Source organism: Cyprinodon tularosa, unplaced genomic scaffold (assembly GCF_016077235.1).
Source record: "Cyprinodon tularosa strain WSP-4 unplaced genomic scaffold, ASM1607723v1 ctg135, whole genome shotgun sequence".
NCBI classification, from domain to species: domain Eukaryota; kingdom Metazoa; phylum Chordata; class Actinopteri; order Cyprinodontiformes; family Cyprinodontidae; genus Cyprinodon; species Cyprinodon tularosa.
The window spans coordinates 101,947-341,530 of record NW_024038168.1 but is presented as its reverse complement, the minus strand read 5'-3'; the positions used below and the strand labels follow the sequence as shown (position 1 = coordinate 341,530).

General features: G+C 38.3%; 6 protein-coding genes across 22 annotated transcripts; 3 read left to right on the top strand and 3 right to left on the bottom strand.

Moving 5' to 3' along the window:
• Positions 1–1,998: 1,998 nt before the first annotated feature.
• mlnl (motilin-like) lies at positions 1,999–5,163 on the top strand. 4 transcript variants are annotated; one of them, XM_038277835.1, is made up of 4 exons: positions 1,999–2,152; positions 2,670–2,800; positions 4,619–4,720; positions 4,811–4,966. In XM_038277835.1, the coding sequence occupies exons 2-4, from the start codon at positions 2,681–2,683 to the stop codon at positions 4,949–4,951; spliced, it is 363 nt and encodes a 120-aa protein (XP_038133763.1). In that variant the 5' UTR covers positions 1,999–2,152; positions 2,670–2,680; the 3' UTR covers positions 4,952–4,966. The 4 variants fall into 4 exon arrangements, with proteins under 4 accessions (XP_038133763.1, XP_038133759.1, XP_038133760.1 ...); XM_038277834.1 differs by lacking the exon at positions 1,999–2,152 and adding an exon at positions 5,038–5,163 and having other exon boundaries at positions 2,449–2,800; positions 4,811–4,916; XM_038277831.1 differs by lacking the exon at positions 1,999–2,152 and having other exon boundaries at positions 2,413–2,800.
• On the bottom strand, positions 4,495–20,306 carry zgc:64106 (uncharacterized protein LOC393348 homolog). Its single transcript, XM_038277830.1, has 6 exons — positions 20,073–20,306; positions 16,121–16,360; positions 13,226–13,315; positions 12,904–13,092; positions 12,089–12,198; positions 4,495–5,668 (listed from the first exon to the last, which is right to left on the bottom strand). Exons 1-6 carry the CDS (start codon positions 20,227–20,229, stop codon positions 5,489–5,491), a joined length of 966 nt encoding a protein of 321 aa, XP_038133758.1. The 5' UTR covers positions 20,230–20,306; the 3' UTR covers positions 4,495–5,488.
• Positions 20,307–38,798: 18,492 nt separating this feature from the next.
• On the top strand, positions 38,799–46,400 carry aqp7 (aquaporin 7). Its single transcript, XM_038277828.1, has 6 exons — positions 38,799–39,120; positions 44,368–44,494; positions 44,584–44,721; positions 44,811–44,929; positions 45,773–45,990; positions 46,100–46,400. The coding sequence occupies exons 1-6, from the start codon at positions 38,983–38,985 to the stop codon at positions 46,311–46,313; spliced, it is 954 nt and encodes a 317-aa protein (XP_038133756.1). The 5' UTR covers positions 38,799–38,982; the 3' UTR covers positions 46,314–46,400.
• A 488-nt stretch (positions 46,401–46,888) lies between these two features.
• On the bottom strand, positions 46,889–57,793 carry tpgs2 (tubulin polyglutamylase complex subunit 2). Its single transcript, XM_038277829.1, has 7 exons — positions 57,303–57,793; positions 57,125–57,204; positions 56,947–57,034; positions 51,678–51,824; positions 51,390–51,503; positions 51,122–51,285; positions 46,889–47,807 (listed from the first exon to the last, which is right to left on the bottom strand). Exons 1-7 carry the CDS (start codon positions 57,376–57,378, stop codon positions 47,601–47,603), a joined length of 876 nt encoding a protein of 291 aa, XP_038133757.1. The 5' UTR covers positions 57,379–57,793; the 3' UTR covers positions 46,889–47,600.
• Positions 57,613–88,604, top strand: kiaa1328 (KIAA1328 ortholog). The gene is made up of 12 exons (XM_038277827.1): positions 57,613–57,698; positions 61,348–61,383; positions 61,480–61,754; positions 61,890–61,981; positions 62,165–62,280; positions 73,074–73,195; positions 76,291–76,679; positions 77,792–78,010; positions 78,229–78,288; positions 78,386–78,477; positions 78,680–78,779; positions 88,220–88,604. Exons 1-12 carry the CDS (start codon positions 57,644–57,646, stop codon positions 88,446–88,448), a joined length of 1,785 nt encoding a protein of 594 aa, XP_038133755.1. The 5' UTR covers positions 57,613–57,643; the 3' UTR covers positions 88,449–88,604.
• Positions 88,605–90,275: 1,671 nt separating this feature from the next.
• Positions 90,276–227,734, bottom strand: celf4 (CUGBP, Elav-like family member 4). Of its 14 annotated transcripts, none has more exons than XM_038277821.1 (14): positions 226,930–227,734; positions 187,086–187,168; positions 122,084–122,132; positions 113,213–113,341; positions 112,414–112,494; positions 111,909–112,060; positions 108,296–108,434; positions 105,661–105,813; positions 105,218–105,328; positions 101,856–101,921; positions 101,399–101,479; positions 100,229–100,312; positions 98,566–98,767; positions 90,276–96,171 (listed from the first exon to the last, which is right to left on the bottom strand). In XM_038277821.1, exons 1-13 carry the CDS (start codon positions 227,402–227,404, stop codon positions 98,640–98,642), a joined length of 1,731 nt encoding a protein of 576 aa, XP_038133749.1. In that variant the 5' UTR covers positions 227,405–227,734; the 3' UTR covers positions 90,276–96,171; positions 98,566–98,639. The 14 variants fall into 14 exon arrangements, with proteins under 14 accessions (XP_038133749.1, XP_038133754.1, XP_038133752.1 ...); XM_038277826.1 differs by having other exon boundaries at positions 111,909–112,049; positions 112,415–112,494; positions 113,213–113,338; XM_038277824.1 differs by having other exon boundaries at positions 111,909–112,049; positions 112,415–112,494; positions 226,930–227,731.
• Positions 227,735–239,584: the final 11,850 nt, after the last annotated feature.

Sequence of the window (239,584 nt, the reverse complement as noted above, 5' to 3'; positions counted from 1 at the left end):
AGACATACAATAAAGTAACACCTTGAAACTATCGCTGAAGTAGTATTATTTAATTTGACATCTACTCTTTGTTACCTGAAGATAAGAATGTGGGCTTTCTGTTCTCTGTTCTCAATGTAACACTCGGGTTCGAATCCAAACCCTAGAGACCTTTGCTGCATGACCCCTTTTTCCCCATCCCATTTCCTTTCACACCACCTTCAAAATTAAGAGCGCTAGAACAAAAAAAAATTATAAAGAGGAATTAAAAAAGAAATATACGTCTGACTAAATAAAAAAGGCAGAGATTTTGTTTTTGGAAATCTCTGTGACATGACACAGGACACAAGGACCAAGTATTCAAGGTGTGACAGACAGTGGGATTATTCAGAGTGTTTATTAAAAACAGAAGCGGGCTGTGGAACCATGGTAGGACACAGATAACTGGAAGCTCTGGTTACACAGTTAAGTCAATAGCCAGAGAACGAGGCAGGATCCAGAGGGTGGGCTGCCAACAAGATGTGGTGGGCATCGACCAGAGTGTCCCAGATCCTACAGCCCCGGAGAACAAGCAGAAGTCCGAGCCAGGTCGGGGAAACAGATCAGAACAGAAACAGGCTGGTTTAGGGTTCCAGGAGTCCACAGACAGTTCAGGCAGAACGTTCAGATGGGAACAGGCACGCTCAGTGGATAAGAGGCAGCTCAGGATCAGGAAATCAGAAACACTATGAAACACTAAAAACCCTCTCTCCACTGGCCCCCGAATATGAGCACTAGAACATGAGCATCAGCATCAAACTGGCCATGACGGCTGGGACTGAGCCGTATAAATATAAGCAGGCGCAGGCGAATTAGATGAGCAATAATTGGAAACCGGGCAGAGTTAGACAGGTGAATGGAGTGAAGAATTAGGCCAGCCATCAGTACCACGATCAAGACACTCTTGTCTTAACTAATGCTTTACTTTGTTGGAAAAGTCAGATCATGTCAGGAAACCGATCCGTTTAATTGAGCTCTATGAGTTTGCTCTATAGTTTGTCAGAACTCTTTCAGAAGCTTGATGGCAGCAAAAGCTGTGTTTCATATGCTACTTCCTAATTATCTGTTAAAAAATACTAGTGGAAAGAGATTTACATTTTTGTCTACATGTGTAGGAAGGGTTTTGGTTGGAAAGCAATGAATATAAAGTCTTTTTCAAGTTTTTGTTTTTAATTGATCAAAGTTGCTGTATATTCATTTCACCATGGACAAATAAACGTAAATAAACCTAACCTAAACCTAAAACCTAAAGTAGTTTTTGCGCTCCTTGGTTGGTGTTATATAAAGTAAGTGCTCCAAAAGACACGTATGAAGCTATAATCATCCACTTGGCTTGCCAAATACAACAACTAAACCATTTTCCACTGCACATACCTCATTATTGCAGTTCTTTTGAAACGTTTTGCCCAATGTAGGACACATTGAAGTGTCATATTTCGGAAAAAACATCAATAAACCTCTTCAGAGTCCTGAAACTCCCCAGCAACGCATATAGAGGGGTCTATATGTGCGCAAGCACAAGTTGCAGGCGGGCTATAAATGCCGTTCTGTGTCTGATAATAACTTGGAGAAGATGATTTATGGCTGACCTCCTTGGACAGATTGTCCCCTGCCTTTCTCTTTCTTTCAACTTTTTGACTTGAAAGAAACCGTAATGCACACACACGTAATTCTTTAAAACAAATTCTGTCTGCTTTTTTTCCCCACTTTTTGGGGAAAAAGAGATTCAGAAACTGCAAAAAAACATGCACAAGTAAAAAAGTAGGCTTTTTGTGTGGGTTTTTGTATCAAACAATTCGCACTGCACAGTGTTAAAGGCATGCAATCTCATATGAACACCTAGTGTCATTATCTGTGTGTTGATTTGCCATTCTGACCAGCAGTGTGGTGAAGTTATTACCCTAATAAAATAAAAAGCCAGATTCCAGGATAATGTCTGTGTTTCCAGGAGCCAGGAGGAGAGTCCTTGAAGGAGCTTGTTGAGGAGCGGATGTGAGGGAGGACAACAACAAGCTTTGGGATCTGGAGAAGACTCGATATAAAGGCTGACCAGGACTGGCTGAGGCTCAGACCGGTGGAGCCCTGCTCATCTTAAAGAACATTTCCCTAAACAACTTACCAAGGCTGACAGCACGTGAGTGACTTATGGCTTCCTCTGCTTCCCTGTCTCTGAGGCTTCCCCTTACACTCCTTTATTCAGGCTCCTGCCTCTCTGCTCTTTGGCCTCTATTCATTTCACACATCTCTGTCGCTGTTCTAAGTTTACCTTATTCTCTTGAGGTCCTTGTCGGTCTTATCTGCTGAGCCATTTGTTGCTCTGCCCCCACAGAAAGCCTTCTCATCTCCGTCCTTTCTCCCTGCCTATCTTTTTTATCTGCTGTCCAACGTTTCCCTTACATAAGCAGGGGATCCTCTTGCGTCCTTCTCTCTGCTTTTATCAGCTTTAGTTTGCCTTGTGCCCCTTTCAAATGTTGACCTGCTTTTGCTGTCACATATTCTCCCAAGCAGTTACTAAGTTCTGCTAGTAACCTGAACCCTGGGACACCCATAGCCCTGGCTCTTTTGTGGGATCCCTGTCAATAGACTGTGCTCCAATGAACCAGTCGATGCACAGCCAAAGCGTAAAGGTGTGCTTATGCACATTTCTGCAGGTGAGAGGAGGATGAGCATGCGTGGAGCTGTGGTGGGATGCGTGGTGCTGGTGTGCCTGCTGGCTCTCCTGGCTGAGAGGACGGAGGGACACATCACCTTTTTCAGCCCCAGTGAGATGATGAAGTTGAAGGTATACAGTTTGTGTGTCGATCTAGTTAATAAGCAGATTACAGGAAGTTAACCAGTAGCTCAAATGATTCTTTTTTTAAGGTGAAATGGCAATTCCTGTCTGATAATAGCTTGAGTGTTAGAGTTAACTGATTTCTCATATCTTTCTGTTTTTGGATGAGAAATGATAATATTATAAACTAAATGTAAATGTTATAAAGAACCCCTCTGATCAGCAGCCACTCATAAACTCTATAGAAAACAGCAACTTTTGGGATACTGAAGGGGATTTTTAAGTATATGTGTTCAACTACTAAGGTAATTGCACTCAAACATATTTTAAACAACTGTGTAATGCCTTTATGTTATGTCATGAGAGACATGTGGTTAGGGACCATGAGTAGAGCATGCTGTTCTATAGATGGTAAAATATACATCAAGGTCTGGCCAGTAGTTTTAAAATGTTAACCTATTCAAAAACAGATTTAGCATGAAAAATAAGAAATTTCTGCTATAAATTCACTGATATATTTCTCTTTTTTTTTTAGTTTTTACGGCACTAGTGGCTTGTTTTTTTTTACAGTAGGTTGACAGGAAAGGGGGTATGAGAGAGGGAGAGAGACATGTGGCAAAGTACCACAGGTCAAATTCGAACCCGGTTGGTTTTGTCGAGGATGAAGGCCTCCGTACATGGGTCGTCCGCACTAACCACTGTCCCACCTGCACGCCCCGCTGATATATTTCTAATGTTCTGACCATCACAGATCCTTTAGTCTGTCGAAAAATCGCAAAAAATTTGAAAGAAAAAAATTAAAAACCATTGCATAGTGATTTTTCTTTGGAGAGAACTTTACCCATTTATAGAGATACACTACAAATGATCTAAAATGAGGAAACATTTCTTAAAATAAGTGTGTTTACATTTAACCCTCTGATGCATGAATTATGAAAGCCTTGATCAAGATTTTTACCTCAAGGTTTTTTCTTATTCTTAGGACATGAAAAAAATGTTAAACTTTTTTTTTTCTAAAAATATTGTTGTTTAATGAAGTTACAGATATGTCCACTGGAGTGGACAATGCGCACATGAGAACTCAATATAAAATATTGTGAATTTATTAAAAAAAAATAATGATCTAGTATTCTGTTGTAAAAAATGCAGACCATTGATTCATTTTATTTTGAAAAATATTTCAACATGTTTTGTTTAATTTTTTACATTATAAAGGCACAATTTTAAGAACCGAATAAGGAAACCAATGACACTCATAGCTTACTGAAGTGACTGAAATTCCTCAGGATCTGCTGCTGCCTTGAATGTCTCCTGAAGTGTACTTAGGAAGGGTCTTACAATGGGGAGCCTATATGTGTTTGCAGGGCGGAAAGGTTTCACTATAGAAACCATAGAATTAAAAAGATATTTACTTTGTAGTAGCTGTCCACTACAGTGACCACTATGCACCAGAGGGTTAATTTGAGTCCGTATATAAGATGATCTGCCAATGGAATGCGTCTTTTATTTATCATTATCTCTAATTAGATATTATGGCCTTAAAAAAAGAGATTGTCGTTGTGTTTCCTTAGTTTAAATGTAAATAGTCATAGTCCACTTGAAGAGTGTCTCAACTGCTAAATTCAGGAAAAAATGCACCCTTTTTAAGAAAAATTGACTTACTTAGATGTCTATGTTTTGCTATGCAGTCAATTAAATCATTATATATGTGAGCAATTTATTTCATTAGCAGCAACCCCCTCCCTGCATGAAAATGCAAATACATTTAAAAAACAAAGCAACAGTTTTTAGTCAGTATTTCTGATTTTCTGTTCTCTTGTGCATCAGCAGCAGAACGGCAAGAAAAACATGGAGACTCGATCAGAGGACGGTCAGTTGGAAGAGGTCACCGTCCAGCAGGCTCCTCTGATAGAACATAACGGGAATCCTGTGAGCAAGCAGCCTGCAAGACCCTCTCTAGCAACAAAATCCAGATGAACAACTTTAGTCATCCTCTCTTATTTTTTCTGTCATTTCCAGGATAACACATTGGAGGTAGCTATCCGTCTTTTACCCAGGCAGGTGGATCATGTGTCACCAGTGCTCGAAGAGATTATCCATGAAATAGTGGAGCAAAGTCAGAAAGGTATTTCATCTGGGTCTTCTCGATTTTCCAAATAAAAACTAGCAGACACATGCAAGCAGTAAACCTTGATTGGAAAAAAATTATGTGACCATCATTCCCTCTTAAATGTTTGTCTCTGCAGCCAAATAGCAAGGCCAAGGGCACGGCAGGAGGGACGAGGTGTAAATTCTTCAGAAAAGCACTGAATGCTCAAATGTTTTGTTGTGTTTAAATAAATCAGACAATAAAGGGAAATGATTGTATCATTCTTTGGAGGGTCTGATCTATTTCTTGAAAGAGAGAGAGAGCATCAGCATCTCATGTAAATGTTGCAACTCTTTGTTGAAAAGATTTTCCATAATGGCTTTAAGATGTCATCTGACAAGATTTTTAAGACACTTGACACTTTGGGAGAAAATGTTCAGCTGATTCAAATTAGACAACATCATTTAAGACTAGGAGATTCATATCAATGAAACAATCACTGCAGTTCATTTGGTAGTAAATCATACAAAACAAAGTGTTCAACAAGTCCCAGCTGCCCACATTCTCTGACATCATTACTTGTTCCCAGTCCTTTGGAAGCAGTTACTTTAGAGCTTTGAAGTCAGCTTCTCACAGAACTCAAAATCCTTCACGGCGAGTGCAGTGTCTCGAGCTAAAGGGGCAGGAAGGACCAGGGAGCAGTCACTGTCAAAATATTTCCCAGTCACCCCCTCCAGTTCCTCGGACACGGCGCAGTAGATGGGGCTGATGGCGCCTTCTTCTGGTGACTGTGAGGGAGACAGCATCAGTGGAGCGTTAGTGTGAATGATGCCGTACAGACAGATATCTAAGCAGAATGGGCACCAAGATGCAGTTAGGCTGATAATCTATGCCATCTTTGTTTCCAGTTAGTTGTTAAGCTTATTAACACGTAGCATGAAGTTGAAGCTTGTCAAAAACACAGATTCACTTAAAAGTAATTTGTTTTCATTTGGTTGTATTTCTTTGAATCAGATAATTGACCGTCTCACATCACAGTGATCTCTCCATTGTTTAAAACTACTGTAACTCCGAGAAGTGATTCTCTTAATACTTATGACAACCCTTTTTAAAGATATTGTTGATGTAAAGATGTTTTGCATAAAAGAGACTATTATTTACAAAAGAAATATATAATATCTTGCCATTAATAACATATTACCACAAATGGGTGGATTATTCCACTAGTAACTTAGTTATATACAATAAGATTCTGCTTCCAGGCTACTTAAGCTTACATTCTCAATAAATCATAGATAATCTGATGAAGCTGAAATAAAATTAAGGTGTTCCTATTGTTTTTGTGTTGAAATTTACTCAGTTGTATCAATTTACTAAAGGTTTAAATGGATCTGATGTATCTCATTGTGTCAGTCAGTGAAGGGTATGGAAGGAATCCACAGCGCATGCCAAAGTAAAGGTACATACGAACAACACTGGAAATATTGAACATTACTCCATTTGGACATTTCTTTCAATGTGATGTAAAAAACTTGACTTAGACTGGACAGTGAACAACAGAAACACTGAAGGAGCTGCAGGAAGTTCCAACAAGGATTGGCGTCATTCAAAATGTGAAAAAATTTTTCTGGTTTTTGACAAAGGAGAGAGGTTGCAAGACAGAAGATGATTATTCCTGAATAATAAAATAAAATGAGCCTGCAATCTAAACAAAAAAACAAAAACAACAAAAAACAACAAAAAAACCCAAAACTATTCTCCCATATCCACTGAAACTTTCGATAAGAGATAAAGTCTTTGATTATGTGCAAATGTAAAACTTAGAACTTTTAGGATGAAAATTGGGAAGAAATAAACAGAAAAATCCCTTAAGTGGAAATTGCAATTGGGAACGTATAAAGTTTCTCTCTAACTCCAAAATGGCTGCTAGTCGGGGAGAGAATTCTAATCTGGACCGGCGTGCCATATGTTCATGTATATGCACACCTAGTTAAATCCCTGTCATATCATTCTACTACAGGTATCACTATAGAAACCCTGCCGTTTTAGAGCAGCTGACTCTCAGGCGACTCAGCTGACTCACCAGGCGAGTAGGAGGCATGGTGATTGCATGGAGTTTAAGGTGGATTTTAATATTTGTGGATGAAACAAACATTTTGTGAAAGTGAAGTGAATAAGTGAAAGCCCTTTGGGAAACTCCTCCAACTCCCATTGTCATTGTGACACAGCACACACAAGTGAACACTGCACACCATGAAATTGCATTTATGCCTCACCCGTGCAAGGGGGCAGCCCTCAATGGCGCCCCAAGGGAGCAGTGTGGCGGGACGGTACCATGCTCAGGGTACCTCAGTCATGGAGGAGGATGGGGGAGAGCGCTGGTTAATTACTCCCCCACCAACCTGGCAGGTCAGGAGGCGAACCGGTAACCTTTGGGATCCAAGTCTGACACCCTAACCGCTCACCCACGACTGCCCATTTTGATGAATAGCAAAGGAAGGAGAGCAAAAAAATTTAAAAGAAATGCAACGATACAAGGCACTAATGCCGGAGGAGTTGAAAGAAATTAAAGACGAGAAAGAAGAAGAAAAACACTCCAAAAAAGTAAGCAAAGGGGCAGTTATAATATTAAGATACTATTTTCAAAAGGAAAATTAAGTAATGCTGAACTAGTTTTATGGGCAGCTGTTGTTTTGGCTTAGAAAACATGCAAATTGAATCAGACGAACAGGTCCCCCCCGTTGGGAATGGGCAGTCGTTGGGTTCTTTGTCAGCCTGCAATACCCAATACCTGTCTTTGCCTCTGAAATGGGTGTCGTTAGATGGAATTGTTGGCTTGGCTCAAAGGAAGGTGCTCTGCTCCCCTGCATGGGGGTGGGGCTCACAATGATAGTGGGAAGGAATATATCGCTGTATTGTAGGTTTTTGCAAGCTGAAATCTAGGTCAAAACCCCTATGTTTAAGGTTCGTTTTTCTTTCTTAACATAGATGGCTGTCCATATGGACAAAAAAAAAATCTTTTGAGGACCAGAATGTTCACATTTTGGACATAGAAGACAGGTGATTTAAAATGGGGGCGTGAGGGAAGCGAATGACTGTGGATAACTGAAATTTCTTCACCAGCGCAAAGTACCATTTTTCTTAAAAATAAAAAGACAACAACCTAAAGAGCAGCACAGGTTTAAATGAGTGAGCAAAAAATTAAAAAGTTCAATATAGTTTTTAATCCAAGCTTCACACAATAATACATCAGGTTATCTCTCTTTTCCGGAGTTACAATGCAGAGAGGCTGCGCTCATAAAGTGTAATAAATAAAGTGTGAACATTATTTAAATTTCTATGTAAGTTAAAGGATAGACCCCAAACCAGAGATCTGTTATGAATCATTACACTCAGATTTGCTCATATATTTGGCAGAAAATATTTCTTCCTCTTCTTTTGTAATAATAATAATGTGAAAATGGGGACAATTCCCAATTGATAAAATGTAAAAGTTGAGGGGGGATGAGGAGGGATGGCATCCCCTTTCTTAAAAAAAAACCCTTCTTAAATGACTATTCCCTCATACTATCCCCTGTGACATTTTATCAAAGAACGTGAGAATTTCTATTATATATCAGCAGTAATGGCAATAATATTGCCCTTCCAACATTTGGCAGGCTGTGCGCTTACAAGTAGTCAACGCGACTGAGGGAATGTGAAAATAAGGAGGGGAGGGAATTTTCCACAGGTTCTAAGTTGCTGAGATCTGCCTCCCATGCTTAGTTTGAGAAATAATGTGTTTACAATTATTCAAGTTTCTCCACATAATCAAACCTGCTCTCTGTAATTGTGGTTTGAATTTCATAAGTCTGGGAAAATAAATGTGAAAATAGGAGGGAGGGAATCTTCGGCAGGTTCTAAGTTTAACAAATAAAGTGTCAGAAATGATCTAGAATGGTGTTGATAGCAAAATCAGGAATTGGCATTCACTGAGCAGAGAATTTATTTATTGCACTGACTGACATTGATTGAAACGTGTCTCCATACAAGTAAAATCCTATTAATTCGAATTAATCTGTCCACCAAAACTATCAATTCTAAGGCTTCAATGTATAAGAAATATGAAAACATTAAGAAGATATTAAAAATGTCCCTTTTCGTTCATATTTCAATCCGTTTTCTCATCAATTCGTGTGAGTTTAGGGCTATGCACGCTCCTGCGACAGGGGAGGTAATTCTCAGCACAACAGATCAAACCCGGAGGAGATCATCGAAGCAGGGGCGGATTTAGGAAATTAGGGGCCCCCGGCAAAGACAGGCATGGGGCCCTCTGAATTGAGAAGACAACTCATAATACAGACCCATAATAGAGATACAGAAATGTGATGTTAATGTCTGGCCAATGGTGATAAATGAATTGAATGTTGATATCTGACTGCAAGGTCCCTCATGTGACTTGTTAGAATAGTTTTAACTCATTCATTGCCAGCATGTAGTCTAGCTTACTTGAAATTAGCCAATAGAAGCAATACTGATTCTCTGACAAACAGTCTATTTTATAAAATAAATACTCTAAATTAATATTTGAAAGGTGAGTAAAATTATTAGATTTTATACAGTCTTATTTTATTTTCAGGCTGTTTCTAATGTATTAAAATTTGTGAGCAGTTTTTTTTTCTTCAGATTTTTGATTTTTTTTTCAGCTGTTTCAATTTAATTAACTGAATTTGAATAAAAAAATGCTTGAGTTGAAAGGATTCAGATATTCATTTGCAATGTTTTGTGAGGTTTTGTTCCAAATCTTAATAGATTCATTGCCAAAAGATTCTCCAAAGTAAAAACAAAGAAGTGGCCTACAATGACTATGAAGCTGATACCAGTGGGAAATGAGTCCCTTCCTATATAGGGGCAGTGATAGTCATGCCAGCCCAGGGACTGACTGCAGTTGCAACTACTGCATATAACCATAAATTAGTTTTTTTATTTAGAATTATACAGTAATTTATATATTTTTTTCATATATTTTATGAGTATAAACTATACCCTTAATACCTTCAGCATTTTGGCTGTTTAAATTTGTTTAGAAACACTGAGAAGCAATTGGAAATATCAAGCTGTACCCTCATGATTTTGGAAAGATTTTGATAAACTTAATAATTACAGGCTCAGCTGTATGTTGTCGTTGCTAGTGAGTAAATTCTCTGCATACCCTCCATTTAGGTTTATATTTCATCATATTTCGAGCTGCTTTGTGTGTGTTGTGACCCACATAGAGAAGCCATTAGAGCCTCAAACTGTACTTTTTTAGTACCAGTATATGAGTAAATTAGAATTTAAATTTAAAATGGATTAAAGTCTTTATAAGACAATCACATGTGCTTTATTAAGAAATAAAAAATATTCCCCTTTTTAATCAGCTAGATAAATCAAACCAATCTAAAGGTGAGGACAACTGTCAGAAGCTTTTCATCCCACAGAAGAAAAATCCCAATCAGATAATCCAAACTAACAAAACAGTTTCTGAAGTATGCTATGAATCTTGGCGAGTTCCTCTGTCACTAAGAAAGAAATTCTGTGGAAGCAGTATTTTTTTTTCTTTTTTGGAAAGAGGATGAGTCAAAAAATCTTCCAGAAAGATGAAAGAGGCTTATAAAGTCCCCCTTCCCTGTTAGAGTATACTGCTATGTACTGTAACATTCATAAAACATTAACCAGAAGCAAAACTTAACTACGAACATATCTCTTTTTGCTAAATGACTGCATCAGGGAAATAAATTCCAAGAAAGACAAACTTAAATGTCTACATTTACAGTCAATGTCTCAGAAGGGCAGGATTATAACTCTTCATCTGCAAAACAAAGGGAATGGAAACTTATTTATTGCTAAGAGAAATTTGATGAGCAGAGCCACTTTAGAGAGTGGAGGATGTTCTAACCTTTGTGTTCTTGCCTCCAAATTTAAAAAAGAAATGTGTCAACTATGAACACCCGCAATGAAGCTAAAATGTCTACTTAGGATCCAGCTTGCTGAACACCCCAGTCATTGCCTGCATTGAAGCTTTGAATCCGGTTTATATCATGACATCTCTTTATAAATATGACCCAACTTTCTCCTGTTCACTGTACATTGTGGTTTCCAGACATCGCTGAGGCAGCCAGGATTCAGCGCCTTTGTACACATTGTCCTCAACTTGGGCAGCCTATGTCCATCTGCAACAAATTACTACCAGCTGCATCTTTTTACTTGCGTCTAAACTAATTAAGCTTGAATAAGGCTTGGTGTGGCAGGCCAGGACAAAATCATGTACAACTGTTGTGATGAAATACAAGGTTCAAAGACCTAAATGAAAAAAGGAGTTTTGTATCTTCTGATGGAAATTAAATTGGATTTGTGATAGTATGTCGTATTAGATTAAAATGCATTGAATAAAAATACAGAAATATATTGTGTTTCTTTTGTTTTTAAACAATTAAAATTATTTAACACGAACCAACAATCTAATTGCTTCTTTTCCATAGATTCATCCAAGTCATTTAAAACAGCAGAAGTTGTGAAGGACGACTCAGTCTATGCAGTTTAATTGAGGATAATTCATTGGATTTCTCTGCTGATTAAAAAGTTGAGCTAATTTTGAAAATAAGTTCTACTTTCAGAATGAAAACCTGCCAGAGTAAATATGCAACATACTTCCCCTCTAACTGTTCTCTCATTTTTTTCCACATCTGCTTCCAATTTTCAACTAAGTTCTGTTTTTAGAAACATTACCCCTTAGTTGTGCAATTTTACAGCCAGTCAAAGTCCCAAGTTCTTCTGACTGATTATTGATTGTTGACCTTGAACTTGGTTTCCCTCAGACATCCCATGTCCCATTTGCTTTGCATTGGAGTTGCCTACCGGTTGTGATCTATAAAGTTTGTAAGTGGCTGGAACAAAGTATGCATCAATACACTGTTGCATGCTTATGCGATGTGATCATGATGTAAACAAAACAGATGTGAATTCAAACTTCCCAAAGAGCCTACATTTTTTCATCAATGTACACATTAATGGAGTGGCTCATTTTCACAAAGCTCGGGGTAAACCCGTTTCCTGACTTATATCAAGGATCTGGGAGAACTCAGTGTAACTGTAGGGGACTGTTATTTAACATCAGGATCTAAAGCATCTTTTCATTAAAAAATCCTGTGGAAGTGACCATGCATGGAAACAGTGAGCAATGCTCTCACCTTAAAAAAGAAGAACCCAACTAAATTAAACAGGAAACGAAGCCAGGCTGGATAGTGTCGCATCACCTCTGTCATGACAACTCCTGGGTGTACCGAGTTGGCAGTAACGCCTGTCAGGAAATAAGGAAACAAATGGACTTGGATTACTGAATGGGATGATGTGAACCTTTGAAGTGTAAAATATTTGCTAGAGGGAAACTGTTCATCAGAAGTTTGTTTGCGCCTGGGTGAGCATCACATTAATTATTGGGTAACAAACATGGATTTGAACAATCTATTTTCCAGGCATGGGTGACTGTAGGGATTAGAACTTTTTTAAGTTTTCAAAATTGAAATAGTTCCCACAAGTCTGAGGTTATATTGAGTTTCTTTTTACAATCATCAAGGGCTTAAATTTTAACACACAAGCTCATATATGCTGCAGAGAAATTACCCAGCTGTTCTTAGGCACTGACAAAGGCAAAACCCTGACTTCAGATTTGTTAGGTTGGCGTGAAAAAGTAGCAAGTAAAACAACACTGCATTTAGCGCTTAGTAGAAAACAATAGAAAAGATGCCAAAACTTTGCAATTCATGTGTCAGGAATTTCTGACATAGGAGGATTTTCTCTAAACAAACCAGTGATTTCCAAACACAACAACACTCTCAGACATAAACTGTTTCAAACCAAAGACAGAACAACCAAAGAAAAGCTGAGTCACGTTATTTATGTCGTCCAGTGTATCAACATTGACCTTAAATTTCCCATATATAATTAAGTAAATTAACTAGAATATTATCAATAAAATCCTTTTGGATAGTAAAAAGGGACCTACCGGTGCCCTGTAACCTTCGAGCCAGCTCATTGGTGCAGATGATGTTGTGCAGCTTGGTGTGATTGTAGACTTGATCCATGGTGTACACAAGGTTTTTCCCATGAAAGTGAGAGAAGTCCACTTCACCTCTCTTGTGGTTGAGGGAGCTGACGGTAACGATACGTGCTGGAGCTGAGCGCTTTATGAGTTCTAGAGCAAAAGGCACACAGAAAAACCCCAATTTACAAGGGGAGAAAGATAAGAAATGTAATTTCAATGGAAATATGCTATATGCTACTAATTCTTAAAATGTTGTTGCAGAAAATAAGACGCATCAGCATACCCAGCAGCAGGTTTGTGAGCAGAAATGGTCCCAGATGATTGGTGGCAAAAGAAGCTTCAAACCCATCTTTGGTTATCTGTCTGGGGAGACCTGTCACCAACAGTTAGATATAAAAATGTGTGCAGAACAACAAGCATCAAGATCTACTCCTATACAAAACCAAGTGTTATTATAAGCATGCATCTAAATCCTTCCCTCCTCCGTATTTTCTTGGGATCATATGACCAATCAAAATAAATTTACGGTTCGCTCTTACAGGTTTTACATTCAGAGACCTAAATGTGTATGTCCCCATACAATAGATCCCTAGTGAGATACTATGCTGTGACTTGCTGTGTTGACTTTCACTGCATTGTTTCAACAGCATTTTTCCTAATTCCCCTACCTTTGCTAATAGCTATATTGTTCATAGATTCTCTCATCATTTAGCAGCTACCGATGTATCTTTGGCCTCTGTTCTTCTTGCACATCCTGTTCAGATTCAGTGGAGGCCATGTTAGTAGATGGACCATCGATGGTCAGTACAGCAGACATCTACTTACTGTGGCTTTTACTGATTATAGACATGAGTAATTTTTATGGATTATTAATCTATATACGTACATTCTACAAACATTTATTCATTATGTTATATTATATATTATATTCATGAATAATCATGAAATGCACTGTTATATGTTTTGTATTGGGGTCTCTCTGGGTACTCTGGCTTTCTCTAACATTCCAACAACATAGATATTAGGTTCATCTCTTTCTAAACTGCTCTTAGGGAGGAATGTATATACTTGTTTGTCCTGCGATGGACTAACAACCTGTCCAGTGTGTTATGCACTTGTCGCCCAATGACCAATGGAAATAGGCTCTTTCTCTCCGTGAGGACAAATGCTCATGGACAATGGATGGAGGGATTCCAATTTATGTACAGTACAGTCTCCACTTAAGTATTATTATCCATTTCATTCAATGTATTTACCACTATATCTATACAGTACTTTTTCCAGAGGTCTTTATGCTCTATAATTGATGGATTTATCTTAGTTAAATAAATTCCTGAATACTTTATTGCAATTAATTATTTGTTTTATCTGCTTGTTTACTTGATTTGATCTTTAGATTGTGCATTTGTATTTGCTTAAATGTTTTTGTGCTTTGTATTTTAAATCTCTGTAAAGCAGTTTGAGTTTCACTTAAGAATGCTTTACATATAAAGTTTGATTGATTGATTGATGGATTAATTGAACACATCCTAACTCCTTTATCTCTGATCTGTGTGCTGTTTTTATAAGTCTTTTTGTTTTCACAATGTTCTCTAACAAGTCTCTGAGGCCTTTACATGACAGCTTAAACAGTTTAAACAACACACAGCTTGTTTTGATTTATATCTAAACTCTGGATGGTCTTTGTTCAGTTGCTCTGGGATTTATGTGGGCATATTAGGATGCATTTATCGGAAAGCTCCACTTACATTTCAGATTTATTATTTTTTAAAGAAAAACCAAAGGGGCATTTTGGAGTTCATCTACCCATAATGCACTGCTTCATGTTGGCCTATGACAAAATAGTCCCTCTCTGTTGTTTAAATATGGCTGATGTTCAAAATGTTAGGCACTGCTGCCTGAGACTCTGGAAGTTATGAGGCGACCTTGACACCTCCTGAACCTCTGTAATAAAAAAGACCAACCTTTGCTCTTTCAATGCCAGAGAGGTTTTAAAGTTCTTTATCTGTTGCTCTGTTTCTGCAGTTCATGTATTCATACTGATCAGGTTTGTTCAAACTCTGCTATTTCAGTTCGCTTTTTGGTTTTATATTAGAACATGACAATTTTTTATTTCTATTAATATGAAATATAAAATAAACACATTTATTATTTTGTCTAAGATGGACCTTACACAGTTGGTGGACAAGAGGAGAAACTTCTTGACTGGCTTTAGACTTTCTATCTGAGGGCAGATACAGGGAAAGATGAGGTCTATCCACCCATCCTAAAGAGGACTGTTATTGGAAGGTTCAGAATATTAAAATCTACTCCCCTCCCCACTCAGTTCCACCTATAGACTGGATATTACACTGTGCTGCACTTTATTACATGGATTTTAATTCTACATTTATTTTAAATATTGATAAATGGCCTGTATTAATGTTTTCAAGCCTTGTGTATTATGTGATTTGAACATTTTCTTAGCACCCAAAGTAAACTTCAATGTGTTAACATGCATTGACTATAATGATTTTACCTGCTCTGAAAAAAACAGGCGAGCTGCATTTTGGAGAACTAAAGGCAACATCTGTATTTGTTCAGTTCAGCTTTCCTCATCAACAGTGTGTAATCCAGGGTCTCGCAAACATAATGGCATGCCAGCAAACAATCCAAAGGTTCAGTCAATGTCAACTAATCTAAACATTTATCTAATTATTAGCTCTTCCTGATTCCATGAATACTTTTTAAGCTGTTGCTCTTATCCAACTCTGATGTTATCACAAAGGTTGGATGCAGAGATGTACTTTCAATCATCCTCATAACGTGTTAACCAGAATGCATATATTTTCTAGTTCTACAAAGAAAAGAAATGTGATAACAGTTGCTGAGTGGATTTAAATAGTGAGCGTTGTTCCTTCGTATTTGTGCTGTCATATGCCTCACAGATGGGGAATAACAGACAGAAAGCTCTTTTGGGGGGTTTCCACATTGTTATATGTTCTCAACCCTTTCCTTTGAAAATTGTTTAACTCATGTGAAGCTTAACAAAGATAATTTGGTTACTGAATGGTTGTGGGTCCACTTTTACAAATGGTCCAGAGTCTCCTGAGATTGCAATTACCCAATTCAGCAGAAGTAAACAGGGCTTTTGTTTGTGCAGTTGAATTTCTTGGTTTAAAATGAAAACTTGCGTCACCTGATACTGCAGCATTGTTTACAAGAATGTGGAGTGATTTCTCCTCCTCCAGAATCCTCTTCGCAAATGCTCTGACAGAATCCATGGAGGAGACATCCACAATGCGCAGATGGACGTCTGAGTTCCCTGTAATCTGCTTGATTTCAGTAGCAGCTGCTTGGCCCCGGGACTCGCTTCGGCAAGCCAAGATGACCCGCGCCCCACGCCGAGCAAAGTCCAGGGCAATGAACTTCCCAATTCCTAGCAGAGTGATAGATAAAAATATATTAATCAAATGAAAACCAAGGAATAAACACGATTTTTACTGTAGAAAAAAATTATTTTTACTGCTATTGAAGAATGAATAATATGAAAAAAATGTTTATCACCCAAGCGATGATATTTTCTTAATAAAATCTTAAAACCAAATGCTACAGGGAGAAAGGGCTACCTCGCTGAAGTATCATCACTGGCTGAACCATTTAAAATACTACAGTGCAACAAGCAGATGGCTCATTGTTTTACTTTGAAGATCTGTGTGACAGACCAACACAAAGTTGTATATAAAATATGAAGTGCAATAAAAAGATATATGGTTTTTGCCGTTCATTCAGCCCTCTAAGCTCTGGTACCCTTACATTCAACTCAAGCCAGCTGATTACTTTCATGTGTCACTTAATTAGCAGAGCAGAAAAGAATCCATCTGGATATGATTTAAACCACACCATACAATCTAAGTTTAGACAAAGCTGCTCAGTGTTTCTCCTAAGTAGCTGGATAGAAAACATTAAGGAAAACAAGGCGTCATGAAGACCAAAGTACACAGCACTGATAAGGGTGGGGTGAAGTTGAAAAAATAAGTTTAATTAAATCAATATCCAAAGCTAACATATAAAATTGTGGGTATAAATTTAATCTAATTGTCTATCTATTTATTTTCCCTTTCATCAAACCAAGACTATTTTAATAGAATAAAATATCTCTTCCGGTAAGGAGTTCTGGAAGAGGTTGAAGGCTAAAATGTCCTTCGTAAAAACCTGATCAGGCAACAAAAAGCTAATTTGTAAACACACTACCTCAATGGTCAAACACAGTGGTGGCTGTGTTGTGCCATGTGCCATGATCATGGGTTTTGGACATCGGGAACCAGTGTCCATGTTCCATCTTGACATGATGACCAGAGAAGAAGCCGCAGCTTTGGTGAATAAACAGCTGTGGAATCTCTGCAACCCTGCTTTTCAGTCAAGGCTCCAAAAGCAGTCACAGGAAGTCCCACAAAGGTGTGACCAACCACCTCCCTCTCTGTGAGGACAGACAAAAACCACAGAACACTCTCTTCTACCTATCTTTTCCCATGAGGCTGCCTTGGTGCTCTTCGAAGAGGCAGCTAAAATGGCGATCCGGGCCTGAAAGACCAAGATCTCCAGAATCCTCAAGGATAAGTCATTATGGTGACCATTCAGAACCAGCCTGCTGCAAAACAGACCTTTTGCAACACATTTCCCTTGAGTTTCAGAACTTACAGAGCCAGACTGGAGAGAAGGCCTCCTAATGACCCCTGCTGGGAGCCACTGAGACAAAGAAACCACTGGTTGCTGTGGCCTGACTGCTGAGCTGCAGCTGAATGAAACTCAAGCCTTCCAAATGGAACTGGACAAAAAGTTTTGCAGGTCTGACATAATTAGGGACAGAACAAACAATATGTCTTTTGATGATGTTGATGATTTCATGTGTTTACTGATGAGTAACGACAAAGCTAACAGGATAGATCGCATGCTACGCTATGCTACAGGAATATTTTGTGAGCTGTTTTTGAAGCTTGGACAAGCTTTATTTCACTAAGGGTTTAAACACTAATATAACATTAGTGTTCATGTGTTCCTCATATGCTCATTACATTTCGATTACCAAGTATGACCAAGGCTCAGAGAGACGGAGTTGAAGGAAGTTTGATGAGGAATCAGCACTGAAGAACTGCACAGAGAGAGTATTTATGGGAGACTGAAACAAAGGGAGAGCTAACGAGCAGATTAGGAGCAGGTGTGAGTAGAGCAGAAACAAGAAAGGAGCAAGGGAAAAAAGGAGAACTCAAGAGGGCAGCAGTGGGCAACAAATAAAAACCTGAGAACTGAAAATAACCAGAAAACACAACAAAATAAGAATTAAACCACTAAGACTATGAAACATGGAATAAAGCAAAACCGAACACTCAAAAGAAAACATAAAAGAACCAAGACTAAGACAGAAACTGAGAAAAAAACAAAGAACACAATAAAATAAGAAATAAACCATAAAAAAGTAGAAAACAAGGAGCAAAGCAAAACTGAACATCCAAAAGAAAAAACATAACAGAACCAGAACTCTAACATGCTTTGGGAATTTCTTCCTTTAGCAATGACAGAGAACTGGTTATATTTGATGGGAGGATTTGGGTAGAGCTGATGGTTCCTTGGATTTGTGGAAAGGTTGGAGAGGAGAACGGTTCAGCTTGCTAAAGTCAGAAAGCAGGGGGAACTGTTGTTAGCTAAAAGCTAGTGGCATTACTAACCATAATTATGCTCCTCAGTTTATACATTCAAACACAGAGATATCCTAAACTAAATAAATATTTAACAGCATCATTTGGCCCTAAACATGCAGCCAGGTCTTTAAAGAAATAGGAAGGAAGACAGCATATTACTGTGTGTCTGTGCAAACACTAGAAAAGTGATATTTTCTGTAATCCCTCTTTCAAGTCTTACAAAGCTTGAGGTATTTTTCAAAAATATTCTCAAAAGGTAATTTTTTTCTGGTAAAGTCATAAAAACTGACAGCAGGATTTGAGTGCCATAATTGTACTCCATGAGGTTTTTTTTAAATGATGCATTTGTTAAGCATTTAAAAATGAGTATCACTTTGTTTTTACTACTTAGTTTTCATCTCTCTGATAAAATCCCATAAAATGCAATAAAACCTTTACGAGAGAAAACGGTTAAAAAGTTCAAAGAGTCAAAAGACTTCTCTGGATGTATCCATGTATGACCTGTTGTCCGTGATGCAGTAGATACAATCTGCCCATAAGAGAGGAAACTTAAAAACTCAACACGTGTTCCTCTTTTAATCTTTCTTTGGTTTTGGTCTCTTTGATCGTAGCACTTTACTCAAGAGACAAACAAACAGCCCAAAATGTTTTGTAAGGATCAATGGCTGGAAAGCATTGCTTTGGCTGCTTTTCACTGATGGCGAACTCTGACTTTTTTAGCCTCAGAGTTGTGGACAATTAAACCCTTGCTTTTCAATCTAATTATGATGTTATCTTCATGTATCCACTAAGACCATAACACAAAACAGATGTCATTTTTACAACTTTAACATTAAAAGCACATATTCATCTATGCAACCTTGTTAACCGTGAGGGGGCAGTTTGAAGCCCTTTTATCTGTGAATCTTAGAGGAAAATGCCTTTTACTTTATGATCAAGTCATTAAGCTGCAGAACTTGGCATCACTTCACAGTTAACTATGAAAGGAAAACCTGAATTAGCAGGACAAGAGTTTAGATTACAAGAAAACCTAACTTGCACTAATCTGTTGATCCATACGACCTTCATAGAATGCATTAAGATTGTGCAATATCTTTATCACCAGAGTGTTGTAAAGACATAATAAACCAGCACATGGTTGTTTTGGCTACTAGACAAAGCAGTCCTTGTAAAATTTGAAATTTTTTTTTTCAAAAAACTTTTATTCTTCTGTCATGGATGCACTTAAAACCATTTTAAACAGTGTGCTAAAACATGAATCATGTTAACATTTACTAAAATAAAAAAGGTCTTGCCTGCAGCCAAGTAAAAGTTTGATTTCCAGCCACTATTTAACTTATCTTTAAAAGTGGTTTGCAAAAGACAAACCATGCAAAACACAGCAAAGTAGGATGAGTAAAGCTAATTATCGTCAGACAGTCCCACTTTATTTAATCTGTGAGCTAAACTAACCTGTATTGGCTCCTGTTACTATAGCAGTCTTCCCAGTGAGACGCATGGCGCAGGTTTTAGGGTCCCAGATGGTTCTGCGCTGCAGGCGCACAACAACAGCCAAGAGAGCAGACAAAGCAGCCCAGAGAGGATGGCTGAATATGTCCAAGAAACCCATATTTCCAGTGAGGTACGATCAGTGAGTGACAGAGGAATGCAACAGCAGCTTACAGCTTCAAAAGTGCAAAGGTCCCAGTTTAAGTAAGGAGGAGGAGGAAGAGGAGGAGTGCCCAAATGTGCTGACAGAAGTGGTGACAATATCCTAAAAAGATCATCGATGAGGCAGTGAGTTATTGGAAAAGAGGGTCTGACCTTAAAAAGAAAGAAAGAAAGAAAGAAAGAAAGAAAGAAAGAAAGAATATGTTTTAAATTATCTACACATACACTAAAAGCATAACTCATTGTTGGGGCCTAACTGTCAGAATTCAACGAAAGGCAGGATAACATTAAACTAATCAACAATTTCATTAAGCCACACTTTAAGGCTTGGAAATGCAGCAAGAGAAAGGTCCAGAGTAGGACTAATTACAACAGACCGCATGGAAACTAGTGAGAGTCAGTTGTGTTGGGTCTGTTTTTGATTTAGCACACCACACAGAGGATTTAAAACACATGCCGAGGCCACACAAAACAGTCCTCCAGTAGTTTGGATGTTTTATTTTCGTATTTTTTCGTTAGAGCAGGCGTTTTGTTTGTGTGAGTTGGAAATTAAAGCTTGGGGATGGATTCAATGTGGTTTCAAGTTTATACATCAAATTTAAGGAAATCTTTGAGGTGAAGTTTGATCTTATCCCAGAATGGGATTTTATGGCAGGTAAAAAAGGCCACACTTCCACCTGATTGATCATAATGATGTTAAAAAACATTAAATAGCAGCGTTAAATATATTACCAGGTTAGGTTTCAATGGACTTATTAGGACAAATTCATATAAGTGATCATTATGTATTGCAGCTTACAAAATTAACTCTGTTAAACTAATAAGCTGTGGCTTTTTAACACATTTGTTTTACCAAGCTTTTATGTCATAATTTTATGATGCTGTTTTGTCCTTTTGCAAATTCAATGTTCAACTTTAATATGCCTGATCTTGTACAAAAAACAACATCATATGAGCACATTTGACGACTAATAGTTCATTAAGGCATCCTCTGATTCAAACAGCATTCTGTCTTCCTTTGGATGAGCATTTCTGCCGAATTGTAATGGCAAACCAACCGGACATTGAGGTAGTGGACAAAAAGCAGAGAAACAGCGCTTTGGTTGATATAGCAATACCAAGGACTGCAACATCAGGAAAAAGGAATATGAGAAACTAGAGAAATACCAGGGGCTCAGAGAAGAGCTGGAGAAAACCTGGAAGGTCAAGGCATCAGTGGTACCTGTGGTCATTGGGGCACTTCGGGGCAGTGACCCCTAAACTTGAGGAGTGGTTATAGCAGATCCCTGGAAAGACATCAGACATCTCGGTCCAGAAAAGTGCAGTTCTAGGATCAGCAAAGATACTGTGAAGAACTCTCAAGCTCCCAGGCCTCTGGTGGAGGACTTAAGCTTGGAAAAAAAGAAGGGGTGAGACCTGCCTTTGGAAATATTTGCGTCAAAATGTTTTGTGGCCATCAAAATGCTTCGGTGTGATTTTTTGGGTAAAACTGTTGTTTAAAAGCAATAAGCACAATTTGGAATAATTTAGCACAGTTGGAGAGGTTCAGAGACACTGGTGACACCAGTAGTTAAAAGTCACATAGCTCTGGCACTGTAATATCTAGAGATCTGGAATTTTTTGCAGTCGTGGTTGACATGATGCAGAATAAATATAATACAATGACACATGCCTTTTGTCAAGCATATCTTTGATACTACTGTTCAAAATTTATCCTGATTTTATTTTTGTTCTATTTAATTGTTAATCCATCTAAAGCCCTTTGAATTGTCCATGTATTGATTTCTGTTACACAAACAAAACTTTGCTTTGCCTTTAAACTACTGATGATGCAGTTAATAATTAAACTTAAAAATTTAAAGGCAGCTATAGACAAATTGATTTTGGGGATTGTTGAGATGGGACTGTAGTTCTGCAGGATTTGTTTGTCTATGCATCTTTTTCAACAGTGGTTTTATAATTGCTGTTTTTAAGGTCTGGGGGAAAACACCCGACATGAGTGATGTGTTTATGATTTCTATCGAATCAGACTGTAATACAGAAAAAAAAATGTTATTTACCTGTGGATAAAACAAGACAGCAGAAAAAGGAGCTTAAATAAAAAAAAATGTTCTTTTGCAGTTTATTTGGCAGAATTGGGACATTTTGACAAAGTTTATTCTGACTAGGGAGAGTATTAGTACTGAAGTTGAAGATGATGTACAGACTTTGCAAAATTATTTCAGGCCTTTTTAGATTGGAGTTCACTGGCTGCAGGGATAGGAGGGTTTGTTAACTTGTCAGCTGTAGCAAATAATGCACAAGCATTGTTGATGTTTTAGATAGTCTCAGAGAACGACAGATCATTGTGAAGATTTTCTTTATATATTTCATAGTTAACCTGGAATCCATACTTTTGTCACCTTTGTTCAGCTTTTTGGCACTCTCTTTTCTGTTCTCCCTCTTTTCTGTAAAGATTTTTCTTCTGAGACACCCATTCCCCAAGCAACTTTTACTCTTTCCATTTCATAAATATATAAGAAGTATCCAGTTTTCAGAACAATGATGTGGACCCAGAATTTCTCTAATGACTTAAAAACTATCATAACCTTGGTATGAAGGACTAGCTTAACCTTCTGTGATGGTCACATGGTCAGTAACCCCACACAACACCACTTTTTCATAAGTTTTTTTTAAATCAGAGTAGCATAAATATATTGGTTTGTTTTTGACAATTTTGAAGACATTAGTTCCAATTGTAGCGCGCACATTTGGTTAACTTTTGTTTAATTTTGTCAAATGCTTAATATATTTTCTGCTTTCTTTTCTGGTGCTGTGGGAATGCAATCAACTGGGGGAATGTGGCTGACATCATGGACTGATTGGGTGGTACCATCTAGAGTTCCACTATGGGGGAAGACCATGGACTCCACATTTTAAAATATGTTGCATAATTTCTTCTTCTTACTTTTGTGATTTTCTCATTTTGTTAATTTGTATATTGATTGTTATGTAAGTTTAATCCTTAAGCTAACTGTTTAGTTATTTTTTGTTAATTTGTTGTAGATGTTCTCCCTACCTCTTCCTCAGTGTGCCAGTCTGGTCTGATCAGCCAGTATTTAAGTCCCCTTTGTTTGCTGTGTGTCAGGTCAGTTTTTTGTTTGTTCAGTTAGTTTGAGGTTTCATATGTTTGAACTTAAAACTTTTTTGCCCTTAGTTAATTTCTTCATTTGACCTCTTTTAAGGGCCCTGAATTTTTTGTTTGGATTATTGCTACTTTGGGGAAATAAAACCCAGTTTTTTGACATTCACCACTGTGTCCTCATGCTTGGCTGGCTCGGTCCTTCACACATGGTGTCAGAAGTGGGATCTGCCAGTGCTCTATGATCTGTTAAAACAATCAAAGGACTGTAATTTGGCTATTACAAGGGCTAAATCTAAAGAAATTAATGAGCACCTTCCAAATTTGAGTACCTTACCTTTCTTTGATGCTGACTTAGAATCTGAACCCGGGAGATCTAAGAAATCAAGGAGTCAAAGAAAGCAGGAGAAGTTCAGAGGTACTGTTATAAAGGTGCCTGCAGATGCTACCCCTGATGTACCATTGGGATTTCAGATGCCCACAAACATCATTCAAATGCAGCAGAATGACCCAACATTGTCAATCACTTTGTTACAAGCTAAGCAGAGGAATTCTGAGGGTGAGCTTTGCAACAGCAAAGAGGGGTATTTTTTACAGAACGGCATACTTTACCATCAGTGCGGTCAGGCTAAACGCCTAGTGGTCCCTCAAGAGGCCCGAGAGGTTGTACTAAATCTGGGCCATTCAATTCCCTGGGCTGGCCACCTAGGGAAATGCAAGACCACTAGTCGTATTAAACGTCACTTTCACTGGCCTGGCCTGCATTCAGATGTTGCAAAATTCTGTAAGAGCTGCCCCCAGTGTCAAAAAACTTCAATTAAAGGCCCCTCTAAAGTTCCACTTCAGCCCCTGCCTGTGATAGGCACGCCATTTGAACGTCTCGGAATGGACATTGTCGGCCCCCTGGAAAAGACCCGTTCAGGCTATCGGTATATGTTGGTGATCACAGATTACGCAACCAGATACCCTGAAGTCTTTCCACTGAAGACAATGAAGGCAAAAGCTGTAGCCTTCTCTCTGATACAGTTCTTTTCAAGAGTGGGGTTTCCTCGTGAAATTCTCACAGATCAAGGGTCTAATTTCATGTCTGTTTTACTGAAACAGGTGTATAAATTATTGGGGATAAGGAGTGTGAGGACCACCCCATACCATCCCCAAACAGATGGGTTGACGGAGCGCTTTAACCAGACCCTGAAGCAGATGCTCCGTAAGTTTGTGGATGAAACGGGCTCTGACTGGGATCAGTGGTTGCCTTACCTCCTTTTGCATATAGGGAAGTTCCCCAGGCCTCCACTGGGTTCTCTCATTTTGAACTCCTATATGGTCATGAGGTCAGGGGCCCTCTTACCCTATTAAAGGAAATGTGGGAAGGGACCCAGATGGGGAAGGAGCCGGTTAATGTTGTTTCCTATGTTCTACAGATGAGGGAGAAACTGGAAAAAATGAGCATATTGGCTAAGAACCATTTGGAAGTTGCACAGAGGTTCCAAAAGGCCTGGTATGATCGTTCAACAAGAGAGAGAATTTTTCAACCAGGTCAAAAGGTTCTGATAATGTTGCCTACAAATGATAGTAAGCTCCTAGCAAAGTGGCAAGGTCCCTTTGAGGTGCAGAAGAAATTAGGCCCTACAACCTACCGAGTTGCCACCCCAGGGCTCCAGCGATCTAGCAGAGTTCTGCATGTAAATCTGCTTAAAGAGTGGGTCCCACGGACTGAAAAAGGAACAGATGTCCTGTTCATCCAGCATGTTGGAGAAGATGAAGAAACGGAGCAATACTTGCCATCTCAGTCTGCCTCCATTGTGGATCTGGGCCATCTGACAGATGATCAACGCCATGAGGTAAAAACTGTTATTACCTCAGATGTTTTCAAAGAATATCCAGGCTGCACAAATTTGGTTGAACATAATATTGTGCTGAAAGAAAATGTGTCAGTTAGACGTATGAGTTACAGGGTACCTGAACGTCTCTTGGGAGCTTTGAAGAAAGAAGTGGACCTCATGTTGTCCCTGGGAATCATTCAGCCCTCAAAAAGTGAATGGTGCAATCCAGTTGTGTTGGTTCCCAAAAAGGATGGCACCATAAGGTTCTGTATTGACTTCAGGTATCTGAACTCTGTTTCAAAGTTTGATTCATACCCAACACCCCGAGTGGATGAACTTATAGAGCGTCTGGGGAAAGCTAAATATTTATCCACTATTGACCTTTCTAAGGGCTATTGGCAGGTTGTTCTCAGTGAAGGTTCAAGGGAGTTAACAGCTTTCCGCACATCCTGGGGGCTGTTTGAGTTCACAGTTCTGCCGTTTGGTCTTCATGGAGCACCCGCCACTTTCCAAAGACTGATGGACCAGGTACTGTATGGTCTAGCTGATTATGCCAGTGCTTATCTTGATGACATTGTCATTTACAGTGGAACCTGGGAAGAACACCTGAAACATCTGAGGACAGTTCTGGACAGACTGAAGATGGCTGGTCTCACAGTCAACCCGGCAAAGTGTTCCCTGGCCAAAATGGAGACGCAGTACCTTGGTTTCACAGTTAGAGGTGGGGTTATAAAGCCACAAGTGGATAAAGTCAGAGTTATTGCATCTGCTCCTCTTCCACAGACCAAAAAGCAGCTCAGGTCCTTCCTTGGGATGGCCGGCTTCTACAATCGCTTTATTGCAAACTTCTCAGCTAGAGCGGCTGCCTTGACGGATTTGACGAGTTCACGGTGCCCAAATCAAGTTCAGTGGAATCCAAAAGCGGTTGCTGCTTTTCAAGACATCCAGCAATCTCTGAGTGAGAATCCAGTTCTTCATAGTCCTGATTTTGAAAAGGATTTTGTACTGCAAACAGATGCTTCTGAAAGGGGTGTTGGGGCATTACTTCTACAGGGATCACCAGGGGACCAGCATCCTATAGCTTACATCAGTCGTAAACTGCTACCCCGGGAAGAGTGCTATGCCACAGTGGAGAAGGAAGCTTAGGCTATCAAATGGGCACTTGATTCCTTCAAGTACTACCTTCTTGGAAGGAAGTTTATTTTGCAGACCGACCACAAGGCACTTCAATGGCTAAACCGCATGAAGGACACAAATGGAAGGATAACCCGGTGGTACTTGGCTTTACAGCCATATCACTTTGAAGTCCAGCACATCCCTGGGAAAGAAAATGTGACGGCTGACTTTCTCTCTCGCTGTCCTAGTGACAGTTTCGAAGAGGGGGGGTGTGTGATGGTCACATGGTCAGTAACCCCACACAACACCACTTTTTCATAAGTTTTTTTTTAATCAGAGTAGCATAAATATATTGGTTTGTTTTTGACAATTTTGAAGACATTAGTTCCAATTGTAGCGCGCACATTTGGTTAACTTTTGTTTAATTTTGTCAAATGCTTAATATATTTTCTGCTTTCTTTTCTGGTGCTGTGGGAGTGCAATCAACTGGGGGAATGTGGCTGACATCATGGACTGATTGGGTGGTACCATCTAGAGTTCCACTATGGGGGAAGACCATGGACTCCACATTTTAAAATATGTTGCATAATTTCTTCTTCTTACTTTTGTGATTTTCTCATTTTGTTAATTTGTATATTGATTGTTATGTAAGTTTAATCCTTAAGCTAACTGTTTAGTTATTTTTTGTTATTTTGTTGTAGATGTTCTCCCTACCTCTTCCTCAGTGTGCCAGTCTGGTCTGATCAGCCAGTATTTAAGTCCCCTTTGTTTGCTGTGTGTCAGGTCAGTTTTTTGTTTGTTCAGTTAGTTTGAGGTTTCATATGTTTGAACTTAAAACTTTTTTGCCCTTAGTTAATTTCTTCATTTGACCTCTTTTAAGGGCCCTGAATTTTTTGTTTGGATTATTGCTACTTTGGGGAAATAAAACCCAGTTTTTTGACATTCACCACTGTGTCCTCATGCTTGGCTGGCTCGGTCCTTCACACATGGTGTCAGAAGTGGGATCTGCCAGTGCTCTATGATCTGTTAAAACAATCAAAGGACTGTAATTTGGCTATTACAAGGGCTAAAGCTAAAGAAATTAATGAGCACCTTCCAAATTTGAGTACCTTACCTTTCTTTGATGCTGACTTAGAATCTGAACCCGGGAGATCTAAGAAATCAAGGAGTCAAAGAAAGCAGGAGAAGTTCAGAGGTACTGTTATAAAGGTGCCTGCAGATGCTACCCCTGATGTACCATTGGGATTTCAGATGCCCACAAACATCATTCAAATGCAGCAGAATGACCCAACATTGTCAATCACTTTGTTACAAGCTAAGCAGAGGAATTCTGAGGGTGAGCTTTGCAACAGCAAAGAGGGGTATTTTTTACAGAACGGCATACTTTACCATCAGTGCGGTCAGGCTAAACGCCTAGTGGTCCCTCAAGAGGCCCGAGAGGTTGTACTAAATCTGGGCCATTCAATTCCCTGGGCTGGCCACCTAGGGAAATGCAAGACCACTAGTCGTATTAAACGTCACTTTCACTGGCCTGGCCTGCATTCAGATGTTGCAAAATTCTGTAAGAGCTGCCCCCAGTGTCAAAAAACTTCAATTAAAGGCCCCTCTAAAGTTCCACTTCAGCCCCTGCCTGTGATAGGCACGCCATTTGAACGTCTCGGAATGGACATTGTCGGCCCCCTGGAAAAGACCCGTTCAGGCTATCGGTATATGTTGGTGATCACAGATTACGCAACCAGATACCCTGAAGTCTTTCCACTGAAGACAATGAAGGCAAAAGCTGTAGCCTTCTCTCTGATACAGTTCTTTTCAAGAGTGGGGTTTCCTCGTGAAATTCTCACAGATCAAGGGTCTAATTTCATGTCTGTTTTACTGAAACAGGTGTATAAATTATTGGGGATAAGGAGTGTGAGGACCACCCCATACCATCCCCAAACAGATGGGTTGACGGAGCGCTTTAACCAGACCCTGAAGCAGATGCTCCGTAAGTTTGTGGATGAAACGGGCTCTGACTGGGATCAGTGGTTGCCTTACCTCCTTTTGCATATAGGGAAGTTCCCCAGGCCTCCACTGGGTTCTCTCCATTTGAACTCCTATATGGTCATGAGGTCAGGGGCCCTCTTACCCTATTAAAGGAAATGCGGGAAGGGACCCAGATGGGGAAGGAGCCGGTTAATGTTGTTTCCTATGTTCTACAGATGAGGGAGAAACTGGAAAAAATGAGCATATTGGCTAAGAACCATTTGGAAGTTGCACAGAGGTTCCAAAAGGCCTGGTATGATCGTTCAACAAGAGAGAGAATTTTTCAACCAGGTCAAAAGGTTCTGATAATGTTGCCTACAAATGATAGTAAGCTCCTAGCAAAGTGGCAAGGTCCCTTTGAGGTGCAGAAGAAATTAGGCCCTACAACCTACCGAGTTGCCACCCCAGGGCTCCAGCGATCTAGCAGAGTTCTGCATGTAAATCTGCTTAAAGAGTGGATCCCACGGACTGAAAAAGGAACAGATGTCCTGTTCATCCAGCATGTTGGAGAAGATGAAGAAACGCAGCAATACTTGCCATCTCAGTCTGCCTCCATTGTGGATCTGGGCCATCTGACAGATGATCAACGCCATGAGGTAAAAACTGTTATTACCTCAGATGTTTTCAAAGAATATCCAGGCCGCACAAATTTGTTTGAACATAATATTGTGCTGAAAGAAAATGTGTCAGTTAGACGTATGAGTTACAGGGTACCTGAACGTCTCTTGGGAGCTTTGAAGAAAGAAGTGGACCTCATGTTGTCCCTGGGAATCATTCAGCCCTCAAAAAGTGAATGGTGCAATCCAGTTGTGTTGGTTCCCAAAAAGGATGGCACCATAAGGTTCTGTATTGACTTCAGGTATCTGAACTCTGTTTCAAAGTCTGATTCATACCCAACACCCCGAGTGGATGAACTTATAGAGCGTCTGGGGAAAGCTAAATATTTATCCACTATTGACCTTTCTAAGGGCTATTGGCAGGTTGTTCTCAGTGAAGGTTCAAGGGAGTTAACAGCTTTCCGCACATCCTGGGGGCTGTTTGAGTTCACAGTTCTGCCGTTTGGTCTTCATGGAGCACCCGCCACTTTCCAAAGACTGATGGACCAGGTACTGTATGGTCTAGCTGATTATGCCAGTGCTTATCTTGATGACATTGTCATTTACAGTGGAACCTGGGAAGAACACCTGAAACATCTGAGGACAGTTCTGGACAGACTGAAGATGGCTGGTCTCACAGTCAACCCAGCAAAGTGTTCCCTGGCCAAAATGGAGACGCAGTACCTTGGTTTCACAGTTAGAGGTGGGGTTATAAAGCCACAAGTGGATAAAGTCAGAGTTATTGCATCTGCTCCTCTTCCACAGACCAAAAAGCAGCTCAGATCCTTCCTTGGGATGGCCGGCTTCTACAATCGCTTTATTGCAAACTTCTCAGCTAGAGCGGCTGCCTTGACGGATTTGACGAGTTCACGGTGCCCAAATCAAGTTCAGTGGAATCCAAAAGCGGTTGCTGCTTTTCAAGACATCCAGCAATCTCTGAGTGAGAATCCAGTTCTTCATAGTCCTGATTTTGAAAAGGATTTTGTACTGCAAACTATGCTTCTGAAAGGGGTGTTGGGGCAGTACTTCTACAGGGATCACCAGGGGACCAGCATCCTATAGCTTACATCAGTCGTAAACTGCTACCCCGGGAAGAGTGCTATGCCACAGTGGAGAAGGAAGCTTAGGCTATCAAATGGGCACTTGATTCCTTCAAGTACTACCTTCTTGGAAGGAAGTTTATTTTGCAGACCGACCACAAGGCACTTCAATGGCTAAACCGCATGAAGGACACAAATGGAAGGATAACCCGGTGGTACTTGGCTTTACAGCCATATCCCTTTGAAGTCCAGCACATCCCTGGGAAAGAAAATGTGACGGCTGACTTTCTCTCTCGCTGTCCTAGTGACAGTTTCGAAGAGGGGGGGTGTGTGATGGTCACATGGTCAGTAACCCCACACAACACCACTTTTTCATAAGTTTTTTTTAAATCAGAGTAGCATAAATATATTGGTTTGTTTTTGACAATTTTGAAGACATTAGTTCCAATTGTAGCGCGCACATTTGGTTAACTTTTGTTTAATTTTGTCAAATGCTTAATATATTTTCTGCTTTCTTTTCTGGTGCTGTGGGAGTGCAATCAACTGGGGGAATGTGGCTGACATCATGGACTGATTGGGTGGTACCATCTAGAGTTCCACTATGGGGGAAGACCATGGACTCCACATTTTAAAATATGTTGCATAATTTCTTCTTCTTACTTTTGTGATTTTCTCATTTTGTTAATTTGTATATTGATTGTTATGTAAGTTTAATCCTTAAGCTAACTGTTTAGTTATTTTTTGTTAATTTGTTGTAGATGTTCTCCCTACCTCTTCCTCAGTGTGCCAGTCTGGTCTGATCAGCCAGTATTTAAGTCCCCTTTGTTTGCTGTGTGTCAGGTCAGTTTTTTGTTTGTTCAGTTAGTTTGAGGTTTCATATGTTTGAACTTAAAACTTTTTTGCCCTTAGTTAATTTCTTCATTTGACCTCTTTTAAGGGCCCTGAATTTTTTGTTTGGATTATTGCTACTTTGGGGAAATAAAACCCAGTTTTTTGACATTCACCACTGTGTCCTCATGCTTGGCTGGCTCGGTCCTTCACACATGGTGTCAGAAGTGGGATCTGCCAGTGCTCTATGATCTGTTAAAACAATCAAAGGACTGTAATTTGGCTATTACAAGGGCTAAATCTAAAGAAATTAATGAGCACCTTCCAAATTTGAGTACCTTACCTTTCTTTGATGCTGACTTAGAATCTGAACCCGGGAGATCTAAGAAATCAAGGAGTCAAAGAAAGCAGGAGAAGTTCAGAGGTACTGTTATAAAGGTGCCTGCAGATGCTACCCCTGATGTACCATTGGGATTTCAGATGCCCACAAACATCATTCAAATGCAGCAGAATGACCCAACATTGTCAATCACTTTGTTACAAGCTAAGCAGAAGAATTCTGAGGGTGAGCTTTGCAACAGCAAAGAGGGGTATTTTTTACAGAACGGCATACTTTACCATCAGTGCGGTCAGGCTAAACGCCTAGTGGTCCCTCAAGAGGCCCGAGAGGTTGTACTAAATCTGGGCCATTCAATTCCCTGGGCTGGCCACCTAGGGAAATGCAAGACCACTAGTCGTATTAAACGTCACTTTCACTGGCCTGGCCTGCATTCAGATGTTGCAAAATTCTGTAAGAGCTGCCCCCAGTGTCAAAAAACTTCAATTAAAGGCCCCTCTAAAGTTCCACTTCAGCCCCTGCCTGTGATAGGCACGCCATTTGAACGTCTCGGAATGGACATTGTCGGCCCCCTGGAAAAGACCCGTTCAGGCTATCGGTATATGTTGGTGATCACAGATTACGCAACCAGATACCCTGAAGTCTTTCCACTGAAGACAATGAAGGCAAAAGCTGTAGCCTTCTCTCTGATACAGTTCTTTTCAAGAGTGGGGTTTCCTCGTGAAATTCTCACAGATCAAGGGTCTAATTTCATGTCTGTTTTACTGAAACAGGTGTATAAATTATTGGGGATAAGGAGTGTGAGGACCACCCCATACCATCCCCAAACAGATGGGTTGACGGAGCGCTTTAACCAGACCCTGAAGCAGATGCTCCGTAAGTTTGTGGATGAAACGGGCTCTGACTGGGATCAGTGGTTGCCTTACCTCCTTTTGCATATAGGGAAGTTCCCCAGGCCTCCACTGGGTTCTCTCCATTTGAACTCCTATATGGTCATGAGGTCAGGGGCCCTCTTACCCTATTAAAGGAAATGCGGGAAGGGACCCAGATGGGGAAGGAGCCGGTTAATGTTGTTTCCTATGTTCTACAGATGAGGGAGAAACTGGAAAAAATGAGCATATTGGCTAAGAACCATTTGGAAGTTGCACAGAGGTTCCAAAAGGCCTGGTATGATCGATCAACAAGAGAGAGAATTTTTCAACCAGGTCAAAAGGTTCTGATAATGTTGCCTACAAATGATAGTAAGCTCCTAGCAAAGTGGCAAGGTCCCTTTGAGGTGCAGAAGAAATTAGGCCCTACAACCTACCGAGTTGCCACCCCAGGGCTCCAGCGATCTAGCAGAGTTCTGCATGTAAATCTGCTTAAAGAGTGGGTCCCACGGACTGAAAAAGGAACAGATGTCCTGTTCATCCAGCATGTTGGAGAAGATGAAGAAACGGAGCAATACTTGCCATCTCAGTCTGCCTCCATTGTGGATCTGGGCCATCTGACAGATGATCAACGCCATGAGGTAAAAACTGTTATTACCTCAGATGTTTTCAAAGAATATCCAGGCCGCACAAATTTGGTTGAACATAATATTGTGCTGAAAGAAAATGCGTCAGTTAGACGTATGAGTTACAGGGTACCTGAACGTCTCTTGGGAGCTTTGAAGAAAGAAGTGGACCTCATGTTGTCCCTGGGAATCATTCAGCCCTCAAAAAGTGAATGGTGCAATCCAGTTGTGTTGGTTCCCAAAAAGGATGGCACCATAAGGTTCTGTATTGACTTCAGGTATCTGAACTCTGTTTCAAAGTTTGATTCATACCCAACACCCCGAGTGGATGAACTTATAGAGCGTCTGGGGAAAGCTAAATATTTATCCACTATTGACCTTTCTAAGGGCTATTGGCAGGTTGTTCTCAGTGAAGGTTCAAGGGAGTTAACAGCTTTCCGCACATCCTGGGGGCTGTTTGAGTTCACAGTTCTGCCGTTTGGTCTTCATGGAGCACCTGCCACTTTCCAAAGACTGATGGACCAGGTACTGTATGGTCTAGCTGATTATGCCAGTGCTTATCTTGATGACATTGTCATTTACAGTGGAACCTGGGAAGAACACCTGAAACATCTGAGGACAGTTCTGGACAGACTGAAGATGGCTGGTCTCACAGTCAACCCAGCAAAGTGTTCCCTGGCCAAAATGGAGACGCAGTACCTTGGTTTCACAGTTGGAGGTGGGGTTATAAAGCCACAAGTGGATAAAGTCAGAGTTATTGTGGTAATGTGGCCTTTTTGTTTAGTTGCATGTATTCTAATTTTTGGATTTTCTTTATTTTTGAACTTGTTTGCTTGTTTTCAATTTTGTGTATTGCATGTTTTTGTTTGGATTTTGTTTGGAGGCCACATTGCCACTCACACCTGGACACGCCCACAGCAACGGCACAGGTGTTCCCAATCAACCAAGCAGCGTGCCGACTGGGACGCTGATTTAAAAAGGGCTGCTGGTTGGTTGGGGAGAGACACACCTGACATGGGAAGGTTTGGTTGGGGAAGGCCGATCATGGAGGGAGCCGGACGGAGCGGGTGAAAGAGTGAAGCAGCGGGAGAGGTTTGGGGACTGACGGCAGGAGGCCCGCTGGAGCGAGGTGCAGAGACGCGCACCGGAGAGACGCGCACTGGAGCGAGGAGAGAGAGACGCGCACCGGAGAGAGAGACGCGCACCGGAGAGGACGCACGCCGGAGAGGAGCGCGCCGGAGAGACGCGCACCGGAGAGAGAGACGCGCACCGGAGAGGAGCGCGCCGGAGAGACGCGCACCGGAGCAAGCGAGGTGCAGGGACGCGCACCGGAGCGAGGTGCAAGGACGCACGCCGGAGAGACGCGCACCGGAGCGGGGTGCAGAGAGGCCGGTCATGGAGCAAGGCGCAGAGGCACGCTGGCGAGAGGCACGTGTTGGAGGAGACCTCGCAGGCCAGCTACGCTGGAGAGGCCCACACGCGCAGCGTACCGGAACTAGGATCCAGCGCTGGGGTGGACGGTGCCCTCCATTATACCCGCCAAGAGTGCGTCTTTTAACAGACTTGCCCATTGACTCTGCTGCTCTTCACCATCTTTTTATCTTTTTTTTTATTGGATTTTAATCCATTAAACTTTTTAAAGCCCTGCTCACAATCGCCGCAGTCTGTTTGGTTTTTATGGTTTGTTTTTAAGATGATCGCACCTCTCGGGTGCCACATTATTGCATCTGCTCCTCTTCCACAGACCAAAAAGCAGCTCAGATCCTTCCTTGGGATGGCCGGCTTCTACAATCGCTTTATTGCAAACTTCTCAGCTAGAGCGGCTGCCTTGACGGATTTGACGAGTTCACGGTGCCCAAGTCAAGTTCAGTGGAATCCAAAAGCGGTTGCTGCTTTTCAAGACATCCAGCAATCTCTGAGTGAGAATCCAGTTCTTCATAGTCCTGATTTTGAAAAGGATTTTGTACTGCAAACAGATGCTTCTGAAAGGGGTGTTGGGGCAGTACTTCTACAGGGATCACCAGGGGACCAGCATCCTATAGCTTACATCAGTCGTAAACTGCTACCCCGGGAAGAGCGCTATGCCACAGTGGAGAAGGAAGCTTTGGCTATCAAATGGGCACTTGATTCCTTCAAGTACTACCTTCTTGGAAGGAAGTTTATTTTGCAGACCGACCACAAGGCACTTCAATGGCTAAACCGCATGAAGGACACAAATGGAAGGATAACCCGGTGGTACTTGGCTTTACAGCCATATCCCTTTGAAGTCCAGCACATCCCTGGGAAAGAAAATGTGACGGCTGACTTTCTCTCTCGCTGTCCTGGTGACAGTTTCGAAGAGGGGGGGTGTGTGATGGTCACATGGTCAGTAACCCCACACAACACCACTTTTTCATAAGTTTTTTTTAAATCAGAGTAGCATAAATATATTGGTTTGTTTTTGACAATTTTGAAGACATTAGTTCCAATTGTAGCGCGCACATTTGGTTAACTTTTGTTTAATTTTGTCAAATGCTTAATATATTTTCTGCTTTCTTTTCTGGTGCTGTGGGAGTGCAATCAACTGGGGGAATGTGGCTGACATCATGGACTGATTGGGTGGTACCATCTAGAGTTCCACTATGGGGGAAGACCATGGACTCCACATTTTAAAATATGTTGCATAATTTCTTCTTCTTACTTTTGTGATTTGCTCATTTTGTTAATTTGTATATTGATTGTTATGTAAGTTTAATCCTTAAGCTAACTGTTTAGTTATTTTTTGTTAATTTGTTGTAGATGTTCTCCCTACCTCTTCCTCAGTGTGCCAGTCTGGTCTGATCAGCCAGTATTTAAGTCCCCTTTGTTTGCTGTGTGTCAGGTCAGTTTTTTGTTTGTTCAGTTAGTTTGAGGTTTCATATGTTTGAACTTAAAACTTTTTTGCCCTTAGTTAATTTCTTCATTTGACCTCTTTTAAGGGCCCTGAATTTTTTGTTTGGATTATTGCTACTTTGGGGAAATAAAACCCAGTTTTTTGACATTCACCACTGTGTCCTCATGCTTGGCTGGCTCGGTCCTTCACACCTTCTTTCAGACTAATCTGGGTTGATAAAATTGCTATTCTGAACCACAGAAGACTTGAACCCCGAGTTTAAGTTGTGAAGCATGTACACATATGCAGATATGTGTAGTTCTTTATATTCCATCCATCCACTCATTATCTGACACGGTTGTCCCAATTGGGGTCGCGAGGGGTGCTGGTGCCTATCTCCAGCTGTCAATGGGCGAGAGGTGGTGTACACCCTGGATAGGTCGCCAGTCCATCGCAGGTTCTTTATATTCATATATATATATATATATATATATATATATATATATATATATATATATATATATATATATATATATATATATATATATATATATATATATATATATATATATATATATATATATATATATATATATACTGGAAAAGGTTTAGAAGTTATTAATTTTTGCCTGCAGCCTCATGTGCTGCCAATTATTCAGGTTTAACTGCTATTTTCTTAACTCATCATGGTTTTGAATACTGTTAGAAATTAGCCGTTTAAATTCAGCAAAATTTACAAGGCAAGAAATGGGTTTTCTGAAACATGCAAAGCAGATGTAAATATTGGGGAATCCTGAAAATCTACATGTCTTTTTAACGTCATTAGAATACGGAATCAATTCCTGACAGTTCAAACTTCAAATCTAACCCTCTATCAGAAGTAAAAAAAAAAAGAAAAAAAGAAAATGGCAGCATCTGTGGGTTTCAGAAATGTTTTTTTTTACTTAACTTAAATGCAGCATTGGAGTCTCGTCATCTAATTGTTTTCACAGCCAGATGTACCTTGTTTGAACTGAAGGGACTGGACAAAATATGTGTCCCTTCAATACCAGGTTCTTCATCTCATCTAGAAGAAAGAAACATATTCCTACATCTCACACCACCATATTTCCTAACCTAAAGGATTGCTAGTTTAGAGAGTTTGTTTTCCATCATTTCCATACTAATATCATCTTTGTCACATCTGGCATGAGCAGCTTCCTCCACATGTTTAATGGTTCCTAAGTGGCTTCGGGCAAATAGCAATTCTTATGGCTTTCCTCCTCACTTTTTTTTTTTTTTTTTTTTATATAGTCCAATATGTGCAGTGCTCTGCCACTAGGTGTCACCTCAACAAATTCTCTCACCCTTGGCTGGATGTTTCTGGCTCCTCCACAAACAATTACAATGAGCCTTTTTGGTCCCTTCCATTCATGCCAGTTTAAGTCACTTTACACATTTTGCTAGGTTTTGGAGTATTATTTACTTTTTTTCTGCTTCACAGTTTGTTCTTTGATCTGTCTTCTTTATCTTCATGGTGCTCTGAGGTTATTTATGTTCTTTTACTAACCTCTAAGACCTTAACAGAACAGCTGAATTTATGCAGGGATAAAATTAGACCATGACCAGAGCTAAGACTCCTACTTTTCCTTAACATGTGCCTGAAAGGACCTGAAGATGTCTGCTGTAGCTGCTCCCATGATCAAGTGCTTGAACAACTGGCAGAAATAATAATTGAACTAATCTGACTGTATGATCTGGTTGAATTGTCTCTGTAGTAGCGTACCTTGAGATGAGATGAGTTGTGAATTGACGCTATATATATATATATATATATATGTATATGTATATGTATATGTATATATATGTATACATATATATACATATCCATCCATCCATTTTTTATCACGCTTTATCGAAACTTGGGTTGCTAGGAGTACTGGTGCCAGCTGTCAAGGGGCGGAAGGTGGGGTACACACTCCAAGGCCTTAACAGAACAGCTGAATTTATGCAGGGATAAAATTAGACCATGAACTACCAAATCTTTACACATCACACAGGTCGCCAGTCTATCGCAGGGAAACACAGAGACAAACAGGACAAACAACCATTCACACACTCACACCTAATGAGAATTTAGAGAAGCCAATTCACCTCAAATTTAGGACTGTGGGAGTACCCGGAGAGAACCCACGCATGCACAGGGAGAACATGCAAACTTCATGCAGAAAGACCCCGGACCTGGAATCCAAATTGGAACCTTCCTACCAACAGTGCTACTAACTGCTCCACTGTGCAGCCTGGCACTATATGAATTAACTGAATTAAATAAGTTGCTGCTAGGGACTGATCAGAACTGGTCGGATCGCCTGGGGGAGGGCATGAAAGTTTCAATAGACCTATAACACTAAATAAACCTCAGGGAACACCACTGTTGGTAGGTTCTGATCTGTTTTCCCAATTCACATGGCTTATTTTCCCCACAACTGTCCACTCTTTATTCCGCTGAAGCATGTCACATTAAATCTTGATAAAGTTAATTAAAATTGGGACAAATTGCGCAAAAAATGTAGGCTCTTTATTTTAAAGTTGGAACCATTTTAATAAAATATTCTCACTAATTACAACAAGGACAAAATATGAATATATTTTTGATAAAGTAAGTCTTGTATTGGCATTGTGTTCAACTTCTAATAACTGATGTGACTTTAGAATTGCATAGTGCATTTTTAAGACATGAACAATGATATGTGGACAGAATATTAAAAATAAAATAAAATTAAGTCTAATTCTAATCTTGACTTACTATGAATGTCTTTGCAAATTTGGGCATTCATTCATACAAAGGGTCTTACTTTGCATTTTACCTCTTCTTGCAAATATGAGCCTCTAGGTGGCAATAGAGAAAAGGAGTTGAAAACCAGTTTGCATGTCTATGAAACTAACCAAACATCCTGAGACCCCATCAGCTGCCGTTACTTTGATCCCCCTATTTGGGTTGTTTTCGTAATGATTTTTTGGATTTTGTGGTTTTGAGCTGTAAAGTGTAGGTAATCTATGAAATAGGGGGCAATACTTTAACCAATCCCACATATACTAGTCTTGTGTTGAATCAGCACAGCTTATGAGTGAAAAATACAGCAGAAATGTAGATGAGGCAGTGTATCTACAATTTTTTTTATCTGTTTTTAAAAGCTTCTGGGCACTGCAAACTGATTTTACTCATTGTTCCAAAATATTTGAGGATCAGTCAGTGATTTTTGAGAGAATCTGTCAGAAGGTGGAGTTGGGTCAGGCCAATAAATGTGGACAAACCTAATAGATAAGTGAGACAGAGGGAGGCAGGCACTCACACATACAGTGAGAGAAAGGGGAAACAGAGGAGGGGAGGAAACTATTCACTTTTGTTTTTTTCCACAACTTGACATGGGATTTCATAAATTCTTTACTGGAGTCTGAACCAGAGAGGTTTGCTCAAACTGTAAGGAAGGAACCAAAGGAAAGATGAAGGACTTGATGCAATCAGTAGAATTAGGGGTATCCCAGCGGAGTCAAGTGGAAATAAAGCAACCCAAAGTTTGGTTGAGGAGTGAACTGTCACGAGTGGGACTTGCTGAATTTCTTTCAACATATGTCATGATGGTAAGAATGGATGTATATTAAAAAATACTGTATATACTATATATTAGACAGCACTCAGTTCTTTTTTTTCAAAATGTAAAATTAGGTGCTTATGTATGACAACCATATTCCATTAATCATTAATACTATGCTCTTTACCCTGATAACCTGCTCAAACTCTCCAATACACACAAACAAGCAAGTTTGTCACGTGTCACATGGAAGTGAGCGGGGATTGGTGCGGGAACAAGGAAATGCTGTGTCACAAGAGCAATGGTCAGGCTGCCGGCCCCAAGGATAGAGTTTCAAAAGGCACGCTAACTGTCCGAGGTTACACTGACTCATTACCTAAAGCACTGGGAAAAATTAGATGGACCTATCAGTACAGAAACAAAACATCCCAATAAGGAGGGATTTGGTACAGATAATGACATTTTGAATAAAGGCAATGACACCTTTGACCAACATAACCATCATTTTTAAAATCAGCATCTAGCTTCCACCGTTTCCTGCTGTTTGTCAGTGTCAGCTGTTTTTTCTTTGAACAGGATGTTTAACAGAGTTCAAAAGAGTTCAGTGATAAATCATTTAATTACGAAGATGATTTTATGCTTTCAAAATGTAAAATGTAAAAGAAAGAAAAAAACATCTTATAAGCTAATGAAATAAAATGACCAGCATATTTTGGCTGTTTTTATTTACTAGTTTCTTTAAACCGTCTTTGTATCGAGACAGTGCCGTTTTATCCCTTCTAATTTCTATTTTAGACCCATTAAGAAAAACAAATTAAGAAATAAATGAAATACATTTTTGTTATGAAACTATTAAATGTCAGTTTTTTTAAGTATTTAAAAAGATGCTGCTGGTAGATCTTATTTATTAGTTATCAGAGTAACTTAATTATGATGGATGAATGAAGCCAAATACAATACAGGAGACCAAACTGCTAAAATAAAAAAACACCAAAGATTTGAAATGAATTGAACTTAGCTGATTTTTTTAAAGATTTAACAGAAGGTTTCCAGTACAAGTATTTTCTTTATTATATTCACTACCTCAGCTGTTTTTCCCTGTATCCCTATTTATTAATTTAATGCTGATTAGTTGTGTTATCCCTGACATTTATAGCAGGAGTGCCTGGGGATGATTTGCAAAATGTTTTTCTTAATTGGGCCACCAAGTTTATATATTTATTTATATAAACTTTCTTATGTCCGCTAATTACCCCTACCATTTAAATATATATATTTGGGATACATTTTATGCAATGTTCATTTGATAAAAACTGTTGCAACCATCCCTATCTGTGGGACGGGTGCAACAACTATCAGGAACAGATGCAACATTCATTCAATTTCACAAATCAGTTATTTTTTTTGTCTCAATGAGCATAATTAATAATGCACTGCAACCTTGGGTTCTCTGAAAAGTACACAACCATGGATACTGTGTCTCTAAGCTAAACAATTGTATTTTTAAACAGCAGACACAATTTATTGTGATATTTTTGAATTGCCAAAAGATGGTTTTGAAATGAAAAAACAAACAAACAAAAAACGTTTTAAAAACTGATTTTTAGACCAGACATCTTATTAAACTGTTCTCAAAAAGAAGTGTCTTTTTTTCTTTCCCACAGATATTCAAATGATAATAATTTAACAACCTCCGACCTCCCCCACCAGACAGATTAATAGTTTTGGTACATATAAAAATCCCCTCCAGCTCTGCAGGCTCTACGGGCCTATGACCTGCACATCCAGCACTGTGGCCACTCTTCCCTTTGTGTGGCTTTCAAGCTTGGGGAAAGTCCTCAAGCTATCAGCCATGAGAGGACACCATGTGCTCGGTAGATTTGAGCACATGCTAACCATGTGACTTTGACGTAAATTAATTAATTGATCAATGATTTTGTCAAAAGCTCAGAACGTAGGACTCAAAATTCAAGCAGACAGATCAGAGTGCTTAAAAAGCAAGTGTTTATTAAATGCTCTGTGTACAGCGACTCGTCAGCTGGAGCAGGGTCACTGGATACTCTGTAGCGGTAGAAACTCAGGTTAGTGACTTCAAAACTCAGACTGGAAACGATAATGAGCATCAAGGTCACTAACTTGGTTAAAGTTCAGTCTCAGCCCAGAAGAAGGAGTGGAGTCTGGAGGGATTGCTTCTCCTCATCAAGCATCAGGACTGGCCCCCAGAGTTTCGGGAGAGAAGCAGATCAGACCGACGAGTCAGCAGACGCAGAAGAGCAGAAGAATCCGGAAGGATTAATTCAAAGCCAGGGTCAAACAAGGAGCAGGTTTTCAGACCAGAAGATCAGAGATTCAAATAGGTACCGAAGGAGTTTCCAAGCCAGGGTAGGGAGACAGATCCAAGGTCGTAAGCAGGCAGAATCCAGGTAACAGTCCAAAGACAGATCAGGCAAACATGCAGAACAAGCAGAACATGAAACTAGTCAGGATCAGGTAATCAGGAACACACAGGTTTGCTAGAAAACTCTCACACATGGCTTTAATAATCTGACACTGATGGCTGGGAACAGACAGCTTAAATAGAAAACAGGAACAGGTGGATCAGATGAGTGACAGTGAGCGCTGTGCTGAGCTAAGCAGGTGGAAGAAATTAGCTAAATCCAGCCATCAGTACCCAAATACCCAAACATTTTACTCAAGTAAGAGTACCATTATATCAACATCATTAACTAAAGTTTAAGTAGAAAGCAGTCTTTCAGGAAATGACTCAAGCAAGGTAAAAAGTAAGATTACTTAAGTACTGAGGAATTATTGGTTCATAATAAATGATTAAATGTATAAAATTATTCAAACAGGCAGATAGTTATTTGCAAATGCTGGTATTTACAGTAATAAAATAAAGAAAACAAACAATCAAACAAACAAAAGTACAACATGAATATAGAGTAAACTTCAGGCAGAAGAAATACTTTTCTAAAATAATATTTCTTTCAACATTAACCTATAAAACCCATCTTCAGATAACGAATATATGTTAGAAAAGGATAAAGAGCTTCCATCTACACCCTTTACTGTATTGTCACCAGAGCTTGAATAGCTCTAGTTCCTACCCTCCTTTGTTTCTAACTAGACAAGTCAGTTTTTCCCAATCAGGCCACACATCACCTCCTTAGAATTAAATGACAGTTTTCCGTTGCTCCTTGTCATGTGCTTGCCATGTTGATTCTCAGTGGCCCCATTTTGTGTTGCTCTCAAGCATATTTCCTTGTTATAGTGGTTTCCTTTAAGACTCTACAAGCTTGTCTTTCATACTACATGCCTTCCTATTGTCTGCTTTTTGGGTAATACTCCTACAAACAAAACAGAAAGATTTTCCCAACAAGCAACCGACCTTGCAGGTACTTACAACTGTCTGTAAAATGTACCCTGTTATAAAAACTATAGCGTGAAGGAGTCCACCAAAATGCATCTGCATCTCTCCATTTCCCTCTCCTCTCTGTTTCCTCCTCATTTCTGCATCCTTGTCTGAATGTAGTACTGTAGATGTTTACTCCATTCCATCCCACCAACAGAGATGGGGGAGCAATCCTACACATCCCAATCCAGCTGTTTTAACACCATGGCTCCAGTTAACAGCTGCAGCAGATTTTCCACATTAGGTGTCAGAGTCTCAGTGACACAGGTTTCTCTGGCTCCTGCAAACCAGCTTTGCTTTCTGCATCAGAGGCCTCACCTTCTCTTTTACAAGCTTCGGCGCCACCTGCAGTTTCAGCGCCACCTGCAGCTTCAGTGGCAGCTTTTCCCCTCACACCAGTTTACAGCAGTGCCTCCGGCAACATGCTTTTCTCCAAATCATCCTTGTGGTTTCCATTAGCTGTAGAAACAGCTTTGGCTTCAGAGCAAGTTATTACATTACAGCTTAACCCCTCTGCGATATTCTGTTTTATTAAACTGAATATTTAATTTTTTTTTTTAAACTCTCACTGTCAGACACTTACATTTCAAAAACATATTTCTCACAATCTGAAAAAACTCTCCCACTTCTTTTTCTTTAAAACTCATTTAAAAGACAACTGCATTGTGTCTGTAGAGCTCTTAGTAAGTGAGAATGAGAAAACCACTTTAACTTTGAGCAGAAATGGTACAGAAACAAACAAACAGCAGGCAAAGAAAAAAGGAAATAACTGTGGTACACATTGTTATCTAGTCCAGTGAACAAAAAAAGTTTTTTATGTAATAAACATGTGTCTGAAGGTGCACGGTGGGTGGCCATCAAAATGCTGTCATGATTTATGCTTTTCACAGAAAATAAGACAAGGCTAAAAAATTGTGATTTTGAAAAAAAAAAAGAAAAAAAAAAGTAGTTTACAGGTTTTTGATTGAGCTTCTCCTAGATTATTACCTGATGCCGGCTGCAAAACCAAAACCTTACTTATAGCTGCCACAACCATAGCGATGTTGGTTTACACCACAAGCAGCATTTTATCTCTGCCTCTTCACATCTATCAGGAGGGAGGAGGATGCTTTACTTCAGTGTCACGATCAGATCCAATAACAAGCAGGCCAAGGAGAGTCAATCTTCTGTTTCATGCTCCTGCATTTTCACAGCAGGTTATTCATGATCTGCATCTTCAAACTCTTTCCTATTTGCTCTCCTTCTCTTTTTGCCGTCTGTTTGACCAACTTTATTTGGGTTGTTTTTATGATTTGGGGGTAACATCGCATTGTCAAAACCCTACTGATCCTCATTTTGAGCTGATTATGTCATTCTAGTTTTGCACTCTAAAGGGATCTGAAAATAGTGCACAGAGGCTAGAATGTTTTAAACATACTTATCTCTATTGCTTTAGCTAGATGTGTAGCTGCTTGTTTGACTGACTGGAAGAATTCAAGCTCCTTTCTATTTAAAGATGTGAAAATGGCAGGTATGAGGAGATGAGAGTGTGATCATCCTCACCTAATCAGCATTTGAGACTTCACTGAGAAGCTGAAAGATGATCATTGATAAAAAAAAAAAAAAGTTGATGATTTGAATTGATCTTAAATCAAACTCAACAGAAAAAGAGGAGTAAAAGCTAATTCTGATATTTAAAGGTTGATAATGAATTACTAATGCATCAAGGTGTTGCTTAATGGCAGATTGGTCATTGTTGTGGATAGTAAAATGCTGTATGTCTTATAGTATAATGTAGATCACAATGACCAAAACAGAATATGATTATCAGTTGGGATTAAATTAAACTAAATTAATTTTTTATGAACCTGAATAAAAAAATCCTTATCATTCCAATGTGTACAGGCATTAGGTCTGGGTTCTGTGGCCCAGGTTGTGACCGGTCAAGGAGTATTCGGACAGTACCTCAGCATCAACCTCGGCTTTGGACTAGCTGTTGCAATGGGGGTTCATGTTGGAGGAAATGTGTCTGGTGAGCAAAAAGACCTTTAAAATGATTGAGAAAGCTTTTGTGTCCATGTGTGGATGACTTAGTTTTTTAACCCTTTTATCTCCTGTCAGGCGCTCATATGAATGGAGCAGTCTCCCTCACAATGTGTGTCTTTGGCCGCCTGCAATGGAAGAGGCTGCCCTTGTATATTTTTGTACAGCTTTTGGGGTCCTTCCTCGGTGCAGCAACAATTTACGCTATTTACTACGGTAAGTCTATAGAGGTCATATACACCAGACTGCATTATCAGCACTTTTTATTCGTTTTCAGATAAAAAATTATGTGAATTCACTTACAGAGGCCATTTATGACTATTGTGGTGGAAACCTGACTGTTACGGGTGAAAGGGCCACAGCTGGGATCTTTGCCACCTACCCTGCACCATACCTCTCCTTGATTGGTGGCTTCTTTGACCAGGTAGCCATGATATTCAAATTCATTTTAAATGATATCCATCCCTTTTCCTTCTTGAATTGTTCTACAAAAACCTTTATTGTTTCCATAGTCTAATTTGATAATAAAGAGGTTCAAAATATAGATGTTAGAGGAGTTGCTTTAACAGTCTTGAAAATAAAACAAAAGCTAAACGAAATGATCATGCTATGATTTTTTTTTGTTTAAACAACATGCTTGTTTTGAGATTTGTTTTCTTTTGTGTTGTTTATAGTAAGTTAAGCCAGTGGATAAGAAATACAATATAATTTAATTGAGAAAAATCGTAAAGGTTATTAAATATTTGGCAACGGGTTAAACACAAAAATTCTTGACTTGTTCTTTAAGCAGTACTAAATATTATAAAGTGCTACATACAGTTATCACGAAGCAGAAGGAAAGGAATTGTGTTGATTTTTACTCAGCATTCCTAAATTAATATATGCTGTTAAAACTGTTCATTTTTGGGGGGCATTTGTTTCTACCATCTTTGCAAACCTAAAGCTTTTGACTACAGCCACAATCTCAGTCTGATTGGATGGAGAGAACATGTGAACCTATATTGTTCTTATTTTCTTGTCTGCCTGTCTGTCTATTCCTTTGGGAAATATATATTTATAAATATAAATATAAAACTTTAAGTGCTACACCCTTTACAGTGAACAATGCACTATCCAGTTGCATTTTATCAATGATTAAACAGATCTAAACCAATGACTATTCTCCTATCCATCTTAACTTTTTTGTATGCGGATTTATACATTTTAAACCTTCTAATGTCCATTTTGTATAAAATAGTGTTATAATTATTTGTGCTGTGTGTGCCAGGTGTTTGGTACAGCCATGCTGCTGCTGTGCCTGATGGCTCTATCCGACCAAAAGAACAAACCAGCTGCTAGAGGGGCTGAACCCATCGCTGTGGGCCTCCTTGTTGTTCTTGTTGGAATTTCTCTGGGCAGCAACAGTGGTTATGCTATCAACCCAACAAGAGACATTGCACCAAGGATCTTCACTGCAATTGCAGGCTGGGGATGGGATGTGTTCAGGTAATCACAGAGGATGTTTATGCAATGCTAAATTAGATTATTATTTTTTTTTTTTTTGCTTAGTCATCCTAACCTTTTTTTTCTAAATTTGGTGTTATTCTCTCTGTAGGTCTGGAGATGGGTGGTGGTGGGTCCCTCTAGTGGCTACTCCCATTGGAGGAGTACTGGGAGCTGGGCTGTATAAGGTTTTTGTAGAAATGCACCACCCACCGTCCTCTGGACAGGAGATGGAGCCTGACGAAGAACAGTCTTTCCCGCTGAAGAATAAAAGAAACATCTGTTCTGATGTATGTGTGAAACCAGAAACAAATGGAAACAACTAAACGCTTGTACAGCTGTGGGGATTTGAGGATGCTGCTGAAACCGTCTTAAAACAACACCTACAATGTATAAAGTCACAAACAGATCAATCTGTGACTGTTTTTCTGCTTAGTTAGCAATGCTTAACTACACTGCAATTACGATATTTAAAACAAAGATAATTTAACTGCAAAACAGATGATTAAAAAAAGCCCTTCTGTTTTGTAATTAGTACAGCAGACTATGAACTTTGTTCATAGTCTGCTGTAAGGAAAGAAAATAAACTTAGGTTGACCAAGAGTTAAACTGGTGGAAACAGTTAACTGTTGTTAACACTGTTAACAATGTGGTGTCATCTTTATAACTTCTTTACAAAATTAAATGTATGTGATCATCATTTTTATTTAATCTCTGATTATTAAAACTTACAGAGTAAGAGAAATAAACAGTCAGACAATTATTACCGTATATAAAAGAGCACTTTTACTTTTATTTTAGGACTGCTTTAATATAAGAAAGGATTGAGTTCTTATGGATCTCTTACAACTAAAAGACAAACATTCACATGACGTTGGGTTGAGATATTTGTCCTAGGGTAATATCTATAATGTTGTCTATTTTGCCATCTTATTTATTTTTCATCCCTGTCAAGTCTTGAGGAAGTTAACAAAATAAGCACCACAGAAATTAAGAAGTAGGCTATCCTACAGTGGAAATATGCGGCCACCTAAATGGCATAGTGGTGACATTACTAGAAGACAAATAATTCATGACCAATCAGCAGTTCTTGTTTATCATTTATTGCAACAAAGACGTAAGTCTTAAACCTTTAAAATAAAGGGGGCTACTTTTTAAAAATGTTTTACAGAACTGTTTTAAACATGTTTATACATCAACATTAAAAACAAAAAGTATAGGCATTTTATTCCAAACATAAAAGCAACTATTATTTTAAATTATGAAATATAAATATATACATTTTACAGCATTTATTTAGTTTTGCATTTGTAATAAAAAAAAAAAAAAAAGAAATAAGGCAATTTTTTGGAGAAAGTTTGTATTGAAACAAGTGAGTATAGTATAGATTGATATATTTCCTGGCAAAGTTTTAAATATTTCAAAATCCCCTATATCTTTTAAATACAACATTGAATACTACCTTTTAGTCTTGCTGTTCAATTCCTTGTTAGCATGCTTTGCAAAATTGCAAAACATGCAGCAAACAGCTGATGACAGCTCATTACTTCAAGATGCGTTTGGAAGGTAGACGAAAACATAACAGCCTTGCAGACAATGTCTTAGATTGGATTTCAGCGTTTTGCTCCACTTGGTCTTCCTGTGTTGCCTTGTCCTTTAGCAGGGGGTCCTGAGCTGCACGGGGTCGCCTGCTTCTTCTTGGTGGGTGATACCTTGGTTTTACCTTTGAAGACTTTTGTGGGATCAAACGTGTTCAGCAAAACGTCCCCAGCAGAATCCTTCTCGCTGAAAATCAGGGGCTTGTAGAGGGCGGCCCACTGCTACAAAAGAACAAACAAAAACAGCATGTTAGAAAATAAACAGAAGACGGAGTTACACAGGAAAAAAAAATTCAATAAAATGTTTTAAATTCAGAACAGAGGAAAGAAGACGAAGCATATTCATCTTCTCATTGATAAAGTTCTGCAGAACTTTAATGTCAGGTTAGATCATAAACTTTAAAGATTTAAACTTAAAATTTAAACAAATCATTGAACACTTTTGTTTTTAAAGTTTTTTTTAATGAATTTTGGCCAAACATTCTGTTCAATTTAAAAACCCAATAAAACTGCAGTCAGGGCAGGGGTTCTAAAAAGTTCGACCTTTTTAAATCCGGATACGTATATGACTATATGTAATTTGCTATCATTATCTGTAAGGAAAAAAAAATCAGAATAAATACAAAATAAATAAGGAAACCAGTACAATGCTTCTGAATTAGTTGGTCGTAAATGGTTATTTTACTGCTTTGTTGAGATCAATGTTAGATCAGCACATTTCATTTAATTGATACTTTTGTAACCAAACAGAATTATCCTACATTAAGTAAAGACCCCAAAGTTTAAGTATGTGATGGGTGATACCTTAATTCATTTATTTAGTGTAATCATCATAACAAAACTTAAACTCGGACCAAGTTTAGGAACCATAGGTCGAAGTTAAAACCCTGAATTAAGAAAAAAAAATGCAAAACTGTCTTATTAATGATTAATGACATAAGAATAAACAACAAATAGCCATTTAATGTAAGAAAATTATCCTTGTATGAAGGAATGTTCAGCAACTGGAAGAAGAAAACATGAAACATGACACTGCAGGCACTGAACATTCCTCTACACCTCAACAAATGACAGGACTTTTAAACTGGTCAGGAATGGTGCCAAGAGGTCAACAGCAACACCAACAGCTGCAGGAATTCCTAATACAGCTGCGATCTAAATGCAACAACAACCTATTGGTTTTTCAATATGTCTGGCCTCAGCAACTGGGTTACAAGAGGGATTATTTATCTCAGTATGAAAACAGCCAGGATTTTCCTGAAGGTATGTTTGGAACACGAAGAGCACTACACACCAGTAAAGCACTATACCCCTAGGGGAACATGGGGGTGACAGTGTCATGCTAAGGGGTAATGTTCTCCAGAAAACCAAAGTTTCTTAGTTAGTAACGTTTTTAAATACCTCCAAACATTGAGATGTCTGCTAAAAAATGGAAGACAAAGAGTTTTTTTCCCCCAGCATCTCAGGGAGCTCAAATACGCATTCCAATCAACAGAAGAATGACCTCATGAAAGGTAATTAAAGGTTTTGAAAAAGACCATTAAAAAGGTAAAAAAATCAATCAATATCCTTAAATTAAGTCAAAGGGTGCTGTGACAAAACATGTTTAAAGGTGCACATATATGCAACTGGGCTATTGCTCTATTTCCTTTTTTCCAATTAAAAAATATTTCCGTTTTTTAGTGAAATTGTAAAGGTTATCTATATTCTTAAATCATAGATCAGTTTTATTTTATTCATCACAACAAACAGCTATTAGTTTTTACCCATTAAAGAGCCCCTGAAACAATAGTTGACGAAATAACAATGACTGGAAGTACTAATCAGTGATAAAGCAGTCCGTCTGTTCTAGTTTAGTTTTCTGTCCTTTGTAACACTTTCCTCTAAGCTTAAAATTAGACCATTTAAATGGTACTAACATCAAACTTTATAGCATAAACTGTGTGCAAATTAGGTTTTGATGATTGACTTCATTTTAATTTGTACCACATTACATTTTCTCCAGTTACTCCTAATTGTTACCTAGAGTCTATGGAAACTACCTCCTTTGTAGTCATGTAAATATACTCACACATTTCTGCAGTGGCCTTAAAAACTAGAACTGAAACAAGATTTTCCATAAACTGTTGAAACATAAATCTAACTTGAATTTAAATCCGACCAAACTGTTTCTCTTTTAGGTATATTAACAGTGCCTAGATTAATATGATGTTAGTTGTTAATATTATTGTAATATACTGCAAAGTGAGAATTATAGATTACTTTTTTAAGGTGAGAAGTTTAAATACAACATGATTATCTTATGTTTAAAACATCTACAAGTTCAGATGCTGATGATGTCACAGTTTTGTAAGCTTGTGATTTACAACATCTGGGTCAGTTGGAGGCACTTATCTGAATGCATTTTAAAGCAACAAAGCAAGCTTCCCTATTTCACAACATGGACAAATCAAAATAAATCAGCCAAGAGCTGTGGACCAAAAGATGTTTCATCCTTTCTTGAATACATTAAGGAGATGGCTCCATGTTAATTTAATTAAATATCTGATTCAAAAAGCAGGTCAAGGTCCAGACAAAGCTGGTAAGAGATCCTCAGCCAGTACAGTGAAACATCCTTTACCAAAGGTGGATGGAAAAGTCAATCAGTGACGCAGAAGCCATTACTCCAAACACACTCGGGGACAAAGACCTTCATTTTTACAACTACACCCAATTAGAAATGAAGTGTTTGATTACAGTGATCGTTTGGAGGGGAAAGGGGGAAGCTTGCAAGACATCAGATACAACCCCAGCTGGGAAGCAGGATGAGGTCATGTGCAGTTGATTTGCTGCAGGAGGGACTCATGCACCTGACAATACATACAGTACATACAGAGTGCATAATGAAGAAAAAAAAAAAATATGGAAATATTGAAGCGACATCTCAAGACAACAGCTAGGAATTTACAACTAACTACCCTGCAAAACAGCTTTATGACGACAAAGTAGGGCTTGGGGATATGACCTAGGAAAAAAATCTCAGATTTTAACATTTTTAATTCAATTTACAATTTTTTTTCCACATTCTGAATGTTTTAAAGTATGCCTTTCAATATACAAACCATTTGTTCTAATACAACCGCATCTAAATAAACTCGCCGTGAACCTGTGTTATGCTAATGTTTACAAGCAGCTTGGCAGAAATGGCAGGTGACATCATCACCGGTAGTTATGATGTCATTTGCTGTTTCATGTGATGCTGTCGCTAGCCTAACTGCAACCTGAGAGTAGTACTGCAGCTAGAGAAATTCTGGGGGGCCAAAAAGGCGTCATTGTTAAAAAAAAAAAAAAAAAAAAAATCATTCCATTTTTTCTTTTAAATTGCTTGAAACAAAAAAAAATAGAACTAATTAATTTCATAATTTTTTTGACCAGGCCTACAACAAAGTCATTATTATAGTGTTTTTTCCTTTCTGCATATAAATACAAGGTTTCATTACAGAGAAATCATGTGTACAAAAAAAAAAAAAAAAAAATCAAGATCCATCAAATTTTACCTTAGCTTGGGGGCTTGGGCCATATGGCGTGTAGTTATATTGCCACTCAGGTAGACCCAGGTGTGTTATCATCATTCTGTAGTAGGCGGTAAATTTTTCTGTTAAAAAATGCCAGTACAGCGAGCGATCCAGGAACCAGATTTCACTCTGCTGTGCAACCACCCCTGAAAAACAGCAACATCGACATAATGCAACAAAAAACATGACTGTTCACATACCTTCTTTATGTTTAGCATTTAAAAATAGGGTGTAATATTAACATGAGCACCTGGAGTGCAGTTTTTGTAAACCAGACATACTCTTCCATTCCCACTGCAGGAATTCAACTCATAAATTCGGCTCCGGGCATCAAAATGAGGCATGGACAGCTTAGGCTCCAATCCTAACAAGAGGAGGCATTAATAAACAAGTAAACAAATATTTACTCTCCAGTCAGCGGCTCATTTATTGCCTTAATTCCTGGGTAAATAAGCTCACATAAACAGAGGTAATTGAAAGTGACATGCAGGATTTGTTGAGTGGAATATGTGTACTCATCAGACAGGTGATTTTTTACCATTTTCTGAGCTGTCCTCCTCCCAGTCCAGGTCAGCCAGAGAGGGGGCATCGGGGTCCAGGGAGGAAACGGGCGTGGTCTGAAGTGTGAGCGGGCACAGCCCGTTCACGCTGTTGATCAACATGCAACCTAAAGGGACACACTTATCTGAAAGACATTATACATTAAGTCAAAAAGGGCTTAATCAGATTCATCCTACACAGAGCGATATTTTTCAATTCTTACTGTTTTTTAATTTTAGCTAACAACCGATGAAATCCTAAAATATTATTAAACAAACCCTAAAACACAGTTTTATTTGTTATGTTATAATCTACAAAACCACTGGGAAGACTGCTAACTTGACAGGTGCTGACAGTTGATGATGCCCTTCATTAGGAGAACAATCCACAAAGTTCATTGCTAAAGAAGCTAGCTGTTCATAGAGGGCTACATCCAGACAAATTACTAGAAAATAGTGCGGAAGGAAAACACGTGCTGTAAAGAGTTGCACAAGCAAAAAGACTAATTGCTAACATGGGCTTCAACCGCTGGATTAATTGTGTTGAGTCACTCCTGAAACCCCAAACATCAGACCTCCAGGGTCAAACACGTTTCCATTTCCTGATGTCAGATGAAAAAAGCTTTTTTCTTTATGTCATACTGAAATCTAAGCACCACACTGCAAATACAATCTAGAAAGAAGTAAACTTGTCTTAAATTAAGTTTATTTAGCCTTAATTTGATTAGGTATATAAGATAATTTGCCAATGGAATGAGTATTTTTATTCTTAAAATAAGATAATTAGATAATATGCTGGTGAAGATTCTCAGTCATCCAGGTCATAACCATTCCAAAAAAACTTAAAAAATAAAGTTTGAAGACGTTTTGCTTCCCATCCAGGGAGCTTTTTCAATTCAATTGCATGTTTTTTTTTATAGCCATAACAAGGTTTCGTTGGGCTACTCTATAAAGCTTGGAACTCAACACCAATCCAGACATTTTGAATTGAATAAGCTTCCTGGACGGAAAGCAAAATATCTTCAAACTTGGAAAACCAATTCCATGTTTTTTTTTTTTGTAATAAGACAATGAAATTGTTTTTTCTTATTTTAAATGTGAATTGTCTTACTCCATTGGCAAATATTCTCATCTCCTCAATTCAAGAAATAATACACTTATTTTAAGAAAACATGGCTTATTTAGATTTAAATTTTTGGCAGTGCATAGCATCAGTGTACTGGACTGACCAGAAAAATGAGCTGATTTAACCCCCACAGAATCTATGGATTCTTGTCAAGAGGAATATTTGACACCAATCCTAGTAATGCAGAAAAGCTGAGCACCTAAGAAGCACAAGAGGTCGACCACCTCCATGCAAATGCTTAGTAAACATATTGTACAGTGCATGGACATACTTCATACATCTGTGTGCCAACAGTTCTGTATTTGAAAAGCATCTGATACTATAGTTTTCTAAAAAAAAAACAACAGAATTTTGCCTAACACACAACCATCAAAATAATTAAGATAAAATGATAAATGTGCAACTAATTTTTCATTTCAAAAACAAAGACATGATGTATCAAGCAGATAAAAGAAACTTAAAAACAATATACTCAAAATAAATCCCTTAATCTGTGCAAAAACGATTAGAATGCAAGACTAAATTCAACTTACGAACCACGTATTTAATAGAGCAATCAGCCTGAATAGTAGGTCCACATTTTACATTTGTGGAGAACCCCCCCACCAGAAAAAATACAGTTAAACCAGCTGAAGGACACAATAGTCAAACAAAACATATCTAAAGGATTTACATAATATACAGATTAAGGAAGCAATCTGGGATTTTTAAGCCCATTTAAACTCCTCAAAGTCCCAAAACAATATGACCCCAACCTCAGAGTGTCTGGATCATATCAATACCCTAAGCCTTGCACTTAACCTGAAGAGGTCTTGGGGCTCCCAATCTCTCTAACAGAAATAAAGTCAGCTGTCCTGGCAATGCATTCCAGCAAATATCCACATCCTTCTGGTTCCCCGGCAGTTTTTTTTTTACAAAAATGTATCTTCTCTCTGGAGAGGGTCCTCCTCTAAATCTTTTTATGAGGCCTGCATATCTCTCATTGCAAAAAAGGGAAAAGATCAAACTCAGTTTTCCACCAAGCAAAATATTTCGGTTTTGTGCTAAATTCTTGCTCAGTGAACTGTCAAAAAATGAAATTATCAAAGGCAGACAATCCTTTTTCAACATTAGATGCCTCTTTGACATTATTTATTAGCCATTGTCTAGTGTTCCTATGTGTATCATCTCCCTTGATGCAGAGAAAGCATTTGACCATGTTAAGTGGGACTCCATGTTTAATGTTCTTGGTATTGGCTCGAACTATAACCCTATTCACATCTTACTCTAACCATCCATACCAACTTTCGGATATCTAAACCTTTAAGCTTTCATCGAGGAACTTGTTAGGGTTGTCCTCTGGCAATTGAACCTGTTGCCATTGCTTTACGATGTTGTGATAAAAGATCTGGGATCTGCAAAAGCGGCATTGGAACATAGGCTCTCAATTTACGTGGATGGCCTTTTACTTTTCTTTTCACATCCATCTGTTACAGTGTCTAATGTTATGTCTTTTGTTATGATCTGAACCTGAGCAAAAGTGAAATATACCCTTTTAACACTGTGGAACAAGTCTTGGACTTTAACAGCAGGCCTTTTAAGTTTGAGAACTCTATATTCTCCTACTTAGGTATTACAGTAATAAGGAGTTATAAGGATCTGTATCAAGAGAACTTTGTCTCTCTGTTTGACCGGATAAATCAAGTGCTTTCTAGCTGTTCACCCCTTTCTATAACCTTACCTTACCAAGATTTCTATATCTTTTTCAGACCACTCCTTTTTTTTATTCCTGGACCATTCTTCTCAAGTTGGACGCTCTCATCTCATCCTACTTATTGCATGGGAAAAACGTCAATGCCTAAAAAAAATATATGTTCAAAAATCTAAGGCAGCTGGCCGCATTGTGCTTCCAAATTGTATTTTCTTTTTTATTATCAGGCAGCGAACGTGTGTTGTTTAGCATCGCTTTCATTTTATTACGAGAAATCAGACTTCCCAGACTGGGTAGAGAAGGAGTGAAGGATCTGCTGGAAATGGTCCACGCTGACCTTTTTGGGATCACGCTTCCATCACAAAAAAATATTGCAAATCCTCCGATGTTGTTTATTAATAAAATGTTTGCTTCATTTCAACAGGTCGGCGGTAAAATTTTATTCCCCAATCTAACTTTTTAAGGTATCTTCAAGCTTGTCATTTTAATCACCTCTAATTTTTCCAATTCCTCTATTTTAATAAATATCAATATTGTTGATCCTGTTCTCTCTCTGGATCATAAGAACAAATATCGCATATTGTTTATCAATAGCACACTATAGGATCTGAGTGATGTTTCCTCAGATAGATTTAAATCTGCTTGGGAAGAAGATCTGGGTTCCCCTATTTCAGAATACTTTTGGACTTCTATATGTAGACGTGTAAGCTCTACTTCTTTAAATGCAAGACTTGTCGAATTCAAATCAAGGTGGTACATAGAGCTCATATCTCTAAGTTAAAAAGATTTTTTTTATGTATCCAGATGTCAGCCTGCCCTGTGTGAGGTTCAAATATGTTGATATAAATAGGAGTCTCGTATCCATATGTTCTGGTTCTTCTCATGTATGAACAAGTATTTGATAGAAAGTTTTCAGAGTCTATCACGTTCAGTGGATGTACTTTTAAGCCCTCCCCTTTGATTGTCCTGTCTGGTGTATAAATCTTTCAAAAAACACAGTATTTTGTCTTCTACCCATCTCAGGTGCATATGAGCTGTTCTACTCAGTTGAAGGGAGGCATCTCCACTTCTTACGCTCAGTGGCAAGCTGAAATTATGACCTTTATAAAGTAGGAAAAAAATTCTGATTCTCACTTCAACAGAAATAGTGTAAATTTAGCAGGATTCTGTGACCTTTATTGAAACTATTCCAGTCTATTTGAACACACCAATTACAGTGGAATCCTCTTATAGTGGTTCACGGATATAGTAATCAACCACTTACAGTGTTCAAAAGGCTTGGGACGGAATCATTTCTATACAAATGCTGTTTAAATAATTTGTTATAGTAATCAAGAAATCCGGTGATAGTGTTCATTTTTGGCAATTTTATGAATGTAAACATGTGCAAAAATAATTAATATGTGGATCGAAAGTGATGAAAGCACTCCGGTGTCGGATGAGGATATCATTGCGGAGGTACAAGAGTGCTTTGGTGTGGGTACCAGTGCTGCGTGCAGCGAGGAGGATGAAGAAGAGACTGTTGTCACTTCCACAGCTGAGATGAGGAATGCAGTTTGCATTTTAAAGACTGTTCTTCTGCATGTTGGTTTCAAAAACTTTGACCTTTGACATCATTTTGAAAAAGATGTGAACTTGGTCTTGGACAACACTCTGATCCAGGTAACCATTGATAAATTTGTTAAGTGATTTCTTAATACGGCGCAGCAGATTCGCCACACAAAACAGAGTTATGTAAGCTTTAATTTTCTGTAGCGTATGCAGTTATCTTCTATGTTGTTGTTTTATGAAACCGTTTGTTTCAAACTTCAGACTTTTTAAAAAATGCACCAGCGGCACCAGGCTACCAGAGTTATGTCTGGGCATAGCGCAGTATACTGTAATTAAAGTTGCATGGTACTCTAATAAAATTCAGCACATACGAAAGCTATCCGTTTCATTTAATTTTTCTCATTGAAAAACCACACAAATGGGATTTAGATGATATTCTGCATAAAAAATAAGTGAAAAAACTGTAAAATCGGATATAGTAATCAACCGCTTATGCTGTTCAAATTGGCTCTGGACCAACGTGATCCCTATGAGCGGATTCCACTGTACCATAATTTATTTTATTAGTTATTTTTTTGGTTTTGCCCTGTCATTAAAAATCAGTTTTTAATGGTTTATGGCAGTGGTTTATCTGATATTGCTTTGGATTTTTTATGGCATACCCTCTCTTCTTCTTATAACCCATTTTGTTCTGGCTTTTTGTTTTCACTAATGCTTACATGCAAATAATCTCATACTTTTTATCATTAAAATCAATCAAATATATCTTGATTGTAACTTACAATCAATTAGTATTTACAGTTGTTATTTGTTTATTATACCCCAAATTTATAATTAGATTTTAGATTATTGTAATATGTAATATGTTAGAATGGTCATGGCTAGGGGCCCAGCTACCTACCATCCATTTTAACACTCCAGGTTAATGTGAAGCCATCAATGGTCAGATAGAAGGTTCGCAAATCCTCTGGTAAAATGCATGAGTTTTTCTGAGGGAAGAATCAAGACGATGCATACATTCAACATAACGGCAAAACGTTTTTCATTAAATTAAACTGGAGGGGCAGTTTTGATTCTACCTGCTCCCAGGACAGGAGGGTCTCTTTTTCTGCAGGGTCCCTCTCTGCGAAACGTACATCCATCACCCATGGCATTTTCTCTGGACCAAAAAGGACAAAACAATTTTTCATGCCAATACCAAACTTCTTAAAAGATAGTAGCTACATAAGTAGCTAATGAATATAACATGATACACACCGAGTATTTTAATAATTCCTAGGGTTAGCCACTCCGTCACACCTTTCGAAACAAACGCTTCTTTTTTGTCCTCCATTGTGACAGTTAATGGATATATATCAGCATAAATCTATCAGAAATATTCGGTATTGTTGCATCTGCGTCTAGTTGCAGCTGTGTTATTAATTTAAATGCAGAAAGGCAAAAGGGGAGGTTAGATGAAAAACGGACACATTTTTTAACCAATAGGAAAGTCATATCGATGTAGTTCACCCTATCAAGTTCTTAGTTGAAAAAAGGGGGCGGGGCTACCATTCCTTAGCAACGCTTGGCTCCCTGGGAGTGGTGGCGGTTGTTTCAATATGGCGGCGGCAGCGAAGAGAAGTGGAAATTCGAGGATATTTTGGATGAATGGCGGTAAATACACATTCATTTGACTTTCCACGCTTCACCGAGTATTTTACGCTTGTAAAATGTTCGCAAATTGATGCATGTTTGAAATGTATTTAGTTTTACGTTGTCTTTTTCTATGAGCAGTCAGCAGGAAAATTCAATTCAGTGAGAGGAAGTGATAGCCTCGTGAGACCATCCTGATCTCGCGAGCTTTCAGGGAAGTGAGGCAGCAGTGAGGCAAGGAAGTGAGGCAGCAGTGAGGCAAGGAAGTGAGGCAGCAGCTGGCTTCTTCATTTGGATAGATTAGTTTGTGTCAGTTTAGTTTCACATTTTTTAACGATTTCAGAAAATAATTACGATAATGCTTACTATAGTTGTTTGTACATCAATACTTAAGAGCATCTAGTAGTAGAAATAAAGCTAATGTAATGATACATAAAATAGTATACAATCGCATGGTTTAACTTTATTATTGAACTATAAGCTTCATTTAGCTATTAACTTCTAAACTCTAACAACTTGAACATATAGTTTAGCTATTTAAACCAGCTAAAATCATCTGTTGTACTTATGTTTCTCTATAAAACAAATCCCAGAAACAAAATAATTGACATTGTAAGCACCAGAATACTGTTAACTTTAGCATGATTGTATTTTCCAAATCAAAATGACAAGAGATTAATGTTGTAGATAAATATGTTATATTTGTAAAGGTCAGTATTATGCATCCTGTCCAATCAATCCAATTTTATTTGTCAAGTGCTTTAATGTTATAAATATGCTGCATTTTCTATATTAGTAATGTTCAATATTATGCATCCTATGTAAACTATCCAATCCAATATTCCTTTTAAGCACTTTTAAAACAACAGCTGATAAAGTGCTGTAGAAAAAAATATATCAGGTAAGAGACAAAAGGGCTCAAGTATGGGTTAAAGCAAGATTCACCCAATATCAAAGCAATAAAATTAGATAAAAAAAGACAAAGGATAAAATAAAGCTCGCTGTCTTGCTAGGTGTAAAAAGGCAAAGGGAAACCAGGTTTTCTCAAACGACAAAAAAAAAAAGACAGTCTTTCTGTTTTTTTTTCTTGTAGATGGAAAGTATTTCAATTTATAAATTTTTTTTTTATCTCAAATGTGTGTGTGAATAAAATGAAATGGTGGAACTTGTACTCAGGGTTATGTACTGTGAGAGTCTTTTACAAGCCCATGCTTGCCTTTCTTCAATCTATTAATATCTTAATATCTTTTCAAAGTGGTAATGTTTGTAATAAACCAGTCTGGCATTACGTAATAACACCTGAGAGATGTAGGAGAAGTATATGAAACTATTTGTTTATAAAGTTACCGGCTGGCAGAGATGGCAAAAGTACTCACTTTCCGTACTTGAGTAAAAGTACAGATACTTGTGTTAAAAAATACTCTGGTAAAAGTGGAAGTACTGATTAAACTTCTTTACTCAAGTAATCGTAACAACGTACAGGCTTGTAAATTTACTTAAAGTATAAAAGTAAAAGTAGAAACCACTTTTTTCATGCCGTTGCCTACATTTTAAATGGATGTCTGCCAATAGGACTAGATCTCCGTTGTGTTCATTTTCAATCATCTCGTCGTCCATACTACTATGCTAACGCCACCGTCACCAAGCTGCAATGATTTGCCGTGAACGAATACCGCCGAATCTGTCGATTCATCTTGTAGTGGTGCGTCAAATGCAACGTAGATTCCCATCCAATTAGATTGAATTTGGTATTGATGACGTGAAAAATAATAACGGTAACTCCATTGAAATGATTCAAAACTAAAGTAACGAGCCAATTTTTTTAAAATGTAAGGAGTGGAAAGTACAGATATTTGTGTAAAAATGTAAGGAGTAGAAGTAAAAAGTCGCCATAAAAATAAGTAGTAAAGTAAAGTAAAAATATCAGAAAAATCTACTTGAGTACAGTAACGAAGTATTTGTACTTCGTTACTTCCCATCTCTGCCGGCTGGTGGATGTGATAAATCAGGGAGCTAATAAAGAGCCTGCCCCCAAATTCTGTGAAGAATGAGCTTGCAGAAAATCTCCTAAAATGCAGGTCTTGTGGGGTGTACCTAGTTTGCAGTGGTCAAAGAAAGGAACAGTAGTGAAGATGTAAAAAAAGGTGATTGATGCTTAGTAGGAGAAAAAGCCCGGCCTATCAGGATTAAACCAACACATTATCTATTCTAGCTAGATTTGCTTGTGAAGTTAATGGTTATTCTGAAAGGCATTAGGTTGGATGTTCATGCTGGCCCCTTTCTACTGAACAACAAAGCAGAGGCAGAAGATGGGTCTAATCTTAGGAAACATTTTTAGAAACCACATAAATGCTTAGGAATCTGCTTTGCCTACATGGACCTCACATTACATCAAGATGCACTTCAGGAAGAGGGTAAGCTCGAGGTGCTTTGGACAATATTGGGTGAAACTTTGGGTCTTACTTTGGCACCTATCTGAGCATTGAAGCGGACTCTGTTAACCCTTTTAAAGAAAGAGCTCTCTCTGAAAACTGTAGTCTATTTCAGATGGGTAACTTGCTCCACTACAAACCAAAGAGGATTCAGGAATAGTTTAAGGAGCAGAACAAGTTTACCTAGATACTGTAGGGGTTTGAAGTATTCAATCAAGCCTTTGTGGGATGTGCAGGACAAATGGGTCCAATCCATGGACCACAAAGGACTCGGTGGGTGTTCTTAGTGCCAGATAGCAAAGCACACTATCAGGGCTCTTATGGAATCCATGCCTTGACAGTTCAGGGATTTTTTTTAGCAGTAAAAAGAGATCAACACATGATTACGCAACTGGTCATATTCTTATGGCTGAACCATACTTGCTGTGTGATCACCTGTGGGCTTATCTTTGCCATTTATCAAGAATTACTTAAAATGTATGTTTCATTATGTGTTTAATTTCTTGGCCAACGTACAGCACTTTGATCCGTGAATCCTATTTTAGGGCTGTTGTTTTAGGCAGTAACGCTATGAAGCCTTTAAAGAACTAATCAGAAGTGTAAAAATGAGGGCTATGTGATATGGCTTAAAATCTAATCTAATTTTTTCCCCCCTACAAAATCTAATTAATACTTTTTTCTCACTTGAGTTTCAAAATAAAAATGACAATGACACATATTGCTTTTAAAAAGTTAGCTTTTATTTTAATTATCCCTTCCGAAAGATAAACCTTGATTTAAAGGGCAACAACTGTGAAACATGCTGGAAAAATCATCACGTTTCATAGCAAACAATGAAAATATAACACTAAATGTTTGTAACTAGTGGTATTACACAGAGAAATATTTTATCAGTTATAAGTAGACATCTAAGAACAAAAATAGATATCTTAGGAGTGCATTGGTGGGAAAATAATTCAGATAAAAAAAAAAAGTAATTAAATGACAGATTCAATTAATTGCCCAGTCCTACTCTTAGCTATGGAGGAACAAAGAGAGAATTGGTAAAAAAAAAAAAAAAAAAACGAGAATCAAAAGAGCAAAATTGTTACCAACAAAAAGTGAGATTTATCGATTTTATTAATACTAGTTTAAATGTATTTTATTGATGCCAGAAAATAATCTGATTGTTGTTGTTGTCCGAAACTAGTTATCTGTGACAGGAAAATTAACCAATATTAAATCTTTCTCTTTGCTAGTGTCAGAATGGGAGCAGCCTTTAGCATTCGTCCCTGGTGAGTCCCATGACCTTTGGCCAATTTCTGGAGCATCTGGAATTTTTTTAACAAGCAGCAATTTTGATTATTGTTTCTTTCTGTACACTGTCTTAGGCGTTGATGGAGGACCACAGAGTGCGCCCCCTTTATGTCTAGGAACAAATGGCATATTTGCATCTGCTAAAAGAGGCACCAAGATTGAAATGAAGCATGTGTCTAATGGCAAAAAACAAGCTTCACAAAAAGCAACACAGAGACAACAAGGCCACTTTCAAAGTGATTACCCTGGAAGTGATACAACAAAGGAAGCATCAGTGCCTGAAAGGGATCCTGTGCCTGCCATGCAAAACCTCTCTCAACCCAGTGATACTTTTCTGCCTTTGCCACAGGTAAATCAATGTTTGATCTAGGCCCTGTTTTTTTCTATCTTCTTCAAAGGTAAATGAGTTCAGTATGTCGGGGCTGGCAGATATTCACTCTGCGGTCTGTTAATAACTGCATACCTATTAACTGTTATTATCCAGGTGAGCAGCAAAGCAAAGAACGACATATCTCTGAAGGATCTTTGTTTTGAAGACAAAAAGAGAATTGCACACCTCATTGAAGAGCTAGCCAGGTAGGTGAAAAAAAATATCATATAGAGCCTCTTTAAAGTATTACTAGTAATAAGCTTCTATAAATGGAATAATTACACATAATTCTACTTTGTACATCAAAATATCAGTATTTAATAACTCAGATTACCTGCAGACTATTTTTCCTTTCATTTACTTTAACAATGCTCTTTAATGGTTTACAGAGTAAGCGAGGAGAAAGAGGAGTCTATGCAGCGTCTGAAAGATGAACAGGGAAACTTTGAACGCAAGATCCAGGTGCTAGAGCAGCAGAACCTGATGATAGCACAGGAACGAGAAAGTATCCTTTCAGCTTGCTGGCAGAACATTTTGCCAACATTTAGAATATGGTATTTAAAATCTGTAATGTGTAACTTTTATTGATATGTCTAAATCATGTCAGGTGCATCAGATTAAATCAGAATATTATTGATAAGTGGAATATTAATTATAATATTTTTAGTAATTGAATAGGCAGTGATATATTTAAAGCATTTTTTTGTTTAATTAATTATTATGGCATACAGCTAAAGAAAATGTAAGAGGCAAACGTTTTCCATGTGCAGTGCAGTACATGTACTTAAAAACTGGTCCGGTCTTCTTTGCATGATTTACTACAGCCTGTTCCAATACCGAGGCGTAAAGGAAGAAATATTGCGTGATATTAAGTGTTTCCTCTCATCCTTGTAAAGAAAAAATGTCAGAGCATGTGTTTTGCCTATCAGTCTTAGTGATGCCATTTGCATTAAAGTAGGAACTGGTACATTTGACAGTGTGAACAAGAGCAAAGTCCTGCTGAAACAGGAAATAAACATCTATATTAAGTTTGTCAGCAGAGGTTTGCTGGAATCTCTCTAAAGTTCACTGGTAGAGAGCTGCACTTATTTTGAATTTGATGAAACAGTGGCCAATAACAAGGCTCCCCAAGTTATCACTGACAGTACAAACTCTAAACATTGCCTTACAAAGCTTAAATTCTGTTCTTGGGACTCACAAAAAGCCACAATTTTTCAAATGTAAATACCTGACATTTGTATTGATTGATGAGGCTGAATGACATCATTATCATTGGGCTCTATGTTAAGAGCCTGGTCATAGGTGAAAGGGTGTTTTTGATTTTAGCATCTGCATCCTCCAAGCACCCGGTCAACCTGGACTGGGTCCTTCCAGGGTCGTGAAAATAAGGAGGTCGGAAGAGTTTGGGTATGGATTCAAACAGGTCCGGCTTTTTCCCGAGTTTCACTGCCCCTTACTCACCGTACGCTCTGCCGCCTAGCTACCGTGACAGTTGACACATAAAGCAGGCAAAAAATGAATGTCGAACTTCTTTTTACTCTTCTGTATGCTAAATACATTTTTAAGGAGTTTCAGCAGCAGTACCGTCGTCACAAATATCAGATTTGCAGTCCCCATACTGCACGGAATCTGTGCTTAAATGTAGGGTTGATATAATCGTGATTAATCAATTATTGAAATAATTGTCAACTAAGTTAGTAATTGATTCATCATAACTGGAGTATAGAGACTCTAAAATGCCTTTACCTGACAGAGCAACCCACTTGAAGCATTAGTTATATCAAGATGGTTAAAAAAATTGTATATAAGCGTTTTGTTTTTAAGATAAAGAATTTTTGTTTTTGTTTCTGTCAGTATGCTCTATCCGGAACAGAAATAAATTAGACTGCCCACAGCCCACAGCAGGCTTTAGTCCACAGAGCCACAATTGCCTTTTTTTGTGGTCAAGGGGTATAAATCTAGACTAAAATGTCTCGCCCTTTTTCCAGAGAGAAAACCAGTGACAGACCCGCTGTCATTATGAGGTTTGTTAACAGAAAGAACAAGACAGCACTTAAATGCCAATAAAGAGGATTAGGTGTTTTGTTTTTTATCAATGAGAATGTGTTAAAGCCTAATGCTTCTAAGATATCATGCCACCTGAAGAAATATATACAAAACACACCTACAAACTATTAAATATCAAACTCAATGAATCACCAGAGGAGGTTAGAATACTGATGGTAAAGAACCTTAAGGAACTGGACAAATAGCAATAATTTACAGGAACTGGGCTGTAAGGCAATAACCCTGCCTGCAACCATAACACAAAGCACAAAACACACTGAAAATAATGTTACTTTCCCTACACCGATCACAATGTGTTGGACTACTGGCTTGACATGAACCCAGGATAACGGCCTCTTCAGCCACTTGTTGGCTTTCATTGATTTGCAGTAATTTTTTTTTTAAACTCTTTCTATACCCTATCCCTGGTTAGTTTATAATCTCCCTGAACCTTCTCCAGACAGATGTGGTGATGGTTGCAAAGAACTGGTCTTTGAGCCTCTGAGTATAGTCTGAGTATAGTTTAGATTCCTGTACCTCCTTGCTAAACCTGTAAATCTATGCCTGAATGAAAATGTGCCGCAACTTCTGAAATACCCTTTTTCTCCTAATAATAGCTCTCTGGGTTTGGCTGTAACCCAGAGTTTATCCTTCTCCTGACCCTGGTTGGTGTTGGTATTTAGTTGTCCTCGTAGAAGATGATGTAGGACGAAACAATGGTTACCTCAATGAAGTTGTTGGGAGCATTTCTGAAGATCTGATTTTTTTTTTGGATTTTTTTTTTTTTTGTTGGACAAAAAGTTGATAACCTGTTTATGCTTGGGGAGTTCTTGGTTGAGGTTTCCTGTGGTAAAGTCAACAAAGACAGTAACAATAGAGTCCTGGTTTGCTCCTCATCATTCCATTGGCCAGCGTGAGCTGTGTGTCATGCCTGTTGTCAGGCAGCGAAATTTAAAAACCAACCATAGTGAATAACCCAAACTCACAGGGGAGTAAAACAGTTTATAGTTAATGATAAAGAAATTCCAGATAAGGAGAGCAGTGCTGCTGCATCACTGTCACGTCGCTACAGCAGCTGCTGGTGATGTGTAAACAGATACCACCTCCCTTTGTTTTGCCGGAGATTTCTTAAATGCAGTTCGCTCTGAACAGTTGGAAGCCAGCCAGCTGCAGAGCAGAGAACAGGATAAGTTAAGACGGAGAAGTCTGCATGAACCACAGAACAGAAGATGAATAAAAGGCTCAGATTTTTCCCTACCTGTAGCTGAACTTTTTCCAGTATGTTGCACATGGAGGGCACATCGGAGAGAAGTATTGCCTGTAGCAGTGCGCAAAATATCCAGCTCCGTTTCCTCTCTTATGGTGCTTCACTGCACTCTCCAAAAATTCTGACTTTTTTTTTTTTTCTTTTCTGTCTTAATGACATTCATTACTATTGGGTATCAGATAAATTGCCTTATTTTCTGTCAAGGTTCTCTCTGTACTCTATTCTCCAGTAGTGTTGCTGCTCAACAGCTCTGAACTTGGCAAACCTTCCTATGACTATGTAGACCTTAGACTATAGCCAGGCCATATTAGAAATAATTATTTTACCACTCTGATCTAGTAATTTTATTCTCCAAGAATTGTAATTTCAAATTTGCATCAGCTGATACCATGATCATCAGAATTAGAAGAAATAAACACTTGAGATATGACCCTCTGTGTATAATGAATAAAAACAAATGCCCTTCTAATGATATTATAATTAATAAGAAATATTTATCTGCAGCTCATTTAGAATAAATTCAAGTTAATAAAAAATAGAATTAAATCTCTGGCTAAACTTTACAGATAAGGAATTCATGAACTTAAGGTTTTATTCAGGATTTTTTAATATGTTTTGAGTCATAAACCAAGGATATATTTAAATAACTATTATTATTTATTATCAATAATAAATACATCTTTTTACATATGCAAATATTAAAATGGACATTAAACGCCATTACATTAATAATATTCAGAGCTATCTGCAGGGGGCAGTGTTGTCTAATTTAAAGATACGTAAAGGCCCCTAGGCTAAAGCCGTCAGTCTGACACAAAAGGCAAAGAAATGGATGCATTTAGATTATTTGATGTTTGCTGCAGTTGTCCTTTGCAATTGCTTGCAGCTTATCCACTGTTGTGCTCAGAATCCATTTCATGGTTGGAGCCGGTGGTCTGGAGTGTCTGAATTATCTAACATGAGGTTGAATACTAACTCAGAGAAAAATTAGATGGTCTGATTTTTTTATTAATTAAAAAAGGTAATTGTTGCAGACAGTCAGTGAAAACTAAATATGAGCTTCCTGCACAGTTTAGAAAAACTTATATCCTAATATTTTTTACTTTTTCCGAGATACAAAAACTCTTGACATTCTACCACTGAAAAGCTCAAAAACCTTTGGAAGGAATTTTTAACGAGATACCACCCATCGATCAGCCATGACAGGTGCTATCTGGTTTGTTTTAGTTTAACGCGACTTCTTCATTTATTTTCCCTGAAATAAATCTCTATATTTTGACCGAAAAACTGATTTTTGACCGATGACTGTTTGATTATAGGGCATACTTTTAGTGGTTCTTTAATAACACCCTGTCTGATGGGATAATGAAACCGCCATCCAAAGAAAACCTGTTTGAGATCTGCTTATCTTGACAGATAAAGACCAAGATCTTAGAGATGCACTGACTACTGGTGAATTTTCTGTCAATAATTTTCTAATCTGTAGGCTAAATTCAAAATTTATATGGGCAGTACCACCCCAGGTTAAATCAGGTTCAGCACTGGACAGGGCCTTTGGTGACTGCACAGCAGGGGCAGACAAGGCGCCAGCCATTTCAGCACTGGACAGTACCACCCCAGGTTAAATCAGGTTCAGCACTGGACAGGGCCTGTGGTGACTGCACAGCAGGGGCAGACAAGTTAATTGTTTTGCTGAGGGCTTCTGGGGGCCTGCACATCACTCAACCTGTGAAACCCGTCCATTAAATTCTTTCCAATATTCCAGAATTTAACCCTTTGCCATTAGCCAGCACTTCAGACAGGACCCTAACTCCTTCAACAGCGCCCATACGAGGCCTTTTCTGAAAATAAAACAAAACTTAGAACACATCCTTTTTTCTTTTTAATTTTATTTTTCTTATTTGACTTCAATAAAGAACACGTAAGAGTTAAAGAAATCTGCGCTGACACAAATTTTATTTATTCTGTTGTTCCTTCTTCGTGGATTTAAAACCACAACCTCCAACAAAGAACATATCTCAGTTTGCTTCTCTTGTGTTTATAACGTTTTAAAAAAAATAAAATCAGCCAAAACCGGAACCAGTAGTTCTTACATCTAAGAGTCACATTAAAATTAATTAGAAATCTTGTTTTCAGGTGACTTGTTAATAAATATGTTAATGCATAAAAGGAAATCAAAATCAGCTTCAGATCTGGTTTTAAAATAAAATAATTGTTGCCAGAACAAAATGTGATCCAGATGATGAGATTCTGAAACTGATTATGACAAACAAGCTCTCAACTTTTTGTACATTATCCACCTCTACTTTATCCAGTATTATTGTATAAGATGGATATAATTTATCAGTCGTATTCAGCAAATTTGGATAGCATTGAAAACTTCATCTATTTCAGTAGCTTTATTCACTAAGTGAGACACATGGATTTATTACACAAACATGTATTTTCAAGCTTTTTTTCTTTTAATCTAGATAATTAGCTTTAATTTTATATAAACAATAAATACTTTTAAGAGGAAATATGAGCCTCACCTCAGCAAGACGCATATTCTAATTTGTTGAAAATGATTGCAAATAGATCCCTCAGATCAGGGTCATGGGGAGTATACAATATATCTCTTCATCTTGTATAATATCAGGATGGTAAATTATATGGAATATTCAAAAGTCTGAGATGTTGAAAGAGGAAGTGTGTAGTTTGTTTGTCCACCTGAGCATTTCCTTCATTCTGTTTTACATTAAGAAGGCAAAAAATCCGAAGTGTATTTGACCCAGCTGGTAATTTGCACAATTTGCAACAGCAGCGGAGAAAATTGGGAAAGCACAACTCTATTAAAGTCAGTTTAGCTTGGAGACTTGGCATTTACAGCAAACTTCTAAACTTCATTAAAAAGGTATTTAAGAGGAAAAAGTGTTTGAATCCTATCACCTTAGGGTAGGGGGGGATAACAGTCTTGTATGTGCAAGAGTCAGGAAGACCCTTCTTAGGAAAAAGGTTTGGGCACTTCTTGGAAAGGTTAAGGAGACACCAAAGGCAAGCGTAGTGAGCGAGGGTCTTGTCAAGTCTAATTCCATTAAGCCTCAGCTTATCTTATCTAACCAAGACTCAGGGTTGTCTGAGGTATAAAGAATGTGGGACTATACGTTAGCCTCCAGCCACCCAGGATAAGTTAGAAAAGGACCCTTGATATTAGGGATATTTGGCTGACATTTGCAATTGACTGGCTTATAGAAGTGAATTTGTGGTATAGATAGGAGGGAAGAGTTTTGTACTTCAAGGCATGTTGGCCTTAGTAGATGTCATTCAGGATTTCTAACGGTGTCTGCTTTTGTTGCTGTTATTAAGAGATTTGAAACAATCTGTAAGGAAACCTGTGGTCCCTTAAAGGCACCACAGGAGCCTTGTTTAAGGCCATTGAAGACACTGATGTAATTAACAAAAAGTAAACACAAACTTTCATTTTTGTTTCTATAAATATACAAGCATTTAGTTTATTTTTTAATTTTTTTTTTATTTTGCTTTGTTAGATTTTAGACCTGCAATTTGAGCCAAAGATAAACCTTAAATGTGATTTTTATTTTTTTCTATTTTTTTATTTTTTTACCGCAATATAGCGCTACATACTACGTTATAGATGTTCATTTAGTTTTTGTTGACTTTAAAATTTCTGTAACTTGTTTGGTTACAAAGCAAGTCATACAAATAGGAATAATTTTATACTTTGAGCAAATACAACAGAGAAATGAAAAGTCCCTTTATTTCATCTTTCATGCAGAAACAAGTTTTTGCACTGCTTTGCTAAGCAGTTACAAAACTTGTCTAAACAAATATGTTGGAAAACGTATAAGAACCCATCTCTTTTATGTATATCTGGTCAGACTTTTAAGTATTGGTATGCCATTTTTAAAAGCTTTTTTTGAATGTGGTAGTGGTCTCCCAGTGTTATTTTCCCTCAGCAAGTTAGCAACCAATTGCTGGTAACATAACAGAATGTAAATAACTTCATTATGGAGCTCTGTACTGGAAGACAATAGTGACACTGGGTCCACCGTTAGTGTGATGGTATAGCCATGACTGAGCTGGAAGTGTAAGGAGTTTAGTTTTAAAACTAAAGAAGAAGCTTTTTGATAATTCTGTTTGCAAAAACGTATGTATTAGATACATTAAGGAGAGCTTCCTTAATGATTCAATGTGATACAACTTAATATGTGAAGGTCCAGTTTAATGACTCCATCTAGTTATAATATATGAATAGTAAATATGGCTGTTTACCAATGGTTTTGTCAGAATTACCTTTTTTTTATTGAATCGTGACATGCTTTCATATATTCTTTCTGTTTGGATTCTCCAGAATCAGTGCTATCAAGACGGTTATGTAAACCGTCATCTTCAATTACTTCCCTGTCATTTCTTCCCTACACACTTTTGATGTACTCAACAGCCATCATGCATCAGGCTCTCTGCCCCCGTTCCCTTTGCATCCCTGCTCAGGCTCAATCTCTTTGACACAGAGTACTAAAGTGGGTTTTAAAATACCCCTACTTTCCCTTCCTTCTGTGCAAATTTGTTCCACCTTGAAATGGATTTCATTATTTCATTTGAGCCTCTCTCTGACAGGGAAGTGAATCATTTTGACAGGCTCCATCTGAAGCCTCCTCACTCCAGCCGCTTGCTTCAGAGTATTTTTGGAGAGGGGAATGAGTGCGTTATTGTCGGCACTTTGTAGTTCGGATGTAAACTGGGAGTTTGCACAGTGCTCCCACTGGCTGATGTCCAAGGCTCTAAGGAAAAGAAATATGAAGAGGGTAATGACATTAGTGCTTCAATCAAGTATACTCGACTGAGTGGCTTTAAAAGAGGGAAATTATAGAAGCAGGATTAATATAAATATGATGAAATATAAAAACTTTAATTTTTTCTCTATACGTGTGTTTGAAATTCCTGCATGATTAAGGTAGGCTGTAGCCTAGGAAACATGTTCAATCTGTGAGGCATAAACAGACCTCCCAGTGCCGGCTTACTTGATGTGATGCCCTTGTGATGTCCTTAGGTTTTCCATATAGCTTGCTTTCATGGAGATCAGCGCAGGCATCCTGGAGCCCGCATGAGGCTGAGAGTTTAATCAAAGTGTTCTCTCACATTTTGCCAGTGTTTATGGAAGTCGCCGCATTGCATTTGCCTGGTGTCTGGTCCTCAATTCAAAGTCATCCTCACTCTCTTCTTTTCCCCCCTGTTTCATTTCCACGGCCTGATTGAACTCATCTAACAAGGAAAGTGTTTTCTTATTCAGTGTTCCGCCAACTATTTCTTCAATAAGACTCTACTCTGAACTTTGATTTTCTCTTTAAACGGAAGCTTTTTTTTTGCAAATGGATGCTGAGAAAAACTCATCAGATGGGATAGCATTGCCACCATCATAAAAAGATATGACATGGAGGAATACGCTTTATGGTCAGCTTGGGGTGTGTGTGTGTGTGTGTGTGTGTGTGTGTGTGTGTGTGTGTGTGTGTGTGTGTGCGCGCGTGCGTTAGTTGTATTGTGCACTACTTGCTTTACAGTTGTGTTTGGGTGTGGGCTGCTAACTATGCATTTGGGGAATTTTCACTTTTGTGCCTTGATGTTCTTCTGTTGTTTGGATCTGTGTGTGTCCTAGAACGTTGGGCTTGATTACTGCACGTGTGAGGATGTGTCTGTGCGCAGCCTCCCCGTTCTCATGCTCATTTCTTTGTGTGTGTTGGTGTGGTTTGGTGCTGCCACTGTCATTAGTGGGCTCCTGAGGCACAGCAGTAGTCCCGTTCCAGATTAGTTTTCATCTTGCTGCCAGCTCTCTGTCTGGCAAATAGCCTGGCGTGGCACAGCCCAGCTCAGCTCCACACAGCTTGGCTCAGCCCAGATGGCAAAAGCTACAAGCCACAACAACAACTTTGATTCTGCTGAACTCTTCTATCCATTTTTTTTAAGGAGTTACAGCTTTCTCTAGCTTCTGGGGTACAGTATAGAAGTTTAATTTCAGATTGTAGGTAAAAGGGCCAAAAGTGTCACGATACTAAGAAGTGAAAACACCCCAGTTTAAAGAAAACAAAAACATTTTTAATGCATTTTTTTTAAGCTTTCTATTATGGTATACATTTATTAAATCATAACGATCGTGACCTAAGAGGTCTTTCATTTAAATCACACATGTCTGTGTTTACCCATATAAATGATATCAAAGGAGTAGCAGTCCCTCCCTGGAAAACCAGTGACCAGGAAGCACCTCCCTTGATCATGCTTAACCTGACCTGTAAACAAAACGGTAAACAACATGGCTGCCAGAGGTCTCTGACTTTGGTTAGCCTTTCTAAAGACCAGTCCAGTGCCAGAAGTAATGACATACCATGCCGCAACACATTATCAAGCAGCACCCAAACGGGAGAAGTGTTGTCATGAAGCAAAGAAGGCAAATATCTTTCAGGTATCAGTGCTGGAAAAATAACACCAGAAAACAGCTAATATTTCATAGCGAATTAAAACTCTTTAGTGCCAAACACGTTTTTTTTCTCCATTATATCTATATATGTATAGTTGACCTTGGAAAGCTTATAAAAAGCCCATATAGAAGCCTTAATTTATGTGCCTCAAGGGTTACTTAAAGAGAATTAGTGGACAAACGGCATCATAAAAACCAGTGAGCACAGTAGACCTTTGTGGGTTTAGAATAAGGTTATGGACTAATAACCAAAGCTTAAAAATCTGAAAGAGGAGTGATAAATCAATCCTCTGGAAATAGAAAGCTTGTGACACAGCGACAGAACCACATAAACATGGCTACTGACCAAAACCTAAAGGTAAAGCAAAGTGAAGATTATCAGAGAAGGAGCCTTGAGCAGCTGAGTCCAAAGTCGATCTTCAAGAGTCGCTTTCCTGCAGGTTTTCTATGTTTGTGGTGTCAGCAAAGCTACTTTTAGTTGATGGCTGATTAACACCTTATGCTTTGCTAATATCATCTAAATCCTCTGTTAAAACAGAGAAACATTGAAAACCTGTAAGACGGCGACCGTCAAGGACCGACTTTGGACAGTCCTAGTTTAGAGGGTTCTAAAAACTCTGGAGAAGCTACGTAAACACACAGCTCGTATGGGGGGTTCTGTTGACTGTGTAGCCCACGAATGTTGCTTGTATGGAAGAGTGTTAAAAGAAAGCCTTAAAAAGTCTGTTTTTCAGTTTCCTACAAGCCACATAAGGAACACACACACAAAAAACAAAACATGGAAAAACATTGTCCCATGAGATTAAATAAAAAACCAAACTTTGTGGAGGAAGACCAAACACTGAACATCACGCTGAATACATCATATCCAAGTTCAATCAACATAGTGTCAGCATCATGCTGTGGATTTACTTCTCTTCAGCAGGGACAATAACCCTGATAAGAGTTGATTGGAAGATGGATGGAGGCACAGAGTATTTCAGGAGGAAAATCTGTTAGAGGCTGAAGTGCAGTGCTCTGACTGCGCTCACTTTAAGTAACCGTCATCACACAGGCAATGCAAGAATGTCATGATTCAGGTCAGATTTTATTTGCAGTGACTCAAAGTATTTGCCTAAATCCAATTAGGCATTTTGTGAAACATAGTATTTCTTGTTCAGATTCTTTCACCCAATCTGATGGACGTCTATGATAACTTTTTGTAAGTCACTGTATAGATTTTATACCCATCCATCCATTATCTGACACGCTTGTCCCGAGTGGGGTCGCAAGGGGTGCTGGTGCCTATCTGCAGCAGTCAATTGGCGACAGGCAGATTTTATACCTTTCAGAAATATTTGAAAACAATGTGTATAAAGTTCCAATAACCAGGTTGCATGAATGTATAACTTGGTGCAACTTTAGTACTTTGTAGATCTGGGGTGAATTAACAGCATGAATTTTATGAAGTTGGTTTATTATAAGGGGGGTTCAAGTAAAGTCGCTGTTGTTGGTTACTTAACCTTCGGTGCTTCAGGCCTGCAGCAGCAGTACAAAGAGTGCCAGGAGTTGCTCGCCCTCTACCAACAGTACCTTTCTCAGCAGCAGGCCAAACTAAACCAGTCCATTGCACAGCTCAGTCAGGCGACTCACAATAAGGTAAGGCACAGTATGGAAGGTATGCATTTTTCTTTTGTATGATCCATCAACTTATTATCAGACAGAGACAGTAGGATCCTTCTTCTGTATCTTAAGAGAGGTGGAGATCCTTCAGCTGGCTCCCTAAGACCATATTTACAGATCTGATTTGTTGCACACAGCCTCTCAAGGGGAGTGAGTCCCTAATCAAGAAGATGACATTGGAGCTCCTTGCTCTGAGGCTTTCTCCTGATTGAAACTCTTTGTTAAGTAAGTTAAAACTGACTGGATCTGTACGTGGTTCCAGCAGCACACAGAGGGACTGGTCCCACATCTTTTGGAGTCCACTGGAATATTGGGAGATATTGATGTGTATGAAACATGGTTTTTTGTAGCAAACACCAACCTAGCTCTCTGTGGAAAGCTGATATAAATGGTGAACCTCTGAAAAATATGCAGAAAGCGTCCGTCTTGTTCTCTACTAACTAAATTATATGACTTGTTTATGTTTAAATTGCTGTTGCTTGAATTCTCTAAAATGCTTTTTTTGTTTTTGTTTTTCTGCCCTTGATAACAATTTGCTAACCTCTCAAAAGGAAGGGAGATTATTAGCAGTACAGGGAATTCAGCTAAAAAGACATGTTGCATTGTGGCTTCTTTTTTTAGTGATCTACAGTTGTAATTATCTTCTTATTTTACAGTTATGAGCTATACACTCCTATCTCTAAACAATTTATTAGTTAATTGATTCCTAAATGCTTTGATTTTAATAGAAAAACCTTATAGGCTAGCTGAGTGCACGTCAGGTCATATTCTAATACCTACTGATGATTTCTCTTTAGTCTCTGCAAATTTTTCAAGCCACTCTTTGTTAGGCTGTGACATTTTAAATTGAAGTCAAACAAAAAGGCCTCAGTAAAGTAGATGGGTAAATTCAGAGCATTTGACCTGACCAAATCCAGTTATTGTCTCTCTCAAGGTGACTCTGTACAGGCAAAGATGCAACTCAAGGGAAGGCTTCTGTGAGTAATAGTGACTTTGTCAACCTCGTTGTCCCACGGCGGCTCTGAATAATAAGTATTTTCTTGCTCTCTGACCCTCAGCAAATTACTCAGTCTCTTTGCCATTAGAATAGTAGATGGGCTTTTCTCCCTGTGTTTAGCTGGTAATGTTCTTGATCTTTAAACACAAAGTTTTCTTCTTAGTCTCTCAGCAACACTTAATTGTTACTGTTTTGTCACTATACAGGTGCTGGTCATAAAATTAGAATATCATGAAAAAGTAGATTGATTTCAGTAATTCCATTTAAAAAGTGAAACTTGTATATTATATTCATACATTACATACAAACTCATATATTTCAGATGTTTATTTTGTTTAATTTTGATGATTACAAATGACAACAAATGAAAATCTCAAATTCATCATATCAGAAAATTAGAATATTGTGAAAAGGTTCAAAATTGATGGCCCCTGGTGCCACACTCTAATCAGCTAATTAACTCAAACCACCTGCAAAAGCCTTTAAATGGTCTTTCAGTCTAGTTCTATAGGCTACACAATCATGGGGAAGACTGCTGACTTGACAGTTGTCCAAAAGACGACCATCGACACCTTGCACAAGGAGGGCAAGACACAAAAGGTCATCGCTAAAGAGGCTGGCTGTTCACAGAGCTCAGTGTCCAAGCACATTAATAGAGAGGCGAAGGGAAGGAAAAGATGTGGTCGAAAAAAGTGTACAAGCAAGAGAGATAACCGCACCCTGGAGAGGATTGTGAAACAAAACCCATTCAAAAATGTGGGGGAGATTCACAAAGAGTGGACTGCAGCTGGAGTGAGTGCTTCAAGAACCACCACACACAGACGTATGAAAGACATGGGTTTCTGCTGTCGCATTCCTTGTGTCAAGCCACTCTTGAACCACAGACAGCGTCAGAAGCGTCTTGCCTGGGCTAAAGAGAAACAGGACTGGACTGCTGGTGAGTGGTCCAAAGTCATGTTCTCTGATGAAAGTAAATTTTGCATTTCCTTTGGAAATCAAGGTCCCAGAGTCTGGAGGAAAAGAAGAGAGGCACTTCATCCACGTTGCTTGAAGTCCAGTGTAAAGTTTCCACAGTCAGTGATGGTTTGGGGTGCCATGTCATCTGCTGGTGTTGGTCCATTGTGTTTTCTGAGGTCCAGGGTCAACGCAGCCACATACCAGGAAGTTTTAGAGCACTTCATGCTTCCTGCAGCTGACCAACTTTTTGGAGATGCAGATTTCATTTTCCAACAGGACTTGGCACCTGCACACAGTGCCAAAGCTACCAGTACCTGGTTGAAGGACCATGGTATCCCTGTTCTTAATTGGCCAGCAAACTCTCCTGACCTTAACCCCATAGAAAATCTATGGGGTATTGTGAAGAAGAAGATGCAATACACCAGACCCAACAATTCAGAAGAGCTAAAAGCCACTATTAGAGCAACCTGGGCTATCATAACACCTGAGCAGTGCCACAGACTGATCGACTCCATGCCACGCCGCATTGCTGCAGTAATACAGGCCAAAGGAGGCCCAACTAAATACTGAGTGCTGTACATGCTCATACTTTTCATGTTCATACTTTTCAGTTGGCCAACATTTCTATAAATCCTTTGTTTTTATTGGTCTTCAGTAATATTCTAATTTTCTGATATGATGAATTTGAGATTTTCATTTGTTGTCATTTGTAATCATCAAAATTAAACAAAATAAACATCTGAAATATATGAGTTTGTATGTAATGTATGAATATAATATACAAGTTTCACTTTTTAAATGGAATTACTGAAATCAATCTACTTTTTCATGATATTCTAATTTTATGACCAGCACCTGTAAAGTCCAGACAGATTATAGCAGCATGTGCATAATCTTGTCTTCGGTTTACATAACCTGCGCTTTGGCAGCAGTTGGGACCTCCATAGCTTTTACTAAAAAATGGAGGGAGTTTATGGCCAAGTACAGAGTTAGTGCATTAGTTAGGTAGAATTAGATTAAGGTTTTATAGAGCAGTCAGATTTGACTGATAATGTGTATCAGACTTTTAGGGGCTCTAAATTTGGTAAAAAGACTTTTTCTTTTGGTGTGTTCACAGGTGCTCGCTTCAGAGGAAACTCAGAGCAGGTCCTCTGCGAGCAGAGCTAATGGCTCTCTTTTCGATGGCTCGTACCTCGGCCTCACTGCTGCCGGTGCGCAACAGTCCAAGGTGTTCAGGGGTGGTAGTGGAAGAAGAGGTGCTGCAGAAACGTTTAGGAACCCTGAGTCTCTGTCCTGTGACAGCGTGCTGAGTCCACACGTCAGAGCAACCAAACAGCTCATGAGTCAGAAAAAAGACTGCAGGAAACCACGCATATGCTACACATGTGAGCGCTGCCAAGGCAGTTGTCATGACTCTAGCTACGATGCACAGCACTGGAGAAGTGAAAGCTGCTCCTGTCTGGTGAACTGTCATCACCACTCCTTAAATCGCAGGGAGCATCAAAGGTAATGTTCATGCACATATTCTTGCTGCAGTAGTTTTAGTCTTTTAACCCTTTCACATTTAGTTATGCACTACCACAAACTTCAGTGTCTTATTAGGAGTTATTTAAAAAGCCAACACAAAGTAGTGCTTAATTGTGAAGTGGAAGGAAAAGATGCATGGTTAAGCTATAAACGGTGGCATTTATTTGTATTTTGACATTTTTACTTATCCTTGAATAAACTTTAAGAAAAGTGATATTTTTGATCTTATGAAGTTAGTTAGTCAGAAGCTAGAATTGATCACCTTAGATAACATAGATGTTTATATTCAGCTGGGATGGGGGCAACTGACCCTAGCTGGTAGAACAGTGGATTAAGTAAAACACAGGGCTATCTGAAAGAAGCCTGTTGATCCTCTGAGTTGGACAGTGAATGCTTCTATGGCTCCATTTATAAGCCTAAAATTCCATATGAAAAAAAAATTATCTTCAATTTTTTTTATTTGTCCAAACAAATCCGATTAATCAAGTTTTTTATTACTTCCAAAAGCTGCTCTTATTTCAGTCGTCCCCCCTGGGACCTGAGCTTGTTTAACATGCAACAAACCTCAATATTTACCGCCACTAGTATCGCACATTGAGTTATGAGAACAAAAGTTATAAACTGATGTCAGTCCGAGTTATGGAAGCCCAAGGAGTGCTTTAAAGGAAAAAAAAAACCCTGATTTAAAAAAAATAGAATCTTTATAAACAGAAAATTCGATTCATCGAAAAAATCAATGAATTGCCCAGCTCAACTTATAACTCTTAATCTGTTGAGGTTCAGCTGTTTTTCAAAGATGAATAAGGAAAAAAATTATCTCTTTAAAACTGCAAGGCAGGTAAAAAAAAAAAAATCACAGAATTTCAGTTTCCTTTCACTTGTCAGTTTTTTGCTACTTTCTCATGAAACGGGACTGAAAATATTAATGTTTTGGTTGCTATGTGATAAATACTGAAAGGTTGAGGGTGTAAATAATTTTGCAAGGCACACTATCCTCTTACAAGACTACATCTGTTTTTTTTATTTTCTAGTTAAGATCTACTCCTACAGTGGAGACATGCAGATCATGTGTTGCACATATTTCCATATAGGTTTCAGAGCGGGAATATGATTAATGCAGAGGCAAAGGAAGCCCTGACCAGGCCACTGCTGGGTCACGAGGACTGGGAGGAGAAGCGGCACCAGCTGCTGTTGCAGAAGATGCAGTTAGAGATGGAGAGAGAGAAGCTGCAGGCACGGCTGGCTGAGCAGGAGGAGCGGCTTGGCAGACAGACAGAGCAGCTTCGACAGTCACGACTTCATCACAGCAGGTAGAACATACAAGCCAAGGAAACATGGCCTGAATGTGGCGACACTGCTGGGAAATATTTACAGGCTGAAGTTGATAAGCGTTTACTTGGTTTTTTTCTTTATGAATTAAAGTGTCTAAAAAGTTTCTGTCCTGTGTCACCCATTGCAGACCTGTTATTTTTTTCTTTTTTTTTCTGATTTTCCACTCCTTCTTTTTCATTTTGGTTTAACAATCCAGTCAGGCTCAGAATGAAGGGTCAGAACCCAAGGGTCCTTCTCACCAAGATTTGCCCTCCAGGTAAGTCAGTCATTTTAGTCAGACTCTCAGCTTAACCATCAAATAAGCAGTTCACACCCATAGAATATTGTTAAAAAAATGAGCCTTTGGCCTGCAGGTCGTCTGAGGATGGGGAGGTTCATTCTGCAGCTGAGCAGTTGCATGGAAAAACCTCCGAGGCTATACCTGCTTCTTCTCCCAATGCAAAGAGTAAGTCTATCAGCGTATATAAAAGGATCAATTTATTATAAACTTTAATCCAGGGTGCATTTCATTTTTTTTTTTTTTTTTTTTTTTTTACAATTCTATTGCTTATAAAACTAATCGTACTGATTCAAAGTATCATACTCTTGGCTCTATGACTTGCTGTTTACATTTCTAAATATGTTTTTTTTTTCTGTTAAACCATTAGAACAGTCTAAGAGTGACATGGCCACATCTCCACTAAAGAACCCTTCAGCTCAAAGTTTCCCTACCTCAGTTTCTGCAACCCAAAACACCTCTGAAAGCAGGTGAGTAAATATAACTTAATATTTTGACTCAATTATTTTGATAGTTCACTTATTTTACTGTTGCATTGTTGCTAGGGTACCATTATTTCTTAAGCCACAATGTGTTGAAAAGTAGCTGTAAGATTTAGCATAGATCTTCTTCTATTAGTTGCTCTATTTGTTGCAATTTTGATATCGACTATTAAGTTAAGAGGTTTTTACTAATAATTTAGATAAAAGACATTCTGATTATAAAGTTGTCATCCTACCGAGCTTTAGCATCCTTTTTTAGCAAATAGCTCAGCTAGCCTGGCTTTACAAAAGCAACAGCAATGTTCCACGGAGAATGTAGAGCCTTGCTCTCAGCCCTCATTTTAAAAAATTTACAAAAAGTGCAAAAAATAAAAATCAGATGTGTCATGCTTCATTTAGGTCTCCTGTTTCCAGTAGAAAAATTTAGTCGCTCTCAGTCTGAAGAACATGCATGTCTCCACATTTCCAATTAACTTTTCTGTTTTACATCTTTCAACTAAAGTTTATATCTGTAACACATTAAAATATAACTTAGTTGTCCAAGGAGCTTTAATCACCCAAAAACACTATTAAAACTGATTTTTCCCCCCAAATATAACTCCATGAGAGAAAAATCACATTAAAACAATTTAAATAAAATGTCAGATAAAGAAAATGGTGAACTGTCAGACTGCTTAAGCCAGCGTTAAAACGGCGTTAAAAGCTAAAGGGAAGAAAATGTGTTATGAGAGAAGATTTGAAAACCGAGAGGGAATCAGCCTGGCGGATGAGCAAAGGTAGGTCCATAGTTTGAAATAGTCTGATGACAGAGAAAGTATGAACATTTCTCTACACTTTCTTTTCTTTTTGTCTTGAGCATGACTAATAAAAGGTTATTCTGTAGAACTGAGCGGAGTGTGTAGATAAAGCAGGTCTGACAAACACTGGGGGGCAAGGCCATGAAGATATTTAAAAGCAAATAAAAGAATATTATAATCATCCCCAAAACAAACAGGTGGCCATTAAGTTGCTGCTAAAACAAGAGACGTATTCTCTTGTTTTTTGGTATGACTTAACAAGCGTAGCAGCATTTGGGATCTGCTGAGGTACACTTTTTATTGTTCAGGTGTATGAAATGTTGTGGAATTTATGAGTTAATTTCTGCTGTGCATTCAAATCGTTGTTTTGCGTAGGAACTTTATCCCCCTTTTTTAGTCGTATATGAATCTTACTGCTATCTTTACTCTGCTTCCAGAAAATTCACTCCATGGGGTTAGGTAAAGAGAAAAGGGATGAGGAATAACATTACAGCCTTAAGCCACTCTCAGTGAGAAAGTTGCTGCATCAAACTCAGAAGCTTCATCATAAACAAAACGTTTTTAGATGAGACCTTAGCTGATCTAGAGCAACCGCATGAATACTGACCCAGTTCTGTAAAGGAGTAAGCAGGAGATAATGAGGTGCCAAGATGAAGAACACGAGAAACAACTGGAATTTGTGGAGACCCAGCAGGTTTCATATTTGTTTGTAATTTTGGATCATGAATCAAAACATAGAAACAAAAATCAGGACCTAACATTTTCGGTTGCCATGCAAGATTTCTGGTGTTCTTTTGTTGCAGTCTAGAGAAAAGCTTGGCTTTATTAGCTATGATGAATTGGAATAACATGGTTTTAACACATTATTGAGTGAGAAATTCCACCTCAAAACATCAGGATGAAATTTGCTGCTCCTCAATGGAAATGGCTTCCTTCAGGCAAAACAATACAGCTTTTGTCCACTGGGGGAACCAAAATTGACCAGACCAAGTTCTAAAGTACTGCTTTAAATCGGCCATTGCTGTTGGGAATTTCCCACTGTCTTTCATAGCAGCTAGAAGTGAATATAAAACATTTCTACCAGTATATAAAACCAGATATAATACGAGAAGGTTTAAAAATATTTAGTTCATTTAGGTATTTATAAACTGTTTCCCCACAGTTCAGTAGCACGTTTTAGTGGCGTTATGATGCAGCACACCATTTTTCTGTGTATGTAAAAGATCCATCCTCCTGGCTTTTTAAAACCTGTGGAGTTTAACCCCTTTATATTCTTTTTTTTATGTTTTATATGCTGACAGCTCTGCAAACGTGATCACAGCTTTCATGTAGGCACCAATTTCAAACCGTGCCCTACGCTCTACCCCTTAACTTCCCAGTGTCCCTCCCAATGAAGTCACACTTGTAGCTGTGGCAGATCCTTTGATTGATTGTGGATGGAATAAATGAGAATTGGACCCCTCTTCCCTCCACCAATTAAGGAAAACAGTTGTTGCTGTGGTAAGACAGAGAGACCCCATGTGCATGGCTATTTTTAAAAACATTTTATTTACACATCTATTCAGTTGGGTTTCCAGATTGAGAACTATTTATGTTCAGGGGAGGATTGTAAATGGTTTTGACCGTCAATTGGCAAAGAAACCTGTCTAGTTTAATAAATGGGACATGGATTGAATTTCATTGATTTTGGCTCATTTTGTTTCGGTTATCTGATTTGTGCACATAAGTACAACTTATATTTCAAGCTGCATTTTGAATTTCTTGACGTTTCATTTTAAAGTGCTAAGAATATCCAAATACAATACAATATATTGCAGTGTCCCAATATCGCATATTGCATTGTGAACCAACGTATGATAATACGCATTGTATTCTGAAGTCTTTGCTAATACCCTTCCCAGTAATCATCTGCAGTTGACATAGCAATTTTTAAATGTTGCACAAAATGTGCTAATCTGTTGCACAAAATGTTTAATATAATTAATAAATGATTGTCCTTTATTCCACAAAAGAATGGCCTCTATTTTTGGCCTAATTTTCCCGGTTAGTTTAAATAAACTCTATTTAAACAACCCCAGCCTTCTTCCACACAGTTTAGGCTCAGGTTTTTATTTTTATTTTAGCTTTAATCCCTGAACCTGTGTCTGAAGCAGTGTAAAAACGTCAGCACCTCTCTGACATCCTTCACTTTTAACTTCACAAGGTAAATAAATAGTGGTCTTACCTGTGACGCAGTGCAGAAATTTTCATTGTAGACCGTGATGTGTCAGACATTAATATCCATCTTTTCATGTAGGCTCCAAACTGAGCTATTTTGAATCTCTGCTTTGTTTTCAGGGTCATTCATTTTAAGGCTGTTTATATGTGTCTGAAAGGCTAACCCCTTAAAAATGTCAGATTTTCCCTCAGATATCCTACTATGTGTGGACAAGTCCTAAAACTAGTGAAATTTGTGCCTTTTTTTTACTCAGGAATCAATCCTTATTAGGGTCAGACTGTGGAGTTTACAATCAGTCAATTGGTTAATACATGTCTGCCTGACATGCCTGAGCATACTAGGCACGTACCAGTAAAAGCAAAAAAAAGAGACACCTTTCGGCAACAGTGTTTCTGTGTTCCCAACTCAAAACACAGCCTTATGTTAGTCAAACAGGCTCTATCTACGGTCGGATTAATTGCAAGCCTTTGATCTTTGTGGCTTAGTTAGCACTAAGTTTGGTCAAGTAGAGGAACTCGGAGTAAGATTCATTGTAATCTGTACTTGAGTCTTTGTGTCCAAGGTTGTGCATTTCTTTCTGACACTTGAATACACATGAATACATGCAAGTAAGGGGAAATGTATCCACCATTAGCTCTGTAATGACACAGAATAGGAGAGAAGTGGGAATGCCTCGGCCAATTAGTGCATAGATGTTCCGTATACCCAACAACAAAAGTCTGAATCCAACAAAAATAAGAAAAAGGAACAGATGGTTAATTCAACGATCTCTATTACCTGCTAGCAGTTTGACAAATTGGCACTGTATTCTTTGATCATCCTCTAATTTTAAAGGAATCATCCCCTGGAAATCTAACTTTTTCATGTGTTTTATTGTTGGACTTGATTTTTACAGTAGCTTGTTTTTGTGTGTGGGCTCTTTGTTTACATCAGCTAGCTCTCCACAAAGTGCAATTTTGGTCCCGCTCCTGGATTGACATAATCCACAGAATGTAGCCCACCTTGCTCTCATTACGCTTGTCTCTATTCCATCAATCAGAGACTTACCTGTAGTGCAGTCAGTAAGTGTTGCTGCTTGTTTAACTTTTTACCTATTGTGTAAGAGCACAGAAAGCAATGGTAAACAAACCACGACAAACTGCTAACGTTACCATTGCTGCATCTACATAAACGCATGCCAATGGAAAAAAAAATAAAAAATTTGTCTCATAAAATTTATTTAAAGATGTTTACACAAAGGTTGTAGAAGTGAAATAACAAGTTATGACTCCTTTATTTACAGTTTAGTATCCTTGTGTGTACATAAATGTAGAACTAGAAATCAGAATAGCAAGAGGGAATTACCAAAAAAGATGCCCTCGGTTGGTTTGTTGGGCTGGTAACCTCAGATCAGAAACTTAAAGCTCCTCATTTAGACAAAGGTGCAAAAAGGAAGGGAGGAAAACACTGGGGAGATAATTAACTATATTTTATGAGTTTGTTTGTGATTCCTCGAGGCAATATTTTCCCTTTGTTCTTAAATAAAATCTTGAGCTTAACAACACATAAGGAATACAAATATAAACTTCAGATCTTTGAGCTTTTCTCTGGCCAGTAGTTGTGCAGAACTCTTAGCTTAAATGATAATTTACCTTCATCTTGCTAAGTTCTTGAGCTGTGAGAAGCTAAATGAAGCTTTTTACAGGGCTAGCTTGGTGCTGTGGTCAGCCTGTCAGGAGACACGCTGCGTTCCATTAGTTGGCCTAGCAGGGATCCTGCAGCAGGTGTAATTGAACAGACTTGGATGCACACGGTGCCCTACCCTCCTCTCTCTTTCCGCCACAGTAATGAGACCTAGAAGGCAAGCGTTATGGAGAGATGTTAAATGTGTGTTTGAGGGTGAGAGCATTGGAAAACATGAAAAATGGCGAGCGAGGAATTGCCAGATTAGGTCCAGATGGAGACCAATGAAAATGGTGAGAAAGACATAAGAGGTGTAGAGCGTCAGGCTTTATTCCGAGTAACTAAATGGTAATTAACCCCAGTGCAAAGGGTCCTCCTGCATGCACTTCTGCACATTCTTTACACAGTGGGAGGGCTTCTTTGTTTTTGTGGACTTGTAAAGGGGAAATATGAGAGGTTGTAGAGCATTTCCAAAGAATGTAGACATATAATAAACAAACTCCCTTGTATATATTTAACACTTCGTCACATTTCTGTTGCCTTTCATAAATGTCTGCCTTTTAATACATTTTTTTGTGGGAGTTAAGGGTGACTATTAAAAAAAGGGGTTCTTTTAAACGGCCCAAAGTTTTCTACTTGCAATGATTAACTCTTAATCAAAGCAGTGCGTGGTCCAAGTTTAAGCTGTGAGTTCTGGCAATGAGCCATTAGTTCCAGCGAGGGACCAAGGGTATAAGATCCTATTAGCATCCATTTTCACCTCCAAAGCCTATTAAAATAAATAGACTGTTAGCTGCACAGTATTTTTACACCATCTATAACAAGGAACTTTGCCTTTTAAGATGACTTTTGTTAGTTGCAGTCAGTTGCTAATGCTCCTTTTTTTCGTTTGTTTTTATGGAACCTGCTTTTTATAGCCATTACCTGACATTGTTTATGCTTTGAAGAAGTACAAATAATACAGTAACAGTGAATAAATATGACAATTTTATTAATTTATTAGTTTTGATGTCCAGGTTTCATGTCAGACTTAACAGGATTCCTCTAAAGATCAAAAAACACCAACAGCCTAGAATCTATTATTCTCAGGTCAAAAGAAATTAGAATTTCTTTAAATGTTTATCCAACCAACCAACCAACCAACAAACCAACCTTTTAAACTGGAAATCTTTGATTCTGTTTTCTTTTAAACTGGAAATCTCTGATTCTGTTTTCTTTTAAACTGGAAATCTTTGATTCTGTTTTCTTTTAAACTGGAAATCTTTGATTCTGTTTTCTTTTAAACTGGAAATCTTTGATTCTGTTTTCTTTTAAACTGGAAATCTTTGATTCTGTTTTCTTTTAAACTGGAAATCTTTAAATCAAAGATCAGAGCTGATTTTCCACAAATATCCCAAAACAAAAAAAGTTGGGCAAACTTTGTCAAATGAAAAACAGTTGTGCAGAAAAGACTCCCCTGCCCAGCTAGACAACACAGCAGCTCCCTTATGGCCGTTTAATCTCAACCATTACAATCTTGATGTGCGAATTGCAAATCCAGAGCAGGTGTTAACATTAAGTGACCTCCTTAATCCCTTCATGAATCCTGTGCTAGTTAGTAATGAGACAGTTCCAGCGCACCCTGCCCATCTCATCTCCATCTATCCTACTGTTGCCCGCCTGCTATTGATTGGTTTGGAAATTGTCATGCGGGATATACGCAGCGGCCATTATGGGATTTTTTATCTTTCTGTTTGGACTGCAAATGAAAAGAGGCACCGGGGCGAGACGGCTATCTTTAATGAAAGTGACAAGCAGAGTTCGTGGTAGAAGTTGTAGGTGAAATGGTGAACAGTAAGGATGCAGTTATATGATGTACATATAGCTCTGTGTTTTCAGCTTCGCTTAAAAATGCACAAATTCATGCCCACCTATAAATTATGGTTTGTTAAATTTTTTTTGATTAATTGTTGATTTATCAAATACTGCTTTTTCCAATTTTCTACAATGATAAAAACGTAAAAATGCTGTGTTGTAAAGACTGGCTATATATAATTTGTTAGATTTAGATCTGGACTTGGACTAGTCCAATTAGATGTATGAATATGCTCTGGTCCAAATCATTTGATCGTAGCTCTGGCTGTATTTTAATTTTTAAATTTTTTTTTTTTTGCATGGTAGACTTCCCCCAGTCTCAGGTCTTTGGAGCCTTTCCAGCATATTTGTAAAGTCCTTTTCTAATTATTTACAGGTTTTCCTACCATAACAGTGGACCTTTACAGCATCAGTAATTTGACAAGCCAGACTGATCACGTGACATCTTTGCCACCCAAAGATGCAAAAAGTGCTTCTTGCTTTTCTTGACAAAACGGATGTTATTGCAGCAGTGTGCGTTTACTTTAGTTCGGCTGTGGGCTCCGCACATCTGTTTTGTGACAGCTGAATGCTGCGCCTTAAACCATAATACCACAACGTGATTGGTTGACCTGTTTTTGGGGCCAGACAAATTTGATTCTTGTTGTTGTAAATGCCTAAATACTGAGGAAAGTTCAGCTTGGAATCAAGGTCACAACATCAGACTTCTCCACAACCTTATCCTCGGCCTGTCTGGAAATTTTCTTAACAGAAGAGCTGGATGCTTTTAATAAATTAATCACATTTAGAAACTATTTACCAGTAAGTGGAATTTTGAAAAGAATTGAAGGCACCTGATTTTATTTAGTGGTTTAAAATATAGAAAAGTTATAAATATTGGCATACCTTCTTTTTCATATTTTTTATCAGTAAAAAAAAAGAACCATGTTTCCTTTTCCATTTTCTTTAGATAAAATGTTTACAATGGTTTGTCACATAAAAGCCCCAAAAATACCTTCTTGGTTTGTGACTCTAAAAAAGTAAAAAAAGATGAAGTTTAAAGGGTATGAACACTTTGACAGGTACAGTATTTTCTTCCTTTAGTTTTCCATTAAAGTGAAATACTGTGAGAGTAATTTCCATAAATGGTTCTTACTGTATTGACTGGCACAGAGGATGGAAGCACTTAAGTGTCAGCCATCCAGGGTCTCTAGATGCCCGTAGATTGACCCATGGTTTCTGTTGCAAAGTTTATTTTCAGTAATGCCAGAATCTTGTTCCTTTAACTGCTGTCCATTAGAAGTAAAGCTGAATTTCCTGAACTCTTGGGGCAGAAAATCTCTTGCAGCATTTGACTTTTTCAAAAACTCTGCTTAACAAAGAAAAGCTGCTCTAAGAACTGACTATTGCTTCATGCAATCTTTGTTTTTTACTTTTCTCCTCTGCCACCCCACCCATTCCTTTCCTCATTCTTACACAAACTGTACCCCCCCTTTGCTTGTTATGGATTGTGACCGCCGGTAAGTGATGCATTATTCATTACAGACATGTCGCTTGTTGATGGATGGCTGTTTAAGAGCCCCGTCCATTAAATAAATCAACAAATAAAAATGCAAATTCTCACATTTCGAGTGAGGCATCCCGTCCATAGTCCTCTCCCCCCGCTCTTATTTCAACTCTCCCTCTGCCCGCTTTCTATCCCAAACAGCAGCGTTCATTTCCTGACACTCGTATAGAAAAAGATGCATTATTTACCACCCCATCCCCCCCGTTTTGGTTGACAGGAAGCAGACCAAAATAAGGAGGGCAGATTTACTTCAATTAGCTTCAACTTGTCTTTTTCATTCCCATCAACCATCACCCGTTCAGCTCTTTCACTTTCTATCTATCGTCTACTCAAACTCTACATATGAATTAATCCAAAGCCAAATGTACCCTTTTAAAGCCTATCAGCTATCATTGCCTTGATATAGCTTGAAAACATGACATATCAAGGTCCATAGGTACGTGTGGAGGAGCACCAATGTGCCCTGATTGGGAGCTGCACCAGTATGCGTGTCTGCTGGCCACCCACATGCATATCAACAAGTGCATCCTGAAGATCGCCTCTACCTGGGAGAGATGTGTGCAGAGCTGCACGATGCAAATCAGTGCAGCTTTAAACGAGCAGAGAATTATGTTGGCAAGATCAGTGGAGCGTGCTTTAAAGAATTCATGTTTTGTATCTGGAATGGTCGTCGTCCGGCTGTGTATACACTGAATAATTTATCAAGCCAGCCAGACTGAGGGATTGAATCTCTATTAGCTTAATCTCCCCCGTTTTGGTTTATTTATTTCACTGCACACTTCCTCATTTCTATTCCAGGGCAGAAAGCACCGGGTCTTCTCCTGCTTATTCTCACACACCTGCAAAAATCTTTTTTTGCAGAGATGCCTCAGTGGTTTTGACTTGTTAACTCTGCTTGTTAGGAACTTCAGCAAGAAAGATTTTTGTTAAGACTCGACGAATTTTGCTTTCAGACTATCTGTGTTAACAAGTAAAAGGTGAATGACAAATCTTTCCTTCAAGTAGATTTCAGACTGTCTCAAATTGATCCTCCGGCTTGTGACATCCTTCCTTAACTGCAGGCATCTACAGTAGGTGGGAGCGTTTCTGCAGATTCCTCTGCTACATTGCAAATCCGCACTGCCACCCATAACTGCTTTACGTCTGTTATTAATCCATCCTGTTTTTCCGTCCGTCCATCCTGAACTTTAGCGTTTTAGACATGAATAATGTGTTGGAACCCTGCATTAAAGGATTGTTTCTCTAAATGACTCCTATTTTTAAAACATAGCCTGTAAATCAAACTAATGTTAGGTAGAATGGAAACCTAATAAGACTGAATCAAAGCAAATATATATATGTTTTCTTTCAGGTTGGATGATTCTTTGGCCGAGGTATTGGATATCTTTAGTCCCTTCTCTGCCCAAAAGCAGCACAAGCCTGCTGCTGGAAGACCCAAAACATTACAACACAGTTCAACCCTTGCTGGCTTTAAATCCGGAAAGATAAACCTTCTTACTCCTGGTGGGAACCATCGACAGAACCTTCAACAGGACCTGGAAGAAAGCCAGATACTTGAAGACATTTTTTTCATTTGCTAACAAATAGAATAATTTACTTAAATGTCACCACCTAATCGATGGCATTTTATTGTCTTGAGTAATTTCTAAAATTAGGATTTATTTTTTATTTTTTGTTTATCTCTTTTGTATTAACACTTTTCTTTACCATACAAATAAATGTATATTTACTCTGAACTTCTTTTGTAAGTAAATCATGCTTTACCCGAGGAATGTTTTTAAACGCTGAGCTGCAGTTATTGCCTCTGAAGACCTTGGCAATGTAAATTCAAACTGAATCTCATGACTCACAATTGACCGTTCTGATTCTGACTCGATGTATTATGCATACATCTGCAGCCTCAGTAAATCCCTGGGAATGTAAGGCAGTTACTCCTTTTTACTACAAACACCTTTCTTTGTATTTCATTTTTGTGGAGTGTGTGAGACATGACGCATAAGTGACAGTCATTATTGATTATATTATATCTATCTATCTATCCATCCATCCATCCATCCATCCATCCATCCATCCATCCATCCATCCATCCATCCATCCATCCATCCATCCATCCATCCATCCATCCATCCATCCATCCATCCATCCATCCATCCATCCATCCATCCATCCATCCATCCAGAGTTGATTTAAAACTCACTATAACCTTCAGTAGCAATATAACCATTTTATAAAGGTTAATTAACTGCTTTTATTTGAGATAGAGAAGCAACAGTTATTACCACTGCTGCTGAAAATATAAGATAAATACAAAATTTATTAAAATAAATTTTGCATAATTATATTAAACTTGTTGTAGTTGGTTAATTAGGTCAGTAGGGGGAGTGGTGGCCTAGGGGTTGGGCTATAGGGTTTGAATCCTGAGGTTGTGAGTTCGAAACCCACTCCCACAGACTGCCACCCTGAGACCCTGAGCAAGATCCTTAACCCCTGATTGCTCCCCGGGTGCCCAACGATGGCAGCCCACTGCTCCCCAAGGGGATGTGTGAAATGCAGAGCTAAAATTCTCCAATGTGAAATCAATAAAGTTAAAATATTAGTTTTTGAACCGAGGGTTGTCAGGGGACCTTAGATAATTAGAGGGAAGGTTAAAAAATATACAATAAAGGACTACATTAAAAAACCAAAAAAATAATTCTCCTAGATTATTACTATTTCAAAATGATAAAAAAAAGACTTGTGATGATATACTGAGATGAAAGACCAAGAGGATTTAAAGCTGAACGCTCACGTCTCCCATATACACAGACTACAATCTATTCCACCTTAGCTAAGAAGCCAGAAGCCAATGTTGATCAGTTGTCCACTGCCCTTAAATGTAGCTTTAAAACTGTTACCTTTTAATTTGATTCATAAGCAGCCCTCCTTCGCCTTCTATGATTGTTTTTTGTGATTTAAAATATTTTCATACAGTTAGAATGGGGAATTTTTCAACCAAAGTGGTCTCACTGCTTTACCAGGACTTTGTGTTACAGCCTGTGTTTAATTGGTTTTGCAGAACTGGTTTGTTTTCCCACAGCCGAGTAACCTAAACGCCACATCATTACGCCACAATAAATATCTCATCCACTCAGTGTTTCTGCCTCCTAATTGTGTTTACGGGGGTTTGCAGTGCAACTCGCTTCCTCTATGCTCTGTGCAGCAGGAAAAACTTCCAATAACTCTGGCACTTTATTACAACTTAAAAAGAATAGGTAAAGTAACACAGAAAGTCAGTGTTTGGTTAAAGCTTTAACCTTTTTTTAAACCCCACCATACTTTGACCATGGCAAGATGTGAATGTTTTACATCAACAAACAGCAAAATCTCCCATTGATAAATTCTCAGTAATTATGACACCACACAGATTACATTATTCTAGACTGTGCTTTATTATTGGGCTAAGCTGAGACGCATCATTCATTTAAAATTACAAAAAGAGGAGTCCAGGGGACCAGAGAATGGTGCAGTCTGGAGAGACGGGGTGGGAGGAGCGGGACCCTAAAGCGGACTGCCCAATCAGAAGCTCAGCTCATTAGGAACCTGGCAAAGCTTTAATATGCAACATTCATTTCCCCAGCCCTCCATCTGTGCTGAAATTTGGGAAATACAGTAGATTTCCAGAACACTTTGAAAACCACATGATGTAAAATGTGATTCTAGCAACACTACTGAGCCTTAGAAATAAGATCACACTGGTAATAGCACAGAAAAAAAAGAAATAAATAAAAAGAAACCTGGATTTTTCTTTTCTCTTTTTGATGAATTAGTGCAGTCATTGTTGAATTTTGTTTTTGGCAGAAAATATGGGTTGAACAAGATCAGAGCTCTGTCAAATACTTGAAGTCACAATGAAAAACAAATGCAAGTAGTGATGAACAAGAAACAATTATTTCTAATTGCGAAACCTATTGGAACGAAATATCCAAGAGTTTAACCAATTTTGGAGAAAAGGCCCAATAACAAGAGGACAATTTCCTGACAAAAAACAGTTTTTTCCAGAACAGCATGAATCTATAGTTACAGTATGTATAAGGCTTTAGCGTTTTACTGCATTGTTGAGTTCATTTGTGAAAGAAAAAAAAAAAAATCAGTCATTGAAGAAGTAAAATTCAGATTAGGGCTTTTGAGGATTAGGGGCGACAGCAGAGCTCAGATCTTGAATCTAACAGCACAAATAAATACACAATAAATTAAATAAATAGATAAATAAATGATTAAAATCTGTTTCTGACATCAGTTGGTCAATAGGAGTTTTTTTTTTTTTTTTTTGGTTTTTCTTCTCCATCACCAAAGAAGTGCTGAAGGTTTGGTCCCTCAGGCAGGAACAAAGATCATCTATGGACCACGACGGCAGCCCATGCATGTCATATAAAAAAAGATTTGGTCACGTACCAACTCATAGAAAAATAATGCTGTGAAAGCATGCATATCATCTCAGACATGACTCCTAAACAAATATCTAAAGGAATAAATGAATAGAACCCACTGAAGTTTTTTAAACCTTTTGTTTTTATAAAATAGGTCAATGTGTGTCTAAGCTCTAACTGAGGTCAATGCTCTCCCTGACTGTATTCTGGATAAATGCCTTGGTCAGGTCCTACAGTTTTCACCGTAACCTAGCGACTGTATTTTTTTTCTTTTTTTTTTTGTACCTGGTTTCAATGAGCATTATCGTGTTTTCATTCATATATTCATATTTATATATATATTTATTTAAAGTATTTAAAGTACTTTATCCAGTCCTTGTAGATGGAAGTAAAAGTCCTATAAAATATGCAAACCTATGTACAGAGGAAAAACAGAGCAAAAAAGAAATAATTTACAGTATATTCATCAGTTTATGTATATATTTATATATATTTATATTCAAACTTCTGCTCTGTCTCTTGTTGAACCAGTCAGTTTCACTTTTTTTCCAACCTGTAAACTTGCAGCTTTGATTCAGAGCAAGTGAAGATTTCCAATACTTCACATGATTGCTTTACCTTTCCTTACATCATGAAAACATGGGTAAAAGACATGGATGATTGCTCAGACAAGCTCTGTGTACGCTTCTCTTTGTTTTTTGAAAGATTTCTCAGTGCAGCAGCGGGGAAGTCAAAAAGGGGTAGACGGAGCTGCGATCAGCGGCTAAGGCTGAGCCACATTTTTGTTGATGTTATTTTGAAACATAAACAGTTTGTTTAAATGCACCTAATCATGTTGGTCATCTTGGTTGCACTAAATCACACGCTTGGTGAATTAAGTACTGCACTAAAAAAAAAAAAAAAAACAAGCCGGGATGTGTGGAGTGGCTGTTTTCTTTCCTTGCTAGATTTGGGAGGTAAATGTTAAATTATTCAAAGAGCTAAAAAAGGTTAGATGCAGACGCCAGGGAACCAGCATAATGAGCAGTTTATAGCTAAACTGGTAATGGCACCTAACGGGAAGCATTGTCTTCCAAAAGTGTCATATAGCCTTATAAATATGCATATCTATAAATATTCATTAAGTATTCCCACCAGCTCAATATGTGTTGAGGGGAGTCCAATAAATCCACGTCTGTTGACCTTTTAGAGGTGTATAGTAGGTGTTTACAACATTTTCCTGTGGAATGCTATAGAAAACTCTATGCTGAGCAATCATGAAGTCAGCCTCAGTAAGAGAGCAGTTGCATTAAGTGGAAGGGTTAACTTCATTTTGGAGCTGAAGGCAGTAGAGCCTTCATTTCTGAATACAAATTATGGCAAAGATGTGTAAAAAGCAATAAAATAAATTTCTTTAAATGTAATTTCAGTAAACAACCAAAATCTTTCCCTATTTTTTGTGCAACGGGACTTTTAAATGGTGGTCCAAAACTTCCTGTTACTCTGGAGGTAGAAAAATGTGTAAAAGGGCTAGTTTCTATTCACAGATCTTTACATTGGGATAGACAACAGAAAATATCCCATTTAGGTAAGGCTGATGTCCTCTCTTCCTAGCTATTAGGGAACAGCAAGAAGTTAATGCAAAAAAACTTGCACTTGCAAATGTACAGGAACAGTTTGAAAAAACTTCATTTACTATTGGAACTATAATCTACTAGGCTGGAGGATAGCCCAAGTTTATAAGTGTATTTCATTAAATTAGAAAGTTCATCTGTTTTACTCATTCAAACCAAAATGTAAAACCGGTTGATTCCACAATTATTCCTTCCACTGAACTTTCCTTCTCATTTTTTTAAAGAAACTTGATCGTATTTCATCTATATTCATCTATAGTTTTGTACTGTTTAGACTGCAATTGAAGTCCTCGTTGGAAGGTGATTTTCTGTAACCAACAACAAAGGTAATATTGACTCTTTCAATCGTAGAGGTTGCTGACTCTGGTTTACAACATAATTAGGAATTTAGGAAAAATAAACCACTGAAACCTCATACTGTGTATAAAGAATGGAGATTCGCTTTTTCAATGGAATATTTATGTAAATGAAAATGTAAATCCCTCTATTGTCTCACAATGGGGAAATCAACTCTCTGCATTTAATCCATCCCCTTGGGGAGCAGTAGGCTGCCATTGTGCGGCGCCCGAAGAGCAGTGTGGGGTTATGGTCCTTGCTCAGGAACCCAGAGTGCAGGCTTTGGGAATCGAACCCGGTACTTGTAGCCTTCACAGAGCACAAGTGTACTGCCCTAACAGCTAGGCCAACACTCCCCTTTGAAAAGATTAAATAAACTTTTCTAAGATGTCGAACTGCACAGTGAGCAGGATGGTTTGACGAAACAGTAAAGTTTCTTAAAGGTATTATTAGACAACTGTAACAAAGAATAGGATCCTAGAAGTCACAACGTCTCCATAACAACCAAGTATTTTAAGGCTTTTTGCACATCTTTGACAGGGTTATCCAGAACTGTGTTGTTGTCCATTTTATATATATATATATATATATATATATATATATATATATATATATATATATATATATATATATATATATATTTATTAAGTCAGATGGGAAGATGTTATTAGGCATAATGAAAGTTAAAAGTAAATGCTTCACGTTGCCAGCAGAGATTTGCTATTAAAACGTTATATGAAACCAGATTTCGATCATCTTTATCCTCATTGCAATAACGTCATAGCTGTAAATACTGCTCAGTCACTTCCCTCATTCAGTCACGCCTACTTTATTCTCCAGCTTCGACCAGAGGAAGATAGTTACAGGAGCCCTGCACACTGCTTTGATAGTTAACACCTGTGCCAACAGGTTACCTAATGCCCACGTTTTATAGTCTGATCACGTGTCTACTTCCGCTTTAAATGCATGTTTTTGTTTATTTTTGCAAAGACAAAGGTAGACCCAACAGTGATCGCACGATTTGCTCTGTTTGACATGCGCTAAAGCTCTCTACATGGCTGAGAAATGATATGGATTTGCCTGGGGTTTTTTGACATCATAATAGCGCATTGGCTGCTTGCAGAAATGTGTGTTCAGGTTCTTTGTGTCTGTCTTTGTTTTTGTTTTCATTTTTGTGTGAGCACAGTGCTGGATGGCAGATTTTGCAGGTGACAAGGCACACCTCGACGTGGTGACAGCCCATACGCTACATGCACTTTACTGAATGCAAAAGAGAGCAAGGGTTGTGAGACGTATTCGTTTTGGTTCAAGTTTCAAAGAGAAGTTTGTGTGTGTGTGTGTGTGTGTGTGTGTGAGCTCACATGATATGTTTTGGAATAGAGTCGAAGATAATTGTCCTTTTCTTCTAAAGAAAAAATCCTCTTTAGCCTGATTCTCTTAAAGCCTGCTACTGAGAGGTGGCTTTTTGCATGTTTCAGATAATATTTACAGAAGATACGTTTTCTCATATGCGCTGATCTTTTTTTCTTTTCTTTTTTTTTTCTTTCTTTTTTAGTAACATGTCATGTGTCAGCATATTTGTTATCAGAGATAGGAATGCCTGCAGTTTTGGGGAGCTGCCAGATGTGCGGGTCTTCCCAAGCAGAGCAATGCTTCAAACTCCTGCTAAACTCTACAAAAAAAGGACAGCTCAACTTAGTCAGTAGCCGCTCTATGTACAGTCACACATATATAAAATATGTGCATATAAATACATATATTTGTGATTAATATCTATTATCCATATATACTGTATATATGAATACATTGCCTTGAATGCTTGTTATACATTTATATGTACTGCAAATATAAACAAGTTCATATATTTCAAACGTTTCGGATGTTCTTTTATCTGTGAGGTTAGGATGTCGATTTTAAAAAAGATAAGGCTGTGATACGGAGCAGCCCCTCCCATGCATTCGCCATCCCTCCCGAGACAAAAATGAAAAGGGGAACAAAAATAAACATTTTGCGTAATTGTAAACTAACGAAGTGAGAGACCCTTTTTGGTCATCTGAAATAGTTCTGCCTGTATTCCAAAAAAGCATATCATTAATATATATGTATATATACAGGTTTTGTATATATTCGAAATGTACACTTGTTTCAAGTGCAACTCTCCAGGCAGGCGCCGCTGACTTAAAGAGATGCAGTGGTCCAAGTATATTAGAGCTACAAGTCCTCAGCAATAAAAACGTTTGGTCTTTTGGTCCCTAAAACAACTAAGGAATGACGGATAAGACTCCCTGGAAACCGTTGCCGTGGCTCTCCTCTGCAACGGTGTTCCCTGGAAACAGACAGGCACTCCGAGCTGAAGATGGCCATCCCAAATCTGTGTCCTGAAAATGTCACATTCCCTACTGCAGTTCTCTCTCCCTCTCTTACAATTTGAACTTAGTTGCTTGAAGTCTTAGAAATTGGTCTTCAAAAGTCATTTGTCCAAAAAGAAACTCAAACCATCTCACAGAAGGATCTCCTATGGCAATCCTCTATTCAGTTTTTAAAAAGTTTTTATTTCCTGTTGGACTTTTGGCATCCATATTCCCTTGCAGAGTTCAGTAGAAATGGTCATAATCAGTAGGTCTGATGTAGGATCTTTAACTTTTTTTCCCCCTTTCAGCATTCAAGTAAAAGTGTTTGTGGTCCAGAAAAAGGTAGCTGTCATTCAAGCAGGGTTTTTAGGTGGAGGAGGTGTATATTAGTGTGCAGGAGAAAAAGAAGTCATGGTGCTAACCAGAAATTCTCTCTTGAGTTCACTAGTTTAAGTACATCCAAAGGGAGGTGTCCTGGACCTGGCCAATGCTCACTCTCCTCTCTCTTTCTCTGAAGCAGCCTTTGTGGTCCGGAGGCTGAGTTTTAACTCAGCAGTTGGTAGCAAGTGGTCAACATGTTATTCAGCTCAACAAATCCTAAAACGAAAACACAGAAGAAAAGATTGTATCAACAACGGTATCAGCTTTCAATTAAAATGTTCTTACAGACTTAAAGATGCGTCATGCGGCCATACATAATACAGCCCATACTATCCAGGGACTTGAAAGAGGATTTCCCTAAACTTGGTTTTTTAATTTAAATTTTTTTAGAGAACTTAAAAGAAACTTTGTAGTGAATTTTGTGGACTTCACAAACTGCATTTTCTAAATAAATTGCAATAGGTTTTCAGGAAAGTGCATAAGAAAGTCATGGAAAATTCCTGAGAAGTAAATGGTAGCTCTCTAAAGGTAAGTCTAAAGTTCCCAGAAAGTACTGGGAAAGTTTTGTGAATGCTCCTTTATGTCACCTCATAATACGGCTAGTTTTCTAGTATTAGTAGTAGCAAGTTATAACTCCCCCCAAGAAACATCAACATTAAAGGCAGGTCCTGAAAAGTAAATAGTCTTTTTTTTTTATAAAGTTCCTCTAAAGTATTTGCTGAGATCTTTGTAATTACTCATTAGGCTTAACTTTTAGAGCCCAATTCCCAACGGTACTCATGAAGGATGTATGAAATTCCTGGTAAGCTCCAAGAAAGTACCGTACCATAAGACACTTTTATAATACAATTATCCAGCAGGTTCCAGGAAAGTACCATGAAAGGTATAGGCAAGTTCTATGTAAACTCAGTGAAAGTTCTTGTTAATTTCTTTGAAACCACCATGAGGGCTGCAGGTACATTTCATGAACGTACCCAATAGGAATCATCTAATAATAAGCATGTAAAATTCCATGATGGCAGAGTAGTAAAAAATGCCCAACATGTGGCTTGTTTGACAGAGTTGGCAAGAAAAATCATGTTTTTTTTTTAAAGAAGGTTTACTGGCACAGATTCAATATTTAAAGTTGCATCTGAGCAACAAAAATAAAAGACTTTTGGAAATTTTTGACATTTTGACAAATGAAGTTAGTGCAATATTAGCAGCAGCACATTGGGTTAAAACCAAGAAAAGCATATCAGCTCCAGGGCCTCAAACACATTGCAAAAGGATGATAGTGTGGGCTGCTTTTGCACTTGCAGCCAAGGGATCTGTTAACCTTCGCAGTCACTAAGTCAAAACACAAACTCCTCTATTATTATTATTACATCGGGAATAGATGGAATCTGATCATAAGCTGAACAAAATATTAATAATTGCAGCAAAAAAAGGTGCTTTGGTCACCCAGTAAACATTGAAATCCTTACAAGCATTAGTGAACGGACTGAATTCTCCCCAGATAAATGTGATAAACTAATCACATCTACGAAGACTTGGCCGAAGGTGGTTTCCAAAGCTGCTGCTTTGTGTATTTCTATTTCTACTCACTGTATAATGCCAAAACAATTGGAAGATTCTCTGAAGCTTCTTGGACAACAGCAAAAAAGTTGCAGTGAGTTACTCAGAAGTCCCCAGGGACAAGTGGGCAGAGGCCGTTGCTATCTCTACAAATAAATATTTAGTTTCAAAATGTTAAAATATGTAAAAATAACAGATCAAAACTTGTGTCGTGTATATATATGGCTTGACAAATACATATGAGATTGCAATATTTTGCCAGCGATTTGCCCCAGGACACTGTGTGGTTCAGCTGGTTTGTGAGTGGGTGATAAGTTGCCCTTGAATGAAGTCATCAGCGGTGAATGAACGACGCGGCGCGAACCCTCCATCACGCAGATGAAGGGAGGAGACAAAGAGGAACGGCACAATTACTCGCCTGAGGGGTAATAAATGCCTCCCCCTTGGAACCATTTTCTTCTCTGCGCAACACACTGAACCATTTACCAATTATCTTTTACCTACAGGGTAACATGCAGGGTCACTTACTGTAAAGATGTTCTGCAAACACAGGAGGCGGCATGTAAGGAAAATGCTCCTACAGCTTTGTTTGTGTTTGACAGACGTTGAAACAGAACATCAAATCTATTTTCAATATCAAGAACTTTACCGGGGGCCTGGATTTCTGTATTGCAAACAAAAAGAGGATGCAAACTTACATTTTCTAGATATTCTTAACAATCAAAAGGCTTTTATTTAAATACTTTCTTTGTTCCAAACCATTTTCTCCCTGCCTGGTCCCATGTGAGCTTCATTAGCATAACCTTACCAAATATATTCTTAAACTGTCGGCAAAGGAGTAAGACTTCACTAATCTTTACAAGCATTTTACAGATGATCAGGCTGTTATTAGGTGTCTGCGAGTGTTTTATGGCTTCCATAAAAGGTTATGGAAAACACATCAGGCGGTATCATAAATGGGCCCACCGTCGGCGCATTTGCCAGTTTAATATTGCAGCACTTGCGGACGCTTTGGTTCAGGTAATCAGTTATCGGGCTCGAGTGTCACCTGACCTGTCTTCTCCTGTTGACAGCGCCTGCCCCCGTCGGCCACGATGGCGTTGGCCAGTTGGGGCAGGGGAGGAGGGCTAGTACGGGCGGTTGGCGTCCTTTGGCCTCTTCAGCTGGACCTTCAGTCTCTTCATGCCAATCTGGAAGCCGTTCATGGATTGGATGGCAGCTTGGGCACTACCTGGGTTGTCAAAGCTGACAAAACCTGTGTGTGTGTGTGTGTGGGGGGGTGGGGGGGTGGGGTTGCATAAGGAAGAGACAGGGGGAGTAGTTGTTAGATAAAGATGCAAGAGAAGATTAGGCCTCTGTACTGTGATACCATTATAAATCTAATGCAATATATTGTCCTCAGAAGTCACCATCAAATAGAGTCCCCCTGCATGTAGTGTAATCCCTGTACTAATTCAGCGGTTATGTGAAGGCTTCAGAGGTTTGTTAGAGAACATTAGCGAGCAGACATCAACATTACAACCAAGGGCCGCAGCAGGTCAGGTATAAAGCTGTGGAGATGTTTAAAACAGGGTTAGGTTATAAAACACATCCCAGACTTTGGACACCTCACAGCACTGTTCAATCCATCATCTGGAAATGGAAAGAGTATGGAGCAACTATAAAACCTCAACAGAGGCCAGGCAAGGAGGAGATTACTCACGGAAGCAAATAAATAGTTTATGGTAATGCCAGAGGAAGTTTAGAGATCCATACTTGGGTGTCAAAGTGTTTTAACTGGACAACTGTTAGCTGTGATTGATATAACAGAGTATTTAGAAGAAAGTAAAAGTTAACAGAAACTCTTAATAATATCAATATAAATCTTCTCCTGCGGCACGTAGCCGATCAATACATGCTTAGTCATTCTTTAAGAGCCCAGCGGCGTCTGCCCACTTCTATCAGTATGCCCCAGGGCAGCTGTGGCTACAGTGCAGCGTGCCACCATCAGTCCCCTGACTTGCAAAAGGTGCTATATAAGCCCATTTACCATTTATTATGGATTCAAGGTAGTTTAGTACAGATTTTAATTTGTGAACAATAAAAAAAAAAGTATTTCATTTTATTTACTTATTTATGTTGGTCTACAAAATCCCTGAAAAGGCTATGCAGGACTTCATGGTCATTGGTGACAGAAATAAGGCAAAGTAACATAGAATAGAAATGTCAGCTCATAATGGTTTTCTATCATGCACAGTCTATGAAGCTTTAAGGGATTCTTCTAAGCTCATGCATGTGGTGTAAAATTAATGGGTAAGAGCTAATTTGTTAATTGGTTGCAACATATGGACCAACCATCAAACATTCCCCACCATTCATTTTAAACTTGACATTAGTGTCAGTGATAAATTGAGACAATAATTCTTATAATGGAATGGTTCTAGCAGAGCTTCCATAGGGTACGAGAGCCCACATTCGTATTAGATGTAACAAACAATATAAAGAGGTATCTAAATGCAAAAATAAAAATGTTTAGGCTTTACACTAAAGCAACAGTAAGAATAGACTGAACAAAATATGTTTTGTATGGTTTAAAAAAAAAAAAAAATTGGACACACATTTAGTAAAAAGAAAAATCAGAAAACAGTAACCATTGATTCTGTTCATTTTTACCCACCAAAGCATTTACTTTGGTTTGTCGCCCGATCCACAAACACTTTGGAGGAGATGACATTACCGAAAGGCAGGAACATCTGCATCAGCTCTCCATCCCCAAACTCCTGAGGGAGGTGGTAGATGAACAGGTTGCAACCCTCTGGTCCTGCATGAAAACAGTGACAGAAACACAAAAAAAAAAAAAAGAGATGGAGAGACGGTTGAAGGGCAGGGAAGAGGAGAAGGAGAGAAAGGTGAGAAAGGAGTAAAGTTAAAAGCAGAGCTAGAATAGGAAAATATCCACTCATAAGAAAAAGAAAACACCTTTTTGGCTTACTGCTTCAGCTCAGCACGCACATTTCCTTTAGGATTCAGGTCCAACGAGTTTTTCAGTGATAACCATTAAAAAATGCTGTATCAAATGATGGGTTCTTCTATTTTGCCTTATTTTGCTTTATTTTAATATTTCCTAAAACCAATAACTCTAACATTGCAATGGAGAAAAAGAGCTTACAGCCTTCTTCTCCATACCTAACAATAGGCATGACGCTTCCCCACTTCAATCATCCTCTGGTTCGTATCAGATTAAGGAAAAAAAAACACATTTAACGTTTAATGAGCTAGCTCTGATTCTTTGATTGTGATTAATAAAAAATCTAGACTTGAATTTAGTGACACTACTGACTTTTATTTTATAAAATTCGTTAATCTCTGTATTCTCTAGTCAACTGACAATAATTTAAAAAGCATTTTTAGGGCTCACAAAAACGGTGGTGTTTTTGTATATTTTTATATTTACTTTTTCCTTCTTTTAATGACCACTAAAAGCTGCTAAAAGCGTAGAATCCTTGATGGTAGTGGATTGAAAGGTGTTTTAATCTTATCCACAAGAGGGCAGTAATGTTCCAGATATGAGCCTTTTCCTCCTTGAGGTCATTAAGTTTAAATAAACAGGTTTACAGCAAAGTTTTAGATGCTCTTTCTCATTCATTTGCTTTGATTTAAAATTCAGTTTTAAAGACCTTTCATCTTTCAAAAAACGATTTGCCATAAAGCATTAAAAAAACCCTCCAAACTGAGCCTTTAGACTCAGGTTGTTGATTCAAACTAAAATACTACTGTGTTGTTTTGTCAAATAGCTGCTGAAAACACTCAAAAACATAAAGTATTCCATAAAAGCAGTCTGGAAACTCAAGAGAAGGACAAAGCTAAATAAAATTTGTGCAATAGTGTTTGTGTGTGACTGTGTTACCTTCTCTTTGCTGCTGTGGAATGATGGGCGGAGGGTGGGGGAAGGCCTGGCTGATCTGACCGTATGCGGCGGGGTAGGCTGCTGAGACCCACACACAGAAACACACACATGCACGCCGCGGATCAGATAACAGTCATGACTACAGCGCACACTTGAATACATACAAACAATGTGATATATGCAGGAGCACAGCAAGCAATCGATCAGATAGCATACACAATGGAGTCTACGTGTTGCACAAACACTGCCTTGGAGAGAATAAACTGATCCAGTTAGATTGAATGTTACATGATCAAAATTCTAATTTAAAGACAGGAGTGCTTATCTTTGCTCTCCACCTGATTTTGTTTTTTCTTTCTTTCTTCCCACTTTTTGTGGTATGAGACACAAACTAGCATCCATCCATGCACACAGACAGACACACGGATCAGCTCTGCGGTCAGAATGACAGACAGACCTGCATACTGCTGGACTCCAGTGTAAGCCTGCTGGAGAGGATCGGCTGCGGTGGGACTTTGAGCTGCTTCAGCAGGGAAAAGGAGAGGAAAGGAGGGAACAGAGAGAGAGGAGGATGTCGAGCGGAGGTGTGTGCAGGGGGGGAGAGGTGAGGCAGAGAAACGGATGGAGAATGTAGATGAAAGAGAGGGCACGGAGAAAGAGAGGACGAAACGATAACAAGGGGAAAGAAGGAGAAGAGCAGACAGAGAGGTTAGAGACAGCTCACTTTTGCTTCAGTTTGTCCAAAACTTTTCACTTATCTTGCCCCTAAAGCTTTACAAACTAGCTTTATAATCTGAAAAATAGATAAAACTTTGCAGGAAGAAGAGACAAAAAAACAAAACAAGACAAGACAAGAGTACCATTTTCACCAAATTAAAAGAACCAAAGTACCACTAATACCAATCATGCAAACCCTGTTTTCCTTCTACAAACAGAGCTGTGGACATATCTGTTCCTATGAGTCGCCCTTATACATCAAATTCCTTTCCTGCGCTTTGTACCTACACTATATTGCCAAAAGTATTTGCTCACCTGCCTTGACTCACATATGAGCTTAAGTGACATCCCGTTCCTAATCCATAGGGTTCAATATGACGTCGGTCCACCCTTTGCAGCTAGAACAGCTTCAACTCTTCTGGGAAGGCTGTCCACAAGGTTTAGGAGTGTGTTTATGGGAATTTTTGACCATTCTTCCAGAAGCGCATTTGTGAGGTTGCACACTGATGTTGGACGAGAAGGCCTGGCTCTCAGTCTCCGCTCTAATTCATCCCAAAGGTGTTCTATCGGGTTGAGGTCAGGACTCTGTGCAGGCCAGTCAAGTTCATCCACACCAGACTCTGTCATCCATGTCTTTATGGACCTTGCTTTGTGCACTGGTGCACAGTCATGTTGGAAGAGGAAGGGGCCAGCTCCAAACTGTTCCCACAAAGTTGGGAGCATGGAATTGTCCAAAATGTCTTGGGATGCTGAAGCATTCAGAGTTCCTTTCACTGGAACTAAGGGGCCAAGCCCAGCTCCTGAAAAACAACCCCACACCATAATCCCCCCTCCACCAAACTTTACACTTGGCACAATGCAGTCAGACAAGTACCGTTCTCCTGGCAACCGCCAAACCCAGACCCGTCCATCAGATTGCCAGATGGAGAAGCGCGATTCGTCACTCCAGAGAACGCGTCTCCACTGCTCTAGAGTCCAGTGGCGGCGTGCTTTACACCACCGCATCCGACGCTTTGCATTGCACTTGGTGATGTATGGCTTGGATGCAGCTGCTCGACCATGGAAACCCATTCCATGAAGCTCTCTGCGCACTGTTCTTGAGCTAATCTGAAGGCCACATGAAGTTTGGAGGTCTGTAGTGATTGACTCTGCAGAAAGTTGGCGACCTCTTCGCACTATGCGCGTCAGCATCCGCTGACCCCGCTCCGTCAGTTTACGTGGCCTACCACTTCGTGGCTGAGTTGCTGTCGTTCCCAAACACTTCCATTTTCTTATAATACAGCTGACAGTTGACTGTGGAATATTTAGGAGCGAGGAAATTTCACGACTGGATTTGTTGCACAGGTGGCATCCTATCACAGTTCCACGCTGGAATTCACTGAGCTCCTGAGAGCGACCCATTCTTTCACAAATGTTTGTAAAAACAGTCTGCATGCCTAGGTGCTTGAATTTATACACCTGTGGCCATGGAAGTGATTGGAACACCTGATTCCAATAATTTGGATGGGTGAGCAAATACTTTTGGCAATATAGTGTATCTGTCTCCACATCTAATGCATGCATAGAGTACAGCACTGAGAGGACACACACAGAGACACACACCGATAAACCCAATATCACTGCAAACAGCCAAGAAATATCGAACACACTGAGAACCAACGGCAACACTAAAACAGTCACAGATGGCCTGAAGGAAAGAGGAGAGGTAAGGGAAAAAATAGAACTCTATAAAAGTTACAGAGTGTGAAATCATATTGTGGCCTTCTTTCTCAACCTGTGAAACATATTTTGCCTGGGGCCACTAGGCAAAGGTTAATCTCAGGTCAGGGGTTTCTGAAAGGCCGAGATCCCACTTTTGCCTTTCCAATCCCATCAAATATTAAGGTGCTGCACTGTAATGTTCTACTTTTAAAAACTTTTAAAACATAGACAATTTAAATTTTTATGTGTTTGCACATTTGAAGGATAATTTCTTGGGTCCTTATACAGTGCCTTGCAGAAGTACCCGTTACACATTTAGTAGTTTTACCACCACAAACTTTGTGAAAGAGACCATCAAAGTGGTGCATACTTAAAAAAAAGAAAATGTGGCCAATGATTTGGATTTAATGTCCTCAATATGAACTCAGGGTTGTTGTTCTTGTGGATGGTGAACCTCTGCCCCGAACTCAGATCTTTTGTAACGTCTAACAGATTGCCCTGTGTTTAACTCCATCTGTCTCTGACAATCAGCCCTACCCCAGCTGAAGAAAAGCAACCCACTGCATAATGCAGCGACTTCCATCTTTCACCATTTGGGTAGTGCATTCAGGATAAAGTCAACTGTTGCTTTTTCTCCATATCTGGTATTTTGCATATAGATCAAGAAGTCTCATTTGTGGCTCCTATGATCAGACCAGCTGCTTCAATAAGTTTGCTGTGTCCTCTATGTGCCTATTGGCAAACTCAAGAAAACTTCTCTCAATAAAGACCTTTTATTTACTACCCTTCTTTATAAACATTGCCCTATGGATCTCAGCAGCTCCTCAATAGGTACCAAGGCTACCTGTGGGCTGCTTCTCAGATAAACGCTGTCCTTACACAGCCTGTCTGTCTAGATGAATTGTGATTTACATATTTTAGAAAATAGGTGAAATGCTGCTCTGCTTAAAGCTTAAGCTGGTTTTACAACCCAACCCTAATTTTAATACATAATATCTGACAGCTAAATTATGCTTTTTGTTCACTTATCTTCTCTAGCAAAGCTCTGATGCCCTAACGAAATAGCAGTATTTATGAAGTTGAAAAATAGTGTTGTAAGGCACTGCATGGATTTTTTTTTGTTGTTAGACTGGGAAGTGTTCACCAAAAGAGGATTTGTAGTTCATGTGTTTTATACAAAGTGGTCAAATTCATCATGCCAAATATATTTCTGCTGGGTTCCTCTTCCTCTTTCCTACACATTCAGGCCTTAGAATACCTCACAGAGTTTAATCTACAGATTAAATAACATCTACGAAATAGTAAGGATTCAAATCTTTCAGACCGTTTCGGAAATGAGTGTTAAGGTGTGTGGGGGATGGTTGGAGGGGGATGGGGGGGGTGGGGGTGGGGGGGCTCTACCTTCTGATAGAGAAGAGAGGAAGCAGCCACCCTGAACCCCAAAACAACTCCTCGGAGCCACGCCCAAGCCGTTTTTCTCTGAGTCCTCCCTAAAAACCACCTCTTGCAACACTGCGGAGACAAGAGTGCAAAGAAAAAAAAAAGCTGAGTTTTTCTTCTTCCACCTCCTCACAAAAGCACTAGCCACGGCTCACGACACAAGCCCATACTCACACAGTCAGAGATGCTCACCCCCACGCCACGTTCACAGAGCTTTACTTTAACCTTACCAACATGTTTTCGGGGTAGTAACATATGCAAACTGGCACGGTGTACACTTTAAATTCAATGGTATGTAGAAAGCTTTGCTGTCTTGGAATACATAGTCTAAACTAAAACCTAGCAGTTGAGCTTTCAACATTTTTACTTTTTCAATGACTTCTTCCAAAGATGATTAAATTTACCAGGATAATGGTGGATCCCATTGGTAAAGACAGCTTCTGCTGGTGGCTGCCCATTGGCCTGGGGCGGTGGCATGCCGGTAAATCCATTGACGCTGATGGGTGAGGGGATGCTGGTCACTGTGGGGGCACTAATGCCCGGGGGAGTGCTGCCACCTGCAATCACCAAAACATTGACAAACATTGTGTTGTTTTTTTTCTCTGCCCACGATAAAAGATGGAAAGGGTTTGTTTTGACCAGCCACCGAGTGACTCTCGTAAATGTCAGAGGGGCTGGTCCAGTGGACCGGTGAAGACACTAAATGTCACGGCTGATTTCTTGGCCCTGTATGACCCTCAGGGTTACACAACAACCATTAGACCTGAATGGCTGAGATGATCCTGCAGAGAAGTGAAAACTGTTGACATCAAACCAGCCATGCTTACAGTGGATACCTAAAATTACATGTAATTCTAAGTATCCACTGTATGCATTTGAAATCAAAGATGGTGCATTTGAGTATTTCTATTTTTTGTAAATTGTAAATTAACGTTTTTAGGAATTTCTTTACATGTGAAATAAAGTGAATAATAAAAGTTAAAAGGAAATAGTTCAAAGTTATTTTCATTTGCAGCAACAGTTTTCTACATTTAAATACCTATCTGATTAAAATGTCCAACAAGCCTAAAAAAAATTGTTTCTATGGAGACTTGAGAACACTGAAATGACAATGTTTGCAGGAGATTGTTTTTATATCAGTTCCAAATAACTTTCTCAACAGAAACAATAGGCATCATGAAAAAAAAACATTCGTACAAACAATATTGTTCTTAAAATGTTCTTAGGAATGATTTAGGAAAAAATTTTGCATTCACCACTTTTGTACTATTATTATTCTCCTGTATGATAAAATTTTATAAGGGCAATTAGTCAGCTGTTATCCAAACCTAGTTTTTCACAAAATGACCGTATTTGTTCTAGAGATTGTCCATTTTATAAGGCTACAGTCAGTAGAACCTCAACCTCCAAACTGGTGGTCTCTCATCTTTGTCTTCGGTGCCATTTCTGTGAATGAACAATGGTAGGAACTCGTAGCCTTACAGTGTCCCTGATCATGCGAACGGTGATGAATCATCCCAAAACCACAAGGGGGGAACTGATGGATCAACTGAAGGCAGCTGGGACCACAGTTACAAAAGAAACGGTTGGTAACACACTACGCCGTCATGGATTGAAATCCTGCAGCGCACGCAAGGTCCCCCTGCTCAAGAAGAAACATGTACAGGCCCGCATGAAGTTCGCCATTCACCACCTGAACGACTCAGAAGAGGCCTGGAAGAAGGTGATGTGGTCAGATGAAACCAAAATAGAACTTTTTGGCCTCAACTCAACTTGTTGTGTTTGGAGGGCAAAGAACACAGAGTAAAACCCAAAGAACACCATCCCCACCGTCAAGCATGGTGGTGGCAACATCATGCTTTGGGGGTGCTTTTCAGCCAAGAGGATGGGACAACTCCATCGTATTGAGGGGAGGATGGACGGGGCCATGTATCGTGGAATTGTGGACCAACATCTCCTTCCCTCAGTGAGAGAGCTGAAGATGGGTCGAGGGTGGGTGTTTCAGCACGACAACGACCCTAAGCACACCGCAAAAGCAACAAATGAGTGGCTGAAGAAGAAGCACATCAAGGTTCTGGAGTGGCCTAGCCAGTCTCAAGACCTGAATCCAATTGAAAATCATTGGACGGAGCTTAAAATTCGAGTTGCCAGGCGATAACCTCGGAACCTGAATGATTTGGAGGCTGTCGGCGGGGAGGAGTGGGCCAACATCCCTGCCGAAATGTGCACAAACCTTGTCACCAACTATAAAAACCATTTGACATCTGTGCTGGGCAATAATGGCTTTTCTACAAAATATTAACATGCTGTTTCTCCAGAGGGTCAAATACTTGTTTTTCATCATCAGATGGTTATAAATTTTAATAAATTCATATGATGTGATTTTCTGGAATTTTCTTTGGGATTCTGTCTCTCACTGTTAGAATGTACATTGATTAAAATTATAGATCGTTACATTCTTTTTAAGTGGGCAAACCTGCAAAATCAGCAAGGGGTCAAATACTTATTTCCCCCACTGTATCTAGAATTAATGGGGCAGTGATGGTGCAAATATACGTTTCTCGGGAACACCCTTATTTACGCACAGGTGGAGTGCATCAGAATGTTCGCTGAATCTGATAAGGCAGTTTGATAAGAATACAAAGATATTTCCCATTCTGATTACCAGTTCTAGCTAAAAAACATGCAGATAGTTGTTTTTGCATGACCTGGGGTTATATCTCCTAATAAATGACAATATAACATCCTGTTTCTCAATGACAATCAATTCTCTTTTATAGCAATGCTAAGTTGTTTTTGCCTATACTGTATGCGGTTACCATTGAATAAGAAATTCCATAATCTATTACTTTTCTTCAAGTGAAACCTGCAACTGATGCTGCAGCCTAATCTTGCTATTTGTTTTGGTAGAGTCTAGAAAAATCTGGATTTTGAACACTTTTTTTCTGCCTCAGGAAATGGTCAATATTGTCAGCATGAATGCTACCTTAATGGTAGCTGTTCCCTGGGGTCCTAACCTTTGATCCTCACCACTATTACCTGACGTAGGTGTCAGCGGTGCTCCGGGGAGGCCATTGATGGTAGCCATGTGCTGCATCTGGGCTGCTGCAAAGGCTGCCATTGGACTGAGGTAGCCCCCCTGTCCTACAGACGCCATCAATGCTGCCTGCTGCTGCACCTGCGGGTGGAGGAGGTGGAAGAGGAGATGGGATTAGAAAGCAGAGCAGAGAGTAATAAAAGGAATGCTGCTGTCTGTGAGGTCACTGAGATGAGAAAGACAGATAAAAGAAAGAAGTAGGGCTATAAAGTGAAATGAGGTACAGCGCAGAGACAAGAAAAAGAGGCTATTAGGTAGAAAGCAGGTATTGATTCTTACAGAATATCTATTCCCCAAACCATGTGTCTGTGTTTTAAGACTAACGTGAAAATCTGACATGTCCCACATTTCCTCCTCTGACATTATTTGATATTTACAGTTCCTTTCAAAACTATACATAGCCCTTAAACTTTTTCACATTTTATCAAGTTAGTACCAAAGATAGACTTTATAGGAGCAAATGTTAGAAATATAAATAGTCAGAAGTGTGACTTACATTTCCATTCAGGCCTTTTGTCAGAATAGCAGTAAATAATATTCAGTGCAACCAAAATGGAAATAAAACATATTCCACATTACATCACATTACTATTCTTTAAACGTAATTTCCATCACATTTTGTATTAAAATCCTTTACCAGTTCTGTTTTAAGAATGTCATGGTGGTCATGACGTGCACCATTGGTGCATCTTTGTGACAATGACTGCTGTTCTGCTTACTTTGCATTAAAAAAAATATATATATATAAAAAAAAAATATATATACATATATATATATATATATATATTTGTATATTCGACCCAGTTAAATAATGGATTCAATTAGTTGGACAGAGGGACAATGTCCCACGCAAACTGGGAACTCTAATCATCCTTCAGGACAGGTAAGTTAGGAGCAAGGCTGCAAAAACAAAATATCTCATGACTGGCATCATCCACACCTGCTCCCAGTGCATGTTGGACTCTTTAGGGCTGCTGTGTATGCCAATCCTTTTTCTGTTATATGTGGACACAATCTCAATTTATAGTCGAGAAGAGGAAATCAGAGTCTCATCTTTGCTTTTCGCAGATAATGTAGATCTGTTGGCTTTTTTAGGCCCCAACATGCAGTAGTATGCAGCTGAATGTGAAGCAGCCAGGATGACTCTCCTCCAAGCTCTTTGGTCATAAAATGTTGGATTCCCCCCCTCCCCACGGGTTCTAGATCAGTCACTGCTTAAGAGCAAAGGACTTTAACTACATTACACTATTGTTGTGTTTTTTTGATAAAGGATTGTAGGATAGACTGGAATATGGACAGACTAATGATTACTGTAATGATTTTGCCTTTTTATAGCAGACAAAGCCACATCAGTAATGTGGGTTCTGCTTCTTGCTGTGGTAAAAAAAAAATATGCTGAGGCAAAATGCAAAGCTCTTGATTTACTAGTCTATCTACATTCTGACCCTCACCTATGGTAATGAGATATGGATCATGACTGAAAAATTGAGATTATGGGCAGAAGTGGCCAAAATGAGCTTGCTCAATCGGGTGGCTGGACCTAGCCTCAGAGATATAGTGAAGAGCAATTCCAGTTTAGTTCCATCATTTGGCAGTGATGGAAGTAGAGCCTCTGATCTCTATCAACAACAAAAAAAAGAGTCAGTTGAGGCGGCATTGGATTTGGATTGATGGGTAGGTGGAGATAAAAAACAAACAAGCAACTGTCAGGACAACAGTCAGTTTGCTCACCGTAAGGGAGGTGGGGTTGAAGATGCTTCAACAAACCCAGTGTCATTTAGACACAGCAGACATAACTGTTAGGATAATGTTCTTTGATTTCTCCAGTGCATTCGACATAATTCATCCCATGATTCACATAAATGCTCTGTCGGAACCCCCAGAAGATTCAGATGAAGGTCTCAACAATCAACTGGATCAAACACTACCTGACAAACAGACCAGTTTGTGAGACTTAAGGGTCAAGTGTCTAATCAAATAGTCAGCAGCACAGGAGCACCACAGGGGAAAGTACTCTCACCATCCTATTTACTTTGTACACCTCAGACTTCCACTAGAAGACGGAGTGATGGACTGATAGACAGCTTTGTGTGATGTGTGCATGGTGTAGAAACAATCATCACACTCTGAATGTGAATAAAACAATGGAGAGGACTAGATTTTAAGAGAAACTAGAATGGTTCAACCCTATTGCCATAATGGGATAAAAAGTGGAGGTGGTGGAGGTATATAAATACGTCTGAGTTCACTTGGACAAATAGACTGGAAACACAAGTTATCTACAAAAAGGACAAAGCAGATTGCTGTAAGGAAGCTCAGGTCCTTCAGTGGTTTCAGCAACATGCTGCATATCTTCCCTAAGTTTGTTGTGGCGAGTGATCTCTAGTGCCATCATTTGTTGAGGTAGCAGCAATTGACTTATAAAAGTTCAACAATCTGATAAAGAAGGCCGGCTTTGTTCTGGGAACTCCTCTAGAATCTCTGGATATTATTTCACAAAGGAGAATTCTTCAGAAAATGAAGACTATTAAGAACAAATCCTGAGAATCTTCTATGTCAGACTATCATTCAAAAAGTGTCTTCAGTCTGCAGCTTCTTCAGATTTGTTGTAAGACAGACCGCTACAGAAGAACCATCCTGTGTACAGCCTTCAGCTTCTGGAACAACTAATTGAAGAAGTCCCTATGGTATCACAACATTTAATTTCCATTTTAGATCAATAACTACGTTTTATTTTTTTTTACTGAATTGAGTTTAATCTAAAAATAAAAAAAAGAAAGGCAAAACATCAATCATTCTAACACATGGCTGTCCACATGTGGATAATTTTGATAATAGGACTACTACGGTAGTTGATCTTCCACAAATCTGGACATTTTGAAAGAGTTGCAAGAACAAGGCAATTTCTCTCAAAAAGCTACCAGACATCCCCTTTACAGTTTACCTGAAACAACAAAGGAGACACCAGAAACATGTAGAATTATGCTAGTTTACTGGCCTGTGTGTCCTTTATTTAACAGAAGCAATAAAGCTGGCAAGAGACCCACACAGAGCAGAAACTTGACTTTGAAATGAATATTGGTTTTCATGAAAAACTCTAGACATGTAACTTTATTCCCAATGAACTGGTTTAGATCACAGTTCATTTCTGGTAAAACTTCAAAATCCAAGAACATAAGTGAGAAACATTCCATCCAATCTGAATATTCTAAAGCTTTTCTTGAAAGACAGAATGTGCAAAAATTGTTTAATATTGACTCAGGTCAATATAAATGCACCTAAAACATTGTTTTTTACTTAATAAAATCACTAGAATCACAGCCATGTATGTTTTTCCTTCCACTTTTAAAGATATGCACTGCTTTCTAGTAGTCTAAATCCAAATCAAGTACATTCCAGATTGTGGTTGTAATGTGATAAAATGTGAAACGGTGGAAAGGGAAACAGCCCATTTACGAGTTGAGTTTTATCACACTATTTAATCCCCACGATTTATTGGATAAATAACTCTTGATGAAAAGAGTGTATAGAAATATCTATATATGTGACTCTTGCCTGTGCGTATGCTCCGTAGGCTCCAAACTGCAGGGCCATGGGGTTGAAGATGCCCATCTGACCGGCCATCTGCTGCATGCGGCGGATGGTGCGCTCCTTATCCGTGTCAGCGAACTTTACCACCAGACTGGACGAGGCACCCTGTGCACCCATCCACACACACACACATACCCAGCAGGAAATTTTAGAGTGGTTCCATTGACATGGGACATAAGCTTGTATTTGAATTGACACACCCACACCACATACACATGTGCTTTCATGATTCATGCCAAGGCAATGGCCTAAGAGCTACAGTTAGTGCTCACTCCTCTGAAACATTTGGGGTGAGTTACATCCAAAGGACAAGTCTCCTCCTTGGGAATAATTAAGTCTAACTTAACTTTAAGAAGGCAATCAAACGATATTTGACTCATTTGTCTGGGAGACTTACCTCCCTCTCTCCCTTTCTACCCCTCTCTCTCTCTCTCTCACCATCTCGCCATACACAGTTAGAGGATACTCACAGGCATTGTCTGGCTCCCGTGAAGTGCACCAATGGCTGCCTGAGCTTCAGCATGAGACGAGTATTTTACAAACGCACAACCTGAGGGAATTGGAGATATGTGAAAACTAGGATGAAAAAATGAAAGTAACAATATTTCTAGTCACACAAAAGAAACATTAGGAGTACAGTTTCTGACCATTCACTAGTGACGTTCCAACTGGAGGCTCGATAAGCTAAGGAAAAGCCACTTTGGCACCATCAACAGGGTTCCGATGCTACCTTGTACTGACATGTGTCACCGATGAATCTGAATGATCCCGTTCACAGTAATTATTGAGCAAACCCAGCTGAGTAAGCTAGCTGATGAAGCCTTGTTAATGGAGCTTTATGCAGGAAACAGAATGATCAAGCACACTGTAATCATCAAGCTTAGTTATTAACGGACCTCATTGATTGGCTGCTGAACCCAGAGCTGAACTTTATCCACTGAACGTGCTGAGTACTCTGACAGCATTTTAAAACGATTGCTTTTTTTTAATAACATAATGTGAAACCTGATGGTTCACAAGGACGTTTTCCTTTTTTATCCCAATCTTAAAGTTAATGGGCTCATCTGTGTTATGCTCAGTTACAATATGTGGTTTAAACAATTGTTTATATGACATCTCTTTTTTTGGTTTTGAAGAAAAACAACAAACCAGGTGTCAGAGAAGTAGAAAAAGAAACGTAGTAAGAAAATAAAAGTCATGCAAAGACACCAAATTGTCTCAGATTCTCTCTCCTCTGAAAGCGTCGCTGCGCAGCAAAAAAACTCTACCTTTGCTGTTCCCATCAGGACCTCTGAGGATGGTGCACTCCTCAATGCTACCGAAGGACTCAAAGAGGCGTCGCACGTCATCTTCTGACTGCTGCTTGTTAAGCATGCCCACAAAGAGCTTTCTGTCTTCTAAAAAGAAGGGAAAGAAGGTCATGATCAGAGGATCAGATGTGCCTTTAGAGGAAAGCTCTAGGAATACATTCAAAAAGAATCAAAGAGAGGTTTATCTATGAGCCTAGAATGGACCGGCTTTGATACCAGAGGAAATGCAATAAATGATGCAGTAAATACAAAACATAATCTTTAAACCACTGCAGCATCGAAGATAAAGTAGTCCTTCCACCGTGGTCACACTTTAAATCTTATTTTTGCCTTCTATAAACGTATTCTTTGTGGATCTGAATATGATATAATCACGTACTTTTTGTGAAACACTAAACGCTGTTAGATCAATGTGTATCACTTACGTTTAATCTCTAATCAGAGTAGTGCTTATGTATTGGGATAAACAGTTTAAAATTCACAGCACTATAATGCATCGGAACAGAACTTGACATTACTGTCTGAGTTTGTCAATCTTTTTCATATTTGATAATTGTTTGACCACTTAGGGGTGAACCCCCCCCCCCCCCCCCCCTTTACATAGTTATTGCATGTTCCCAAGTTGTTAAATAGTTATTTGCTGAAACAGTCATATAGTGGGTTGAGCTGTCATCAGTTGGAGCATCCTGAAGTGACTAACTCTTCACCGGCACAGGCAGAGTGTCTGTATAGCATTTCATGAGTAAAGTAAAGTTATTAATGAGTCAATTCATTGACTTTATTGATCACACAGTGGAGAAATTTACTTGTTAAATCGGTTGAATAGTCAAAAAGAAGAAGAAGGGGCCAACAGTAGGAGAAGGTGCATGGAGTATATACAGTGCGTCCACATAGACAGCTGAATGTCATATAAATATGTATGTTCTTTAGCAGTTGAGCATATTTGGCATCTCTAAATTGTAAATGCTGCAAAACCTTTCAATACAATAATAGAGGAACTACAATCATGTTCGATTGGCAGGCTAAGACTGACCTTAGAAAGGGCTTGCACAGAGCAATATTTTATCCAGAATGTATCAAAAATCTTTTGTTTTTCACTTTTAATGAACAGATACAACATTTTTTATATTGAAAATGTTTTATTCACTTGAAGTGGTTTCATGAGTTGGATATTTGTGCAGATACCCAGCCTGCAATTATAAAAAAAAAAACATTGATGCAATGGCTCCACCATTATTAATGTAATGTCTATTAATGCAACCTGCAACTCCAAGCATGTTAATGTTATCCAAAGTCAGCTTTAAATGCATTCTTTCCTTCTTTAAGTTTAGCTGTTTTTCAGTGCTCTATTGCTCCAAACTCAGGTTAGAAATGCACAAGTGGGATGGGGACATTGCATTGTACTGGTGCTGATGCTACCATTTTACTTTTTGAAGTGCTTGTGCCACTCTCTTATAGTAGTTAACAAATGAACAATGAAAGTACTCTAAATGTGTTGTGCCCCAATGCGTTTTAAAAGGAAATCTGCTGGTAACTTGCAGCTGTTTTTTTTTCTTTCTTGGCAACACTTTTTAGCAGAGTGTCTAATCCCTTGAAGCATAAAGAAAAAAAAACATTATTGGCTAAAAATTCACTTCCATTCAGCAACACTATGTCTAAAAAGGCTGGTATGATAGACCTCATCAGAGTTAATAAATACTGCATTTATTCAATTAGTTCTGGACTTCATCTACAGCACCTTGCTTTGTACCATCTGGACTGGTAATAATGCCACAGCATAAACAGGCTGTGCAAAGCTTCCCTCTGTTCACTGCTGGCCGTGCTTTAATGTTGTAGGTCATTAAAAAAAAATACTTTTTTACTTTGAAAGGTGTTGGGATCCTGGTAGTTTTTCCATTTTTTTTTTGCAATTTATGAGATAAATAAAACAATGACAACAGAAATTTTTAAAGAAGGGAAAAAAGAGGTTATTTCCCAAGTTTAGATGGTGTTTATTAAACTTTATGATTTGAGGGATAATTTCCTGTCTGCAACATGCAGGGAAAAATATTATCAGAGGTTATATGGAACCTTTAAGAAAAAGGAGAAAGAAACTAAAATAAGACATCTTTGGTCCGAACCTGTCACACGCATTTGAAATTTTTTTTCTTCGAATCAGAGGATCCTACTTCCTGTAGATAAGGAATTGCACCTGTCGTAGGTGTCAGGCAGGAAAAAAGACAGATGCGTTGGTGTTCCTGTCCTCAGGGCTCAAATCTAGCTGCAGTCTAAGTTCAGCTCTGCCGTATCTTACTTTGTGCAGAAATCACAAGTTTGCTGCCATCAATTTAATTGCCGATCAAAAAAATATAAGCTATTGTTTGAGCACTGAGAGCAGATTTTCAACACCTTAATCCAAGATTAAGTGAGATATTTCAAACACTTTGTTCTGTTAATTGTAATGATAATAACCAACAGCTAATCCAAAAGAAAAAAAAAAGCCTTTATCAAAGAAATGGGTTAATTTACGGCCTATATAAAAATGGGGAAGACAGATATGACACCCTCTGGTCATTTCTTAAGAACCTGACCGTTCACAGTTCTTTATCAAAGCATATTAACAGAAAATTAAATGTAAGGAAGAGGAAAAAAACAGTTTTAGAAAGTCATATAAATGCATTACCACAAAGTACTGTGTTTGGAAGGTTATGGCCAAAAACCTTCCAGAAGATTAGGTTCTCAGAATATGAGATTAAGTAAACAACATAATATGACTTTCAATAATTGTATTCAAAATCAAGGGGACTGCTGATCTGATAGTTGTTCAGCACTTCAGTTAATTATGCTTCCTATAAGTAAGCCACAAAAGAATACTTACAGATATTGGCTGCTGGTAGATTATAATTAAAAAATGCAGCAGAAGGAAAATCTGTGATTAAAATACAAGAGCAAGCCTAAATGATTGTGAATGTTAGGGAAGATCCACATTGTGTGGAAGGCAGCTGGAGTGGTATCTTCAAAAAACTTTCCAGACATGGGTTTGACTGCCACTTTCTTTATGTTAGACCAGCCAGCTACCATAGACAATGTCAGAAGAGTGAGAAAATCTGGAAATCAAGGAGCCAGACTCTGGAGGAAGAGTGGAGAAGTACATAATCCAAGCTGCTAAAGCTGTCTTTCCACTGTCAGTTACGGGCTGTGTCTTCTACTGGTGTTTGCCAACTGGGATTTTTCAAGTCCAGTCAGCTCAGCTTCATGCTTCTTCCTGCTCATAAGCTTAATTTAGAAGTTCATTTAATTTGTCATCAGACCATGACACCTGCTCAACCTCCCAAAAGTACCAATACCTGCTTTAAAAACTATAGTATCACTGTGCAAAACTGGGCAGCAGTGTGGTTGACCAGATGGTCTATTAAGTATTTTCAAAAAGGAGATAAGAGACCAGAGTCATTACTGTACCGTTGAATTCCTCAAGACTTCAGCAGCACCAGCGGATCCCCTCAATACAATTAGGTTATCATGCAAAAGGAACAAATGCATTAACTCTACATAAGATTGGCGTACTTATCAGTTAAAAGTCTTTTTTTTTAAATTTGGTGTCAAAATCAGCTGTAATCATCAACATTTCAAACAGCAGTTTGAAAAACATCACTGTACATATATTTTTTTTCAAAGGAGATGATGATGTAATAATATTTTGAACTCAGCAATTAATTATTTTAATAACATTTAAAGTTATCGAGATGCACCTGTAATCTTGCACAGGTTGAATCAATCATTCTTGGGTTTTATGGATGCCGTTTTGGGATTGTGTAGTCGAGTCACTGAGTTTAAAGGAAAAAAGCGGCCAGCTGAAGCATGTGTGTTGAAATGTGCGGCTGTTTCCTTTTCTTACATTCCATAAACTCTCAGGTTTTGTGGCAATGGATGTATATGTTTGGAAATTAATGAGCCTCACAGTAATTGCCTGTAAACACAGTGTGAAAATGAACGCGCGTGCAGATGTGGATCTCTGTGGGCGTCTGTGATGTGAGCGTGCTTGGGCGCGCGTTGCGCTGAGGGTTCGTTTCCACCTCTGTCTGTGCTTAACAGGGTGTCCTTGCCGAGTCAACAAGACTAATCTGCGCTCTGGCCTTGCACCGGGTGGGGGGGCTGGTGGGATGAGTGTTTACAAGAATTCTCTGCACATCAGAGTTGTAGAGCACACGCCAACGCAGACGGGCACACATATCTTGAAAGGTCCGACTCCTCCGCTTTTTGGAAAGATTGAGGGACATGTTGAATTTGATGTAATCTCATTGATTAAAACATATAATCACATACTAATCAATGCATCCTCTTGCTATACTGAGACTGAATGGGTTAAACAAAGTTTTACTACCGTACAGAAAAAGGTTTCTTATTTTAGTGTGTTTACCAGAAATACCTTTTTAATCAGATAACCGTCAGCCTCAAGGTTCCTTTTAATCACAAACTCTGTGCTTTTTCCCAATTTACAGTAGCTTTATTTCCCAGTTTAGATTTGCAACATCTTACCTTCAAAAAACAACTTTCATTGCATCATCTAATTTTTCCAACTAAATTAAAACATAAAAAAACACAAATATTACATAAACCTTCTGGTTCCTTTGCCTTATTTCATATTAATTTATATTAGTTCTGATGGATACTTCAGTTGGGTCTGATAAAGGTTCTGCAGCTATTAGATACTATAAAAAGAGTTCCAGCAATTCTCTCCAGTTCTTCGATAACCCACAAACCTGCAGATTTTTTCTACATCACAATTAATATTTGATATCAGCCATCCAGCTTCAGGGATAATTCTGGCCAAATGTTTGATCTTCTCTCCAATCAGAATGTTTTCAGCTATTTTTAACTGGCTGGTTTTCTTGCTTTACAGCAGTGGTCTCAAACTCCTATCCTTGAAGGTCAGTGTCCTTCAACTTGAAGATGTGTCCCTCGTCCTTCACACCTGAATCTAATGGCTTAACTGCCTCACTTGGATGCAGTCAAGCTCTGGGGAGCTCTGCTGATGAGCTAATATTTGAGTCAGGAGTGTTGAAGCAGAAACACATCTCAAAGATGCAGGACATTGGCCCTAAAGGACTGAAGTTTGAGACCACTGCTTTAATCGTTATTATTTTTTTTATTGAGGTCGGAGCCATTCCTGAAACTTAATATGTTCCAAAAATTAGTTTGGATATTCATTTGAGATCATGGTCGAGCTACAGCATTTTAATCATATAGCTGTTAATATGTGGCACGGTTGAACAATTTAGAGGTTGTTCTTTATCTTCATTATTTCACACACCTTTATGCCATTCTTTGATATAACTGGTAGAGAAACATATTCTCAGCATGAAGCTACCAACCCTCTTTTCACTGTTTGGTCCTCATAACCTCACATAGACTCCTCCAAGTATTCCTCTTGTTAATGTAACCAAATTTGTTTATTCTCACCATAAAACTTCTTCTAAATAGGTGTTCGTTTTTTCTCTGTGGGCATTTGACATTGAACCTGTTCAGTTTGTTAATAGACTGATCTATTCTGGGTCAAGGGCTGGTTATACTTCCCGCAGCAGTGTGTCGCAGATATATTTGTTTTATGCCCAATATTGAAGCGTGGTCTGCGCTATGTTATTCTATGCCTCAACGCAAGAGGGACAATCAGGAAATAGCTTTGGGTCTAGATACGGCCGAGGAGGTGAGGAAGTGGGGGCAAGTTTGTCCAACAACGGAGGGCGAAAAAGAGCGGGGATCCAGGTGGAAAAAGGGTCCCAGCATTCTCGCGTATCTCGCTCTTCTTGCTTGTCCAACTTCACGAGTTGTTTTCCATAATGGCGGTCAAACAAAACAAGCTGGTAAGGTACCAAACAGGAAATATGCATACTGTAAAGTGGATGTAGATTTCACCAATCAGGTGCCTCCTATCTGCGGCAGGGGCGGTGGCACATTTGCATTCACTGCGACACACACACAAACAGACAACCTTGTTTGTGAGTATAAATCAGCCTTAAGACTTTAATATTTGAAGCATCTACTCAGTGGTTTACTTTAGAAGGTTAAAGTCTGAACACAACTGAGTTTTTACAACCTGATAAGAATGCAAACACACCCCTGTAGCCTTGACCTCAGCCCGACTGATGAGCTTTACATGTTTAAAAACTGTGCCAGTGTCAGGAAACGATACCACCCTATACCAGTTCTTAAAGGAAGTGCTCAAATATTTAGTCTGAATAAAGCCAGGGTTGTAGTCATGTTGCAACCTCATTAACAACAGCTTGTATGTGAAATTATTCATTTTTAAACCTTGGTTATAAATTTTGAATCAACATTATTATTTTGGGGGATTGAATGAAGCTGCATCATCTGGTTCATTAACTGGTTCAAATGCATGATTAGAATATGCAAATACAGCTTTTTATGAAAAGGAGGATGTGGGTTTTAGATGTGATGGGGACTGTTTTTCTCAATATACATTTTTGATGAAGGTAAGACCTATACAGAGTGTGACTCTGGTTGTATTAAGCTCCAGTTTGAGTAAAATTCAGCCTGTGTTTAGGACATTGAAGGAAAACATAATTCCCTGAGCATCCTTTTGGATAGGACAGTAAACAAAAACCTATTTAAGCAGAAATCCTTATGTCAACTTTATGTGGCTCAATGCAAACAAAGCTTTTCATTCTGTTATGTGGCAATGAACCTGCCAGTCTCTAGTGCTCACTTTAATCTTCATAGATTTACACATCCATAAGACTGTTCCTTCTCTGAATGACGCTCTGTACCGGGTTTTCACATTCCTATTCAATATTATCATTACATACAATAAGAGATAAGTAAAAAAAAAAATGCACTACCTGTTCTGAAAAAGTAGAAACATCTGAAATTATAAGGGTGGATCAGGCCAAGTGGAGATGATGGAAAAGTCGAATTAATTTTCATTCATTCTTTAGACTTTAGACTCTAAAAATTCAGATGATGATATTTTTTTTTAAGTTAAAATGATTACAATGTGCTTGCCGTTTGCCCAACTGCAACAACCAATTGGAATAGATGTATTCCATACTGTATATCTTAGTAGTACCGATTATACTCAATATTTAGTTTTTCTGAACATTTTTTGACAGGATTCGACCAGGTTTTAAGGTGAAGAAGGAACACAAATCTGGGAATGCAAGAACTGGGGCAGCACATGACAAACCTGAGAAACCAAAAGATGAATTAAATTATTAACTGATTGTAAGATCTCTTTTCTTGTCTTGGGCTGTCCAGGGACTCCAGAAGCAAATGATCTAAAACTTAGAATCATGTACAGGGAAACAAATGGTATGTTTAATTTCTAGTTTCTCCTTTTTAACAAATAAATGAATAAATAAATAAAACAAATATTTAAAGTCAAATTGAAATCACCTATTAGGCACTCAGAGGGTCCGAATTTTCAAAGAACTAACTTAGTACTACTGCTACTAGTACTAATGCTACTAATAATTAAATATTTATCATCATTTATGTTGACTTGTTTTTAGTTTTCTATGATTAATCCAATCTGTCTCATCTTACACTATCTCATCTTGAGGTATAAGAGGAATAAAAGAACATGCCAGACTTACTTATATTTATATAAAACCATAATTTCCTTCTAGTTCACAATCATGCTGTACAGTAAGTTTCCTTGGCCTTTCACCTTAAATGTAGATGATTTCCATGATTCTGTCACACAATGAGAAAATGTTCAGTACGTGCGAGCAGTTCTGCCAGGTACTCTTTTTCCTTGTTCTTTCCACTCAGTGAAACGTTATGCCCTTGTGGAGCAGCGTTTAGCTTTGAAACTTTGCAGCGTGGAGAACAGATGAGAGACGTGAGGGAAGGACATCCGTAAAGAAACAGATAGACCTCCCGTACAGACGCGTGTGCATGTCTTCCGCTGCTGGCTCTTTGTTTCCTCCCGCTCGCTGCTTGCTTCACTTTTCTCCCGCTCCATCAATCACCCCCCCTCCCCCGCCCTCCCTGACAGCCGGCAGACTAAATAGAAGAGGATGTTGCACGGCCTCTCTTTCTTTCTTTAAAGGTTATTTTCTTTACAGGGTAACACCTCTCTCTCCCTAGGCTTCTGCTGCTCATCAACCTTTAGCTGCTTCCATGTTCCAATGCTATTTCTCTCCCTCTTACTTGTGGATAGAAAATCACTTTGTTGCCAATTATATTAACCACTTGAAGGTCTGAAATGCTCTGGACAAAAAGATGGCTTCAGCCTTATCTTGTGCAGCCCTGTGATTGATGTCAAGAGCAGGTCGCCAACCGTCTAGACATAAAAAAATTCCTTTAAGCCATCTCAATAAAGTACCTTGTAGATATATATATATATATATATATATATATATATATATATATATATATATATATATATATATATATACTACAATGACATCTTTCCTGCAGGACTTTTCTTTCAATCTGCCCTTTGCTGGACAAATGCAAACATACATGTTTACCTACAAATCATGTACGGTTTGCTTTGTTGGAAACAGATTTTTACAGGTGTTAAAACAAAAGGAAAGAATGTTATTTTCTTCCTTAACGAGGGGTGTGCTTTTCTCTTCATGCACGCCTGCATATGATGATAGACAGGAGCTGTAGGCTGAGCTGGCTAGGGAGAGAGCTCTGTTTACATAATGCCTTTTGAGCACCGGAGGGTCCAGGCCAGGCTGCTATGTCAGCTTGCGTCGAGGCACTTGCCGTTGTCTTAACGGGACAGATAATGGTGAAGCTGATGTATGCAGGCAGCATGGTTGGAATATTAGAAACGGAGGGTGGAAGAAAAATAAAGAAGAAAAGAAGGGCGTACGCTACCTCCTCGACTCTCACTGTCTGCTGGCTTCACCTGGATTGGTCTGTTCATCTGTGACAGTTTGAGAAAAAATTAGCGAGAGAAAAAACAGAAGAAGGAAGGTAGGAGGGGAGGAGGGAAGGAAGGAAGGAAGGAAGGAAGAGAAAAAGAGAGCAGTTAGCATCATGTAATGTTGCATGCTTTTACGTTCCTCTGAAAAAAAAAAATCTTTTGAAGAATGACTCAACCAAATCACGGTTTAAGTGTATTGAAAATCTCCAAAGCTGCAGCACTTATAGCCAGTGGGGGAATATGGGCTGTAAATATCATTTGATCTGAGATGAAAGGGGGAGAGAAGGTTGGACAGAAGGGATCAGCAGAGGGAGGACAGGAATGGTAGAGGGAGGATGGTGGAGAGTTAACCGTTGGTTGGCAGAGCTATATGAGCCATAATTTAGTGTGGATTATCTGATTTGAATATCAATGGTAAATGACACACACAGAGCAAAATTAATAAAAACACACTTTTGTTGAAATGCAGCTCTTTTTAAGAATGTCTCTGTCAGTTTTGCAGATCTAGAGACTCTCTTTCATTCACAAAAAAGTCAAGCTCAGTGAAACCGTATTACCATTTTTTTGGTCTAACCAGATATTGGATGTACTGTAGGTCATTTGTTGACATGGCCATTCAAAATTTGCAAACATATCTAGCAAACACTTCTTCTTCTAAGAATCTCTTTTGTCTAGCTCCATTCAACCAAACCCCTTTTTTTCTGATTTGATTTATAAGAACTTTGAAAACATCTAGTTTTCCTTCTACTTTCAGTACTAGGTGCTCCTTTGTTTTAGCAAATAAAACTAAATCCAAAGAGAATAAACGTGGAAATATGTGGAAAAAGTTCAAGAGTTATGAGGAAGCCACTGCAGTATAACCTCCTCGTGTATTAGTTCTCAAACTGCAGGTTCTCACTACAAAATGTCCTGGCCAATCTTCCTTTAGCACTTATACACACACATCTACACACTCTCTGTCCCCCACTGAGACCTTTCCACACTATGTCCGCCGAGGCGCTCCTTTCATTTCACTCCTGCCTGTCAAAATTTCCCTCTCCGCCTCGCCACCCTGCTAAACGCTCTCCGCCAATCAATTTTTAATAATGCCAATCGCCACGCTGCCAGGAGGGATGGAGGAAGAGGAGGAGGAGGACGAGAGCATAGGAGAGGAGCGGATTGTGAAACGAGGGATGAAAGGTAAAAGTAAAATGTTTTGCTTTTTCTATTTTTTTATTGTGGCTGAGATGCAGAATTTTCTTTTTTTTCCCCTTCAAAATGTTAATATATTTCCTTTGAGTTTATGATAAACTAATCATCTTTTATGACTTGGCAAGATCTTTCCAAAGGTAAAACCCTTCCAGCATGGGGCTACATTTTTTAGCCCGGACCTTCACCCTTCTGCTGCAGTTCATATCAATGCTTGCTTTAAACAGTTACCCATTCCCCCCACCTCCTCCCTCTCTTTGACGGCCAAGAGAACCCTACTAATGTTTTTAATGTGCAGTAATGCATTATTTATCAGACTGGCTGTTGATATGGAAAAAAGGACGAGTGGGGATAAGGAAAGCAGACAGGGAGTTTTAAGAAGAGTAAAAAGTGAGAGAGTGCGAATAAAAGAAGTCAACAGAGGGAAATTGTGGGGATAAAAGACAAACTGAAAACACATTAAAAAAGGGAAGGTAGTGATGGATTGTGTGTGAGGCAGGTGTTTGAGGAGAGGGAAGTGTGGTGTTAAAGAAGGAGGAGAAGACAGAAGGAGGAATGAGGAAAAGGGGGCATGGGGGAGATGAGGACATAGATCAGACTACGGTACAAGGTCAGCCCAATGCTCCCAGGGGGCCTATAAGCCTGCATACATATGAGCACTTTTACCATGACCCATACAAATGGTATGCCCTCAATCTGACCTACTTGTGTTTCTCCACTGTTCGTTTGAATATTTTTTTTTTTTTTTCATTTTGCGCAAGTGCAAATTTTGGCTTGCAGCCTATGACCAAGTTTGCTAATTTTACAGAGGGAGAATGCACTAAAATAAAAGAATATAAAGTTCTGGTTTTATTAAAACCATAAGTCTTCATTCCCAGCGTGCAGTGATTATAGATAGGTCGGTGAATCCTTTAATTCGTCACTGCTAGTTGAGCAGCATAGTGCAAAATTTCCGCTAATAAAATTTTAAATACCGCTCAGAACTTGGCGATGTGGTTAAACCATTATTTTCTTTTGTCACCAAAGCCCGAGTGGTGTTTCATGGGCTCTCTATCAGTGAATTTCCATTATCCCTAGGCCCATAACTGCTTCAAGGTCAGTTTTATCATCCCACTCATAATGGGGTAAGTTAGCACCAGCCCAGTGGACGGCTGATCCCAAAACAGTTGTTAAAGGCCGACGCTGACTGGTCACGATGGGTCCCTCGAGGAGATCTGCAATGACGGTTGCCAAAGCCAGATGGCAGGGTTGAGGCAGAGAAGCTGTCTACAGTCTGATGCCAGTTGTGCAGAAAATTACCATTTACAATAAAGGCACTAGGGTGCATACATTTATACCCATGTATGCAAAGTGTTGGACTTACAGACATGCACAACTGGGTTAGCTTACATAAGCAAACACCTTAGTTTCTTCTCTTTAGACTTGTGTTATCCATAAAAAAACAGCTTAAGAAATAAAGTAAACTAACAAAGCGTGCATGGGAGCAGTGATCTGATACTAATCGGTATTAATTGAGGACAGGTAGACGGTCGGTTATTGCTCTACAGCAGTTTTTTTGTTACATTTCCTGCAAACTGAACATTTAAATATGAACATTAACATTTGTTCCAGACTACCTGCTCACTTCTTTATTGTCTTGTGACATCCCTTTGTGGTGTGTCACTCTAGGTAGAAAGTCACATTGTCCTTATAAAAAAAAGCTTCTTCATGAATGACCACATCCAGATACAGATATGCAACCAAACAAACCAAACAATACATAGTTAAATTGAGCCTTCTGATTTAAAGTTAGCACTGCCTCAATTGACATATTTTGCAGTAGGAGCCACCTTACTTAGAACTTCCCTCTTTCACCTCGTCCTTGTTATTGCCTCCTCTCTTCACTCAGAAATACCAGTGAAATCGCACATGGGTGTATTCGCTCCATAGCTCCTAAAAGTCTAACCTAAGCAATCTTGCATTAGAGTGGCTTTGGCTTGGCATGCAAGAAGAGCTGCGGCTCCATGAATGCATGAGACATGCACACACACCCGCGCACATCCTCTCCTCTGTTGATTATGTAAGTCAATGACAGCCCTCCGCCATAGATTCCCTGTTAACTAGAAATGTTGGGAATACATGGTGTGCATGCAGACTGTGCTGTGCAAAAACTGGTGAGTCACTCTTCTGATTCAGCCAGGCTCGGCCGGAGAGTCTAGCAAGGCCCCACAAGACAAGCTCTACAGTTTGCCTTATTAGATTTAACCCCAATACGGGGAAAAAATGCAGCCTTTGATCTGAGTTTTGTTGCTTATTGTATTGATTTCACTGCATGAAAGCTGCAAAAATTAAGTTACAAAAACACTGTTAAGATGACAACTCTATGGGATTTCAACCAGCTGGATTTCTGTACCCTGCCCTGTTATGTTCAATATGCCTCAATATGCACTTTATTACAAGTCATTTGAAGCAGTCCTAGTAACCACAAGCCTCTCACACACACAAAATACTGGATGCACGTTCGGGCCGAGCAGCACAAAAATGCTCACAAGGACACAGAAGTCCGCACTCACTCAAACTGCCATCCTTCTCAGAGAAAGAGAATATTGAAAGTATGCTTTACGAAACTCGAGAGAGGAGGCAGGATTTTCTCATTTTCACCCTCGTCTCGCAGATGTGTTTTTGAGAGAGAGAGCAGAGCGGTGCAGGCCAGGTCATTTCATTATCACAGTGAGAAAGCACTCCATGAAACTCTCACAGGGCGGCAAGGAAGGCTGCTCATAATATTCCACCTCTACCATTGTCAAAACTCTCTGTTTTACATTCTGCAGCTTAAAGCCTTTTTAAAAAACATGCCAACTGCCTTAATGTTATTCCATCCAATTTGAATGTTGATTTTTTCCCCCCCTTTTCTGCGGCCTCTTTTCATACATATTTTCACAGTGCTGCCTTTAAAAGAGAGCATTTGAAACACGGCTCTGAAAACACTGGAATTCTCTGCAGAGGAAGAACGCCAGGCTTACGTATAACAAAATGCCAGCATTTGCGTCGAACGAACCACTGGCACTGAACCCAGAGCTGCTTTCCAAACCATCTCAGCATGCAAAACACTCATTTTGGGATGGAGACATGCCAACAGAAACATTAGCTGAACAAGAATACGGTTATAACCCTGTGAGATCCTTTTGGAGAGCTTGGGTCCAGTATGAAGTGGAAAGAAAATCTTTAGCTAAAAGATTATCTGGCAGACTAAAAATATTTAGTAGGTGTGAAACAGACTTGACCACTAAGAGAACAGAATAGTTTTAAAGCATTGATTTAACAATAATTCACAGCTGAGAATCTTCTACATGTCCATTAAAGCTCCTAAAGTACATGCACATTTTTCTTCTTTAGCTATAGAAGCATTTTACACTAAAGAGACTCCCTTTATACTGCTAAAACATGAGCAGGAGATTGGTACTAGAGTCAGAGGAGACATTTTTAGTTAGAAAAAAAAATAAAATTATTCATAATGTTCAATTTGTGTCATAAAGTATAGATATAATGTAAATGACAAACGTAAAGTAATATTGTTTTATTTAACCAGGGAAAAATTCCCGTTGAGATTAAAAACCTCTTTTTCAAGGGAGTCCTGGCCAAGAGGCAGCAAAGTAACATAATAAACAGAGATACATTAAATTAAATGACAGCAACAGCTGATCGTTGGATCTCAGGGCAGAAGAAGCCATGCTTTTCTGTGTAAGTAAGGTACAAATGTTAGAGGGCAGTAATCCAAGAAGGGCCTTGTAAATAAAATGCTTTAAAATTAGAACAACACAAAATAATATGTTTTTTCTCTAAATGTCAGTTATTTGTGTAATATTTTATCCAAGAACTCTGACTACTTTGGCCTCAGGAAGCCATTTTAGGAAACTGTTTTCCCCTCAGCCGCCTTAAGTTATTACCCAGGTATTTTGTATAAAAATTGTATTGTTACACAAAACATGCATAAGTCATTTATAAAAGATGTGTAGTCCTGTTGCAGCTAAAGTCGGCTGCTAGTCATTTCCCTGTTTGGTCAATTTGTATTTTTAAGAAAGGATTTTGTATTAACAGCAGAGTAGTTCCTGTTCACTGTGTGGAAGTTTGGTAATCTCTCGGTATCCAGTAACCTTAATTAGCATTCTGTAATCTTTCAGAGCCAACCAAAAAAAATGTGGTATTTGACTCCAATAAATGATTTCTGACTCCCAATAAATCATATTTTAAGAAAATTATTTGGACCAAACGGGGATCATAGGGATATAGAGAAAATATTAAGCATCTCATTTGCAATCAATTTAAAATACTAATGAAATTGAATAATTTTTGCTCTGTAGAATAAATCATTGTAATGCTTAAATCCAAATAATAGTGATAAAGTTGAGATAAAGGAGTTATAAGTTGAGATAAAACTGCAATACTTAGGTAGCACATAGGGCTGCACATGAACATAATGGAAAGCTGACCTGCATCCACCTTCAATATTTAGAAATTAAAAATTATAATAAACCCAAAAGGTAATTTCAACCATAAGTTGATAAATGGCCGGATCATAGCTCTCTTCATTTCAGCTATTATCAGAAGTTTCTGCCAGTGACGGTAAATATTTTTCTACCTGAAACATGTTGCTGTATAAAACAGAACAATCTATTTCTTTCTCTTATTTTTATTGCTACAAAGATTTGCAATGGGCTTTGCATTACATCAAGAGTGAGGAAAGTATGTTCTGACAACACAGCAGCCTGCTGGCCCACTTGTTTGCGCTGGGATTGAGTGGAGTGCTGGAAGAAGCCTGAGTGGAAGGAAAACATCTTGAAGAATTTTGAAATCAAATTATATACTACAAAAAGTGTAGTTACAACTTGGTATAGGCTGGTATGAAATTGCTCCAATATAACACCGTTAAGAAAAAATGCCTCAGTTTTACCAGTTAAAACATAAATTTAAAACAAAAACATTCTTCTTTTACACCATTGTAAATCTGAGACATTAGAAACTCAGCAGACTTAAATATTGCAGCACTGACCTAACTATACGATTACCTTATTGCACACTAAGCTAAGCAGACACATCACTCACTTCAAAATTCTACATACTTGAAACTGAAAGTGACAGTGATACTACCAACTTTATATGATAGTTAGAGAGATACAGTATTTACCTGACAAGGGCATTCAGAGAGCACTAATAACAACAGCACCTATAGCAAGACAGAAAACAGTGTGGCAACAGTTTTAAAACTGCATTACTTTTATGCAAGAGGTTATTGTTAGTCTTTAAGCTGCCAGACTGTGACTATTATCATTTTTCATCAGCAAAAAAAAAAAAAAAAAAAAAAATCCAAACCTCCAAGTTTGCTTATCTTTTAAGCAAATTAAGCAATAATTGACTTTCCTACATCCAGCTGCCTATCAATTTGCACCAACAGGTGGAATGAGAATAGTGATGCTTGACTTTATATGTAATACAACCTTTGAAACTACTGGTAAGACTGGAATGGTACCGTTCAAAATTGTAACTCTTTTTTTAAATCTTAGCAAAGCTTCATGCCTGTTATCCGACCAAGCCTAGTTATGACTATGTGCATTATTAAACACGAGGCACTTGCTCTCTTTTTACAGCATTTTCATCCTTTCACAAATGCTGTATGATGCAGCACTGCAGCAGGCTTTTCTCTGCAGAAACAAAGCAAGCGTAAGAATGTGCTCAAGGGCTTGTTATAATGTTGTTTGCCACATGAATAGATTTGACTGAAAAATAACAAAAGTATCTAATTGTGGATATCTATGTGAATATATCATGTTGCAAATTATTTATGTCAATATAAGGTATTTTTTCCTTTCTACTCCTAAGATTGTTTCAAAGCCACTGTAAGACTGAAAAAAAGCATCTTTTTTGTTGATTTTTTTCCCTCTTACACTATCATGCTGATGCCCCAGCCGTGTCTGTAAAGATCACGACATCTCCACAAAGGCAGATGAAAGGAAAACACACAAAAGGAGGTGAGCCACTCTGTCCAAACCTCTGATCAACCCTCATTTCTTTATTAATGTGTGTGCTGCTCAGACACACATGGAAAATACAGGAGAATGAAAACAACCATTCAGGCAGACACAATACAGCAGCATTCAGAAGAAGGGAGCATCTTTACACTTGTGTGAGTATAAAAAAAAAAAAGGATACTGTAGTTTTCCACAAAGAGTTCTACTGATTTTTTTTTCTGATTAACCTGAAAATTATTTATTTCATACTTAAATACTCTCTCGATTTATACTGAAAACTTTCTTGGGGAAAAAACCCCAGAAAGTTACAAAAACAGAGACATTTTTAAAAAGCTGCACATTATCACACACCCCCGCGCCTCCTCCGTGCCTTTTCATATTTGCCTGCAGTTGGGTTGAGAACAGCAAAGCTTTTCTCACATCCATTGTTTGATCCATTTCACACCAACCCACCTCTTTCTTTATCTCCTCCTGTTTTCTCCTTCCTTTACTGGCATGCAGCCTGAATCCAGGCATTATGGTGGGATGGCTTCTGGAGCGCCTTTGAATGAAAGGTTTTGATTTTTTTTTAAAATGTGCTAGTTCTGTTTTCTTTCGATTCTTGTTTTACATATTTCCCACTGTGAGAATTTGCTTTAAAAGGGAGTGAATGGTTGTGAAAACTAGTGGTGGTAAAACAGTGATTTTTCTTGAAGTCTAAAGTGAAGTCTCTCTTGCAGAGCTCAATATCTGACTTTGTCTGGTGTAGCATTTGTAGACCTGTGGCCATAGATTCTGAGCGAGAAGCTTAAAGCCCTCCTATCCAGGATGTTAATAATAAATTGCTTTGCAAAAGTATTTATATCCCTTGATGTTTTTCTCATTCTGTCATGCTACACCAGCAAAGTTCAATGTATTTTATTGGGATTTTGCATGAAAGACCAAAAGTGTAATCATAAGGTACAAAAAAAACAATCAAGGGTTTTCAGATTTTTGTTATGAATAAAACATTGAAAGCTGACGCTGAATTATTTAACTACCTTTCATTTCTAATAACAAATTTTACTCTTTGGGATATATCTCTCTACCATTTCTGTTCATATAGACTGAGAGGTTAGTCAGATTTGGCAAAGAATGATTGTAAACAACATAAACATAAAGTTTTACCTTATATTCTCAACTGAACTTAGGTCTGGACTTTTACTGGGCTATAGTCTAACACCTAAATATCCCGTGATCTAAACATGTCCAATGTAGCTCTGGCTGTAGGCGTAGAGGTGTAATTATGTTCAAAAGTACTTTATTTTAAAGGAAAATTAAATTATAAGGTCTTATAAGGTATTTTTTCCAATAGGTGGTTGCAGATCATCAAAGACGCATTCTTTTTTAGAAGATGCCAAGACTTCATAATTTTCTTCACTTTATGAACAATTAATCTTCGTGAAATGATCTCCAAAAGTTACAGAGGAGATCCTAAAACAGAATCTTCCTTCTTTATTAGCTTGTTAAGGTAATTTCCTCTGATGTTGTTATCCTAGCAGATTACGGCAGAAGAGATCACAATCTCCACAACAGACTTGTAGAAGATATGCAGCATCTTACTACACAAGCCACAGGACCTAAGCTTTCTCAAAAAGTACAGTCTGATCTATCCCCTCTTGTAGATTGCCTCACAGTTGTGTCCCCAGTTGAGTCCATGGTCCAGGTGAACACACAGGTATTTTTACACCACCTCCACCTGTAATCCCATTATAGTAAAAGTGTTCCAGTTTCTAATGAATGCTACAATAATCTCCCTTGTTTTGTTTACATTCAGGAACAGAGGATTGTTTCCACACCATATCACAAAGCAGTTGACCAGCCCCCTGTACTCAGCTGCTTGTCTGATGCAACCAATGACTGACTGACTTTCATTCATCCGAGTCATATGAGTATTTCTGCAGAGAAGGAATCTGTCTTATCTTGTACTGGAAGTCACAGGTGTACAGAGTAAAAAGGAAAGGTGACAGTACTGCCCCCTGTGGTGCTCCGGTGCCTATGACTACCTGGTGAGACAGTTGACCCTTCAGTCTAACAAAGACTGTGGTCTGTTTGTCAGGCAGTCTTTGAGCAAGGTGATTATTGAGACCTCCATTGAAGACCTATTGAGTTTCAAACAAATAAATCAGGCTTAATCCTGATTCTTCTCAGTCCTGTCTGTCTTTTCTAAAGTGTGTTGAAGCAGGATTATTTTGACATTTTCTTCCGTAACCTGCCAGAAACTGAATCTCTCAACTCTAAAATCTCTAAAGCTTGTAACAGGTTGTTTTTCAAACACTACTCTGCATTTTATTTGTAGAAAGTCTCCCAAGACCAGAGCAACCACATTTCAGCTCTGTCCTTAAAGGTATAGAGGACAATATTTTATTTCAGTGTGAATCATCTGAATAAGTCGTTCTCCTAATTCTCAATCATTCTGGTGATGTGCCTACGTAAGGCCGTCCTACCCGCTTGTTGCCAATAAGCTGTCTTTTTCTGCACATGCAAACTTTCTGGCGTATATCTGTGGTGAGCTACTGTTTTAGACAGTTATTGAAGCTCACATTTCTCCCCGCGGTTCTTCGAAAATTTCATAATATGTTGAAAAAGTGTCTACGAAGTGTATGAGAAGAAAAGAAAGGCCTCAGAAGAGGCAGATATATGCCGGAATGCTTTGCGCAGAGAGCTCTTCTTGCAAAGCATTATGGGATTTGCTGTCACAGTGGCCTGCCGTCGCTGTATTATATAGAGATTGAGGGATTTAGGGGTTAGGGCGGATGTTCGGACACAGTAAGCTTGTATGAGCTATAAGAAAAGCAACTTTTAAAAAGAGGTTGCATAAGGAGAAATGGGCTCCTGTATGCTCTTGCACACATTTGTGGGTGTGTCTTTTAAAAAATTTGAAAAAACGAATCCACAATACCTTTAACATGGCCAGAGATAAACTTTAAATAGGGCTTCTAAAGGAATTCTAGTGTCAAACTTTCAGTGTCTTACAAAATTTCCCAATTTATAGATTTTATTTCATAACCTAACCTTCATTTACATTTCTAAACAGCTTTATGTTTGACCTGCTTCATGAGGCTAGTCAACAATTTAACAAAAATAAATTTTAAAAGGACTTCCATTCTTAATTTTATAATTAAACATACTCTGTAGAACAAAATTAAAATCAGTCAGTTTCAGACAAGACGCAAAAATTTTTTTTGGCACTATGAGAGTACTTTTAGCTGTTAGCTGCTCATGATGCTAAAGGTAGCATTTGTGTTAAAGTTAGCACAAATATGTGAGCTTTTTGTCTGTGCTGGTTTTCAAAATGTAGATAGCATTTAAACATCTAGTTTAACAGGCAAAATATTTTGAGCTGTTAAACCACACGCTGAACAAAGATAATTTAATTGAGGGTTGTCAATATACAGTAAGCAAAACTGAATACCCTAGTGAAAAGACATTCAAGATAAAAAAAAGTGATATATTATAATATTTTGCTATAGCTGTTGATGTTTTTCCCATAAATAAAACACACAGGTTTAATTTTTTGTTTTATTTTTGTAAAACCTTTTTTTTTTCTCCCACCTGCTCAGAAAGCTTTAGCTTAACAACTTGTATAAGCCAATTTGTCGGGTTGGGTGGCCTTTTATAGTTGTTAGTGGCTTAAGTTTGCTAATGATTGTCAATAAAAGAGGTGGGTTTGTGGGTCTGGATTGAGATGTAAAATCACCAGCAAAGCATTCTGGGTTTTGCAATATTCGCTATAAATGCACTGTCTACCTGCAGGCCAGCTATAATAGACATTTGAAATTATCTCACCGGCAAAACATAATTACAGAGCTGGGCAAATTTAGCCCACAGGTCTGGGTTTGACACATTTGATTTAAGGCACAGTGTGCGATTTATGAAACCCTTATTCTACTTGTGACAAAACAAAAAGAGTACATTTTTTATACTATGATGACATTAGAAATGCCTTCAATTATAAAGAAACAGACGAGTATGAAGGACCTGACTGCTTTTTATGAATTGCTTTTAGGATAAAAGGCAATCTGAGAAACCTGGTGGGCCTCCTTTTTTCTCTAGCATACATCTAAAATATTTTCTATTTTTTTCTTTTTACTGATAGTGGGCATCATCTCATGCGGTAAGCAGGATATACCTGCACATCTATGCTGAAAATTATAAGGTGATGCCTTGAAAAACAAATAGGAAATGAAAAAAAGCCAGGGTTTCATGCTTGGACTTTAATAGGAATCGACACTTTGGATTTCTGTTGTCACAGTATAACTGGATAAAAAAAGCACATCATCTGCACCCCCAAATGATTCTGCTCTGTCAAAACCTGTAATAGCTTCACACTTGTCGGTGACATGCACTCATGCACACACCCCCCTCACTCGCACACTGAAGACTCATGCAAATGAGATGCGCATACACAGAAGCGCATGGGATTTATGCTTGTCAAATATTCCATTTTGAGAGTCTATAAATGATTAATTTGTCGTTTTATGACATACAACGACACGCCTGACTCTAAAAGTCTTTTGTATAGTCTGACCACAGGTTATCACGCTGCAGCTTGACTCATCATCAAAAGAACAATTGCAAATAGAGTGGAGTGACACCGCGGGAATCAAAGCAGGCACACACAAACACACACATGGAGAAGCACACCTCCTGTGATGGTTACACGATTCGATGTGCAGCACCTTGGCAATCAACAACTCTGATGTTGCCATAGGGACTGTAGTGTTGACTATAAAAAGAATGGATCTATATAAGGAGGCGGCTGAGGGCGGAGGTGCAGAGTGAAGGAGCGATGGGGAGAAAGAAGAAGACACGGAGAATGAAAAGTGTGAGGAAATTGGTGCGAGAGAAGCGAAGGTGTCGCTGAGGGGCTGAGCAGATCTCACTTTATGTGTGAGTTTGTGTGCAAAGCGCACCTGCATGTGCTTCGTTTGGAAGCGTTGGAGCCTGCAGTGTTTGTGTGCGTGTAAACCCCTCTGCATGCAAGTTTCCAGTAGGAGAGAAAATCCACAAGGACAAAATGTGATAGAGTTGGTTAGTAAGTGAGAGAAACCAGGAAAAAAATCAACTAGAGAAAGTATGGAGGATAATTTTCAGCCTCGTTCTCCCCTCTTACTTTAAGCTTACTGCTCTGCTCTGTCTTTGCAACACATAGTAAAGATTAGGCCAGTTGAGAAAGCCATAAATTCTACTTTTCACGTTTCAGAGGTGAACATAAATCATAGCTGGGGCTGGTGTTCCATGGGCTGCATTTTTTTGTGTTTTCACTTATCTAATTAATTATAATAAAAACTCAGAAGAAGCTGTCATTTTCTAAACCGCAGTGTGCTTTAGCTTGCATGGCCGTAAAAGTTCTGCCTTCTATCGTAGCCGCAGGTATTGGGACGACAAGTTGGTTTCTCAAAATTTCTGCAGGGGTATTCATGAGCAGCATATCGCTGGCCTGCAAGTGTGTGAAAAAGCGTGTAAGAGAGAGAAAAAAGAGGGGGTGAGTTGCGAGAGCAGGCTTGAAAGCCCCGTGTGCGTGAAAGATACCACACAGCATATGCAAACGCAAATATAGACACAAATAGAAGCATGGGCAAATACGTTGTGAAGGCACTCAGAGAGAAAATGCACTGGTGAAATTCCTGGCCCATGTAAACAAACATTTAACGGCTATCTGGCGAGGTTAGGTTTCACTCACGATGTTATTCCAGAGCTATTTTAATGGAGGCCAAATGTTACAGCCTTAAAAAAAACACATTAAAACAAACAGCCATGTATATTAATTTATTGTTATTCAAGCAGCAATGGGATTAACTTTTGGTAATTATATTGTTGTATTTGAAAGACTCAATCGAATAATTAATTTACCCTGAAAAAAAAAAAAAAAACACTTCTCCAGAGGATTCCATTCAAAAACCTGTAGGAGCTTTTAGGAACACTAAGATATACATATAACAAGATTCACACCTTTCTTATTAGAAAATGTAGTTATTTTGCTTTATGGTTGTTAGGCAACCATAATACTCTTCAAAAAGAACTGTCTTCACCACAAAAAAAGAAGGTGCACCTCAATTAGAAGCAGTTGTGGGTGGATTTCAACAACTCCTAGTGGGCAGGCAAGTCTCTGACCTCTATGCCAATTAGCTGGATGGTCTAGCTGGGTGTTTACTGTTGAGGTACAAGATAGTATGTGCAAGACAACTTTCCTGGAAGGATTAAGGGAATGGTAACTGTTGTCCTATAATCATGTGTCTAGAAACGTGGTACAAGTGCTAATGGTGGTTCCTTTTGGAACCTTGTCACGTGGATTTTCTCCAAGGTAAATATGGAAATTAGTTGTTATATACGGCTAATCAAAATGAACAAAGAACAAGACTTGGACAGTGACCTTATCTTCGTCAAAATTGTCCTTAATGAGAAAAAAAGACTCTAATTTTACCAGGAATGATTTACAATTCAGGAGTTAAAAAATAAATAAATAAATAAAAGACAGCAACTATATTAAATTAACTGCAACTGCAAAGTTGACCTTGGTTCAGGTGTGTTTTTAAATAGTTCAGTAACTCTGCTTTGAAAGCAAAGGATAACATTGGTCATCTATTTTAACTGTCCAATAAAAAGATAAATGTTTTCCTGCTTTGTTCAGCTGTTCCTGTCCCACTTTTAAACTTTGTTCAAACTCTGACCAGCAGAAATCAAATATTGAGGTCATGTTATTATAGCATACCAATATTCTAATAGGCTAGATAAGACAGCAACTTTCCAATTACATTACAAAACGAAGGGCATAACTTTAGCTTAGATTAAGCAACTGGATGTGTGCAATTGTTTTTGCTTTAAAAAATCTGTAGCCATTAAGAAATATTAATTAAGTAACTATTTAAGTATAATGGTTGAGTGTATAGAGGAAAACCCTCTTTACCATATTTCTTTGCCAAAACTCTGCTCTTTTTAAAACTTTATTCTCCACCAAAAATACAGGACTTCAGCTTCAGAAAGATAAATGAACGGTCCTCAATCATGATTGCACATCATTTTTCTGGCCTGCACATTTCAATTAAATAATCTCAAATTCAACAAACCTTGCTTGATTAAATATAGAAAAGGCTAGAAGGGAGTTAGAAGGGAGACAGGGATGAGCATTGGTTAAGGACGAGCTTATCAAAGTGAGATGGAAGAGAGGAAACAAAAAGCAAAAGGCAGTAGTGTTAAATATGCTTATTAGGTTTTTCCAAATGCATCAAGCTTCTTTTTCACTAATAAATCCCTTTTAGCTCCATGCTGAGCCAAAGTGGGCGATGTGATGTTCTCTCACTCCCACATAGGAGTCAAAAATCTGTACACACGACTGAATGCAGAAACATGATGCAAACAAAGATTCAGGCTCAATGTGTAGTGCTATGAAGAGGTATTTGAAAAATACATGTTTAATTTCATATTTTTTATTAATTAAGAAAAAATACTATAACCAACAGTTAGAGATCCTATCTTAAAAATTAGTTGTAATTCATAAATAAACTTTGATTATACTAGGGGCTGGGTGTGTTAGGAATCCAGTTTGTGTAGGTTGTTTGTGTGTTTTTTCTCCCTCCACCACCAGGTGGTGCCCTGTCCGCGGTGGCTCTCCTGCACACCTGCGGCTCATTGGATCATTACTAAGGAGTATTTGAGCAGTGGGCTGTCACTACCTCGACGCCACAGTGTTTGCCAGTTTTGGGTACTCTTGCCAAGCTGAGTTTAGCTGAGTCTAACCTGAGCCTTTGTTTCTCTGAGTCTAACATTGTTTTTTGTCTTTGCCTTTCGGCAGGAAGCCTTCCTGTGTAACTGGATGCCTGGCCTTCTCCCCCTGGAAGGATTAACTGTGTAAACACTGAGCTGGGGAAAACAACCACATGTGCCGTTCAAGTCCCTATCGAAAATCCAAGTGACAGTCGGCCCATTGCTCTAGCTGGGTGCCATTCCGAACTTAGTCCCGCCCACAAAGTTTGAGGTCGGGAAGTTCGGTCTGGCTCTGCTCCATAGTAGCGCGAGTATTAAAGCCCACTGTCAGGCGATCCAATCAAATTGTCAGGGTGGGCTTTATAAGATGATGGATAGATGACCAACAGTAACGTAATCAACCACGTGACCAATGCGCGCTTGGGTGACAACAATAATGGCTGCCGCTGGAAAGTTTAGGTGAGTAGATTCTGCTATTAGGTCTGTTCTAGAAGATATCGACAGCAAATTAATTTTAAAAGAGGAACAGAGAAACGCGATCAAGTCTCATCTTCTTAATATAGGCGTGCAACTGCACGCTTTGATTTTTGTGGACAACAACTATGCCTCGCTTAACATACGTCACACACGCCGTTGCTCTTATTGGTTGTAGGTCTATCCAATTGGGTGCAGAGGCATTTTTTTTCCTGGTTCGTTCGAAACACGCCCCATAATCACAGCTCTATGGAGCAGTATCAGACTCATAATCTGACTAGAATTGAGTCGGAATACGTCAGGCTACCATTGCTCCTCCGGGTCCAACGAATGTCTACCTATCTGCTCTCCATTGAGTTCCCTCTTCTCTGGATAAACCCACACTGACTGGATTCAAGGATTAGCAATAACCCCCTCAAATATCCCGCTTCCACAGAACTCAAACCTTAGCCAATTTTCCAACGGTCCCTGAACTGATCACTGTGATCTCGCATCCAGACTTTCCAGTTCCGGTTCACCAGTTCACTGAGTTCCAGATCCAACTCCTGTACTATTACCTCAATAAACCTGTTTGACTCTTCCCATGTTTTCTGAGTGGTTCTCTGCATGTGGGTCAGATCCCTTAAAACAATCATGACAGGGTGAAAATTTCATTCCGATTGGCTGCAGGGGGCCGATTTAAAAGTGATATAGTACACCTATAAAAAAGTTTAGGTCAAATAGACTCATTGTTCCAAATTACATTGTTACCTGCATTCAAAATAATATTTTTTTTCACCTACTGCAGGATATTTTTAAGCTGCTTCCAAACGAGCTGCAGTTTCTGTGGCCAGAGCTGGTTTCCATGGCAGTGCCTCAAAACAACAGACATTGGCCCAATCCCAAACGGCCCCTAAACACTAAGGGTGTGTCCGAATGTCTGCCCTAATCACTATATATAGGGCACTATATAGTGGTAATGCCATTATAAGAGTGTCCGAACGTCCATTGAATTAAATAGTAGTGAACTTTACCAAAATGCATCTTGAAAAGTAGCAATAATCCATGGTCCCTGGTATAAACAGATATATCCTGGAATGGTTTGCATGGAGAGCACTCCTCCCAAAGCATTATGGAATTTGTTGCGACAAGGGCCCGCTGTCACCATAGACTGTCACTACCTGATAGCATTTAACAAAGATGGTGCAGGCACCGCGCTGTGGAGTTCTAGTTACGGGACCAAAAGGGAGCGAAAAGTAGTGATTAATGGTCAGAGGAAGGTCCACCACATTAAGTGCCATCCCAAACCACGTAGTGGGTAGGGCCAGTGGAACGTTCAGCCCCTAAATAGTGAGGCTGCATCAGTTGCAGGCCTGCTGGAATTAGGCAGGAGATGAAAGAACAGCCTGGTCGCTGAAACACGTTCCAACAAATGTAAATTTCACTGGTTTGCTGTATTTTCGTCACACTAACAGAAAATCACAAGTTAGGTATATGAAAAAACATTATTAATTCCAAAATGAAAGTTCCTTTGAAATAGTTTTATTTGACTGTGTACATTTGTTTTAAAAAAGTGGCAAATGTTTAACATTCCTTAACCTGCACCACAGAGCTACGAACATTGGGTTGTCACTGTTTGGGTGTCCCTGTGCTTTCCAAGTCTGTTGGAGGGAAGAGGCCATCCCATTCTCGTTTACTCATATACAAAATTACAATAATAGTGGACTAGGTTTCTAAAGAAAAATAATATATATATATATATATATATATATAAATGGTATAAGTGGGATAAATGGACTTCTGCAAACATGAGACAGTGCTGAACCTTAAAGGGAGTGACACGTTCAGAAAAATTACCCTAAGGGCAAAATGTTGACTCATCCAACAGGTCCCCAGATGAGCTATTCTCAGTTGTTTCCATTAAGATCAGAGCTAATAATTTTGCATTGAAGAGGCAAGGCCATGGTATCAGATTTTGAACGTTTTGAAATTTCTCTCTGTCTCGCATAAATACTGGGTCCATCTGTCCTGTTTCATGACTTGTCTGTGAGAGTCTCTCCAGGTTGAAATGAACTATTTCCTATAGTCAAGTTTGTTTTAGAGAACTTTTTTTTCCGTCATAGGAAACAGGCAAGATGTGTTGTTTATTCCAATAACCTTATTGCTGATTTCTATTTCAAAAATTCATTTCCTTCATTATGTCACAGACATAAAGGAGACAGACGAGGACAAAGCGTGACCAGCTTCCATGAAACTAAAAGTAGCGGAAAGTAGGGAAATCTAATCCATTTAAGAAAAACTGTTTCTTATGTTTCTTGCATTTCATTTTCATTGCCTGTCCTTTCTAATTCACCCTCTTTATTTACCGTTTCACACTTTATTTGTTCCTTCAAAAACCTGCTTGCTAGTTAAAGGTAAGAGAAAAGACGAGAAACTACAGTACATATAAGACAGAATTTTAGGGAGCAGCTGCAGGGCAACAAGTTCTTTTATGAGAACGGAGGGTAAGAAAAAAACAGGGGAGTACAATATCATTATTAATGCAGGAGGGGTTTCTTTAAATTGAACCTGTAAAGTATCACTGGATGCCTCTTTCAAACCAAGACCACCAAGGGCAGTAGGGGAGGAAACCACATGAATAAAAACACTAAGGAAGATGAGTAGATTAAATGTTTTTCTTTTCTTGACTAAATTCATCCAGTGGTATTACTGTAGATCTGAATACTCACTTTGTGTTTTTTAGGCAGTAAGGGTGTTTTTAAAAATGGTACCAAGAGTGAAACAGATACTTCCTGTTTTTATTTAAATTATGAAAGGTGGTATTACACTCTAACATGGTTCAGTCTTGATAGAGTAAAACACTTAGGTATGTCTAACATGATCTCACTTGTTTTGAAGTGAGACTGTTCTAAGGCTGTTTCTCATGCCAGCTCAGGTTGATGTGGTTTAGCTGTCTTATCAATAATGTCCCTAAATGGGTTTTTTTGAGCTAAGTGGAGTTGAGCCTGAGGCAGACCCAACTAAGATGGGGTCTTAGGAAACGTGAGGATGATAGATCGATAAACAGAGCACCCATATAATCGTACGTAGTGAAGTTTGCTCATTGAAAAACATTAAATTTAATGCATTTTTTAAAATACGATTAAGTTTGTATATTTTGTTTTTATCTGGATATCTCAAAGGGAACAAATACGAAACACTGGGAAATAATAATGTTTGGTATTAAATACAGAATATTTAGAACTTGTTAGTTTTTTACTTACGTTTCTGCACAGTTTTGTTTTTTATTCAGTAATGTAATTAATTTGAGATTATTTATACCATACTATAAGTACATTTATATCACATCACTTTGTATCCAAGATTTTTGCTGGGGAGAAATTTTGAGATTTATATAAAATCTTAACATTTTGTCTGCAATCAAAAAACATTTCTTTATAAATGTTTTAATGAAAATCTACAATTGTTAACCAGTTAATAAATGTCTTCCTATTAATTAACAAAATCTGAAAGCTGTTTTTTTTTAATAGGAGAAAATTAAATTTTTCTATGAGTCAGTTGAGGCAATGTAACCATTCCCCTGTGGAGCGCTCAGTAATTTTAGGCAAAGGAGTCTCTGTTCACACGGTACTCTCCCCTGGTAATAATTTATTTGATTTACTTTGGAGAAACAATGCCAAAAAGAAAACAAATGTTTCAATAATTATCTCAGCTCCAGAAACTTGTGAGCTTTAAGCCACACATATGTTCATGTGTTACTGGAACAGGAATTTTCTGCAGCCGTGCCAAAGTGGAGAATTAAAACACCTCTGTGTTAGATGCATGGATGTTGAAGTAACAGCCTGGAAAAACTTCTTAGGATTAGAAGATAATTAAGGCACATGTTTGATTTCCAGATCAAAATTACGCTGTTTTATAAATTATTCATAAAAGTCAAACTTTTTCAGACTTGTTACAAACACAAACCTTCCAGTGTTTCATTGGGATTTCATGAGTTAGACCAATACCAAATGGTGCATAATTCTATTTACTTTATTGACTATTTACAAATGGAAATCTTATTTTTTTTTAACTGAATTTGTTTTGCAAACCCTTAAATTAGCACTTCATAGAACTTCCTTTTGCTGTAATTTTAACAGGAAGTCTTTTTGGGTTAATCTCTTTAATATTTGCACATCAGGAGGCTAAAATGCCTAGTGTTTAACCCTGTTTATCATTTAACAAGCTCTAAGCATGCAGGTTGCATTTGCCTCTTAAAGTAAACACTAGAAACATGTTTAATTGGCCTTCTTGGAAAGACTCAGGGTTTTGAGGAGCAAAGTGTCAGGCAAGTCGAAAGTAATGCCGCAGTGAGATCCTGCCACCATTGTGCTTCACAGTCAGGATTGTGAGTTCGATGTTGTGAAATGTTAGACTATTTGACACAAACAGCATTCTGATGTTGGCCAAACATTTATTTTGTCTCATCTGATAGGATCCCTTATATATGTATTTTTTGATTTCCTGACATAACATGTGGATGCAAGAGTAGACTGTGATATTTTCAAAGATTGGGCTTTTTTTTTTATAACCTGACCCTGCTTTGAACTTCTTCATAACTTTTTCCCTGACCTACCTGCTGTTTTCCTTGATCTTCGCCATTCTCTTTGTTCAAAGTGCTCTTAACAAACCTTGAACGCGTCCAGAGAATGTATACAGAGCTGGTGGACTTCTTCTGAAGGCACTTTTATACTCTAGATTTGATCAAGTGCTGTCAAAGTCAGGAAGGAGCTGAATACAAGATATCTTTGGTTGTAGTATGAGCCAGTTTATAAAAAAAACACTCAATGGGTATCTGCACTGTATATTTGCTTAACATGAATGAGTTTGAGTCAAGACTGTAACTAAACTGAGACTGAATATAGACAAATGAACTTACCTAAGCTCAATGGATTTAAGTAGAGAAAACAAACTGGTTATGTGTTTGTGTGGTCTTGTTTTACCCACTTGGGGGGAGTATTTTGTGAAATATCCTACATGCAGGGACTTGCAGGTACATATGGGGACATTCAACTGATTTGGGGTTAGGTTTAGGACTAAGGTGTAAATTCAGCTTAGGTTAGGGTCAGGTATATGTTGGTAATAGTTAGGTGCAGGTTAAGGGTCTGGTGTAGGCCTTATAAAATGAATGCAGGTCAATGAAATGTCCCCATATGTCATGAAAACAAAGCTGGGTGTGCTGGGGTGTGTTTGAGTGAGACAAACCTACTTATAGACATGGATATCCCGCATGTCAGGGATAATGTTTACGTTGTATGAGCTAAGGCTAAAGTGCTTATGCAACTCTGTGGTGGAACGGCTGTTATTTTCATTACCTGTCAGGATTGGTATTATGTCATTCTTATGACAGCACCGGCCAATATGTCAGCCTCTTTAGGCTGAGTGCATCCATCTGTGTTACTATATATCTGACTGTAATATCTCTCTGGCTGTTGGCCAACTGTATCTTGGTCTGCCAGCATTGCTAGTGTTTCTCAGAGTATCTTTCATGCTCTCCTCTTCACCCTCAACACCCCCATGGACCTAAAAATACCGGACACGTTGATATGAAAGCAGATACTCGAGCCAACTTTTTACATCCCGAAAAATCCATGAAGACAACCAACAGTTTCTATGGCTTTAAGAATGTCTCCCAATCTAAAACTGAATGCTCATGTCTGTCCTTCCCTTGGTTCCAAAGAAATTTAAAAACAAATTGATTTGTCTGATAATGCAGAGGCAGAATCACTGATTTCAGGTGAAGCTTTTCCTCCATGCTGAGTTAAGAGGGCCTTCTGGCCCCTGGGATCAGCCAGTTACTAGAGAAACTTCTGCTGGGGCTACTCTGTTGAGGTTTTTAGCCTGTTCCCTGGGGGTCGCCACCACCACTTACCCACTGAAATAAAAATCAATGGCTTAATGATCCAAAACAGGAAATAGAATGAGAAAAAAAACAAAGTCCCTAAAACAACAAAATGACTTTTGGCAAGGGACATTCTGTCCTGCACCTTCATTTGTTTGTTTGTGTTGAGAGAAACTTGCGAGGATGGGAAGTGAGTGCATACGTGTGTGTTTGTGCACATGGACAAGCAGCTCTGAGAGAGTGAGCTTACCCTAGCTTAGTGGCGCAAAACATATTGATTTATTGATTGCCTGTTTCACCCCCTTGCCATCTCTCTCTCTGCCTGTTATAAAGGCTCCGGGGACTCGAGACTGCAGCGGGGACTGAAAAAAGGGCGTGAGGGCTGAAGAGAAGTAGGAGGAGAGAGAAAGGCTGAAACTCAGGGAGGGGTATCCCATCTGAGAGTTGATCCAGCCGCCTTTTAACAAAAGCTCCTACATCATTCAGATTTATGAACTAAGGTCATGACCAAATCAAAACCTTGACCTATCAGCGAGGATGCCCATTTATAAGCAGCCAGAACTGAGGAGAGGTGGGGACTTGGCAGATGCTTGTCGTCTCCTTGGCCCTGGCTTTCCTATGAGGAGAACAGGATCAGGGATGGGAGGGAGAGGCTGCCTATAATTTGTGATTACAAGACAGGTTGTGCTGTATCAAGCTATCCATGCCTGACGCCACTTCAAAAGAAAATTACTGTTGCATACTCTTCTCTGAAAAGCTTTGATGGTCCGCTAAAGTAGAGCATGAGACTTCAGTGAGAGAGCTGTTTTAATACAAACCCTTGCAAAAGTATTTATACCTCTTGAATTTTTTCACATTACAACCACAAATTTTAGAGATATTTTTATGTGGTGTGGTGTGTGGGGGGGGGAGTGGACCAAAACGCTGAGTAATGTTCTGGGAAGGTCCGGTATACAGGGGTTTAATTAGGGTTATATTAGAATACAATATCCTAGGTAGAGCTTTTGCCTGCCTCACCAAAAAAAAATTACTATTAAATTATAAAACAAAAATATTGTGAAATATATTGATATATATTTTTTAGATGTACAAGATACATATTTAATGATGATTAAAGCTGTTTCTTTTTTAATCTGATTGGTGACGTATTTCCACCCTAGGGTGCAAAACTCTTTGTCCATTGACTCTTGTAAAAAGTTGTACATGCGCAGTAGCTCCTCTGCAATGCAAAAGCATAGGAGTGACAGGAACTGTTGTCATACTTATAAAGCAGATGATTGACAGGCTGAGTTGCAGGACGGAAGCAAACTTACCAAGAGAAGCTGGAGGTGAAACTGTTTGGACCAGATCAGCCGAAAATCAAATTTAATTAGCAGTCCAAAAGAAAGAAGGAAACGGTACACTTTTTCTTTTTCCAGAACCTTGTTTAGCTACAAGGCTTGGCTAACTGCATGCAGTGAGGCTAACACTTTATTCTGTGGCCTTGACTAAACTGCCTCCTTTTTCAAAAGTCAGGATCTGACCTAGGGCTGCAACAACGAATCGATAAAATAGATAAAAATCGACTTTTAAAAGCGTTGGCAACGAATTTAATCATCGATTAGTTGTGTCGCGCGATTAATGCGTCATCCGCCGCCGCCGTCATCCCGGGGAAGAAAAAAAATATGGCGGAGCGAGTCAGCGCCGCAGTTGCAGTGTTGCCAACTCAGCGACTTTTCAGACCCCTCCAGCAACTGTTTTTCAAAAAAGCGACTAGCGAGAAATCTGGCGACTTTTTACGGTGTCACTGGCGGCTTTTGCCTGCCGTGGGGCGCCTCCCCCATCCCAACCCCTTTTCTCCCTCTCCCTCTCAGCGCTGCAGTCAGAGCGCCGCAGGATATTAGTGAGGAGTTTATCCTCAGCGTCCAGACTGCAAATGAAGCGGGCATGCGCCGGGATTGACTGCGCAAATCGATCACAATAAATAAAACAGCCTGCGCTTTGTAAAGTGAAAAAAGTCGTAACATGCAACTTTTGTAAAAACAAATGAACATGGCGCGGAAGCACCACTGTTATGACGCAGCACCTGAAAAGGAAACATGTTGGAGCCTTCAATGGCAGTGAAGAGAGCTGATCAGCAGGATGAGTAACCATGTTTGTTTCGTTTTAAAGTGGGGAAACGTAAGTTAGTTTCTCAGGTAGCTCATCTGATGCTTTCCTTACCTTGTTAGTAGGTTACAGACAGTAATAAGGTTGGCTACTTATTTTACTTTTAATTTCATTTGAATTAGCTTAAGCAGCGTTTATATTTTCTTTATAAATAAATTAACTTGCAAATTATGAGGGCAAGGCTTTTAAAGTTGAAATCTTCTGGCAAAGATAAAGTAAAGATCCTGCAATTTATGGAAGTAAAGCAGAATAAAATCCAGCAAGATCAGTAATATGTCAATTAATTATATTTGCCACATTCCCATGTAAATATCTTATCTGTCTTTGGAGGATGTGTTTTTTAGCACCCCTAGTTCTCTCATTTTTATTCCAAATACAATTTATAATTTGTATCACAGGGCTATTTTTATCTCTATGGTTAAGTATTTTCTCAAGCAGCAACTTTAACTGCTATACTTTCCTGTCTTAAAAGGCAGAACTCTTCTAGTCTAAAAAAAACTAATTTGTTGAAATGGGGGGCCTATTGTTTGAACCCCTTAGGGGCTTTTAAAAACAAAAATGCCTGTCTTTTTTTGCGCTTTATGAAACAAAGTACCCTATATTTTGTGGATGTACAGCTACATTTCTCATGTAAGTTTGCGTACTTTTAACACAAACATTTATTTTTCATATTGCACCAGTACAGTTAATGAGAAACCCGTACTTGTGTGCTTGTTTGTTCTGTCTAAAATGTTTATTTTGGAATAAAGAGGTTAATATAAAAAAAAAATGTTTGTCCGATTCATCGATTAATCGAAAAAATAATCGGCCGATTCATCGATTTTTAAAATAATCGTTAGTTGCAGCCCTAATCTGACCCAACATGGATAAAGAAAGGTAGGACTGATTTGAAGCACTTTTTAGAAAAGACAAAGAAGCACAAACAATCTAGGATTCACATGGAAATTATTATAATATAGTGTATTTTCGCTAGATGTTTGTTAATTTGCATAGTTGCTCTTAAATAAACACATTCTCAGATAATAACTAGTTTTTATACATTTTATATATTTTTTATATAAAATGTTTAAAAGTTTTTATACATTTTATATATTTTATACTAGTTTTTATACATTAAAAAAACGTAAACCTCATCTCAGATAATAACTAGTTTTTATACATTAAAAAAATATAAAGCTGACTAAAGCTTCTCAACTATTACATAATTTCTTTAGGTTTTTTAAGACACTATATTGGACCATGTGAAACACTGAATTCACAAAGCCTCAGAAGGGCAGAATTTATGTACAAAAATTAATCTGTACATGAAATTATGTTTCGTTTTTATAAACTGTTTTTATAATGCTTTTTGTTGTTGGCATTCATATAAATATACTGATGTGATAACGTCTGATTGGTTTTAGGTATACATCTATTATGAATTTATAACCCCCCCCCCTGGAGAAAACTCCACCAGCGGTCACTGATTTTCAACCATCCTTCCATGAAACATGGTGGTGGCAGCATCATGCTTTGGTCTAACTTTCCTACATCAAAGGCAGGGGCAGTCCTGGGAAAATTCTGTTCAAGGTTGAAAACGAATGCGGAGGAACTTCAGTTTCCAACAGAAAACAAACCAAAATGAACAACCAGAGCTGCAGAAGAATGATTAAGAGGAAATCATTTTTGTCTTAGAATAGCCTAGTCAAAGTTTTTTCCCAATGGAATTTGGAAATCCTTGACAAGACTTTCAAATTGTCCATAGATTCTCTTTATTTAGCCTGACTGAGCTTAAATTCTTCACAAAGAAGATTTACCACGAAAACACTGAGGGGAACAAATTACACAAAATAATAAATTTTTCATATTTCATGTATGTAAGAAAATAAGAAAACTGATATTTTCTGCTATTTCACATTTATGCGATTCTTTGTTCTGCTCATTCACATAAAACTCAAACAAAATACATTTTAAGCTGATAACTGGAATCAGACTATGTGAAAAGAAAAGGAATTTGACTACTCATGCATCCCTTCTTTTAATATTGCACACAAAAAAAACAAGAAAAACTGAGAGGTTGAAAACAGATTTTAACACATTGCCTCATTCTGACAGATTAATCTTTATTGGAGCTGCAATGGAATACATGAAAAGACAAAAACAAATAAAACCCAGGACACTTAACTTGTTCTTGGTTACATGAAAAACATTAAAGCGATACTGAGGCAACTGTGGGAAACCAACAGCTTTTCCACAAGAGCTATTTTTTTTCCTTCAAAATAAACATCTCCTTCATTTTATTTATGTATAGCCTTCCAAGAAATGAATGTATGGCCAGTATTTATGGCACAGAGCATCACAAAGTCTCTTCATATGAACAATGGTTGTATTGTATTCACATTATGTACTATACCAAACAGCCACTCTCTTCAAAAACTATCTGGCAGCCATACAGGCACCATAAAAGTCAGTCCTGCTATTGTCTTCTTTAAGCAGCAGCACAGTACATTAAGCTGAAGTGGGTAACCCTCTAAGAATGAAAGTGAGCAAATACAGTATACAGCAGTTAATTATGAATGAATGATAATCACATAAAAAAACACAAAACGCATTTTTTCCCCTCTCATAAGACTTTGACGTTTAAATAGGAAATCTGGTTTAAATGCAGTATGTGGCAGAAATCATGTCTCACCACTGATTTGTACTGTAACTGCGTGTATTATCTCGTGACTCATGGGGGACGCTGGAGATATGGATCCTGCTGCATCTCAGTGTAAAGCCCTTTCCTAAAGCACCCAATGAATTATGGAAAAGATGAAATATGAGTCCTGATTCAACAGCCCTCTCCTTCCCCCTCCCTGGGAGACCCTGCTCAATTGCTATTTTTGGTCCTTAACAAAAAGAAAGAAAAAAAAAAGATGAGGATTTAAACGGATGCACTACAATTAAACTGAGACAACGTGCAGCGGGAAAAGTCATGGTGGTGGACGGATGGAGGTAGGGTGATAGGTGTTTGTGTTCTTCCTCATGTTTCCACATAAATGGTCTATTCTCCCTCAGAGGAGGGAAATCGGGGAAAGGGGAAGGCCATTCTATTCTTAAATACATAGCATCAGGCAAATGTGATTAGAAACCTGAGGGAACCATGCCTGATCTAATAAAGACGGTCCATGTGGTGAAAGGCTTACTTTCACCTAGGATGGTACGCCCAGCCGCAGTTTGCCACTGGCCCCCTCTGCAGCACTGGCCCACCTCCTCTTCTCAGCTGTGTTGGAAGACACTGCATATAACTGCTCTGGTGGACAACAAGTTGTTTGATCTGTAATTCGAGGTCACTAAACTGTTTATTTTCTCTGCTATCTGTTGATTCGACGACACTGAAGATTGTGTCTTTTCCCCTGAATTAGCCTTTTGCTTGAAAACGTCTATATTTTCTTTTTTCTCTAAAAAGTTCCTTCAAGATCATTCCCACATTTATTCATTAGTTTTCATTATTATGTTTTGTCTTAATTAAATGCTCCATCACTGCCCTCCTCTCACCGAGATACGTCCTGCAGGCTGGTGTTTGCCTGAGATGATGAGCTGTACAGATCTGTCTCCTCAGACGGGCCGGAGAGTCCGATCGACTCTTGTTGGACGTCAGCTCATCAACCCCAGCCAAACACACTCGGATTACAAATGAGAGGATTTAATGGTGTCGTCTGTGGCTGTACTCTTCTAATTAAAATCCCAGTGGCTGGAAACATTGCAATGCCGCATTGTCTTGGTTTTAGGGTCGCCCACGTTTGCCCTACGAGAGGAAACCTGGAGTGGAAAGGTTAATAGCAAAGACCTGTGCAATACAAGCCCTTGTGTAATTATTACTGCAGCTGTGAGGGAAGACTTTATACCTTTTGGATTCTTTCAATCTTTACCAGAATGGACTAATAAAGTTAGATTTTGGATATTTATGATTAAGACCTACCTAATAAGAGGTTTAAGCTTCTCTACTGTTTTATGACAATAAGAATACAATTTAAACAAATACACACAGTTGTTTTCTTTGTTAATATTTTAAACATCTGGTTTAAAACCTTATCATTTCTATATGAGTGGGTTTGACATTATTTACATAAAAAAACAGCATTTAATTTATAATCACACAATTTAGTGTTCGGCTAAGCTACAAAACTAATGTTCAAATAAGCTTTAATTTCTGTATGGTGCATTTCTGGAAGGGGCCATCTAGCAGGTTCCATCACTGAACTTTGCTTAAAGACTGATACTGATTATTTCTTTGGAGCCCTCACCTAAACCCATACTGCTTTATGTTAATAGTCTGGCTTTTAAGGGTCATAGGTAAAGTTGGTGATTTCTTTGACTATAAAAGTAGGGCTCTACGAAGCATGTAAATTGCAATATTATTAAATCACTTGCATTACAGTAAGTCAATTTGCAAGGTACTTATAATCTCCTCTTCTCTGATTATAAACTATATAACCTTATGTTAAAATTGTGGTTAAAACACAAGTTTCACCAAACTTGTGATGAAATAAAATGTTAAATCTCTGATATATTTTGTTTCTTTGAATTGTAGGTATCTAATTCAATCTACAGATCTAAACAATAGTCAGTAGTAGAATATGATCTCGGCAACTTTTAAACCCAAACCAAATTTTTCTCTCTGCTGCCCTGCCCAAAAATGCATCTTTCTGCACCAACAAAAAAAACACAAACTTTGAAAAATCTGAGAATTAAAGCCAAGAACCACTTCTGTAATGATGTTGATATCAGACATCAAACCTTCAGTCTAAGATTATCCAGCTATTATATTCACACCCATAACTTTTAATCAAATTTATATTGATTTAAATTAACCTTGGCCTTGTGTGTAAATACACTTAAACTCTGGGTCCAGACCAACCAAATAGACCCAGATCCACATTTTGAGGAGATATGCAAAGTAGCCCTGATCCGATTCAAACACAAGAAACATTTTGCCTTTTTTGGATTTAAAGAGCCAACATAACAGGGCCGGGAGCAATAGTGAATGTTATATAGGTCATATGTAATCCTTGTCTTTTGCTTAACAATGCCTCTGCAAACATGCTGAGGGTTGAGGCACAGATTACACTATCTCCTTTGGTTGGCAGCATGCATTTGCAATGCGTTTCCAAAATTAGAAATGAAACATTGCAAAAACTGCATTAAATGTGCTGCTGCTGTGGTTGCAGCTGTAATAACAGCATGCACTTCACAGATAGGTTCCCTTTATTTCCAGGTCTGAGCTGTGTTCCTCCCTGGTCACCTCTGTCCAATGGGAGCAACAGCTCTTACATATTTAGCTTTGTTTACAAGTGACAGTTTGCTAGCGGAAACTACAACTTTAAAAAAAAGAAGACTGCTTTTGGTTCAGACCAACCAAGTGAACCAATTAACTTTCCTGGTGTGAATACAGCCTTAGCCAACAAATGTGTTATAATGTCTATAATTATTCGTCTTCATCTAAGATTAAGCTCACTATAGTATAAACTCAGATATTTAAATTAACACTTTGTTGGTTTTTCTGACCTTAACATAACCCCCCCCCCCCCAAAAAAAAACCCCAAAAACATTTATTATACAAAATGCAAATTATCTCCTTTATTCATTGCTCATAATGAAGATCTCTCTCTATTTAAAGAACAAAGATTAAAAAATATGGCTTAATTTGGGTATGTTTTAATTAAAGTCCTGCTTTGCACCAAGTATTGATGTTAAAATACCTTTAAATGATTGCAAATAAAAAAAGTTCTTGAATGCAAATGTGAAACACACAAAACAAAGAGGAAATAATGATTGTATTGATCCACTGAAGTTCACAAGGGAACAGAAAGAACTGCTCACACTCACAAGCTATTTCTACACATTACTTGCAGTGTTAGCCCACACATTTTCTCAGCATTGATGTACAGTGAATATTTGTTCATGGTGTGGATAGCAAAAGTTTAGCCAAGGAAACTTGCATTAGTAGCATACACTTTACTCACAAAGCAGTGCAGGACTGTCTGCTTACTGATAAATACAAGCACAAGACAGAAAATATTGGTTCAGATTTCTAGTTTCAAATTCCAATATTGGCTGTATTATGTTTAAGGCCTTTGTCACCTATATGGTAACTCTTATATTCCATCAGTTATTATGTAATTTTTATTTTTTTGGTCTGCACATTTATGGACTTAAAGTTTAAAGAAAACTTTAAAACAAAACCCCATGCTGTGGTTTCTTTTAAATGTACATTTATAACACAATTATCTATGTACTAGTATTGGTGTTATAAAGAATACAGAGTCTTGGTCACTGTCTGTCCGAGACTAACCTTGATAACTATGATCATTTGGATCTTAAAAAAGTGTATAATACAAAACAAACAATACAAAAAAGATAGTTTAACGTCACAAAATCTATTGATTTCTTCTTTTTTTAAATACGTCAACAGAAATAGCAAAGTAAGTGTGGCAGCTGCTCAAAAGAATGATTTATGTCATGAAAATCGTGAAAAATCATTCCTAAAACTGATAATGAGGGAAATTGATAAGTGTTTTAATTTTTTAGGATATTTTTAGGTTTTATACAATTTCCCTTTTTTAAATTCTGAAAAACAAAATGGCTTAGAAGTTTTTTAGTATGTTAGTCTTTGTGAATTTCAGGCAATTAAGTTGAAGTTAAAAGAGGTGAAGTAATATCTAACAGCATGTTAAGAATACTGAATTTAACACTTGTTTTACAGGTGGTTTGCCTAGTTAAATTAAGAAATATGAAATCAAGTATGACTAGTTTATTTATATAAAAAGTACACACTTATTTTTGTTTGCTTTTACATAATATAATGAGGAAAATACATTTGCTATGGATGAGATAGTTGAAGAGAAAAAGCTTTGAATGTTTCTTGGAAACATTTCTGTTTTCTTCTTATCAAGGAGGTCAAGTAAAGTCCAATCTTAAGTTAAATGTATTAAGCAATGCCTGATGGACAAAATAAATTCCTCTTTGCCTCTACAGACAGTTAAGAGCTGTCAAAAGCTGAGTGTTATTCTATTTAGTGTATCAAAGAGACTAAAAGAGGTCTGTAGTTAAACTGTACAAGGTAAAGAGGAGAGAGGAAAGCAGCATGCTGAGATGGTGTTAGAGCTTAGATGCCCATACACGATAACAGATGAGAAAGGTAGGTAAAGTAGGAGATGAATAGGACTCATCTTCTTCTTTGTTTAAACACTAGCGGAACATTCTGAGCCCCAAGTTATGATCAGCACATTTCAAACATAAGTTGTCGTCTTTTTCACACCTTGATCCTTACAAATGAGTTTCATAAACATTGGAAGATGAAACCCATTATAAGAATGAACTTTTTCAGGGCCAAGCCGCTTTTACCAAAAGTGAAAGAAAAAAAGAAAAACTAATGCGATCCGTGCCAATATGTATACAGGAGGCCAAGCTGCCAAGGAGCTTCTAACATGTGGGCCAAACAAACCTGCTCTCTTGGAAACCTGCCTGGACAACAAATAGAACAGTACGCTTGTAAAGGTCTGTACATCAACACATCTGACACCAACCAGACTAGCTCTGTAAAACACGCAGAGATTGGCAAGGTATGTTAACAATTACATTTCTGTACGTCTTCCAAATTCTTTGCAGCTCTTGTTTTATCAAAAATACTGGGTGATTCAAGATTAGCAAACTCTACATGCCAGAGAGCAGAGGACTGCACTAAAAGGAAAGATTAGTCATGGTGGGTGTTTTTGGACAGCTCTCTGTGAAAACATGGACAAAACTCATAAGATGCTTTGATCGGTATATGAAACTTAGCCTAAAACAAGGTCCTACCATTAACTTATCACTTGTGCTGTTACTTCCTTTAAAAAAAAAAAAAAAGTTTTAACCCTTTAAAGCCCAATCCAAGAATAAAACAAACCAGAAACTTACTTTTTTTTGGTTTGAAGTACTTATTTGGCCTTTTAACAAAATATGTAAAAAGAAAAAACAGAAATACATTTTTGATATTTATAATTTATTACTATGCGATAAGTCAAGATTATTTTTTGTGAAGTCTTCTGCCCTCTGTTATCAGGTATATCTGATTGTGTACAATAGGATTTTGAGCAAAGTTTTTACCAATAAATTATGCAAAAGGTGTCAGACGCAAAACATTTCAAGCAGTCAAAGAATCTTTATAGTCCCTATAGGGTAATTTGGTTGCACAGCAAGCAGCAATGCAGAAACATTTAACAACAGTCACAGAATGAATAAAGAAACAATAATTACGAAAATGTCAACTTATTTGGGAGAGCAATGGGAGCAGGGATAAATGACATTTACGTTTATTTCTCTACATGTGTGGCCTTTTTGTGAGTGGCAGGAAGACAGCAATGGTCTTGTTTATAGTCTCTCTCAAGCCATGAATGCAACCCTGCAAAAATCAAGTGTTTAGCCTACATGGAGAGCTTTACGAATAGAGAAAAAAAAAATGGTACTACATTTTCAATTCAGTTTCAATTCAGTTTATTTATATAGCGCCAAATTCACAACACATGTCATCTCAAGGCACTTTACAGTTCAACCAGATCATACAGTCAAATTGATACAAAGTTTTCTATCTAAGGAAACCAGTTGATTGCATTGACTCATTCACTCAAATACAATCCCTCACACTAAGCATGCTTGTAGTGAAAGTGGAGAGGAAAAACTCCCTTTTAACAGGAAGAAACCTCCAGCAGAACCAGGCTCAGTGTGAGCGGCCATCTGCTGAGGCTGACTGGGGTTCAAGGAGACTACATGTTACCCTAAGGATATAGAGGGGTTTAAATTCTGGCATTGTGGTGGCAGCATCATGGGTTTATGTTCTTAGTCAGGAAACCAAATGAGACTTGATAAGAAGTTGTATGTTCTAGAAGAAGACAAAACTAAAAACATACAGCTGGAGCAACAATGGAATAGGCTTGATTGGCATTTCTCCAACTTTTTTAAGCAGTCACTGCTCCAATAAATAGTCATTTCAAAACTGTTATACAGCAGGCTTGGATGTCTTCAGTCAGAAAAGTAAACATTTATCCACCTGTATTGCATGTGGATAAAACAAACAAACAAATGATATGGTGGTCGTTCAAATAAGAATGAGATCTTTAGATCTTTTATAAAAACTATTCTTAAATCTTGCACTTGCTGCTGTGCAACCACATGTAATAAACAGTAGTGTAAAGCAACAATGCTTGAAGACAGAAAAAAGCATTGCAATGCAATATATTTCAGTATTGCTAATACAGTTGTCCTAGTCAACGAACATCAAACAAAGGCCATTTGTTTAGAATTCAATTATAGGTCAACTGTTCCTACTGTTCTAGAAAAATATCTCTACTGATTTCAATTTTGAGAAGTTGCTGATTAAGTAAAAACAAAAATACAATACAAACAAAAAAACAACCACTTCTAATTTGCCTATTAGACAGAATCAGCTCTACATGGATTATTTCACTAGTATCAACTTTGCAGAAAATTGAACCCTAAATGTTTTTAAAGAATATTTTAGGAACTACCTTTCCAAGACCCTATGAGATATACTGTAAAATGGTTAATATGGCCTAGTTGAAGTTCAAACCTATATTAGTGCATAACTGTAAATGTGTTTGGATCCTTAAACATGACTGTTCACAGATCGCCAAGCTGAATCAGTTTTGTAAAACTCCTGCTTTGTGAAGAGTAAATGGTGAAATGATCACTATGTAGATATAGAACGCTGATAGAGATAGCCCTAAAGGTTCTACTTTAATTGCAGTAAAGGTTGGTTCTCTAAACTTCACACTCAGGGGAGTTGAATACATATTCATGCCACCTGGAAAAGTTCAAGGAGTATTATTAGTTTTGCAAGGCCTGATTGCCTGTTAGACTGGTCCAAAGGGCCTGACTGCTTACAACGCAGGTGCTCACTAACCCCAGCAGTTGTACATGCACACTAATCCAGTTTAGGAGGAGCAATGACACACCAGGGGACAGAAATGTATAAAACTATATAGTTGTGGTGTAAAAGCAGTTTAATACCCCCTTTTTGGAAATATAATGGTCGTCTTTATCAGGAGAGATGCTTGTTGGAAGCGTAATAAAATATAGAAAATCTCCAGATTCTGCCCACTGTAATCTCACCGATGACCCCACCGGTCGTTCATTTCTTCACACACTTCATTCATAAAGAAAGTTAAGTGCAACACCTGCCACCCCCCCTCCTGATTCTTTGTTCCTCCGTGTCCTCAGTCACTCCCTCGCTTATTCCTCCTTTCTTGCTGCACTTCGTCCCTCTGTTAATGAGCGGGGTAATTAAAGATAGCCCAGGCCAAAGGGAAAGGAAGAAGGAGGAGACAAAACAGGAGGAGAAGAGGAGGAGACCCTGCATGGTTTAGCCTGTTTCTCCAGATAGCATTAGTCCTCTCCTTCTCTCTCTGACACATAGCCCTACGCTTAATTAAACATGCCTCAGAGGGATGCAGAGAGGGAAACAGAGAGAAAGTGAGTTCATGTTGGCAGAGTTGGAGGAGAGAAGGGGAAAAGTCAGGGTGATGCAAATGCAGGGAGAGAGAGGCAGATAAGCTGGTGATGGAGTGTGGGAGGTGGGGACAGCGAGGGGAAAGGTGGGGAGATATGGATAGGGAGGGTGGAAGGATAGGTAGGTACTGAGCCAGAGAAAGAGCGAGTAATGTTGATGGAGGGAGGAGCGGTGTTAAGCGAGCCGAGGAGGAGATGAGGAAATCTTTGGTGAAAATAAAAAGAACAAGCAAGGGCTGATGGAGACAGAAAGGATTTAAAGACTGGTGAAAGGAGAGGGGCAGGAGATTACTATAATATATGAGAATATATCCCTGCCGAGCACCAGCACTGCAGAGGGAAAAGCAGAAACTGCCCCAGAATACAGCCCCAAAATTTTACAGCCTCAGAGGGAGACTAGTCTGATATCTCTGTTAACAGATTACCAAGATCCGTTTTTAGATTTCAAAGAGCTGAAAACAATTAATAATAATAATAAAAAAAGGTATTTACAGTGTAATACGATATGAATGTTTGGTTAGGTGAAGCACTTGATTTGGTTCAATTATCAGGAGCAAAATCATGCAGATATTTGAATGTAGTGGTTGGAAAAAAGAGGCAAATAGATCTAAAAACAAATTAATCAGGGTGTAATTGTAATAATTCATCATGCCTGCATGGAGGATTTCCATCTGAGATGTGTGTGCATTATTACACGTAAGGTTAGGGTAAGGTTTATGGCATCGTGTAGTAGAACTGAAGAAAGCATCCTTCTATTTTTGTTTTCTTGTGCAATAGTCGGTGGTACTGCAGGAACATCCGAGACTGTTCACTGGACCATTATAGAAACACATTAACAAGAATCAATAATCATAATTATTTTTAAGAGTAATTTGGAGAGACCAATTAATCTAAAATGTTCCCTCTGTACTGCAAGCTAGAGTACCCAAGCTAGAGAACATAGCAAACTACACAGAAAGGTCCCCCCACTGGGATTCAAACCATGGACCTTTTTGCCACTGTACCATACTAACATATCAACTGAGAATGTTCCTGTTACATCACAGCAGCTTTGGATACTAGATTCAAGGGAAGGAATCTTAATGCAAACAAGTTAGAGAAGATGATGTCAAAGATAAAGAACAAATGAAAAGATTAAATAAAAAAAACATAAAATGAATGATAACATCTAGTGGATTCATGCCCATTAGTGGCTCTGTTGTTATAAATAATAAACCAGGCTAATAAAGGGACAATTATGAATGTGTAATCACATTAATGGGACATGGAGACTTGTCTAAACCTGACGATGGTGACATGCAATTAGAGAGCAACTGTTACCTCCAGGACTGCATCAATAATGCATTTGGTGCATTAAACTGAGATGACATCAATGATTAATAACTAGAATTAAGTGTCTATCTGTTCTTCATACTCAGGCACTTAAGCCAAAGATTGATTTGACAGGAGTTATAAAATGAAAACTTGAGTTTTAAGCTAGTTTGTTGACTGAAACTATTAAGATAGCTAAACAATCTAAAAACTCAAATTAAAAACAGAAACCTGAAGCAGAGCAGGGCTCATATGAGGAAATGAATAAAACGGTCCAAAACATTTATGAATTCACAATTAATATTTATTCCACTCCCAGAGCCCTGTTATGTAAGCCTGGTAAAACCCACCACTGCTGATTAGACAGACTAAAGGCAGTAAAAGGAGATTTTTTTTCTGTCTCTTAAGACAGAATGGAAAATGCAAAGCAGAAAAGAGCCAAAACATTTATCTCCCCATAATAAATATAATGCCGGTGCAGATCACTCAGAGGGAAAACAAGAACAACTTCCACAGAAGTTTAATTAAAGCACAGGAGCACCGCCTGTCAGTCTCAACATCTGGGCTCTTACGAGTGCCGGCAGATTTTCTCAGCAGCAGCTTGCCTCCATGGTAAAGCAGAAGTAGGGAAAATGAAAGGAGCTCGCACTTCTTTGACGAGGCATTGAAAAACAAAAGGACGTGAAGGAGTGAAGACAGCAGCAATGGAGAGAGACACACAACGTTATTTACTGCAAGTGACTTTGGAGTGCAGTGTACTTTTTAAACTTTAATGAATACAACCCTTAAGACATGATGTAAGGAGAGCAAGAGAAGAAAAATAACACACCAATCCCAAAAGGGCGAAGAGAGGCAGCAAACGGGGAGACGATGAGAAAGAAAATAAATTCTCTGTCATTATTGTTGACTCAGCAATCACTGGGTAAACACACCACAATTATACTGTGCCCGTTCTGTCCAGTATATGCACAAATCCAGCCATAACTCACTGCTAAATTACTATTGATTCACCGCTGCTAGGTACTGTGCTCAGCCTGCAACAAAAGGAATTGTACATCAAAGTTCTGCCAGTAAACTAAGAACCATTTTGAGCGTATATAATGTGAAAAACCCAACGCATGAGAAAACTCATACATCCATCTGGCAGATGTGAGCGATTATAGGGAATAAGATGAGGATATTCAATTAAAATACATTTGCAACCCCTCCTCCTCCCTCCAATCATCCGTTCTGTTTTCCCATGGCAGACAGCCATGGAGAAAACACATCTGCGAGTGATCTATGTTATCTGTCTCTACAGGCTGCTGCTCAAAAAGGAGAGCGAATGCACTTGCATTGTGACGAGATGTTGAAATGTTCAAAGCTTTAAATGACACCTAATTGGGAATTGCAAAGCCAGTTCTCTACAGGAGCCAGTCGTGAGTTGTAAAGAGGTGTATATTAGGTCGAGCCACAAAGACAAAGCTCAGATTCGTGTAGAATGGAAGGAGCTGTAGCTACAGAGACTGAAAATAATTTGGTCATAGGAGCTTAGTAGGAAAGCTCGTAGTTTTTGGTAGAATAATATATGTGCTTCTTTTCAAAGATGACAAAAAGAGGAAGAAAGCAGGTGAAGCGAGTGAGGGATGCAGAACTTTCCTTGTTGGACTGGCAGCCATCTATTAGCTGCAGTCTTACGATGACTTATGCTATTTTTCTGGCTGCATGCCCAGAGTAAGATGCAGTTATGTGGAGGTAATGCCAAGTGCTAATGTACAGTCGCACCACTGTCAACTCTCAGTGAGTAGCAGAAGTCTTTAGTTAACGTCAGGCTGCAGCTTATTTTAACCTAAGATGTTATCATTCAGTTTCCAATTCAAATATTTACCTTTTTTAAAACATAAAAAATTTACACCCCGTACACATCGGTAAGGTTAGTCCAAAACTAAAGTGCTATCTATGCACTGTTGGATATTTAAAAAATGATGTATTGAAATTAGGTCTGCAACAAACGATTACTTTGCCATTCGACTGATCTGACGGTTATTTTTCTGATAGCAAAATTTTCCTCAAAGAAGACATTTTACAGAATAAAACCAGTTGAAAATAAAACTTTTCCACTTGAGGATTTCTTGATAGGGCATATTGACAGACCAAAAGCTTGTTTTTAATCTTAGGTGTAAAATGTTTATATATTTTTGGTTTTACAATTTTGCCATAAGTACTGCTCTGACTGGGTTGCTCTGTAAACTAAATGCATGTTTTAGAATCGCTAAACCTCCAGTTTATCATTAAATTAATTAAATTAGTTGAGCATTATTTCAATCATCGATTAATCATGATTGATCACAGTGAAGCAGTTTATGCTTGCGCAAGAGTTAATGCAACAGTTCTTTTCTGTAACGATGACTGCAGGTGCAACAGAGTGATGTCTTAAAGATTTCCTTTATTATATCCCAAATATGCTGGCTATATCTGGAGTTCAAATAACTTGCTGCTGCAAGAGTATCTTTTAGAAAAAGAAGTTTTGCTTAACATTCATTGTTATCTGATTGGTTACAACCCGCTTTTGCTGACTCTGTCAGTCCCATCTTTGACCACTCTTTTCCAGGGCCTGTGTTTACATTGTAAATTAGCCTTGCTAGCCAGGCTCATGCCAGGCTGGATTAAAGATGGACTCCCCCTGGTGGTTTGGTGCATTCTAAATTAATGGAACGAGTTTGTATCTTTTTTAACCTGCTGTCATTTTCGCTATTTTCAAAGCCTTACCTTGTTTTTCTCTCTGTGTTCTGTGAGAGCAGCATTTTTTTGGCAATTGTATTAAGTTTGTAACTTGCCTTATTCATGTATCCATAGCGCATTTAGCAGTTTGCTGCTCATTTGCATCTTAGACTTAGGCAAACTATATTGTCATTGTGTATAAACAGTGTACACAAAACAAAATTTTGTTTATAAGTTTTCCGACAGTGAATGAGCAGCAGCTTAGCATCTGTTCGCTACTGTAATGCATTAAAACCACCACTCCTTTAAAAGTAAAAGACTTTTTTCTGCCCTTGATAGAATAACCCAAGTTTTGCACCACATTAATTACATACACTGTGAGAACAAAAATAAGTGTTTTACAATTTACACTTGATTATAATTGTATTTCACTTCATTTTCTAGACAAACTTCTCAGAGAATGTCTCATTATCCTGCAGGCAGGGCCCCAGCCTGCAGGATAATGAGATATGGAGTAAGACACAAGTACCTGATGCCATGGTACAGTAGGCATCCCCTTAAAGATGCATGTTGCATGAAACTTATACCTTTAACCATTCAAAAACATATCAACATAATATTTAAAAGGTATTCACAAAGTTGTGGCTGGAGCTGCTCCCTTATCATGTTCAGATGATAGCACTATGTATTTGAGACAAAGCGAGCTAATCTAAGGGAACTGAAATGATAAGACTTAGAGGTACGACTACAATGAGACATATGCTTTGGAGATTTGGATTTATAATTCTGTTGAGTTATCAAAGCAGTTTGTTAAATATAATTAATGAAAAAAGCATCTAAAAAAAAATCTATAGGATTTAGGAAATGCTCCCTTTCATCACCCTAATCTTTACCGAACTCCACAGTAGATTCCAGTGGATTTAATAAGAACTCTTGTTGGGCAGAAACTTGTAGGTAAAACTGAACAATTGTGTAAAATGTAAATGAACCGGGTGGTGTGGGGGATTTTGGACTTCACTGTCTATGAGCAGGTTAAGCTAATACTGCTTCCATCTTGCTTGTAGTGGCTCTGTCCTCTTTGTAACAGGAAGAAAGGAAAAAAGGATGATGTAAGTAAAACAAAGCGATGGGGAAGGTAGCTGTGGAGGTAGAGAGGAGGTTGAGGAGAGGACAGACTCCGTCTCACCGTCTCTAAGAGGCTGAGCAATGTTAGCTATCAGGATTTTCCCCCAGGCCAACATCATTTATAAGATCATTATTTATCACCCTATCTTACACTACGGGAAGAATATGTGTAATTATTAAGTAAGCATGGGGCACTGCCTAGATAGTTTATACACATTTCCCAGAATTTCAAACTATAAATGTTCTATGATTGGCCAAAACTGTATTGAATTGAACTGAATTCAGTTTCTTCATATATAATTCGTGACTATTGTAAATAGAAAAAATAATTCATTTTTGATTCATTCTTTTTTTTTTGCAATTGATAGTGACAGGCGAAATCTCCGATTGATGGCAGCTTCTTTTTTTTTGCTTTGGGGCAAGGGGCAGGTGGGGATAAAATGCAGTTACAATAAACAAGGAGGAGGAATGAGAGAGAAATGAACAGATTTTAATAATTTGCCAACTGGTGATTAAAAATAAATACCTACAAATTTCACTGTTTTATGAAATAACACTGAATAAGAATTCATGCATTTAAGGCTTAAAATACCTTGGTTGTGAACTTTGAATGAGTTTGAGATCAGTACTAACTGTTGTGAACGTACGTCATATCTTTTTATTCTTAATGTCCATGTAGATCAATTTAAACAGACCTAAGTTAAAAAAGAGAAATCATGTCTGCATGGGACTTACCAGTAAAAATATATATTCTGAATGAATAAATGAATGAATAAATGAATGAATGAATGAATGAATGAATGAATGAATGAATGAATGAATGAATGAATGAATGGCACTCTCAGTAGTGCAATCTCTAAAGGACAGATGGTGAATCAGGGCATCTTGCACCTATAAGCATTTTTACCATAGTGGAATGTAATATTGCATATTCTCTATATTATTAAGGTGTAAGACTTTTGTAAAATTGTCTCTGTATTCAGGCGCCATCATAAAATCTGCCTTTACGGTAGCTGCTGTTTCTAATTCTAATAAATGTTTATAAGTGGGCACCAGGAAAAGCAGTTCAAGTACAGAAGGCTCTTGTCTTCTCATGGCCGAATTTGGCCCCCCAATCAATAAAAAGATCAAAATAATCTTTGTGGTGCGATTTAAAATCATCCAGGGTGAGCAGTCTTGGAGTGTTGTTATTAACGTGTGGAGAAATCTACTCTCAGAAGCCATTAAAGGAGAAAAATACACTAAGTAGCTTACCACTAAGTGCTCCTGTAGAGCCATGTCACACTTCTAAGTCCTTTACTACCCATGAAGATGTGTTGCTGTTCTATAAATGAATTATTGGTTGGGGCTGGATTCTCGCCAAAGACAACCTAGCTGTGGAACATGGTTGTTAATTAGGTCTAGATGTGCTTAAGGGATAACAAATGTGCACAGCCACCACATTCTTAACAACCAGCTGAGACTACACTTCTGCTGCAGCCCGTCTTTGCTTTGATAACCTCACAGGTCCTACATTTTTGAGAAATAGCATCTAAATGTTCTGACCTATGGCATAAAAAGCAGTTAATGAATGCAACAGTTTAGCCATCTTTTTCACAATGTTGTGAATTTGTTTGGCCGCCAGTGGGAAATTCATTTGTCTATTTAATTTCACAAGTGCCCTGAACACACTGATCAACAACAGGCACTGGTGGTGAGCGGGCGGCACCATCTGTGTGCAAGGAGTGCCAGGGACCCTGAAGAATTTGCTCCTTTCCACAAAGTACTTCCAACTCCAGTATGCAGCCTGGGTCATGCATATTTACTTATCATGTATCGGGCAAAGGTAAAACAGAATGAGCTGTGGAAGGCACAGTTCTCCTAATAATTAATTCCTGCAAGTGCTATCACTGAGTATCAGCACTGCCCCTATTGTTACAGCCAGTGACAGGAAAAAAGAGAATTGCTGCTGTAGCAGAGAATCTGGGTGAGTTGAGCTCCTGTCCAAAAAGTTACAAGGTTGTCCCATGAGGACCATAATCCATCAAAGTGATTTTTCTTCTGTCTTTTTTCCTCCAGCCCCTCCTGTTCAACCCCCTGTACTCTTTGCAACGTAATCATTTTCATCTCACTTGGTGTGACATTCATAAAGGGTGCAGGTGCTGTTTCTTGCCAACGTTTCGAATCATAGAAGTGTACTGTGGATTGCCAGAGGTACGTTTTTCTTCAACGCTTCTTGGCAGTCTTACTGTCCTTCTTGTTTTTTTCCTTTGCTCTGTTTCTTCTTTCGTCATCTTGGTTTGACCAATTTGATGTGTTTCTAAATACTTTGGAAATGATCAGTTTATTTTGGCCACCAACAGCCATGCAATATTTAATTAAATCATTTAATCCCATTTCTTCTCCATTCTGAAGTTCAGTTTGTGGTCTTCCCCACATCTAGGTGCCTAAATGAGTTGCTCCCATGTGACTGGATGATTTGCTGTTTTACATTAACAAGAAATCAACTGATGAGTAAAGTGGTAGAGATTAGAGAATCTCACTTCATTTAGTAATAAGGATTTCAGTCTGATACTACCCAAGTCCCCAGGAATTAGGACAGAGTCTGAATCGTATGCCCACATCTCATATCTTTAGGCATTTTTCTAATAAGTAGTGTTTCTGTAAATGGCAAATACCCTTTGGGAAAATAAACAAGAGTTTGTGCTATATTTCTTAGGGTAGAACATTCCTTTATTGTTGACAAGAACACAGATGTTCAGTCCCTAAAAACACCTTTATTGTTCAGCAAAATATCCTTTATTTAAAGTTTCTAGGGAGCTTTGGTAGAAGACTGTTTGCTTTTAGTTCCAACATTCGCACTAACAAGCTGTCTGACCGTGCAAACATTATAATCACACAAACCTTGCAACTCAGCCTGGCTCCCGTTAGCCCCCACCCCCACATCTCTGCAGTCCTATTTCATTAATGACAGTGCAAATTTTCGGTCTATTGACGCGCAAGTGCAGCGTGGCGCGTTTCACAGCACTTTGTCAAATATGTAGAAAGCATTAAAACACACAGCCGTGCTCAAAGAGAGGTATGGGAGGAGGAGAGGAAAACAAACATCATCTGACAAGTTTGTGGCACATTTGGTTCAGACAGTGTGATTCCCTCTGGATCTGTGAGTGGTGGAGAGGAGAGGAAGTGTGGGAGAGGAGGGCAGAAAGGGAAGGAGGGGACTGAGCAATTGTTCTTCCATGTGGAAAGGTGAGAAAAGAAAAGTGTGAAGGGGATCAACAGGAGGAGGGTTTATTGGAGCGAAGGATGCAAATAGAAGAGAGTAAAGACAGAAAGAGGAAAGTAGTAATGTGAGGCTTCAAGACAAAGAGGGAGAGGTGGAAATTTTGGCGTGTAGCAGGTCGTAATCATTAGCTGCTGTTTTCTTAGGGTTGGATTTTTTTACTGAAAGTGGGTATTTTCGTCATCCTATCATAAACGGGGAATCTCAGAGATACAAAAATAGAAATATAGAAAAAAAGTCATACACTGTACAAATTATCTTTCAAAAAACAAAACATCTGATTTAACTGCAAAGTTAACATGCTCATTTTTGGGTTGGGAATCATTTTCTTTCCCCTTCCTTACAAAGGTTTTGTGCATAAAATAAATGTTTTCTTTGGCTCTTCCAGATTTACACCTTTGTCCATTGAAATTCTGAAGTTTTGGAACCTCTCTGTAAACCTTGGATTTAGCAAAATGCATCAGGAGGTTCTTAATAAAGCAGCAGAGCTTCAATCCAGAATACCTAACACTGAAATCTAATCAGACTTTACTTTAATGTACCTCTTTACACATTAAAACACCAGGTTAACGCACAATAACAGAATATAGAATGTTACATCGTAGGACTATAAATTATATTTATGCATTAAATGAAAACTTATTTCTACATCATAATAATCTGGCATTTTAACCGTGATTACTTTTGAACCCTGATATATGAATCAGCATCTGTAATAGGGGACTAGTTGAAATTATTCCCTGGAAACCATCAGAAGTAGAGAATAAAATTGCTTCAGCTCCAGCTACTTGAGTACTTTGAGTTGTTGATACATGTTTATTTCTGCGAAAAGTAACACAGGAAAGTTTTATTAATGCATGACAAGAAAATAACCCCGAATTTACTGTTTCAATAATGTTTGTAAGTCTAAATTCAGATCCTATTTCTTTTTTTAAAATCATATCTAATAGTTTTGGAGGGTTTGAGATTTCTGCTTATTCGTAGTTATGAAACAACTTCTTTCTGTCAAAACATAGATTCTTAAAGTTTAGATCTTCAATCAGGTTGGAAATCTAAACCAATCCGTAATTTAACCCAGTTTCAGTCTACAACCTCTCTTAGGGTAAACTAAGTTAAAACGTAAATATTTGTGATGAGAAAGAACGAACAAGCATGCTGCTAAAACACTAGTTACTAGAATTACATCAATAGCAATGTCGTTTATGAAGCAGGCAAAACAAATTGAGGTTTTCACACCACAAATGAAATAGCAATCAACTGAATTATCAATGAGTCTTACCCAAATGAAGAGGAAGAAAGCTAACATTAGCCACACACCTATTTATGCAAAGACCTTACCAAGGAAAGGCGCATATAAAAGGGAATATTTTTGAAGTTGTATTTGCTGAGTCAGCAAGTCATTTACATATAAAAACTTAAGTTATGTATGTTTTAAATTATGTGTTTAAATTATGTGTTGCAGTTTTATAATAACTTACTACAACAAACCAACATCATGTTGAATCATCTGAATTTAGTAACATTGTATTTGGGTTTATCAGCCAAATTCTGTAAAATATGAAATTTGGGAGCTCCAAAAAAACAGAATGGAGTTTGGACAAAATTTAAAGCAAATTTGATAATGTTTGTGCATGTTAATATAATTACATACCAAAAACCAAATAGGTTTTTGTTCAATCATAGAAGAATTGAGTTGTATTTTCTATTGGTTATTTATGGATGAGTAGATATTTGAATTTTTGTATTCTTTTCATACAGATGAAAACAAATTTGGTAAACAAACTGTCCTTGTTATTTTAAGCATAAATAGAAAATCTAACCAAATTTGGATTAGTCCTTCAATATGAATTTGTATTTTAAAATGAAAATCAAACAGCCATATCAAAATTGCTTTGCAACATTCGTGTTTCCTAAAGAGAGACTCCAATTATCAAAACAGCTTTGGAACATGGAGGTAGCTCACTAAGAGGAGAGAAGAAAACAGGATTCCGGAAATCTATTTTACTTTTCATAGCCTTATTCATAGCAATAAGCATAATTACGTTTATCAAGTAAAAAATATTTCAATGCATGGAATTAATGTTGCCCCTTTACTGAGATAAAAATAGAGCAGAGTCACAAAAACAGAGATAAAAATGCCATTTCCTTTGCTTTTAACCACATTTAATGAAAGAAGTTAGTTTATAATGATTTTTACAGCCTTTCGGCCTCTAATAGTCAGATTTGCGAATTGCTGGATTCATTTGGTTAAACAAACAGCCTTTCTGTCTCTCAGTATCTTTTGTGTTTATCTGTGTTTTTGTATGTGTCTCATTCACAAACAAAAAGTGCTGTGGTTGCTACTCTAAACTGATGCTCCCAGCAGTGGCACATCATGCCATAATGAAAGCTCATCACCCATACTCTGTCAATGTGGACCAGGCCTGTCACGTTTCCCCATATGAACTCGCATCCTCACAAACACGAACTTTAAAGAGTGAGTCAGCGAACATCCCTCCTGCATCACACACGCATAAACGCTCGGTCAGTAGAGGCGAGGCAAGCGGCAGAGCCCCTGCCAGGTTATATGGAGGGACAGGGTGTTCTGAGTTACTGCACAGTGCAGCCACTCTCCACGGCAGCACCATACAGAGTCCATAAAGCATGATGGATGGCCTATCATCATTTACCTCTTTGGTGACTTCTCAATGCTGTCACACCCTGCCAAGCACATGCAAGAAAAGGCAGACACACACCAACACAGACAGGCAACCAAAGGCATAGCATAATGACAAAAAACAAAAAAGGCAATGCGCAAAAATTATGCTAAAGTGGCCATCAGGGAGAATGACAGAAGGGGAGAGGAAGAGGGAAAAAAACAGAGACGGATGAGGGATCATCTTTGATGTTTGCTAGAATTCAAGCACTCTCAGTCACATCAACAAACAGATGCACACACACAAACCCACACTATCACAAAAGAACTGAACCATCCTCTGTCCCTTCTCTCTTTGATGACAGCACCCCACACACACAGAGGCCGGATTTAGAGCATGCAAAATCTACTGTCTCCTCCGCTCTCTTCTTGTCCTCTCTACGCCACAGCAGAGGGAGCAGGAGGGGCCGCAAAAGGAGGCGAAGTCAGAGAAATAAAGACAGAGACTGAGAAGGAACCAGGACCAGAGGCAGCTAAATGACACAGGGATAGTTTTTGTGTCAAAAAGGCTGAAACAGCAACATGGTGGGAAGACGAAAGAAGGCTAGAACTGTAAATAACTTCCAAGAGGATGATTGTAGCCAGAGGGGGCACTAGGCTAACAGCATGATCTTCAACAGAAACAGAACATTGAGCTCTGCATTAATACCAGGGTGAGTTTAGTGCTTTTTAAACTTTTAAACTTTTGAAATCCATCCTGTTTTTCCCTAGTCAACCCATACATAGTTATTTATAAAGGGCAATGGGATGACTATGTATAACAGTTGAATTAAGATGTAAAATTTCCTGAAATGACCAAAGCCAGACTTTTGCTTTTTGCTATTTGACATCTACAACTTTAGATCTCTAGCTTTACAGCACTGCTGCAGCTCCTACAGCATACAGAAATCCCTCTCATTCACACTCTCTGAGGCTGAAACATTTTGAGTAAAGCAAAATGTCAGTTCTGTCTGGTTATCAGACTCAAACCATGCAGCGGGGTTAATGAGCTGAACAGTACTCTCCATGACAAGGAAGGTAACACCTTTTTTCTTAACACATTGACATGGCAGTCATATTTCAAAAAAATAACACAATTGCAAGCAGAGTTCAAACAGCATACCTGAAAGCTGGAAAACTTTAATCAGTGCGGATCTGCTTAATAGGACTGCAGTTTTTCAAATAGCTGCTTTTAAGTTGGTTGAAATAGTGAGTCATCCAAAATAACAAGACATAAACAGAATCAGTGAGTCATTACTATTAAACAATAATGACTTATTCCTAGCCGTATAAGGGATCTCTCTATTTCAAAATGGCACAATATTTCACATCAAACTAAAATTTGTCTCAAGCCTAACCTAATATCTAAGCCTTGGTAATAAATGTGGAAGAATGGAAATAGGATGAAAAAAAGTATTTTTTTCATATGGATTGAATTGAGATTATTTTAATAATGTCACAGTTTGTTAAAATGATTTTTACTATCTTAAAAAAAATGCATCAGCCAGCTGAACTGAGGTGAAATTATGAAAATAGTCTAAACGTTCTTCAGTTTGATAACCTGCTATGTTTGGGACTCTTATTGCAAAGTGAGAGAGGAAACAGTTATTGAGTTCTCCTGCTGTGTTTACTGATTCGGCAAAGAAAGGCTTGCTACCTGCCCACCGAACAAAAGCCTTGTAAAAGTGTGTTTTTAAATAATTTGTGTGGTTGCATTTTGGTAAGTGGATACAGAAATGCTGATATCACCACACAAGCTACGAATGATGTGTATTCATCATGAGATTACTGTAACTAGCTGACTGATGCTAATGACACTTCTGTTGGCAGCTGCATTTGGGCTTTCTATAGTTTCTAATTCTGCTATTGTTTTTTTTTTATTAAGATTTGACTGTATTCAATCACATATATTTAAGAATCTTAAGTATTTAAACTCATCAAAAAGGAACTAGACCATTTTTTCCGCTTGCATTAGGAACACCTTAGGTATCTGGAAAAACAAAAACAAAAAAAAAGCCCACAATTTACAGAGATCTCAAATACAGACTGGAATATTAAGAAATCTTTAAAACAGTTTGTGGTTTGTTTAACTCTTTGGACCCAATAAATCCAAAATCCCCTCTTAATTATTATTCAAATTAGCTTCTTTCTAACCCCAGCTCTGCATTGCCTCATCAGATGGATATATATTTAGACGCCCAGTAAGATCTGCAAATAGTTTGTGTATTTCCTTAGAAGCATCTGGTCTCATTCCATTTATCATGAGTTCTGAACCAAACAAAGAGAATGTAGAATGAAATAACCAAACTTTACACAAGTCATAACCCATGCACTTTATATTTTTTTATTTACTATATTACATATATTAATGTTTGATGAAACAGACAGACAAACCAAACTAAAACAACAACTAGCCTTGAGCTGCAGTTGTTGCACTTAGCTAATGATTCAAACAGAGTAGCCTTCTTTTCAGGTTTTCAGCAAAAATGTATTTAGTTTCAGATTCTCAAATCATTTAACTGGGACAGCCTACTAATGCTGAAAAAGGGTACCCAGCATGTGTGATGTCACTTTGATTAAATGCTCTTTTTGCTTGCAGTTTCTGATATCAGCGGAGTATAGGAGTAATACAGGTAATGTGAGGCAGAATGAGTAAAAATCCTTACGATTCTACAGAAAGGGTTGAAAGATAATATCTCCACTAGTTTCCCTTAGAGAAACAGAAAGACAAACAGCATGTGAGAGGGGTGTGGGGGTGCTGCCTCTCTGGACAGTGTCTATTGATCGCCACCCGGCACAAATCACCACAACTTTAGCAAATTGCTATTGAGAAGTGACCTGTAATGCAATTACTGGCCAATCCGGGGTCTTGGCTGCCATCAATTATTAAAAGCTGCCTGAGTCGTGCACTGCTATCCCGTCTAAGCCAGAGTGTTGTGTCATTATCACAACTGGCGGGTACCAGCTCACCAGCTGCTTCAGCTGTAGTTGGGAATAAGATTTTCCAAGTGCCAGATCTCGGTCTGCTGAACATATTGAATAACTTGGTCAAAAAAAGATTTTAAAATGCAATTGCTAAATCCTGTATTATATTGTTTGCTTTTGATTTAGAGTTGGACAACAATACTATTCACATCTCTAGTAGTTCTATTTATATATATATATATATATATATATATATATATATATATATATATATATATATATATATATATATATATATATATATATATATATATATATATATATATATTATTTTTTTTTTCACGGTGGCCTAGTCAGAGTTCGGATTTTATCTGTGCAGAAAATTAAAGATTGGGGCAATGAAAAGTAGGCCTTTCCACTCTTACAGTGAATAGCTGGACCTTATCTTTAAGGATAAACAATCCAAATACTGTTGGAAGCATGCAAAAAGCTGTTATAAAAATGGGGTTTACATCAAAATGCGCTGCAGATTAGACTTCCAGCAATATAATTTTGTTTATCAGGTGCAAGGTCAGTGGAAGGAATGCTTGTATTCTTACGAAGCACAATGTATTAACAATATTTTTCTAAAAGTTTAATAGAGCACACGTTCTCACAGTCTGCAATCTACAGCAACAACAGATCCTTCTGATATTGTTAACATGCTGGAATCTGTTAGCGAGTTGTTTGGCGACAGTCACTAAAATGGGAAAGAAATGTTTGAAACATGCGATGACGGCAACAGCTATCATGACGATGCAAATGAGACAGCTTCATCATAATCTTTGTATTTGGTACCATGCCAACGTCATCTTAGCACACAGATAATGAAGGACCAACATTGATTCCTTGGTACCTGGTAGGGGTACATACCGTATTGGTTCAAAGATGAACGGGGTTGGGATCATTGTGAAATGGTAAAGAAGAACATTTATTAAAACAATGTAATTAATCTTTATCAATATTGTGATTGCAACTTAATTTAATCAATAAAATACTTTACTGATATTTGTTTATCCAAGTTATGATGGGTGTAGACAAAACCAGTCTTAAGAAAACAAGAAGTGATCTTTACTTTGAACTGACACAATACATCAACTGCATCTGCTGTTATCCACATATCCTTAAAAACCAGTATCAAATACCTTCAGAGAATTATTGATGGATTTGAATTATATAAAATTAAGTACATTCATGGATATATTCTGGTGGTTTTATAATTGACATAGAAATCAATTTATACATATAGGCTCAGGTTTATTTTATACAGTTTTACGGGTACAGGCTTAACAAGAAAAAGCTGGCTGGTCCTTTTCAGGTTGGAGGTTAGATTCTGAAGTGGAGAAGTACAAGTACTTTGGGGACATGTTCCAAATGGGAAGAATAGAGCAAGAACTTAACAAAGGGATTTGTTTAGCTGCTGAAATAATGTGAATGCTGTACTGGTTTGTTGAAGTAAAAAGAGAGATCTAAGAGTTTGTCATGAAATCTGGGATATGACCAATAGAAAGAGATAACGAATGCAAGTGGCTGAAAGCTTTCCCTGTGAGGTAGCCAGGCACTCCCTTAGAGATAGGATGAGGAGTTTGGCCCTCCGGGGAGGCTCGGAGTAGAGCCGCTTCTCCTCCACATTGAGAGGAGTCAGCCCAGGACACGCTGAACGAACTATGTCCCTTGGCTGGCCCTGGGATGACTCGACCTTCCTCCAGAAGTGCTGAAGGAGGTATCTGGGGAGGGCAAGTCTGGGAATCCCTCCTTAGACTGCTGCCTCTACAACCTGGTCAATGACAAGCAGAAGACGATGAATACAAGTAAGAGGATTAGGTGCATACAGTGTGCACGATATGCGCCCTCTAATATAATGTCAAGTGTCTAATAACTACTTTTAAAGATCCATAGTTTTCTCAGAATTGGTAGGCTAAACAATTTAAATGGTTTACTGAGTCCATTTAAAACCATAGGCTATAAAAAGAGGCATTTGTTTTGAATAAGGTAAATGGCAATTGCCTGTACTTTTATAGCGCTTTGTTTTCAAGTCAAGAGATTTGACGAAAGCTCTTAAACTACATCCAGTCATTCACGCACACACTCATACACTGATGGTGGAAAACTACATTGTAGCCACAGATGCCCTGGGGCTCACTGACAGAAGCAAGGCTGCAACATACTGGCGCCACGGGGCCCTCAGACCACCATAAGTAGACAATGCGAGTGAAGTTTCACAACAAGGACACAACAACACTGAAAGCTGGAGACGGGGCTTGAATCGTCAACCCTTCGATTTCAGGATAAACTCCTACATTAGACGCTAAAGTCGCCCCAACAGGGAAATGCATCCAGATATTTATTAGTCTGGGTATATGTTTACATTTAATTGCTTTATGCATAAATGTAACCATGTGTAGATTAAATAATGAAGATAATAATTAGATAATGAAGTGCTACATTGCATCCAATTCTTGTGTTGATGTTGTTGTAGGTTTGTTTAGCAGTGAAGGTAAATCATTAAAAGCACAAACTCATACTGATGATGAGAAAACTAAGGGTGTATTCAGACCATAAAAGCCCTCTTGCTGGCTCGGTCAGAAGTGACTACGGCAAGACAGAGAACAAACTAGAAATTAAAAAAATATATTATTGGATTCCTGCATGCAGCACCTCTGTGTTGAATACTTAAGCCATTATTACAGCTGCAAAATTCAATAAAGATTTCAAGATTTTTCATTTCTAATTTTTTGGCGTTCTACAAGTCCCTTACTAGCAGCAGTGTTGCTAAGCAACAGACAGCAGAACAGGTAAACATTTTGACACTGTTTACTACTACAGTGGCTGGCTTAGTCCAAAGACATGCATGCTTTGTGCATTTGGGTCAAATTGCGCCGTATTCAGATCTGACGTGAAATGTAGCAGAGTCCGTGTGGAACCGAACTAAGACCCCCTCAAAAGTGGGTCTTAGTCCGGTTCTTTGATCGGGATAAGAGTTTACTGTTAGTTATTCACACCTGCATTAAAGGTCACGGGATAGGAGGGAGGCTCCATTCAAAGCGGTATAAACCCTTGTAAGCTGCTAGAGTCAGAGTTCTTGTACAGACTGGGCTATCGATCTTTTCTTAAGCAGCCATTGCACAATAAGTTAAGTTTAATACCAGAAAAGCTCTGTAAAACATTTATGTTATGTCCAGAAAATAACTTATACAAAACAGTATTTACAACCTATGTTCATTACTTAAATAAAATTTTTAAAGAGCCCTCAAATACAATAAAAAAGACCTTAAAGGCAACTTCCCTCGATAACATTCAATTTCATAACAGTGGTGGGTCTCCTTTAAAATAAAAAAACTGCAGACCATTGATTAAGAGAAAGAAAGAATATAGAGCGAAATGCAGAGTATACTGGGCTTCATGCTGTTCAGTAAAAGCGGTAAGAGCCCTGTAAAGCCTTGGGGAAAATGAGATCATTGAATGAAAATGTTCTCTGCTGTTTCAAAGCATCTGCTTTGTCCCACACTGACAACTGAGCAAGAGACTTCGGGAGCTGAGCACACATTCCAGATCACACTAACGCTCGACAGGAGGGGAAGGTATACATAGTTTGGACCATAACTTGCACCCGCCATCCATCAAATGCAACTTTAATAGATAAATTATGCATTAAACATGAGTGATTTATCAGATTTTATTATTTCCAGGTCCATTTCTTTGCTGTGCTTTAGGATTTAGCATGCATGGTAATTTATCTGAACAAAACAATATAAAAAAAAATCTGACAATGCTACACTTACTCTGGTGCAAAGACAAACTCTGTTGTATTTCTTCTGGGCTGGAAAGCATGAAAAGACAAATACATATGGCAGGGTGACATAAGATATTCAGAGAATATAAAAAAGCCTTCACTGGCAGAATGTTTCAAAGCAACAGGGGTTTACTGAATACAGCAGCAGCAGCAGGAGGTAAAACTATTACAATGGTAGAATGACTATCACAGGCAGCTTATAGAGATACTTAAGTCTGTGAACTATGCTTCTGTCCTCTCCCCAGTGACAGTCACAGGCACTGCTGGCTTTACATCAGCCAGAAAGTGCAGAGATCTGGAAGAAGGGTTTATGAAACAACTTGACTCATATAAGAGGGGATTGGCTGTTTTTTTTTTTTTTCCTGCTCCTTGACAATGATTTTGGACAGTATAGAGAGGTTTCTCAAAAAGATTCCTTCACTAACAAAAAATTACACTGAACAAATCGTTACAACCATTTTATTCCACCATTCTGTTAGGGTACATTGAAGAGCCCTAAATGCCAGCTGTGACATTAACGCTTGTAAATGCTCAGCAGGGTAGGCCCTTGTGGATGAAGAACCAATGGTACACTGTGAGGCAATGCTTTTGTAGATCAATACTGACACAACAAAAAAGACAAGTTGATTTCAGTCTTACAATAGTCAGTGACAGCAAGCAAGTTTCTGAAAGTAGGATAACATATTTAAGCAAAAGTAGGTGGGTTTTCTTTTTCATTTTTGCCAAAGATTTTGGAGCAGTTCTATACTGTTGGCCAATGTTCACTCTTTGCCTTTTAAATTAGATTTGCATTTAAAACTGGGTTATAGCCATGAAACTGTATGCACTGCAGTTGGGCTCGGATTTAAAAGGTGTGTAATTTCACATATGGATAATCAATCTATTGACCCGGCGGGGAAGCATGCACCACTTCTAAAATTAGTTGGCTTATTGGGCTATAGTGAACTGTTGCTTCAAGGCAGATGAATAGTTCTCATTTGAACAATCTGCTCAAACTCCACTTGGCAATGGGAGGTTGTAACATCAGGCCTGAAGCCTAATGATAATGGGAGCATTCAGACTTTATATGACAAAGGATGGCGTGTAGGCTTGTAATGATGTTACAATTAGAGTGCCATTCGCATTTTAAACCTCATGGGGGTTTAACCAAAGCTATTGTATGTGCCCTAAATGTGGTGGACATCGATTCAAGCAGTCAGAGATTAGTTAAGTTTTCAAGAATTTCTTTTTTTCAAAATGGTGGTCCTACAGTATATATTTTCATTATAGTACTTCCTTTTTTCGATTCCATCAGAAAGGTGGGGTTATTGTACAGTTATGCTCACAGACTGACACCAAGTAACAAATGATGTTTAACTTAAAGAAAAACAAATTTTCAAACAAAAAATGTTCTAAAAGTTAATTTAAGAAATTTGTAGATTTGTAGCATTAACTGCATAAAAAGGTACGTTATAAAAGCATTTTGCAGACCTGTATGTTTTGTAAAAAGGGGAAACATTGCAGTGCAAAGCATCTAGTATAAAAATCTTTGCAGGAAAAATAATAGTTTTAAGACAGTATAAAACATATGTAAATTAGTGCACATCGTTTGAGGCTGGGAATATAGTGAGTGAAGAGTTTTCCCACACATAATCCAACAAATACTTTAGTTCAGTAGAATTGAAGGTACTGACAGCTTAGGCTCATTTGGACGAGGCACTCTAGTTCATTACACAAATCAATCAGTGAATCAATCACACCAAAACCGTAGGCATGGATATGCTAACATGGCCTCTACTAAATTTCCAGAAAGAGTTACCTTTCCACTTTAACCTTAAGATGTTTTATGGTTGAGCCCAATGCTTTTGTGCAAATTCCAGATCCTTTCACTCCAGGTCTTTATAGCTTTGACTGTCTCCAAATAGCCACTGTTTTTATTCAAGGAAAAAAAAATCTTGCTGCCAAAAAGCAAAATTTGTGTTGATAGTTTAAACAACATCAGCATATGATTATATGCTGATATCCTTTTACTAAAGGCAGATCCCCTAATTTAGATCCAAAAAAGGCCCAAAACAAGGAGAGTGCTGGTGCCTATTTCCAGCTGTCTATGGGCGAGAGGCAGGGTATATCCTGGACAGATCGCCAGTCCATCCAAGAGCAAGAGGACATTATACGATAGCAGGTCAAAACCTGCTTATGGTTCCTCGGACCCGTTTTAAAACCCAAGGAGACCGGTCCTTTAAAGCGGTGGCACCCCGTCTTTGGAATGAACTCCCACTGTCCCTGTGCTCTCTGGACTCGGTGGATATCTTTAAAAAGCAGCTAAAAACACACCTGTTTTCACTAGCCTTCCAAAGCACATATCGTATCGTTTTATTCCCTTATTTATTATAGCTTTTATTGCATTTTATCTTTTTTTACTTGTGTTGTTTTTATGTTATCATGTGACGCACTTTGTGACTTCGTCTGTGAAAAGTGCTATACTGTACAAATAAAGTTTACTTACTTACTTACTTTAATTACTGAATTACATGATCATCAAACAGTATTTAGCCCTAAAATGATTTGAATACCAATTCTTCCTTCCCAGTGCCTGTTCAGGGAGACTCATTTGAATTGTTATTGCAGGCTTATGACCTGCCAGATTCATCCTACTAAGTACCTTGCTACTAAGCTTTGGACTGGTCTGGACAGAAATATTGTTGTTGTGCTATTGTTATACAAACCACTGCTAATAAATGCAGCTCTTTGCTTTAATTAGCTGTGTGCAACTGGAAGTGAGTAACCCCTTAGATCTACGAGTTTAGCTAAACCTGCCTGCCCTTTTATACATGTGCCTATTGATTTTTTGTAAGTTAAAGTCGTTTTAGCTAAAACCCACTTGTGTTTCATTCCAGCTTTCTGACAGTTATTTTGTATTCATTAGATGGAGCACGTTATGTGGCAAATGGTTTTCTTTTAGCTAAGGGTGATTAGGATAGTTGATGAGGTGATGGCTTGGGGAGAGGGAGAGAGATGCTGCACAGTCAGTGGCATTAGTCACGTCTACGTGAAGCTATGCCTCCTGAACATGGCTAGGCTAATCTATAATCTACAGAAAAGGATGAACCTAGATTGCTTGTTCATGCTTAGGGGACCAAAAGTATAAGCAAGCATCGTCCAAGCTCCCCTATTCGCATCTACACACCTCTTCACCCACTTTACCTGGGGAGCCTGGCAGTTATTGAGCAATGAGGGCGACTTATTGAGAAAAAGCTGCTATGAAACTGGGTCGCGGAAGCCAATCAATGCCATGGATTTTGTTGCCCTGGCATTATCTCAACTGAGTGGAGGGGGAGGGGGACTGAAAAAAAGGAACAAACACAAATCAGTTGGTATAGTGGCACCTCAACTATAACTTTCCTCCCACTCCCTCCATCCACCCACTCTCTCCATTCTGCCTATAAACACCCTTTCCACTTTCTTCCCTCCTGCTATTCATTTGCCGTCCTGTCTTTTCTTTGGTTGGCCTGCCCCTGGGCTGAAAGCCCTGTGTGTTTATATGTGTGTGAAAGCTCTCTAAAATGACGCATTGATTCACAGCGTTCTATATTTCTTATCTGGCTCACCACAACAGTGAGAGTCAATCAACGCCATATTCCTCTCTTTACCTCTCTCTCCCCTCTTTCTTTCCCTTTCTTTCTTTTCTGCGAGTATCACATGATCATGATGTTGAATGGAAGTGTTTACGAGGGGTGTTGGATTGCAAGTACAAGAGACAAGTTTGGAAAACGAGTGTGTTGGGAGTATCGCTGGTGTGCTTTGCACTGCATCTGTATGTGTGTTACTATGTACTTTTTATGAGTTAGAACACATTGCTAGGTATTCAGCGGTGCATGATTCTGCTTGAAGGGCAGAGGCATGTGTCAGTAGTGTGGCCTATACAATACCGTACATTTGACAGTATGACTGAGGGGATGCCAGATCTATTTTTTATTTTTATACATGCAGTACAACTTCTGTGTGAGCAGGAGGATGCGCTTGAGGGTATGCATCCTTAGTGGTTTGTGGACATGCTGCACAAGGCAACCCCACAATAGCTAGCCCTGTGACCCACACATCAGCTCGCATACATGTATACTCAAAAAGACAACCACCCACTTCTGGGGACTTTTGCCAGAATCAATAAAGGAGCTTTTTAATGCTTCTTGTTGTAGTCTGAAACTGGAGTACAGAATCTCAAGGAATGAATGCAAGAAACCAGTGAGAGAGGTACCCTGGATCTCCTGTGATGTCTGATGTGACTAGTTTTCCTGCACAGTTCTGTCACACATTCCCAGGACTGGAGAAGAGAAATACCAATTTTAGGTCAATTACACAGTTCACTGTCAATGTTTATAGCCCCAACCAAATCCTTTTGGAATGTTGGGTCATTACTGTGGCACTCATTGCACTGGATTTACAAATCACCTCGGTAAAGCTTAGGTAATGATAGAGGTACCGAAAATATTTGGTTCAACTCTGTCGGTTCAGTAAGCATATGCAGTGAATTAGTACAGCGTTTAGTACATGCAGAATACTCCTTTAACTAATGTTGAAGTACAACGTTCAGTGGTGCAATTTTAAGAAACATGACATAAAAAAGAGGACTCCCAGCTATTACTAACTCTGCTATTTGTGAACATTAAGGTTTTTCATGCAGGTGCAGTGGAGAAAAAAAATGCAGAGTGAACCAAACCGTGGTGAGTATAAGCATCTTTCAACAGCAATACGACATGTAGCTAGCCCTGTACTTAATGGTGATGCTAACCTGAAACAACTTCAAACCCAATATTAACATTTTAGATATAGGATAAGTCCAAAGGGCCAATTGAAGCATTCAAGGATCCAAACAACTATTTAAAAGGCAAGTTAAAGGAAAACCCCATGCTGTGTTTGGGTACAGATGGTTAACTACATTGGGGAAATATTAAACAACTCCAAAGTGATTTAAATGCTTTACTCTGGAATATGAATCCAGTCCCAGTCTAATTTTTAGCATTTTTAATCATTATTGTTGTATAATTTATCTATCATTGCAATGACAATATGTTTTATACAACTTTTCCCTTTTAAAGAAATCCTGCCACATCTCTATGTTTTCCAATATTAAACCATATTAAATATAAAACCTTTTTTTTATTAAAACAGGTAGAAAATGGAATATTTGTATCACAGTAATGAGCTCTTTAAACTCTAAGAATGTATGAAACTATTTGTAAAAGCTCTAAATGCCCTAACCCCACATCACATATTACTTTTTTATGTTGCAGTGTGCTTTACTCAATGCTTAAAAAGTCACAACTCTAAGACATCTGACAACTAACTTAGTTGGTAATACTAATCACCACCAGCCCAAGCTTACCATGGAACATCTCAGGTAGTTCTTTATTAATGTAAGTTTGAAAAGCTCTACTCTGCAGATGCTGCAGTCACAGGGAGAGTGGAGGACATCCTCACAGCTTTGGCAGATCTCAGATTTCATTTTAACAGAGGTAAGTGAGTAAATATGGGTCATCTGTACTTTAGGATATTTGGAAGGTTTTCCATCTCTGAAGCCAGTGCACTTTCATTACTATTAGACTGTTCTCCAAACATCCTCTCTTATCTTGGTGTCAGTCTGGCCTAATGACCTTTTTCGTGTAAGTAATGTTTTCTAAATGATTAAAGACATATAAAAGTGCACAATTTTAGTTCACTTATGCCTTGGGCCAACCCTAAATGCTTCATTTGAATTTAAAGGGACCGTAGCAAAATGAGTTGGTGGCACATTAGAAAAGCACTCCAATGAATGGCTATGTAGCTGCCTTAATGACAACATTCAGAACAAAGCATTTTATTTTCACCTTATACAAGCCACAATTGACTGATTTAAATAGAAAAAAAAAGATTTAAAAACATTCCTGCCCTTTTATTGGTCCTTCTATCGATTTCTTTGGAATCTTTCTTCTTCATAAGAATATTTTGATACTCCTTATTGATCAAAAAGAGGACTTTCCCTCTTTTTAATAAACGAAAATGTACAAACTTCACTAAGATATGATTTTAATGTAGGCATAATTTAAGGGGGTTTAAACTCTATTCATTTTAAAGAGAAAGAGACTACACCTTTGGATGCAGTTTTAAACGACACATCTCCTGACATAATCTACTTCCTTGTTTCCTGATCTTGTTTTGTAATTTATTAAACAGTCAATGTGTCAATTCTCTGTACCTGTAAATTGGTTTGGTTGTTGTTATTCTAATAAATAAAATTTCACTAAAAACATTTTGTCTGTGTGCTAGATGAATAAACATGAATGTGATGATTATTTTTAAAAAAAGTAAATGTGTTAATCATTGTTACGCTGTTGAAAATGTTTGATCTGATGCAGGATGGTAACGAAAAAAATGTATATTTATTTAAACCTTTCTGCTAATGCATCAAGTGTTAACAGGTTAAGAGTTATTAGAAGCAAATTATCATATACCCCACTCTAAAGCTGATCCTCATCTACATTTATTTGCCCTTTGAGACAAAAATAAAAGCAAACAGTCCTTTGAATAGAGCAAATTTGAGTTATCACCTTCCCTGGTAACAGAACTCTGACAAAGTAATGCAAAATGGCAAACTTTCATTATATAGTTGGTAAGACTTTTTCATGTTATTTTTTACTGCTATTTCTTACCACAAAATTATGTTACTGAGATTAAAAAAACAACAAAAAAGCAAAAAAAAACAAAAAAAAAAACAACCATACCTTTTTTTCTCATACTCTTATACACATCAAATAAAATCTAAATCCCACTCCTTTGTAAAACAGGTTTAGTTTTTGGAAGCATGATAATGTTTGAACATGAATTACGCCATGTTCAAATTGGAGTGGTACTATCGAACTTGCATCCTTGCAATCTCGGCAATAATTTTTTTTTCAGCAGTACTTGCCAAATACACAACAAAATCCTTGCATACTTGAGCATTGAGAAACTGCCTTTAACTGGCAATCACAAAGGTTGGAATAGCAGCTTTCTCATATCACATGTCTAAATGTCATTGGAACAGCTGGATTTATTAGATGAAATGACCCTTTGTTCACATTTAACTTGGTCTGTGATTATTCCTTTACACGTCCTACAGTTCTCCAAATAGTTTATTGCAGGCTCAAGTTATATACACCAAAGATTTAAGACATATTTACATGGTGACAAATTTTTGATAAAATTTTTCAGTTGATATATATCAACACTTAGCAGACAATGATGCTCTCAAAGAGTCAATAACATCCATACGGAGTAAGCTGGAGGGCAAATGTTGAATGAATGGTACAGACACTGTGGGGGCTCAAAAAGAGTTCAGACACACTGAGGAGAAAAGCCAAAAGAACAATCTTAGCAACTGTATGCGGCTCTCTAAGTCTATTTTTAACCCAGGTGATGTTTTAAAATATAGACAAACCATGTAGAATGAACAATGAAAGAACAGAAATGTATAGTCACACACTGTACCCCTGGATGCTTATGTCTTAGATAAAAACAATAATTAATAAAATTATTAAGTGTGTTGTTCAAGTTAAGTTATCATGGCTCTTAATTTGACAGTATTTTCCCCTCCCTAGTTTTGTATTAGACAAGATCAAAGAGGCGAGAGGCAGCGGCGAATTAGGTTTGTTAGAGAATGAGTAAGATGAAGAAATGCAGAAAAGCACAGTACGAGTCAAGATGAAGCCATCACTAAATCATTGGCCTACTTAATAACAAAGGATATGATGCCCTTCAGAAGTTTAGAAAGGCCAGACTTCAAAGAACTCATGAAAACAGTTCCTCTATAATTTTTTTTTTTTTTATGACTGAGCTCTATTATACGTTTTGTTTGGCCGTACACTTTTTACCATTTCACTCACAACAGCACAGGACTTGTCTTTGTATTCAATGTAATTCAATGTTTAGTGCTACCTTTGATTTCATATTAATTTCAAAAACTAATTATAATGATTAAATCTTTTTATTTTAATTGTTTGGTGAACATAAAAGGAGAGCTTAAAGGAGAAGTTCGGTTTTTTACACTTTAAGCCCATTTTCTGTAGTGTCCAGGATGAAATCGAATGATCGACACCAAAAGTTTGACAATTGCTCCTGTCTCTGCTTTTTGGCTCATTTAGAATCAACCCCTGGCTGCTTTAGAATGGCTTGCATAGAGCATGTCCGATAATGTCCTTAAAACAACCTTAAACGTTCTTTTTTTAAAATATGCTACTCACCGGGTCGTCAGCGCTGTTCAATGACGTTCCAAAAAAAGTTTCGTGAAGAAAAAACGTTCCTGTAGTGTTTTATTTAGCATTTTGTAAATCCCATTGAGTTCTGTAGGAATAGTCAATATTCCGCTGCCACCGGAAACGGAAATGGAGCCTGTTTACACAGTTGTAGTCTTTTCGCTTCACTCTGTGTACTCCGACGTCGAGAATCAAGAATCCACCTTTCGTATTCCATTTTCAGAGTTTTTTAAAGTGTTTAACAGAGACGTTAGCACCTCGACGTCGGAGTACACAGAGTGAAGCGAAAAGACTACAACTGTGTAAACAGGCCCCATTTCCGTTTCCGGTGGCAGCGGAATATTGACTATTCCTACAGAACTCAATGGGATTTACAAAATGCTAAATAAAACACTACAGGAACGTTTTTCTTTACGAAACTTTTTTTGGAACGTCATTGAACAGCGCTGACGACCCGGTAAGTAGCATATTTTAAAAAAAGAACGTTTAAGGTTGTTTTAAGGACATTATCGGACATGCTCTATGCAAGCCATTCTAAAGCAGCCAGGGGGGGATTCTAAATGAGCCAAAAAGCAGAGACAGGAGCAATTGTCAAACTTTTGGTGTCGATCATTCGATTTCATCCTGGACACTACAGAAAATGGGCTTAAAGTGTAAAAAACCGAACTTCTCCTTTAATTCCCAAGTTTTTTTTCTAACCTCAGTTTTAACCATATTTGTCAAAATAAAAAAAAATAAAAAAAGAAAAGTAAATATTTTTTTTTAATATTTAAGTTTAAGGTTTAAGGTTCCGATATGGCAGACAAATGTAAGAATAGTCATATTTAATGGAATGAAATACAGTACATGTTTCGATAAGGCTAAGACGGAAAGTACGTTTTGAAAACAACAACGACTTTTTATTTAATCAATATATATTTGTATGAAATTACATCTTTATTGGTCCTGCATAATGCTCTACTTTGAAATTTTGAGTTTTCATTATTTGACAAAAAAAATCCTCTTAATCAGCAAAAAATAAGGCTTGTAAACATCAGTCTGTGTCTAATGAATCTACATAATGTGTTTCACTAATTAAATTGAGTTGCTGAAATAAATGAAATGTCAATAATGATCCAACTTATTGAATTTCATTGTTTATAGTTTTGCTGATGCTCGTTTTCTTTAGACCTGAAATATTAGTGAGAGATATTCCAAACTGACCCATTTTTGATAAGCATGACTTCTGCTGACTCAGCAATTTTTTTCTTCTTCTAAACGGCAAGTGGATGGATATATAGTAAGCTACTACTGTAAATGTGTGGAAATCTATATTTAAATGTCCTAATTCTGAAATGAAAGCAAAGGCACATCTTTTCCTAAATATGCCTTACAAGCATCTTTTAGTTAAAGATCCGTTTTTATCACAACACTTACCATTGTGTTTTACAACCTAAACAAACTTTCAATTTTAAAATGCTTTTGTCACATGATTCTCATAGTCACAGGTCAGTCAGACAGGTCAATGCCTAAAATTACCTGAAAATTATAATGATTGATTTCATTTTATTGATCTCTTTAAAAACTTCTGTTTTTTTCTAAAGAGAGAGCAAATGTATCTACTGCAGACTTTGGTGCAAATCACAGCCATCTGCTAGACTTGACATGCATGTTTACAGTGGAACAAATTCACTACAATACGCATTGTGATTTCAGGGCAGAAAAATAACAAATAGCTTGTGCAAAGCAGGCGCAAAAAGTGAAGGAGATTGTTCTGTTTTTTAAATGCTCCCCACATAATCTTAGTTCATTGAGCAAACTAAATAATTTCATCTTAATATTTACCCTACATGCATTTGGCAGGAATGGTAGAAAACTGTATGAAATCTTTCAAAATGTCGCATTAATCATAAAGAATCCGCACTAGTGTCGCTTTAGCATCAGTATTTTTGCCTGTCACTTGTTTATCCAAAGTGTCTCCTGACACCACAGACACTGAGCCTCGCCTACACATATTCACACCCTCAGTACTTTGTGACTACATCAACAGCCTACAGCCGTGCTTACCAGGCATTTCCTCCAGGAAGCAAAATCCCTTCTTCCCTTTCTGTAGCTCACCTGACAGCAAAAGGAAGAACTCTAAGTGGAAAACTTTTTCTATGGAAGGGGTGCCAGGCAACTTTGAGGAGAAAAAAAAAGAAAGCACAATAGAAGATGAAGTAAAAAGTAAGGTGACTTTGAAAAATATAAAGGAATTTAATTTACAGGGTTTTGGTAGGGCTGGATAAATAGACCCTCGATGGAGAACGAAGAGGAAAAAAATGAGGCAACAGGGCACCACAGTGGGTGGGGGCTAGGTGAGGAGAGTGGGGTCTCAGTGCCTCTCCCAGGGCCAAGTCGTCGCTCTGTTTCAAATGAATTCATTTATTCTGTTTGGTTGGCTTTATCTTTAGCTGCAACAAAACACAGTATACTGTTCTGCCTCCCGAGCGCTTGATTTCAAGGTTTGTCTACCATCGAGGTTGGTCCTGAGGTATTACTCTTACTTACTTAACACTTTCCATTAATCAAATTCAAACCTTAAAGTTATCCTCCACTGAATAAGCTACAGCTAATTAACATTTGCATTTAAAGCCAGGGTGTCCGTAACTCTGCTGTGCTGTTTAAACTTTATGATTAGGAAACCTTTGTTCAGTCTACAGAGCTTTGCTGACATTATTCACAAAGAAACATAAAGTTGTAACTAACAGTGAAATAAAATGAACATGGCAAACTTTTAAAATTAGTTTTTGACAACTTCTAGTTTTAGACCAATGTTTTGATGACCCACCCAAAAAAGACCATCCTCCACTATACCTTTAAGCTTTGGAATGCCAGAAGTTCCAAAGCACTGCAAGAGACCTCTGTTGACCTACATACAAAATATTGTGGGGGGGATTGGGGCTATCAGGGTACTTATGGTGTACCATGGTGGATGAAGTAACATGCATTCGTAATGCTGTCTTGCAGAATTGATAGTGGGACAAAGATTAACAACATTGCTAAACATACAGCCAGAGCTACAGTGGAACCGTTGTTGGAGAAAATTCATGTGTGGCAATGACCCATCAAAAATCCAGACCTAAATATCACAAACCTGCCAACCCAAACTGGTGATGTGTAGCACTTAGTATTCATTCTACACAGTATTCATACGGGAATGCCCCGACTGATTCTGTTTTGGGCAAAAGGACATTCAGTACAAACTTCTGAGATGATTGGACCCAGTGACACCTACTGCCTGCCTACCAGAGTTTGGTTTTTTTCCAATTATTGTAACAAATGGACTAGTAGCAAACGGCACGTCAAACTGAATCAACTTATGCTTTTACAGCCTAGCTGTTCCTCTTCCAAAGATAAAATCATGGATTCGGATGTGATAACAGCACCTACATCGTCCTGCTGTGCCATGTTTATTTTGGTTTGCGTGTGGGCTCAGCGGCCCAGGCTTTTGTCCCAGCTTCAAGCCTTGCCTTAAATCACAATACTGCAACTTGATTGGTAGTCCCGAATCAGGTGGGTTCTGAATGGTTGCAGCAAGGGGGTACAAAGTGGATTCTCATGTTTGTGAATGCACAAAAAATGCAATAATAGAGCTTTCAGAGGAGATTAAAGTATCATTTGCATCTTAGTATTGCAAAGGATACTAATACTATAGGATACTAATAAATACAAAAAAATCTGCTATTGTAAGGACAGAACATAAATAATGTTGAAAGGGTTTCAACACTTTTGTGCACCACTGTATCTTTATAAAACACATTCACATAGATTGTGTAAAGATTTGTTTTTGTGCCACAAATGTCAAACTCTGGCAAGATGATAAATTGGCAGCAATTTATGGGAACATAAAATCACATTCTAGTTTTGGCCAAATATTTAATCTCTCCTCCTCTCCTTCTCTGTGTCTCTGTTCCTTCCCTCCCTCTTTTTCTCAGAATAATATGCCACTGGGAAGTAAAAGAAAAAAAAAACTCTGAGCACAGATCCCCACTCCTCCACTCTTCTCGACTGCATGTCTGTGATGTCATAATCACTCACATCAAAGGCTGTGCGCTCAACACGGCGACTGTCAGCTTCCCTGGAGGCGTCATTAAAAACGAACAGAGCAAACCGAGCCGGGCCTGACAGAAATGCATCAAAACTTCCCAATGCTCGTCGGCGCGCACACTTTACCATGCCAAACCACACAGGCATTCAGGTGTGTGTGTGTGTACAATAGTAAAAAAAACAAGGAACAACCTTGCACGCACACAACTATAAAATTTCTCCAATCATTTATACTCTAAAGAAAACACTAACATTGCAGAAGGATCCTAGACTCACTGGCAGAATCTTCTAATGAATGAATATGAGTTTTTCCTCCATGACAGTGTCAAAACTCACTCAATCTGTGGGTATGAATAGTAGCTTGACATTTAAAAGAGTATGGCATGCACACAGCTGCACTGTACCTTTGACTAATAGCATCCACGGCCCCGCTGTGACGCAAACATGCATTAATGATGCACGCTTTGGTTTGAATTCAGAGCGTGCACGTAGATGTAGAAAAAGCCCACATCCATCCACCCACCCAGTTTTCATCCCTGGCTGTCTATCTCAGACGTTTGCCCACACACTCTGGCGCAAGAACGCGCATAGTCGCGTGCTCGTTTACACAAACTGAAGGGGGGGGTATAAATAGTACGCGTATGATGTGATATTGTGTGGTTTCTCCCTATGGGTTTGTGTTTATGTGACTGTCAAAGTGAAGAGGGAGGGGGATGGGATGTGAGAAATAGGAGGGAATGAAGGGCTTTGCTCACATTTGCCTCATAGCAAACCTTCTCGATAAGAAAAGATGGAGATTCCAACTTGATTTGTGAGAAACAGATGGTATCGAATGCTAAAAGAAACATGTTAGATTTAGTGGCCTTTTGTTTGTACGACTTACTCCTGGCAGGGTCTTCTGCTCGTGCAATGCGTTCTGGGCTTTCAGGGCTGACTCTCTGGCACAGTAGGTGAGGAAGGCACAGCCTGAAAAGAAAGCAAAGGGAAGGAGAATGACACGATTATGTTTAACCTGAAGTGGTAACAAAAAGGAAGTAGCATGTACCAATCACCAAGTAATACACAAATATGAAATATTACATACACACCACAAAAAGCCTGGAGCCAGAGCTCTGAGATGTTCCTTTATTCACTTTGTATGTTTCTGTGGATGTGTGTTATTTCCTTAGATTTTTAAAGTGGAACAAGTGGAGGAAAAAAATAAATAAATTTGCGTGGATGTGTGACGATTTATGCATTCTGCTGTGTGAGAGCAGCCATGCCAGAATCAACACTTTTAATCTGACGAAGCTTTTTCCCTGGCAGTCTGAAATAGCAGTTATCCATTTGTCCATCGCAACCTCCTGGCTGCTGTGACAGGGACAGACAGCCTGACAGCTTCTCCCTCTCTTTCTCTCTCGCTCTCTCAGAGACCCCCTCCTCCTCTCCCTCCTCCATTTCTCCGTCATCTCCGTGCTCCATATGCTCCAAGACTACCCACAATCCTCGGTTTTGTTAGCACCTGGGTTGACATGCGGGGGTGGAAAGAAGATGGAGATGCAGGAGGCACGAAAGACGACAAAGCCACAGGGAACGTGTAACGTTCCCTCGCCACCCCCCGTTGACAGAGACTGTCGGAGCTGACAAACTGTCAATCTGCAGATCAGGGCTAATGATTCATGTGTTTGACAGTTTAATGAAACACGTGCAATTGCACAATAGGCTGCAGTGTTACAACACAGTTTCTGTTCATGTTGTATCAGCAGGTGTTTAGCTTGTTTATCCTGTCCCCCCCCCATAACCTTTCTTTTAATTCATTTAGACTCTTTAAATTTAATCAAGGGGTGTAGCACAATATTGAAACTTCATGATATTTTTCGTAAAATTGAGAAGTTGCTGTTAACATGTGAATCTGAATGATAAAAGAAGCCCAAGCTACATTTTACCAACAAACTCCCAATACAAACTGGGTGTTATAAGGTTGACACCTTGTTGGATTTATGTTTCAGACTCTTTTTGGATTTTGGAAAGGAAGTTTGGCATTGTTCTGTTGACCATATACACAAACTTCTTATTGATTATGTCAACAAACCCTTTACAAAACCCCTTTTTATATTCTTTCTTCAACGAAAAATATATGATGTGAGATTATAACAAATGTGTCACAATTTGGATATATGTTTTTGATTCATATTAATAGTTCTGTTATATTAAATAGATTGTCTATTTTCTGCTATTTAAATGCCAATAAGAAGCTTCCATTTAAGTTTCTTTCTGTAATTTTTGCATGCTACATTTTCGTTTTTGCTCATGTCAGGCATGTGTAGCGATAGCTTTTTTTTTTTCCAAACCCTGCTTGCATCTAAGGCTGTAACCTCTTCACTTGGCTCTTGTGATAAAAAGGCCATTAGTAACCTAATGTAATGTTATAGCTAATATTCTACTATCAGTTCTGCTTTCAAGTGAAAATTAAGACATTTTCCGAAAATACCGCTAACGTTACTATATTTATGAGCTTTATAATGCATTGCATTTTGTAAAAGAGACTATCGGCATGCTAACTTGCTATACTATAAACATATATTCAGGTTTTATCCTTTTTTTTTTAAGAAACACCTCTTAGTGGATGAAAAAGGGAGTACTAACCTTAAAGCAGAAGAAAACTAATGTGCAGTGTTTGATAGATTTCTTTTATTATTTCATTAACCTGACATGTCTGCAAGCAGGCTTTGGCAAACACCCTGCTGCCATGCAGCAAACACAAGCACATAGATACAAAAGAACCACAGTTTGTTCTGAAAACATCAAGGGCTAAGCATTAGACGATTATCATAGACCTCTTCGCCCCAAAGACACAAACACAGTGCAGTTTAAAGAAAGCAAGCCCTTCTAATAGCTTTTCCCATTTCTGCTTAACTTTGTTCTCTCTGGATACCCCTGGCTATTTATTGTTAAAAGTCTAGGACTATATGCCGTATAGAGAAGCAGCGAGTCTGCCATCTTCTCTGCTCCATGTCTTTAACCCCAGGTCGTCCTGATGGTGGGACACCAGGGAGCTCTGCCTGTTGGTGTTTTTAATTAACGGCCCTCTCTCTCATTACGCGGAGTGGGAGCTGGCCGCTGACAGCTCTGCTACCTTCTTGTCCTCTCAGGGCCTGTCGTGTTAATTCTACATGCTAGTGCTGTCCCATAGGAAACACGCATGCAAGCCTGTGATTCATGTGCCTGACACTCACTTGCATGTTTCGAGGCACAGGCAGCCACTGCAACCAATACATTCAACACGGAGACTAGAAGCAAATCTTTTGTTCTAATCAAAGTAACAATATTTTGTTCTCATTTAACCTGAATTTGCACTTTAAAAGGAGAAATGTGGTTTTGAAAGATGCACCAAGGCATCAAGGATGGAAAATATATATAAAGTAATTTTGCTTTAGTATTTTCCAAGTTTTTCACAACAAACAATAGATCAACTATAATACTTTTAGTACTTCTGAAATGTTTTGTTAACCTACAGTCATACATTAATTTATTTTCAAGATCAGTTATTTGCTAACTTCCATCAACAAGACTTATAGTTTGAATGATGCTGTTAAAAGAAATAAGCATGTCTTTTGGCTGTACCAAATTTTGTTTGTCAGTAAAAGCATTAGATTAATGCAGCCCAATTTACTTTGATATTAAATAGAATGTGGAAAGTGTGGTTCATTAAACGGATTGTATAATTAAATTAAAAGAAAAAATTAATATATATATATATATATATATATATATATATATATATATATATATATATATATATATATATATATATATATATATATATATATATATATATATATATAACCTTCTTGCTGCAAGGCAGTAGTGCTGGCCACTGCGCCACTGAGAAGTCCATATAATCCAAATCATTACAAGATATTGCTGACTTCATTTTACCTATTAAAATTAGGTATGTTTATTTTTAACTTTGTCACAGTTTAACACTATAAACAAAGCTCCTAGCTCTGACAGCACAAGAGGGGAAGATAGGGGATTTAAAGGACTTCAAACAAGGCAAGATTGTTGGTGTGCGGCAGGACTATCAGGGTATGTCCAAAACTGCTGATCTATTAAAATTGAACGTTAAATGAAGACAAAAAAAAATTTACGAATAGAGAAGCTTGGTTGATGTCAGATAAAAAGGCAATGTAGAACCTACCTGGGATGATCTGAGAAAAAACAAACAAACAAAAAAAAATGGAACATTTAAAATCTCAAACTGTGCCTTTGATTTGACTTTGTTTATAGAAGAATAATCTGTTCAAGGATTCATTAGTCTGCATGTTTTTTTTCCAAACATTTTTAACATTAGAGATTACCAGACAGAGTCCAATTCCATTCAACCCTCCAATTAGATACCAGCTTCAGCATCATTCAATAGTCTCAACATATGTTCATATTTTGTAAAGTTTACCCTGTCTGACAAACTGACCAGATATGCAGACAAGCAACCAGTCAATCTTGTTTTGACTGACAGGCATCTAGTGTGTTAGGATACAGCCCTGAGCTCTGCACCCTGTTCCATTATAAATATATATATAAAGAACTGATTATGAAGATGGTGTATTTCTTTCTTTCTTTCTTTCACAGTAACACAGTTCTATAGTTCACTAATTAGCATAGATTTTTTGTGCGTTTTATTTTGTTGATTTCATCTCACTGTGTATGCAGCAGTAGCCAATGATATTGAGCCCCCTTTCATTCGGCAGGCTTTCTGAAGGTCTCCCTGTTCTTTACTTCTTTTTTCTACTCCTTTTCAGTCTAGTCCATTTACCTGACCGCTTTCAGACTGATGCATGTTTTATTTGGTAAGCCACTTAACTTTGAACTATGAATCATTCAAACATAAAAAAACACCTACATCAAAGGATGAGCTGTTTTATCCACACAAGCCTGACACCTTAGCAATGAAGCAATTTTAAGTTGTATCTTTAGGCTTTTTGTTTCTAGGAGCTTGCCAGCTGAATCTACAAATAATGCCGAAGATAACACAGTTTGACAGGCCAAAAATAGCTTTTTTTTTGCACCAGTAAGGTGGTTCACAAAGAGCTATTAGCTAAACACTTGGTTTACTCTAGCACACATATGCACTTGCTGTCCAGTCCAACATACTTAAACACGCTGACACACTTTCACATATGCACGCATTAAAAGTGACAGTCAACAAACGTTCAATTTATCATCATTGTCACAAGTCAGATGCTGGCAGCAGCTCTAGTATCTGACTAAGGCCCATATTGGCCCAGGAGAGAGAGATAAGCTGTTTGTTTCTGCTGTCAATGCTGCCAATTTAGTTTCCCATCACTTCAAATTCAAATCAACAGTAGCGCAGAGGGGATCTGAGAGAATGTGTGTCTGAGACGAGAGGAAGAGATGAGGGGGAGAGAGAAGAGCAGGAAGGGCAAGAGAGCAAGAAGAAAAGTGAAGAGGAGAACAGCGGAGAGGAAAAGCAGAAGAGCATGGGATGCTTGGGAAGAGAGGGGGAGAGCAGATAAGATCACCTAGCTTCTGTGAACACCATCCTCCTGTGTCCTACACTCACTTCTTATCTCAACTGCTGCAGACACCCTAAAGGGACACACACCCACAGAGAGAGAGAGAGAGATAGAAAAGGAGTGAAAGACAGAAAAAATAGGAAAGGGATAGAGAGAAGATGAAAGAAAAACAGCAAGGGAATGGCAGAGGCTGAATAACTTTCTGGTGGGGGAAGAAGAAAGAAATCCACCAACTGTCACCAGGTCTCATTCAAACGACAGATGTGCAGGACCACGTGTAGCTTTGACCTTGTTAACCACTGAAAGTTTTGACTGCATAAGTTAACCTTTTCTGCACTTAAAAAAAAGAAGAAACCTTTAAATCACAGTTCCTTTGAAAAACATTCACATCCTTTGACATTTTTTTTTTTATTTCAAGAAGGAAATTTTAATGTATATTTTCTGAATTTAGGGAGGCCAATTGAAAGTGAAAGAAGTTGCCTGCAAGATATTTCCTAAATTTATTTTTTGGGGGAGATTGATTTTAAAATTTTAAAATTCCTGGTTTTGAATATAAATATTTATATATTTAATATCTTTGACTATAAATGAAGGCAGACTCAACCTTGCTGCACATTCCACGCATCTTTCCTAAGGACTTTGTGAGAGATGCTATTCTAATTTTTGCGACTTTATTCACTTCGATCAAAATTAGTCATGTCTCATTTAATTATTTTATAACTAAAATAATTAATGTTCCTGTGTTGTGCTGTTTTGAATAGTATTTGCCTTCAAGTCTTTCTCAGTGATTTATCCTTTCTTTTCTTAAAGTGACACTGCAAGGTCTTGGGTTTGCTATATGGGAGTTCCCCTTAAGACTTGTGTCTTTGCTTGGCGGCTTAGATTTAATTCGACTGAAAGTGAATGATCATCGACTGAACAGCTTCTTGTGTCCCAAGGGCTTAAAGCATTAGAGTCTATAGTCATCTTGGGAAGTCCACTCTCTTGATTGGCAATGGAAGAATTTGCCATTGGAGGATTTTTTTGTTGTTGTTTTAACTGATTAGTCACAGAATGACAGCTATAAGCTCTTCTTAAATTGATATCTGTCTCTTAAATGTAAATTCAACTATCTTGTGAAGAGATAAATAATTGAATACACTGGTTCTCTGTACAGTGAGTAGGTATTTTTTAAAGTACCTACTTTACATGCAACTTTTATTAAAACCTAATTTAAAAAAGTGATGTGTCTCTCACTATAACGTGCAACATAATGAATATAAAAAGTCTTTACACCTCTGCTAAGATGGTAAATGTTTGTGATGTACAATACAGGACACCAATATAAATAATTTCAGAACTTTTAGCAACCCTAATATGAGTATAGTATAATATTGTTTAATTGAAAAAAGACCAGAAAGTTTTTAAAGTGAATACAATTTTAGAAAGCTAAAATAATGTTGCAATAATCTGCGCACCCCCTTTAAGTTAAGACAGATTTGTTTGCAGAACATTACACCACATTAAAAAAATCTCTCATCTCATACAAAAACTGGAAATGAAAAAGTTATGAATGTATATGATTTTACAAAGGAGGAAGTCGTTGTTAAATTACTGCAGAAATGCATAGCATTTATCTGGGAAATTTGACAATTGAATAGTTTTTATCAGAAAGACATCCAGGGGGAATACAGTCTGTCGTCTGTTGAGCAGCTCTAAAGGGTAAAGTCAGTGCATCTCCAGGACGAGGGAAGTCTAAACATACACCTGTCCCTACACATGTACGAACATGTCCTGGATAAAGGAAAGGTAGCCTAAAATTCTCCCGGCAGACCTAATTGTTGTAGTTTGGGCTTGTTTTGTTTTCTTGATGAGCCACACCAAACCCTGGGGACAAATCATTAAATAGCAGGGGTCTCAATGATATAGTACTGTACAAATTCTTTGTAACCTTACTTGAGTAAAAAATTTTGGCTATCTATAGTTTCCTGGAATAATTATTTTTTAGACAACTTTTTATGCCTGTTGGCATTTAAGAAAAACAAAACATCACAATAATTTGCTTCATCCAGACGATCACTTTCTTTATGGTTGGACTCCGTACTGCACCAACTTGTTGTCCAACACATACCAAAATAAATAGTTCTTCAAGAAGATGTAAAGTTAAATTTGACAGTGCTGGCTTTAGTTATAAAACTGAGAAACTAAAATAAAAGTAAATTATCATCCGGAATTGTAGAAAGATGTCTCTTCAATAGGGTAGCAGAGTAACCAGTGTAAGGTTTAAAGCATATGTCCTTAACATTTCCTGCATTATTTTAATTTTATCCTTTAAGTAGTTTTAAAAATGCTACTTTAAACTTTTACTTGAGTAAAAAGCTTAAGTTGATAGTATTACCTCTCCAAAAGTGTTTTTAAATAGAAGGATTTAGGTTTATACTTGAACAATTCACATGAATACTTTTGGTATAGAGGACAATCTTTTATTTCCAGGTGGATAAACTTGTTAATCATTCTGGTGATATGCTTACGCAAAGCCGTCCTATGTGCTCGTCCCCTTAGCTATCTTTTAACTTTCAGGCTATGTGTGGTGAGCTACGGTTTCAGGCATTGAAACTTGCCTTTCTCACCGTGGTTTTTTGAAAAAGGCCGACATGTATGAGAAAAAAAGAAAGGCCTCAGAAGTGGCATATATACCCTGGAATGATTTGTGCATAGAGCTCTCCTTGCAAAGCATTATAGGATTTGCTGTCACAGCGGCCTGCTTTCGCCATAGGCTGTCGCTACCTAATAGCGGCGACTAAAAACAAAGTGGACTCCTCAGTGGAGGAGGAGTTACATGACCAACAGGAAGCAAAAAGTAGTGATTATCTCTCCACTATGAGGTCCACTATATAGTCCCTGCTCTACATAGTGATTTAGGGGTTACGGTACAGTAAACTTGTACGAGAATTGCAACTTTTAAACAGAGCTTGCACAAGGTGAAATGGGCTCGTACGTGCTCTCACATACTTTTAATAGGTGTTCCCTCTCGGGGTAAAGGTGAGTATTGGCATGAGTGTTGCGATTCGATACATGTCGCGATACTTGGGTCATGATACGATATTATCACGATATTGCAGTATCACTGTATATTGACATATTTTCCCCAGCTATCAAAATCAAATGATGAGATAAAAAAGCAAGTGCTGTATATTTTCATCAGAAAATATTGATAAGGTATTATTATCCATGTTGTTTGGGGTTTTCTTCCACTGTGACTGCCTCAAATACAGATTTGGTGCTGCACGCACAGTTAAAGGGCTCCACAGCGCTTTCTGCCAGAGTGGTGGTGCAGAGGTAGCCCATTTTCCCATCAATGTTTTATGTAACCTTTTTTTTTTTTTTTTTATGAAAATCTATACTAAGAAGTGAAAAATCGATATTATATTGGGCAGCCGAATATCACGATATATCACCAAAACGATTATTTCCCACACCCCTACTCGGGAGTGGGTAAAGGGTTGTGCATGTGAATTTTTTTTTAAGTGGAGAGAGTGGGTCTTTAAGAAAATTTGCGAAAAATCCTCCACAGTACCGTTAACTGAGAAGTCCTCTCTAAGTGTCTTGCTGTAGCTTCTCTCAGCTAATGTGATCTTTTTTCAGTTAGTTCAGTTATTGTTTATACAGGGTCCACTCCCTGCTGTTGTAAACTTCTTACTTGGTTTGATGCTGCTTCCCAATATGCGTAGTAAAATAACCTTGGTCTTCACATCTACAAAAATAGATGTACAGAGTCCCAATTTTGGCAAGTTGGTCTAGGTCAGTGGCTAAAGAATCGAAAGCACTAAAATCTGTGCAGCCAAAGCAAACATGTAACATCTGCCAAGTACATATAACTAAATGGCTATTCCTCCAAATTTAATAAATTAATAAAGAACAAACTGGTCAAGAAGTCTACATTGATGTTACAGTACTATTAACTGCAGGAATAATGACTATGTAGTCTATGTGTGAACAATCTTCTTTGTTCTTTATAAGTCTGCATAGGAAATTACAGTAAAAAGATAGAAGCATTTGAAAGAAAATGTTATAATCTATAAAAAAAATGATAGTCTCCCAAAAGTATTTAGGAAAATCTTTTATTGAAACATTGAATCATTGTTAAATATTTGATGATAATTCCTTGTATTCTTTAAGCTAAAATAATTCTGCACACCATAATGATGACACGATGTCTATTGTGAAGCATGGGGGTTACAGCATCATGCTTTATAGCTGATAACCATAACCTTTATCAATATGGGTTGGGTAACGGACAGTTTCAAACAGTAAATGCCTTCATTCTTCTTTTAAAAAGGTAAAGATTACGAAAAATCTTCATCCCTCAGCATCAATTCTTCCAAAGCATAAATCCAAATGAAGAAAAGAATGAGTTAATCAGAACATCATGATAGTGTTGGAACATCTTGGCCAGAGTAGAGAGCTGAATAAAAATGAAAATCCATGATGGAATTTGAAGAGGGTGTCGTATACAAGTCATAATTCAGAAAATTTAAGCCATTTTTATAAGAAACAGCGAGCAAATAATCCTAGCCAAGATACTAAGTAAGTGGGAGAGAAAATCAAAAGTCTTTCAAGTTATTCGTTTTGTGATGTTAAGGTATTTATATTATAATAATTGTGTTTAAACTCATTTTTATAAGACTTCTGCTTGTTTCCTTGAACTGTATAGGTTAGGGGCAGAATTATAGCTGGGATTTCTCTTATCTTTATTATTTGTCTTTTTTTCCCCCTTCCGTGAATCATGGTAATTTAACAATGTTTTAATTTAAATCTGCTTTACTGAAAGAAGCGAGCAGTTAACTGCTTTAGTTATTCTCAGACTGTTTGTTTTATCTAAATGATGCTGAGAAGGTGGCAAATATTTGCCAAGAGCTGCTGGAAGCCAGCTGCATTACCTGTAAATAAAAGATACATACATTCAGCAGCAGACTATAGATCCCCCACATTGCAGCTATAAAATAAAGTCTGATGATTACAGTGATTATGCAATGTTTAACTCTTGTTGCAGATCTGACCTTTGCCACATCAGTTGCTTTGGTGCAGGACCAAGAAACTCTACCCTTCCAATTCTGTTCTGACACTAATTACTGTTCTACTACATTTTAATGAAATAACCCTTTGCATGGTTATTTTACACATGAATTCGTTTTTTCCCTTTCATGCACTGCCTTATGCCACCCAAGACTCAAAAACTTGAGGGACAATGTTATTGCACTGAGTTCTCTAATTAACTTGTGCCTATTAATTCAAGGATTGTAACAAAGTGACATAAAAAGCTCCTCTCCTCCCTTTTCTTTTATACCCAGCCACAGACAGGGTGAAACTCCCAGTGATCATTTAAATATTTCAGAACATCTTGGTAAGAGCCCAAAATGAGTCAATAGCATTAAAAAGCTTTATTCATGTATCTGCTGAATCTTTACCACCAAAGTACTGGAGCTCTGCCTCGCAAAACTTTCTCATAAAACTTTGTTTGAGGCTGTCCAATCTAAGCCAGTCAATAGAAATCCCCATGTTTCCCTCCATCTCGATTCTGTTAACACTTATCTTTGTCTGAAAGGGTTGACCAAGGACACCCTTGGCTCAATAAACACAAGAACGCTTTTTTTTCTCTCCCTTTTAAAGATTGACCTTAAGACAGGAATGTTCTGCCAGGATTTTTGTGAATGCTAAACCTTAGGTAACTCTTCCATTTAGAGTTGAACTGGGTCAAAGTAAAGATAGAAATGACTTATTGTGTTTGGGAAATGGCATATTAGGTTTGGGTATTTTGGTTGTATAATAAAAATGAATACTACTGAGAGCAGAAGAGGAATATTATTCGTAAAGGTTGTAATAAAAGAGTTTCTGATTAAAGACTGATACCTTGTACCTCTGTAGCTGTGATTCAGTTTGGGTCTGTAAAAGCTGCAAAACTAAAAGACAAACGTGAGTTACTAAAAATCTTTCCTCTATAGCGTTTTGAGGCTTTTAACCTTTCCCTTGAATGGTGGTGCTGTCAAAATTGAGGATTTTAAATTGTATTTAATTAGAACGATAGAAAACCATTACTGTTTTTCTGGACCAGTCTACTTACTTCTGGTAACAGAGGCTCAGTTTTGCATTCAGATGATGTGACAGGGAAAACAAGAACAATTTCACATTCAAAAGCATTAAATTATCAGAGTTTTGACTTCAGGAACATTTGTGGTAACCTTTCAAAACTGGATCTTGAAAATTTCAAATGCTGAGCACAACTGGAAAACAGCTAAACTGCTGTTGATCCACCATATGTCATCATTATGTGTTGAGCCCAAGTGTGAAAAGTTTAGCTGCCAGTTTCAGTTCTTCATCCTTTATTTCATTATTTCTGTAACCTGCTGATGCTGCAGCTGTGACTGCTACCTTTTCATTATTCTCTCTGCTACACTTGCCACCATGTTAATTACGTAGTCTATATCATTGCCAGATGTTAAATTAGTGGTATGTGGTTGTTACATGTTTTCCAAGTTGCTTTTTTCAATTTAGTCTCAATTTATTGCAAGTAATTTATTTGCGGACCAACACAAAGAAAAAACATGAGTCTAAGCATGTAAAGATTTAAACTGTCAGTACATGGTTTGGTCTTGGTTTCAATGATTTTTCTCTCTTGAATATGCCTATATTTCACTTTGCCCTGGAACCTTATATCACTTGATAAATCCTTGCTACATTTCCTTTAATTTTCTCTGGAAAAGATTGACAACCAGGAGGTGGGACAGGTAAAAAAGAAGCAGACTGATAAATAGTAAGCCTATGATTGGCTTGACCATTGTGCACTGCAGCCACGTGTTGTCCTGTTACATAACTTTCACAAGGCCGTTTCACCACTTTCTTTAAAAATAGCTAAATAAAATTATTGGAATAAGAAAGTACCCCTGCAGTGAGCATTGTTAGGAAAACATTTATTAATTGAACATTGAATAAATAGTTCAGCATCTATAAGCTCTAATATAAAGTAGGTGATAACTTACTTGTAGTCAGGGGTCTGTTGGAAGCTTAATTAAATAAAACAAATCCTGATTTATCAGGGAGGGCCCTAGACCACAACAGACTTCATTGTCTTAAACTATCTCCTATTTCTGAACCATCATAACTTTTTGAATTATTGATTATTTACACCAAAATCAACGTGGTTACATGACCATTAGAGTCAGGGAGTAGTCTGTTCACATTGATTTTTTTTTACAGGAAACTTGCTACATGCAAACCATTTTCAGCTATAATCATGCCCTAACAGAAGGTATTAGGCAATAAGGCAGAATACAAAATTGTGTTCCATCAAACTGCAGTTTGCTTTAATTTGATGTTGACTATAAACCCTTGTTCCATTGCTAGTAAATGCTTTACATTGAAAGATCTGTGGTGGTCCATCAATTTTATTTCCTATAAAAAGATATATAGATATATAAAGATATATTTTGACTTCTATCAAAAAATAACTCAAAGCAACAACAAAAACAAAATAACTCAAAACAACAGGAACAATGGTTTAAAGGTAAATATTCAACTATGGATATACACAACTATAAGGGATGTCCTGATACATTTTTCAATTTATTTGATTTAAAAACAAAACTGATATCAAAAATTAATTGACCCGGTATAATATCAGCACAAATAATACGTAGTTTTGTTACTTATTTTTTAATGCCAGAATTAGCTTGACCAAGGATATTAGTTAAACAAAGAACAAATGTCAACAACTATAGGTATGAGAAAAACTGGCCCATTTATTATTAACCAATGGGTTACATCAACTTTAAACAGAACCAAATAGGAGTAGAGTGTTTCTGTCAGCACGCTCATATAGAAGATGTTAGATGCAGGCATATGTATATTCCAATTTTTTTTGGCCGATATCGGGCCAAATCCCACACTGGTAGTGGATGAGAACATCCGTAACCACTGTGATGTTTCAGAGATTAGAGCTGATTAGTAGAAGTATACATTGGTATAGTACATCTGGACTGGCCTTCGGCTTTGACATTTTAGGTCAGTGTTTTTGGATTTGTACTTTTATTTCAATCTGAAAAACTCACAGAGAGAGAAAGATGCAGTTAGAAGAGTTTATTGATACGATAGTTTGAACTTTGGCGCTCAGGCCTCGGCAGGAAACATAAACGATGATTTATACTTTAATGCAGATAAACTGATGTATGAGAATAAGGATATTCCCCCCGGGCCTGAAACTGGTGGTGGAGTTTAGATAGATGAAGTTTGGTTAATCCATAGAGGCTGGTATACAGGGTGATGCTTGAGTTAGATGTCACTGAATGAACAAAGTTTGCATAAACTGTCCATGAAGAGCAAGCATGAAGCGACTGTGGAGAGAAAAAAACTCCCCTTTGGGAAGAAATCTCTGGCAGAACCAGGCTCAACGTGGCGGTCTTCTGCCGGACCGTTTAAAGTTACAGGGAACTCCATGAAGTCTGGAGGGAGTACACACTGGAGGTGAGGTTGAAGGGGCATTGAGGAGGAGTCGGATGAGCTTACTACAATGGTGGAGAAGGGGATGGAGGTGGGTTGTCTGAATCAAAGTCCGACATAGGAGCGATGGATCTTGCGCTTGCTGAAGAGCAGGCCTAGAGATGATTTGGAGTGGCTTTAAGTAGAGTGCTGGAAGATGATTGGGCAGCGAGGAAAGTGGCTTGAAGCGGGTTGGCTGCGTCGGAGGCGGATCAGCCTCAGATTGAATGGAAGTAATCAGAGTTTCTTCAGTTGAATTTCCGCCTTAGCTTCATAATAGTAGTACCTATTTATATCCATCTTTAAAAAACTCACATAGCTCCGTTCAATAATAATGCATTTGAAGCTATAATGTTTTACTTTGCCAGCAATTTTACAGCAAGGCATAATGTAGAGCAAGTGGTCGTCTCAGAAATGTTTTCAAAGTTAGATTTCACCAAAATGTCTTGGTGTGCTTAAGTAATAGGTTGGTTTCAATACTTTTCTTGGTATCTCCTTCTTGTGGAATTATAAAGAAAATGTTTGCCTGCCCACCCATTCAAATCAGTCTTTCTGATTACTGTCAAACACTGTAATTCATCTGATTGGAAGAATAACAATTTAGAATATTGGTGGGAGAGGATGCATGTTTGCTTTGCAGGCTATAAAGCTGCAGTCCTCTCTGCAAGAGGACGAAGTTTCAAAGGACATCCTGAGACCTAAGCATTAATCGTCATTCCAGAAAGCCTGTCTCTACTGTCCTGGAGTTGGTTGGTCAATACTCTACCAACTGTGTGTGTTTTTCATAATTTTCTTCTCTTCTTTGTTTTTATATTTTGAGTATGTTGTAAAATAGTCACAAATAAAAAACAACAATTGGAAAGGCATGGAAAAATCATTCCATTAAACTCTCTAAGCAATGCTGTTAATGTAATCTAAGGCTAAACATTTGGATGTTTGTGGCTACTGACCATGCAGGAAGTTGTTAACCTCTATGCAGTGAACTATGATCTACTGGGAAAGCATTTACAGTGCTGATCATTTTTTTCAAATGTAGTTATGTTTCACCCTGTGGCATATAATTAATATCTTAACACAATGTTTCACAAATAATACACCATTATGAAAATGGGGAAGAGATTTTTTATTTATTTCAAATTTAATAAAAATGAAGACTAAGAAATTATATGCGTGTAAGGATTCACATTCTGCCATGAAGCTCAAAATTGGGCTAAAATGCAGTTTCCACTTTCTACAGCTTAAATGGGTTTCACCTGTGGGAAATTCACTTGGCTGGACATGATTAGGAAAGACACACACCTGTCTATATAAGGGCCTATAGTTGACAGTGTATGTCAGAGTGCAAACAGCAAGAATGAAGTCAAAGACAATATCTAAAGACTTACAAGACATGATTGTCTGAAGGCAAAAAACGAGGGTCCCAATGACACCAGTGCATTCCATCATTTATATGTTTGGAACCACCAGGACTCTTCCTGGAGAAGGTCAGCTGTCTAAACCGAGTTATTATAGAGGTAACCAAGAACCACATGGTTGCTTCATTGGAGCCCCAGTATTCTTTTGTGGCTAGAGGTGAACCTTGCAGAAAGACCACCATCTATGCAGCAAGACACCAATCACATCTTCATAAGTGGCCAGATAAGGTGCTAAATGACATATGAAGGTGTCTTAATGAGAAACAACTCTTCTAGTCTGATGAGACAAAGAAGTACTTTTTAATGTAAATTCCTGGCAACCTGTTAGGAGCAAAGTAGGCAATGCACATAACTTTGCCTCTATACTTTCAGCGATGCATGGTGGAGGAGTTTCCTGCTATGGGGATGCTTTTCTGCAGCAGGAACCAGCAGACTAATCAGGATAGATTAAAAGAAGAAAGTAGCAATGGACAGAGACATCCTGGACATCTCAGCCTTCTCAAGAGAACATTTGACCTTAGATTGGGGCAATAGTTCATTTTTAAGCATGATAGTCCAAAGGTCACAGAGGAGCAGCTTCAAAATCAGTTGTTGTCTGTCCTGGAGTAGAAAAGCCAGAGTATAGACTTGAATCTTGTTGAACATCTCTGCAGGGATCTAAAAATGACTGTCTGCAGATTTCTTCCATCCAACCTAATGTAGCTTGAGGTATAATGTAAAGAAGAATGGGAGAAACCATCCAAAGATAGGACTGCTAAACTTGCGCTATATATTAAAAAAGACTTGAGGCTCACAATACTGCCAAAAGTCGACCAACAGAGAATCAAGTTAAGGTTGTCACTACTCAGTGCATGCGATTTATTAGTTTTCTGTTTGTAATAATTTGGCATAAGTTTTTTTTCATTAACATAATAAAATATTGTGTGCGAACTTTGAGATGGGCTATTCATTCAATACCGTTTAGAATAAGGGTGTGACACTAAATGTAAAAAAAACAGGTGCAGCACTCGGAATAATTTCTATAGGCACTGATGTGTACGTGCAGGGGTCAATGGGTTCAATAAAGCAGGCTAGTCTCTGACACCCCCTTCACCTTTGCTCACCTTTCAGATTATTACTCAAGGAAAAAAGAGGCAAAAGATAGAAGCCATCTTAGGGGACAAACCACTGATAAGACCAGTTTCTCCACTATAATTTCTAATCTTGAAGCTGTAAATCCTGATTAATAAGAACTAAACCTTTTACCATCCAACATGAGCTCAGAGAATGTCACTGTGCTCTGAGTGAGAAGAGAAAAAAAGAATTAAACTCAGTTACTCACATCCGATCTGAGTAACTGAGTTTAATTCTTTTTTCTGATCAGTGGTAGTTTCAAATATGCCGTTATATTGTGAAGGAGAGGTGAATTCATTGGTAGTGGCCTGGTTCAACTCTAAGTGATTCCCCAGTACTGTCCCTGGGGAAGCAACAATCTACTTTATAGAATTGCTAAACGATTACATTACCGAAGCACAGATATTAATGAACTGGGACTGAATGAAAAGATAAGATTTAATCTTGTTTTACTCAGACATTGTTCTTCAGAACATGTGTGTAAAGGATATGAAGTGAAATCAACAAAAGAACAAGATAAAGGTGGTGAATATCATAAGATTATTTGTGTTTCTATTTAATTTTGAATGTGATATATAACTGTCACAAAGCGTAATGGGTAAAAGACTGCTATAGCAACTTATATAAAAAAAGAAAAATGTGCATCAAAAGATAATTTGTCATCTTGCAGCAGATGAAGTATGCCTGACGGGCTGCTTAGGAAAACAGCCAATATCATTCATTCATTCCAACAAGTTTTGGACACCGTTGTGGAGATCTTTAAGGCATTGTAAGGGTAAAAAGCAAATATTCAGACCATGGGACAATTTTAAGCAGTGATAAATACATTGTTTTAAAATGTTTATGTCTTGTAAAAGGTGTGCAAGGACCTGAAAAGGGATTAAAAACTGCCATTAGTTTTGAAGAAAACACTTCAAAACCATACTTATCTATTTAAGCCAAATTTATGATTATTTAATCTAGAATAGCATACAAAAGAGATTATCTTTCTATATTGATAATATAAACAATGAACAGATGAAAAAACATGGAAAAATTAATTGACTTTATGAATGGTGCAACCTTCGGGCGATAACACGTTCCATCTGTGACCCCGCCTCCAAGAGTGGCCATCTCTAAGCTGTCCTAATCGATCGGTGAAGGAGGGGAAAAAAGGCCAGCTTTAATGTGTTGCATGTGAAGGATTTACTGGAGAGCACAGCCACTGAATCAATGGAGTAGAAAATGCATCATTAGGACACTTTCACACCCCCTCACCTAGAACGCCCACCCTTCTTCCCAACACACCATCCCCCACTCACCCTCCGCTCCACCGTATCCCCATCTCCACATGGAAAGAAAGCTCAAGCAAACATGAATGGACATTTGTGCAGACACATGCTTGTGTCTTCACTCATAACGAAAGGCCTTTCATGGGATGCTTGAGTTATCATGCCAGAATAAAAGGTCCTTACTAATACAGCTCTAACATTATGTGTAGTATAACATGAAACTAAGAAGCTTTAACATGCACACACATTTCCTAAAGGCGCCCCAGATGGTAGAGTACGCATTAAAAATGTCTCGATTTGCACCCCAATATCCTGCCAGACTAATCTGCACACTCTCTTACCTACCTCAGCTACTTTGTCAGGAAATGTTTTGGAGAGACCAAATTTAGCTTTTCATTACATGAATTATTAAATATAGAAAGACACAGAAGACGAACCGAAAGTCTGCACGGTCACATCCCAGGTCAGTCAATTTGCCAATGTATGGAGGCTAGCTCATACAGCTATTAAAAAAAATAAAAATATAATTATAATCTATGCATGAAATGCAAAAAAATATAATCTTCTCTTTGGAAACATTCTTCATGGTAGGGAGGGAAAAACTCCCTGTCACACATATATTAGAGGACTCTGAATATAGATAGATATAATATGCAATAGAAACCACCAATTGCAAGGCATTTGGTGAATGAGACACTATGTAGATTTTTTTTCTTTTCAATAAACAGAACATCTATAAGTTTATTTTACTTTTAATGACACCAGATTAAGATCTGCAAAAAATGTCTCCAATATCAAATTATATTTCATCCTAAAACAAAAGGTAAAATGCTACAGAGGTTACTTTACCAAGGTCTATGTGATCATCCTGTGGTTTTGATATGGACCCCGATGCAAGGCAGGGGCAGCAGATATTCTTTGTATGTTTAATTGAATAAAAAAACTAAAAACTAATAAACGCTGGGAGCAGGGAGCCAGGGGGGGAACAAAAACAGGGATCCAAAGAGCAGCAAGGATCAGGGAAAATACCAGATATGAAAATGGGCAAAACACTGAGGACTAACAGTAAGAGTGGAGTTTAAATACTGGGAGTGTGAGTGTTGAAACAATATAATGCCATGGCTGATTTTGGATGGCTGATTAAGAGGAGAGAGCAGGATTGAGACTAATGCCTCATTCACACAAACGCATTCACTGATACGTCCTATGTAAGAATATTAGATGGAATCTTTTCTAGTCAGTGTAGAAACTCCCACCGACTCTGTTGCATTTCAGCAAGACGCACAGCTCCCCTACAGTACATAGTCCATTAGATATATGGATCAAGTCTATTTGTGATGGATAAAAGAGGATGAGTCAATCTCTAAAAACCAGATGAGCCACACAGGAAGTTAAAAACGTGTAAAACGAGTAAAACAGATCTAGCAAATATCAAAATAAGAGGGTTCGAGTGAATGGCTCCTGTAACCATCGAGGGAGAGCGAGAGAGAGAGAAAGAGAAGGAGGTGGATGCAGGGGGCAAAAATACTACTGTTTACTGTTGGAGACCAACAACACAGTATATTTCTATGCATCCCATGGTCTCCATAGAAACCATTTTCGTTAAGCTTTTTTTGAATAGATCTCACAAGGGTTTACAATAATAGGTCAAGGTTCTGCAGAAAGACGGATACTGTAGATACATAGAGCGCCTTTATTCTATCATGGGGGTGGCTTCTTGTGTCTCGTCCTCTTGGTAAAACACTTACAGGATAAACACTCCTATTAATATTCTTCTGTGTTCCTCTCCTTTCCACTCTACTTGCCTCTCTTCTCCTTTCCTTTCCCTGTCCTATTATCCTGCCTCAGCGGACATCCTGTCCTGTTCCGTCCGCCTTGCCAACCTGTAAGACGGAGATGAGAGGATGATCCAAACGCAGAAGGGGGGACATGAATCATTACACTTCCTGTTGTTGCCCATCGTCAGGGGAAGGAAGGGAGAGGACACCCCGGGGGGCTCCAATTGATTTCAGAGACTTAATTGGGTTTATTAGCCAAGATGTTGGGCCCTGCGAGGAGGCTCCCAGAGGCCACTGAGTCCGTCAGCCCCCACCCCACCCCGTTCCCAGTTTCCTGAAGGAGAAAGCCTGCGTAATTGTTTTCCCTCCATCTTCTGTGTCATTGTCAGATGGGTCCTGCGGGATTATTAGCAACCCCAAGTCCCTCAATAATTCATCCAGAGCTATTTATACACAGATGGAGAGTCCTCTAAAGTCTCCCCCTGTGAGATAATCTGACGCTTAGACAGACAGACAGACAGACAGAGAAAAAGAGCAACAGAGAGAAATGAGGCTACAAAAGGGAAAAGTGTGATGGACAGGCACATAGTAGAGAGTAAGAACGATGGAGTGAGGCAGTCCGAAAAATAAATACAAAGCAACTAAATACACTTAGAGAGTTTATAAAACAGTGAGAAAGAGAGACAGCGTCTTTTTAAAGTAGAAACAGTGTTGGTAGTTCTGCCTTGCATTGAGTTTCAAGGTGAAACTCTCTCCTCTGCTTTGCCAAAGTGAACAAAAGCACCATCCCGGGAATAGCACAGCCACATCCAACACACATTAATGGGTTTTAATCCCCCCCCCCTTTTTTTTCTCCTCCATTTAACACAATTAAGATGTTTGCAAAGCTAACATGGACCGCTAGTCACCATAGGAAGGACGGATGAAAGACATTTAGGGATTTCCATATGCAAAGTAAACACAGTTATCCATCCTTTCTAATGTGTCTGAGCGTAATACCGAGAAAACAATCAGCTGTTTCTTAAATCACCGTATAATTCTCTAACACAACACTAATACACGAGCATGTAAACATTGGCGATTTAAGTGGTGTTTAATCCTCAACACATAGCGGCTGGGCTACAGAGGGCTGCAGGACTTTCTGCAGTTAATGACTTTACAGATACCTATGGCTTTCGGTCAGCAAGTTGGGGGTTGTTTTATTGTCGTCAGGCTAATGAAGCTTTTGGCGCACAAGGTTGATTTTCAAACTCTCTTTGTTGGCTCTCCATCCACAGATAATTATATAAATTCATTCCTTTTGGCAGTTGCTTTTATCAAGCTCATTTAGAAAACCTGGCTGTCTCTTGGACAATTTGGGACAGTGAAAGGCAGATAAAAGTGATAGTTTTTACATTTGGTATCAGTGACATCTTAATCTAGGAATACAGTTTAAACTCCTTGAATCCATCCATTTATGTGGAAAAATCATAATAAATAGGTCTTCTAAAAGGTAGTCTGCCTGTTGTAACCTTGCCTGCATGGCGAATTCTTGTGGTAATGGTGAGTACACAAACAAATAAGAATCAATCTTGTACCGCAGTTGAAGAGGGAGCGGGACAACATGGATTCCAACAAAATGGGTTAGGGTTACGCAGCAGTATTAAGCCATATATTCAAAAGAGACAGATCCATATGCTCTTAAATAAAGCAGATACAGGATTTTAATTAATACGAAATATAATGAAAACTTTGTTTAAAAAAATCCAACAACAAAAACTCTGTGAGTTCAGTAAACTGATTGCCAGAGAGCTTTTGATGGAATTTGCCATTTTTTGTTTAACTTTACGAAGAGAGCAGCATAAGTTTCCCACATTTCCCCTAAAAAGCATCCTTGTTGTTCCACATTAGTTTATTCTTTAAGCTTAAAGAGGATCCACATTTTACTTAATTAATTTACTGTAGTCCTGAGCTCCTAACATGGGGAAACCACACTGTTCATTAAAATGTTTTATCAAAAGCGAATGTCTGAATGTGCCCTGCTTGCTATATATCCAATGTGTGTTTCCAAATAACACCTGGCTGGTTTTACCTAGAGATTAAGAGATATTGCTTTGTATTTTTCCCAAAGTAGATGTGTTTTACTTTGACACTGTGTCACTCTCCATTTCTGACTTATGACATTGACATCAAGTGTGGAAGTCCAACCAAAATAGAGCTCTACCTCAGTCAGAGTTAAGCAAGCACAGTTGCAGATATGGTGTGGACAGACCCATGCATTTTAAATAAGCTCTAAGGACCACGACTTCATGCGATGAAACTTTGGATCTGACTTTAACTTGTGTCTGGTATATTCTAGTCTTTATGGTTGTTATTTTGTTTTTTGGTGGGTGGCAGCATGTAACTACTGTTACGACATCTGTTTTGTCAGAATCCATATCTGCTTTATCATCTGCTGCTATTCCGTTTGTTGTTGTGATTGGCTAAAACCAAATGTTGTTTCACCCAATCAGCTCTGAAGGTTCTTCTGAATATCACTCCTTTTCCTAGAGAAGTCCCACATTGATAACACATAGAGATAAACCAGAGTGCTACACAACCCAATGTGCAAGGTTATGCTTGCATAATTGACCACATGACTCAAAGCATTACAGCTGATTATATGGAGTTGGTGATTTATTCAAACTTATAAAATAAATCATAGAACATTTCACAAAATTGAAAATAGAAGTCTAGTTTTGGAGCCCATGCAATGGAAGACTATTTGTGGCTATAAGAAAATATAGCTACTTTGGCAGAGTATTAATAAAAAAAAAAAATTAAGAACACTCTAAGCAAGTTGCAGAAAATAGTTTCATCTTGGGGTGAACGTCCCCATGCAAACAATTTATTCTATGCATTTTGTTCCAACAGTATCTATATGTAGAATAGAATATTGCTATCATGGACTGCACATTCATTGATATCCAGCACTAGTTAGATGAAACTAACTCTGCTTTACAATTTTATACTTCATTACGTGTTGCTTTTGTGCTTTTAGGATGTTATGGACTAATTCACACAGACACTCACAGAAACACAGAACAGAGTGAAAACACCCACTGTAGGTTAAGTTTTGGCCTGGTTGCCATCTCCTGCTTTGATATTTAAGGTCCAAACTAATCACCTCTGTGTCACGGGAAACCTGTATGAGACTAGAAGAGACCTCTGAAGCCATTAAACTCTAAGTCTGAAATAATTTGCTGAAGACTTTCTGTCCAGATAATTCCCTGGGCTGATTTGTAGAGTGAGGTAATGCTCTGAATGGGCAAGTGTGAACGCAGCGGAGCTGAGGAGCCTCCTCAGCCAAGTTAGTCTTATGGACCCTTCAAACATAGACAATTCTTCTTTATTTTACAATCAACACAGTTTAAGGTTTCCTTTGATGGGCAAAGGGAGGAATGAATCATACATTAAGCAACAAGAGCAGATTTTGCCAGTGAGGAAAAACTTGAAAGTTGCTCCTTAGAGAACTGCAGTGTCCTCTTAAGCCTTTAGTCAAAATATCGTATAACATGGAAATAGTAAATGTACAGCTCTGGAAAGCTAAATTGTTATTAAATAAATATGTAAAGCAAATTACAGGGCATGAAAATGTATCTATTAAAAAAAAAAAGAATATACATATATAGTAACATTAATTGTTAATAATTTAATGGAATTCAATACTTGAAACCTTGATTTTGTCACCCAGTTATACAGTATAAGCACTCAAATCTATAATCAAATCTTGATTATGAGGAACACATTTTGTCCTTTCAAAACACAAATAGGATTCTCTAATCTGAGAAATCATGTTGGGGACTCAGGGTTAACTCTGAAATGAAGTAAAAGCCCTATTGTGTCTCCTTTTCCTAACTCCCATCCAGATTCTTCTGTCAACTCCTGTTTTTGTTCAGTCTCCCATTTTTTTATGCTACTCTTCAGTTACTGTTTGCTGGGGCCTTGTCATTTCTTAGTTTCTAATGTGTGTTTTCCCTGATGTCTCGTGGATTTTGGTTTCCTGTATTTGGTTTGTGGACTTCATTTGCCACCATTTAGATAATTAAATCTGCAATAAACCACCTCAGCTTCCATCTCTGCATTTGGATCCTCTAAAAACCTCGACTAGACCTGACAAACATAGCAATCAGTTCACTGAAAGCGCATGTTGTTATATGACCCCATCTGTACAGGATAAAGGTGGATCATAGTTATTTTGGTTTGATTGGGGTCATAAAAAGTTATATTTCCTAACAACGAGCCCAAATAGTGATTGCAACCACTCAAATAGCTTTTATACACATATTGCCACATGTATTTGAACAAAATGAGGAATTGATTCTAATGAATGTAGGAATTTTTAAAACCTTAGTTCAGAATATTTCAGAAATTTGTTGATTTATCCAAAAATACTGATCAGAAAAGTCTCACTGAAGTAATTTGTTGGTACAACAATTATATAAATATTAATCGATTATTAATCAAACAATTAATCAGTAAAATTTATTTGGTAGTTCAAGGGTAGAGACAGGAGATAAACTTCTTCATTTCTATCTTTCTATATCACAAAGGACACCTCAACATAAGTATAACAAGGGTACAGTAAGAGCTGTCACATTAACATGTTGTCAGATATGGAGGGTACTTGTTTATTTACCCAAGAGGGCAGCTTGGAGCTGCGGGGGTCTAATTCTGCTCTTATCTTAGGAAGGTCATTCTCCCCTCTTGAGCCATGATGGCCACAGATTGGTGCTTAAATCTGGAAAAACACAGCCTATAAATTACAACAGAGGACAGAGAGGTCAGAGCCTGGCATGGAAGCAGGCCAGAAGCTATCAATCTGCTGGGGCTACAGACGGCGACATCTGTCTTTGGGAGTCCCTCACTCTTTCTCCTTCTGTAACCGGCGTTTCCTTTCAGCCCCTTCCATTGGCCTTTAATTCATTTGACTCACTCTGAGCCTGACATTGGACAATCTCTGATTTCCAACATTTTTAGTGTCTCTTTACTGTCTCAGCTCTTTTCGTTTTTTCATATTACTCTGCCTCTTGATTTCCTCTCTCTTTCTATGTGTGCTGCCCCCACCCAAACTCTCCTCTATGGATCCCCCTTGTCTCTTTTCATGCATTCTCTTACATCATCCCTGTTTCACCAACTCTGTAATTCTCCTTCCTTCTCTCCTGCTCCCTCCCTGTCTTGAGCTTCTTGTCGTTTTACGCTCTCTTGCACCATCTCCCTCTGCAGCGATATGTTTTGGTCTATCTGCTAACCAACCAGCAGGACAGCATAAAGCCTTTATGTTCCTTTCCTCCGTGTTATGCCAACATGATTTGAATGGTTATAACTGAAAGCAAAAATGCACAGCTCAGCACAGTTTTGGACAAAGGAAAACTACACGTCTCTCCATGAACATATACAATATTTAAAAGTGCACATTTCCAGTGGTGTTCTGAACAATTTGGTAAAATAAAATCATTGCTTTTTGAATTAAAAGTATATAAAATCATTTGTATACATATGAAAATATATATAAATAATTTTCAATTAAAAGAAAAAGTATTTTATACACAAAAGTGAAAAAATTGACTGTGTCTATTCATTGACATGAATAATATTTAGGAATGTGAACTGTACTTTTTTTAAACATTCTCTTTTAACAATATTATAAATACAAACTATTCTCTTTTAAAAGTTATCACTAAAAGAAAGAAAGAAAACTAAACTAAATCCAACTATGTTGATCAAATAAGTTAACTGATAACTATTTAAAGTGTTCTCATCAACATATGAAAGAAATTATTCTTAAACCCAATATAAAACAATACAAGAGTTAACAAAATAAGACCAAAGTGCTATTCATTGTTCTGGAGGCAGGAAAATGGGACAATGTCTTGCTGTAAACATAAAATATTTATAACCTTATTCAGTGTGAAATTAATCATTTTTACAAATGCTCTGAGCAAAGTGATAACAAAAAGGATTCCCTTTAAAACAAAAATAATTAACTGCAGTTTATCTAAATGTGCATTTCTTACTCTGGGAGTGAAAAGTTGTCATGCTTAACATAAAGGTAACTTGTGTTTCTTCTCTTTTGACTGATGCTTTCACTGATCCTTTACCAGGTTTGTCACCAAAACCCTCAAAAACGTTCATATTACTTATTAATCCTCCCACATTTTCTGAATAGAACCTGGATTTGAATAATTGAGAGGGATTTTTTAAAAAGCCCTACCTCCATTACCAGCCTTTTTTTTTTTTTTTTTTTTACAAGTCAACGTGGTGCATTTTTAATTGGAGGGGATATAAAATGGGTATGAAGGGAGAAAGTGAATTAAATCAGGGCCAGTAAAATCTGCCAGTCGATGCTCGGTGGAGGATCTCACACACAGAGGAGGCTAAATATGTGTCTGCCCTGACAAGGCGCACATGCTCACCATTGTTTGACGTACTTTCTGTCAGGGACAAACAGTACACGGCTCATGTAATCCCTGCTTCGAAATATCCTACCAGACAGACCCAGATACGCCACTTTGAGTTATCTTAAGCATTTTGGTTAAGAATAAACGTCAACTCAACTTTCCATGAACCATAAATCAACTAAAGCCATGTGATTTGCTGGCTGTGTAGTCAACTACTTTGAATTGTCTTAAAGGGTAATTGAAACTACTTGCATCAAAAAGGTTTGGAGATACTGAGATATTTTTAAAAAAGACCAATTTGCTTTATCTGACGTGGAAACAGATTTCAGAGAATCCAATTTAACAAATAGAAGGTACATTAGATGGAGTCTGAAAGTCTTGGAGCAGACTGCATAATCAAAATTAATGCCAGCATAGGGTGCATTAATGGGTCACTGCAACAGTTAGCTGGTGACAAACTTTGGCTCTATATTTCATATTGCTGCTGTGTCATGCTGCTGTGTTTTCGTGGAAAGCCTCTGCAGCAGTGACTTGCAGCTGGGCCCACTGCTGCCTGCAGACTCAAACCTTATCCCTTGCTTTGGCCAGAAATGCATTTATGCCCAGTCAACATTAAGAACTTAAATTAATTAAAACTGTTGTGCATGGAAATTAAAGTAGAACATTTTCACATGCAGTTATAAAGAGGTGACCAATAGCATGCAAACATCCCAAATGGAACTTTATAAATAGGTTTTTAAATTTATTAAGATGCCTTTGTTACATCTAATATTGTCCAAGGATGAACTATACCTTTTTGAATTCAGTTACAGATGGAATACATTTTCTGCCTTCTCAAAAATTAACACTTCTTCACCCTTTGAACTACATACAGTGGCTTAAAAACGTATTAATACCATTACATCAAATTGCAACAACCTGAAAAGTATTTTACTGTGATCTTATTCCGTCAACCCAACACAAAGTATTCTTTGTTATCAAAACTAGATATTAGTAATAATCCAAGAAAATGTGATGTTCATTTGTTCAGCCGCCTTCTCTCGGATACCCTTAGACAGATTCCAATGCAACCAGTTGCTCCAGAGGTCAAATAAAACCTTCCTATGTTTGATTTATTCTCAGCATAAATTCAATTCAATTTAGTTTATTTATATAGCACCAATTCACAAAACATCCCAAGGCACTTAACATAGACATTTCAAACAGATCATACAGTCAGATTGATTCAAAGTTTTCTATCTAAGGAAAACCAGTTGATTGCATCAACTCATTGACTCCAAGGCGATCCCTCATAAATGCAGCTATTCTGTGAAGAGGAGATATTTTTGGAGAACATTGGTGAACAAACATCATTAAGTCCATTACAACTAGAAAAGGGTAAATAATAAGGTAATAAATCAGTGCAAACCAGATTTAAATTAAAAGAAGAGAGTTATTGTAAGAAGAGCCATATAAAAGCCTCTCTGCCCATATGTCGTACTATAGAGAGACACAGCAAACCTTTAGAAGAGGTCTCTGTGGTCAGATGAGAACAAAACTTTCTGTCCTATGTGCACCACCAAAACATCACCCCCTTATAAAACAAGGTGTTGTTGGCATCATTTTGAGGGGAGTTTTTCATTAAGTAGATACAGAGATATCGATAAGATAATGAGAAGATTGATCCACCTAAATCACATCTAAATATTGGAGGTCTAGAAATGGTTTTGGACTAAAGATTTAAGAAATCCAGAGTCTTACTGTAAGTTTCTTTTTAAAATTCCAACAAAGCACAATCACAGTTTGCTGAAGAAAACACCTTGAAAACTGACAACATTTACCTTGCATTGAAGCGCTTGTCAAAATCTGTGATTTTCTTTTAGACAAGAGTAAAAGAAAGGTACAATGGAGCGATAAAATGTTGAAAAGAAGAGCAAGAATTGAAAACAAATAGAAAGAAGGAAAAGTAGGGATGAACATTTTAAGGCAGACTTCATTCTTATTCTGCTGCAGGCTATTAAACTAGGCAGCAACACAAGAAAGTTTTTTTTTTTTTTGCACAGCAAACTCCTTTATGATATTTGGTAAAATATCAATATTTAGTTTTAACAAAGTTAGAGGTGCTTACAAAAACTTTTTGAGCAATTTTCTTGTGTTGTAAATTCACTCACATTTTTGTATTACAAAAAAGAATTGCTCTTATTGATATATTCCTAAAATAATGTTTTTGTAGTCAACTGCCTAGTAGAGATCAATCCTGTAAATCTTCAGTATCACCTTGCCAAATCCCATATTTTTAAAACTCCATAACTATTATTGATTCCATAACATTATAGGCCAACAATCCACAGAAATTCACTTAAAAATAGAAGGGTTCAATGCCAGGAATGATTCGCTCATCTAAGCAATGAAACCTAAAAAAAACAAACAAACAAAAAACATTTTTACATTATTCAGAAAGAAAGTAAGATTGTTCTTTCTATGAATTTGTCAATGAAATGTTTTCTATGACACATATCTGCAGCACTTGGTTTTAGGTAACTGATGGATTACCAATTAGTAGGTCAGCTTTTTGCATGCTAAGTTTGCACATGATTTAGTCATGCAATCTTTAAATCAGCCAACTAATGTGCAAGGCTGTTCAAGATATTGGTGCAAAGAAAACCCAAACAACTCAAGTGGAAATACAATTTTATCAAAGAATATGTTAACATTGATGTGGGCTACATAGCGGTAAATTTGATGGCCTTGTTACTTTTTCTGTACCCTGCCCAGGTTACCAGGTACCCCTCGACCCTATATAGAAACAATCGGTGGGTATAGGGTGGGTAAAGGAATCTATTAAGATATGTAGATCAAAATGTATGAACATACTGTAACATCGGGTGCACAAGGTCTAAATCCGTGTGTAAAAGATTAGAAATGTGTACTCAATGCTGTATGTAAAAATAGTATGACAGCTAATGGTGGCAAGCTTGGATGTAGCCACAGATGCCCAGGGGCAGACTAGCCTAAATAAGGAGGTCATATAATCTGTTCCACCTGGACTTCTGACCACCAACAGCAGATAAGGATGGAGAAATATCTTGCCCAAGAAAATACGGAGAGAAACAGTTGGATAGGGGCTTAAAACGAGAACCCATCAGTTACAAGATCTCCTGTTCCCCCCCATAATATCACTAACTCCCACTGTACATGGAAATTGAACTCTTAATCTTATTTACTTAAACGATTTCAAAGTAAATGGAAAAAAGTACTAAAAAAGTTTTTTTTATTTCTATTCAAAGCTATTTAAAAACACACAGCCTTTTTCTTCTTTAGCACACTAACAGCATGTTTCGTAATTAAGTTGCAGTTAAAATGCTGAATATGTGTTTATCACTTTCCTTGAGGAAAAGTTAAATGAGATGAAGAGGCATGCCTTACAGTGCTTCTCTGTTCGTACGAAAAGGTCAGTGGTTATAATGAGAGGACTGGTGAGGTCAGAGAAGCCAGAGGGCTCCTACTCGCTGACAGGCCACATAGCTCCACACCGGCTGTTAGCATGCTAATCCTTGCGGGAACTCCACGAGCACTCCGTTCCTTTGGCCCTATCGAGCCATCTCTCACTGTGACTAACTGGCTCCCTGCTTGGCCATCAGCTGCCCGCCCCCCCAGCAGACAAGTCTTTTCCAATAATAATGGACAGCAGAGGCAGCATTACCTTGACAAAGCTGCTTCTGAAAAATTATTCTCTTCTGTCTCCACCTTTGGTTTACCTCTTGGTGCTTGGCAGTTCTGGCTCTGGCAGAAAGCAAGAAGATGTAAGTTTTGTAGCTCTTAGTCTTTGAGCTTAGTTTATGGGATGTTATGACATGTCACACATACATGACACAAAGCTCAAAATCAGTTGCAATCCATCTTTTGCAGGAAGCAGGTCACAAAGCTGAATTCTGAACTGAGCTGTGCAGAGCTTTCTGGGCCAGGCAGAGAAGGAGCACATTAACACACCCTCATACAATCACTCATAGAGGCATCCCAAGCCAAACGGGCAAGGAAGAGGAGGAGGAGGAGGAGAAGGAGGAGGAGGAGGGAGAATCATCCTACTGAGGGGATGATGCAACCAGAGTGAAATTGTTCGAACGAAACTCCTGCTGCATAAACTGAGAACTGCAGGACGAAGAAACACAGCCCAGCCTGCCTTCTTTCTTTGTTCAAAGTCAGTTTCGATTTTTTGACATCTTTTTCTATTGCTGCAGATGGAAACCTGTAATATTTAATTGCCTGTAATAAGACGCAGCATGGTTCTTTCATGTTCTTGGCATCGTGACTTCCTGGCCAACGATCTGTTCTATTTGTGAATCTGCTTGCCCGACATGGTCAGACAAAGGGCTGGAATACCAACACAAAGGTGTTTAGGGAAACCATAAATTGTTTTTTTACCTGCTCTAATTATAATACTCCCCGACCACACGCACAACCTATTTCTAGCAAAAACAGTCATTAGTATGGGGAGATTACAAGTGTTCTTTTAACTGCATTGTCATTTCTATTACTTTCGTAGCATTGATGTGCTCCTTGCCCAAAACTATTTTTTCACTAATAAAAAATATAAAAACTGCAAATATTTTCTTTTTGCTACATTTACTCTAATATTCCACAATGATGTCTAGGCAACAAATTGCAGTCAAAGGTCATCTGAATAGAAAATGTAGCTGTAGCTGTTCGGAGATTTTTTAAAGAACATAAATCCCGAGCAGAAATAAACACAGAATAAAGGTCAGGGTGAAAGCTCTAGAAATGTTGAAAGAAAACTTACTGTACTGTAGGTTATGCAGAAAAAAAAATAATCCCAATCTATGACCATCTCACATAGCCTTACTTGAACTGGCTCTTGAATATTGTATGGGGATGGGACAGGTCACCGAGATAGGCAGACTGGGGTGAGTTTCCCCTGCATAAGAAGTCTTCAGTCACCTCAAGAAGGCCTATGCGAGGGTCCTGGAGAGAAGAGCCCGGTTGATTGTTGAACCCCACCTTCAGGAGATTGCCATTAAGCCTGACTTGTTCCCTGTGCATGTTGGACTTCGACAGGGCTGCCCTACGTCATCTGTCCTGTTCATAACCTTTACAGGCAAGATTTCTAGATTTTCCAAGGGCAGGAGGGGTTCTCGTTTGAGGACCAGCAGACTTTGTCCCTGCTTTTTGCAGATGACATGATTCTGAGTGCTCTCTCCTGCCAAGACCTACAGAATGCACTGCAACAGTTCAAAGCAGAGTATGAAGCGGTCGGGATGAGAATCATTTCTTCTAAGTCCGAGGCCATGCTCTGGACCAGAAAAAGGTGGCTTGCCCCTTTTAGATTGGTGTAGAGGTCCTGTCCCAATGGGGGTTAGAATGGAGCAGGATATTGATAGTCAGATCAGTCAGGCTGCTATAATGCATTTGCTGAACAAGTCTGTTGATAGTGAAGAGAGAGCTGAGTGAAAAGGCAAAGCTCTCGATTTAGCCCATGCCTATGTTCATGAAATCTGGATCATGACTGAAAGAACGAGAACCCAGATACAAGTGGCTGAACTGGGTTTTCTCTGCAGGGTTACTGGGCACTCTCTTAGGCTCGAAGTAGAGTCACTTCTGCTCCACAAAAAGAGGAGTCAGTTGGGGTGGCTTGGACATCTTTTTCCGATGCCCCCTGGACGCATCCCTTGGGAGGTTTTCTAGGCACGTTCAACAGGGAGGAGGCACAGGGTATGACACAGGACACGCTGAAAGGGACAATGTCTCTCTGTTAGCCTGGGAGCACATCAAGGGAAGTCTGGGAGGCTCTGATGAGATTGCTGAGACTGCTCCCTTGCGACTCGTTCCTGGATAAAGCGGAGGTTGATGGCAATTACATAGCCCTAATTAATCCATCATCCAGTAACAGAAAATATAGAAAATGTATGCAAAATTTTTTCATCATGGTGATATTTATTGGCTAAATCGTAAGATGTATTTAGATGTTTATATTTGTAATCTCAATTTGCTTTTCGTCCTTGAATGGAGCCACAAGTTAGTTGCAAGAGTAAAAATCATGCCAAAGTCGTCCCTATACAGACACATGAAAAAATCCAAAAGAAACCAGTGCTGGATGGTTTTGCACTGTCAGCAAGCATGAATAATGCTCTTTATGCGACTTTGTTTGTAGTTGAGTCATTAATGATAACATGCACACCTCTTACCAACATCACAAAACATACCTCCTCCATTACATTTTTTAACCTCTTGTTATAGAGATGGTAAAATTTGTTGAGTCAAATACAAGGCAATTGTGAAAATATTTTGGTAAGGCAGAAAAAAATTGGACAGAAATTAAACATCTAGAGAAACAACAATCCTAGACATACCTGCAATGAAATTATTTCATTAAACCATATTTGAGTAATTTCACAAAGAGTAATGGGAAAACAATTCAGTCTCTAAACAGACAAAGCTTGTAGAGACAACCCCACAAAAATGTCTCTGTTTTTCCAGCAAAATGTGTTTGCAGAATGTCTCGTCTTCAAGGTATTTAGATCTTTATTTATAACCCATTATCCTTCCACATAATAATTATGCTTTTATTTTTGTTCTACATTTTTATGAAACACTTTTATGTCTGAGGTTATGCGATGACCAAATGTGCAAAGGTTAAAGGCTTATGAATACCTTTCCTTTGTAAAAGTCGAACCATAATGGAGCGACCTTTGATATACGCTGTGATCTACACTTGAAGACCAGTGGCCTAGTATGTTTGTTTATGCCACCTGTCAGGTCAACATAGGCGATTAAGCCCAACTTTAAATGAGATTTCGACAATTGCTTTGACTTTGAGCAACTTTCTGGCTTTCTAACTACTTTAACTGTCTGAGCCTATGGTGAGGGCTGCTCCAAATGTATTTAGCTTGACCAAGGACACATACATTACTTGAATCAAATTACTTCCAGATGAAGCAACTGCAATAAAACAGTCTTGGTGACAGCTGCATTTGCATTTGCTAAGAAATGAAAAAAAAAAACTTACAAGGTAAAGGTCTGGCTACGTACGCAAACACTACGCGGAGATGTATCGGTGATAAACAGTAGCTCCACTTATTAAATGTCATCTCCATATCATCACATCTCAATTGCCGCAGTGATTACGACATAAAATCTGGGCTGATGAATGGTTCGAGCAATCATTTCTACACCTACTCCTTTTAAAAAGATCCCCACCTCTCATGCTGCATTGCCAGTGAGAGGAGAAAGGGCCGGCTCTTTGTGCTTGCCATGCTGCTAAGCCCTGTTGTGCTTGGTAGCAGCAGCACAATGGTGACCATAATAAATGGCCTCTATTAGCATGGCTTGGTCACAAAGGGGAAAGAAATAAAATCATTGAGAGGATGTAGGCCCACGCTGGTGTCCCGGTGCCCGCTATAAAGCTCAGCTGACCCCTGTTCCCTGGCCTCCCTCCTCCCTTTCTCCCATTCCAGCAAACACAACCCCAAAGACTAGATTACTAGTGATACATAGAGTCATTATGGGAAGGGTTATGGGCATAGTATCACTTGCATGGCTGACAATAGCCATAATAGGGGTCTATTTCTTGAGCGGTAACATTATACTAGTAAGGTACAGTAGTTCTTGGTATGGGATTTTCTTTGTATGATAAGCTTGTGAAGAAAAAAGCTGGATTTATACAGCAATATAAAGACAAGCTCACTTGTTAACTCTGGGAGAAAAAACTTTCTCTGAAGTTCCATGTAGCTAAAACTTTGGTATATCTTGATTCCAGTACCTGATCTGCCCACTGAAAAGCTAAAGTTAAATGAACTTGTCATACATATGATACTCCATTATAAAAAACCAAACAAGTAAACCGTTTATATGAGTAAAAAACCTATGATAAAGATATGAGGAAAATTGAGCTGATCGTCTCCAGTCTCCGACAGGAGCAGATGCACAAAACACAATGCACTGTAACAGGCATCACATCAGGTGTCAAATAGAGTTAATGAAAAGGAGGAAAAAAGCGAAGAGTGGATCGTCCTACACTGGTGGGCAGTGCAGACTTCATTCCAACGGAGCATGTTATACCTTTACGGGTCACAGTGCCCTCAGATCTAAAGTCTTTGCTCCATAACAGGGTTAGAAAAAAAATGGCAAATTATCTAAATTGGCTTAGAGAAGCAGCAGGAGGAGCAGCTGAAAAAAAGGCTGAGTTCCTTGCTCCCAATCAATATGTTTGAACATAGAATTGGCAAGGGTTGACTAATGTTTTTTTTTTTTTTTTTCTAATGCAGAGGAGAAGATAATGAAAAAAGGACTTTCTAGGTAAAATAGTTTTAATAATGCCTATTCTCGTTTACACTAAGCCTCTTTTGTTACCTGGTATATTTTATTCAGCAAAAGGCTTTAACACTGCCATATGACTGAAGCACACACAGTGAGTCACTTTGCCTGTAATGTGCGGGTCGTGCTGTCTTTTACTGCTAATTTGGAAAACTTCCATGGGAACCTCAGGAAGGTGTAGGGAGGCAGTGAAGGAAACATGGCCTTCAAACAGCTTGCAGTCAGCCAGCGAGGTGGCAAGCTAAAGGAGTATAGTGCCTCCAGCTAGTTAAAATATGAGCACAGCGGGGGCTCACTAATGAAAGCAGGAGCCCCAGTCTGCGAAGCAGGGCTGTATATCGCGTCGAAAAGACAGTTCTTAGAATCAGTTGGCAAGAAGTACCAATAGTTCTGGGGCCGCTGGTGATTAACCATCCAAGAGGGAGTCACTGCTACAGCTGGACTATTAATAACAGATAGCGCCGTTTCTGCACACACACCTTCTCCCACCTCTTTGGTTTCTTTCCATGCCTGCAAACAATCTCCACCCTCTGAAATTGTTTATATATCATTATCAATTCCTCACCCAGTTTATATCAGAAAGAAAAAGCTCTTGAAGGTCTTAACTAGCTACGTTTACATGCGCAAAATTTCCCCGATCCGATCCAGTCTTTGGTTGATCGGAAATTCAAAATCTCCGTTTACATGGACACTAAATGAAATGATCCGATCATGACGTGTGTTTACATGTACCAAACGTTGGATCAGATTAAACCTTTTAAGCATGCGCAGAACTTCCTGCCAAACTTGGCAGTTCTGTCTGCGTCTGGTTTTTGGGAGGCCTGACAAACGATGCGCTCGGAGCGAGCGAAAGAAAAACGAAGAGAGGAGGAAAAAAAGCGCTTGGCAGCGAAATGTCCGAGAGAAAATGTAGAGAATGAGCGATTGAACCGGCGTGAGAGAGCGAGTGGGCTGTGGAGAGAGAAAAGAGGAAGAGGAGGAGGATAAATTCCTGCTTCCTGCAGCTTTAAATGAACTTGAATGTATAAGTCGGCGTTCCTAGACTCCTCCCGCCATGTTGTTCACAACAAGAGCGAGAGCGACCAGTGGTTTCCTGGCGGAAAAACGTCACGCTGACGTTGCACACATGCGCAGTGAAGATTATTTTACTCTTAAGATCCGAATGGGTGTTTACATGGACGCCTATCAGAATGGCGATCGGCAAAAACTACCTCTCTCTTTCGGAATTCAATTTATTTCCGATCGGACCGAATCGGATTAGAATCTTCAGTCTGACATGTTTACATGAAACATTTTTGATCTGATCAGGCCTTCAATCCGATTATTTGTGTCCATGTAAACGTAGCTACTGTAATGTTGCACTGATAAAATAAGCTAAGACAGCTCAGTTATTAAACAGTGTAACACCTGGCATACATTTTCTTAGAGTAGATTTTGGCCGATATTTGTGTTGACATCATATAAGTATATAACAACACACATTTCTAAAATAGAGATGGACTTTAAAATCTGTTCTAGCTATTCTTTGACCTGTAACGATTAACAATGAAAATTAATAATGACTGGCTAAAAAGCTAAACTTCCCTTTTAGCTTTAAATCAAGCTTTGTGCATTTGCTAAACTAACTTAAGATGAATGCAAACCTATTTCTTTATTCTAAAAAATCATAGCATCTAAACCTTCTTCCTGATGAAGCAGCTTAGCTAAACTGAGCTGTAAGATGACAGCAACGATCTTGCAGCCATGATTCTCAGCTTGCTAGCACATTTCCTTTAGCAAAAGAGCTGTTTCTAAATGTCAAAGCTGTATGAAAACTTTTGATTAATCTATTAATCTTCCAACATGACAAACACAGCTAAGCTATGCTTAGCGCTCAGCAGTAATTTTATTAGGTTGAGGTTTAATTACACCTGTCAAACTGATCATTTACACAAATTTCTAATCAGCCAATCCGATGGCAGCAACTAAATGCATTTAAGCCTGTAGACATTGCCAAGGTGATTGGCGGAAGTTAAACTGAGCATCAGAATGGAGAAGAAGGGTGATTTAAGTCACTTTGAATGAGACATGGTTGTTGGTGCTGGTCGCAGTATTTCAGAAACTGCTGATCTATTAGGATTTTCCCGCACAACCATTTCTAGGGCTTACAGAAAATGGTCAGAAAAAGAGAAAATATTCATAAAACAGCAGTTCTGTGGATGCAAATGCCTTCTAGATGTCACAGGTCAGAATAGGTAGAGCTGATAGAAAGGCATCAGTAAATCAAATAAGCAGTCGTTACAAACGAGTAATCTCAGAATATACATGCCAAACCTTGAGGTGGATGGGCTACAGCAGCAGAAGACCTCACCGGGTGCCACTCCTGTCAGCTAAGAACAAGAAACTGAGGCTATAATTATAAACAGGCTCATCGAAATTGGACAATAGAAGATTGGGAATTCATTGCCTGGTGTGATGAGTCTCGGTTTTTGCTGTGACTATGTCTCTGGCTGGCTGGTGGTAGTGTAATTGTGTGGGGGATACTTTCCTGGCACGTCTTGGGCTCCATAGTACCAAATAAGGATCATATCAACACCACAGCCTATCTGAGTATTGTTGCTGACCATATCCATCCCTTTTTAATCAGAGTGTACCCAGCAGGATAATCTGCCATGACATAAAGAGTCATAAAATCATCTCAGACTGTTTACTTGAACATGACACTGATTCATTGTGCTCACACTGCCTCAACAGTCACAAGATCTCAATGCAATAGAGCAACTTTGAGATGTGATGGTAGAGGAGATTCACATCATGAACGTGCAGCCCGACAAATCTGCCAGATCTGTGTGATACTATGATGCCAATATGGACCAAACTCTCCAAAGAATATTTCCAGTATTTTATGAATCAACGCCATAATGGATTATGGCAGTTCTGAAAACAAAAGGGGGTCAAACCCAGTACTAGCAAGGTGTACCTTGCAAAGTGGCTGATGAGCAATGGCTACTGCAGAGCTGTGTAGGTTAACGTTCAAGTTTAACTGTAGTCCTAATTATCTTATCCACAAGTCTGATGGCAATTATAGACTTTTACTAAACTGACATATTCATTTATATCATTGAGCCTCAACACTTTCTGATCTGAGCACGGTAAATCCTTTATCTAAATTCTGATTTAAAAGATTTGTTAGGATTTATTTTTTTTACAAAATAGAATTAGAACTTAAAAGCTAACCCTGCAATTATACATTGGCATGTTAGATTAGATATAAACACATTTAATGGCTAGAAATGTAGCACCTTCCAAAATACATTTTTTTGCAGTGTGGCAGCTCATTGTTCGTGCTCCGTACTCCTCTGGGAGATGTTCCGCAGGTACAGCAGATCAATTAGTGACCTCTCATTAGATGGCCATTTGCAGAGAATAACCCTTCCCTTGAGAGAGAAAAATAAAAAAAGAGAGTTAAAGCACCATCATTATTTTTAGAAGATGGTGCTTTATTAGTCGTTAAAAAAAGGCCACGTTACTTAAACTTGTTTTATCCTGTCAGCTATGGTTATAAGACTAAAGTAAAATATCTTATATGATTTAAACTAGATAAGTGAGATAAGGGAACATGCAGTGAGATATACATGGATCTGCTCTTTCTTTTTTCAGGCAAAACTAAATAATATTGTTTTTCGAGAAAAGCTGCTTTAACAATCAAAATTGTGCTTTTACACAGAAGCAGCATTGTTTATCTTTTGTAACATTTCGTCATAAATGTACCTTTAATAACCATTTTTGTTATTTCATATGAATTCTGTAAACTATTACTTAATCCTGCTCTTGGTCATTTTTAAATCCTTGGACACTTTATACTACAAAGCATGTTACTTCACAGGTTCTGGTGAATATGACATAGTCATTTCAGCTAGGGCTGAAACTATTAAACAGATTAATCGTGATTAATTGATTATTGAAATAATCGTCAACTAATTTAGTAATCGATTAATCATTAATTGTAGTATAGAGACTCTAAAACATGCCTTTAGCTGGTAGAGCAACCCACTAAGAACAGTAATTCTATCAAAACTGTAGAAAAAAAATATATAAACATCTTGCGTTTAAGATAAAAAACATTTTTGTCTGTCAATCCAGAACTATCAAGAACTCCTTAATTGGAAAAGTTTTAGTTTCACCTGGTTTAATTTTGTAAAAGGTCTTCTTTAAAGAACCTTTGATTGTCTGATTATTTATCGATTAATTAAAAAAAAACAATCGACAGATAAACCAATTAGCGAAATACTCGTTAGTTGAAACCCTAGTTTCAACTGATCGCTTTGGATATTTTCAAATAGTAAAAAAAAAAAAACTTAACCTTAAGAGTCAGAAGAAAATAAATGAGAGAAGAAAAGCTATAAGCATGGATAGTAGAGCTAGTATGTTCATCATCATTCTTATTCTAAAAATAATTATCATTGATATAACTACTGTATGCATCTGTTTTTAGATTTAGGGGTAACTGTTGAAATAAATGTCAATATTTACTACCACAAACTGAGTGTAAATAACCTTCTTTTACTGGAAAAAAAGGAAATAATTCCATTGTAAAACTTTTCTTTAATAGATGAAAAGTCAGAAGATGGAAAAGTCTGGAAATTTCAGTGTGTTTGAACACTTTAAAAAGCTTAAAACGTTTAAGATACAACCTAGGCGTGGTTCATTATGATGTTCGTTTTTCTTTTCAACTGTAAGTAAAAATACCACATTCTTACATTCACACTATCTATGCAAAAGTGTATAACATCATCAAACAGCAACATGTAATTATATATATATATATTGATTAAATACAGCACTGATATCAATGCAGTGGGATTTTATTGTTGTATGATTGTTCCTTTAAAGACTAAGGCAAAAAAATACTAATAATTGAAATACTAAAAATATTAATTTAGCTTGATATAGATAAGTCTAAAAACCTAATATTAACTGGTCCATCAGTCAGGCTATCTGCTCAGGTAGCAAGACTACAATAACAGTTATACAGGTGTACAGTATCATAATTTGCCAAGTACAAATTAAAAGCAGTTAAACTACTGAGATTAGGGATGACTGCCGGGTATGGTAGGTGTCATATCATCTACCTGGTAAGAAACACTATCATTTTTAGAATGTTAGCTTTTGCTTAATATAAATAACAAATCTATAGAGTAAATATTTATAGCAAAAATGTTGGAATAATATTTTTCTTCTACTTTCATCCCAATGAAAACACAAAATGTAATAAATATTGTGGTCCATCCCTCTCATCCATAGGTGGCTCCTTTACCTTACACAAAAAATGTCTTTCTATTAAAGACGAGAAAAACGTAGTAGCCCTCTCTGCAGCTGACATGCAGTGTATAGCAACAGATGGGAGAGGGGCAAAGCTGCATATGCTTCACACAACTCAGGAGACCAGAAGTGAAGAGAATAGGTCTCTGTACTTGTTCTGGCATCACATTTAAAAAGACTTCAAACAGTGCCAGATTTTTACTGTTTTCAGATGTAAGTTAAAATACGGTTCTGAGTTTCCGATAATGATTGAGAAGCGGAATTACTTAGAAAAGTACAATAAACTCAACAGTTTACAGGAGGAAAACAAATGTGGCTTGGTTGTTCATATGAGCCCAGTAGGAAAGGCGCTCAAGGTGCGATCAAAAAAAGGGGTTTCCACTCAAAGCTTGGTTAGATTTTAACTTTAATTAGTGAAAACATTAGAATATTATTGTTAAGCATAAGCTCTAAAAACACAGCATTTTCTCCTTACATTTTAATATATTGATGTTTTAATTTTCTTAAAAAAAAATCTTAAAAAAAAACACATATGGTATTTATAAATGGAAGAAAACACTATGTTTAGTTCGTAGAATGAACCAAAAATATTTTCATTAGTCAATAGAATTTTTTATTTTATTTCAGTAGACACAGCTGTATAGTCATAGGGCCTTTCATAGTGCTGTTGCACGTTCGTACGCACGTGCACTATCCCCTGCCCCCCATTCACGCGCACTCTCTCACACACCGATAGTGTAACAGGCAGCTGAGCTGTTCTGCTAATCACACAACCCACGCTCCCTCTTTAACGTATGCTTTCGTGACTCCCTTTTGGGCCACTCACGTGATGGTTCTGCACATTAAGGTGACTTTGAAACATCTACGTCAGGTCTTAAGAAGATCTGTCATCAATTTTCAAAATGCAAAAAAAAATAAAAATAAATCAATAATCCAATAAAATAAATAACAAAAACAAAAGCAAGAAAGTCATTTAGAGGTCTCAAAAATTGCCACCATTTGCGCACTATTAGTCTCCCATCCGTGCGTCATGTGTGCCAAATTCCTACCCTTCGCTCGCTGGAGCCTTGAGATGAGCGGAGGAAGTTAGACCCACCTTTGTGCATGCCCGTGAAGCGGTCCTTCAACACAGTGAGCTCATAGATCTTGCCGAACTCCTCGAAGAGGGGCCGGAGGTCCTTCTCGTCCAGGTTGCGCGGGATCTGGCCGATGAAGAGTTTGATGGCATCGTGGTCCTTCATGGGTATGGTGGCTGGGCATCCCGCTGAGCTGTGGCTTAATCCGTTCACGAGCCCGTTCGTGCTGGCAGACACGACGCCGACACCGTGCACCGCGCCGTCCACCTGCCCGTTGGTTAAAGTTGCCATCTTCTGACCTGCCGCGGGGAGAGTTGGGGATGTATGCAGGACAACGGCGGCAGACGGCGACGGGCGGAGAGTCGTTTTTGAAGAAGAGGGAAAATAAAAAAATAAAAAGAAAGGAGAAAATTTGGGTTCCAAGACCAAGCCGTGCCAGAGAGGGTCCTCTCTCGTCCTATCAAAGCCAGTATTTACAATGATTGGAAAACACATGTAGCGTGCAGCGAAGACTCATATCAAAAAAAGCGTGCAGTGCCCAGTTGGTCCCGATAGAGGCTTTGATTCCTTATATTTATGTCCTACCCAATAACTCGTTCATTGATTTCATAAAAGAGAGAAAGAAGGAGAGGAAAGGAGAAGGGTAGGGAGGGAGACAGAGAGAGAGAGAAAGAGAGAGAGAGCAACAACGTTCACTGTCTATTTACACCCACGTTCCTCCGTCCCAGCTTCTTGGCACCCTTTTATTTATTTTTTTTTTTTTTTGCTTTGAGGACTTGGTATGGGTGTCTTCTCGGTTTAAACGGACAGGAGGGGCAATGTTTGCCAGAGCAGCGGGGAGTTTCGAGTGAAAGGGGAGCGCTTTCGCCTCACTATTTATAAACTGAACCATTTTCTCTCCCCCTGTTTCTTACGTGCGGAGCCATTGGTACATTCCATCGAGGGAAGAGGGTCTATAAATAGAGAAATATAGAGAATACGGTCCTTTGTGCTCCAACTCAGAGCAAATAACGGCTCATCCACCAACTTCATGTCAAATAGGACGATTAAGAAGTGTATCTCTAAAAGAAATGAAAATATTTTGCACGTCTGCATCAATTTACATATAATAGAACTATTGAACATGTAGACATTGCTCGAAACCCGCTTTCCATTTTGAGTTCACATAAGATTAACTCTCTTTCTTCGCTCATTCCACCAGTGAGGGGAGCAGCAGAGAGCCGCTGCCTTTCCGCTTTCTCTATGGAATGCTGGACAGCTGGACAGCTCCGTGGTGCTGAAATGCATCCTTGCCAACTGAAGCGAACACGTTCGTTCTTTTAAAGAAGTAATGTCTTACCGTTCCAAAAGCTTGGTTTTAGTCTAGCTGGAATACGGGCTGTTATTGTTCTCCTCACCGATTATATGACGAATTATTAGCATCAACATCTAGAGTCATGTGGATTATAGACAACTTGATTATTTTTCCGAGAGAGGAAGTATGTGAGCACCGCCGAGTGGCGTACAGAGGGGGCACATGAAGGAATCCTAGAAGACCAAATGGAAAACATGATAGAACTTTTAATACAGTGATGATGATATGGGACAGAGTCAGATACATAAGGATATGGATATATTATTCCTCAAAAAGTTTTCCCTATTACGGAAATGTAAAAGCTCTGTGATCGCCACTATTTAGCCTACAGGAAACTAATTGCTAAGTGAAATAAAATTGTGTTTTTTTTTCTACCACAACATCCCTACCTCTACAGTACAGCTAAGGTCTGCCTCGAACAAACATCAAGGGATTGAGACTTGAGTAGGGGGAAAGGTAATGCAATTTCAATTTGAGTACACAAATGTAAGAAGCTTGAGATATAAACAAGCAGTCAAGGTTCTTTCATGAAGGACATCCAAAGTAAATCCCTTATTTTGCCACCCCACAGATAGCTAAATACAATTCCCCGCTCTCTAAACAAGGACCCCTCAAAAATCAGAAGGTAGCTAGATAGATAGATAGATAGATAGATAGATAGATAGATGATAGATAGATAAATAGATAGATAGATAAAAAGACTTATAGTGTTATTAACTTAGTTTAAAATTAATGCCAGATAAACAGCACATCTGTAGTTTCTTACAGCACTCACAGTTTATGTCTATTTACAAAAACTGAAAATACAAATAAGCAGCAGAGAGACTATTTGGTGCACAATAGGCAAAAGCTTTTTTTTTGTTTTTGTTTTTATGGTTCAGTTGAGCCACTCGATGCAAAAAAAAAAAAAAAGAAAAAAGCCAGTTTCCACATAGAACATGGACGGCCAAGCTTACCAAGCACAGTTTGAGATCAGCTATCCCCTGTGTTATAGTTTGACTTAGTAATGGAAACATCTTTTGGTTTAAATTCTAGTGGATCTTATTTATTTCCAAAGGCTGTCAGTTCGTTGTCTTTAACACAACTAACAAAGGTGGCAGGATAGACCTTTTTGTGAAAATGCACAAAACTTATTCCTTTTTTTATGCCTAATTTGCTGAAGTTTTAAAGTAGGCTCTTAAAAAGGAAAACCTGCAAAGGTACAGTAGTAATAACACAACGTATTATATAAATAAAGTTCTATTTGATTTTGATTTAAACACTTTCTCTGAAGTTAGACCTTCAGTTTAAAAAGCAAAGCTCAAAACATATTAAAGAGCACTTTAAAAATACATCAGATCTCAATAAAAAGAAGTCATGCTGGATAGCCATTCTGATATGGAATGGGTGGTGTCATGTGTGAGGAACAATGGGGTGCCAGATCAGTTGATGACAATAACATTTACCAACCCGCAGAGGGCTTAATCCAGAGTCACAGGCAAAGTGAAATGTGCCAGTAGTTCATATGATGCCACATGCTTGTATGGATGCTTAAACTCATCAGGGTATACTACTTATGAGATGATCATTTTCATCCTGGGGTATCTTCTTCCAGACCCCAGTTGGGGAAATCATTGAGCCCCTGGACAGTCAGAATTCTAGCCTGGTAGTGTTTGATGGATACCACCATCTGATGTTACAGAAATGTTATATAGGATTAAAATCATGGAGGAAGGTCAGTGGTATAAATTCCTCCTTCTTTGTGGGTTTTAGGGACCAGGAGGAAATCAGAACCTCCTGCGCCAGTGAAAGGTCTAACAACATGTCTGAGCATTTTCTTCCCAACACCTAATGGCAGTGAAATCTATGGGGAAAAGCTATAGTAGTGGCATAAAAAATGGAAAATGTTTGGCCTCCAACTACAAAACTATTTTGGGGACATCTTATCGTTGCCACTTGCACATTTTTGATACCATATACACAAAACAGCTGATTTTGATTAACAACCAACTCTACTACGAAATGAAAAAATCAATAACTTTACCATACCTGAAATTATGATCTGATTAAAAAGCCTTCCAATGATTCTTTGAGAAGTGCAGTAGGATTTAGTATACACTTTATTTAATGCAGAACATAGAAATGCATTTTAGAGAGTATTACATGAGAAAAAACACTTTTCCTTTTGGAAATATAACCTTTAACTGTGGGTAATTTAAGATGTAGCAGAAGTTTTAGGTTAGCAAATGCTTGCTAGGCCTTTCAAGCAGAATTCAATTGTAAATAATAGTTTTGTTAAACTTGATTGATCATTGATTAAAAAAGAACATTTAAGCTTAATATTGTGTCATGAATTAATACATCAGCTAAAAATGAGCACATTATCTTTATTGTGCCCATGGTTAATAATGTTTATTTAGTTTAGCTATTTAGGCTAGTGTCCAGCTTCGCCTATCTTACCAACAGCACTGATATTATATCCACTGCCTTAAAACAGATTTAAAGTTTTTTTTTAAAACACTTTTTACATAACTCTATTTTATTTATATATATATATATATATATATATATATATATATATATATATATATATATATATATATATATATATATATATATATATATATATATATATATATATATATATATATATATACACTATATTGCCAAAAGTATTTGCTCACCCATCCAAATTATTGGAATCAGGTGTTCCAATCACTTCCATGGCCACAGGTGTATAAATTCAAGCACCTAGGCATGCAGACTGTTTTTACAAACATTTGTGAAAGAATGGGTCGCTCTCAGGAGCTCAGTGAATTCCAGCATGGAACTGTGATAGGATGCCACCTGTGCAACAAATCCAGTCGTGAAATTTCCTCGCTCCTAAATATTCCACAGTCAACTGTCAGCTGTATTATAAGAAAATGGAAGTGTTTGGGAACGACAGCAACTCAGCCACGAAGTGGTAGGCCACGTAAACTGACGGAGCGGGGTCAGCGGATGCTGACGCGCATAGTGCGAAGAGGTCGCCAACTTTCTGCAGAGTCAATCACTACAGACCTCCAAACTTCATGTGGCCTTCAGATTAGCTCAAGAACAGTGCGCAGAGAGCTTCATGGAATGGGTTTCCATGGTCGAGCAGCTGCATCCAAGCCATACATCACCAAGTGCAATGCAAAGCGTCGGATGCGGTGTTGTAAAGCACGCCGCCACTGGACTCTAGAGCAGTGGAGACGCGTTCTCTGGAGTGACGAATCGCGCTTCTCCATCTGGCAATCTGATGGACGGGTCTGGGTTTGGCGGTTGCCAGGAGAACGGTACTTGTCTGACTGCATTGTGCCAAGTGTAAAGTTTGGTGGAGGGGGGATTATGGTGTGAGGTTGTTTTTCAGGAGCTGGGCTTGGCCCCTTAGTTCCAGCGAAAGGAACTCTGAATGCTTCAGCATACCAAGACATTTTGGACAATTCCATGCTCCCAACTTTGTGGGAACAGTTTGGAGCTGGCCCCTTCCTCTTCCAACATGACTGTGCACCAGTGCACAAAGCAAGGTCCATAAAGACATGGATGACAGAGTCTGGTGTGGATGAACTTGACTGGCCTGCACAGAGTCCTGACCTCAACCCGATAGAACACCTTTGGGATGAATTAGAGCGGAGACTGAGAGCCAGGCCTTCTCGTCCAACATCAGTGTGCGACCTCACAAATGCGCTTCTGGAAGAATGGTCAAAAATTCCCATAAACACACTCCTAAACCTTGTGAACAGCCTTCCCAGAAGAGTTGAAGCTGTTCTAGCTGCAAAGGGTGGACCGACGTCATATTGAACCCTATGGATTAGGAACGGGATGTCACTTAAGCTCATATGTGAGTCAAGGCAGGTGAGCAAATACTTTTGGCAATATAGTGTATATATATATATATACAGGTGCTGGTCATAAAATTAGAATATCATGAAAAAGTAGATTGATTTCAGTAATTCCATTTAAAAAGTGAAACTTGTATATTATATTCATACATTACATACAAACTCATATATTTCAGATGTTTATTTTGTTTAATTTTGATGATTACAAATGACAACAAATGAAAATCTCAAATTCATCATATCAGAAAATTAGAATATTGTGAAAAGGTTCAAAATTGATGGCCCCTGGTGCCACACTCTAATCAGCTAATTAACTCAAACCACCTGCAAAAGCCTTTAAATGGTCTTTCAGTCTAGTTCTATAGGCTACACAATCATGGGGAAGACTGCTGACTTGACAGTTGTCCAAAAGACGACCATCGACACCTTGCACAAGGAGGGCAAGACACAAAAGGTCATCGCTAAAGAGGCTGGCTGTTCACAGAGCTCAGTGTCCAAGCACATTAATAGAGAGGCGAAGGGAAGGAAAAGATGTGGTCGAAAAAAGTGTACAAGCAAGAGAGATAACTGCACCCTGGAGAGGATTGTGAAACAAAACCCATTCAAAAATGTTGGGGAGATTCACAAAGAGTGGACTGCAGCTGGAGTGAGTGCTTCAAGAACCACCACACACAGACGTATGAAAGACATGGGTTTCTGCTGTCGCATTCCTTGTGTCAAGCCACTCTTGAACCACAGACAGCGTCAGAAGCGTCTTGCCTGGGCTAAAGAGAAACAGGACTGGACTGCTGGTGAGTGGTCCAAAGTCATGTTCTCTGATGAAAGTAAATTTTGCATTTCCTTTGGAAATCAAGGTCCCAGAGTCTGGAGGAAAAGAAGAGAGGCACTTCATCCACGTTGCTTGAAGTCCAGTGTAAAGTTTCCACAGTCAGTGATGGTTTGGGGTGCCATGTCATCTGCTGGTGTTGGTCCATTGTGTTTTCTGAGGTCCAGTGTCAACGCAGCCACATACCAGGAAGTTTTAGAGCACTTCATGCTTCCTGCAGCTGACCAACTTTTTGGAGATGCAGATTTCATTTTCCAACAGGACTTGGCACCTGCACACAGTGCCAAAGCTACCAGTACCTGGTTGAAGGACCATGGTATCCCTGTTCTTAATTGGCCAGCAAACTCTCCTGACCTTAACCCCATAGAAAATCTATGGGGTATTGTGAAGAAGAAGATGCAATACACCAGACCCAACAATTTTTTTTTTTTTTACTTAATCACTAACCTATTATTTCTGTTTCTTTCTAACTTGTCAGAGAAACCAGCTGATGTTTAATGAAGGACACAGAAATAGCATCTGTTAGTGATTTAGCAAAGGAGGACCCAGCAGAGACATCTTCATCCATATCCAATATATTTTCATTTACATGTTAAACTATTTATCTACATAACTTGCAGGTTTTAAATAAGGTTAAATTATTGTAGATTGAGCATTTTAAAACATGCATAAACTAGGGATAGTGCAGCTACTTTGAGCAGTGTAATTTGATAAAACATAACAAAATGTACTGGATGTTGTATTTGAAATTAACACAAAGCAAAAATGAGTCCATATGGAATTTGACTAAGTTAGAAGGAAATATACAAATAATAATAATAATAATAATAAAAACAGGTTTGAACCCAATTCAATTAAATGTCTTTGAACCATTATAACTATATAATCTCCATGCCAAATATGACATTTTCTTAGAATTTTCCTGGTTAACATCTAGCAGTTTGTTTTATCAGTGGAACAGCCATCATACCAAATGAGCCAGTTGTGGCTCCATTAAATAAATGGAATCCTTGGAAAAATATAGCTTTCTTTCAGAGATACAGTATAGGGTTCCCCACGTCCCTTCCCCCCCACATGCAACTGACACATTAGGCAGCCATTAGGTTACAAAAGGCTGACAGGCTCCACAGCGCCCCCCCACCCCCCCCTTTCTGCTCTTCTGTCAGCTAAATGGCCCGGTAACATCATCCCATTCTGATGCCATGACCGAGCCAGAACGGTTACTACCGTAGCTGGAGTAGGGAGACTGTACAGAACTTGGCTTCTCTTTTGGCATGACACCATTCTCTGCTGTGTTGTCTTAGCTTTCCCTGGAGCCCAGACTGCATTCAGCACAGCAGTCCTGCTTGTGCTCACGCCTGACTTACCTCCAGCGATATTTTTTAATAAAAAAGAAAAATGGGAGGCCACAAATCATTTTAATTATGTACAGTGGGCACTGCCATGATGGTGATGTACAGTAAGGTATGTTCTCCACAATAGCTCCCTTAACATCTGGCTCATGAGACGACCAACCTACATGGTTGTGCAATGGCTTCAATCAGGTGAGCACCTTAGAGAGGTATTAATACCTTATTAAAATTAACGAGCAAGATAAGTAAAAGAGGGCTCACCAAACTTTGATAATCTCAGTCTGTTCAGGTGTATCTCAGTCTGTGGATCTGAATTATTGGCACCTTAATAAGCAGGGACAAAACATAATACTCTTAATCCTGGCAAGCACTGTTTGCTGTATTGGTTATTTCTTTTTTAGCTAGCTAGTTGTGTTTTTTTTATTTTTTTTTTTTTGTGTATTCATCTGACACTGGATTTAACAGCAGGAGAAATCTGATAGGGATAAATCTACTTTAAAACAGTGGTGACAGCCATTTGTCTCTGTCCATGGGTCTAATTCAAATAAACAATTATAATTTCTCTGTATGTTTTATAAACAAGGTGTAGATGATCCTGTACGGACTCCTTCTCCAATAATTCCTCTGAGCTCATCAAAAAGAGGTCTCTTCATTCCCCTCCCCAGTCCCTCCAAATGAACCTTTGCAATCAAACAGCAGGGGATGCCTATTTTCCTCTGGAATATTGCCTGGTTGCTCGTCATGGCTTCAATTTTCAGTTTCAGCACTGTAAACGGTCGCAGTAAGGCAAATAAATGAAAAGGGAAATGAAATTCTGGGTAGCCAAGTTATACAAATAGATTGATAATCTGCACAGGCCACCCTAAAGTGCTCAGGCATTTTCAATATTACCTATTCTGCATAGTAATGTCTTTTCTCACCTCTCCTTCATGTGGGACGAAGTTCTAAATCTCCTTTAGCCTTGGGATATCCAGGCTGTATATCACCTTCCAGTAATTTAGGATGGAGAGAGCACAACGGGGTAAGGAAATGGCAGGCTGATGACTAAATGCTAAGAAAGTTAAGAGGAACAAGAAGGGCAGAGGGGTTCTAGTTAAGTTCAGTTTTTTGGCTTTGTTTTCTTTGGGGGAACATAGAAGTGCCAAGAATAGTTATTTATTCAGTTTTTTAAGACTGACACATACTATAGTGTGAAAAATAAAGGAAGTTAAATGTAAAGATCCACTGTAATTCTGTATGTGCTCCATTTGCAATGGCTTCGGAGGTATTTTTACTTCTTTGATATGATATATCATAAATTATTGGGTGTCAAGTAATGAACTACAAATACTTAGTTACCTTAGTAGAAATTAGTAATTATTTTTACACAACTTTTTTCCTCTACTCCTTACAATTTTCTGCAATTATATCTACTTCCTACTCCTTACATTTCAAAAATAGAGTTGCTATTTTTGTTTTGTTTGGAATGGCCACTTGGTAATTTAAAAAACATAAAACCCATCAAACATTGTTCCATCCAGACAATTAATTTCTTTGTGGTTGGATTCAGCACTGCACTAACTTGTTGTTCGCTCCATACCAAAATAGTTTTTCAAGATGATTAAAAGTAAAAATTGACACTGTTGCCATTAGTTATAAAACTAAGAATATTAAATAGAAGGAAGTTATCATCCAGAATTGTAGAATTGAATTTTTTTTTGTAATAGGCTAGTGCAGTAACCAGTATAAGGTTTAAAGCATCTGTCCTTAACATTTTTTCCAGCATTACTTTTATTTTCATACTTTAAGTGGTTTTAAAAACGATACTTTTACACTTTACTTGATTAAAAAGCTTAAGTTGATACTCTAAATTCTACAAAAGTATCATGATCATGACACTTATGGCTGGATTTGGCTCTTTATCTCCCATCTGCTTAGCTCCACCCAGCTGACTCCTCATCGTCACTCAGCAGATCAGATTCACCTGTTCTCGCTTACTAATTAAGCCACCTGTTTCTAAATATAGGGGCAAGATTATTCAAGCCGAGTGTGAGAGTTTTTGATGACCTGATCTTAACTACTTTTTGGTTTTGGTTGCCCCTGTTCTGTTGTGTTGCCTGATTTGTTTTCGGACCGTTACCTGGATAACCCCAGCTAATGACCTTGGACCTGTCTTGGGACCCCAGCTTGGATATCCCTTCGGTAGTGATGGTGAGATAAAGCCTCATGAGGTATTGAACCATTTGACCAAATTGCTTCAACGATCCCCACTGTTCATGAACCTTCATGGGAACATGTCACCACCTACTGGTGGAGTGCATAACTACAGTTATTAATGTAATCTGTGATTTTCTGCAGTTGTTATTGGTGTGTATAATAACATCTTTATCATTTAAGGTACACTGTTTTTCTGCCATTTTAGTGAAATAAGCTCAAGAGATAGTGAAAGTGTTTGTGCAAATTGGGCAATGATGAGCAAAATGAAAGGTGTTAGTCATTTTTATTCAAACATAATGGTTTTTTCACAGCTTTTTGTTTTAATTGGGTTGGAAGTTATGTGTTTAACCAATTTTTTTTGTTAAACCAACCAATCTAACTTTGGCAGTGTTTTTACCCAATCTATATTTGCACCAGGGTAAACCAATTAAAATTAGTAACATTAGGCAAAAAACTTGTGTTTTATCAAAACATCTGATGTGGAACCTACAGCCTCAAGAGTGGAAGTCCATATCTTGCAGCTGACGCTACTAGTAAGGTGACAGGTCATTGGTAAGCAGTACTTCTAGAACCAATGTTACAACTGTAACCAGTGGTTTGCACAGATTTTGATCATTACATTGTTTAATCTAACCAAACTAGTTTTAACCGACTAGATTGATTGTTTTTCCAACCAATCTATTCTTAGAACATATCCAAGCTCTATCCAACTGACAGCAACTCTCCAAAAACCCCAACATCAGCCAATGCTTGCCGAAATCCCGAGCGAGCTGAACCACTTCCCAAAGTGGTCACGTGATATGGCGGTGTAGCAAGGCTTCAGACTTGAACTATTTTGGCTGCTCGCCAAAATGAAGCAAGCCTTGATACGCATCTTTCGGAAACGCATCCCTCCACGAGTCGACAAACGTCTCGAAGACTCATCTCATACATCACTACCCTTCGGCGCCTCTCAGGACTTCTGATCTTCTGGCTTTGAAAGCTGTTCCTGCTTTGGCTCGGATTATCCCTCTGGATTCTTCTGCTCCTCTGAGTGCTGTGGCTTCTCTTCATCATTTCTCTGCTTCTCTGTGCTGCAAGCTATGGAGAAACAACCCCTCCGGAATTCACTCCGTCTTCTGGGCTCAGACTGAACTTTTCGGGGTTAGTGACTCACACACTCATCAGCGTTTCCCATCTGCCTGAATTCTGGGTCCTATGTACTAAGCTTCTGATAAAAAGTGTTTTTAAACACTACGATTTATACTTCTATTTGAATATTAAACATTAATACTTTTGACACCTCTGCATACCTTAAATCTCAAAGCAACTTAGACTATCAGTAATCAAATATTTTTCCACATTTTTACTTGACTCTCATTGGACAAAGGTAACAGAAGATTATGGTTTGATCTAAAGCTCTTTATTATATTTCTGGTGTTATATCTAAAGATGCTGTGGAGTTGGAAAGTGAATGTCCAACTCTTTTACAGCTATTTTTACTGTACATACCCTTCTTATGTGATGATGAAATGAATATGCTCTCACTTTGGATATTGTTTTATAAATTACCCTAATTCTTCATTTCATTATCCTTAACCTGTCCGCCCTTTTCCTTGATCTTCATGTTGTGGTTTGTTTTTCAAATGCTGTTACTCTATGAGCTATTACTCTATTTAAAATACTCAGTAAGTTCTGCAGAATCCCTACACTATACATACTGATACCACCACAATTCCTCTCCATGGGTAAGGTTGGTTTGAGACGACTTTTGAAAGCATCTGGATGCATTTAATCTTATTTAAGGATATCAGAATAAAATGGATTGTAAACTATTTGAAAATATCTGTAAATGGAATATGAAAACATTATTACATTTCAATTCTACTTTATGTCTTTCTGTCAATCAGCAAAATGTAAAAAAGACAAAAAACATGAAGTGAGTTACTTTTTAAGTCATTATTTATGATGCACACAGAGCACTGAATATGAGTAACAAAAAAAACAGGCACACATACAGAGAGATTTTTTAGATGATTTAATTTATTTTCATTAATCAGGGTTTGTGGAAAATGAAAATTCCAACAAGAGAGACACATACCAGATACTGGGAGAGTAGGAGGTGTAATTATTCTTAAGGAGAAAAGAAACCCTTGAAATGCACAACACTGCAGTGACAACACTGCTTTGACCTGAAACTCTCAAGATCTGTGACTTGGAGAGTATCTTTAGAACCCCATCCTTTGGTGAAATGAGCTGTGTCTTTCTCTTTGCCCCAGCAGTTACACCTGGCCTGCATGGGAAGCAGATTAGCGCTGTGACATTTGACATGGGTAGCCATCTCTTCTTGGGCTGAATGCCGACTGCAGTACAAATCAGACATGCTGACAGTTTCTTTTTCTAACTGACCGGTTGCCCTGAAAACCTAAACTACTTGACAATCAGCCGCTTTATGACAAGATTCTGAATATGCTAAATTATGTTGCCCAATAAAAGAAGAGAAAGAAAAAAAAACAAACAAACAGATTAGGCAACATTTTACACAGAGAAGTCTGATGCAAAATTAACCAGGATCCTTGTTGTGGCAGGCATCATGAATCATCTGGTCAGTCACTCGAGGGAGAAAATGACTTCAGAGCGTGGCTGTAGACTGAATCGCGCAGGAACAAAATCCTATTTCCACTACAGCAGATCAATTCCATGGAGGTCATGATGTGGGATGATCTTTGACCTCTGGCTTTGTTGCTGCAGACTGATGATACTCTAAGGACTTGACCTGAATGAAAGGGTGATGTAACACCTCTGCTCCTCACAGGCAGCCATTTTGGAGCAATAGCTTTCTGACTACACGGTTGCATTAATTGCTGTGGGGCAAAAGGCAGAACTGACAGAGGAGTGTGATAACATGGTGTTTTCTGATGTACCAAGGGGCTATAAAAAGATCCTCATGCAGCAGAACATTTGAGGTTATTTTATGCTTCTTGCACAAGAGTACCATAACCTTATTGCACTGAAATGTCAGAACAAAATATGAATCTTTAAAAACCCTACCCTAACACACAGAGAAAGAAGTCAAATTACAAATTTTACTGAAGCCATGTAGAGGACACAACAAAGACATTTAGT

What these genes read in the sequence shown, in the direction of transcription:
- kiaa1328 (XM_038277827.1), top strand. Translation starts at nt 57,644, where the DNA reads ATGGCGGCGGCAGCGAAGAGAAGTGGAAATTCGAGGATATTTTGGATG. An exon ending in GATAGCACAGGAACGAGAAA is followed by an intron (nt 62,281 to 73,073) that starts GTATCCTTTCAG and finishes TCGGTGCTTCAG; the next exon opens with GCCTGCAGCAGCAGTACAAA. An exon ending in GTCAGGCGACTCACAATAAG is followed by an intron (nt 73,196 to 76,290) that starts GTAAGGCACAGT and finishes GTGTGTTCACAG; the next exon opens with GTGCTCGCTTCAGAGGAAAC.
- tpgs2 (XM_038277829.1), bottom strand. Translation starts at nt 57,378, where the DNA reads ATGGAGGACAAAAAAGAAGCGTTTGTTTCGAAAGGTGTGACGGAGTGG. An exon ending in CCCTCCTGTCCTGGGAGCAG is followed by an intron (nt 57,035 to 57,124) that starts GTAGAATCAAAA and finishes TTCTTCCCTCAG; the next exon opens with AAAAACTCATGCATTTTACC. An exon ending in GGAGGACAGCTCAGAAAATG is followed by an intron (nt 51,504 to 51,677) that starts GTAAAAAATCAC and finishes TCCTCTTGTTAG; the next exon opens with GATTGGAGCCTAAGCTGTCC.
- mlnl (XM_038277831.1), top strand. Translation starts at nt 2,654, where the DNA reads ATGCACATTTCTGCAGGTGAGAGGAGGATGAGCATGCGTGGAGCTGTG. An exon ending in GTGAGATGATGAAGTTGAAG is followed by an intron (nt 2,801 to 4,618) that starts GTATACAGTTTG and finishes CTTGTGCATCAG; the next exon opens with CAGCAGAACGGCAAGAAAAA. An exon ending in TAGAACATAACGGGAATCCT is followed by an intron (nt 4,721 to 4,810) that starts GTGAGCAAGCAG and finishes TGTCATTTCCAG; the next exon opens with GATAACACATTGGAGGTAGC.
- zgc:64106 (XM_038277830.1), bottom strand. Translation starts at nt 20,229, where the DNA reads ATGGGTTTCTTGGACATATTCAGCCATCCTCTCTGGGCTGCTTTGTCT. An exon ending in AAACAATGCTGCAGTATCAG is followed by an intron (nt 13,316 to 16,120) that starts GTGACGCAAGTT and finishes TGTTGGTGACAG; the next exon opens with GTCTCCCCAGACAGATAACC. An exon ending in TTGGGTTCTTCTTTTTTAAG is followed by an intron (nt 5,669 to 12,088) that starts GTGAGAGCATTG and finishes TCTCCCTCACAG; the next exon opens with TCACCAGAAGAAGGCGCCAT.
- aqp7 (XM_038277828.1), top strand. Translation starts at nt 38,983, where the DNA reads ATGAAGGACTTGATGCAATCAGTAGAATTAGGGGTATCCCAGCGGAGT. An exon ending in AATTTACGCTATTTACTACG is followed by an intron (nt 44,722 to 44,810) that starts GTAAGTCTATAG and finishes ATTCACTTACAG; the next exon opens with AGGCCATTTATGACTATTGT. An exon ending in TTGGTGGCTTCTTTGACCAG is followed by an intron (nt 44,930 to 45,772) that starts GTAGCCATGATA and finishes TGTGTGTGCCAG; the next exon opens with GTGTTTGGTACAGCCATGCT.
- celf4 (XM_038277812.1), bottom strand. Translation starts at nt 227,404, where the DNA reads ATGTGTTTTCCAATCATTGTAAATACTGGCTTTGATAGGACGAGAGAG. An exon ending in AGCAGAAGACCCTGCCAGGA is followed by an intron (nt 122,133 to 187,085) that starts GTAAGTCGTACA and finishes AAACTGTCACAG; the next exon opens with ATGAACAGACCAATCCAGGT. An exon ending in AGACAGTGAGAGTCGAGGAG is followed by an intron (nt 113,342 to 122,083) that starts GTAGCGTACGCC and finishes CCTTCTTTTTAG; the next exon opens with AAGACAGAAAGCTCTTTGTG.